The following is a 271,435-nucleotide window of genomic DNA, read 5'->3' on the forward strand; positions in this document are numbered from 1 at the left end:
ATTGGAATGTGGGTTATGACTGCTATTTCAGGTGGTTGTAAAAGGTCCCCTAACACCATTTGAAGAAGAGTACGGAAGGGATGTCCTTTATCCAACACAAGCCCAATTATCTTATTGTTTATTGCTCTTTGGGGGAATCTTTGCACAAATTGGTTGTTGTGTAAGTGCATCAAACAGTCACCATGTTTCAAAAGTTAGGAACATTCCGAGGTGATCAAAGGTGCCACTCGCAAACAAATGCAACTTTTCCTTAAATCATTGTATATGAATTGCTGTGGCAGTCACTGGTGAGAAATTTCACATTAAGTATGCAGGCTTGTGAAAGAATATCATACTTAATCACAGTGGTGGTTTGGGAGAACAGAGCTGGACTATGGGACTGGCGAATAACTTGCCTGATGTGGCATCGCTACATGTACTTCGATTTTGTGCATCAGCAAGTATGCAAAGAATGAGTATTTTAAAATGGCACACAAAATTAGTTGTAGCTTGATAATGTAATCCAGGGCTTTTGTGACAAACCTTGAGTAGACTATTTACATTGCACTATGCGGCATAGCCATTCATTGCAACACAATTGTTATATGATCAGTGTATGTTCAAGTTTATAGTTAAGGCTATTATTCCTTATTGTAATACTAAAAACTCTACAAGCTGTAGAGTTTACGCTTTTTCTTGCTGCCTACATGTCTAAATTTCTGCCAGGGTGTGAGTTTCTAAAAAAAAGATGCACAAAGAGCTCCCCCTGATGGACTTACGGTCAAGGATGCATTACAGACTAGAAGTTCCCAGGCCAATTCTCAATCCACATTAACTGGCTAATTGAGACTCTAATTACATTCAGCATGCCTGACCCCAGATTCCTGAACCAGGCACTCTAATCTGAGCTCCATCTCTGGAAAAGATTACCAAATGGATAAGGAAATAATTCAAGGATGTTCTCAAAGCCTCCTCTTCAAAAAAAAATGCAGTGTTTCCACTGACTCCTCTGAAGCCCTGGCCCCTGAATGCTGAAAGTGGAGAAGGAGCTTTTGAGATGACCGCTGATCACCTCAAGTTCCAGGATCAGCAGGACATGGAATCCCAGTGTTAACAGCGGAAGGAGTGTACTGCTTCACAAGCTACCCACCTGGGGTCCCCATCAGATATCTCTTACCCCATCTGTGGTAGAATCTGCAGATCCCACTTTGGCCTCATCAGCCACCTCAGAACTCGTAGAACTGAAATGGAATCAAGTCATCCTCTATTCTGAGGGACCACCTAAGAGCGAGGAGTTGACTGGTAGCTATTGCCAAGGCAGCAGTTTGCTTCGGTTTCCATATGGCTTCAGAGGGTGAAATCTGACCGATTCCTGTGAGAATTAGGCTTGTTTAAATTTAAGCTTTTGTTGACAGTGTTGACAATGGAAACCCATCCTGTCTGTATGTGATTGTCAAAGGAGCTGAAACTAATGTCACAATCTGTGTTTTCCATCCTAAACCCTTCACTAAAGTATGGGGTATTGGACTTATTGCACTGCCCCTACTCTCACCCTGGCAAATGTCAAACCAAGGACCAGGGTCTCATCACACTTTCAGCGCCAACATCTTTTTTTCTAATTCCAGATGATTACTGTGCAGGTGGCCCATTGTGTTCATGCCACCTCTTCACTAAAACAATGCAGTATTCATTCTGCTTTCCTTGCTTTGCCCAGGACAGTTCTTCTGCTTTCACTCTTTCGTTAAAAAAAAACAGTGGTCTCCACTTCAATGAAATGGATGCCCATGTAAAAAATGCCACTGGGGGTTAGGAGAAATGTCTTTCCACTGAGGGTTGCTGGAGTGGTTGGCATAGACAGTGGAGTCTCTTAAGGGGAAGTTGTATATTTCTCAGCTGTAAATACTTATAGGGAGAAAGTGCAGCTTTTGAACTATTTTTTGTTTAGTAAAAAGCTGTCACAGATATGCAGAATGGCCAGATTTTTTGTTTCATTCCAGCTGCTTTTGTTGAGCTTGTTTCTTGAACCACTGTATGTTGCAAAATTATCATTGTGACATTCATTGCTTGCATGTTTTGTAGTTAAAATCTCTTGCCTCCAGGATGACTTGACTTTGTCTCAGTACCTGAATTGTTTCAAGCTTCTAGTTTTCTGCTGAATATTCCCTAAATTCTTGTATCACCTTATTTCTGCAATTTATGATGAGGTAGTTGCTATTATACTTACTGACAATGAATTACTGAGTTTTTCTCAGTTACCTATGCAGTTTTCTTCTACAAGGTAAATTAAAATACATGAAAATAAAGTCATTTAGCAGGTGATGTTTAATTTTGGGGAGGTAGAGATGGAACTCTAAACAGATTGAGAACATGGACTGTGATTGAACTGAATAGAGTGCGATTTTTTTTCTTGCTACTGCAAGTTGAATTTGACATGGTCACCACAAAGCTACACTTGGCTCTTAAACATGTCTTTAATTCAGTAGGGAACTTTCTATTTCCATATATCCCAGCTTTCACTTGTGAACTTTGCCTCTCCCAGCTTCCAGTAACAAACAACTGAAATGCATTCAACCTATAAGAACACAGACTGAAATAGATGTCCAATTCGGATGATATTCACAATATGTTATTAATGAGGCCTTGGGAATCCATTTTATCCTAGCAGCAGGCAACAGCCCATTTCTTTTATCTGTCCCATGCCCTGCTCAGTGAAAGCCAAGATCACAATTCATCCTACGTTCAGCTTCTTGGCCCAGTGATCCCATCTCCTTGTACATTGGAGATATTGATTACCTACAGCAGTGCACCTCAAAGCATTGGAGGAACACACTAATGTTGTCTCTGAAAATCCTCCAAGTTCATTGGTATTTTAACTGAAGCAATATATGTATCCTCACCCAAGCTAACAGCCCTAACATTGAGGCTGTGATGATATTCAACCAACTCCAGTGGACAAGCCACATCAACTACATGCCTGATCCCAGAATCCTAAAATAAGCACTGTAGTCAGAGCTCTTGTACATGGAGCATAGAACACAGCACAGGAACAGGCCCTTCGGCCCACGATGTTGTGCTGAACTAATTAAATGTAATTAAAAGCCTATAGGTCCTTCTGCCTACATGTCCTAATCCTTCCATTCTCTGCATGGTCATGTGCCTATCTAAGAGCCTCTTAAAAGCCTCTTAAAAGCCTCTGTCATATTTGCCTCCACTACCACGCCTGGCAGAGCATTCCAGGCACCCTGATATGGCAAGACATTTTCAAGAGACAGAAATCATTTCAAGGGTGTTTTCAAAGTCTTCCTGAAGAAATGTCATAACCTCATCAGGAATCCCTTGCCCTTTTACTACTATCAAAGATCATGGAACAGTACAGCACAGGAATAGGCCTTTCAGCCCAGCATATCTGCACCATCCGTGATGCTAATCTAAACTCATCCCATCTGCCAGCACATAGTTCCCTGCCTATTCACCTACCTGTCTAAATGCCTCTTAAACGTTGCCATTGTATCTGCTTCTACCAACTCTCTTTGAGTAGGTTCAAGGCATATATCAGTGTCTTTTTTTAACAAAAAAAAAGCCTCACAAATCTTTTAAACTTTCCCCCTCTCACCTCAAACCTATGCCCTCTAGTATTTGACATTCCTGTCCAGGGGACTGGCTACCTACCCTATCTACGCCTCATTATTTTATATACTTCTATCAGATCACCTTTTGGCCTCCAGCGTTCCAGAGAAAACAATCCAAGTTTGTCCAACCTCTCCTTATAGCTAATACATTCCAATCCAAGCAACATCCTGGTGAATCTCTTCTGCACCCTCTCCAAAGCCGCCACATCCTTCCTATATGCAGTGACCAGAATTGTACACAGTACTCTAAATGTGGCCTATGTTACGGACTCAGTGAAAGTCCCTTTAAGATAGAGAGTGTGTGTGTATGTGTGTGTGGGGCGTGCTTACGTCAATAGAAGATAAAGGACGTAATGACGTTGTAGAAGTCAGAAGAAGAAGAAGGAGAGAGAGAGAGAAGGGAGAGAGACACCAGCCTGCTTGTTTTCTCTATCGATGGATGAGAAACAATAACTGTGTTTGCCACTGAAATCCATGTATGGAAGTTGGAAGTAATCCAGTGGAGTTCACTTTGTTGCTGACCTGTAGAAGGAAACAGGTATTTGTGTGTGGACGACCACGATTCGGATGCTTTTGGGGGTGAGGAAGTCACTACCGAGTAAACACTGAAGTGTCGTTTGGGTTCCATCGTGGAACATTTGGATTTCATAAGTACTCTCTCTATGTTTCTCTACGTCTACGTCTTATCTTCAGACAATGGTGGTTGTTGAAGAAGCCCTTGCTCATGTTTCACCTTATGGCTTGCAGAACTGAACTTTAAGAACCATTCCGGAACTTGGAGTTTGGGACTTTGTCACACACACACACGACCAGTTTAGTTTTGGGGTTAACGTTCGAGGTTTAACATTTTTGAATTCTAACATATTTTACGTATTATCATAAGTAGTAATTAATAAAATAGTTTTTAACACTAAATCATGCTCAGTGTGTTTCTTTTGTTGCTGGTTCGTGACACCTAACCAAAGTTTTATACAGCTGCAAGATGACTTCCCAGCTTTTATACTCGGCACCCTGACCGATGACGGAAAGCATGCTGTGTCATGCCTTTATCACTCTATTGATTTGTGTTGCCACTTTCAGGGAGATATGAACTTGCACCCCAAGATCCCCCGGTACATCAGTGCTTTTAAGAGTACTGTCAGTTTCTGTATACCTTCCTCTTGCATTTGAATTCCCTAAATGCATTACCTCACACTTGTCCAGATTAACCTCCGTCTGCCATTTCTCCACCCAAATATCCAACTGATCCATATTCTGCTGTATCCTTTGACAACCTTCCTCGCTTTTCACAATTCCACCAATTTTTATAAGATCTTTAAACTTACTAATCAGACCCACCTACATTTTCATCTAAATCCTATAAAGGCACAGGTCCTAGCACTGATTCTGACCTCCAGTCGGAAAAACACCCCTCTAACACGATCCTCTGTCTCCTATGGCCAAGCCAATTTTGGATCCAAGATCACCTCAGATCTCTGAAGGGAGCACAACATCTGAAACAACCCAAAAGGTGGTAAAGGTGCTTCAGGTCCATGAACTTTCAAGAGGTGGGATGGGAGGATGTCTGGTTGAGTTGGGTGTTGGAATCTGTAGTTAATTATAAGCATACACATCCCCATGACATCTCTTCTAACCGGGCACATTGCAGCCTGCGTGGCTCGCCATTGAATTAAACAATTTCAGATAATCTGCCTATTCAGTATGTGTCAAAACTGGCCAGTTTTGATGAAAGATCATCAAACTGCAATACTGTATTAACTTTTTCTTTCCACAGATACTGCCTGAACTGTTTGGTATTTCTAGTATTTATTTTAGTTCAGATTTCTATCAACTGTAGTGATTTGTATCTGACAGTTCTGGCAATTATTTTTTTCTTCTTGCTCTCGTCATTCATCCCCTCTTGTTCATCCAATACTTATGCATCTGGAATTCTTATGCAACCAGCAAGAATTTCAATGAATAGAAGATTGCTTTATGAAAATAAGCACAAACAGCAAATTTTATTTCAAGTGTTATGCAAAATAAGTGTGAAGACTTTTTGTTTCTGTATAAAGGCAGTGCAGTTGTAAGCTGATTAGCAGTAACAACCTTGGAAGATTAGGCACTTCATGTAATGGTAAGTACAGTGATTCATTTGAATTTTTACTGTATTTTACATTACTGTCTAGCCTTAAAATATGGCATTTGCAGCATAAAGCATTGTTATTTAAAAAAGTAAGGAGGTGACAAATTTTGGCAGTTTATTTAAAGGTTTATGCGTAGAATACTAGTGTGTGATAGTATTTTTGTTTTGAGCAATACTCATGCAACTGGCACATTCATGCAGCCAGCATCCCGTATTTCCCTTTTGAATTATACATTCTTAAAATAGCGGAGCAGGCTTGAGGAGCTAAATGGTCCACCTCTGCATCTGTTTGTTGTGTCCTTGTATTTAAACAATCTGCACACCTGCTGTTTAAAGCACCAAATACCCTACCTATAGGATGTCTGTGCATTCTGCATAGAACACAGCCATTTAAGAACCTACAGAACTGGAGTGGAAGTAAGTCATCTTGACCACGAGGGACTGCCTGAGGAGAGAACAGGCAGGTGGGAGGAAAAAGTGTGAATACCAAAAAAAAAATGCTAGCATCTGAGTAATGTGTTAAGTACCACAGAAACATAATTAATTTTGTATGCAAAAGAAAAGTGCAAACTGTGAGAAGCAAAAATATTGGAATACAAATGAGATGCACAAAGGCTTGCTCAAAGAACTGAAGTAACAGAGAGACCATGGTAAGTCAAGCAAATGAGACTGAATGTAAAGGTTTAACAGGGTAGAGACAGATAAAGGTAAGCAAGGGAATGCAGAGAGGGAGTCTGAACAGATTGCACTTAAAGCATATTAAGGGAAAATATTTATAAATGAACAGTGCACCATAGATCAGAGTTACATGTTTACGTATTGCATGATATACATGAACCAGAGGAGAGTCATTCTAACTAAATGATGATGTGAAATAAAGGCAATATCTAGTTGTACCAACCCCCATTTTAAATGATTTTCCTCCTGCAATTAAAAGAAAAATTAGGTGTGAGAGATGTTTAACAGAGCTTAACATCATGTGTTTGACATTTATCTAAAATGTCCAAAATTACCACTATGTCCCAAGTCCTTTCATCTGCTATCAGGGATGCCACAGGATATTCACTGATATGTCTATGTTGTGGAAAGGGCAAAATGTTTCCTGTTTCAACTCGATAATTAAAACTAAATTTTGGTGAACTTAGAGTTCATTATTGGAGCTTAATATACAGTCGTATGCCAAAACATAAAGAAACCTTTTTTTGCAGGCTTTAGTGGAAATGTCCTTTCACAGCTGTGCAACACCAAAATACTTCTAGTAATTATTGAATCCTGGTAGATTGCATGGGAAAGCAGGTGAGTTTTTTTTTTAAAAAGTCCAGTTGGTAACTTTGCCTTTCATCTACTTTCTAAGCAATTATTGCAATAGTTTAATGAAATGGAAAATGTATGAATTATCAAAAAGTGGCTTCTCTGTGGATTCACTGGAATTCTCCTGTGAAAGTCAAAGTGAGCAACCTGGGGTTTGCAGCAACAGCAATTTGCCTTTTGATGGTGCTAGAGAGTCAGAGTTGTACAGCACAGAAATGGGCCCGCTGCCCCCACCACGCCCATGGCAACCTGGTTACCCCCACCATGTCCATGGCACCCTTGTTGCCCATGTACAGTAACCTCATTTGCCTGCATTAAGACCATATCCTTCTATGCCTTGTCTATTAAAGTGTCTGTCTAAATGTCTCTAAAATATAGTAATTGTAACTGATACCACCACCTCTGGCAGTGTGTTCCAAATATCAACCATCCTCTGTTTAAAAAAAACTTTACCCCTCAAATCCCATTTAAAATTCCTTCCTTCCTCTATAAACCTATGCCCTCTTGTTTTTAATACCCCTACCATAGTAAAAAAATATTTGACTATCCAACCCATTTCTGCCTCTAATTATTCTATTAGCCTCCTCCACTCCAGGGAAAACAAGCCCAGCCTATCCAAGTTCTCCCCATAACTAAAGTAAGTTTGGATAGAGAAAATAGTGTTACTAAACAAAATTGACAGAGACCCATAGAAGAAAGGCAAATGACCAAAAAGCTAGAGTGAGTTCCAAGAAAAGTCTTAAAGGTGAGGTAGATAGCTTAGGGCCCAGATGGCTGAAGGCATAGCTGTCAGAGTGGAGTGTTCTCACCTCTGACACAGTGTTTCATGATGGCGAGGTTCAAATAAATTGTGGAAATGAAAGTTGAAGCCATTAATGGTTTTAAGCACAAGAAAGGATATTTTAAATTTGATGTGTTGGGAAACTGCTAATCAATGTAGATTAGACAGTGGAACTTGGTGTTGGATAGGACACTGTCTGCAGAATTATGAGCGAGCTGAAGATTTTGATGGCTGCAGGATGGGAGGCTGACAGGAGAACATTAGGAGAGACAGATGTGGATGCATCCCCTGGACACATGCAGTGACTATGTAGCTGGAAGTAGGTTGTGTGAAAGAGAGGCTGTAGGGTGGTAGTTCAGTTTGGAGAACCTGAGACAATAGGAGTGGGATTGGAAGTGAAGGCAAGTGTGCCAAGTCTGGCAGGGGAAGACCATTATGGTTTTAGGCAGAGTTGCTGATGATAAGGGATTGGAATTAGCCCAATAGGAACAGGAAAATAGTTTGGGGTTTCCATTCCTGATGAAACTACACATAAATGCTTACAGGCTTAGGATCAGACAGGCACTCATTATCAAAGCTTGGAGAACAATAGATCGCAGGGAAATACGTGGGGGAATGGGATTGAGAACCAGCATAGATTCAATGGGCTAACTGGCCTGCTATTTACAAGAGAATATGCAAAAGATGTGCTATATTGGAAATTTAGCAAAGGTTTACCTGCCTGATCAGTGGGATTGCCCTTTTGAGGGAAGATTCTGTTTAAGAGAGTGATGATCCCATTGACCCCCCACAAAAATTGTATTGTTCAGATAAAAAGATCCATTTGTTTTTGAGCACTCAGGATGGTTGTGGTGTTTATTTTAATATCAGTTTCATGTGGAAACATCAGAATTTCAGAAAACTTGCTAAAATTCTAGGTGACATAAGCAGCAATTTCTGCAAATGCCCATGTAATAAAGTCATAAGTCTGCCTAGCTGAATGTCAGTGGGCCTATTTGCCCTGGATAACTTGTAGAACTGTGGATAGGTAAACATTGAGCCATGGTTTGGAATTAATAATGTCTTTCTTTGCATTCTGTAAAATCACCTGCTCCAGTTAATTGCATTACAACCCTATGGAACTGTGACTTATATCCAAATGCTTAATGTGTTTGTTGGAAAATCCTTCCTTTGTGTATTTTACTGAGGTGATGGGTGATGAGAATTGCTGTAAGGGCTTGCAGATGTGTAACACTTGCCCTCTTTTCACCATCTCTGCAGTAGTCACTATTGTATTCACTTGCATCTCTTTGTCAAATCTGAGGATATGCCACAGAAAACACCTGAGTGAGACTTGCCAGTCTAAGATGCTATTGGGATGTTTGGGTACAAGTTTTTATGTAAAAATTCAACAGACTTGTAAATAAGAAAGGGTTTAATCGGATAACAAGGTTCAGTGCAATATTTTAAACCCCAGTCTGAAATGCTCCCCTGCTGTGGGCAGTAACCATGTAGTGATGTCACTTTAGAAGGGAAAGTAATTGCAAATTTCCAGACTCTTAGCACTTTTACTAGAAAACTAGAAAAATTGAAATGGAGATTAAAATTGGTAGGTTAAATTAGTTCCCACTAATTGTGACTTGCTTGGTTGACAACCCTTATGTGGCATCGAGCGTGAACATTTCCACCTTGTTAAGAAATGGTGCAATTTTATTGGGTCACACAAATACATATTCTGCACAGTAATTTGCAGTACTGCATAAAATACCACTAATTGTTTTTACAGAATTCTATTTACAATTTTACAGTAAAATATATTAAATGGCTGAAGCCTTCAGACAAAAGAGATTACCTTCATATTTGATATTTACAATGACCAATATTCGAAAGATGCATTACCCAGACAGTTGAAAGTCACTGGCTTTCACCGAGGACAGAACCTTCGCCCATACACAGCGTCAAAGGCTGCTCTAGAGCAACCTACAACTATCTTTAATACCATGGTGACATGGCAATTTGATACACATAGAAATAGAGTTTACTAACTAGGTCAGAAACAACCCATGAATGTTTCTGTACACTGGAGTTAGTTGCAACAAAAAATTCACTTGGAATGTTAGAGGCGTGCAAGCAGAAGCTGCTGAGATACAGTACAAGACAGCAAGTGGCTAAAACACTGATATGTAGAAGTGAAGATCATTTCTTGGTTATTGTTGAATATTGTATGAAGTGTGCTTTAACAACAGGCTGTCTTCTGCATTGTATTTCCAGAATTAGCTAGTGGTCCAGATGCCAAGATGGTGGTTCAAGTTTTCGTGATAAAGCAGTCAAAATCATCATGAACTTTTCATATCGCTCTGTTTGGTTAACTTGTGCTCCTTTGCTTCCCCACAACAACCTCATTGCGAACTCAGTCTGAAATGTCTCGAGCATTTCTTCATCCGGCTCAAAATCTAAGAGAAAGGAACCAGAGTTAATAAATGCATCAAATATTGTAGGATGAGAAACAACTGTAAAAAGAACAATGAATAACCAGCAATGCTTGAGGTATTCTCATAGAGGAGCCAAAAGGGTCTCGACGGAGCTCAATATTTTTTCCCTCCCATCGTTATGGCCTTTGATAGTATGTTTCCTTCCCTTCACAGCCTCCATTGTCGTGGCCTTGCAGCTTATTGTCTGCCTGCACTGCACTTCCTCTGTAACTGTAACACTTCATACTGCATTCTGTTATTGTTTTCCCTTGATGCACTGAAATGATCCGTATGGATGGCATGCAAAACAAAGTTTTTCACTGTACCTCGGTGCATGCAACAATAATAAACCAATTTACCATCTTGGTATGTTCCTGAATAGGGCTTAAGCTGACTAACTGTGTGTAGAGTACACCATCCTCACCTTCAAGAATCCTTTTTGTGTTCATTTTGTACACGTCAGCATTGTGTGCGATGGATCGTGCATCTTCCAGATGCTTGAGCATTATTTCACAGCCCTGCTCAATGGTTTCCCACAACTCTGTGCTTTCAAAGGTGACAAACTGCCGTTCCATGAGAACAATGAGAGGCATGAGGTGTGGAATCGTCATCTTACTCAGTGCAACTTCTTCTATGAGATTTCACAGGAGAAAATAACATTAATGTGATAAATAAGTGTAAATAACATTTTCAGCCAGTTTTTAAACTTGTATTGTTTCTTTCACAGTGATAAGATTCTACTGCAGTCCCATAAATGCTGAGCAACTGTGGTAGCTGATTCAAGTGGTCATGCTTCACTTGAAGGTGGATGCAGCCACGAAATCAGAAGAGCATCATGCTAGAGGCTATCAGCTTACACCATGGACATGGGTCCACACCTTCCAAAACCAACTACGGATGGAAATGCTGTCTGAGTTCTTTACCCTTGATCACAAATCTTAAACTAATTGGAGCAGCCTCAATTTGTCCTGTAAGCTCTGTTAGCCTCTACCGTACTGCTCCTGAGATAGTCTACACTGGTCCAATCCAGAGATTAAACCCGAGCTTTGTGATCCATTCTGTTAGCGAGTCTCATGGATGAGGGAATGGGCACTGCTTATCAAGAAAGACCCAGCATTTACCTAACCAACGTTCCTTTGGACCACTTGTCTCTCACTTAATTAAACTAAGAATTAAAACAGAAATACAAAGTAAAATCACAAGCTGTGCACTCCCTTTTGGTCTAAGTGTAGCAGTGGTACTTAGATGAACTAGATGAATGAGACATTACTGGAAGTCTTACCTCTTCCCTCATTTAAAGCTTTGATACATGGTTTAAGCGTTTTCTCATAGACAATGGCACTCTGAGTGTGCTTGCGACGCAGTGCAGTCCAGGTTTGTTCTAATCGTGTAATCTGGGCAGAAAAGAGTAAAGTGATGTTAGAACAGTGTTTTTCCTGAGCAGGTCTCATCCCTGAGCAGATAGCAGCAAAAATTCAACAACAGAAAAAATATTTCCCACTCCCCTAATCCCACCATATGATACCCCCATTTTCATCGATCATGGTTATTATCTTTGCTCCAAGAGATCACTGTAATTCCAAATCCTTATTGTATGGCTTTGTTCTTCTCCTGTGTCTGCTGATGGAAAACTTTGGTCTGTCATACAGGTCCTGATTTACTTAACCTCCCCAACGCAGCTAAGGTTAAAAACAAAATCATCTTGATTCATTCCCTGGTTTAATTTACAAAGTGCAAAATATACCCAGTAAGAACAGGATTAGTGCTCAACTTAAACTGGGCAGTTTGATAGCCAAAGAGGAAGAAAATACCTGTGGCATGTCTAAGGTTTTCATTACAGCAGAGAAGGCATACAGATCCCCCATGGAGTATTTCAGCTCCAGTGCCAGTTGGATAATCTTGGCCAACACTGCAGCTCTCTCTTCAACACTTCCTGTGCAACCCAGGATATCCACTGCAATCCCGATAGTCAAAGTATTGTACCTGAGAAAACACAAGAAGTTTACTTCATTGTCCAGTCTTCAACTGGGTCTGCCATTTCTAATCTTTCTGCTATTTGACAGGTAAGTATACAGAAGAAATGGAGCAGTAATACACCATCTCAAGCCAACTCTGCCTTTCAATGAAATTATGGCTGATCCTTTACCCTGCATCTGTTTTTCTGCATAATCCCTACTCACTGATTCCCTTAGTATTCAAAAATATATTGACCACAGTGGGGTAGAAAATTTAAAAGATTTACAATTCCTGAGTAAAGAAACTTCTCATCTCACCCTAAAAGGGTGACTCCTTCCCCGAGAGAGTTCACCTCGTTCAATTTCCTGAGCCTTAACAAAAATCACATCTCTGCATCAACACTGTTAATCTCATTCAAAACCTTGAATGTCTCCATAACGCAAGGCCTCTTTCTTCTAAACTGCAGTAAGTATGCCATTTTGACCCTGGGGAAAAAGATATTGGCTGTCTGTCTATGCCCCTCATAATTTTATAAATTTCTATTAAGTCTCCCCTCAGCCTTTGCTGCTCCAGTGAAAACAACCCTAGTTTGTCCAATCTCTCCTCCTAGAACATGCTCTTTAATCCAGGCAGCATCCTGGTAAACCTCCTCTGAACCATCTCCATAGCCTCAACATCCTTCCTATAATGGGACGACCAGATTGAATGCAATACTCCAGATGCAGCCTAACCAGAGGTTTATAAAGCTCCAACATAACTTCCTTACTCTTAAACTTAACGCCTCGACTAATAAAGGCAAGCATGCCATACACCTTTCTTTACCTTTATTGACTTGTGCAGCCACCTTCAGAGAACTATGGACTTGGACCCCAAGATCCCTCTTTACATTAAGGGTCCTGCCAGTAATTACGTACTTACCCTTTACATTTGATCTCTCGAAGTACAACACCTCACACTTGCCTGGATTGAACTCCATCTGCCATTTCTCCACCCATATCTGCAACTGATCTATATGCTGCTGTACACTACACTGTCCACAACCCTACCAATCCACATTTTCATCCAAGTCATTTGTATATACCACAAATAGCAGAGGTCCCAGTACGGATCCCCAGCCAGAATAAGACCCATCGATGACTACCCTGTCTTCTGTGGGCAAGCCAATTCTGAATCCAAATGGTTGAGTCACTGTGAATCCCATGCATATTAATCTTCTGGTTGAGCCTACCATGAGGGACCTTGTCGAATGCCTTACTAAAATCCATGTAGACAACATCCACTGCTCTACCCTCATCGATCACCTTGGTCACCTCCTCAAAAAAACTCAATCAAGTTAGTAAGACATGACCTGCCCCGCACAAAGCCACGCTGACTGTCCCTGTTAAGCTCTGTACAAACTTTGTAAATTTCAAAGAAATCTCCTCTCATTCGTCAGGATTCTAGAGAATATTGGCCTAATCTACTCAAACTTCCCTCATACAGCAAACCTACCAGTCTTGTGAACCTTCACTACATTCTCTATGGCAAATCTATATTTTTTTTAGGTGGGAGACAAAAAAAAAACTCTACAAAACACTTTTAAGATATAGTCTCAAGTAAAGGAGTAAAGATGTCTTAATGCAATTATAAAGGCCAATTAACCATTTGCTTTCTTAAATAGTTTACTGCACCCATGTGTTGGCTTTGAGTGACGTGTACAGGACCCCTGGTCCTTTTGAATATCAACATTGCCTGACTTCTGTGTAAAAAAAACTCTGCTTTTCAGTTTGAGCATGGGTAGATCACCTCACATTCTTCTATATTATGTTCTATCTGCCATCTTCTCATCCACTCATTCTGTTTTTCTATGTCTCCTTGAAGCCTCTTTACGTCTTCCTTTCCTCCTCACAATCCCACCTAGTTTAGTATCATCAGCAAACTTGGAAGTGTGACATTTGGTCCCCTCAGGCAAATTGTTGATATAGATCAATAGCCAAGGCCCAAGCATCAGTGTGGTGCCCCAATAGTCACAGCCATTTATGCCTAATCTTTGCTTTCTGATCAATAACCAATTCACGTCAGCATATTAACCCCAATGCCATGAGTCTAACCTTGGTGACCACCCTGCTGCATGGAACCTTATTGAAAGTCTTCTGATAATCCAAATACACCACAACCACTGGTTCCTTCTTATCAATTCTGTTAGTAATGTCCTCAATGGACTACAATAGATTAATAAAACATGATTTTCCCTTGCATTGATCCTGACTCCGCTCAATCCTATTATTCACGTAACGCTTTACAGCGCCAGTGACCTGGGTCCAAATCCGGCCACTGTCTGTAAGGAGTTTGTATGTTCTCTCCGTGTCTGCGTGTGTTTCCTCTGGGGTGCTCTGGTTTCCTCCCACATTCCAAAGACGTACAGGTTAGGAAGCTGTGGGCATGCTATGTTGCCGCCGGAAGCGTGGCGATACTTGCGGGCTGCCCCCCAAATCACTATGCAAAAAGATGTATTTCACTGTGTTTTGATGTACATGTGGCTAATAAAGATCTTTTCAAGGTGTTCTGTTAATGTATCCCTCACATTTTCCCTACCACCGACATTAGGACAACGAGCCAGTAGTTCCCCATTTTTGCCTTCTCTCCCTTCTTATGTAGCAGGAACACATGCGGCAAATACTTCACACTGCAAGCTTTCACTAATTAGTTCAGACCCTCCGAGGACAATGGGAGACAGATGGGAATAGTGACCACAGGAACAGGAGTCGGCCATCAGCCTGGTTCCACCATCACAGACTTTATTTACCAGCCTTTGCTTTCAGAACATTCATTTCAAATACCTTTCGGTCTTAGTCTTTAAACATTGATTGCCTTTTGGAAATTGCAATCCTTGACTTCCTGATTTGCTCCCAAATTGAACTTGAAGGTAAAACTGCTTGTTCAGGACTCCTTGACTACAATATTCCAGTATCACAAGCAATGCTTTATCGTAATCCGACATTAACCTCTGCTTCCTATCTCCTGCCCAACCACTAGTTGAGTTTTCCCAGTGAAAAAGATTATAGAAAGGGAAGGTTTCACCTGAAGCATCTCCAACAATTTCACAAGTGATATCCCACAAAACTATCAAGACTGGGCAAGATCCAAAAAATTACAGCTACTTTATTCAGACCAACTCTCACACTCCTTTACTGCCAAAGGAGAATTAAACTTCCCCTTCTAGTACCTAGAGATTCACACAATCATGTCAGTAAATCCCTGTCACTAACTTACACCCATTTTCTAGTGCAGGGGTTGACACATTGAGGGCAGAGCTACACGCTGCAGTTTTACAGGAGATAACGTACTGATGTGTTTTGAGGACCGTTATTCTTTCTATTGCCATATCCAAAAGTCACCAATTCATACAAGAACCTAGATAATGAGCTATTCAATTGGAAAGGCTTCAAGACTGAGATGCAGACTGGAGCAGAGGATGCAATGGATGGTGATCTAGTCTCCCCTTCCCCAGTCCACAAGAACTGAGGCCATTTGTAGCAATCCCCACCCCACCTTAACAATGCCTCCTTGAATGGCTAGCTAACTCTGCTCAGAGTACAGATTGAAGATCTGCTCCAGACAAACAACACAAGCAGTAAAAGTGAGGATAGAAAGAAACACATTTTAGTTAGTTTTCACAGGGCGAATCCTCCCTGTTCCACTCTCCCACACTACAATCTTCAGAGGAGAAGCTGCTGTTGCAATTTACTATACAAACAGTGGACTGGACCTGTTTACCTTTCAATTAAATCCAAACGCAGTTGGTGCCCGTGAGGCAGAGTAATAAGCTCCAGACCCGAGCTCACTTGCATTTGCTGCTTCATTTCTTCAGAGACATTCAGTATCCTAGCAACCTGGGGAGACCAGAAGTTCAAGTTTATTATTTGTAGGCAAGAAATTGCTCCTCTATTAAATGGGTCATTTTGTGTACATAAGGGCTTGCTAATTACTTTAGAAATGAACTACAGCCAAGGGTGGCCATTCCTGCTGTTAATAACCTTGCTTTTAATTTCACCGCTTTTACATAGCATTATTAAGCTACATGGAAGGTTGTAAAGCAAACAACATCCCGTCAAGCCTTCAGAGGACAAGGACTGTGCAGAGAAGCCTAATGTCCCAAATGGAATTTGAGTCCTTCTGTCACTGAGTAACCCAGTCCAGAAGGAGAAAAAAATCCAAATATTCAAAACAGATTTGCATGTTGTAATAATCAAAACAAACTGAGCAGAATAAAAAAGCTGGGTGCTACTTGTCCCAACTCACAGGCTGTGAGTCTGCTATTATAAACCATGCTTTACAACTTTGATATTGAGCTCTGCTGCACAGGTTGCAGGGTGACCTGAACCCAAAGCCCATGAGCTTGTATTAATCATCCTTTAGCACACATGGCTCAAGGTTCTTTGATAGTTGATGTAGCTCCAGCTCCATCTGGCTCAGAGTTGCCCGAGAGTCGGTTACGTTTTTGGTTTATTGGCAACAAAATGCACTTGTATAAAGCATTATTTTTCAAAGCTGCTCGGTAAAGGGGTGAAGTGGGAGGTCATGTTGTAGACCATACACGGTACACAGGCATTGTGGCCTGATCTTACCTTCTCTGTCTGTGCCATTTTTCTATTGTGATGACATTATTCAATGCAAATACCCTCTCCAGAATATTTGTTTATCCATGCACAGCATTTCAGTGTGAGAATCAATAGCAGCCGTTAATATTACCATCAAGTTGACAGCATGACAAGGAAACTGGTATCTGCACAGAAAGGCTATTTTCCTTACTAAAATGGTCTTTGTAGTCTTATTCTCTGAAAACCAATCATAGAGCTATTTATGATTTATGAATTACTATCAGAATCAGGTTTATCATCACTGACATATGTCGTGAAATTTATTTTTTTGTGGCAGCAGTACAGTCCAAGACATAAATGTGTGCTTCGATGTACATGTGACTAATAAAGAAATCTTAAAATTTACTACAAGTTACAAATATAAATAGTGCAAAATAGGAATAACAAGGCTGTGTTCATGAGGTACCACTGTTTCAGACCTGAGTTTATATGCAACTCACTCAATGTTTATCAATAATGGCAAGTGTTCAGCTATGGGCCTCACAACTCCACACCTTTCGTACTGACAGCGTGCAGCTAGTTGCTCCTCCATTAGCTGGCTTCAGATGCTGGCCACACTACAGCTGCCATTGCCACTTTCTTACTCATGAAGCACCATTCTTTCATCTGGAAATACGAGTTGTGTCTCTGTAATGGTTTGTGCTGCTGTTAAATTACTTCTAAAAGATTACACTGGCAGGTGTGAGGGGATTAGGAGGCAGTTACACAGGGGCTACCTCCCCATTAATTATACCCCAGAAACAGGCCCTTTCACCCAACATTCACCCTCCAGACGAAATCCCTCCCACCACTCATTATATAACCTGGACCACATGTTTCATTCCCCTTTGTATATTTGTCCAGCTTTCCCTTAAAAATGGAAAAAGTTGCTTTTCCTGAATTCCCTAGTTCTGTGGTGGCTATCTTATACCGTTCTGGTCTTGACGCAAGTGGAAACACCTTCTCTATGATAACTCTATCAAACCCTTCGACAATCTTAAAAAAAACCCTACCAGATCACCCCTCAGTTTGTTAGTAAAAAGAGTGCCAGATGGTTCAATCTTTCCTTACAGGTATAATCTCTTAATTAAGCTATCTTTCTGCTATATCTTTTTTCATTGCTTCATCTTTTTCAGACAGATGTTTAAAACTCATCATATCAGCTGGGGAATTTTTAAATAAACTGGAATAAAAAGCTGGTCCTAGTAGCAGTAACCATGAAATCACCAGATTGTCTTAAAGCCCCCATCTCGTTCATTTATTCCTGCAGCAAAGAAAATCTGTTATCCTTGCCTCGTTGAATCTAAACTACCTTCTCAATGCACAGCATTAGCAATGGACAATAATTATTGGCATTGCTAGTATAATGTCTATTCCCCTGAACTAAGAACTGAAAAATATAAATCTCATCTTCAAGTTATAACCCAGGTGAACCATGACTTAATTAATCTGATTTCCAAGATTTATCACTCGGAATACACAAACAAAACAGAGTGGACTCGAGCAGCAGTTCACCCTACAGTTTCTAAAGTTAACACCATTTCTTACCTGGCTGTCCACTTGCAGGATGTGCTTGGCAATAGTTGTCGTATCAGTTTTGGTAAACAGTTCCTTAACATGTCTGATCACAGAGGTGTCCAGGGGCTTGTTGTCAGAGGGAAGCAGCTTTGACTTGAAGTCATTTGGCCTAAAGCAGGAGACATTTTCGAAGACAGGTCTGAAAAGGGCTGGTGTCCTCACCTTCTCCTTGTCTTCAACAGGAGAGACTGTGAACAGGATCGAGCTGTCGCCCGGCGTGCTGCAGGCGGATTTGGAACTTGGAAATGTGGTCTTCAATGCTTCCTCAGTTTTAAGTCTTTCTACAAAACTGTCAGGCTGGGGGAAACACAGCCTGTCCACTGGGGAATCATGCTGACAGTAACCGCGCCCCCTCTCCAGGGTGCCTGCATTCATCTCATCACATTTGTCCTTCCCAGCACTGTTCATTAATGAAGGCCTATTAGGCACCCTTAGAGACGGCACCTTGCTGGGCTTTGGGGGTGGTTTAGGGCAGAGTTGACTGTCAGAGCCTCTCAGCGCTTCCCCAACTTGAGATTCCAAAACGGGCATTCGGAAGCAGGTGGGACTGAGAGCAGGCTCGCTGCCGGTTCTAAACACTGGTGACTTGTTCCGAGCAGTCCCTTCTGATCCATTGAGCTGCTGTTGCTGGGGAGGGTGGGGCTGTGGTGCAGGAGACCTCATTCCTGTGAGTAAAATCAAGATGACATCAAATCAAAAATCACTGTTGCCCATGGCTCAGGGGGTGGCACCTGAGTGGGTTTAAATTCCACTGCAGAGATGTTAGGAATAAAATCTAGGCTGACACCCTAGTCTGTTACTGGGCTTATCTCTTAGTGAGTTACCAGGCAGGTGACACATGCAAAATGCTGGAGGAACTCAGCAGGTCAGGCAGCATCTATGGAGGGAAATAAACAGTCGAAGTTTTGGGTCGAGACCCTTCATCAGGACTGGAAAGGAAGAGGGCAGAAGCCAGAATAAGAGTTCAGGGGAAGGGGGAGAAGCACAAGCTGGCAGGTGATAGGTGAGTCCAGGTGAGGGGGGGGGGGGGTGGTGAAGGTCAGTGGGTGGGGGAGGGAGGATGAAGAGGAGAGATGTAAGAAGCTGAGAGGTGAGAGGTAGAAGAGGCAGAGGGCTGAAGGAGGAGGAATCCGGTAGGAAAGAACAGTTGACCATGGAATGGTCAGTAGACCAAGGAAGGAGGTGGGGACTGGATGGGCAGGTCATGAGGGTGGGAGAGGGGAAAGCGAAGGGGTGAGGGGGCCACAGGAATGAGGGAAAACAAAGGGGGGGCGGGTAAAGAGAGGAAGGGTTACCATAAGTTAGAGAAATGGATGTTTCCCTCCGTGGATGCTGCCTGACCTGCTGAGTTCCTCCAGCATTTTGTGTGTGTTGCTCCAGATTCCAGCATCTGCAGAATCTCTTGTGTGTCAGGTGTCAGGTGTGCCGTCTTTTGGTTATTTAAACAAGGGACTTCTAAGGTAAACAAAAGCAATGGGATTTCTATAAGTGTCCTGGGCAATATTTATCCCTTAAACATAATTTTTTACCTAAAATAAATTGGGCCATCTGGTCTTATCACCTCTGTGGGAACCTGCTGTGTATTGATTGTATTTCATACAAAAAAGTTGAACTTAACTGGCCACACATTGCTTTGTGAAACCCAGCTTCATGGAAGCTGCTGCATTAATGCAGCTTCTTCTTCCTTTTGGGCATATTTAAAAATTACAGCCAAGTTACTGGGAACTCGGTAGTTTTCTGATATTAATGGATAAAGCTCAACTACAGTCTGAGCAACCATTAGCCACTACAGAACCATTAGGTACAGGACTGGTTAGCTGTAGACAGGGGGCAAAGGGGAAATATCGTAATAAAGCACGAATGCCTTGTAGTTTACATTTCACACAGCCTCTAAGAATAAATAGCAAGACCCACAAGTTATGACCACAATAGGGCATTAGTAAATATTACAGTCATTTTAACCATATAAAGATGACATAATTATTGGCATTGCTAGTAATGTCCAATCCTTTGATCTTTCTACTGTAAAAGCTAAAACATCAAGCACGTTCTCTAATATTGCTGTTGTTCAACCCCACAACTGAATCAAAACTCACCCAAAGGGAGGTAACTCTCAGACTGGTGAGACTTCAAGGGCTGTCGTCTATCTTGCACGTAGTCAAGACATGCAGGCTGGCTCCCACTCTTGTCTTTATTCCTGTGGTGACAATGGAAAAAAATGCTTTTTAAAACCTGTAACTCTGCTGCCTAATGCTACTTTAAAACTCCAGATCCAGCATATCGAAACTCAAGTACTTTTTATCAAAAGCTTTCTCTTGCTCACATCGCATGCAGTGGAACAGGACTGAATACAGGCAGCTGAAGATAAAAGGAGCTGTTAAACTCCCTACGAAAACGTAAATGTACTGAATCTCCATCATGTGGCTGAAGGAATTAAGCTCAAAGATGGCAAACAAATCTGGTTATGGAAGAAACGTCAACAACCTGTTGTACACACTGGTCTGAAACAGCTACAAAGACTTTGAGTGTCCAAGGTCGAAGATGGGAACGTGATGCTCCTTTAAACTGTTACAGGGAAACAAACATTTCCAAGGACAAAGGCTATGTAGATTATGTCAGAAACTAGAAGAACTGTGAATCAATAATTAAAGAAATGTTTCATTTTAACCGGATATACAGAGATTTACACCAGCAAATTATGTAAGAGTTTCCTTTTGCAAAGAACTAGTTACATGGAATAAAGAAGAATGTGGCATGGGTCCAGCCAAACAATCCTTTTCCTATTCAATGGGTCAAAATAACTAATTCAGGAAGATACTGAAAAGACAACAAGGTATCTCTCCAATGCCACATAAACATAAACTTCATCTGACTTACATAAGAGACAGAAGCAGGAGTGGGCTTTTCATCCTCAAGCCTACTTTGTTACCCCATGAGATCATGCTTGATATCTTACCACATCACTCTGTCCCTGCACTAACCCATATCCTTTGATTCCCTTAATATCTAAAAATTTACCAATCATTCTGTTGCATATACTCAGAGACAGAGCCTCTCAGGTAAAGAATTCCAAAGCTTCATCACCTTTTGGTTGAACAAACTTCTCAGCTCTGTCCTCAATGGCCAACCTCTTATTTTGAGACTGTGACTCCCAGATCTGGACACCACAGCCAAAGGAAACTTCCATAGGCCCAGTCTGCTAATTTTCTCCTCATACAACAAATCTTCCATCCCAGGAGTCAACCCGAGGAATCTTTATAGAAAACTCTATCGCAGGTATACTCTATCCTAGATAGGGAAACAAAGCCCATACTCAAAATTCCATGCGTGATCTCTCCAGGACCCTATTTGTTGGAGCATGATGTCTCCAATTTTGTACTCAAATTCTTTTGCAAGGACACCCAGGTTCAGTCTAAACACCAAACCTTTCCTTCTGTTAACACTTAAATGGGATACTTTGCATCTCTGTGTGGACTGACCTCATACTTTGTCACATTATATTCCATCTGCCATGTCCTTGCCCATTCACTTTACCTGTCTATATTCCCCGATGCCCCTCTTCACCACCACCTCCCCCTCCCTGCTCCTATTGTGCATCTTGCCACCCAAATTTGTATCAACAACAAACTTCGGTTCGCAAACAAACATCAACAAACGTTAGCTCCCCTCACAAACCATTGATATAGATTGTAAACACCCAGGGCCTCAGCACCAATTTCTGCAGCAGCCCAGTAGTCATAACTTCCAATGCACAAGTGACTCATTTAATCCTACCCTCTGTTTCCTGTCCATTAAACAATCCACAAAACAGGCAGTATATTACTCCTAATTTCCTGTGCTCTAATTTTGTTTACTAATCTCTGTCGGATACCTTACCGAAAACCTTCTGAAAGTCCAACTACGCCACAACAAATGATGCATTTGAATTTATGTATTCTGCTAGTTACAATCTCGAAAAAACACAATGTCCCTTTCATAAAACTATGTTGACTGCCCAATCCTAATGTTTTTTGCTAAGCGCCCTTCTACCATATCTTTAATAATAGATTCCAGCATTACCCTTTCTACTTATATTAGGCTAACAAGTCAATAGTTTCCTGTTTTCACTCTCCATCCTTTCCCAAGTGGTGGGGCTAAGTATGCTCCCTTCTAATCTGTTCTGCAATCTATGGAATTTTTGAAGATGACAACCAGTGCATCCGTGAAATGCTCCTAGTATTCAATCTTGTGCCTTTTTGGCAACAGTAATAAGCCTTTCCCTAACACTGACCCTATACTCACAGCTGGAATACCTTCCCTCTTTCAATAAAGGATATGAACTACATGTAATTTAAAGTTATTGTGAAGCAAAGGATGCTAAATACACTTGATGCCCACAGCTACCTCGATTACAGCTCCTTCCACCCTGTCTCTTGCAAGGACGCCATCCCTTTTTCTCAATTTCTCTGCCTCTGCCACATCTGCTCCCATGATGAGGTTTTCCACTCCAGGACATCCGAGATGTCCAACTTCTTTTCTAACCGAGGTTTCCCCCTGACTGTGGTCGAGAGGGCTCGCACCCGTATCTCTGCCATTTCCCGCACCTCCGCTCTCACCCCCACCCCATCCCACCAGCCTTACACATCCAACATATCATCCTCCGCTACTTCCGCCGTCTCCAACGGGACCCCACCACCAAGCGTATCTTCCCTTCCCCACTCCTTTCTGCCTTTCGCAGGGACCGCCCTCTCCGCAACTCCCTCGTTCACTCCACCCACCCCCCCTACCCATCCTGCTGCCAGCCAGAGAACTTTCCACTGCCCCCACCATAGGAGTAACACCTGCCCCTACACAACCTCCATCCAGGGACCCAAACAGTCCTTTCAGATGAGACAGAGATTCACCTGCACCTCCTTAATATCATTGTGTCTACACCGTAGTAAATGGAAAATTTGATGGTCAATTGCCTTTCGCCATTCTCCAACCGATCTAATGCTCTCTGCAAAAATACAACTAATTTCTCTACCTTGGATTTAACTTCACTCTTTCCCACCTGGGAAGTGACAGACAAAAATTGGACAAACATATAAGAAAAGTGCTGAAAGGAACAGAGTAGGACAACAGTGAACAGCCTCCAGCAGACTGAGTGACCTGCAACAATGTCCAGAACTATATGGTTCCATGGGGGGAAAGCTGGGAAGGTGGAAGTTTCTCAAAAGGGAAAGCACATATTGGAACAATCCATTAAACTACGGTTACTCATGGTGTGGAACGGGGCAGGATTATTGGCTGCAGCCCACCCAGCCTACCTGCTGCCTGCTTCCGTCCATCTGAAATCATGGCCTGCCCACTTGCTCTGAGATTTTGGAGCTGGGTTTAGAGGGAAGGCAAGGAAAAGGATCACAGACAAGGCAATATGTTCACAGTGTGTTTAGGTTTTCACTTCAAAACCCCAAAGCAGCCAGCATAATCAAAAGACCCCTCCCACCCTGGACATTCTCTCTTCTCCCTCCGTGGGCAGAAGATATAAAAGCTTGAAAACATGCATCACCAGGCTCAAGGACAGCTTCAATCCCACTGTTATAAGACTCTTGAATGGACCTCTTGTACGTTGAAGATGAACTCTTGAACTCACAAGTCTATCTCATCATGGCTCTCGCACCTTATTGTCTGCGTGCACTGCACTCTGTAACACTATAATTCTGCATCCTGTCCCTTGTAATACCTCAAAGTACTTATGTTTTCTGAAGTGATCTGTATGGATGGCTTGCAAAACCTTTTCACTGTATCTCAGTACATGTGACAATAATAAACCAATACCAAATCAATCACAACAGATGCCAATGGGAAGCCAAGAAATTTGGCATGTCCCCGTCGACACTCACCAATTTTTATCAATGCACCATAGAAATTATCCTATCTGGATGCATCACGGCTTGGTATGGCAACTGCTGTGCCCGTGACCACAAGAAACTGCAGAGAGTTGTGGATACAACTCAGCACATCACGGAAACAAACTTCCCCTCCATGGATTCTGTCTATACTTCTTGCTGTCTCGGAGAAGCAGCCAAAATAATCAAAGACCCCACCCACCCTGGACATTCTCTCTTCTCCCCCCTCCCATTGGGCAGAAGATACAAAAGCCTGAAAGCCCATATCAAGGACAGCTTCTATCCCAATATTATAAGACTTATTGAACAGTTCCCTAGTACAATAAGATGGACTCTTGACCTTACAATCTACCTTGTCATGACCTTGCACCTTATTGTTTACTGGCACTGCACTTTCTCTGTAGCTGTGACACTTTACCCTGTATTACCTCAATGCACTGTGTAATGAATTGATCTGTATGATTGGTATGCAAGACAAGTTTTTCACTGTACCTCGGTACATGTGACAATAATAAACCAATTCCAATTCAAATATCTACTCATTAAAGGATGTTCTCCAAATGAAAAGCTCACAAAGTTAATGATTTTAAAGCAGGAAATAAAAAACAAGTTATTTTTGTGAAGGGTTTCCAAGAGCAGCACTTGAGAAAACTCATCTGCTAGGGAACTCGCCACTAGGGAACGGTTGGATTGAGTGAAAAGTTACTATTTCTGAACAAAGCAAGTGAGAGAATTCTAGGCATTGCTTGATTAGATACATCTGATTTTAAAATGACTCTGTTCAACAGAAACACTTTCTTAACTTGAAATTTAATCACTGTGCAGAGAATGGATTAGTTCCTTCCATCAAACCTACCTCAAAAGGTTTCCTGGTGATAAAGTGCAGTCCTGACTGGAGCCATTTAACATATTCAAGCTCAGTCGCTTTGCTGTGTCCGACTTCCCAGCTGGCACTTGGCAGAACTGCTCCTTGACCACAGGAGCCGTGCCGTATTTTTCCTCTACGCACCTCAGTGGAAGTGTCCGATTTATAGGCTGGAAAATGATGGCCCCGACCTGCTCGAAGATCGGCCTGCGATTCCCCACATAACACCTGACCAGTGCGGGGATGCTGTCAAAGCTCTCCCGCTCAAACTGGTACTGCAAGTGGGAGTAGCCTTCGTTAAGCCGAACGAGCACTCTGTTGATCTTGAAATGGTGAGGAGTATTTTTCCACTGACAGGTCAAGACATGGTTTCCAGGGCTAGAGAGAGAGTCACGAATGAGGAAGTCTCCATCTCTCTGAATTAAAGTCTCTGCCACCTGCAAATACAAATGCTAAGCGTTACTCAAGAAAGGTCACTAGCTCAACTACTTGTAGCACCCCTGTTCAAAGTCACATCCTCTTCCATCATACCAGCTCCCAATGTACACAGATTTTCAAGAGAGACACAAGTGACTGCAGATATTGGAATCTGGAGCCACAAACAATCTGCTGGAGGAACTTAGCAGGTCGAGTAGAGTCCTGAGGAGGGTTTCGACCCGAAACGTGGACAATCCCTTTCCTCCCACAGATGCTGCTCGACCCGCTGAGTTCCTCCAGCAGATTGTTTGTTGCTCCAGGCTTTCAAGAATCCAGTTGCTAATTCACCGACAGTAGTAAACAAAGTCAAATGGAGCATTAGGCACAGGGGAAGCAACTTAGCTCCTCAAACCTACTTCACCATTTAATTAGATTGTGGCTCACGGATCCATTTGTGCCGCTTGGCTCTGTGTACTTTGATAAACTTGCTGAACAAATATTTATCCGTTTTGAAACCTCCAATTGACCCAGCGAAGGCTTCTATGAGAGTCCCAGAGATTTACTATCCTTTGTGTGAAGAGCCCTTCCAGACTGAGCTGGGGGAACAGAGGCACCATGGAGAATAAGGTGCCGGATTAGTCTTCAGAGGCAGTGCAGTGGCATAGCTGGTAGAGCCACTGCTTCACAGTGCCAGACATGGGTTCAATCCTGACCTTGGGTGTCAGTGTGGAATTTGCACGTTCTCCCTGTGACTGTGCGAGTTTCCTCTGGGTGCTCCACTTCCCTCCCACATCCCCAAGACGTGTGGGTTGGTAGGTTAATTGGCTACTGTAGAGTGTCTAGGTTCATGGTGCAGTCTGGTAGGACTTGATGGGATTAATGTAGGTTTAGTGTAAATGGGTGGTTGAAAGTTGGTGTCAACTCAGTGTGCTGAAGGGCCTGTTTCATTACGGTATCTTTCTATGACTCTATGAATTGTGTCTCAGTGGTAGTGTTGACCTCAGTGTTATCACATCAACTGTTTGTTATTCTCCTTGCCTGATAACCTGTACACCGGGGTCAGTGGTAGCAGTGTCAGCTGAGGATTACTGACAGAACTCACTTCAGTGCTGCCCACTTTGTTTTACTCACAAAGACCAACTTAAGTCTCAAACTTGCCTCTGTGCCATCTGGATGATTTCCAAGTTGATATTTTAAGAGTAAAGAAAAACAATTTTGGTCTAGCTTGATTGCTAAACCAGTGCAGGTTTTGTACAATTGGGGCTCGAAAGGAAAATTATTTCACCATTTGTACTGAAATAATCAGTGTTAAATGGTCCTATAAGGACCTCTTGACTGACTCAGAGCCATTTGGGAACATTAGAAAGTCTTGTATAGGAAAGATGGTTCTCTCTCCTCATCATTGCAGTAATTCTTAGTTTCCTACACAAAGTACGTTAAAGATGAACTCTTGACCTCACAATCTACCTCATTGTGGCCCTTGCACCTCATTGTCTGCCTGCACTGCACTTTCTCTGTAACTGTAACACTTTACTCTGCATTCTGTTATTGTTTTTCCCTTCTACTACCTCAATGTACTTATGTTTTGAAATGAAAAACTAAGTTTTTCACTGTATTTTGGTACACATGGCAATAATAAACTAATTCCAATTCCAAAGTGTTAAAGTGAAAAGAGTCACAGCTCAACAGAAAGTAAACTGCATGGTGCGGATCAAAAGGAACAAGATTTGGGACCTACCTTCCTGGGAATGCGACCATGGTACCAGGCGTGACTTCGCAGGTCTTCACTGTTTAATTTCAGCTCCTCCTCCAGCTCTTTTTTCAGCTTCTCAGGTGTTGAATCCATTATGTACCTCTCTTTTGAGAACTAAAAACAAAGAAAAGAAACATCAAATAGTTGGTCAGAAGCCCTCTGATCGTTTCTTGTTCCACTACTTGCTGTGAGCAGTTCCACTCTTCAATCAGCTTTTTCATCGAGCCAGGATAAGTTCCAAAATAAAACCTGACTAGTTATGGTTCCACTTTTCCAGCTGGTTCTTTACCCATCCCTTTCAGTCTCAAGTCGGTAGCTGTAGGAGATTGCACTGGGTCACACTGTTAATGATTAGCAGTTGGAAGTACTCTGAGTTCAGCTGCGCCAATACCACAGATCAGCAACTAACTGCTTCACTCTCTGTCCTCTTACAAGATGGCATCTGTTCCTGCACTGTTAATGATGCTTTTATTTGCACATTGATGACTCAATTATAATAGACCCAAAAAAAATTAATTTCCGCTATATATTTTGGATGTTAATATGTGATCTGTTCACACCTCTTTGAGGTTGCAGGCAGTATATTTATCCAGGAGTTAGTTGCTTGGAGATGCAACTAAATGGATAATTATATTTAACCTCATCTTTTTATCCTGCAGAACTCAAAGGATGATTGACTGCAATAGCCTCCATTCAGGTCATACTTCACTCAGGAGACTGACAATGGAGAACAGAAAGTCACATTTCCACTATATTTCTGTAAATATCTGTGTACACAAGCGAGTGTATATTTGTATATATACATATGTATGTACAAACATATCTATAATTGGCCACTGAAGAGGTTTGTGTACATGCTTCTAACTCGGACCGCCTGTGCTCACGTGGCCCAGCCCGATATTGAGGATGATGAGCAGATTTTCATTCCTGATCCAACTTCCTCTCCATTACTGACAACGTAATGAGCTGATAATTCGTTTATGTTTATTTATTAGTTCAGCAAAGCCCCAGAGCATCCTAGTACTTGGCTCGATATCAGTGTTTGGTTTAAAAATCACTCTCACACAAATGTTAATACCAATAACAGGATATTTCTAATGCATTGACTGTTCTCTGTCACTGTATCTGCGTCTTCCAATAAAATATCTGTGCAGCTACAAGATTTAAAAAAAATAAGTCAGCAAAAACAGTATTAATAGTGGAACAATATTGTCACTGTTTCTTCTATTAAAATGGCGACAGCTGAATGCAAGGCATCAACACACACCTTTGGTCTGGTCTGTTTTGTGAGCTTTATCACAACACACAATAGCTTTGTGGTTAGGTTACTGGACTAGCAAAACTGGATTTACTGTGGATTGGGGTTCAAACTGCAGAGAGTTGTGGACACAGCTCAGCACATCATGGAAACCAGCCTCCCCTCCGTGGACTCTGTCTATACTTCTTGCTGCCTCAGTAAGGCAGCTAACATAAACAAAGACCCTACCCACCCCGGACACTCTCTCTTTTCCCCTCTCCTGGGGGAAAAAACTCCGACTATCTACCCTACCTATGCCTCTTATAATTTTATAAAGTTCTATCAGGTCTCCCCTCAGCCCCCGACACCAGAGAAAACAATCAAAGTTTGTCCAACCTCTCCTTGTACCTAATACTCTCTAATCCAGGCAGCATCCTGGTGAGCCTCTTCTGCACCCTCTCCAAAGCTTCCACATCCTCCCTGTAACGGGGTGACCAGAATTACACACAATACTCCAAATGCAGCCCAGCCAAAGTTTTACACAGCTCGTCGCTCCATTATCCCTTTTCTCACCTAACACTAACTTTCATTACATGGTGCAAATGATTTTGATGTGCCTTGAGGCTTTCTTGAAATAAATGGTTAGGCCCTATACAAATGTACTACACAATTCCCTTTCGTTCTGACAAATGGCAAGCATGTGGTGGGAAATGAGGAGTGTGAAATTTTGCAACTCTCCAGTTTCCCGCAACAGCTGAACCAGACCCATGTAATCTCTGAGGGAAACAGGATAATTCTCCCCATTTTGATCAGTACCATTGCTTTGCATAATTACAAGTAGAATGGTGCAGCAAAGAGCCTATTCAAACCATCATGGTTGCCCTGTCTGTTTGAAAGAGCTGAGTGACCTAAATATCTCAAAGGGGATAGAAGCAAGGGCTGAACTGACATAACAGGAAGTCGTGCTCTTACATGGAACCAGCTCTTTACCAAGCCATGACATCAAGAAGGTGTCCTTCAAGAAGGAAGAACAGAGGGATCTTGGGGTCCAGATCCATAGATCCCTCAAGGTTGCCGTGCAGGTCGATAGGGTTGTTAAGAAGGTGTATGGAGTGTTAGCCTTCATTAGTCGGGGTATTGAGTTCAAGAGCCGCGAGGTGATGTTGCAGCTCTATAAAACTCTGGTTAGATCACACTTGGAGAATTGTGTTCAGTTCTGGTCGCCTCATTATAGGAAGGATGTGGAAGCTTTAGAGAGGGTGCAGAGGAGATTTACCAGGATGCTGCCTGGATTGGAGAGCATGTCTTATGAGGATAGGTTGAGTGAGCTAGGGCTTTTCTCTTTGGAGAGAAGGAGGATGAGAGGTGACTTGATAGAGGTGTACAAGATGATAAGGAGCATAGATCAAGTGGACAGTCAGAGACTTTTTCCCAGGGGAACAATGGCTCACACGAGGGGACATAATTTTAATGTGATTGGAGGAAGGAATAAGGGGGTTTGTCAGGGGTAATTTTTTTTTAAACACAGAGAGTGGTGGATGCATGGAACGTAATGCTGGCAGTGGTTGTTGGGGCAGATATATTAGGGACATTTAAGAGACTCTCAGATAGCCACATGAATGATAGAAAAATGGAGGGCTATGTGGGAGGGAAGCGTTAGATAGATCTTAGAGCAGGATAAAATGTCAGCACAACATCGTGGGCCAAAGGGCCTGTACTGTGCTGTAATGTTCTATGTTCATTACACCCTATAGAAATTTCCTTGCAAAAGCAAAGGGAGTGCCTTCACCAAAACATTCTGCAACAGTTCAAGAAACACCACTACCTTCTCAAATGTAGCAAAGGATCAGACAAAATGAAGCCATCAATACCACATTACCAGAATGAAAAAAAAGTTTACTGATTTACAGACACAGTTTCTCCTCAACTCTTACTTAAGCAACTGAAACTGGAAATGGAATGTTGATGTCAGCTATTGACTCATTCCCTCCTCCTCCAATGTAATTAAGTTATGTTTCAAGTGTAAACAGCCTCTGCTCTTCTCAAAATATTGTTGCCTGGAATCAAGTGTATGCAACAGGGCAAAAGATTATTCATTCCAACGGTTAAGAGGCTCTTAGGTAGTCACATGAATATGCAGAGAATGGATGGAGATGGATCACGTGCAGGCACAAGGGACTAGTTTAATTTGGCGTCATTAGCTTAATTAGAGTCGTAGAGCAATACAGCACGGAATCAGGCCCTTCGGCCCAAGCAGTCCATGCTGACCATGGTGCCCACTCAGCTGGTCCCAATTTCCTGCGTTTGGCCCATATCCCTCCAAGCCACACCCAAGTGCCCATCCAAGTGCTTCTCAAATGATACTATTGTACTTGCCTCAACCACTTCCTCTGGCATGGTAGCGTAGCAGTTAGTGTGACACTATTACAGCGCCAGTGACCCGGGTTCAATGACTGCAAGGAGTTTGTACGTTCTCCCAGTGTCTGCGTGGGTTTCCCCCGGGTGCTCCGGTTTCCTCCCACATTCCAAAGACGTACGGGTTAGCAAGTTGTGGGCATGCTATGTTGGCGCCGGAAGCGTGGCGACACTTGCGGGCTGCCCCCAGAATGCTCTACGCAAAAGATGCATTTCACTGTGTGCTTCAATGTACATACATAATTAATTCAGCACAACATTGTGGGCCGAAGGGCTTGTTCCTGTGCTGTAATGTTCTATGTTCTATGATGACACAAAATCCCCTGCCACTCCTCCATCTAAACCCAGTGTGTTTATCTAACTTCTCTTTGCATACATCAATGTTATCTAGTTTCATTACCCCCTCTGACAGCAGAGTTCCAGGATCCATTAGCTCACCTTAGTACCTCTTTCGATTTGTTCATTATAACTTATTCTGTTTTTTTTTCCCAACCAAAGTTGAAACATTTTCTCCATGTTTAATCTATCAAACCCTTTCAGAATCTCAAAAATCATTCTTCAGGTTTCCCTCCCAAGCGTAAAATGACCAAAGGTTTGGGCAAAGAGGTAGTCTGTAAGGAGTCACTTAAGAGAGAGAGGAAGCCTGGGGAAACGGTGTCTCATTGCTCCTTGTAGCCAAGACCAGGGTAGGTGAACTGACTCCTTGTCTTGTTCCTGCTCAAGCAGTAGATGCTTGTGCTTCTGTGCACAAGACCAGGTTGCTGTTTGTTATCGGAGTCCAATGATTAATAGAGTGTGGGATGGACACAAATTACATTTACTGGGGTCAGTCACCTCATGAGAAAATGAAAGCTGGAGCGATTCATCTACAATTCATATCTACCACCTCGTCTGGAGTTAATTTGAATTATTTTGTTATTTGGAATTGAAATTGTTATTAAAAATCAACACCACCTGTGCCGTTTTGCTAAAATTGCTTTAATTGAACTGCTGTATAGATTTTATCATTGGTGCTATTAATAACTTTGAATTCACAGATGCAGGCTGCTTTACACTAGTGAAGCCTTCACCAGTTTAGCACAAGTACCTTTGTAACAGGGTCTCAAGTCCACCATAAAACATCATTTCACACTAGATCAAAGATTTAGAACTCCAGTTTACAGCCACTGAATGCAAGAGGAAGACAGACTCTGAGGAACAGCACTCAGTCATACTGACCCAAGCTCCACGCAGCCAGCCATCCATGTCATCAGTAGATTATACAGAACTTTTCCAAAACCCTTTTGCCGAGAACATAAAGTACATTTCACCTTCTGCTCGGTTACCTACATTGGCTCTCCATTCCATCAACAGCTTGATTATAAAATTGTCATTCATGTCTTCAGATCCCTGCATGTGTATTCGCCCCTCCCCATCTCCTCCAGTCATCAACTTGTGTCCCTCCAAGCTCTTGTGCATCCCATGTTCTAATTATTTCACAGTTTGTGGCCTTGCCTTCAACTGTCCTGGATTCTGACATTCTCTCTCTATACTTCTCCATTCCCATCTGCTCTTTCAAGACGTTCCTTAAAACCTAAACTCTTTGGCCCAAATCTCTGGTCACTTACCTGAATATCTCCCTGTGTGGCACAGTGTCAAGTTTAGTTTCACCTTGGAACATGCTTTATTACATTAAAAGGTGCTCTTCCAATGCTGGGGAAGTGAGCCTGTCAAACCAGCTGAAATTTTGGATAGCACAAGGATATACCGACAGTCCAATGCTCTTCATGTTGGGAAAGAGAACAATCGATCAAGGTTTCCCCATTAATCTCCAACAGCAAACAATCCCATCAAGGTCCAACTGGAATCAGGTACACTGAAAACATCTCCACATGCTTCAGGAAGCAGCTAATCACTAGTGCATTTCCTGACAAGTCAATAAAATATTTCTTAAGGAATGTCAATACCTCAAAGCCTTCACTCAAAGCCTTCACTCAAAGCCTTAACAAAATGTGCCTAGCTGTGGTTTTAGTTCCTCAGCCATCTCATCACTGTTGGAGTGCCACAAGAACCAGTGCAGTCTCTCAATAGTTTGGCATCGGAGAATTGCCTATGATTAAAACATGTGAATTCTTTCAAAGGGAGGGAGCTCTGCAGAAGTTAGTCACGTACCGGAGAGTGTGGATAGATTCCCTGTCACTGCAGAGCTTTGGAACATGGTTGAAATTCTGTTGAATATCTGTTACGTATTTGTTAATCCTTCCCCACTAACTCGATCTGCTCCAGTTTAATGAAGTCAATGGGTGCTTTTACAATCAGTTTTTAAACAACATTTCAAATCATTTATCACAGAGCTCCATGCAAATGCATTATCTGATGAGTTAAGCACAGCAAAAATCAACTTCGAAAGTCACTATAGACTGACTGTTCCTGATCATCCAAATGTCCACTGATCACATCTTATCCTACACTAGGAGAGGACGGCCACACTTCATTCTGTTCCACTGGTTTGGCCACTAATCTATACTTCCATAAATGCTGAAGTATTCTGTTGAAAGGTCCTCGACCTGAAACATTCCCTCCTTTTCGCTCTTCCTGGATGCTGCCTGACCTGCCGAGTATTCCAGCACTTTCTGCATTCATTCCATGGCAGCCACCAGTTAGACTGCCCTCAATTAGGTGGACAGAGTCCTCAATCTATTATATCTCTATCCACAATTTGCAGAATAAAATGGTCCATTTTACTGCTGTCCCTTTCAAATGAACATTACCCTGTGATTTAAAAAGCCTCATCTCTTATTTGCTCTCATACCTCCATCTGTCTCTATCACTGCCACAAACCTTATGTCCCAGATTGTAGCCACAACATTGTCCGGACTCCCCTAGGCAGAGGTTAGAGTCATGGTGAAACAGACTGGACCTCCCTCATCCCCCCATTCCCCAACCCCATCAATAGCAACCTCAGCACCGTGTCTTCACCCAAGTCTTCATTCATCATCTCCCAGTCCCACCAGGTCCTCAATACTCAGGCTGATCTTCTGCTCCCTCGATCCTTTCCTGAGTATTTTTCTCTCCTGAGGACGACGCCAGGAAAGAAATCTCTGGTTGCATACAGGGCAGAACAAGGAAGAATGGCAGGATTGCTTTCCTGGTGAAACACTTGGGATTTTTACACCCTCTGGTGGTTTTGTGGTCAGGGTTACCAGACCAGTTTTTAATACCAGACTTACATAGTAAACGGAATGCAAATTCCCCATCTGCCGTGGTGGGGTTGGATTTTTGTTCAGACCCTGGGATTACTAGCAACACAACCACTACCTCGGATTTCCGAGGTGGAACAGGGCAGAGAGGACAGATTCTTTCCCGTAGTTCAGGTTCCACTGGCACAGGATTAAAAGTAAAGAAATTGAGGAGGAAGAAAGCTCAAACAATAGGTGGAGGAACTCAGCAGGTCAGGCAGCATCTGTGGAGGGAAGTGGACAGTCAACGTTTCAGGTCCAGATGAAAAGTCTCAATCTAAAACATCGACTGTCCACTTCCCTCCACAGATGCTGCCCGACCTGCTGAGTTCCTCCAGCAGCTTGTTGTTTGTCCCAGATTCTAGTATCTGCAGTCTCGTGTCTCAAACAAAAAGTGCCTGGTTGCAGAATTCGCTTCCAGAGTTACAAACAATCTGCTGGAGGAACTCAACAGGTCGAGCAGCATCTGTGGGAGGAAAGGAATTGTTGACATTTCGGGTCAAAACCCTGCATCGACCCGCTGAGTTCCTGCAGCAGATTTTTTTTTGCTGCAGATTCCAGCATCTACAGTCTCTGTGTCTCCACTTCCAGAGTTAACGGTTAAGAAAAAAAGTCAACCTCCAGTGTTAGATTGGCAAACCTAAATCTAAAGAGATATGTAGACGGGTGTGTAAATGCTGACACAGGCTGGTTGGATCGAGCTCTGCGTGTCTGTGTCTGAGGAATCTTCTAAGTATTTCTACAGACAGTCTCACATCCCTGTCAGTATCTACAAACTCTCAGTGGGGGAGTGACTGAATGGCAATCAGGAGGAGACCTGGACAGACTCCTATCCTTCTCCAAACCACGTGGTGAGCACCAGCTGAGACCTGCTCCATACTGGGTGAACCCCAGGTAAATACAAGGCAAGCCTTTAATGAAATGTTTCAAACTCAACATCAGAGAGCAGAAATTAACAATACCATGTACAGTGTTACAAGTGATGTACTCTCACTATGATTAAGAAAATTTACTGCTTAACAATTTCTGTGGTTCCATAACCTGTATCATTTGACACCATTTGCTGCTCTAATTAAAAGCTCTTGCACATCAAAGGCCCCAACACTGTGATAAGCAGATATGTAGGATAACATGCCCAGGGTCCACATTATTTAATGAAAGTCCCATTGTTCACTGTGGGAAGGAGCCTCTGATTTAGGCATAGTGTGCTGGGGATCGGAGGGTTTTTACAGCAGAGAAACCAGCCATGTAATGTACCAAGTCTGTATCAGTGTTTTCTCCACAAGTGGCGCAGCTTAATCTCTCTCTCCAGCTCCTTGCCCAGTTATTTCTCATTATACGACCATAATAAGACCATAAGACATACAGTAGGAGCAGAATTAGGCCATTCGGCCCATCAAGTCTGCTCCACCATTCGATCATGGCTGATTTATTTTTCCCTCTCAACCCCATTCTCCTGCCTTCTCCCTGTAACCTTTGACACTCTTACTAATCAAGAACTTATCAACCTCCACTTTAAGTATACCCAGTGACATGGTCCTCACAGCCGTCTGTGGCAATGAATTCCACAGATTCACCACCCTATGGCTAAAGAAATTTCCTCCTCATCTCTGTTCTAAAGGGACATCCTTCTATTCTAAGACTGTGCCTTCTGGTCCTGGACTGTCCCACTACTGGAAACATCCTCTCCACGTCCACTCTATCCAGCCCTTTCAATATTCAGTAGGTTTCAATGTGAGCCCCCTCCATCATTCTAAACTCCAGCGAGTACAGGCCCAGAGCTATCAAACGTGGCTCGTACTTTAACTCTTTCATTCCCAGGATCATTCTTGTAAACCTCCTCCGGATCCTCTCCAATGCCAGCACATCCTTCCTTAGATATGGGGCCCAAAACTGCTCACAATACTCCAAATGTGGTTTGACCAACGTCTTATAAAACCTCAGGATTACATCCTTGCTTTTATATTCTGGTATTCTTGAAATGAATGCTAAAATTGCATTTGCCTTTCTTACTACATACTGAACCTGCAAGTTAACCTTTAGGGAGTCCTGCACCGGGACTCCCAAGTCCCTTTGCACCCCTGATTTCTGAATTCGCTCTCCGTTTAGAAAATAGTCTATGCCTTTATTCCTTCTACCAAAGTGCATGACCATACACTTCCCTACACTGTATTCCATGGGCCACTTCTTTGCTCATTCTCCCAACCTGTCCAAGTCCTTCTGCAGACTCCCTGCTTCCTCAACACTACCTGCCCCTCCACCTATCTTTGTATCTTCTGCAAACTTGGCCACAAAGCCATCAATTCCATCATCCAGATCATTAACATATAAATGTTAAAAGTAGCCGACCCAACATCGACCCCTGCAGAACACCATTAGTCACTGGCAGCCAACCAGAAAAGGACCCCTTTATTCCCACTCTTTGCCTTCTGCCAGTCAGCCAATCTTCTATCTATGCTAGTACCTCTCCTGTAATACCATGGGCTCCCATCTTGTTTAGCAGCTCATGTGCAGTACCTTGTCAAAGGCCCTCTGAAAATCCAAGTAAACAACATCCACTGACTCTCCTTTGTCTATCCTGCCTGTTACTTTCTCAAAGAATTCCAACAGATTTGTCAGGCAACATCTCCCCTTAAGGAAACCGTGCTGACTTCAGCCTATTTTATCACGTGCTTCCAAGTACCCTGAAAACTCATCCTTAGTAATGGACTCTAACATCTTACCAACCACTGAAGTCAGGCTAACCAGCCTATAATTTCCTGTCTTTTGCCTCCCTCCCTTCTTAAAGAGTGGAGTGACATTTGCGATTTTCTAGTCCTCTGGAACCATTCCTGAATCTAGTGATTCTTGAAAGATCAGTACTAATGCCTCCACAATCTCTTCAGCTGTTTCTTTCAGAACCCTGGCGTGTAGTCCATCCGGTCCAGGTGACTCATCTGCCTTCAGACCTTTCAGTTTTCCAAGCACCTTTTTCTCAGTAATAGCAACTACACTCACTTCTGCCCCCTGACTCTCTGAAATTTCTGGCATGTTGCTGGTGTCTTCCACAATGAACACTCTCACAAAATACTTATTCAGTTCGTCTGTCATTTCTTTGTTCCCCATTACTACCTCTCCAGTGTCATTTTCCAGTGGTCTGATGTCCATTCTTCCCTCTCTTTTACTCTTTATATAGATCTGAAAAAAACTTTTGGTATCCTCTTATATTATTGGCTAGCTTACCTTCATATTTCATCTTTTCTCCCCTTATTGCTTTTTTAGTTGCCTTCTGTTGGTTTTTAAAAGCTTCCCATCCTCGAGCTTCCCACTAATTTTTGCAATATTGTCTGCCCTCTCTTTTGCTTTTATGCTGCCTTTGACTTCCCTTGTCAGTCACGGTTGCCTCATCCTCCCTTTAGAATGCTTCTTCTTTGGGATGAACTGATCCTGCATCTTCCGAATTACTCCCAGAAACTCCTGCCACTGCTGCTCTACTGTCATCCCTGCTGGGGCCCCTTCCAATCAACTTTGGCCAGCTCCTCTCTCATGCCTCCATAGTTACCTTAATTCAACTGTAATATCGATACATCTGATGTTAGCTTTTCTCTCTCAAACTGCAGGGTGAATTCTATCATACTATGATCACTGCCTCCTAAGGCTTTCTTTACCTTCAGCTCCCTAATCAAATCTGGTTCATTGCACAACACCAGATCCAGAAATGCCTAGGGGGCTCGACCACAAGCTGCTCTAAAAAGCCATCTCGAAGGCATTCTACAAATTCCTTCTCTTGGAATCCAGTACCAATCTGATTTTCCCAATCTACCTGCATATTGAAATCCCCTATGACTACCGTAACATTGCCATTTTTACATGCTTCTTCTATCTCCTGTTATAATTTGTACCCCACATCCTGGCTACTATTTGGAGGTCTGTATATAATTCCCATCAGGGTCTTTTTACCCTTGCAGTTTCTTAACTGTACCCACAAGGATTCTACAATATAGACAATATCCCAATTACAACAACTAGTAACTCAAGGCTAAAGTAATTAATAGTAACATTAATCTAGAAACTGGACTCATTGGTACATACTTTTTACATGCAAATTCTGCATGAATGCCGGTTTCAACACATTAGATCAATTAGCACCTCACAGAAAATCAGCCTGTGTATGAATCCCCTGTTGTGACCTTGCACCTTATTGCACTGCACTTTCTCTGTAGCTGTGACATTTTACTCTGCTACTGTATTGTTTTTACCTGTACTGCCTCAATGCACTCTGTACTAACTCAATGTAACTGCACTGTGTAATGAATTGACCTGTACGATCGGTACGCAAGACAAGTTTCTCACTGTACCTCGGTACAAGTGACAATAATAAACCAATGTATGCAGCAGCTATTTCTGCAATTATCAAATTCAATCAGTGCAGTGCTCAATCACCGCCTTCACTGGACACAAAGAAGCAGATCCCAGAGTAAGTTGGCAAAGAAATGCCAATTAAAGGGTCCCCAATGTGACAATGACATTTAACTCTCAGCATCCATCAAGATTCATTCTTCATTGCTCGGTATAGGTGCTGAGACATCAATGCGAGGTCCCTCAATGAACACAGCATTTCTGAGGCATGCATCTCAGTACAAGATGCTGCCCGGTTAATCAGCCTACGCCACCCAGTGGGGAAAGACTAATCACAGTAGGAGGCTCAACCTTTGTTACCTCTTCAAAAATTTCAGTCGCGTTGGTCAGACAGGCTCTCTCTTGACTATCCCTGCCTCTCCAAGTGTAGATTAATCCTGTCTTTCAGAAATTTTTTCCAATGACCTCCTACCACTGACACTAGGCCCACAGGCCTGTGATTACCAGGCTTATCTCTGCTGCCCTTCTTGAATAAAGCTACCATATTTGCAGTCATCCAATCATGTGACACCTCACCTGTGGTCAGTGAAGATTTAAACATCTGTCAGAGCCCGACAATCTCCTCCTTTGCCTCCCACTACAACCTGGGTTACATCTCATCAGGCCCTGGGGATTTATTTAGCTTTCAGCCTAGTAAAACATCCAATGCATCCTCCAAGTCCCTTACTGGTAACTTGTCCTAGAATTTCACTGCCCTCTTCTCACAGTTTCCAACTGCAATCTCCTCAGTGAACAGAAATGAGAAATATTTATTTAAGCCCCACATCCTCTGGTTGCAAGGTCAATTATGGGCCCTACTCTTTCCTTGGTTACCCTCTTACCTTTAGTACACTTAAAAAATGCTTTAGGGAGTTCCTTAATCTCTTCGACCAGTGATATTCCATGCCCCTCAACCTCCCCGACACTTTAAACACAACTGAAGGGCCTGCCGTGTCTGTATACCTGCCTATGCTTCCTTTCTTTTCACTTTATCCAATCCTCGATATCCTGGTGGTTACCACTGAACAGAAACTGAACTGGAGTAGCCACATACACAGTGTGGCTGCAAGAGGCTAGGAATCCTGTGGCAAGTGACTCACCTCCTCACTCCCCACAGCCTGCCCACCATCTACAAAGCTCAAGTCAGGAATGTGATGGAATATTCTCCGCTTGCCTGGATGAGAGCAGCTTCGACAACACTCAAGAAGCTCAGCGCCATGCAGGACATAGCAGCCTACTTGATAGGCACCCCATCCACAACCATTCACTCACTCCACCACCGATGCACAGTAGCAGCAGTTTGTACCATCTACAGAATGCACTGCAGCAACTCACCAAGACTCCTTAGACAGCACCTTCCAAACCCCAACTGCTACCAGATAGAAGGACAAGGACTGCAAAAGCACAGGAACACTAACCTTGGGAACACCAAAGTTGCCCTCCAAGCTACACACCGTCCTAACTTGGAAATACATCATCATTCCCTCACCGTCGCTGGGTCAAAATCCTGGAACTCTCCCTAACAGCTTTGCGGGTACACCCACACCAGAAGGACTGCAGCGGTTCAAGAAGGCAGCTCACCACCACCTTCTCAAGGGCAATTAGGGATGGGCAATTAAATGCTGGCTCAGCCTGCGAAGCCCATATCCCTCGAATGAATATTAAAAAAAATCCCTCAACATCCAGAATTCCTTGGACTTGCAGTTCATACCCTCCCCTTTTTGGGAGTACATTGGCCCTGAGCTCTCAAAATGTCACTCTTGAATGATTCCCATGTTGGGACTGGACTCACCGCAGGTAGCTGCTCCGGGTCTACTTTTGTCTGGTTCTGTCATACGATAGCCAGTGAGATCAATGCCAGGAGACAAGGATATGAAGACAGTGTCTCATAAGACTGCACAGCCTTGTGAGTATTGCGAAGATCAGTAAACAAATCCCAACTGCAGCCTCAGATACCAATTCCATTACTCACCTGCTAACAACCTCCACCAATCAGGACACACAGCGAACATTCACGTTCCTTGCTACACCAGCACATACCCAGCGCCAGCGTTACACAGGGATTTGCTGCGAGCTTGCCTAACATGCACTGGCACACTTCCCTCCCCCTTGCACAAGAAGGCAGGACACCATTTAGGGAAAGGCAAAGGGAACAAGTGAATCTGTATGTCCAGCCTTCCCATGGAGGAGACTGTGCTGGCTGTTACAGGGCGGCCTATTCTATTGGTATTGGTCTATTATTGTCACTTGTACCGAGGTACAGTGAAAAACTTGTCTTGCATACCACTTGTACAGATCAATTCATTACACAGTGCAGTTACATTGGGTTAGTACAGAGTGCATTGAGGTAGTGCAGGTAAAAACATTAACAGTACAGAGTAAAGTGTCACAGCTACAGTGAAAGTGCAGTGCAGGTAGACAATAAGGTGCAAGGTGATAACAAGGTAGATTGTGAGGTCAGAGTCCATCTCATCGTATAAGGGAACCATTCAATAGTCTTATCACAGTGGGATAGAAGCTGTCCTTGAGCCTGGTGGTACGTGCCCTCAGGCTCCTGTATCTTCTACCTGATGGAAGAGAAGAGAAGAGAGAATGACCCGGGTGGGTGGGGTCTTTGATAATGCTGGCTGCTTCGCCAAGGCAGTGAGAGATAAAGGCAGAGTCCAAGGAGGGGAGGCTGGTTTCTGTGATGCGCTGGGCTGTGTCCACGACTCTCTGCAGTTTCTTGTAGTCCTGAGCAGACCAGTTGCTGTACCAAGCCGTGATGCATCCAGATTGAAGCCATTTGCAGGGGTAGTATGGCAAATACTGACGGTAATGTAATCTTCATATCTAATCCTCCTTTTCATGCCTCACATCCTTCTCAACCCAGGTACTCTTCAGTATTTGGGCTGCGACCGTATAGACAACCACAGCTCTTGCTTTCCCCTTCATACCCTTTGATTTCACTTTCTCCAGAACTGCAACCTAGCCAGACAGTGACGGAATGCAAGACACAGTGATGAAGAAGTCACACTGTTGCCCCATTTCGCACTGGCTGCCACCAGCTCGGATACAGACACTCTGCCGACCGAGGCTACAGTTGTGGCTTCAGCAAATGCCAGGCTTCAGGGGATTCCTTGGTAGAACATAGCACAGTACAGGCCCTTCAGCCCACAATGTTTTGCCGACATTTCATCCTGCTCTAAGATCTATCTAACCCTTCCCTCCCACATAGCCCCCTATTTTTCTATCATTCCTGTGTCTATCTAAGAGTCTCTTAAATGTCCCTAATGTATCTGCCCCCACAACCTCTCCTGGCAGTGCATTCCACGCACCCACCACTCTGTGTAAAAAAAATCTTACCCCCGACATCCCTCTTATACCTTCCTCCAATCACCTTAAAATTATGCCCCTTCGTGTTAGCCATTGTCGCACTGGAAAAAAGTCTCTGACTGTCCACTTGATCTATGCCTCTTATCATCTTGTACACCTGTATCAAGTCACCTCTCATCTCCTTCTCTCCAAAGAGAAAAGCCCGAGCTTACTCAACCAAGACATGCTCTCCAATCCAGGCAGCATCCTGGCAGTGAAGCACTGACAGCTCCCACATCACCTCTCACTCAGATTTGGGTGGGAGGGCTGTTCAATGAACATCTTGAGCAGACACAACCTCTTGTTAGGAGCCTTTCTTGCCCCTTGAAACATCTCGTCGTGCTTCGCTGGGCCTCGGACCGTTCTGTATTATGATAATTGGTTAGCACCTGGTTTGTATAAAAGCTTTAAAATCATCAAAGAGCCTTCAGCACTTGAACCACTGCTCCCCTTGCAAACTGAGAGCAAGGTTAAATCCCACCACTGTTCAAATCAAAAGGTGTTGGAGGGGAAGAGGGGAAAAAAATATCAAAGCGATATTGAAGCAGTCAAGCTGCTGCAATCTGAACAAATCTGCCCTGCCCACCCCACCATACTTCTGCAATAGTACGCTTCACGCTGCTTTTTCCGGAGCTTCAGCTGCCTGTAATAACTGTTATTTCCATCCCCTGCCGCAGGTGGAAGCCAGACAGTCAGACAAATGCTTCCTGAACTTGGCATCAGAGACCCTGAGAGGTGGAAAGTCATCCCGAGTGCCTGTGGTAAACCTGGGATACAATGCAATTCACTGAAGTCAGTGGAACAGAATTTCAGGAGTCCTGTATTCATGCTTCTATATTCCCCATTCAACACACATGACCAAGGATGAATATCTATTCCCAACTGCCTTACACACATTTTCCACAATGGATGATATGTTTTTTCAATGCACAAAAGGACATTTAACTAGAGACTGTCCATTCCACATTGGAATTACAGCAGTAGTTTAATCAGTTCATTTTAAACCTGTTCCACTGGGCCAGCAGACACAGACTTTCAACAGTAACAGGCACTGTGGATGGAGAAACCATCTTCCACAGGGTCCACTACCACAATTTGGCAAGCTAACACCTGGGAGCATCAAGTTCCCTGCATTCTAACCATCCTCATTATAACACAGAAGGATGCCATTCAGCCCATCAGATCCATGCCAGTTCCTAGCAGAGTAAGCCCATAAGTCCCAATTCCACCCTCCTTTCAGTTTACCACTTATCCTCTCCCTCCTTCACCACATTGACAGGAGCTACTCAACAAAGCAGTGTAGCACTTCCTGCCACTGGATAACTGGGGATGGGCAATACATGCACCCATTCACCCAAACAGAAGTTAGTTTTTAAGAAAAGAGTCATAGAGTATACAGCATGGAAACAGGCTCTTTGGCCCAATTTACAAAGGTTGGTGGTGTTGTGTATCGTGTAGAAGGTTGCTGTAGGTTACAACAGGACATTAATAGGATGCAGAGCTGGGCTGAGAAGTGGCAGATGGAAATCAACCCGGAAAAATTGTGAAGTGATACACTTTGGAAGATTAAATTTGAAGGCAGAATACAAGGTTAATTGGCAGGACTCTTAGCAGTGTGGAGGAACAGAGGGATCTTGGGGTCCACATCCATAAATCCATCATGGTTGCCATGCAGGTTAACAGGGTTGTTAAGAAGGTGTATGATATGTTGGCCTTCATTAGTCGGGGTATTGAGTTCAAGAGCCGTGAGGTAATGTTGCAGCTCTATAGAACTCTGGTTAGACCACACTTGGAGTATTGTGTTCAGTTCTGGTCACCTTACTATCGGAAGGATGTGGAAGCTTTGGAGAGGGTGCAGAGGAGATTTACCAGGATGCTGCCTGGATTGGAGAGCATGTCTTATAGGTTGAGTGTGCTGGGGCTCTTCTCTTTGGAGAGAAGGAGGATGAGAGGTGACTTGATAGAGGTGTACAAGATGATAAGAGGCATAGATCGAGTGGACAGTCAGAGACTTTTTCCCAGGGTGAAAATGGCTAACACGAGGGGACATAATTTTAAGGTGATTGGAGGAAGGTATTGGGGGGGGGGGGGAATGTCAGAGGTAAGTGTTTTTTTACACAGAGAGTGGTGGGTGCATGGAACGCACTGCTGGCAGAGGTGGTAGAGGCAGATACATTAGGGACATTTAAGAGACTCTTGGATAGGCACATGAATGATAGAAAAATGGAGGGCTATGTGGGAGGGAAGGGTTAGATAGATCTTAGAGCGGGATAAAATGTCGGCACAGCATCATGGGCCGAAGGGCCTGTACTGTGCTGTAATGTTCTATGTTCATCCATGCTGACCAATGTGCCTGGCTGAGTTAGTCCCATTTGCCTGTGTTTGGCCCATATCCATCTAAACCTTCCCAATCCATAAGGCTAATGATGACTAGGGAATGGGGTAATCGTAACTTTAAGCCGCATCCACATGAGGCTTTAAGCTCACTTCACTCCTGAAGCAGGCAGTCCAACCAGATAAGCAGGATCTGGAGAAGATGGTTCAACAGCAACAAAATAACACAGTAAAAGAACATCTCAGAACCTGTGATGAGGCAATGAGTGGATAGCAAGGAGAAAGGAGACTAAAGCCACATATATTAGTGGAAGATATTCAGCTGCCGAGAGGGTGGTCTATAGGAGTCCATGCCAAGAAATTGCTTATCCCAACCCAAAAGTCTTCATTCATTAATATAAAATAGAAGGAAATTTGGGGAATGCAATTTCTCTGACTTGTACTCTGGAAACTTCCTCATATGTTCTCCTTGTGAACAGCAAGAGCGAACTGCACCTGGGACACTTGGTTGTGTCCCTCAGCTATGGTTCAAACCCCTTGATGTACAAAGAGTGACTTGATCATGCAGTATTGGAAGTTTGTTCAGAACAGTTTGAACAGGGGTGGGGGGGGGGCTGGGGGAGGGAGCTGCAAAGATGAAGTGGTCAGAAAAGGGAGTTCCAGTGGATAGTGCATATTGGGAGAGTTGGACAAACACCAATACAGAGTCGTGGACCGACGACCAGACCGGGAGTAGTTGCCCAGGGAAAACGACAAGGTTGGAGGGATTTGGACACCATAAACTGGTTTAAAATCAACTCCAACAAGGATCACACCATGAGTGAGAGCTTACTCATATCAGCAGAGATTGAACTAAGTCATAGACATACAGGTACAGGCCCTTTGGCCCACAATATCTGTGCCAAACATAAGTCATAGAGAGGTATAGCATGTAAACAGGCCCTTCAGCCCACCAAGTCCACGCTGACCATCATTTACACTACTCCTACAGTAATGCCATTTTCCATTCTCCCTACATTCCCATCAACTCCTCGCAGATTCCACCAAATTACAGTGGCTAATTAACCTATCAACCTGCACATCTTTGGGGTGTAGGAAAAAACCAGCGCACAGACAGAAAACCCTCATAGTCACAGGGAGAATGTGCAAACTTCACACAGACAGTGCCTGAGGTCAGGATTGAACCCAGGTCTCTGGTGCTGTGAGGCAGCGGCTCTACCAGCTGCGCCACTCCTGGCTGGGGCTCTTCTCCCTAGAAAAGGAGTGCTGAAGGAGGAAGGTTTTTGGTTTGATGGGAAAAAGAGGGCGATTGAAGAGTCTTTGGGGGGGGGGGTGGGAGTGTGGGGAGAGATAGGCAACTGTAATGGGGAAAACTGCCAACATAATATAAATAGGGAACTCAAGAAGAAAGTTTATTTCTCCAGAAAGTGGCTGGAACGTGGATCTTGCTGGCACATAAAATGGTTGATGGGAATGGGAGGGAAAGGTGGATGAAGACACCAGAGAGGAGGCAATAGAGGGATGGGATTGTTGGCTGAGAAACAAGGTGAAGGTTGGCATGATGGACAACCTCCAGTGTAGAGCACTTGGGTGGCATCTCCCATTCCTGTGTGACACCTTTGGTGGTGTACCAAGGTGAGCAGATGAGTCTTCAAGTAGATGAGTTTTCTCAAGTGCTGCTCTTGCAAAGCCTACACAAAAATAACTTTTTAAAAATTTCCTGCTTTAAAATCATCAACTTTGTGAGCTTTTCATTTGTAGAACATCCTTTAATGAGTAGATATTTGAATTAGTATTGGTTTATTATTGTCACATGTACCGAGGTACAGTGAAAAACTTGTCTTGCATCCCGTTCATACAGATCAATTCATTACACAGTGCATTGAGGTAGTACAGGGTAAAACAATACAGAATGCAGAGTAAAGTGTCTCAGCTACAAGAGAAAGTGCAGTGCAGGTAGAAAATAAGGTGCAAGGTCATAATGAGGTAGATTGTGAGGTCAAGAGTCCATTGTACTAGGGAAACGTTCAGTAGTCTTATAACAGCGGGATAGAAGCTGTCCTGAGCCTGGTGATATGTGCTTTCAGGCTTTTGTATCTTATGCTTGATAGGAGAGGGGAGAAGAGATAATATCCTGGGTAGGTGTGGTCTTTGATTATGGTGACTGCATTACCCAGGCAGCAAGAGGTATAGACAGAGTCCATGGAGGGGAGGCTGGTTTCCTTGATGTGCTGAGCTGTGTCCACAACTCTCTGCAGTTTCTTGCAGTACCGGGCAGAGCAGTTGCCGTACCAAGCCATGATGCATCCAGACAGGATGCTTTCTATTGTGCATCGATAAAAGTTGGCGAGTGTCAGAATCTTCCCTTGCCAGCGACGGCATGGTGCATGGACCGGGTTAATGAAAGCCTCCGACTTGCGTTCCCAGGCTCCCGAACCCACTCGCCACATCATTGTCCACTGGGACCTCGCCCCCTCTCTGCAGCCACTTTGTTCTGAGGCTGGCCTCAGCTCCTCTGGGACGTCCCACCGAGCGGGAGCTCCACCCTGGGCCCCTTGCACTGAGTCCACCAGCCGACCCACCCGGCTCCCTTCCTTCCTGCCGATTGTGGGAACCCACTTCTGCAATCTTCCAACGGCTTGGTGGAGAGAGAATCTCCTATCTCCCGCCGGCAGCCGTGAACGGGGAACACCAGGCAGGCTCCCTCACCCTGTGACTACAAACGTTAAATTCTGGCCCCTCCGGAATTTTAGAGAGGGGTCAGATTTTCCACTTTGTGATGGCTTTATTCGGATTTCCAATCTAGAGCACAATTAAAAAGTTGTTGGTGACCACCCCAGACCGGTTACTCAGCGGCGACAACTCTTGTCTTTATAACGTTTGCGTTGTACAGACTAGAGTTTAAGTGGCCCCAACCCTCCAAAAAGACCAGCGGCTTGTGTTAAACCACATCCAGAAATTCATGGGCTGCCTTGACAATAGTTTTGCTCGCTGAAAAAGCTGACCAACAATTTCCTTTCCTGAGTATCTGTTCAGGATCCAAGTCCCGATCCCACTACTCTCCCCATGAATCACTGCTTTCTGCTGGACCGTGCAACCGATGCCTTCCAGCCTGTGACTAAAACGGTCCAATCTTTATTTTTAAACGATTTGAGGTTTTTTTTAAAAGCACGCAGTTCACTTGTGGTGCGATGGGTTATTTTGGATCATTCCCTCAGCTACAGCGTTGGTTGGACCCGGACCCCATCCAACGCTAAGAATACCGCAGCACTCACCCGAGAGAGGAGTTGGCTCCAAACTAAGTGGAAAGTTCCCATGACAACGTCTCCAAGTTATTTTAAGTATTAAAACTACATGCCAACCCAAGCAGCGCACGTTAAAGCAAACTCCAGACGCGCAGAAACAAGAAGTTAACAATTCAGGCTAAACGCTCAAGGAGTCACACATGGCCGCTTGGAATGGAGCGGGGTCCTGCCCGGCTACAGGTGACACAGAGGTTGACTGGAAATCAAAGCTTCAGATAAACACGGCCTGATGTGAACAGCTCCCATTCACAAGACGCCGCATGTCTACAGCTGATGGTGCCTCAGAACTAGCACAACCACGTTATTTTCCCTCATCCCTCTGTCTATTAAGGAATTCGAAGTCCATACCTTGATTCCAATGTAAGAGCTCCGGTAGAAACAGCACAAGGCTGCTGAAAGAGTTCTTAAAATGCTGCATCTTTCCGTCATGGTAGAGGATGTTGACAGTCCGTTAAATTTTACTAGCGCCGGGAAGGGTTGTTGGCAGACGTGGAGTATCTGACAGCTAGAGGCAGCCCATCACTGAGATCCCCAGCGCCTTGTGTCTGGGAGCCCTTCTTATCCACTAGTCAGCTTGAAGTGCCTTCTGACGAATAGGACTGTGAGGCTCTTTCTGACAGCTCCCCTCCGCAGCCCATGTATGGGCTGCAGGACTTCTCATGTGATTCCGGTGCTAAATACACTCTCCTCCGCCTGGGAGCAGACCTCAGCAGAGAGACTTTTAATGACGGATACTCGCCACCCCTCTCCCTCATTCACGGCTGCCAGTTAGTCGCGGCCTTACCTGGAATACCATTGCGGTGAATTTCTATTCTCTACAGGCAAAAATTCCGCTCTGAAGTAACTAATACTCCCGTTGTTCAATGAAAATTAACTGCTGGCTAGGAATATGGATTTACTCATCCAAATTATATAGATAACGCCTTCCCTATAACACTCTCTCATTAAGGAAACAACTCCTGGCTAATTGCCAATGGTATATATATTGAAAGGACCTTTGATATTAAAAGTGCAAACCCCCAATCCTCTGAATTAACTACCAAAATAGAGCTATTTGAAAAAAATAATTACTACTAAGACGTACCGCAGCCTTGCATACTTTACATTTTCTTCTCACTAATCATTAACCCATAACTCTCTCACAAAATGGTAGAGTTCGGAAGGAACAAACTTGCATTGAATGAAATGTCAGTCTGTGCAGATTTGATATTAGGAGTGAATCGGCCAGTGAATCACCTCATCCCACAAGCCAGTCTCTCTTACCACGGACTGACCCGGACCAGAGGACAGCAGGCTAACTGCTCTCAGGATAAATAGGGTTCAAAGAAACTATTCATTATCCATCCAGGCAAGATTAAAATAATAACACCTCTCAGTAACTCATCTAATGAAGTTGGAATGAATTATTTTCTCTACCTAGGTGACCATTCCAACTGGAAGCCACACTTTACACTTCCTTCAGCTTTAGTTAAGTCTCATTATCCTAGGGGTTCACCTAAACAGGAAGTGGACTAATCTTGTCTGGGCACCAAATGCCAATGATATTTTGGTGAAGTGTTGTCCTGTCAGTGGTGCCATCTTTCAGATGGAATTTTAAGCTGAGACTTTGTGTGGATGAGATCCTGTCCCTTATCTGAATGAGATTGGGAGCCTTCCCCTGGTATTCTCTTACCAGTCTTCAACCAACTTGATCAAGAGAAAATGTCTGTGGCTTCTTCCTGTGCACAAACTGAGACTCCGCCTACATAATGTCAGTGATTACATAACTACCTCACGGGGTGGGGAAGCACTTTAGGATAACTTGAGAAAGTGTAAGTGAAAGAACAAAAGTGGTTCTTTTTTTTTCCTTATGGAGTTCGAACCATGCATCAGTGGGTGGCTTTCTGTCTTGGAGCCAAAGCACTTGGAGTCTCACTCTAGAATCTAGGCTAATACCAATGCAGAACTGTGAAACTCCGATGTTCCAAAATCCTTATGGTTTGGCAACTGGCTCACTGGGTGCTGAACCCTCTGCTCCCATGAAACTCACCCAGGTCCCATTCCCACGTCCCCTTTCTCACCAGAGCCCTGGTTTCCACGCTCTCTTGAAAATCACCAGCTGTGTCTCCCACACTCCCATGAAACGTACTGGTTTTCGGGGAAAATTGTCAAACTATTGTACTGTGAAATATCTAAAAGAAGTGAATGAAAAGGAAGGTTGGAGTATCAACTGGCATAACATCCAACAGTCCAGAAAATCTACCGTCCAGCCCCTCTTGACCTCACAATCTATCTTGCTATGGCCTTGCACCTCATTGTCTGCCTGCACTGCACTTTCTCTGTAGCCGTAACACTTTATTCTGCATTCTGTTATTGTTTTCCCTTGTACTACCTCAATGCACTATTGTGATGGAATGATCTGAATGGATGACATGCTAAACAAAGCTTTTCACTGTACTCGGTACATGTGACAATAATAAACCAAAGTTTTGAGCATGCCAGGTTAATGGTGTTTTAGTGTACTGAGCAAGGTGCCATCTGATGAACAACATATTGGAACAGGACGCTTTGTGATACTTCAATCGTCAGGAATGATCCCCTGGCACTGACCAGAAGAATCGGGGAGTTATTGCCATGGTCCTGGCCAACAGTTATCCTTCAATTCACATTGTTAAAGGAGGTTAGTCATTGTCTCATTGCTGTGCCCAAAGTGTACTTTTTTTTAAGGATGTGGAGATTTAATATCCATCCCTGATTGCTCCTGAAGGCAATTCTGACTTAACCACATGGATGGTCTGTAGTCACATAGAGGCCAGACTGTGAGGACAACAGATATTTTCCTCTGAAGTGCACTGGTTTTTTTACAACAATCCAGAAGTTTCACATTTATCACACTAGTCAATTTCAGATTTATTTAATTCCTTGGATGAAAGTAAAAGGCTGCCATGGTGGGATTCAAACTTGTCTCCCTTGATCAATGTTCGACAACTGTGACTGCTAATCCAATAATTTAACTAGAGGCCTGTATTCTATGTTCCCTATACTGTAGCAGGGACTGCACAGGTGAGAGTTGTTGGCCTTGAAGCACTTTGGGAAGCCCAGAGGTTCCAAAAAAAAGTTATTCATGAAAAGTGCTGTACAAGACTTACAAAAAGTGCTGGAGGAACTCAGCAGCTCAGGCAGCATCTATGGAGGGAAATAAACAGTCGACATTTCCGGTCAAGACCCTTCATCAGGATGGAAAGAAGTGTTGCTCTAGATTCCAGCATCTGCAGAATCTCTTGTGTCTATACAAGACTTATTTTATTGCATTCTTACATATGTCTATCATCTGATTAAATGAGATGGAGCAACTTCTGTCAATAATTCTCCTGTCCCACACATATGCAAACAAAGTAGTCCAACTACAGAACTTCTAAGGACCTTCCCATTACTATTTCAGTGTCAAGTTAGCCATCATGTTCTTGCTATTCACCAATCTCAGGGATATCCAGGTTTGCAAACATAATCAACACTCTCAAATACGACAGGAAATCTTTAATGTTCCTTTTATAAATTTGTGTTAAAAAAATAACTCATATGACTTTACTGACAACATATGTGCAATTGTTTTGATATATATTAATAGAATACGATTGTATTGGTCTGTGATATATTAGAAGTTTAAAATGACGAAAAGGTGGGACAGTGTTGATCAAAACATGCCTTTCCGATAGAAGGGGTGTCAAGAATAAGGACCACAAATACAGGATTAAAAGCAAGAGATTATGAATAATGGGCAGGAGAAACATGGTCATATTGAGAATTGTGAAGCTGGGAGATTCACCTTAGAGTTAGTGGTTGAAATGGACAGCCTTTCCAAATTCAAGGCTGGATTGCATAGGTGGATAAAGGAAAAGGATTAATGGGAATACGGAAACGGAGAAGGCAAGTGGAATAACAATTGTCTGCCTGCTCGGATTGTAAAGGTCAATGGATCCTCTGTACTCATGGCCTGCTTCCATAGTGTAACTTCTGTGACAGTTAACCATGGACATGCATCATTAGAACTGGGTTGCTTCAGGGCAAGTGTTCTGGGAATTTATTAAACGATGAATCATTCTTCTAGAACATTAAGATGTGCACACCGGTGGTTTATGCGGGTGAGACTGAGACAGGGCAGTGCCACATCAAGGCAATTTTAAGTGTAACTGGGAAATTTCAGGCTCTGATTGCTTTGGCTTGTACCTACACTTCGACCGACATTTAATTGCGAAGCATTGTCATTTGGTTACTGAACCCATTCTCTGCTCAGCTATTCAAGGCCAATCAATGAGCCTTCAATGTTGCAGGAAGTCACTTGAGGAACTTTGTATGCAACGGCTTACAATGTAGTGCTATCTCACATCTTACAACATCTGTAATCCCCATCAAGTCACAATGTTTTTTGTATTTTCCTTCCACCTTATGATGACTCAAACTCACATCTTTTTTTCAAATTTTAATCGGTAGCTCTCACGTGCTGTGCAAGTTGTTGTAGCTAGGGTGCAGTGTGTAGTGTTGCGGCCTGACAGTTCCAGTGTCCTGGGTTCAGTTCTGGTCTCCAATGCTGTCTGTATGAGATCTACACATTCTCCCTGTGACCGTGCGAGTTTTCCCTTCCCAGCCCGCTCCAGTTTCCTCCCACATCTCAAAGGCGTGCTGGTTGGTAGGTGAATTGACTGCTGTAAATTACCCCCAGCGTGGGTGTTAGGAGGGTCCTTTTCAGAGAGTATAGGTGACAGGGAAAGTAAGTGGGAGAATGGGATAGTTCCAAGGGTTGGCATAGACTTGATGGGTCAAATGGCATGGGAAATATTCAGTGGTGTGGGAAATATATTAGAATTATCATTAACGAAATGGCAGCCAATCTGCATACAGTAAAATCCCACAAACAATGGAATAAATTGTGTTCTGGAGATGAAAGAAAGCTGCCTTAATATTACAGTGGATATGAGATTTCAAGTTCATGGTCAAATAGAACACTGTTTACTGACCTTGACCATCAATCAGAGTGCGGGATGAAATTACCGATTGACATGCCGTACACTGGGTGAGAGCTGTAGAGATGGTTTCCAGTGTCAATGCTTTACTGAATAAAACAAGGGCTTGTCCACAGCTTGGGTGTCAGAGAGGGAGTGAGTGAGTGTGAGAGGTAGGTCAAAGTCATTGGTCAAAGAGAGTGTAGACAAACACTTCCAACATCTTGGTACAAAATCACAAAAAGTTATAGATTGAAAGAAAATCAAAGAAAGAATATGTGGTTATGAAACTGGAGGAAAAATCCACTGGAAAACAAAAACTATGCAAAGATCAAGATAAACACTTATCGTAATTTGTTTAGGAAAAACTACTCCACAAATAGAATCCCAAATATTTGGGATGCCCAAAATCTCCTAGCAACCACTAAAAACTGTCCAGTGTTGCAGGCAGTTGTGCTCTTTTGTAAGTCATGTGTAGACAAAGATTCCCAAGATGTTCAAGCCTGGCCAACAGATGTCCCAGTTGAGTTCCAAACTAGCTCTTAACTGGAAATAGTGTGAATAGAATGAATGACTTATAACATATGAGATCCAGAACACAAACTTGTGACTGCTTCAGAACATTCTTCAGCTAGCAAGAGAGACATTTGTGTATTGCCAGTCTCCAATGTAAAGTGGACAGCACAATTTAAACCCGTTTTTGAGGCCAATCCCAGCTGGGTTTGGGGATGGACAATAAAGGTAACAGTGATTGGTCCGTCTTATGAACAACAAACTTGTGGGAAAAAATGGACCTTTACACAAATTGTTGCTCGGATGCCTTGAAGAGGAAAGTAAACACAGACAGGAAGGGGTAATGAATGAAGGACATGTTGATCTGGCAAGGGGTGGAGCCCAAACATTATACGACGAAGACCTACTGGGCTTGTTTCTTACATAATTTAATGAATAATATTTTAATATCCCCGGCAGAAGAGATGTTTTCTCAAGTTATGTAATCAATTGTCTGGAAGGACAATGATAATAGAAGACATACATTTTTCGCACTCCTTCAGACACCCCAGTATGTTTTACAGCTACTCAACTGGTTTTGAAGTGTACTTGTTGTTGCATGTAGAAAATGCAGAAGCCAATTTTGAGCACAGCAAACACCCACATCAACAGCGTGATAATATAAAAGAAGCCAAAGAATAACGTGGTGGGAGTGAAGGCAGAAAGGGTGCGATTTCAGAAAAAGACACAATGCAGACACAGAGAGTAATGGAGCTGTCATTTTCCACAGCTGACCAGGACACGATGCTTAGAGGCACAAGAGGCACTTTGGGTCGAGACCCTTCATCTGGACTTGAAATGATGACTGTCCATTTCTCTCTACGGATGCTGCTCGACCCACTGAGGTCCTCCAGCAGATTGTTTGCTGCTCCAGATTCCAGCATCTGCAGTCTCTTGTGAATCCTTTCTTCATTTCCAACACGAATCCGCGTGGAAGTACTAATTCATGAAAGCTACCCTTCAACTCTCACGCAGATCAGGAAATCACAGGCATTTCAGGATTACTTCAGTGGCCACAAAGCAATATTGGGATGTCCTGGGGTCATGAAAAGGACCACACTAAATATAACTTTTTTCCCTCCCTTTAATTGTCCAGTTGTTAGTTGGACCACAAGCATGCATTCAGAAAAATCAACCTTTATTGGGAGTTTTATTTGAATTATTTGTTTATAGGTTGTGGACGTTATTGGTAACACCAATATTTAATTTCCAGTCTTTAAGGAATTGAGGAGGCAACTGTACTGTTGGAAAAAAAAGAGCTGCTGGAGGAACTCAGTGGGTCAGGCAGCATCTGTGGAGGGAAATGGACAGTCGACGTTTTGGGTCGAGTCCCTTCACCTGTACTGAAAGAGGGGAAATAGCCAGTATAAAGAGGTGAGGGGGAGAGATGGGGCAGCTGGCAAATGATAGGTGGATCCAAGTGAGGAGGGGTTGATTGACGGGTCATGTCAGGAGGGGGAGGGAAGAGTGGTGATAATGACAGAGGCTGGGAGGTGACAGGTGGAGACAACAAAGGTGAACAGTGGAACCAAATAAGGGAGGGAAGGTGGGCAGCTGGGAACAGTGGGTAGGGGAGGGGTCAGGGGACCCAGTAGGAGGAGTGTGTGGGTGATGGGCAGACGGATAGATGAGGGAGGGGAAAGAAATTACGGCTTGCGGTTGCGGGCTGGGTTGGAAAGAAGGGTGGGCGTGAGAGGATCTGGGTTGCTCAGAAGGGGAGAGAGAAAGGGACAGAGGAGGAGCAAGTTACCTGAAATTAGAGAATTTAATTGGTGGATCACATTGGAATGACGTAAGGACCAGACTAGGTAAGGATGGCTCATTACTTTCTCTGAACAGTCAGACAGATTTACAATAACCTGGTAGTTTCATGGCTGCCATTACCAAGTCTAACTTTAATTCCAGATTTACTTAATTACTTGAACTTAAATTCACTGGCTGCCATGGTGGGATACAAACTCACATCTTTAGCTCTGATTACCGGTCTACTGTACCGTTGCTGCTGTCGACATTTTTCTCACGTATTATGTTACCAGTATAATAAGTTTGCTCTGTACACCAGACCAGAAGTCACTGTTCCTAAGCAAGCCATAATCATCATCTTTATCAGCATCTAAGGGACCTTCAAACATGGATCAGACAAACATCTGAGTTTAGAAATGCCTGCACTTAGGCTAATTACAGCCCTCATTCAGCGCACTACAGTGAATGCTGTAATATAAACTGTGATAACTAAATTGGGAAAGGGGACACACCCAGATCACCAGTTGATTCCGTGCATGACTGGTGTGCCAGGAAGTTTTACATGGGGTCCCACCCAAGCACTCTATTACTCGGCTGAAATTCACCACCTCCATTTGCCTCATTGCTATCAAAGAAAGAAGAGAAAGGAAAGTCCTTTCTTGTTCAGAAAAATAACTTACTGAGCAAAGTATCTGGTAAAATAGCTACTGATCATTATTTAAATGTATCGAGAGCAGAGTTGGCAGACGAGTCAGTACATCGAGTCCATTGCTGAGCCATCCACTCGATAAATAGGAGAACGGCAGATTGATAATCGGGTAGCAATAGTAACTAGTGACAAGGCAGAGAGAGAGACTTACCATCAGAAACAACACACCTCAGTACAGACACTTAATGTGTGGAGATATTGGTGAGTGTTTGTGTACTAGTGCAATTCACCATTAATCAGGCCATCAGATGTGACTTTTGGCCATGAGTAGGGAAACTGCATTTAAATGTGAAATGGCAGATGGCTTATGTGAAGTGGTAACACTGGTGTGTCCATCCATCCAAAGTGCTCATTAGCGAGAAGTGTGTCTTAGGGGGAAATTACAATGTCCCAATTTAATTCACTAAAAGTACTATCTGCTACCAATGGAGGGAGAATTCCTCTGGGATTTGGAACTCATTAATGCTACTCTTGCATCTTATCATAAAATCAGATCTTTGAACCCAAGGAGTTACTCACAATTCAACAGGGCAAGAGCAAGACTTTATCCAACTGGAATATTAAAATGTGCAATTGTTAATGTATGTTGGTCTGTCAGTCCTCCCTTTCTAATGCATAACTTCTCAGATCCAATCAAACTTCAGAAAGAAGGCTGACTGCATTTCCCATTAGAGGATCAATAATGAAGAGGGTGACCAATTACTTCATTGGCCACTGTTCCATAATATTGGCTTGACTCCATTTTGCCTTCACATTTGAGGAGGTTGACAGGATCTTATCCCCAGTTACCTGGGTTTTCCTTGCTGCCCACACATCTTACAATGGGAGTCTAAACGTTAAAAGCATCACAACAAATCCACTCCTCAGTGGGAACCACAGGCTTGTGAGAAATACTGAACGAAGCTTTGGACAGTTCGAAATTACAATTGGCAATCTTGTGTTTAAATACTGCATGTACATGATTGTACTCCTGCAGAATAAACTTGGTGCATTTTACACTCTCCCACTTGCAGGTTATAGAACCAGCATGTGACCAGTGTCTGTGCCAACCCATACCTCAGTCTCACAGCTAGTGGGATCAGCCCACAGAGTGAGCCAGAAGACCTCAGGGAATATGAGGAAAAATCTCTAAAACTAATCAAGCATCAGTATGGCTCCAGACGAGACAAAGCTGTCTGACCAAGAGGGGTTTAAGTAAGTTTAGGGAATTACGTGCTTGTAAGCAATTCACCAGTAATAAAGGAAAATAAGAACAGTTCTGGTTGAAAGAAAATTTCTGATTTAAGAAATGTCCCAGGAATGTTCCCTGTGACTCGGGGCAGTGGCTAGGTGCCAGATCCTTTCCACTTCACCACAATACTAAAAACAATCTATGTAGAGGAGGGAAGGTTCAAGTGACCAGGCTGGACCCAAACCTACCAACACAAGGTCATGGACAATTTCAAGATCCTTCAGAGTGCTATCAGTGCAATGTCCCATTGCACAACTGGTATACTGTCAATCTCTATTGTGAAGATGGTAAGATCTTTATTAGTCACATGTACATAGAAATACATCCTTTGCGTAGAGTGTTCTGGGTGCAGCCCGCAAGTGTCGCCATGTTTCCGGCGTCAACAAAGCATGCCCATAACTTCCTAACCCGTACGTCTCCGGAACGTGGGAGGAAACCGGAGCACCTGGAGGAAACCCACGCAGACATACGGGGAGAACATACAAACTCCTTACAGACAGTGGCCAGAATTGAACCCTAGTTGCTGGCGCTGTAATAGTGTTATGCTAACTGCTACACTACTGTGCCTGCACATAGTGTGAGCACATTGGCTGTTGTGTTTCCTACAATGATGATGCACTTCAAAAAGTACTCAATGCTTGTAAAGACTTCCACCAGGAAAGATACTATGAATGCATCTCTTCCCTTCTTTCAAATCGGAATGAAATGGCCGGCAGTCTGCCAGCAACTAATTGGGTAAAACGAGTAAAGTTAATGGAAGAATTTCTGTTGGAGCAAACTATGAAATTGAAGGACAACATTCTCAAGCAACACAGACCAAATGAGAGTTTCAAATAAATTTTCAACTGCAGTCATGAGTTCAAGTCACAACTGAGACTCTCTCAGGTTATTCACGACCATCAATAAAATCCACCAAAGATCGAATCTGTAATTATAGCATTATCGCTCATTCCTACGGTTCATACCAAGATGTTTGATAAAGTGTTAATTAAGGAACACTCCCCCTTGCTGAGAAAAGTAAACAATGCCAGAGAAACACAGAATTCCCTTGTTGGTCTGAGAAAAGATATTGCTTCAGAGACCACTTTACAGTCACCTATTCTCAACATAACTCAGCTCACAATTAAAGGCTCACAGCTAAGTCACAACTGAAGCACATCGTCCTTTGTGGTGATTCTTTTACCCACTTCCCACCCCATCCCCACAGTTCTTCCTCCTCTCTGCCTTAAGCAGGTGCTCCTTATTCTGAGACCATGGCCTCTGGTTCTGGGCTCTCCAAGGAGAGGCAACATCTTCTCCACAGTTACCCTGTCTACCCCCTGAGAATCTTCCATGTTTCACACCTCTCATTCTTCCAAGCTCCAAGGGTCCACTTCCAATCTGTTTAGTCTGTCGTTTCAGGACAATCCTTCCACACCTGGGATCATTCTAGTGAACCTTCTGAACACCCCCAAAGATATTACTTCAATATCTTTCCTTAAACAGAGGGGCTAAAACTGTTAGCAGTACCCTTGGTATAGTCTCACTAGCACCTTCCTTACTTTTACACCCCAGCTTCTTGAAATAAAGGCCAACATCCATTCGCCTTTCCTATCACCTGTTGCACTTGTCTGCTAGCTTTCTGTGTTTTGTGCACAAAGATGCTCAGATTCCTTTTTGATGGTATTTTTGACTATCGGGAGAAATCTGTTCCATTGTTCATTCACTATTCAGGATCTGGGAATCATTGTCAAGGACAGAATTTATTGTCAATCCCCAAGTGTCCCTGACGGTGAGCTGCCTTCTTGAACTGCTTGAGCTGCCTTCTTGAACTGCTTGAGCTGCCTTCTTGAACTGCTTCACTCATTCTGGTGAAGTTACTCACACAATGTTGTGGGGGAAGGAGTTCCAGGAGTTAGACCCAGGCATGGAGAAGGACCACGGTGGTGTTCCCATACACCCGTTGTTCCTGTCCTTCTTGGTGGCAGGTTACTGCTCATTGGACACCAGGTAAGGTGGTGGTGAACACTGTGACAGCAACAGACCTCAGTCCCATGGAAACACTGATATTGTACAAAGAGGGAACCTCTCTTCGCTCAGTTTCATCGTTTGGATTAGCTGCCCCACATTGGCACAACTAAACCAGGTCAAACAATAAGATGCACCACTAACATCCAATGGCATTTCCTCTAAAACCTTATCTTTATTTCACTCTCCACAGCTGTCTGGCCTTTCGAGTATTTCAAGCCTTTTCTGTTTTGATTAAAACATATTTGAAGCTATTTTGTGTGCACTAGAAACTCAGTTGCCTGATGCTGACCCTTTTCCCAGCAATATGCAATTGAAAATTGATTTCATTGTGCAGGGAAATAGAAGAAGACCATTTCTAAATCCTTCTGTGTCACTCTAGAAATTTGACTGGACACCTATGGACCTCACCCTGAGAGCCCTTCACATGACTGTCTATTGAGCCACACATTAGACCATGTCATTCCCGGTGCAATGTAACTCTTCAACAATTGGGGGGAAACTTGAGCTATGGTTTCTAGGGGCACTAAGTGCTGGTCACTGCTAGGGCAACCAGGTCACCAAAAGGCAATGCTGGACTGGGAGGGTTCCCTTACTTAGCTTTCATCCTTTGGACTCCTTCACAATAGCTCTTCCCCAAATCTCTCTGCTGATCTCCCAGACCTCAAAACACATGACCCTCCAAACATCCAACCACAAGATCCCAAGGTGACCTGACAGATGCCTCCGTCTTCAACCTCCCCTCTAGAGTATTGTACTTGATGTTCACAATGTGGTCTTCTCTGCACTGGAGAAACCAAACACAGGTGGTGCGATGGCTTTGCGGACCACCTGCACTCAGTCCACAGAAGTGACCCTGAGCTTCCCGTAGCCTGCCACTTTAATTCCCCACCTCACTCCTACACTGACCTCTCTGTCTGTGGCCTCCTATACTGTTACGACGGGGCCCATTGCAAGCTCGAGGAACAGCACCTCATCTTCTGTATCAGCACATTGTAGCCTTCCAGACTCAATATCAAATTCTCCAGTCTTAGGTAGGTCACGCTTTCTATCTGTTTGCGAACTGGCCATTTCCACCTGTTGTCTAATTGGCTTCAGGTTAGTTTATTGTCACATACACCAGGGTGCAATGAAATTCCTTGCTCACGTGAAGCTCACAGAGTAAACTGTATAATGGTAATAATGAATACAATAAATGCAGGTTCAGTATTTCTTATTCTATTCGTATAGTCTGGCCTGCAGGGCATGTCCCATAACCTCACCGTTTACAACACATTACACAGACAATGAAGCTAACGTTCTGGTAACTGACTCTACTGAGTCATTTGGATTCACCCGATCAGAGATGTTCCCTTTGTTCTACCCATCTTCTCCCCCACCTCCTCTCCTACTGAAAACTATCTTGTTTTTCTCTCTTTCCCAGTTCAGATGAAGGGCCCCAGACCTGAAACATTTACTGGTTTACCTTCCACAGACGCTGCCTGACCTGCTGAGGGTTTCCAGCAGTTTCTAGTTTTGTTTCAATTTCCAGCATCCACAGTTTGTTTAATTTCCTTCCTCACCACCATCCAGCCTGTCCTTAGCCACGACCCTTCAACCCTACCCCAACAATTTCACTGGCACTGATCTTATTCCAACCTCCTTCCACACCCCCGTCCGGTACAGACTACTTCCCAACAGGTCAACGTCAGTGCTGATCCTCCACACAAGCCTCTACGTCAGTGTAACTTGCTATTCCTATCCCTCTGATGCCTTTCCAGCTCCCCTTTAACTGCATGCATCTCATGTCCTCAACTTGCTCAGAAATTCCAGTCTCTCTGGGCTATCCCAATAGTTTTACCTCTCAGTTCCCCTGGGTTCTTCTCTCTGGAAGTGAGAGTGGGGGGGGGTGGCACGATATTGGACGTTCAACTGGTAGAGCTTGACAGGGACCTTGCTGGACAACAGATTGAATTCAAAATCCAGCAAGGCCACCAGAAACTCTAATGGGGACTTCTTTACCCCGAGAGTGGGCAGAATGTAGAACTTCTGTGAATCGTTTCTGCACCTTCTCTACATTCTCTTTTATAACACATCTGAACACTATGCTCCATGTGTTCTTAGCCAAACATAACATTGAGTTTACAGTTCTGAAACCCAGGGCTTTGTTTACATTTATCATGGTTTTATACTCCACCTTGCCAATGAGTTGCGCAACCCTTGATCCTATGCACGGACCACAAAGGTCCTCGGCTACATTTTGACCATCAATATTGTTCTACCATATATCCTACTGGCTTATATTTCACCACTAACAACAGCTCAGGCTTATAAAACAGCAGTGATGTTTTGATGAGTTGTTTAAGGGTTTAGTTCACCTCTTGGTAACACACCCCCTCCTTGTCCTGGTCCCATAACACAGTAACAGTGCAGCTGTCATGAAGCAGCCAGTGAGTGAGGCTCTGCCCAGCACTCCAACACATGGGGCTTCTGTCACAAATGTTTCTCTGTCCCCAAGTGACTCAGTGACTTGTCATCCACTGAATCAGACAGAACATTTAGCTCCACAACTGGTTACAAACATCCCGTGTTAAAATAGATTTTCAAGTGACTCATTTGTGTAGAATGGAATCCACCACCTTATAAAGCTGATGTTAAGGCAAGAAATTGAGGGGGTAGAGAGAGGGAGCATAGAGAGAGACAGAGCATAGAGAGAGGGTATAGAGGGAGCACGAGAGTGAGAGATGCGAGTCTTTGGAATTCACTTTCTCAAAGAATGGAGGATGCAGAATCCTTGAATACTTTTATGGCTGAGGTGGACAGATTCACGATAAGCCAGAGGTGAAAGGTTGCTGCAAGTGGACAGAACACAGGTTAGGTTACAGTCACATCGGCCTTAATCTTTTTCGATGCTAGGGAAGGATTGAGGGGCTGGGTGCCCTACTCCTGCCCTTAATTCCTTTGTTTGTATGAGAGTGAGAGAGCGAGAGCGAGAGCGAGAGAGAGAGAGGGAGAAGGAGAGAGAGAGAGAGAGAGAGGGAGAAGGAGAGAGGGAGAAGGAGAGAGAGAGAGAGAGGGAGTGAGACGGAGAGAGAGAGAGAGAGAGTGAGAGGGTGAGAGAGAGAGAGAGGGAGGGAGAAGGAGAGAGAGAGAGAGAGGGAGGGAGAAGGAGAGAGAGAGAGAGGGAGGGAGAAGGAGAGAGAGAGAGAGGGAGGGAGAAGGAGAGAGAGAGAGGGAGAAGGAGAGAGAGAGAGAGAGGGAGAAGGAGAGAGAGAGAGAGAGAGAGAGGGAGGGAGAAGGAGAGAGAGAGAGAGAGAGGGAGGGAGAAGGAGAGAGAGAGAGAGAGAGGGAGGGAGAAGGAGAGAGAGAGAGAGAGAGGGAGGGAGAAGGAGAGAGAGAGAGAGAGAGGGAGGGAGGAGAGAGAGAGAGAGGAGAGAGGGAGGGAGAAGGAGAGAGAGAGAGAGAGGGAGGGAGAAGGAGAGAGAGAGAGCGGGAGGGAGAAGGAGAGAGCGAGAGAGAGGGAGGGAGACGGAGAGGGAGAGAGAGAGAGGGAGAAGGAGAGGGAGAGAGATAGGGAGAAGGAGAGGTAGAGAGAGAGGGAGGGAGGAGAGAGAGATTGAGAGGGAGGGAGGAGAGAGAGAGAGAGAGGGAGGGAGGAGAGAGAGAGAGAGAGGGAGGGAGGAGAGAGAGAGAGAGAGGGAGGGAGGAGAGAGAGAGAGAGGGGGAGGGAGGAGAGAGAGAGAGAGAGGGAGGGAGGAGAGAGAGAGAGAGAGGGAGGGAGGAGAGAGAGAGAGAGAGAGGGAGGGAGGAGAGAGAGAGAGAGGGAGGGAGGAGAGAGAGAGAGAGGGAGGGAGGAGAGAGAGAGAGAGAGGGAGGGAGGAGAGAGAGAGAGAGAGGGAGAAGGAGAGAGAGAGAGAGGGAGAAGGAGAGAGAGAGAGAGGGAGAAGGAGAGAGAGAGAGAGGGAGAAGGAGAGAGAGAGAGAGGGAGAAGGAGAGAGAGAGAGGGAGAAGGAGAGAGAGAGAGGGAGGAGAGAGAGAGAGGGAGAAGGAGAGAGAGAGAGGGAGAAGGAGATAGAGAGAGAGAGAGAGAGGGGAGAAGGAGAGGGAGAGAGAGAGAGGGAGAAGGAGAGGGAGAGAGAGAGAGGGAGAAGGAGAGGGAGAGAGAGAGGGAGAAGGAGAGGGAGAGAGAGAGAGGGAGAAGGAGAGGGAGAGAGAGAGAGGGAGAAGGAGAGGGAGAGAGAGAGAGGGAGAAGGAGAGGGAGAGAGAGAGGGAGAAGGAGAGGGAGAGAGAGAGGGAGAAGGAGAGGGAGAGAGAGAGAGGGAGAAGGAGAGGGAGAGAGAGAGAGAGGGAGAAGGAGAGGGAGAGAGAGAGAGGGAGAAGGAGAGGGAGAGAGAGAGAGGGAGAAGGAGAGGGAGAGAGAGAGGGAGAAGGAGAGGGAGAGAGAGAGAGAGGGAGAAGGAGAGAGGGAGAGGGAGAAGGAGAGGGGGAGAGAGAGAGAGAGAGAGAGGGAGAGGGAAACAGTGCGTGTGACTGAAAGAAAGAGAAAAAGCCATACAAGCTTTAGGCAATTACTTCTCGTTTATCATTACTGTTGGTGGAAGTCTCAGAAGTTTGACTTGGATGCTCTCCAATTCCCTGTCCTCACTTCTGCCCTGACTGAAACCATGAACCAAGTGCTGGGACTGGGCCTGATCTGAGAGGCTTTCTGCCAGCGCTGATTGTCAATCTGCTGCTGGAAGAGGCCTGGGAGGAATGTGGCCTTGGACGGTGCTTAACTTTGGTTTGCTTGCCAGCTGTGAATCAGTAGCACTCTTGCTCTCGAGTCAGGTCGCGGGTTCAAGTCCCACACCAGATAGCCAAGTTCACGAGTCCAGCTGATGTCGTAGCTCAGCCCTGAGGAAAAGCTGCACTGTCAGATGTCAAGTCAAGGGCATCTACGCTCTCAGGTGGATGTCACTGATTCCCTGGCACCATGTTAAAGAGCAGGGGCTTAACCTTGGAGTGCATTTAATCAACATCTGACCCGAAATGTTGATGACTGACTGCTTTTCTCCATGGATGCTGCCTTCAGAGAGAGGGGTAGAAGGGGACAAAGAGTTCCTCCAGCATCATCGTGTTTTTCATCTAGATTCCAGCATCTGCAGTCCTTTATTTCTCTGATTGTGAGAGCTCGCTGTGTATAACGTGGCTGTAAATTCTCCCCCTGTTACAACACCTCAAGACTCTTGTAAGTGATTTAAAACGTCCCCAGGCCATAAAGGCCTCTTTGGAGATACCAAACTGTCCTTCCCTGACAGAGCACCTGCTCCACAGGAGATCACAGCGCCCTCCGACGGAACGCGTCCTCAAAGCTCACAGTAACAACACAGCCCAGGAACTAGATCATTAACTGCAGTGACAAACAGTAATTATGACTAATTAGAGTTTCAATGTTACACAATGTTTAAACTGCACATTAATGAATTTACGGGCACAACAACACATTCCAGCTGAGGCTCCTTTGTCGGTTCCCTGTCTGCTCACTGGGTGTGGAACGTTCAAGAGCCCCAGCCAAGATCTCCCTGCCCACAGAGGAAACGAGCCCATCCACACAGCAGAGCCCCCAGTGACTCCCTCCTCCCAACCCGCACCCAGGGTGAGATGTGACGTGGTGGTGGATGTGTCTGCAGGGATTCAGGGGAGGAGAAGAGGGGAGCAAGTGAGGTGGGATGAGAGAGGGAACAGTGAGGTGGGAGGGGAGGGGAGGGTGGAGGAGGGCGTGAGAAGGCAAAGAGAGCACAAGGAGAAGGAATCAGAATCAGATCTACTATCACTGACATGTAACATGACATTTGTTGCTTTACAGCAGCAATATCGAACAAGACATAAAAATCTATAAATTCCAAAAATAAATAGAATATAGAACAGTACAGCACAGGGCAGGCCCTTCAGCCCACAATGTTGTGCCGACATAGCTATTCCCTTCTACCTATAGAATGCCCATTTCCCTCCACTTTCCTCTCATTCATGTGCCCATCCAAGCCCCTCTTAAAAGCCCCCAGTGAATTTGCCTCCACCACCCTATCAGGCAATGCATTCCAGGCATCCACCACTCTCTCAGTGAAAAACTTGTCCCTCACGTCTGTTCTGAACCTACCCCCTCTCACAAATGCATGCCCTCTGGTATTGGATCGCTTAATAATGGGAAAAAGACATTGCTTGTCCACCCTATCTATGCCCCTCATAATTTTATACACTTCCAACAGATCACCCCTCAGCCTCCGCCACTCTGGAGAAAAGAGCCCAAGTTTGTCCAGCCTCTCCTGATAACACATGGCCTTGAATCCAGGCAGTGTCCCGGTAAACCTCCTCTGCACCCTCTCTAAAGCCTCGACATCCTTCCTATAGTGAGGTGACCAGAATTGCATGCAATACTCTAAATGTGGCCTAACCAGAGTTCTATAGAGATGCATCATAACTTCTTGACTCCTATACTCAATACCTCGATTAATGGAAGCAAGCATTCCATAAGCCTTCTTAACCACCCTATAATAATGCAAAAAAAAAGGAATAGCGAGGTAGTGTTCATGGACTTACGGGTCATTCAGAAATCTGATGATGGAGGGGAAGAAGCTGTTCCTGAATCACTCAGTTTAGGAGGGAAGGTGCAAGGAGGGGCCAGAGCAGAGGAGGGGGAGAGAGTAGCAGGGGATTGTGCGAACAGTACAGGGTGTCCGAACAACGCTGGCCGTGAAGGTTGGGTTTGGGGTGCAGACTCCATGTTAAATTGAAAGACACCCACCTGATTGAGGTTGGACTCCTTGGGTCCCACAACGGTGGACCAGGGAAGGTTGCTCACCTTTAACTCAGGGTCCCCCTCACTGTGGGGCCCTCATGTTGTTCCTGGGCTTCAGGTGCACACCTCCATTCTGTGCATGTAATCAGAGTATTTCTTGCTGTCATTTGACAGCTTCAGTGCGCCAACCCAGAGCAACAGTTTGAGTGATCCACGTACACAGGACCTGATTGCATTTAGGTATCAGATTTTAGATAAAATTCTTTTGCCTTGAGTACTGCAAAAGAATTTTACACTGTAAACAGGAGTTGCTGCCTGCACTGAGTCTAATTCATTTCCTCCAAAGGCCATGACTAACTCTGTTCGTCCTTTTTTCCTCTTGTCGCCATATGGGTAGGTACGGTAGTGTAGCGGTTAGCGTAACACTATTACAGCGCCAGCAACCCGGGTTCAATTCTGGCTGCTGTCTTTAAGGAGTTTGTACGTTCTCCCCGTGACTGCGCGGGTTTCCTCCCACATTCCAAAGACGTATGGGTTAGGAAGTTGTGGGCATGTTACGTTGGCGCCGGAAGCGTGGCGACACTTGCGGGCTGCCCCCAGAACACTCTACACAAAAGATGCATTTCACTGTGTATTTTGATGTACTTGTGACTAATAAAGAAATCTTATCTTATTACAGACCACTTATTTCTGGACTAGTCTCATCCATAGACAGCATTCTTCTGTCCAGAGCTGAGATCCAGAGTTATTTATAACATAGGAACAGTCCAGACCCAATGGTGCTCATTTTACAAGTAGAAGACATGTATTTTTTTTCTTGCACTGACTGATTGTTTAAATGTGACTGATCCATACAAAGCAGTATCTGGTTGTTACCACTAGAGTGCACCAGCTTGCACTGTTTCCTTCCATTTAATTTTCCTGTGTACCAGTGAACCCACGTTGGACAGTATTTCAACACACTGTCAGCTCTCTGGTGAGCTGGTTACACCCAAAATTCCTTGAGATTGGTAAAACATGATAATTAACAGTGGCTAAGTCTTGCAACAAGTGCCCTACAGCTTCAGAACAACAGCCTACAGCTTGACAACAGCAGCTAATGTAAATTTAAAGAGCCATCACGTCAAAGAGCACTGAAACAGGCCCTTCAGTCCACTGAGTCCATCCTAGCCATCAACCACCTGTCTATAGGAATCTCTTTTTTTATTGTCTCCACACTCCCCACAGATTTAACCAGACAACTATTCATGAGGGTCAATTTACAGTCTTTGGGACTTTGCTGGAAACCAGGGCACCAAAGGGGAAATATAGAACATAGAATAGTACAGCACAATACTGGCCCTTCAGCCCACAATGTTGTGCCAACCTTAAACCTCGCCTATTACTATCTAACCCCTTCCTCCCACATATCCCTTTATTTTAAATTCCTCTATATGCTTATCTAGTAATCTCTTGAAACCCACAGGAGAACGTGAAAACTCCACACAGACTGCACCCAAGGTCAGGATTGAACCCAGGTTACTGCCTTTGCATACAAACTCGACTCTGAAACCCCTTCACAGGGCAGTAGAGAAACAATACAGGCACAAAGCAAGTCAAGTCGAGTTTATTGCCATGTGCACAGGTGTATGGTGAAGTACAGGTACAATGAAAAACTTGCATGCAGCAGTAGCAGCATCACAGGCACAAGCAGGAGGGGGGGGGGGAGGAAGATATCGGGGGATGAAGGATGAAAGCACGGCCACAAAGAGGAGGCAGGGTCCTTAGGAAGGGAGAAAACCTGCTGCAGAGAATGGATGGAGCTCTTAAGGACTGCACAGTTCGATAAGGTGTTGAAGGTGTATGGGATACTTGTCTTCATTAGCTGGAGCGCACAGGATATACAAGCAGGGAAGTTATGGCACAACTTTATAAATCATTAGTTAGACCACAGCTGGAGAGCTCTGGGCAGTGTTGGCTGACAACTATAGGAAGGGTGTGATTGCATTGGAGAGGGTGCAGAGGAGATTCACCAAGACATTGCCTGGGATGGAGCATTGCTGTTAGAAGGGACTGGATTGGTTGGGTTTGTTCTTCTTGGAGGGGTGGGGGGGGGGGTGGGGGAGTGGGTGGGGTGGGATGGGACCTGATAGAAGTGTACAAAATTATGAAGGGCACAGATAGTGTAGCAAAAGACTTCTCCCCAAAGCAGAGGTGTCTAAAACTAGAGGGCATAGGCTTAGGGCAAGGGTAGAAGGTTATTTAATACTTCAATATTTAATATTTTAGACGTAAGTTAGTGACTGACCCAGCAACAATTGCCAGTGGGGAGAAGTGTTCCAAATTTCAACCAGCCTCTGCTTGGCATAGACGCAGTGTAGCAGCTGGTAGAGATCCTCACTCCTCCTGTGACCCACGTTCGATCCTGACCCCTGGTGTATCCTGTGTGGAGTTTGCACATCTTCCTTGTGATCGTACGTATGTCCCCCCGGATTCTCCAGTTCCCTCCCACGTCCCACAGATTTGCTGGTTGGTAGGGTAATTGGCTGCTGTAAATTACCCCAAGCGTAAGCGAGTGTCAGTGGAATCAGGGTTGAGTTGGTGAGCACGTGAGAGAGAATAGGTTGCGGGGAAATAAGTGTGGGAATGACTGGTTGCATCATGGCCTGGTGCAGCATTTCCAATGCACAGGATTGCAAGAGGCTGCAGAAAGCAGTGGACACAGCCCGGTCCATTATGGGCACACTCCTCCCCACCATTAAAAGCATCTACAGGAGGTGCTGCCTCAAGAAGGGGGCACATATCATCAAGGATCCCCACCATCCAGGTCATGCCCTCTTCTAGCTGCTACCATCAGGCAGGAGGTACAGAAGCCTGAAGTCCCACATCACCAGGTTCAGGAACAGCTATTTTCCTACAACCATCAGGTTCTTGAACCGACCCGCACAACCCTAACCCTACCTCAGCAACGGAACACTACGGACCACCTCTTGCACTGCCTCGGACTTGTGTTTTCCTTTGCACTAATATCTTGTTTTGGACAGTCATTTTTTTAATCACTGTCTTGTATAACTGATGTATAACATATGTATAACTTACGTTCTATGCGTTGCCTGAACCTATGTGCCTGTGATGCTGCTGCAAGCAAGTTTTTCATTCTACCTGTACCTCGCCGCACTTGTGCACACAACAATAAACCTGACTTGACTGAAGGCACCATTCTGAGAACTGGCACAGACGTGATGGGCCGAATGGCCTCCGTCTCCGTTGTAAGGAAATTCAAGAAATACATGGAGATCTATTAAGACAGATGCTTGATCAAAGTGTAGGCTTTAAGGAGTGTCTCCAACAAGGAGAGGGAGGGCAAGGGGTTCAGGGAAGAAATTCCAGAGTTTAAATCCTAGTCAGACATGAAGAGGTGACGGAGTGAAGCAATTCAGGAAAGCACAAGAGGCCAGAATTGAAAGAATTACCTAATTAAACTGCTCTTAGATCACTTCAATGTTATTTCTTCCTGGTCCATGTGGCAATCTGCTCTAATTACTCGGCCACTCATGTTATCTGATTCTGTAATCACCATAAACAAACACTTTGTGGTTCTTGTTGCTTTGTCCCCCCTCTTGCTCCTCACATCAAAGGGGAACTGGAGAGAGTTTGAAACTGCTGGGAACAGCTTTGCTACCCATGTTTCCCTGGCACGTCTGAGCCTGCTGTTAGAAAGGGTCCAGTGTGGTCCGGCTGGGATCTAGCAGTCACGCACTGACCCCTGGCACCTTTGCAGCCTCACTGTTCCAGCAGGCAGGAGCCCCTCAGATTGTGTGACCGGGTCTGACGTTGAAATGTCAGTGCTCCCTATTATTTAGTTCGCAGGGCTTTCTAAATCCCACAAGCCAACACAAAGCAGCTCCTTGTCTGTAAGAATTCCTGTCCGACTTGTTGACAGTTTAATCTTGCCCAGAACAGCTGATCTACTGCAATAATCTACCAATTTCCTAAAGAAGCCATTTCACAAACATGGCCTTTAAAAAGCCACAGATCAGGAACTGAAACGTTTGGCTCTCAGTGAAGGTGCGTATAACGTGTACACTTCCTGCTGCCTCAGGAAAGCAGTTAACGTAATCAAGTGCCCTTCCTACCCTGGTCATTCTCTTTGCCCCTCTCCTGCCAGGCAGAGGATACAAAACTCAGAGCATGAACGACCAAGCTCAAATACAGCCTCTATTCCACCGTTATCAGATGCCCAAATTGACCTCTCATCCGCTAAAAGATGGGAAACTCTTTTTCTCACAATCTACCTTGCCGTGACCCTTGCACCTTATTGTCTGCCCGCAATGCACTTGCCCTGTAACTGTAACACTTTATTCTGCATTCTGGTTTTTTTTAACCACCTCGATGTATGGAATGATCTGTCTGGATGGCACACAAACAAATTTGGTACATATGACAATAATAAACCAATACCAATACCGTCTAGAACCCTGATCCCAGGCTTCAGTTCATTCCACTTTGTGCTTTTGGTTTCCTGGATCAACAGAGGCTGCGCTGAATGTTAGATCACCAAGCAGATCAATAACTGATAGACTTCACATGGAGTGTCGATTGATCAGCTCCCAGCAACTCTACAAAACAAACAGGCCGCACACAATGCTCCATCTACTCATGGGATGCATACGTGATTGGGGGTTTTAAGTTGCTCTGTGACCCATTTATTGCAGTTGCTAAGATTAACACAAACAGTTTGGTCATTGTGGCACTTAAAGGGAATTAAACTTCCAGGGAGCTGTGGCATAATTGCAGTCTTTAAAGAGTAAGGCAAACACATGCTCGGGGCTCAAGGCATGGAAAGCAACTCCACTCTCAAAGCAGAGCCATCAGGCAGTTACACTAACAGTAAATCCACTCATCGTATGCACGATATCTTGGAAGAGATTACATACCTTGACGTACTCCAGGGTAAAGTCTGCGATGTGCTTGTCCCTGTGGATGAGAATAAGTGTTGGTTAATGCAGTATCAGAATGATGTACAAAAAACTGATTTCACCTCACACACATCTGCAAGGTCAGATTTGGCTTGGCATCATGTTTAAATAAAATTACAGTACCCTTTCCTTGGATGCGTCAATAAGCACTCCATAATCCAAATATACAATGGCTTTACAGAACATATGAGAACAGGGACATTAATGTGCAACAGACTCAAAATATATTGGACTGTATACTTAAGTACACAATGGATTGTAAGTTGATGTAAAGCATTTACGTAAATGGACAATAGTCTCAAATTATATTGGTCTGCACTTTTAAGCCACTTATACTAAAAGGGTGTGCATTTTTGAGAATTAAACAGAAAAATCCTTTAACACAAGATGCTCTCTGTAAACATGCTCATGATGTTTACAACAACATCATAACTAGCTCAGTTAAAAGCATGTTTGTGCTCTTCCTGTACACGGGTATCTGGAAATTTCACAAACAAGACTGACATATGGTGATCACACGAATCCCGAACTCACTGAATGGAACGCCCAGTTTTCATATCTAGATCACTAAATGATGCAGTTTTAAGGGAACAATCTCCAGGCATGGAACTTGCACAGTTTATTTCCAGATTATTTGTGACCAACACACAGAACCTCTGGCTGCCTCTGGTCCCTGTGACCACAAACAGTGGGTTTGCATGACAAGATCATGCAATGAAACAATGAAGAGGAGATGGATTTGAATGGAATCATAGAATCATAGAACAGTACAGCACAATACAGGCCCTTCAGCCCACAATGTTGTGCCGACCTTTAAACCTCACCTAAGACTATCTAACCCCTTCTTCCCACATATCCCTCTATTTTAAATTCCTCCATATGCTTATCCAGCAATCTCTTGAATTTGACCAATATACCTGCCTCCACCACCACCCCAGGAAGCGCATTCCATGCCCCAACCACTCTCTGGGTATAGAACCCTCCTCTGATATCTCCCTTGAACTTCCCACCCATTACTTTAAAGCCATGCTCTCTTGTATTGAGCACTGGTGCCCTGGGAAAGAGGCGCTGGCTGTCTACTCTATCTATTCCTCTTAATATTTTGTACACCTCTATCATGTCTCCCCTCATCCTCCTTCTCTCCAAAGAGTAAAGCCCTAGCTCCCTTAGTCTCTCCTCATAGTGCATACTCTCCAAACCAGGCAGCATCCAATCAAAAATGGAATGGTGTGATAAAAGACAAATACAAGCATATATTGCAGACACATGTTGTGGGCACGGTCATTATAAATGTTTAATGTGTTTCTCCAAAAATGTCTGCATCTGGTGGTAGAGGAATGAAATTAAGTTTAAGTTTGGCCACGGGAGTTGGGCAGACTTCACACACAGTTATATTCTTGTTTTAAAAGTTCAGTTGAAGAGACTGCCAGAAAAAACCTCGAGCGCATGTGTCAGGTATGCTGCCTACTGTCCAGTTTGTGGCTGGTGCCCAGCTCCCTGCTTCAACCTCACATTCAGCAACATTTAATCATCCACTCAGCTAAACAACACCGTCACCCTTTTTTTTAATGCCCAATTGTCTCCACATCGTAATTTTTCGTTGTTGGCTTGAATGGGGTTCTCATATTAAGACGTGTGTTAACTGTGCTGGGTTGTACAGTTGCTGTTCTAGACTTAGCCACCAGGTGGCGGGTGAGGAGCAGAGTCCACTCTCAGCCCACAACTCAGTTTTCTCAGGAACATGGAAAGAAGCAAGTTTGCCAGTCCCTTGCAGCTGTTTTGCCTTTCATTTAGACCTTTGCTGATCTGTGCCTTAATTTGCTTTGCCCACAGTGGTCCCCAATCCCCAAACACCCTCACCAAACAAGCAGCAATCTCACTTCTGAATTTGAATCAAGCTGCCTTCCACAGTGCTTCGAGTGGAGAGAGATCTCCACATTTCCACCCCTCCCTGCATGAAGAATTGCTTCTTCACATCTCCTCTGAAGAGCTGAGAGTCACAGAGGGCCGTGGCACAGGAGCAGACCACTTGGTCCACAGCATCAAAGCCAACAGTATACCAGGTCCTCGTTATCCGCTAACTTACACAGATCCTTGTACTTGTGAGGTCAGGGTTGGTGTTAGGAACACACAGGTAGGTTTACAGCAGAGCTGGAGTCAGGATCAGGAAGACCAGGGGTCAGGAACATGGGTGGGTTTACAGACAAGCTGAAACTTAAAATTACAAGTTGAAATTTACATAAAAGTTGTGGTATCTGAGGTTGGTTTGGACCCACTGACTTTTTATAGCATTTGCTGTGTTTTTCTTTAAGATTTACAGCAACTGCAACTTTTTTGCTCTTCATCCACTAATGACCATATGTATTTTGTGAACAGGGGATAAATGTTGGCCAGAACACAGAGTCCTAGAGTCATACAGCACAGAAACAGGCCCTTCAGCCCATCATGTCCATGCCAACCACCAAGGGCCCACTGACACGCCCTTGGTCCGTAGCCTTCAATGGGTTACATGGGGGGGGCACCTACTTGCTCGACAGTCAAGAGAGCAGGTAGTGCCTTGGTTGAATGACTCATCTGAAAGACGGCATCTCCAATGGTGCAGTACTCCCTCAGTGTTATCCTGGAGTGCTTGGCCAGATTTTCATGTTCAGGTTTCTAGGATGGGGCTTGAACCTGCAGCTCTCTGGCTCTGACCTCCGCGTGCTGCCATCTGAGCCATTGCTGACACAACATTGAGGTCATGCTGTCAACTCCCATCAGAGGAAAGGTGGTATCAATTTTCTCCTGTGCTTTCCCCCGGATATGAGATCTCCCTTCTCTATCCTGATGGTGTGGGGTACAACCCTGTGGACACCAGTCAACCTCAGCTGTTTTCATCCAAGATCTCTGGTCACTCAACTCTAGGGCAGGTGGAGATCAGCACAGCTGACAAACGTAACCTGATATCCTCGGCCTCCTGAACCACCAGAAAGAGCCAATGGACATGGATCAGGAGTAAATTATGGCCAACTTTCCTTAGCCTGAGGTAGTGGCCAGAAGCCATTTGCTGTTGCAATTCACTAAGGCAAGTAACACGGATAGAGTCATTAACAAACGTACATCTTTTATGAAGGAAGTCAACATCTGACCTAGAGCAGTGGCAGGTACAACAACTTTTCAGAAGTCATACCACAAGGTACACAGTCCATAAAGGCACACAAAAAAACATTCAAAAACCATACTTCTCCCCCTCAAAAGAAAAACAACAAGCTTGTGCAAATCATCAACTATTGACAACTATTAAGTTATACCATAAAATTACACAGTTAACTAATTACTCATTGAACCACACGTAAATTTCTTTAGTCCTGTCTACCACCAACTTTGTGCTGTAAGTTAGGTTTGATATCTCTGCAGTATTCCAGTACTGGTAATTTCCAGAGATCACTTTTCCAATTATCTTCAAAAATAATTAATCTCACATCCTTTACCTTAACTTTACACAGCTGCAAACACATAGTTCTGCATATTTTCTAAACATCAACTGTAATATTAAACTGAACATGGGTGAACAATGCTTGTTAACTACTACAGCAGTTACCATTGTGGTCAGTCTATTACTAAACACAAGAAACCCAAATGGATCATTTTCTACTTTGATTCCTTTTAATCTTCGTACCTCTGCTCTTGCTCTGTCTGGCTTCTTGACTTCCCGTGGATGCTGAACCTCTTCCCTTTCCTGCTCTCCCTGAAGTTAGAAAGTCATCTCCTTAGACCTTCCCCTTTGGATAATTTCCAACTTGGCCGTAGCTGTTTTCAGCCTATCTTGCTGCACTTTGACTGCACTGTATTGAATGATATCGGAGAGCCCAGAGCTTGTGCAATGTCACTCACTGGATCTTGAATTGCCTCTACAGTGCAGTACTTTCCTCCCTTGAGGCATCTAGCTCAATCTGAGTTTGATTCAGTCCATTCGGAACTCTGTAAACAACAGATGCCTTGTAAGACATCAAACTCTTTCCAAAGTCTTGTGTAGTCACATCCATGGCAACAGCAGCATCTAAATTAATTGAAATTATTTACCCTGTGCTGAACTTCTTGCCTTCTACCTTGTCTGTGGATGCTTGCAATGGCACAGCCATTGTCCTGACCCTCTGGTTACCTTGCATTGTCCAAATAGATTACAGCTTCATTCCCTGAACTCCTTGCTATCAAGGACTACAAGCACAGTGATTACTCTGTTCAACCATTTCCGTTTGATACTCTGAACTCAGGCTGTTCAAAGTGGATGGTCCTCTTTGGGACATCTCACCATGGTGTACCTTTCTGGTTTGCTTGATGCTGTGCCCCACACACCCACCTTTCCACGTTGTTGTACCCTCTGCAGTAATGGACACCTTTTGCTTGGGTATCTCACTCCCACTGTAATGAAATGTTTGCTTCACTTGCTTTCCTGCAGTGAAGTCATATGTGTACGGTTCTTGCTGGGAGATATCTAAACAGTTAAGGCTACAAATCCATGGCTTTAATGTCCTCTGTATGTCCTGGCATGTGTATTCTTGTCTAATATTACTATCTAGCACAACAGCTCCACATCTGGAAATAACCATCACTCCATTCACCACAACCCCCGGCTGTATATCACACCAAATACATTCATTCTCTTTGGCGTGCAGCCTTTACATCCATTGGTCCAACTAGTTTTCCTCCTCTTTGGAAGTAGCCATCTTTCTTTAGGCAGCTGAACCTCCCTCCAAGTGCCTTATTCTGTGACAGTTACAACTCTGGGCTGTCTTGAAGGGGCAACCTGATGCTGGATCCCAAAACACCCCTGACAAGACCTCCCACATTTTACAGCCACATCACTTGCAATCTTCCCACCTTTGGCAACCATTTGACCTACTAGTGTGCCAGTTGACTCAGCCGTGCCACCATTACTATGGGAATGGTCCCTTCTTGCTCCTTTCAATATAAGGGCCAGTTTTGCCTGAGATTTCTCATTGACCAGGCATGGTAGTGTAGTGGTTAGCGTGACCCTATTACAGCGCCAGCGACCTAAGTTCAATTCCTGCCACTGTCTGTAAGGAGTTTGTATGTTCTCCCCGTGCGTCTGCATGGGTTTCCTCCGGGTGCTCCGGTTTCCTCCCACATTCCAAAGACATACGGGTTAGGAAGTTGTGGGCATGCTATGTTGGCGCCGGAAGCGTGGCGACACTTACGGGCTGCCCCCAGAACACTCTACGCAAAAGATGCATTTCACTGTGTGTTTCGATGTACATGTGACTAATAGATATCTTGCCAAATGATTTCACAACACCCAATCTAAAAAGTTGTGAAATGAGCACATTTTAGGCAACGTCTCGAACATGACCATGTGTTCACTTACAACTTCCTCTGGTCCCTGGCTGCATGTGACAAACCTGTGGCTCTCAGAGACCTCTGCAGGCGTTCCTTCATGGTGTTTACCAAGTTCTTAGAAGCAATCTCATCCGTGGCGTGGTAAACTCTCCAATGTCTCAAGTGTGCTGAGCCTGACTAAAAGCAACAACATCATCTTCTTTTGCTCATCTCTGCTGTGTGCCAACACTCAGGACCTCGATGATGCTGCTCACACTCAGGACCTCATCTCTGCTGTGTGCCGACGCCCAGGACCTCATCTCTGCTGTATGCCAATGCCCAGGACCTCATCTCTGCTGTGTGCCAATGCCCAGGACCTCATCTCTGCTGTGTGCCAATGCCCAGGACCTTGATGATGCTGCTCACACTCAGGAACGCCTCCACTCCGTCCAGACACAGAGGGACCCTTGTACTTTACCGACATACCCACCATGTCCCCTGTCTGCTCCACAGTCTGGTGCACACACATTCCTGCAAGATACTAATGGAAACCACACCTGAAGAGCAGAGAGCTCCAATGCAGATCCCTATTGCACAGATCAGCCTGGTTTACTTCAGGAACCCTGCCCCCTATTACTTCAGTGGATCATTACCTTGATATTCCTTCTGCTGCAGTATCCCAAACTAATTAACAATGTTTACTGAAGCAAGTATCTGAGGATGGCACTACTAATAAAACGGTCTTCTTGGAAGGAAGCCATTTGGCCAGCGGTAGTGGGTAGTACAAAGAGCCACACACTGTTCTGAAAGATACATTAACACTTATGGAAACAGCACAGAGCTCAAATGCAGATCCAATTGCACAGATCATCCCAGTGTGTGTATTTCTTTTTTTTTTACACATCACGAGGACATTGCTGTGAAGGACTGCGTTCATTCCCATCTCTAATGCCCTTGAACTGAGCCACTTCAGAGGGCAGTTAAGAGCCGACAGCATTGTTGTATGTCAGGAGTCCTGCTGACTAGCAGAGTGGGTAAGGACATCCTGTAGTATCATGTTCACCAGCTCTGATTTTGTTTTTATTCTGAAATAAAAGCTTGTAAGTGGTGATGGCACTCTCAGGCAGCATCTGTGGGAAGAGAACCAGAGTCAAGTCGCCAAGTTCATCATCATGTGCACAAATACGGGGAGGTACAGGTACAATGAAAAACTTGCTTACAGCAGCATCACAGGCAGAAGGGTGAGTTCTGATGGAAGGCCTTCAACCTGAATGATTCACCTTGTTTCTCTTTCCACAGAGAAGATGCAGCAGTTTATCATTTTCACTTATTTCAGACTTGTTAACTGAACCTGAACTCCCAGCTGCCATGGTGGGATTTGAATTCACATTTCTGGGGCTCTGGATGCTGCTGAAATCCTGCATCATCCTTCAAATAGCTTTACAGTTGGGCAGTATACTGTTCACGGTATTAACATTTTATTTCAGTGAAACAGGAGGAAGCCACGCTGGGAGTTTCCTGAACGGTGATGGTTTATTATTGTCACTTGTACCGAGGTACAGTGAAAAACTTCTCTTGCCTACCGATCGTACAGGTCAATTCATTACACAGTGCAGTTACATTGAGTTAGTACAGAGTGCATTGATGTAATACAGGTAAAAACAATAACAGTACAGAGTAAAGTGTCACAGCTACAGAGGAAGTGCAGTGCAATAAGGTGCAAAGTCACAACAAGGTAGGTCGTGAGGTCAGAGTCCATCTCATCATATAAGGGAACCGTTCAATAGTCTTTATCACAGTGGGATAGAAGCTGTCCTTGAGCCTGGTGGTACGTGCTCTCAGGCTCCTGTATCGGAACTGGTCCTCTCCCTGTTTTCACTCTGCTGTACGGAGAGTGACGTGGAATGGACTGGGAAGGTGATGGTGAAGAATTCCACATGAGAGGGAGTGTAGGTGAACCAGTAGGGGAAGGGGATTGATGCGATTGCTCCGAGAACCGGCATAGACTCAATGGGCTGAATGGCTTTCCATGAAGTAAGGAAATATGAGAAATGCTCAGATCAACGTCCACAATGCAGGCAGGTTTTCCACACTCACAGTCTGTCATCCATTCAGCCTGAACCAAACATTAATTAACCAAGTGCCAATAATTAACCAGACGTTCAGAGATCCCCCGAATGCCTCCCAGTCACATTCACAGTGACTGCTCAGGCACTCACCAATTGACCCAGTGTGAATGTTCCTTCTACGGTGTCCTCCCCGGCCAATAACGTGGGAATTTAATCGTAATACATCAAATTTTATCTCCAGAATAATGGTGTGAATGGCTTTGTGAGGATTAGAAAGTACATAAATGATTACAGAGTAGATTCAGTTGAAACTGAGAACTTATCATTATCAGGAAAGGTCTTAGATACCACAGGAGAGAAGTTTCAGAGAAGATTTAATAGAAGTAATTCAACGGCATAAATAGGAGAAGGTTGAAGAAGGGGCAGAGGACTGGCAATTTAAATTACACTGGAACAACAACAGGAGTTGATCATTTCGCCTCTCATACCTGTTCAGACACTCAGTTAGAGCAGGCTAGGTTAGAACTGTAACCCAGCTCCCCACTAAGCCAAGAAAAAAATCAATTGATCTGAAATTTTCAGCTGACCCCCTCCCCGGACTCACCAGTCACAGATTTTCTCCGCCCTTTGTGTAGAGGTGGCTTTTCCAACTTGTCTCTAATTAAAGTTTATACCCAATTGTTCTGGGCAGGAAACAGATTCTATCTACCCCATTAAAGGCTTTAATCATCTTAAAACACCTCAGCTGGATCACTTCTTAATCTTGTAAAATCATCAAAGATAAGGCTTGTCAATACAACCTGACCTTTTGGTCCCTGTACAATTCTGCAGCACCTCCTCCAATGTCTTTATTGCAGTGCTGTGCCCAGAATTGAATAGAGAACTACTCTTAGCAGTGTGGAGGAACAGAGGGATCTTGGGGTCCATGTCCATAGATCCCTTAAGATTGCCGCGCAGGTCAATAGGGTTGTTAAGAAGGCGTATGGTGTGTTGGCCTTCATTAGTCGGGGTACTGAGTTCAAGAGCCATGAGGTAGTGTTGCAGCTCTCTAGAACTCTGGTCAGACCACACTTGGAGTATTGTGTTCAGTTCTGGTTGCCTTATTATATGGAAGCTTTAGAGAGGGTGCAGAGGAAATTTACCAGGATGCTGCCTGGATTGGAGAGCATGTCTTATGAGGATAGGTTGAGCGAGCTAGGGCTTTTCTCTTTGGAGAGAAGGAGGATGGGAGGGGACTTGATAGAGCTGTACCAGATGATAAGAGGCACAGATCGAGTGGACAGTCAGAGACCTTTTTCCCAGGGCGACAATGGCTAACACAAGGGGACATAATTTTAAGGTGATTGGAGGAAGGTATAAGGGGGACGTCAGGGGTAAGTTTTTTGTTTACGCAGAGAGTGGTGGATGCGTGGAACGCAATGACCGCAGAGGTTGTGGGGGCAGATACATTAGGGATGTTTAAGGGACTCTTAGATAGACTCATGAATGATAGAAAAATAGGGGGCTATGTGGGAGGGAAGGGTTAGATAGATCTTAGAGCAGGATAAAATGTCAGCACAACATTGTGCACTGAAGGGCCTGTACTGTGCTGTAGTGTTCTATGTTCTATGTAACTCCTCCTCACAGCCAGAGGATGTGGACATCACTGGCAAGGCCAGCATTTATTGCCCATCCCGACTGCCCCCGAGAGTTGGTCAACTTCTTGAACCACTGCAGTTCCGGCGAAGACGGCAGGGCAGGGAGTTCCAGGATTTATACTCAGGAACGACGTACTGAAGGCAACACATTCCCAATGCGGGATGGTGTGAGTCGAGCTGGGAAACAGCACCTCCTGCTCTCGTCCTCATTGATGTTGGAGGTCGTGGGTTTGGGAAGTGCAGTTGGAGCGACATGGGCGAGCGACAGCAGTGCATTTTGTGGGTGGCCCATGTTGTAGCCACTGGATGCTAGTGGTGGAGGGAGGAGAAGTTTGGAATATGCCCAGAATTGAATAGAGAACTACTCTTAGCAGTGTGGAGGAACAGAGGGATCTTGGGGTCCCTCAAGGTTGCCACACAGGTCGATAGGGTTGTTATGAAGGCCAACACTTCATACGCCTTCTTTAGTCGGGGTACTGAGTTCAAGAGTCGCGAGGTAATGTTGCAGCTCTCTAGAACTCTGGGCAGACCACACTTGGAGTATTGTGTTCAGTTCTGGTCACCTCATCATTGGAAGGATGTGGAAGCTTTAGAGAGGGTGCAGAGCAGCTTTACCAGGATGTTGCCTGGATTGGAGAGCATATCTTATGAGGATAGGTTGAGCGAGCTAGGGCTTTTCTCTTTGGAGAAGAGGAGGATAAGAGGTGACATGCTAATCAAGGGGACTGCTTTACCCTGGGTGGCATCAAGCTGCTTGAGTGTCGTTGAAGCTGCGCGCATCCAGATAAGGTGACGTGGAACCTGAGCACGGCATTTGGAGAAAAAAGCAAGCCGCTGGAGGAACTCAGCGGGTCGGGTGGCATCTGTGGAGGGAGAGGGATGGTCGACATTTCAGACCCCGCGTCAGGACTGAGCGTAGAGGGGGGGATAGCCGGTATAAAAACGTGAAGGGCAGGGGTGAGGCAAGAGCTGGCAAGCGATAGGAGGATCCAGGTGAGGAGGGGTTGATGGGCAGGTGGAACCAGGTGGGGGGAGGGAGGGGTGGCGATAGTGACAGAGGCTGGGAAGGTGATAAGTGGGGACAACAAAGAGCTGCTGATTCTGAAAGCTGTTTGGACATCGTTTCAACATCTCATTCAAAAGCTAGCTCCTTTAACAATACGGCAGTCCCTAGTTATGTGCTCACGTTACAGGTGGAGTTCGACTCCGCAGCTGAGAGTCCTAATTCTGAGCCAACCTCTTGAAATCACGTCAAGGAAGATAGAACAGCTGCGGTGTGTAAATCACATTAGTCGGAGGATACACACACAGCTTCCGCACAGCAGCGCCAAGCACAAGACACGGGGAACAACAGGTGTTGACAGGAACCATCTTTGCCAACACCTGTCCAGTCCTGGATGGAAAGCCATGAATTAAAGCGTCATTCAACTTCCAAAACAAGAGCTGTCAAAAACTGACCTACTTACTGGTAAATGGAAGCGTCTCTTTTTGTTAGACCGGTGAATTAAAGACCAGCCCTGATCACGAGCCTAGCTGCTTTTAAAATACACTGCGTTCGCTGAATAGATAGGAAAGCAAAACTAAACATGGAGCGAGAAAGAGAAAAAAAGGACTCTGTGAGTACAGAGGTCAGAGGCATCCCAGGTTCAGGGGTCTGGAGAATTCCATGGCTCCAGCCTCAGCCTTGACCATCCCAGCATTCCTCACTACCCAGCAGCACGTAAACATAAGAAGTGCAATTGAACTACAAAATGGTCACTAATCACCTCACTTTTTGCTTGATTTCAGGTTGTTGCCATGTGTAGCACCATGTAGTGTTGGCTTTCCTTTCTTTAGTTGAAAGCATGAGAGAGTGTCTCAGAAATACTTCATAGTTTATTGTCACATGCACCGGGGTTCAATGAAATTCCTCACTCAAGGGAAGCTCAGGGAGTAAATAGTATATGTGGTAATAATAAATACAGCAATGAGTGCAAAACAACAGGATGGTGCAAAGATAGTAGTGCGAGCTGAGGTCGTGCAAAAATAAATGCTAAAGTGACAATAATGGAATAACTGAGAGGCAGAATTAAGAGTAGGAGAACAGAGCAGTGCCAATGGGAAGGTTGTGAAACAGGTGATTGTTTCTGAAGTCTGATAGCAGTGGGGAAGAAGTTATTCTTGAATCTGAATGTTTGGGCTTTCAAGCTCCTGTATCTTCTTCCAGAAGGTAGAAGAGAGAGAAGGGAATGGCCAAGGCTGCAGGCGTCCTTGACAGTACTGTCAACCTTCCTGAAACAACGCACCGTGAAGATGGACTGGATGGAAGGAAGTGTCGAACCTGTGATGGACTGGGCTGTGTTTACCGCTCTCTGCAGGTTCTGCAGGTCCAGAGCAGAGCAGTTGCCGTCCCAGGCTGGGATGCAACCTGTCAGGATATCTTCTAATAGTAGCACCTGTAGAAGCTTGAGAGAATCCGCACGGGAGTGCGAGATTCCAGCTGGTGTCACCAGTTTGTTTCACACTCTGAAGGCTATTGAAGGGATTCCCTAATCCTGTTACGACCCCTATCCAGTGGCCAATTTCCGCAACCCCTTCCCCCACCATCACTTTGTTAATGTGGAGACAGGACAAACTCACACAGGAATCAGGTGACATCAAATCAAACACCCTTCCTCGTCAGTCTGAATGCTTTGGTATAACAACGGTTGATGCTTTTATCCACCAGGCCAACACAGCTGGCCTTGGACCTGTTGTAGGTATACTGCGAGCATCACGGCCTATTCAGCTAAAAACACCGCAAAACGCTGATTGAACAGTGTGGGTAAATTCTCATATGATGCTGATGTCAGGTATGTGAGGTGTGTATTATCTAAACGTGTTGTATACAAGAAAAGGACTAGATATTCCTAATGGAGATACGACAAAGACTGCAGATACTGCAACTTGGAGCAAAAAACAAGGTGCTGGAGGAACTCAGCGAGTCAGGCAGCAACTGTGGAGGCAAAGAAATTGTCGATGTTTTCGATCAAGACCCTACAGTGTATCAGGACTGAGAGTGTAAAGGGGAGGCAGCCAGTATAAAGAGGTGATGGGGAGGGGTGAGCAGGAGCTGGTAAGCAATGGGGGGGAAACCAGGTGAGGTGTTATATATAGAAATAGATATTCCTATTCATTGCCCATTCATACCAAGATAACATGACATAGAAACCATTTATGTGTGTTACATCACAGTGGTAATGATGATACACAGTGGTGTTATCTAGTGATTGACTACACTTTACAAGACCGTTACCAATTGGAGATCAATGTGTATATTCTGGTCACCTTGCTTTTAACCCACAGCCCAAACAAGCCCCATACAATCCTGTCAAATTAATTTAGCAAGCCCATACCCCAACACAAAACAGACCTTTGTTATTGTAGTGTGTGCTATTTATGCAGAAGGTGTGTGGCACATCAGTCATTTTCTTCTAAGATGGTCACTCCGGGTCAACGGTGACTTGCTTCCATTCCAGTTCTGAGATACTAGTGATGGAAGAGAAACCTTTTCCTCCTGAATATGGTCAAGTGCTGGATGCCCGGGATCAAGAATATTACAGGGAAAGAGTAGGTCAACCCCCTGTAAAAGGTGTGGTGGACAGGGTGCAATCACATCTCCAAGGTTGGAAGTAAAAGACCTGGTGCATGCATTCCCCAGATGGAACACTCAGTGATACAGAGAGAAAGGTGTCAAAGAGAGGGGAAAACTCAGTAATTTAAAAAGTTGCTGATCAGATTCTAGATTGTAGACTGCTTAGTCAGGAAGGAAAGCATTATGCCATCTGGTTTATTGTGGGTTGGTTTGTGGGTTAAGGATGAGATTGAGCCCAATGAGAATGCATTTACTGTATATTCATGCAAGAGTAACAAGGCCAAAGATTAGATGAGTCACTCTTCCTGACTGACTGTTATCTTTCAACTTCTGAACATTCTCTCCTCCTCTGTGAAGCTGCAAGTGACAGGAAAGATGCACATCTGGTCTGAATGTTATTGGTTACTGCAGCAGTAACATGGGCCCACAAAGTACTCTGGGGGATATTAGTGTCTGTGTCCTCACCCTGCAGGTCCAATTCATTCATCATCCTTTGCTTGCTGAGCTACAAGTCTCCTAACCCATCAACATCTCAACTTCTATCCAGCCCTTTCCTATCTCTGCAACCCCTTCCACATTCCTGCCTTTCTCCACCCTCAGCACCTCTCCTTCCTTCGCTTGCTTTGGTGTCGGTATGTCTCCTTTGACACTCACCAACTTTTATCGATGCACCATAGAAAGCATCCTATCTGGATGCATCATGGCTTGGTACGGCAACTGCTCTTTCCAGGACCACAAGAAACTGCAGAGAGTTGTGGACACAGCCCAGCGCGTCATGGAAACCAGCCTCCCCTCCTTGGACTCTGTCTTTACCCCTTGCTGCCTTGGTGAAGCAGCCAGCATAATCAAAGACCCCCCCACCCGGGTCATACTCTCTTTTCTCCTCTTCCATCAGGTAGAAGATACAGGAGCCTGAGGGCACATACCACCAGGCTCAAGGACAGCTTCTATCCCACTGTGATAAGACTATTGAACGGTTCCCTTATATGATGAGATGGACTCTGACCTCACGATCTACCTTGTTGTGACCTTGCACCTTATTGCACTGCACTTTCTCTATAGCTGTGACACTACTCTGTACTGTTATTGTTTTTACCTGTACTACATCAATGCACTCCGTACTAACTCAATGTAACTGCACTGTGTAATGAATTGACCTGTACGATCAGTATGCAAGACAAGTTTTTCACTGTACCTCGGTACAAGTGACAATAATAAACCAATACCAATACCACTGCTGTCCAGATCCCAAGTTCTGGAATTCGATATGGAAGCCTCCCCAAAATCCTACCTCTTTGACAAGCTCTCAGTCCCCTTTCCCAATGTACCACAACTACCCTTTGGCTCTCTGGCTCATTATGTTCCTGTGAACCACCAATGGCTGTTTAACTACAAGAAAGGGTATTACATAACTACAAGCTGTCCCTGCTGTTTTATTCAAAACAACCCTGGTTATGATCTGTGACAATGAGAGGAATATCAAAAGCATTTGTTAAACTTTCTGCTGCCAATTCAGGCAACACCTCCACCACACCCCTCTTTATTACAGCCATTCAGGTAACAGAAATTTGCCCTTACCGAATTCATAAATCACTACCCAAAAATTTGAGATATGGAATAAAATTTGCTCTCACAAAATTTATGTGAAACAAAACACATTTACTTTTACTCTTGATCCAAGCATTGATGATGTGGCTTTGCATTACGGAAAATCACAATATGGCCCACTTTCTAGCAATGCAGTCCCAGTTGCCTGTACACTCAATGGTGATTTCTAGCCTACAGTACCTTGGCTACAGCTCTATATAAGAATTAACTGCTTCTTCTTTTGTGCAAAACCTGACAAACTCACAGCAATACAAATCTATACAAGATGTAGCCCTATGCTAGTCTCACTAAACAGATAAGATATCTTTATGAGTCACATGTAAATCGAAACACACAGTGAGATACATCTTTTGCATAGTGTTCTGGGGGCAGCCCGCAAGTGTCATCATGCTTCCGGCGCCAACATAGCATGCCCACAACTTCCTAACCCGTATGTCTTTGGAATGTGGGAGGAAACCGAAGCACCCGGAGGAAACCCACGCAGACACGGGAAGAATGTACAAACTCCTTGCAGACAGTGGCCAGAATTGAACCCGGGTCGCTGGCGCTGTAATAGTGTAATGCTAACCGCTACACCACTGTGCCTGACCCACGTGCACTGACCCTTTCACTCCCTCCACCAGGCTCTATTTGCCATGCTCGATCTTGCCACACAACACTTCTACTATAGGCTGCTGATGCCATTCACTACATCAGCAGCCTAAAGTAGAAGTGTTGTGTGGCACTTAAATTTCAATATGGCCACAGTAGGCGTCCCAGATTAATCACAAGGAAATGAGGTAGGGTTGACCCTTCACCACCTGTACTGTTGATTGGCTGCTTGTGATGTTGAGGTCTAGGGACAAGGAGGGGACTAGTATATTCCTCCTCTTACACTTTAAAAGAGGTAGCTTCTTGTTTTTAGACGAAGAGGATATTCCTCAGAATCAAGATGATAATGACTTTGACAGAGGTGTACTGGGTCACAACAGGTATAAGCAAGGTAAGTAGAGGAAAGGCATTCCCATTAGTGGATGGTTCAAGAACATCTTGGAAACATGGAGAGCGATTATGATCGTGAACTCACTGCCTACAGGGGCGGTGAAAACAGAATCAATCAGAGCCTTCAAAGGGGAATGGGTAGGCACCTATGAGAGGATAATTTAGGGTTATTAATAGAATTATTCGGCATGGAAACAGGGTCTCTGACCCATTGAGTCCGTACCGACCACGAAGCACCCATTCACACTAAAACGACACTTAATCTCCTTTTATTCTCCCCAGAATCCTGTCAACAGCTCCACCCCCCAAATTTTACCACTTCCCCACACAGCAAGGGTAAATTACAGTGGCCAGTTAACCTACCAATCGCAAATGCAGGAAGAAACCAGAGCATTCGGAGGAAAACCACATGGTCACTGGAAAACCTGCAAACTCCACACAGTCAACACCAGAGGTCAGGATTGAACCCAGATCTTTGGAGCTGTGTGGTAACAGATCCACTCGCTGCGCCATTATGCCACTGTCTGTGCAGGCCTATGGGGAAATGATCAAGGTGGAGTTTGAAGAGGGGTGGGGAATAGGGTTGACAGAATAGCTCTACTTGGATCAGACTGAGACTCGATGGCTGAAAGGCCTCCTTGTGTGCTATGATCATTCTATGACTGGAAGAGGTCCAACGTTCTGTGACAGATCGTACATCTGGTCTTCAGTCAGTCAGCAGATTCCACACTGGAAGTACAGCGTTTTGCCAGGTTAATGGATGCTGATTGAGGCCCTTGTGTGGATGATGGACAGGAAGAGGGGGCTCCTGTTACTCCACTCCATCACCCAGGGAGCAAAGGAAGCCTCAGTTAACATCTCCACTGCCAGAAGTCAATGGGAGCGACTTAATTTCCAGTGGAGAAACAAAGGACTGCAGGTGCTGGAATCCAGATGAAAAACACGAGGATGCTGGAGGGACTCAACAGGCCAGGCAGCATCCATGGAGAAAAGGAGGCGGTCGACGTTTCGGGTCAGGACCCTTCTTCAGGGCACTGTGGAAATATGGAGGCCTTTATGACATGTTGCCTCCAAAGTTCACCAGTATCAAGCCCCTGCTACAGCTAAGTCAGCTTGGAATCCATTCACTATACAACTAAATTCCACCATCCCACCTGCCCCCACTCCCACTGGAGAGAAGACCTCTGCTTCCTGGGACCAGTACAGTTGGTATATGAGAGGCAGAGTTCAATGTCACAGGGAGGCAGTGGGATCAAACCCACAACGAGGCATCACATGCAGCACAGTAGCCCTCTATCACAGGCTGTGGATCAGACGGCAATCATTTGAACTGCAGCAAAGTTTCCTGTTATTCAGGTAATGGCTTGATCTTGCTGCAAGTCCACTAAACTAAAAACAAAGTGCAGCACTTCAGAAGAAGACTTTGAAAAGCAGCTCCCCCCACACCGCCCCCTCCCCCGGCACTCTAATCTCTCTGTCACGGTGGTAGGTTATCTGGGGAACCAAAATTCACTCCATTACTCACAGTAACATTCCTTGTCTATGATAACATCTGCACCGACTGCGCATCAAGCTAAATATTTAATCTTGGCAACAAGAAATCTCCCTCAGAACAGGGACGGTTTCACACAACCTACTGAAAGTATATTAAACAAAAGCAAAAGCACCTATTTAGAATTCACTTTTAAGCATAATTTGGTTAACTTAATTTTCACAGTATGCATTCAGTCCTGTGTACCACATGAACATGGAAAAAATGTGTTTTACATTTAGTTTGGGCTTTAAATGTTAACTCACATACGTCCTGTGTTAATCTCAGTCTATTAGCCACCTCGAGGGCATCCATGTTTGAGGCAACCTAGTAACCTGTGCTCTATGGGCAAATAGTTCAGCACTGCTGGGCCTAATTCCCACCCCAGAACCTTCTCCTTCCTTCCCCTCCCCCTCCAACTTCCTGGTGATTAGGATAGTAAATAAGTAAAGTGGAATTGCGACAGATCTCCTGAGCCAGTATTGAGCAAGCTACCATTGAACCAAGGCTGATACCTTATCTTTAACTGGGTTAGTTAACCGGGAAGAGTGTGGCAGGGAGTCAAAGGGTGAGAGTGGGAAAGTCACAATAGGAGAATATGTGGTATGATAGCAACAGCCAAGTAGATTAATTGGACTGACAATACTTAAGTTTGCTTCTGACTTTTTTTGGTCTCACTTTGATAACAAGATTTTCCAAATAGATCAATGCACAAAGAATGTTTTCAGCCCAACAATCAAACCTGCAAGAACCTGCCACTGGTAAAGATAAGTGTAAACACTCAAACAAGCTGTTCCATCTTAACATCTTTCAGGTGAAGCAGTAATTCACACGCACTTCTTCCAGTCAAGCTCCATCACGGGCACAACCCTCCCCACCAGCGAGGCCATCTTCAAGAGACGGTGCCTCAAGATGGTGGCATCCATCATTAAGGACCCTCACATGCCCTCTTCTTGTTCTCATTACTACCATCAGGGAGGAGGTACAGGAGCCTGTAGACCCACACCCAACGTTTTAAGAACAGCTTCTTCCCCTCCACCATCAGATTTCTGAATGGTCCATGGATCAATGAACACTTCCTTGTTATTCCTCTTTTGCACTATTTATTTATGTAACTTACTGTAATTTTAAAGTCTTGCACTGTACTGCTGCTGCAACAATTAATCACAACAGAGTTCATAAGATATCAATCCCTGTGTAATAATGTGACTGGTCAAGACTAATGCCAGTGCAGGGTGAGTCAACACCAACACAAACTATATAATTACAACACAGCTAACTTGAACAAGCATTAGAATACAGGACCCAACAATATCCTGCCTAGTTTATTGAAGCAAATCTCTTCCACTGCAGGCTGGAAAAGATGGAATTCAAGAGGTGGTCAGGATGGAGTGAGGTTACCGGATCAGGTTGACCTAGGACAGTGGACCTGTGACTGGCTGGGTCTATTGCTGAAGGCAACAACCATATTAGCGTGTGATATCCTCCTCCACGTCCCACTGCTAGTCCCAAAAATATCCTCAGCAAGTGCCCCAGGACAGTGTCCATTTGCTTTGTTCAAGGAGTGGACCATAAGGTATAGGAACAGAATTAGACCATTCGGCTCATGGAGTCTGCTCTGCCATTCGATCATGGCTGATTTCTTTTTCTCAACCCCATTCTCCCGCCTTATCCCCGTAACCCCCTTACCAAGCAAGAACCTATCAATCTCTGCCTTAAATACACCCAATGACTTGATCTCCACAGCCCTCTGAGGCAATGAATTCCACAGATTCCCCACCCTCTAGCTGAAGAAATTCCTCCTCATCTCTGTTCTAAAGGGATGTCCCTTTATTCTGAGGCCATGCCCTCAGATCCTAGACTCTCCTGCTAATGGAAATGTTCTCTCCACATCCACTCCATCCAGGCCTTTCAGTATTTGGTAGGTGAATGCTGAGCCTCTATATAATGTACAACACAGCTAACTCAAATAAGCATTAAACATGATAAGCAACTATCACAGCCCTGTTGGGTAAGTCCCCATCATCCTCAGTGCATTGAGAACTAGTAATGTAATCATTTACCCAGAATGGTATTCCTTGGCATCTTGGGAGGGATGCTCTTCGATGACATCACATGACCAAGATGTTTTGCGCAATCGAGATTGCAGCGACAGGGATTGAATTTCCGTGGGTGCGTATGTGCCACAACTTGGGAGAGACAGCTTCCTGCTATTCTTTCTTGGGAGTGTGCCGTGGATGGAGACGCTCTGGAACAAACTGGAATGCTGGACAGAGAGGCTGTCCCCAGCATCCAGCGTCTCCATCGAGGATGCGAGCGAGCACTTGCGGTCAGTGTGGGCCTTGCGAGGCAAACTTGCATACTTCCCTGCTGCCATCATCTTCAGCTCTGCAATCAGGAGGACAAACAGACACCATTAACAATTCAGGCACCTGGTTAATCATTGCACAAAAGCTGCTTTTAAGACTTCATAGTAATTCAAATCCATTAGTGAAGGTGCACAGCGATAATCTACAGGTTTAGAACATAGAACATTACAGCACAGTACAGGCCTTTCGGCCCACGATGTTGTGCTGACATTTTATCCTGCTCTAAGATCTATCTAACCCTTCCCTCCCACGTAGCCCTCCATTTTTCTATCATTCATGTGCCTATCTGAGAGTCTCTTAGATGTCCTTAATGTATCTGCCTCCACCACATCTGCCGGCAGTGCATTCCACGCACCCACCAGTCTCAATGTGAAAAACTTACCTCTGACATCCCTCCGATACCTTCCTCCAACCACCTTAAAATTATGCCCCCTCATGTTATCCATTTTTGCGCTGGGAATAAGTGTCTGACTGTCCACTTGATCTATGCCTCTTATTCATATTGTACATCTCTATTAAGTCACTTCTCCTCCTCCTTTGATCTAAAGAGAAAAGCCCTAGCTCAATCAACCTATCCTTATAAGACATGCTCTCCAATCCATGCAACATCCTGGTAAATTTCCTCTGCACCCTCTCTAAAGCTTCCACAACCTTCCTATAGTGAGGCGACCAGAACTGAACACAATACTCCAAGTTATGGTCTAACCAGAGTTTTATAGAGCTGCAACATTACCTCACGGCTCTTGAACTCAATACCCTGACTAATGAAGACCAACACACCATACACCTTCTTAACAACCCTATCAACCTGCTCGGCAACTTTGAGGGATCTATGGATATGGACCCCAAGATCCCTCTGTTCCTCCACACTGCTAAGAGTCCTGCCATTAACCTTTGATCTTCCAAAGTGTATCACTTCACACTTTTCTGGGTTGGACTCCATCTGCCACTTCTCAAACCAGCTCTGCATCCTATTAATGTCCTGTTGTAACCTTCCACACTATCCACAACACCACCAACCTTCATGTCACCAGCAGACTTACTAACCCACCCTCATCCAAGTCATTTAAAAAAATCACAAAGAGTAGGGTCCCAGAACAGATCCCTGCAGAACACCACTGGTCACCGACCTCCAGGCAGAATACGCTCCATCTACAACCACCCTCTGTCTTTAGTGGGCAAGCCAATTCTGAATCCACACAGCCATGTTTCCCTGGATCCCATGCGACCTGACTTTCTGAATGAGCCTTCCATGAGAAACCTTATCAAATGCCTTACTAAAATCCATGTAAGATAAGATTTATTTATGAGTCACACAGTGAAATTCATCTTTGTGTAGAGTGTTCTGAGGGCAGCCTGCAAGTGTCACCACGTTTCCGGCGCCAACATAGGATGCCCACAACTTCCTAACCTGTACGTCTTTGGAATGTGGGAAGAAACTGGAGCACTCAGAGGAAACCCACGCAGTCACTGGGAGAATGTACAAACTCCTTACAGACAGCTGTTGGAATTGAACCCGGGTCACTGGCACTGTAATAACATCACGCTAATCCCCACACCACATCCACTGCTCTACCTTCACCAATGTGCTTTGTTGCATCCTCAAAGAATTCAATCAGGCTCGTGAGGCACAACCTGCCCCTCACAAAGCCATGCTGACTGTCCCTAATCAGCCTCTGCTTCTCCCAATGCCCATAATCCTGTCTCGAAGAATCTTCTCCAGTAATTTGCCCACCAATGAAGTAAGACTCACTGGCCTGTAATTCCCAGGGTTATCCCTACTCACTTTCTTAAACAAATGAACAACATTTGCCACCCTCCAATCATCCAGCACTACTCCTGTGGTCAGTGAGGACGCAAAGATCACTGCCAAAGGCACAGCAATCTCTTCCCTTGCTTTCTGTAACAACCTTGGATATGTCTGGTCCGACCCCAATGACTTATCTCTCCTGATGTTTTTCAATTGTTCCAGCGTATCCTCTTTTCTCACGTCGACATGCCCTAGCGTATCAGCCTGTCATACGCCATCCTCACAAATGCCAAGGTCTCTCTATCTCTGGGGAATACTGAAGCAAAGTATTCATTAAGGACCTCCCCTACCTCTTCCAACTCCAGGCACACATTTCCTCTTTTATCCCTGATCGGTCCTACCCTCACTCTAGTCATCCTCCTATTCTTCACATACGTGTAGAAAGCCTTGGGGCTTTCCTTAATCTTATTCGCCAAGGTCTTCTCATGCCCCTTCTAGCTCTCCTAAATCCATTCTTAAGCTCCCTCCTGGTTACCTTGTAATTCTCCAGAGCCTTGTCTGATCCATAATTTCTAAACCTCAGGTAAGCTTCTTTCTTCCTCTTGACAAGATATTCTACGTCCCTTGTCAACCATGGTTCCTTCACTCTACCATCCTTACACTGCCTCAATGGGACAAACCTATCCAGAACCCCCTGCAAGTACTCCCTAAACAATCTCCACATTTCCGTTGTGCACTTTCCCAAGAACAACTGTTCCCAATTTACGCTCCCAAGTTCCTGCCTAATAGCATCATAATTCCCCCTCCCTCAATTAAATACTTTCCCATGTTGTCTGCTCCTATCCCTCTCTAAAGCTATGGTAAAGGTCAAGGAGTTATGGTCACTGTCTCTAAAATGCTCTCCCACCGAGAGATCTGAAACCTGATCAGGCTCATTACCTAGTACCAGGTCCAGTATGGCCTCTCCTCTAGTTGGTCTGTCCACATACTGTGTCAGGAATCCTTCCTGGACACTCCTAACAAAATTTACCCCATCTATCCATTTTACACTAAGGAGTGCCAATCAATATTAGGGAAGTTAAACTCACCCATGACAACAACTCTGTTATTTTTGCACCTTTCCAAAATCTGCCTCCCGATCTGCTCCTCAGTGTCTCTGCTGCTATTGGGGGCTCTGTAGAATACTCCCAATAGGGTGATTGCTCCCTTCCTGTTTCTGACTTCCACCCACACTGACTCAGTAGACGATACCTCTAGGACATCTTCCCTTTCTACAGCTGTGATACTATCCCTGATCAGCAAAGCCACTCCCCTACCTCTTTTACCTCCGCCCCCGTCCCTTTTGAAACATCTAAATCTCAGAATATCCAGCAGCCATTCCTGCCCTTGTGACAGCCAAGTCTTTGTAATGGCCACTACATCGTAGTTCCATGTACTGACCCATGCTCTAAATTCATCAACCTTGTTTCTGATACTTGTAAATGTCCTGATGCTGTAATGTTCTCGCATTAAAGTTTGTCCTATAAGCTTGGTCTAAGGATGTCTGAAAATCTGACATGAAGTCAAATAAGGTTTTAGGAAAGTCGGGTATAAGTCTGATGATTTTGTTGCAATCGTGTCTACTAACCTTGGTCTCAAGGGTTTGACCAAAATACAAAGTTCCTTTTGTGATCTGATGTCAACTAATGCAAATACCTTTTGAGGAAATCCCCCCAACCTTTTAATCCTTCCTTCCCAACTGAGGGGCTGGGGTTAGTTTGCCCTCTGACATCTCTTCACATTACGCCATATCAACATCTGTCATGGAGTGAATGGTAGTTGGGGCAACAACTCTTGTGTTTCTTCCTTATCTCCAAGAGTCCTATCCCCCATTTCCTTGGCGGAAAAAAAAATCACTGGCATTCAGACAGAACTGTGCCATTGATTCATTCTTCTCTGGATGGTTGGGATTACTGTTAAGCATTTGGAATGGGACAGGATGGGGCAAAGTTTGACAGGTAATTTTGACCACTCCAAAAATGGACAGAAAATGAATATGTTAAAAATTCAAATCCAAAATCCTGCCAGTTTTAATGGGAGTGGACAGGAAACCTCCTTTACGTTATTTTTATTTCTATTGCTATCAACTGGGTCTCCCTAGTCTTGGGGGCCCACCAACTAAAAGGAGCTGAGAGGGCCACATGCAGTAGGCGAGGGCAATTTACACCAATGTTTGTGTCCAATTGAAGCCGCAGTGTTTCCTTCAGACACAACTAGCTAACTCTGTAAACCACCCTTGACCTGCATCAACAGTCATCCCTCCCTGATTCCCCCAGTTCTTCCCCCCCCCCACAATCAACAACAACCCCCTTACTATGTATTGCCTTGTTGCCCACCACGATCTCTCTTTACCTATCAACTTCCCCAAAATCTCTTGAACCAGGCCCCAGACTTCCCCACTGAAAAGAAAGCCATCCCTATTAATCAGACAAGGGAAAAAAAAAATTGATTCTGGAGTTGATCTCCATCAGCAGGTTTCCTCAGTATTACACCTTTCTGTGACATTACACAAAAACCATTCCTTGGGCAACATTGGTAACTGGCTATTTTCACACTAGTGTGAGAATATGATATACCAAGAGAGTCCCCGACAACTCAAGTAACCAACAGTAGGAGATGTTGAGTGACCAATAATGGGATTCTGGAGACAGGGAGTTATGACTGACATTCCAAGTGACCAATGGTGGGGGTCTGGAGGCAGGGAGTTATGACTGACATTCCAAGTCACCAATGGTGGTGGTCTGGAGGCAGAGAGTCATGATGGACATGCCAAGTGACCAATGCTGGTAGCATGGAGGTGGGACAGCATAATGGACATCGAGTCTAGAGGCAGGCAATCATGATGGACATGACAAATGACCAATGATGCAAAGCTATTTTCTATTGTGATTAGTCCCTTGCGGCTCCTAAGCAAGGTCCACAATGGATGGTGCAGCAAGGCGAGCTGCAACTTCCCCAATCTGGTAGGTCCAACAGCCCAGTAAACAGGGCAGTATGTGGTGCCAATAGCAGTCGGTGTTACCTCAATCATCATTCAGTCTGCACCAGCCATCAATCTGCTCACCCACAGAGGGCACCTTGTGAGTGTGCAGTCTCTGCTGAGATTATTAGTTGGTTCAACACTTCCAAACGCGAGCCCAGACAATTTCTATAAGCAGGCTAATCGACTGTGAGGGAAGCAGTCAAACTTGGTGTTTGCATATCTGTACAGCAGAAAGGGAGTGGTCGAACAGTGTTCAGGTGGGAAGGTGATCTGACATGGAGGGTGGAACAGTGACCATTCCCCCAGATTTCAACGTTCTCCGTGTGTGGTAGGAGAGACTGGGTTTGTTTTCCATAGAGCAAAGGAGTCCGAGGAGCTACCTGATAGAGGAAAGGTTAGGAGATTCATGGAGTCAGTCATACAGTACAGAAACAGGCCATTTGGCTCATTATGTCCATGCTGACCACTGAGTATCCATCTTCACTTAGGAGGGGCATAGATTGGGTAGACAGCAAGAGATCTTCTCCCCACAGCTTGGGTGTCTGAAACTAGAAGGCATAGGTTTAGAGTAAGCAGTAAGAGGTTTAGAAGGAATCTGAGGAGATTTCACCTAAAAGTTGGTTGGAATTTGACACACTGCCTGGATAGGTGGAGGCAGATCCCCTCACACATTTAAGAAGTACCTGGACAAGCACCTGAATCACCAAGGGATAGAAGACGACAGACCAAATTCTTGTAAACGGGATTAGTATAGATGACCAACAAACAATCTGCTGGAGGAACTCAGTGGGTCGAGCAGCATCTGCGGGGAGGGGAAGGAACTGTCGGGTCCTGATGCAAGGTTTCGACCCGAAACGTCAACAATTCCTTTCCCTCCATAGATGCCACTCAACACGCTAAGTTCTTCCAGCAGACTGTTTGTTGCTCCAGATTCCAGCACCTGCAGTCTCTTGTGTCTCTAGTAGAGACGAGTACTTGGTGGTCAGCACGGACAATAGTGGGCCGAAGGGGCTGTTTCTGTGCTATACGACTCTATGATTCATCTGGGACATCAAATGCCAAACAAAATTCTTTTACAGCCACCTTCATATTACAGCCTAACCTGTTCTTTAAAAGCATTTACTGAATTCACCTTTCATTTACCTTATCAAACCACGTGCAACTTTCTTGCACTGCAGCACGTTCAAAAAAAGTCTTCAAAGCAAGAGCTGTGCCTCCAACAATCAGTTCACATTCAATTTATACTCGTTTGCAGCATAGCGGTTAGCGTAATGCTATTACAGTGCCAGCGACCTGGATTCAATTCCCAGTGCTGCCTGTAAGGAGTTTGTATGTTCTCCCCGCATCTGCGTGGGTTTCCTCTGGGTGCTCCAGTTTCCTCCCACATTCCAAAGACATACAGGTTAGGAGCTGTGGGCATGCTATGTTGGCGCCGGAAGAGTGGCGACACTTGCGGGCTGCCCTCAGCACATTCTTAGCAACGCAAAAAGACATATTTCACTGTGTGTTTCTATGTACATGTGACTAATAAATAAATAGCTATAGATATCTATATCTAATTTGCTCAGATACACATCATGAGTTTTTCTCCTTTGCTGCTGTTTCCAGTCCTGGAGCAGATTTCTATTGTCACAGTCGGAAGATGGACCAAACCTCCAAACAGCCTAAAAGCAAATCCCAGATAAACTTCATTGAATCTGGCAGATAAATTGCCACCATTTTATGAGCTCAAGACAAACTTCAGACTCCAGGGCACTTCAACCCACACAAAGAACCGTTACAAAAAAGCAATTCATTCTGTGTAGAACAATACAGAGGAGAACAATGTTTTCTACAGTGTCGCACTGCAACCTTTATGCCTGCATTTCAGACTTAACAGGAGGAAAATGTCTCCCAACCCCTGGGTTTTCTAAAACATTTTATATCTAAAACCAACTCTTCTGCAAGTTTCTCTCTTTGAACCAATAAATATTAATAATAAGAAAAGCATCTTGAAGGATCCACAAGGCATTAAGTTCAGCTACCAAAGAAAAGCATAAACTGTGAAGTTAAAGCAATATAAACTTTCAAAGAACACATTTTTACTTCAGATGCCTGCTGATTAAGTACAACACTCCCCTGAGCTGAATGTGTGAGAGAGACTTCCAGCAGTACTGGCTAGCAGAGTGTTGTGTTGAAGCAATAAATACTACTTGCGCTAAAAAATGTGAGCATTTTGCACTGACAGGGTCTGTACGCTATTTAAACTTTAGACAACCATTTAGCCAGCCAATGTTCACAGGGGCTTGGACACGGGGTATTAAGATGCACCATGACCTTCACCAGAATAAAGGATATAGCTAACAATTATCACCCTAGGACGTCTCACGTCAAAGTCACTGACAATCACTTTTATCTTTCAGCAAACATTAATGTCAGTAGCAGTGGCCCCGAGGCAAGTCTTTCTGATGCACTGAAAATTCTCAAGTAATCCAGTAAACAGTAGTAACAACTAGTTGCAAGAACACACATATCTTAACAAGAAAACTCCACTCTAAGCAAAAACTTTTGTATCTTAAAGGAGCAACCTTTAAAAGCAATCGTCATTCAACAGCTCACAGCTGCTGTACAATGTGGTTTTACTGAACTGTTTTAAGAATAAACAGATGGGTTTCTCTTGGGCAAAAGCACTGCAGGACACAAAGTTAACAGGAACTTTCAACGACAGCTAACTTGAGAATCAGCCTGTACTTACCTTCAATAAATGATGAGGATTTTTTAAAAATAAAATGGAACGCCACACACTGAAGCCAGTGTCTTTCACACAACTGAACTGTGTGCGTACAGCAGTCTCAGCCTGGGGCTCTCTGCCAGATTACACATCAAAGCACTGAAGAATTATTTATGAAGTTTTGCCTCTTTTTTGAAAGTGTGCACCCCCACCCCCTCACACATACTCCCTCTCTCTCCCTCCTCAGACCCAGTCCCAAAATGCTGCTCCTGCTGCTGTTGCCAGTTTAGAAGCTGTTCTGATACATAATCTACTGAGTCCCAGCCACACCCTGGTGTGGGCACTGAGGAATCCAGTCAGAGCTGCACATCTGACCAACAATCACAATAAAGACATTAGCATGTCATTGAATTTACTTGAACAACACTATACCATTCCACAAGCAATCGGGGCCCTGCCTGTTTTAATTAACCAATAAAGCTTTTCCCAATGACACCTGCTGACAGAAGGCTCCACAAGTCTAATGGAATTTAGAAATTAAGTTTAATTAAACTAAAACAAATCAGAATCACAAAACCACAGGTCATTTCTTGCATTAATTAAGTATTAAGCTTTGCAATGTCCAGCAACAAACTAGATCTCAACATTTCTTTCAATGCAGTAAAAATGCTTGGTAACAATGTGGGTCCAGATTTTATTTCTAATTGGGTGTTTTTCTTTAATAAATACAATTCTACATGAAAACTATTCTTATTATCAACTGTATTAATAAACAAATACTCAGCACGTCAGGCAGCTTTCTGTGAAAGAAGGAAGAGCAACTTTTTGGGTTAATGACCTTTCACCAATACTGGGAAAAGTTAGAGAATCGATTGCTTTATTGGGACCTCTCTCGCAATTTTACTCTCCTCTACTCCAGTATTTTTCGTTTAGAAAGCCGATGAAATGTTGACATTTCTGACCCTCGCTTGGATTATAACAAATTCAAGTCTTATTGAAGCAAACCAGAAATAAGGAACATTGTGCTGAGTTAGGCTGACAACAGAGTTATATCCTCCACAACCATTAGTGACACAGCACAGTTCGAGGTCAAATGAGATTGGACCATCTAGTCTAGTCACACTCTTCAGCCAGAACTCATGCTCCCTGAAGGTTTAGTTGGAGACGGCACTGCCCGGTGTAATACGGAGTCATGCAGATCAGGAAAGTCCCAGTTCAGTTCCCGGTCTCTGCCAGATTTATTGATCGAAGTCAAAGCAATACATTGCCAAAACGTCCTGGGCTTCACTCATCAAAATGTAGCAGTTTCTTACTAACAAGAATTTACATCCTCAAATAACTTGCTGAGTCCATTTGGTCTTGAGCATAACTTCAACCACATTGCCATGCATTCTACCTTCTGACTTTTAAATGGTTGGATAAAGCCTGCTTTCCCCACATCCTCGAAGTGCCCAAATGCACCATTGTATCTTTCTTTACACAATCGAACTTTCTTCAACTTGAAGTCTCTTGCCACAGATGCTGCCTGACCTGCTGAGTATCATGGAGCCATACTTACATTATTTCTGCATGAATCATATTTTTTTTATATTCTCCCCTTAATCTCATCCACTCCCATCAGATTCTACCACTCACCTACTCATTAGGGGCAATTTACAGCGGTCAATTAACCTACCAAGCTGCAAGTCCTTGGATAGGGAAGCACTTGGAGGAAACCCCCGTGGAAACTGGGAGAACATGCAAGCTCCACGCAGACAGCATTGAACCTGGGCCTCTGGTGCTGTGAGGCACTGGCTCTAAAGCTGCACCTCCATGTTGCTGAGAAGTGTTTCCAGCACGTTCTGTCTTTATTTCAGATCTCTAGCATTTGCAGTTTTTTGATATTCAAAACTTTGAACAACCTCTTCTTTGCTCTGCACGGTTTTAGAGTTTGACGTGTGAAATACTTCCTCCATGAAGCATTTGATTGGCTGTTACATTGTGTCCAGTGCCTTTCACTTCCCAGTAGCAGCAGGACCTTGTGGCTCTTCCCCACAAAGCCTCCGCAGTGGTTGTACCAAGCTTCAACTCGCCCCTCAGCACGTTCTCCTGCACTTTGGAATGGAGTAGGTGGCAGCATTTGCTTGCAGACATCTCCTTACATGGAAGACCAAGGAGTTGTGAGCAGACTTAAGCATGTCTTCCACTGAGTCTTCCAGCAACAGTTGATGTTGGTGTACCTTAACTGGTGTGACCACAGCCTACAACAACGTTGACTCTGAAACATTCTCCAAAATGGCCTGGGAAGCCACTCAAATATGAAACAACAGCAAGGTCAAGGTGACCCACCACCACTACCTGAGGGTGACTAGGGTTGTAATATAGGCAAGTAGACAAGGATGTGAGCCAAATCTTACTTCATCACAACCACAGTGTTTACATGTTATACAACATCACAGTAACTCTGCTACGTTGAAATAGGGATCATTATTATTATCAGACGTTTATATTTCCCAACCTTGGAAAACTGCAATTATTAGTCTATTAAGACACTCCCTGGTGTGTCCTAATAAACCAGGATTTTAATTCACACCCTGAAAGGAATCTGAAGTGGAGGCTGCGAGAACAGGAATGTGTGGAAGCTGTAAGCACTAGATGGGCACTTGACAATCAATTTTTGATTTGGGTGTTTTCTGCAGCACTTTAGAACATAGAACATTACAGCACAGTACAGGCCCTTCAGCCCACAATGTTGTGCCGACATTTTATCCTGCTCTAAGATCTATCTAACCCTCCCCTCCCACATAGCCCTCCATTTTTCTATCATTCATGTGTCCATCGAAGAGTCTCTTAAATGTCCCTAATGTATCTGCCCCCACAACCTCTGTCGGCAGTGCATTCCACGCACCCAGCACTCTCTGTGTAAAATAACTTACCTCTGACATCTCCCTTATACCTTCCTCCAATCACCTTAAAATTATGTCCCCTCGTGTGAGCTATTTTCACCCTGGGTAAATGTCTCTGACTGTCCACTCGATCCATGCCTTTTATCATCTTGTACACCTCTCATCCTCCTTCTCTCCAAAGAGAAAAGCCCAAGCTCGCTCAACCTATCCTCATAAGATGTGCTCTCCAATCCAGGCAGCATCCTGGTAAATCTCCTCTGCACCCTCTCTAAAGCTTCCACATCCTACCTATAATGAGGTGACCAGAACTGAACACGATAGTCCAAGTGTGGTCTGACCAGAGTTCTAGAGAGCTGCAACATCACCTCACGGCTCTTGAACTCAATACCCCGACTAATGAAGGCTAACACACCATACGGCTTAACAACCTTATCAACCTATGCGGCAACCTTGATGAATCCATGTCCGTAGACCCCAAGATCCCTCTGTTCCTCCACACTGCTAAGAGTCCTGCCATTAACCTTGTATTCTGCCTTCAAATTCGATCTCCCGAAGTGTATCACTTCACCCTTTTCCGGGTTGAACTCCATCTGCCATCTCTCAGCCCAGCTCTGCATCCTATCAATGTCCTGTTGTAATCTACAGCAACCTTCCACACTATCCACAACACCATCAACCTTCGTGTCATCAGCAAACTTACTAACCCACCCTTCCACATCCTCATCCAAGCCATTTAGAAAATTCACAAAGAGCAGGCGTCCCAGAACAGATCCCTGCGGAACACCACTGGTCACCGACCTCCAGGCAGAATATGCTCCATCTACAACCACCCTCTGTCTTCTATGGGTGAGCCAATTCTGAATCCACACAGCCAGGTTTCCCTGGATCCCATGCCTCCTGACTTTCTGAATAAACCTTTCAGGAGAAACCTTATCAAACACCTTACTAAAATCCATGTACACCACATCCACTGCTCTACCTTCATCAACGTGCTTTGTCACATCCTCAACGAGTTCAATCAGGCTCATGAGGCACGACCTGCCCCTCACAAAGTCATGCCGACTTCCCTAATCAGCCTATGCTTCTCCAAATGCCCGTAAATCCCATCTCTAAGTATCTTCTCCAGTAATTTTCCCACCACTGAAGTAAGACTCACTGGTCTGTAATTCCCAGGGTTATCCCTACTCCCTTTCTTGAACAAAGGAACAACATTTGCCACCCTCCAATCATCTGGAACTACTCCTGTGGCCAGTGAGGATGTAAAGGTCATTGCCAAGGGCGCAGCAATCTCTTCCCTTGCTTTCCATAATAACCTTGGATATATCTCGTCTGGCCCCGGTGACATATCTATCCTAATGTTTTTCAAAAGCTTCAGCGCATCCTCTTTCCTCACGCCGACATGCCCTAGCGTATCAGCCTGTTGTATGTCATCCTCACGAATGTCAAGGTCTCTCTCGCTGGTGAATACTGAAGCAAAGTATTCATTAAGGACCTCCCCTACCTTTTCCGACTCCAGGCACGTTTCCTCATTTATCCCTGATTGGTCCCATCCTCACTCTAGTCATCCTCCTATTCTTCACATACGTGTAGAATGCCTTGGGGTTTTCCTTAATCCTACTCGCCAAGACGTTCCCATGCCCCCTTCTAGCTCTCCTAAATCCATTCTTAAGCTCCCTCCTGGCTACCTTGTACTCTAAGGCGGAGAAGCATTTACAGGGGACTGTTTTGAACCAGTGGACTGGACCATATTCAGGGATTCATCTTCGGATCTGAATGAATATGCCATGGCCGTCACCGACTTCATCAAGACCTGCGTGGATGAGTGTGTGCCGTTGAGAACATACCAAGTTTTCTCAAACCAGAAGTCCTGGATGAACCAGGAGATTCGCAGTCTGCTGAGGACCAGATCTGTGGCGTTCAAGACCAGTAATCCAGCAACCTACAAGAAGTCCAGGTATGACCTGCGGAAGACCATCATAAGAGCAAAAAGGCAATTCTGTGTGAGGTTAGAGACACAATTGGACACACGACAACTGTGGCAGGGTTTGTATGCCATTGCTTCCTATAATGCAAAACCTAACAGCATAAATGGCATTGATGCTTCACTCCCTGATGAGCTCAACGCCTTTTATACAAGATTTGAAAGGGAGAATAACACTACACCTGTGCAAATCCCCACAGCACCTGGTGACCTCTGTCTCGGAGGCCAACGTCAGAACATCCCTCAAGAGGGTGAACCCCTACAAGGCGTCAGGCCCTGACAGTGTACCTGGCAGGATACTGAAAACCTGTGCCGACCAACTGGCTGGAATGTTCAAGGACATCTTCAACCTCTCACTGCTGCGGTCGGAGGTTCCCACCTGCTTCAAAAGGGCATCAATCATACTGGTGCCCAAGAAACGCAGGGTGAGCTGCCTCAATGACTATCACCCACTAGCACTCATATCTACTGTGAAGAAGTGCCTTGAGAGGTTGGTCATGGCGAGAATTAACTCCTGCCTGAGCAAGGACCTGGATCTGCTGCAAATTTGCCTACCACCACAGCAGGTCTACAGCGGATGCAATCTCACTGGCTCTCCATTCGGCTTTGGAGCACCTAGACAACAGCAAAACATACATCAGGCTGCTGTTTATCGATTACAGCTCGACGTTCAACACCATCGTCCCCTCAGTACTAATCAACAAGCTTCGAAACCTGGGCCTCTGTACCTCCTTCTGCAACTGGGTCCTCAACTTCCTTATCGGGAGACCACAGTCAGTGCGGATCTGTAGTAACACCTCCTCCTCGCTGACTATCAACACTGGTGCACCTCAAGGATGCGAGCTTAACCCACTGCTCTACTCTCTCTATACTCATGACTGTGTGGCTAGGCACAGCTCAAACACCATCTCTAAATTTGCCAGTGACACCACTGTTGTCGGCAAAATCTCAGACGGCGACAAGGAGGCGTACAGGAGTGAGATAGATCGGCTGGTCGAGTGGTGTCGCAACGACAAACTCATACTCAACGTCAGCAAGACCAAGGAATTGATTGTGGACTTCAGGAAGGGGAAGTTGGGAGAACACACACCAGTCTTCATTGAGGGGTCAGTGGTGGAAAGGGTGAGCAGCTTCAAGTTCCTGGGCATCAACATCTCAGAGGATCTATCCTGGGCCCAACACATTGATGCAATCACGGAGAAAGCACGCCAGCAGCTCTATTTCATTAGGAGTTTGAGGAGATTTGGTATGTCACAGAAGACTCTTGCAAATTTCAAGTACGGTGGAGAGCATTCTGACTGGTTACATCACCGCCTGGTATGGAGGCTCCAACGTGCAGGATCAAGGGAGGCTGCAGAGGGTTGTAGACTCAGCCAGCTCCATCACGGGCACAGCCCTCCCCACCATCAAGGACATCTTCAAGAGGCGGTGCCTCAATAAGGCAGCACCCATCATTAAGGACCCTCACCACCCAGAACATCAGGGAGGAGGTACAGGAGCTGAAGACCCACACTCAATGTTTCAGGAACAACTTCTTCCCCTCTGCCATCAGATTTCTGAATGGTCCTTGAACCCATGAACACTGCCTCTTTATTCCTCTTGTTACACTGTTTTTTATTTTTGTAACTTATAGTAATTTTTATGTCTTGCACTGTACTGCTGCTGCAAAACAACAAATTCCATGACATATATCAGTGATAATAAACCTGACTCTGATTCTGAAATCATCCTCCTCTATTGCTGCCTCGACTTTATGACACTCCTTAAAATCTAACTCGTCGACCAAGGGTTTTTTGGACTCTGCTCAGATCTCGTTAGCTGGTTCAGTGTCAAACTTTCATAAAGGCTCCTATGAAGTGACTTGAATCACTGTACGAAATACGATTCATCTCCAAGCTACTCGCCCCTGTGTGATCACAGAGTCACAGAGCAGAAAGTGACCCTTCGGCCCACCTTGCCCATGCTGACCATCAGGTATCGAACTATACCAATCCCATACTAGCACCTGGCCCATAGCCTTCAAGTGTTTGTCTGGCTACCTTTTAAGTGATGTGAGGGTACCTTCCTCCACTACCCAATCAAGTCGTGCGCTCCATATTCCAAACAACCTTGTAGAGCCATACAGCACAGAAAGAAGCCCTTCGGCCCATCAAGTCCGCACTGACCACCAACCACCCATTGCCCTGATCCTACAATAATCCCAGCTTTGTTTTAAATTCTCATCGACTCCCCCGGATTCTTCCGCTCACCTACTTACTCGGGGCACTTTACAGCAGCCAATTAATCTACCAACCAGTGCATCTTTGAGATGGGAGGGGAAACTGGAGCACCCGGAGGAAACCCACACGGTCACAGCGGGAATGTGCAAACTCCACACAGGCAGCACCTGAGGTCGGGATTGTATCTTGTTCGTTGGCCTTAACAAATGTTGATGAATATTAAAAGCAAAGCCCTTTGTTTTTGTGCCTAATTTGGACCTAGTGAAAAGTTATTGACCTGAAACGTTAACTCTATTTTACATTTTACTCTCGTTGCTTGATCTGAGATTTCCAGCATTTCTACCTTGCACCTTATTGTCTGCCTGCACTGCACTTTCTCTGTAGCTGTTACACTTTACTCTGCAGTCTGCTATTGTTTTACCCTGTACTACCTCAATGCACTGTGTGATGAATTGATCTGTATGAACAGTATGCAGGACAAGATGTGACAATTATAAACCAATTCCAATTCCAATTTCTGTTGTCCTCTGAAATTTTGAGCATCTGCAGTATTTTGCTTTTGTATTATCAACACGGTGGTGTAGCGGTTAGCGTAACGCTATTACAGTGCCAGCAACCCGGGTTCAATTCCTGCCGCTGTCTGTAAGGAGTTTATGCGTTCTCCCCGTGACTGCATGGGTTTCCTCCAGGTGCTCTGGTTTCCTCCCACATTCCAAAGACCTACGGGTTAGGAAGTTGTGGGCATGCTATGTTGGTGCTGGAAGCGTGGCGACACTTGCGGGCTGCCCCCAGAACACTCTACGCAATAGATGCATTTCACCGTGTGTTTCGATGTACATGTGACTAATGAAGAAATCTTATCCAATCTTATCTTGTGGTGGAACTCATTTCTGTCTCTCCTTCCTGAAGCAGGAAAATATTGGATACTTGTTAACTCAGAGAATTAAACAGGACATTGGGGAGAAGTCCTGTGCTCTTCCTCAAATACTCCCATGGGATCTGAGAAGGTAAAGGGCCTTATCTGACATTAAGTCTCTTGAGAGTACAGCACTCCCTCTGCATTGCGTTTAAGTTTCCAGAGTGGGACTTGAACCACAACCATCTGACTCAGAGATAAGGCAGCCACCCACTAATCAATGGCTGACCAATTAGTAATGTATTTTATTGCCCAGGTATTATAATGAGGGAGGATAAAATTTGCAGCAAAGATGTGCTGAACATAAATGAATATTGTCCTGACCCCAAAGATCTTCTATAAACAGACCTAAGATCTGTAGCCCTTAGCTTGTAAACTGTTATATCTCTCCGCATAGAATAACGGAAGAGCTCGATGTTGAGATGGAATACCTTTCAGTCTCTCGCTCTCCTGCAGGAGGAAGATGTTGGATACGATACGAGTCCTGTGTGTCTGGTTCTGAATTCCCAGCTGTCTCAGGTCAGCCTCTGTCAAATGCAGCAAATCCTGGAGAGAAAATAAAGAATGACCGATGTTAAAGGACAGGCAGCAAAGTGGTTTATAAACAGATTACTTGCTGAATCAGACTGCAGTGGATACACATCCTGGAAGTGTGATTGGGATACTGTGGGTAACATATTGTAATCAATGTAGCACACCATGAGTTGAACACTGTATATAATCAATTGTGACTGGTACAGGTCCTCCCCAGCTTATCAGTGCCCAGCTTGTGTACAGCCCTTACATACGAATGAGTGTTTGGGAGACAGGTAGGATGGACTTGCCGGCTGCTGCAGGGGCTTCAGGCATCTTCTCGTAACCTGGGGAAGACCCGTACACTGCACATACCCGTCTTTGACCAGAGTAGCGCAGGATCGAAAGAGGCAGCAGAGGGTTGTAGGCTCAGCCAACTCCATCACAGGTTGCATTAATTATTTATTTTGGTAACTTATAGTTATTTTTATGTCTTGCACTGTACTGCTGCCACAAAACAACAAATTTCACGACATATGTCAGGGACGGTTAGCATAACGCTTTACAGCGCCAGCGACCCAGGTTCAATTCCGGCCACTGTCTGTAAGGAGTTTGTACGTTCTCCCCGTGTCTGCGTGGGTTTCCTCCAGGTGCTTCGGTTTCCTCCCACATTCCAAAGACATATGGGTTAGGAAGTTGTGGGCATGCTATGTTGGCGCCGGAAGCGTGGCAACACTTGCGGGCTGCCCCCAGAACACCCTATGCAAAAGATGCATTTCACTGTGTGTTTCAATGTACATATGACTAATAAAAGATATCTTATCTTATAAACCTGATTCTGATTTTTGGAATAATCAATATACTGGGCCATGATCAACAAATTACACCCGTCAGATACCGACCAACATTTTTTGTAAACATCATGTACAGGCGACCCGTGTTACGGCTGCTCAGGTTACGGAAATTTGCCCTTACAAAATTCATAAATCACCACCCCAAAATTTGAAATGCAGAATAAAATTTGTTCTGAAGGAGTTTCTGAAAAAAAGGTAAATAAATCAACACCATTTGTTTTTAAACTTGTGCTTCCTGACACGTGCACACGATGCGGCTTCGAGTTACAGAACATCACGATACAGACCGTTTTCTAGGAAAGTAACTGCCCTCCCCCATATACAGTATGTGATTTTAAAGTTTCCTGGATAGAATGATTTGTATATATCAGACTAAAGTCAGTGAAATGTTACACAATCAGCATACTGTAAGCAGAAGTACACTGCACGGGACATCAGTCAATGTTCTGTGCTTGTCAAAGAGTGATCAAATGGTTCCATATGATGCTTTATTGGAAGAACATTGACTCACTTGCCCCAGTCAATGTTTATCCCTCAAAGTCGTACGTTATTCCCATTCAGAAATTGGAACCAGGGAACCACATACCAGTGCTAGGTAATAACCAACATTCTAATTTCCTCTTTACAGAAAGAGTGATGAACATCTAGAATGGGGGGGGGGGAGGGGTAAACATTGAACATTAACATTACAGCACAGTACAGGCCCTTCGGCCCACGATGTTATGCTGACATTTTATCCTGCTCTAAGATCTATCTAACCCTTCCCTCCTACATAACCCTCCATTTCTCTATCATTCATGTGGCTATCCCTAATAAATGTCTTAAATGTCCCTAATGTATGTGCCCCCACAACCTCTGCAGGCAGTGCGTTCCACGCAACCACTACTCTGTGTGTAAAAAAACTTACCTCTGACATCCCCCTTATACCTTCCTCCAATCACCTTAAAATTATGTCCCCTCGTGTGAGCTATTTTCCGCCCTGGGGAAAAAAAAAGTCTAAAATATAGGCTAGAAGTTTGGAATCTTTGAAGAAAGAATTAGACAAGCATGGCTTGGCAGAAGAAAATTGTAACACCTCTGTAGATGTAGAATATTACCCAAGGCTTCCTCATGCAGAGTTTTAAGATCTTATAATGATTACTGTAGCATGTAGTACCGACTTTGAATTGTGATTATTTACATCAGATTATTCCTTACAAACTATACAGTAACAATGATCCACATATAATTGTATATCTTGGCAAACAGTCCGAGCTTTTAAGAAATGGGAAGGTATTTCCTTGCGGCCGATTACTGTAGCGCATTCCCGGTTCTTTCCCCCGTTCCCTCCGTCCATTCTGGCTCCTGGTTCACCCTACACGGTCCGCTCCGCCATCACCCTTTCAGGTCCGCTTGAGCCTTATTTCTGCCTTCACCCTTTCAGGTCCGGATGAACCCCACCCTATCGTCTTCCTTTCAGGTCCGCTTGAGTGTCACCCTGCAGTTTCCCTCCTAGGTCCGCTTGAGCTCTACCCTGCCTTCACCCTTTCAGGTCCGCTTGAGCTCCACCCTACCGTCTTCCTTTCAGGTCCGCATGAGCTCCACCCTACCGTCTTCCTTTCAGGTCCGCATGAGCTCCACCCTACCGTCTTCCTTTCAGGTCCGCTTGAGTGTCACCCTGCCGTTTCCCTCCTAGGTCCGCTTGAGCTCCTTCCTGCCTTCACCCTTTCAGGTCCGCTTGAGCTCCACCCTGCCGGGTCCGCACGGGGATTGTCGGATTCAGTCCAGACCATCCCGCCGCCCCCACCTACCTCTGTGCCCCCCCGTGTTCCGTGCCCTCTTCGCTCTGTATTCTCAGCCTGTTCACGCTTCCCCCTCCCCAGTGCACTGGTTCGTCACCCCGGGCCTCTCTTCACATTTAACGGACCACTTCCAATCCCCCTGCTCTCCATGCGGTCGCGTATTTCTGGGTTAGTTGCCCCTGACCTCGGTCCATCCCGGCCCCTGGCTCACTCTACACGGTCCGCTCGGCCATCACCCTTTCAGGTCCGCTGTGTAATACTGATCGCCTGACTCAGGGCACAAAGCCAATACATTGGAAAGTCTACCAGGGGATGGTGGTTTTACCGGGAAAGGACGGACAGGCTGGGCTTGTATCTACCGGATGACAGGAGAGTGAGGGGTGGCATGTTCCAAACAAACAACTCCTGAGGAGTCCTTGCAGGAGGGATCTGGAGAGGATGTTTCCCCTTTGAGAGAATCTAGAGCTAGGGTTGCAGATGCATAAAGAAGTGTTGCCCACTTCACAGAAATTACGTGATTTTATTTCTCTTTGGAACTCTCCTCCTCAGAGGGTGGTGAAGGCAGACTCGTCGAGTGTTTTCGAGACTGAGGCAGACAGATTCCTGAAAAAAAACAAGGGGGCGAAAGGTCACGGCGGGGAGAGAGGGATGTGGCGTTGTACCTGTGATCAGATCAGCCACGATTTTACCGAATGGCGGAACAGGTTCGAGAGGCCGAATGGCCTACTCCTAATCTGTACATTGGCTCGTTTGGAACATAAAATCGACAACACATCTTCCAACAGCGTCAGCCGCATGGGAGCCTTTTTGTGGTTTATAATTCGGACTAAATCACGTTTCGTTTTGAACAGAAATATTTGACCAAACCAAAAGCCACATTCATTTACTGGCCCTAAATTCCTTTGCTCAATAAAGCAGAGTTTTCTTATTTAATTTTTCCCAGCTGAAACTGAGATACCTACATAACATGTGAAGGACACGCCCACACTCATATTTCCCGACGCCAGCGGAAGATTTGATTGCTGCAGGGAGCAGTCCTTTGGCTCACTAACGATCTGCTGCATCATTCCCGCAACACTGCAAGTTTAAAGTTCGAGGCAATGTGCTTTGTTGTAAGGTTGCGGGGGGGTCCGAGTCCGGAGCTGTTCTCGTTTCAGCTACCGTTCTGGGTGCATACCATTGGGACGTGCACGTAATTTCTATCTGAAGTGGAGGACACTTTTTTTTAAAATGTGTCTGCAACTCTAGCTCCAGATTCTCTCAAAGAGGAATCAAGTCTGCTCCGTTTCAACTGCCGGCTTCGCTGCAAACTACCACTTTATTTTGCCTTCGTGTTTGTGGCAGGTAGCCGGTGAACAAAGGCAGCTGAATGCTTTTAAGCATTGTAACTCTGTCAGATTGTTTCAGGATCAGGGCCACAGCACCATCATGGTAGCCCTTTGTATTCCTTATCTCGTTGTAAATGTTATGACTGTTCAAGCGGCCCTCTTGTGTGATTCAGGGGAAATAAAGCTTCCCTTGCTCCGAGCCCTTGTGTTTGCCCACCTGTTATCCCTTCCGCAGGCTGCAGACCCGGCCGGGCACCGCTCCCGATCCCAACAAGACAAGTAATGAACGTCTGTGTAAACAGGCACACGCTGAATGGCCCCTCATTCACATCCCACCAGCTCCCAGACGTAAATAGCTTTCAAAAGCAGACTCATCAATTTCCCACCCAGACATTTCTCAGCGGTGTTGTGGCACTTGCAGTGAGGACCACCAAACACGTCGCGCCACGACCAGAAGGGGAACGGAGGAAACGTTTGCAGTATGCGGTCAGCCATACACCTAACAACGGCGAGAATACCAGCGACTGGGGTTCCCCCCGGTTTTCGCTTCCTGGGGCTTTCCAGACAATTGGTTCCCGGGACCTATTCAGCACACTTGGCTCCCGGCCGTCAGTATAACGCATGCCTGTTTAACACATCTCTCTAAAGAGTCATACAGTGATAACAGCACGGAAACCGGCCCTTCGGCCCATCTCCTCCATGCCCACCGAGATGGCCATCTACGCTGGTCCCATTTGCCCGCACAATGGAGACACAAGAGACTACAGATGGTGGAATCTGGAGCAACGCACACACACGAAACGCTGGGGGAACTCAGCGGGTCGGGCAGCAGCTGTGGGGGGAGACGGACAGTTAACGTTTCAGGCCAACACCCTTCATCTGGACTGTCTGGTATTGGACCCCAGGTCCACATCTGGATCTGGAGAACGGTTCCCTTATACGATGAGGTGGACTATGACCTCACGATCTACCTTGTTGTCTGTTACATATGTTAATGATTTGGATACAAATGTAGGTGGGGGGGATGATTAGTAAATTTGCAAATGACACAAAAATCAGTGGTCTTACTGATAGTGAGGAGGCCAGCTGTGGTCTACAGGTCAATGTTGATCAATTGGTAAAATCAGCAGAACAATGGCAGATGAAATTTAATCCTGAGGAGTGCAAGGTGATATACTTTGGGAGGACCTAGGCGATGAATGGTAGGGCTATAGGGAGAATTCAGGAACAAAGGTGTACAAATCCAAGGATCCCTGAAGGCCATAACCCAGGTAGAAAGGATAACGGGAACCTTGCCTTCATTAGCCAAACCACACAATATCTGAGCAGGGTGGTTATGGTATATGGCACTCCAGGGGATGGAGCACAGTGGACAGTTCTGATCACAAGATAGGAAGGCTGTGCTTGCAGAGAAGACTCACCAGGATGTTGCCTGGGATGGAGCATTTCAGGTACTCGATAGGTTGGGTTTGCTTTCCTTGGTGTAGAGGCCAAGGGGAGGCCTGATAGTGGCATGCAAATTTATCAGGGGCATAGATAGAGTAGATAGTAGGGAACCTTTCCTCATAGCAGTGGTATCTAAAACCAGAGGGCATAGGTTTAGGGTAAAGGGTAAGAGGCAATCTGAGGAAGAACTTTTTCCATCTAATGGATTGGAACACACTGCCTGAGCGAGTGGAGGCAGGTCCTCTCAACAGTCAAGTAGTAAGGGCAGGCTCGGTGGTGTAGCGGTTAGCGTAACGCTATTACAGCGCCAGTGACCCAGGTTCAATTCTGGCTGCTGTCTGTAAGGAGTTTGTACGTTCTCCCTGTGTCTGCGTGGGTTTCCTCCCACATTCCAAAGACATACGGGTTAGGAAGTTGTGGGCATGCTACATTGGTGCCAGAAGCGTGGCGACACTTGAGGGCTGTCCCCAGAACACTCTACGCAAAAGATGCATTTCACTGTGTGTTTCGATGTACATGTGACTAATAAAGAAATCTTATCTTAACTGAGCACTTCAATCACCAAGGTAAAGGAGGCTACAGATCAACTGTTGGTAAATGGGATTAGTGTGGATAGGAACTTGATGACTGGGATGGATATGCTGACCTGAAGGGCCTGTTTCTGTGCTGTATAACTCTACGACGATTATTATCTTCAGAATGATGTGGCTGTGTCTTAAGTTCCATAACCTGCGAAGAATGGTAGCTAAAGAGAGAGCACCATTACACAGGTAAGTCAATCAGCCCCTGGTTTAAAACGGGAGACCTCTCTGTTCTGTTGAAATGTTACCTACCCGTCATCTTAAATGTTTCCCTGAAAGGAATGGGGATGAGGCCAAGGACTGCTCTGGGACAACAAGCTTGAAAGAAGGGGTGTTAAGAGGCTTTTGAAACCAGGGAGGGAGATAACAAGGTGGAGGAATAAGGAGGTTCTGAGGGAAGTCACGAAAACAGCTGTTGGAGGGGGCAGAAGGTGGAGAGCTGTACAGCCATCCCTGTGTAACAAAGGGGTTCCCCTTTCACAGAGATGGCCAAAGGTCAATTTTGTCCACAAGTCAGAAAATACACAAAAACAACTCCATATAGTAACCATACCTCCGCAGTATTGTGTTGAATGGCATCAAAAGCACATAAAGGCCTGATAAGAAGGGGAAAGAGGGTGCTGGAAAGCTTGAAACAATGACGGATTTCCTCAGCAGCTGGGAGATCAGAGCATCAACACTCAGACCCCACATCAAGCAGACTCACCTCTGCACCAGGTAGAAGAGTGGGTGTCACAGTGAAGACTGCCAGGGGAGGAAACGTGCAGCAGGTTTTCATGGAACAGTGTACGGAAAGCAGCTGTTCAGACCACCCACTCTCCCCACGCTGACTGGTCAGGAGAGCCGTCCAACTGATCCCACTTCCCACTCTGCTGATCTTTCTTGGTGGCCCTGCAAATCATTTTCCAATTTGAGAATTTGTCCAACTCTCTTCTGGATCGAATGTGCTTCCACAACCCGTAGGCAGTCAGCTATAAGCCCAGTAACTCACGGTGCAATAGGGGGTTTCTTATGCCAACCCACAATTTGAAGGGACACAATTTTAAGGTGATTGGAGGAAGGTAATAAGATATCTTTATTAGTCACGTGTACATCGAAACACACAGTGAAGTACATCTTTTGCGTCGAGTGTTCTGGGGTCAGCCCGCAAGTGTCACCATGCTGCTGGCGTCAACATAGCGTGCCCACAACTTCCTAGCCCATATGTCTTTGGAATGTGGGAGTGTCAGGGGTAAGTTTTTTTTTTACACACAGAGTGGTGGGTGTGTGGAAAGCACTGCTGACAGAGGTTGTGGGGGCAGATACATTAGGGATGTTTAAGAGACTCTTAGATAGACACATGAATGATAGAAAAATAGGGGGCTATGTGGGAGGGAAGGGTTAGATAGATATTAGAGCAGGACAAAATGTCAGCACAACATTGTGGGCTGAAGGGCCTGTACTGTGCTGTAGTGTTCTATGTTCTAAATCCATGTCCTCTGGTTATTGGCCCTTCAATTCCCTGCTGTTAGCTCTGTCAGAATCATTGCTGATTTTGAACATCTAGACTGGCAGAAGGAGAGCAGCCCCATGCCTATCATTTGATAGCATGTAAAGAATACCAAGGACCCACCACCCTGTGTCAATCTTGACACATTTATAGCTCATCTTCATTTATCTTTAGTCACCCTGGTGGTACTGGGCTTTGAGGGGTGATTAGTTTTTACAACTAAGTGGCTTGCTCGGCCACTTCAGGAAACATAATAGGTCAAACAGAGAGGAGAACTGGAACGAGGTGGAGGTCAGACAGAATAGCGAAGGCAAGGTCCCTTCAGTAAAGGAAATCAGTCGACCATTCAGTGTTTTTATGACTAGGCAATCAGAAAATAGTGCAAATGCCTTTAAAGGAGCAACTTAAATGCAATGGAGGGGTGGCATCCTTCCTGTGAACACAATAACCTGTGTTATGTTTGCAGGATTACTGTTACATCACCAGGATGATATTCTTTGCAGGTTCATGATAAATCCAGAATGCAAGATCTGCAGTGTGCAAGCACAGTTTGTAGTAACATCCCAGTACAGCAGTAATGACAGACTATACCTTGTTCATGAACATCCCCAATCCAGCCAAGTGCAGCCTTTTGAGTTTAACATTATCACTACACAACAATGCTGAACTCATTTAAAGTGTGCAATCTTCCTATAATATTCATTGCACAAGTGCATTTTTTCTCTCTCCCACATTACTATCATAACACAGTTGCTGCAATCCAGTGTTCCCAAAGTGCTGCTTCTTCCTGCTGGAAAGAGGAACCAGAAAAGATCAAAGGGTAGCAGCAAAGTTAGAAAGGTCCTAAAAATTTCCAGAGACCACCTAACCGAAGATAATAGCAAAAGGTAGCATTACATTGCATCTGTGTATTTTTCTATGGTTATATCACTAACAAGGTTGGTGAGCTGCGGGGATAAGCTCCCACATGGGATTGTGAGGTGGTTGTAGTGACAGAAATATGACCCAAACAAGGTCAGGAGAGGAAGAGGATGTGGACTGAAGGAACAGGGGAAATCTAAAGGAAGAGGGGATTAAGGTAGGAGAGTAAGGGAGGGTGTGGAGGAAAAGGGTGTGGGGAAGAGTGTGTGCGCAAATCTCCATACAAGTGTGAGCGAGAGAGTGTGCAAATGTGCATTAAGTCCATGCAACAACTGTCTTCCCAACTGACAGACCTTCTTGTCATTGGGCCAAGACATCAGTCTGTCAAGTCCTCATGCCAGCTGATGTCCCCAAGAACTCCTGTTTAATAAAAAAAAAGATCATGCACGGGCATCACCCGTATCTCCAGGGGCTGGAGTGGCAGCAAGTCGCCCCCAGCCGAGGCACGGGCTGAAGATAAGGAATGTGATGGTTACCAACTCAGGAATGAACCATAGAACCATACAGCACAAAACAAGCCCTTCAGCCCACCATGTCGTGCTGTCCATCAAACCACCCTCACACTATCTAAACCTTTCCTCCTGCATATCCCTCTATCTCACATTCCTCCATGTGCCTATCCAACAAACTCTTGAACCTGTTCAATGTATCTGCCTCCACCACCACCCCAGGCAGCGCATTCCATGCACCAACCACTCTCTGGGTGAAAAACCTCCCCCTGACATCTCCCCTGAAGCTCCCACCCATAACCTTAAAGCCATGAAAACAAGATGGTGAATGGTGCTGTTGATCAAGGATTGTGTGCAGAGCTAAATAAAAGGATATACCAGCTGGAACAAAAGGGAGGGCTGTAACATTCCTGGGAATGTCGAGTACCAAAGTGAGGTGAAGCAAGGAAAAAAATCATCAGCAATTACAAAAAAATGTGCAACTAAAATTATCAATATTAGGAGACTTTAATTATCCTGATATGGACAATGAACACTAGTCTGGATGCTGAGGAGATGAGGAGGAGAATTTCTGGTATGTGTAGTAGAAAACTTCCTCAATTAAGGATCCGATTCCATTTGATCAACAAGGAAGCAGGCTGGATCCAGTAACAAGGAGAGCAGAAGGTGTTACAATCCGAGCAATTCAGTTATTACCACATTCACAACGCCACTCAGTTTGCGGAAAGACACCATTAAATATAGGAGGCAAAATAGTTCAACCAAGCCACTGCGGATGCCTTAGCTATAAGAGAAACCCGACATTGGTGGATGGGAAAAGGCAGTCAGATGCATGGAAAAGCAGTAATGGGCTAATTGAACACATTCCGTGCAGAGTTCAGTCTGATTAGCAGGAGCAAACTGGGTTCTGTTCCTTTGTGGGACCACCGTGGGCAAGTTGGGGGCCCTCTGACCTCTGAAACAGAAGGATCCAGCTTCAAGTTTCAGTTCAGAGCATGGCATGATGTTCGCAAATCCGACACACCACCTCAGTAGTGAAGGGAGGGGTCTTTTTGCAGGATGAAATGATAAATGGAGATCTACTCCCCGTGGCGAAGATAATGATCGTTTGGCACCTCTACAAGAAAGACTGGAGATTGGGGGAGGGGGTTCAAACACCCATCCAACATTACTGAAGCAAATGCACAGGTCATAATTGCGCTGTTGTTTCTGGGAGCTTGCTGTGCACAAATCGGTTGCCACTTTTCCCACATTATAGTGGTGACTTAAAAGTTTGGAGGAAGCTTTAAAATAACTTTAAAGTGCAGTGAGACAGGTGCTAAAGAGGAGGAAGCAAGAGATTTTCTACAAAGAGCTGGCACAGGCCCAGGGTTCAAACATTCACCCTTGGGGCTGCAAGCTTAATTGCTGTAAAAAATTTTTAGAATTAACCCGTGGAAAGTAGTTGAGTCAATGAAAATTTGCATTTATATAATGCCTTTAACAAAAAAGTGAGTCATCCAAAAGGGACTTCACAGGAGCGTGCAGATACTAAATCACACAAGACGATGAGACAGGGTAACTGAAAGCTTGATGTACAGGCAGATCTCAAGAAGCAGAGAAAGAGTTAGGGAAGAAAGTCCAGAATCAAGATAGGTGAAGACTCATCTCCCAATTCTGGGACGAATTAATTCAAGGATAGATAGAGTCACAGATTAGCACAGCACGGAAACAGACCCTTCGGCCCAACTCATCCATGCTGACCAACATGCCCCATCTAAGCTAGTCCCACATCCCTCTAAAACCTTTCATACCCAGGTTTCCTTCCAGATAAGAGGCCAGAATTGGAGAAAAGAGTGTTCCTAGGGCTGGAAGAAGTTATAGAGATGGGAGAGAAGGGCATTGGCAATGGAATGGTTCCCTTCGACGATGAGATGGACTCTGACCTCATGATCTACCTTGTTGTGACCTTGCACCTTATTGCACTGCACTTTCTCTGTAGCTGTGACACTTTACTCTGTACAGTTATTGTTTTTACCTGTGCTACATCAATGCACTCTGTACTAACGCAATGTAACTGCAATGTAATGAATTGACCTGTACGATCGGTATGCAAGACAAGTTTTTCACTGTACCTTGGTACAAGTAACAATAATAAACCAATACTCAATAGAAGAAATGAAAATAAAGGGGGATTTTAGCAAATAATGGGTTAACAGGGAATTTAAAAGGGTAAGGATTCAAACTGACACTGTATTAACCAAAAGGTTTGTCTTAGAATTTTCACATATTTACATCTTGTTTGCTGCCGACACAAAGCAGAGCTGCACTCTTGAAATTAATGCAAACACACCTCAAAAGTTGTTTAAAAGAAAAGCAACAACTGGCACCAAAGACCTATAGATCAGGGTAACTTTTACTGAGATGTTCCAGCTGGAAGTTCCCAACTTCCTCCCTCAGGCTAACCAGAAAGCCATCAATAACGCTGGTGCTGACTCGTACAAGTAGTCGGCTGATCATCAGAGAGGGTTACTGCAGTTTCTGCATGCCTCTCTCCATCCAAGCCTGCTGAAACAGGCACATGCAGTTAATATGCTCAAGGCTCTTTCAGTCCAAATCACAAGATAAACATTGAATGGCAAAGCCTACATGACACTCACACCAGAAAGCACATTTGATGCAGATTTATTAGGTGGCACATTAAGGTTGTCGGGTAAAGGTTTTAAGTGATATGGAACCATAGCACGCATAGCCATGATCTAATAGTGTAGTAGAACAGGCCAGAAGGGATGAATGGCCTAATCTCATTCCCAAGAAAGCAATTATTCAGATAGCTCAGAATCAGTTAGGCATGAGCAACTTATTGATGTCTGTATTTTCTATATCTCCTTGCCAAGTGCAAGGAGGTCACTCTGCTCATCAAGTTTAAAATTAGTAAAAATTGGTAAAATTGGTTTATTGTCACATATACTGAGGTACAGTGAAAAACTTTGTTTTGCATGCCATCTATACCAATCATTTCACCACATTAATGCATTGAGGTAGTATAAGGGAAAACAATAACAGAACGACTAATAAAGATCTTGTCTTATTAATGTGAGCACTTAGTATAGTTAATATGTCAATGGAAGGATTACAGTTCATTACAGCCTATTCTTGATACACCTTTATCAGGTCATAGTAAAAGGACTTCCTTGGGCACCAATGAATTTCACTCATTTACAATGTAGTCTTAACTGGATGGAGGACACTTTGTAAGATATCATTTGTAAGATAAAATAAGATCTTTATTAGTCACATGTACATCAAAACACACAGTGAAATGCATTTTTTGCGTAGTGTTCTGGGGGCAGCCCGTAAGTGTCGCCACGCTTCCGGCACCAACATAGCATGCCCACAACTTCCTAACCCGTACGTCTTTGGAATGTGGGAGGAAACCAGAGCACCCGGAGAAAACCCACGCAGACACGGGGAGAACGTACAAACTCCTTACAGTCAGCAGCGGGAATTGAACTAGGGTTGCTGCCGCTGTAATAGTGTTATGCTAAACGCTACACTACCATGCAATCATCATTGTTTTCACAATAACATAGGTCAGTCAGTTAATTTTGCTGACCCTCAAGTGCCAGCAAAGTGACCCATCCAAAGGGACTTCACTACCAAGACAAAGCACTGTGGTCGAGTGGATCTTAAATGTAAGTGCCGGAACTACCCAACAGGTCAGGCAGCGTCTGTGGAGAGAGAAGCTAATTGATGGCCTTTCATCAAAACCAGAATGATTTGGAGATGTAGTGGGCATTAAGGTATGGAGTAAGTGAGGAGGGGAGGAAAGAACAAAAGGAGATGCCTGTGACAGACCAGAAGACCAGGGTGATTAAATGAAGGAGGAAATGATGGTGCAAGGCATTCCTAATCTGTTGCCCAAGCTACTGGAACTAAAGGGTCATCCAGGAGAACCAAACCCCATCCTGCTCCCAGATAACATTTATGCATGTGTACTCATGTTTATGCCAACCGCTACACCACCGTGCCTGTAACATAACTCCTTCCATTCAACATGCTAAAGCAAAATACTGCAGATTCTGGGAATCTAAATTCAAACAAAAATGCTGGAGATACACAGGACAAGAAGTGTCCGTACAGCCAGAAAGGGAGTTAACTTTTCATTTCAATGACCTTTCATCAGAATCCAATGGAGTTTGTTGTGGAAATAACCTAGTGCACCCAGGTTTGTCTTCATTTGGACTTTGGAGCCGATTTAACAACAGCAGAGAACGGATGAGATAAAGCACGTCATGCATTTCACAGCATCACATAAATACAAGTAATTTCTTCTTGGAGAGGCTGGTGATGCAGGCAATGGGGGAACTGACACAGAAGAGGAGATGGGGCCTGGGGTAGATCAGCCATGATCACATTGAATGGCGCAGCAGACTTGAGGGGTTCTGTTCTAATGTTCAAAGACAATTGCATTTGTAGGAACTTAGTACTGTAGGATACAAGGCAGAAAGTTTGTGCACAGCAAGGTCCTGGTTACAGGAATATTAGTAACAACTGGAGTGTTTGCTTTGATTGTTTGGGGGATAAGTACTTTGCATCCACTCAAGGCAGCAGCTATGGGCACAGAGCCTTCTCATTGGTTGTGAGCACATCATCACAATTGACTTCCACACACACTGATCTGCTGGAATGAATACAAAGCTAAGCCAGCCCAGCCAATCATTATAAAATGACTAGGAAACCTTAACACTGACCATCTGATGCTGGATGTCACAAAGCAGATCCATCAACCACCAGAAAAGGCAGAAGCAGACATTTGCACTATGAGGAGGCAGAGATCACCCTGTGCAAAGCCACGCTCTAGATGACTCACTGCCTGGTAGCTGGCATCAAGTTCTTCCACAAAAGGGATCGGCTCCTTCCACTACCACACATGGAGGGGGAAGTCCCTCAAACAATCAAGGCGGGTATCACCCCAGGGGGCCACATGAGTGGCAATGGTTTTTTAAAAATAACAAATTAACGCTACTGAATGTAATGACCATGAATCTAAAAATTTTGCACTGTTTCTTCTTTTGTGTATTTTTTTTATTATGAATAAAGTCTTATTTTTGAAACAAAAAGGGATATACTGCTGCCAATGGGACCCAGGTAGTAACTGGTCACCTTTGACTGAATCTCCTACATCAGATTGATCTAACGGTCAGCACAGTGGCACAGCTGGTAGAGCCGCTGTCTCACAGCTCCCACGACCCAGGTTCATTCCTGAATTCAGATGCTGTGTGTGTGTGTGTGTGTGTGTGTGTGTGTGTGTGTGTGTGTGTGTGTGTGTGTGTGTGTGTGTGTGTGTGGAGCTTGCACGTTCTCCTTGTCGCTGCGTGGGCTCCTCCCGGGTGCTTGTTTCCTCCCACATCCTTAAGATATGCCGGTTGGTAAAGTAATTGGCTGTTGTAAGTTGCCCTATTGTGCAGGTGAGTGGGAGAACTGGAGGGCAGTGATGGGGATGAAGGGAGAATAACATGGAATTAGTGTAGGATTAGTGTAAATGAGTGCTTGATGATCAGTGCAGACTTGGTGGGCTGAAAGGCCTGTTCCTTTATGAATCTAGGATTCTATAACTTTACTAGGGATGGTTGGTTCAACTAAAAACCAACAGATTAATAGTCAACTCCTAAAGTTTCCAGTACAAATGGTAATTACAGAAATGCAAAGTGTCAACAGAAGGAGTTTGCGTATAAACAGCAAAGTTAGAGAGTAATTTCACACATGCTCATTGCAGTGTGAAAAGCATGATGCCCCAGGGAAGATACATTTTGCCTGCTGTTCATTATTTTCACTGTTCATCAACAGTAGGGTGTACAAGAATGGATTCAGATTAGTCAGTCATCAGTTACTCATCAAACCAGGCAGCATTTGAAAGCTACCTCTGGCATAAAATGGAGAACACATTGCAGAGCTTCTGAAAACAGGTAGAAGGTTGCAATAAGCAATTAGTTCATGCCTGCACTGTGCACTACAGGCAGCTTGTCAACTTTATGCTGCCTATACATTGATGAATTTAGCTTCCAGCCCACACTTATCACATTCTGTGAGTGGACACGTTACCAGGGGTCCAGTGGCTTCAAGTAAAGTTACTCTACACCAGTTACAGGGGAGATGCATTACTAGAACTTGCACCAGCCACTGTCATTCTACAAGTGGGGCAGGAAACAGCGAAGGGTTGCAGAACGGGATGCAAGTTTGTGATCACTGCACCAGTAGAACAAAGAAAATACGCCCTGTATCTGCAGGGGACCAGGGAGGCTTCCTGGACACAAGCTGAGGGGTAGTGAGAAGAGACAATTGTCACTGGCAGGAGGCCATCAGTGCCACAAGGAGTTGCATCACACCTGCAGTTGAGGGTAATGAGCCCACCTTTATTAACCTTGTGCAAACTGTCTCTCTAAGACCACTCTTCCATCAGCCAATCTCTATCAGTGAGCCCTCACACCCATCATCGCTGAGAGCCCCATGCCCATGTCTCACATCTTGAATGTTGCCAGCTGGTCGACCACAACTTCCACATCACCCAGACAGACTGCACAACACTCGCTGACACACACATCCATCTCTTGCAAGATGATGTGGTAGGCAGGTGGATGCTGCAGGAAACTGGTGCAAAAAAATAAGTGCAATAAAAAAGGAATAATGAGGTAGTGTTCATGGATCATTCAGAAATCTGACGGCTTAGGAGAAGAAGCTGTTCCTGAATCATTGACTTTGGGTCTTCAGGTTTCTGTCCCTCCTCCCTGACGGTAGTAACAAGACGACGACATGTCCTGGGTGATGAGGATCCTTAATGATGCATGCCACCTTCTTGAGGCACCACCTCTTGAAGATGTCCTCGATGGTGGGGAGGGTTGTGCCCGTGATGGAGCTGGCTGAGTCTACAACCCTCTGCAGCCTCGCTTGATCCTGCACATTGGAGCCTCCGTATCAGGTGGTGATGCAACCAGTCAGAATGCTCTCCACTGTAGATCTATAGAAATTTGTAAGATTTTGGTGACATACCAAATCTCCTCAAACTCCTAATGAAGTAGAGCCACTGCCGTGCCTTCTTCATGATTGCATCAATGTGTTGGGCCCAGGATAGATCCTCTGAGATGTTGACACCCAGGAACTTGAAGCTGCTCACCCTTTCCACCACTGACCCCTCAATGAGGACTGGTGTGTGTTCTCCCGACTTCCCCTTCCTGAAGTCCATAATCAGTTCCTTGGTCTTGCTGATGCCGAGTGCAAGGTTGTTGTTGCGACACCACTCACCAGCCGATCTATCTCACTCCTGTACGCTGCCTTGTCGCCATCTGAGATTGTGCATCTTCAGATACACAAGAATTGTTACCTGGCCATGCAGCAGGAGGACAGTGTTGGAGGCAGCACATCTTTGCTCAAATTCACACTCACCGGCTCCAGCTCAGACACAAACAGCTGTGCAACTTAGAGAACTGCACAGCAGGATGTACGCATAGCATGGATTCCAGCAACAAGTGGTGCGGTTCCAGGGCAGGGGAATGGGTATCACAGCTGCCAGCTAGTGGAGGAGAGAGCGAGAGAGAAATAAAGAAAATCACCGAAAAGGATTCGTTGAAGACTTTCGACCGGGTATGCTACAGAGCAGTGGTTTTCAACCTTTTTCATGCTGCAGCCCCCCAGTGGAATGGCTTTCAGTTTTTGACTGGATTCTTTTCCCAGTACAACTTTGCACATATCTACTGCTGCAGGCAGTATAAGCTCTTTTCCAATTGTGTGAGGCTTTCTGGAACGTGCTATTTGTAATGCTACAAAATATGATGCACGAAGAGCCTTCTCATTTACAGTGGCGCAGGCTGTCATTTTGCCTTTCTGCTTGAGGTACAGCTCCTTTTGCCGCTCAAGATATTCCTTCGGCTCACTGGCAACATCTGGATGCACTGTTGTTAAATGGCACTTCAATTTTGCTGGTTTCATTGCATCGTTGGACGGTGTTTGCAAACACACAACACAGAGGTTGGTCCGCATTTGTCCCCACTGCGATGAAGCCATATGAAATGTATTCTGGATCGTACTTGCATTGCCTTCTCTTTCGGTCACCCTTATCCCCTTCGTCATCAGAATCTTCCTGTTTCTGGTCAGCTTTTCCCTTCAGAAATTCCTCCATACTCAGCAATACACGCTGGACAGTTTAATTACTATTACTGATAAACAAAATTATCAAAACTAATCTAAAATTTACATGCTTGCGCACTTTTCGTTTAACAGTGACGTCACTGTGGCGTAAATGCATGGTAAGTAAGCAATATTATTAAGGCACATCAACAACGTCACTCAGTCTCACTTACACTACAGTGCACAACAGAATAGTAGTAAGTAGTGAACACTACTGACTACTCTGACAACACAAATCGAATATTAAGCGGCAGCTTACCAGAAGGGAACACCGTCTAAGTCTCTAAGATTGTTGCCTATAACAGATAGAATAGATATGGCCAACTTTCTGAATAGTGGAAAACTGGAGCAAGCAAGCAAGCTAGCTACATCTTTGCAACAGGTCGCTTTTCCATTTTTTTCTTGGCTTGCTTGCGGACCCCCTGGAAACCCGCCGTGGACCCCCAGGGGTCCGCGGACCACAGGTTGAAACCCTCTGCTATAGAGGACCAATGGGTATACATGGAGTGTTTGGGAAGTCTGCACTTACTATCAACCTTTTCCGCAGAGTGTGGAGCCCGGCCTTTCCATCACGGACATGGCCGAACCACAGAACAGCTCAGACCTGAAACATTCCACCTATGGCCTCACCAAAGGACTGAAGCACTTCATACCTGGCGCCTCAGCTTTAGTCCAACCATAATGGTGCCATATCGAGTGCACCATCTCACTTTACTGCACGCGTGTTTATTGGTTTATTATTGTCACTTGTACTGAGGTACAGTGAAAAGCTTGTCTTACAAACTGTTCATACAGGTCAATTCATTACACAGTGCAGTTACATTGAATTAGTACAGAGTGCATTGATGTAGTACAGGTAAAAACAATAACGGTACAGAGTAAAGTGTCACAGCTACAGAGGAAGTGCAGTGCAATAAGGTGTAAGGTCACAACGAGGTAGATCGTGAGGTCATAGTCCATCTCATTGTATAAGGGAACCGTTCAATAGTCTTATCACAGTGGGGGAGAAGCTGTCCTGAAGTCTGGTGGTACGTGCCCTCAGGCTCCTGTATCTTCTACCCGATGGAAGATGAGAGAAGAGAGAATGTCCCGGGTGTGTGGGGTCTTTGATTATGCTGACTGCTACACCAAGACAACGAGAGGTAAGGACAGAGTCCAAGGAGGGGAGGCTGGTGTCCGTGATGCACTGGGCTGTGTCCACAACTCTCTGCAGCTTCTTGCGGTCCTGGGCAGAGCAGTTGCCGTACCAAGCCGTGATACATCCAGATAGGATGCTTTCTATGGTGCATCGGTAAAAGTTGGACAGAGTCAAAGGGGACAAACCAAATTTCTTTAGCCTCCTGAGGAAGTTGAGGCGCTGGTGAGCTTTCTTGGCCATGGCATCTACGTGATTTGACCAGGACAGGCTGTTGGTGATATTCGCTCCCAGGAACTTGAAGCTCTCAACCCTCTCGACCTCAGCACCATTGATGCAGACAGGTGCATGTACACCGCCCCCTTTCCTGAAGTCAATGACCAGCTCTTTTGTTTTGTTGACATTGAGGGAAAGGTTGTTGTCATGACACCATTCCACTAAGCTCTCTATCTCCTTCCTGTACTCCGACTCATCGCTGTTTGAGATACGGCCTACAATGGTGGTATCATCTGCAAACTTGTAGATGGAGGTAGAGCAGAATCTGGCCACACAGTCGTGAGTGTATAGAGAATAGAGGGCTGAGGACGCAGCCTTGGTGGGGCACCAGTGTTGAGATGCCCCTCACTGACCGCAATCCTCACTGATTGCGGTCTGTTTGATTAAAGTGAAAGCTAAAATATTAAACTAAAAAAATGTAACACTTTAACATCTCTTCTATTGTAAAATATTTGGGTGAATTACAATGCTCTTCCATAAAGTTTTTTTTAGTGCTGGACTGTTAGGACATCATCAAAAATGCAAAGCATGTTACGGGTACTTTACAATACAACTCCGTTTATTAAAAATAAATTTATTTTGGTTCAACCGAGTTGGGTGGACAGCAATTTAGGGATTTCAGCATTACAAACTACAAGTGGGGAAATCCTAAAGTTAGTGTCAAATTCAAGGAGTAATTAGTTTGCCATCATTAATTACTGCAAAAAAAAAATGGACCAAATGTTCAACAGAAAATATAGAAACATAGAAAAACTACAGCAGAATGCAGGCCCTTCAGCCCACAAAGCTGTGCCGAACACGTCCCTACCCTAGAAATTACTAGGCTTACCCATAGCCCTCTATTTTGCTAAGCTCCACGTACCTATCCAACAGTCTCTTAAAAGACTCTATCGTTTCTGCCTCCACCACCGTTGCTGGCAGCCCATTTCATTCACTCACCACTCTCTGAGTAAAAAACTTACCCCTGACATCTCCTCTATACCTACTCCCCAGCACCTTAAACCTATGTCCTCTTGTGGCCACCATTTCAGCCCTGGGGAAAAGCCTCTGACTATCTACCTGATCAATACCTCTCATCATCTTATATACCTCTATCAGGCCCCCCCACTCATCCTCCGTCTTTCCAAGGAGAAAAGGCTGAGTTCCCTCAACCTGCTTTCATAAGGCATGCTCCGCATTCCAGGCAGCATCCTTGTAAATCTCCTCTGCACCCATTCTATGCCTTCCACATCCTTCCTGTAGTGAGGTGACCAGAACTGAGCACAGTACCCAAGTGGGGTCTGACCAGGGACCTATATAGCTGCAACAATACCTCTCGGCTCCTGAATTCAATTCCCTGATTGATGCAGGACAATACACCATATGCCTTCTTAACCACAGAGTCAACCTGTGCAGCTGCTTTGAGCGTCCTATGGACTTGGACCCCAAGATCCCTCTGATCCTCTACACTGCCAAGAGTCCTACCATTAAGGCTATATTCTGCCATCATATTTGACCTACCAAAATTAACCACTTCACACTTATCTGGGTTGAACTGCATCTGCTACTTCTCAGCCCAACTTTGCATCCTATTTATGTCCCGCTGTAACCTCCGACAGCTCTCCAAACTATCCACAACACTCCCAACCTTTGTGTCATCCGCAAATTTACTAACCCACCCCTCCACTTCCTCATCCGGGTCGTTTATAAAAATCACAAAGAGCAAGGGTCTCAGTACAGATCCCTGAGGTACACCACTGGTCACCGACCTCCACGCTGAATACGACCCTTCAACAACCACTCTTTGCCTTCTGTGGGCCAGCCAGTTCTGGATCCACACTGCAATGTCCCCTTGGATCCCATGCCTCCTTACTTTCTCAATAAGCCTCGCATGGGGCTCCTTATCAAACGCCTTGCTGAAATCCATATACACTACATCTACTGCTCTCCCTTCATCGACGTGCTTAGTCACATCCTCAAAAGGCAGGACCTGCCCTTGACAAAGCCATGCTGACTATTCCTAATCATATTATACCTCTCCAAATGTTCATAAATCCTGCCTCTCAGGATCTTCTCCATTAGCTTACCAACCACTGAGGTAAGACTCTCCAGTCTATAATTCGCTGGGCTATCCCTACTCCCCTTCTTGAATAAGGGAACAATATCCGCAACCCTCCAATCTTCCGGAACCTCTCCCATCTCCATCAACGATGCAAAGATCATCGTCAGAGGCTCTGCAATCTCTTCCCTCGCCTCCCACAGCAGCCTGGGGTACATCTCATCCGGTCCCGGCGACTTATCCAACTTGATGCTTTCCAAAAGTTTCAGCACCTCCTCTTTCCTAATATCTACATGCTCAAGCTTTTCAGCCCTCTGCAAGTCCCCACTATAATCCCCCAGATCATTTTTCCGTAGTGAATACTGACGTAAAGTATTCATTAAGTACATCCGCTATTTCTTCCGGATCCATACACACTTTCCCACTACTGCACTTGATAGGACCGATTCTATCGCATCTTATCCTCTTGCTCTCCACATACTTGTAGAATGTCTTGGGGTTTTCCTTAATCCTGCCCGCCAAAGCCTTCTCATGCCCCCTTCTGGCTCTCCTAATCTCCTTAAGCTCCTTCCTATTAGCCTTATACTCTTCCAGATCTCTAACATTACCTAGCTCTCTGTACCTTTTGTAAGTTTTTCTTTTCTTTTTGACTAGATTTATTAATAGCCTTTGTACACCACGGTTCCTGTATCCTCTCGTGACTCCCCTGTGTCACTGGAACATGCCTATGCAGAACTCCACACAAATGCCCCCTGATATTTGGAGTTGAGAGGGTTTGACATTTAGAGGTATTTTCTGACAGACACACCATTTTGAGTTCTGTCTTACAAGATTACCCAGGTGGAAAGGTCAAAAGGTTCAAGGATGTGCTCAAAAGCTTCCTTGGAAATGAAATACAACATCTCCATGGACTCCCATGTCCATGACCTCCTGGCATGGAGAAGGAGAATTGGGAGGTGGTATAGAGAACCTCAAGTCCACATGTCACGAGCATTAACTAGCCTTGCATAAATTGGCAGAAGGAGCACACCACCTCACAGTCTACCCATCCATCCAGGGAAGAGTCCACAGTTTCCTCAGTCACCTCACAATCCTCAATCCCATTGCACTGCCTAAGAGAAAGATCCTGGCAATGATGCTGGGTAAATATACTCAATCCTTTGTTGAAATAGTAGGCAATGAGTAAATGACCATCCATTCACACAGCAGGTGATGACCAGCCATGAGACAGGACGTAGAGGACAGGATCTAATCAGCACTGGTTCCATACAACACCACCAGCCCCCTCCACCCCGACTGCAGCACCTGAGTCATCATTTCCTACTTCCACATCGGCTCCACTCCAAACCCTATCAAACTATGTTTACAGGTCTCTTCAAGGAGTTCTTTATAGCCACTTAGAGTTAAAATAAGTTGTAGTTTGACCTCTAAAACTTGACTTGAAAGCTTGACCGTGGATTTATAAACACTAAAGTATCAAACCAGGTGAATTTCTGACAGCAATTACATTTAACAGATAACCTCATCAATGGAGTTCCTGGCAAGCCATCCAGAGTAAAGAGATTAGTAGGTAAACTGCTTTCACTATTTGATGTCTGGTTTATTTTTGAGCCATATTATTAAGTTTGAAATCCTCAAGGATCTCAGTATCCCTCACCAAGGATTTTGCGAGTTTGTTGGGTACTGCAGAGCAAGTAACGCATGGGTCTGAATCTACATCAAGCAATTATTAATATGGCAACAGCTGCCATGAGTGCTTTTGGGTCATGGAGGGGAACACTGGCTCTCCACACCCAATCACTGATGGACAAAATGGTGCAATCAGGTGGAGCTCGGCTGTGATGACCATGTCGCGTGCTGACACTGTCCAGGTTCAGTGGCGCTTTGGCCAGCATAACACAAGGACCTCAGTGTCTCTGGAACTGATTTGCCAACCAGCAGTCCGTGCTTTTGGAAAGAGACGGTGGGGTAGAGGACGGGCCAGGTGTTGGTGGTTGAGGAATTAACATTAGATGAGATATCTTTATTAGTCACGTGTACATCAAAACACAGTGAAATGCATCTTTTTGCGTAGAGTGTTCTGGGGGCAGCCCGCAAGTGTCACCGCGCTTCCAGCGCCAACAGAGCATGCTCACAACTTCCTAACCAGTACGCCTTTGGAATGTGGGAGGAAACCCACGCAGTCACAGGGAGAACATACAAACTCCTTATAGACAGCGGCCGGAATTGAACTCGGGTCGCTGGCGCTGTAAGAGAGGTAATGAAGGTCCTTTCAAAAGTGTAGGTAATTCACTAGGCATAAAGTTAGTGATAATGAATCATACTGAACTATCCACAATGCAATTTAGATTACAACTTCAAGATATACTTATCTGATTACTTGGAAAAAAATTTAATAAAGGAAGTTTGACATTTCTCAGGTTGCTTGCATAACAATTGCTTTTAATCCATGAACTCCTGTTTCATAGAACTGTCAATCTGGGCTGCTGCGTCACCATCAGTAACCGCACATCCCATTTATTCAGCGGAGCAGAAAAAACATGGAATCAATTCCATGAGCATTACGAATTTCCGAGGAAATGCCCAGTTCAATTAATTTCAAGGGTGAAATTCTGAGTGCAGCTACTGATTAGCCGTGTTTTTTTTTGTGTGTAGTTAATAATTCCAGAATTCGTTCCTGGTATGGGCAGAATTCATGCAAAGATTTTTCTTTTGAGATTAGCATAAAGTTCAAAGTGTTGGTAATTAGGAAAGTACATTTTCTAGTGTAGTTAATAAGCAGGGGTATGATGTTTCTAGTTCAGTAACTAAGTATATCATTAAGTTCTCAGGGTGCTTAGTAATTAGGGGATCATATTCCTGGTGGGGTTAGCAATTAGGAAGCAATATTCCTAACAGATGTACTAAAGAGAATAAAATACCATGATCATTAGTAATTAGGGTATTAAATTCCCACTGTGGTAAGTAACAAGGGATGATGTTCAAAATATAGTTACTAATTAAATAGTATTCTTGTTGCAATTGGAATATTAAATTTCTAGCACCTATAGTGGGTAGGGGATAGCATTTCTTGCACAGTACTGATTAGGGTAGAATATTCCCAAAGGAATTAATAATTAGGGAAATGATATTCCTCATACAGTTTGATATCAGAGGGTGCACCATTAATTTTGTTACTCATAAAGTTTAAACTGTCCTAAATAAGCTGTTTGGTTTTAAGAAATGGCAGTCAATGCACCACAGGAGCCCACCAGGAAATGCTGACCGATGAGACAGAACTGAAGAATGTAGCCAGCAGTCTGCTCTGTGTACCTTTCTAATCCTTACTTTCATTTGCTGCATATTAGCACATAACTGGGCACAGGGCTCATCAGCCCGAGAACACTTCCTGGCCAAACACCAAACATGCAAAGATGAATCAGGGGCCAGGAAGGACTGGATTGTCCCGGTCAATGGTTATCCAATCTACTGATTCCAAATAGGAGCAAGAATAGGCCATTCGGCCCTTGCAGCCTGCTCACCAATCCAATATCATGCCTTATTTTCCGCTCTCAATACCACGTTCCCTCCTTATATCCCTTGATCCCTTTTGTGTCTAAAGATCCACCTCCTCGCTTCTTACAGTACAGTATGTTCAGTGACTTGGCATTCACAACCTTCTATGTCCCAAATGTCTTACCCCATATCCTTACACTGTGACTCCTGGTCCTAACACCTGGTTCCAACTCCCCCACAATTCAGGGAAAGCATTCTCCTTGCCGATCCCAAATAGAAAACCATTGACAGGAGATTCTATGGAAAGGTACAAAATTCTGACGGGCTCAAGGAGAATGTTTCCCCTGGTGGGGAGGGGGAGATAGGGTGCTGTAACAAGGAGTCACAGTGTCAGGATATGGGGCAAGACATTTAGGACAGAGAAGTTTGTCAAGCAAAATCAAGCAGTCGATCCAATCTCTCCTCATACCATAGACCCACCACCCCAGGGAAACCTTCTTTATGCACCCTCTCTAATGGCAAGTATATCTTTTAATGGGTGATTAGAACAGAACTGCCCACAATACTTTAGGTGTGGTCTCACCAAGGCCCTGCATAATTGTCATAAGGCATCCGTGCTCCCGTACTCAAAACCTCTTGCAATGAAGACCATTAGTGCAGTTCTGGTCATCACACTGTGGGAAGGAAGTAATTAAAGCTGAGAAGGTACAGAAAAGATTCACAAGGATGTTTGCCAAATTGGAGGTCTCAAGTTATCGGCAGAGATTGGATGGGCTGGGTCTGTTTTCCCAGGAGCGAAGAATGCCAAGAGGTGACACGATAGGAGGTACCTAAGATTATGAGAGTCATAGAAAAGGTAGATAGCCAGTGTCTGTTTCCCTTAGCAGGGGTGTCCAAAACAAGAGGGCATAGGTTTAAGGTGAAAGGGAGGTTTAAAGGGGATCTGAGGGGTAATTTTTTCACAAAAAGAGTAGCTGGTATCTGGGATGAACATTACAGCACAGTACAAGCCCTTCGGCCCACAATGTTATGCCGACATTTTATCCTGCTCTAAGATCTATCTAACCCTTCCCTCCCACATAGCCCTCCATTTCTCTGTCATTCACGTGTCTATCTAAGAGTCTCTTAAATGTCCCTAATGTATTTGCTCCCACAACCTCTGCCGGCAGTGTGCTCCACACACCCACCATTCTCTGTGTAAACCCCTGACATCCCCCTTATAGTTTCCTCCAATCACCTTAAAATTATGTCTCCTTGTGTTAGCCATTTTCGCCCTGGGAAAAAGTCTCTGACTGTACTCGCTCTATGCCTCTTATCATCTTGTACACCTCTATCAAGTCACCTCTCATCCTCCTCCTCTCCAAGGAGAAAAGCCCTAGCTCACTCAACCTATCCTAATAGGACGTTTGCCAGGATGAGTGCCAGAGGAAGTGGCGAGGCCGGGACAACAACGTTTAAGATGCAGCTTGACAAGTACTTAAATGGCAGAGAGATATGGAATTAATGCAGGCAAGCGGGATTAGTATAGATAGGCATGATGGTCAGCACAGACACAGTGGGCCTTAGGGCCTGTTTCGATGCTGTACCACTCAGACTTTATAACACATGATATTTATCTTCTACACTGCAGGTTTGCTTTCAGTGACTGGTTTATAAGGACACCTCTCTGTACATCAATATTTCCTTGTTCCTCCAGCATCAGAGTGTTTTTCATCTAGATTCCAGCATCTGCAGTCCTTTGTTTCTCTGCTTCTTCAATATTTACTGAACTACTTACTTTTATTTAAAGCACATTGTCACACACTGTGAGCATTTCGAAATTCCGGTAGTGGCCACCGACTGCCGAGTTGAGTAGCAACTGAAGGTTACATGCAAGTTCAAAAGCAAATCTGCGGCAGATCGATCCCGAGGCAGATGGAAGAAGTGGTTCGATTCCCTCCTCACCCCACACCCAGCTCACGGTAATCTGAAGAAACGGACTTTCACAATACCACACCGTCCAAATTGATGATCCACATGGAAACTCAGCACAAGGCAGCAGCAATTATTTAAAGTTGCATTGACCAACGCAGTAACTTATCCCTATACTCTGGCTGGATTCCGCCTCCTGGCAACACCCACCTTCAGACACAGGTTACCTGATACTTGAGCACCGATAATCTTGTCACTGTCTTCCTTAATCCTTCCACAGCCTCCATGTTGTCATATTGTTTGTCTAACATCCGGTTTTGAATAGAATTCAAATTTCCTTCAGCTAAGTATTGTCCAGATCAAAAGCATCATCTTCCTCCTCTGTCAAAGTCCGTTCTCTAGCCTTCAATTCCATCCCTCTCCTGGTTCAGATTGAATCAGACTCTTTACCATCAAAGAATCCTATTTGAACCCAAACTGAGATTCTGATACTTTTTCATCGTCACCTATTGCTGAGGCATACAGTTTCTACACCCTCCCACCCAGTACGATGTTCTCATAACAATTTATAGTGTCTTCATGAATGTACAATAGAATCTTCCTGAATGCATAAATTGTATGCAGTAAAACTCTGCATGTTTGGGACTTGTGGTGCCTGTCTAGCAGTCTTCCTGGACTACTGAATGTTATTCTAATTAATATTCCAACACACTTTTAATTCACTTTTTTTAAAAAAAGATATTACACACATAAATTTTCCAGCGAGACTGGCAAGTTTCAAGGGAGCACGGTTACAGAATAGTGGATTATTGGATTCTTCCTGTATGAGGTTTACAAGACCATACAGAATCAGATTTATTATCACTGATATATGTTGTTGTTTTGTGGCAGTAGTACAGTGCAAAGAGAAAAATCCATAAATTACAAAAATAAATAAATAGTGCAAAAATAAAGGAATAATGAGATAGTGTTCATGGACCGTTCAGAAATCTGATGGTGGAGGGGAAGAAGCTGTTCCTGAATCATTGAGTTTAGGTCTTCAGGGTCCTGTACCTCCTCCCTGATGGTAGTAATGTGAAGAGGGCATTTCCTGGGTGGTGAGAGTCCTTAACAATGGATGTCGCCTTCTTGAGGCACCGCCTCTTTAAAATGTCCTCGATGGTAGGGAGGGTTGTGTCCATGATGGAGCTGGCTGAGTCTACAACCCTCTGCAGCTTCTTTTGACCCTGCACATTGGAGCCTCCATACCAGGCTGTGATGCAACCAGTCAGAATGCTCTCCACTGTACATCTGTAGAAATGTGTAAGGGTCTTTGGTGACATGCCAAATCTCCTCAAACTCCTAACGAAGTAGAGCTGCTGGCGTGCCTTCTTTGTGATTGCATCAATGTGTTGGGCCCAGGTGTTGACACCCAGGAACTTGAAGCTGCTCACCCTTTCCACCGCTGACCCCTTCTCCCGACTTCCCCTTCCTGAAGTCCACAATCAGTTCCCTGGTCTTGCTGACGTTGAGTGCGAGGTTGTTGTCGCGACACCACTCAACCAGCCGATCTATCTCACTCCTGTACGCCCCCTCGTTACCGTCTGAGATTCTACCAACAACAGTGGTGTCATCGGCGAATTTATAATGGCGTTTGAGCAGCCATGAGTGTAGAGACAGTAGAGCAGTGGGCTAAGCACACATCCTAGGAGGTGCGCCTGTGTTGATTGTCGACAAGGAGGTGATGTTATTGCTGATCGGTACAAACTGCTCACATGTTGACTCTGTAACCTACTGGAGGAAACCAAATGTTCCAGTCTGACTTTGGCACTGTTGCCAAGTAGGCACATCACATCGATACAGAAAGAACCGTGTTTGCTTAAAGATACATTAAGCATACTCTGAAGATGCACTATACTTTTTTTTAAACAGCAAAATTTATCAATGTACACATTCAATGACAAACTACAAAAATCTTTGCTCGTACCTAGTACCACTCGCCATTCTCCCTAATCACAAAAAGCTATGTGGATTCTGAAAAGCATCTAATGGGCCATGACCATGATTAGTGACTTGTACCTGCAACTTTATCAAATACTGCAGTTGCTTACCAATAATTCACTGAACAAACTGGGCCAGTCAGCAAACACTTCTTGCAATTATTTTCATTCTGACTATTCCTGCATGTTCAGTATGAAGTTCAGCCACAACCTTTTCTTTCAAGCTGGTAGGTACCAGCCCATGACCCTGCTTGTTGTACCCCTGCTCATGTAACAACTCATTGTGAGAACAGTGGAGTTCTTTCAGCTCCTCATCTACATACAGGTCAATGCCTATCCACCCTTTCTATCCCCGTGCAAGGAGGTCACCACACTTAAAACGTACTTGGGTGAGTATCTGAAGATGGGATTAGTTCTTTCTCAGCTGAGTGACCAAGGTTTGGAAGGAACACTGCTCCATCACTATGTACAACCTTAGCTCTTGTGCTCTCCCTTCATTGGTTGGAGACCATTGGCATCTACCTTCAAACCAAGTTTGTAAGGTCATACTTATATGACACAGAAACAGGCCCTTCTCCCCAATCAGTCCATGCCAACCAAGATGCCTATCTAAGCTAGTCCCACTTGCCTGCATTTGGCCCATATCCCTGTAAACCTTTTCCATCCATGAACCTGTTCAAATGTCTTTTAAACATCACTTCTCCTTGCCAAAAGGTGTATTTGCTTCACTTCAACTTCATCCTGTACTCATGTGAACACGTCCACTAACATCAGGTACAATTCTTCTGTGCTCATTGGTTACTGAATCAGTGATCCACTTCTTGCTAGAGATATTCCATGCTTTATGCATAGAGTGCACCAGTCACACATCATCTAAAGTCTGTAAAAGTCATTAATCAAGAAACACTGTTGCCCATATCTTGTAGAACATAGAACAGTACAGCACAGAACAGGCCCTTTGGCCTACAATGTTGTGCCGAAATAGCTATTCCCTCCTACCTACAGGATGCCCATATCCCTCTATTTTCCTCTCATTCACGTGCCCATCTGAGCCCCTCTTAAAAGCCCCCAGTGAATTTGCCTCCACCACCCTATCAGGCAACGCATTCCAGGCACCCACCACTCTCTCAGTAAAATAACGTACCCCTCACATCTGTTCTGAACCTAGCCCCTTTCACCTTAAGTGCATGCCCTCTGGTATTGGATCGCTTAATAATGGGAAAAAGATATTGCTTGTCCACCCTATCTATGCCTCTCATCACTTTATACGCTTCCAACAGATCACCCCTCAGCCTCCGCCGCTCCAGAGAAAAGAGCCCAAGTTTGTCCAGCCTCTGCTGATAGCACGTGCCCTCAAATCCTTATAGAGGCACAGTCTTGTCCATCCAATCCTCAGTCTTGCCGAGCTACATTGGCCTGCTACGCCCCTTCAAAAAACTAAAAATTTTCATCATGTTAAGTCTTTTCATGTCTTTCATTCCTGTAACTTTCTCCAACCCTCCACGGACCATTCATTCATCAAATTCTGTATTTGTGCCCTACCCCCCACTCCCACCAACCCCCGCCCCCCCCCACCCAACTTATCTCCACCAATAGTGATGCTGTCCTCAGCTGCCCGGTCCCCAAGCTCTGAAAGATTCCCCCCTGATAACTCAAGCCTGCCCTCAGCCCTCTCCTCTTCAATCTTCCTTAAAATTTGTGATCACCCCACACAATATCTCCGGTTGTCATAACAGTTATTGTTTCCTTAGGTAGAGGGATTTCTTTCCTCCTCGATTAAAAACACTATATGATTGCAAGCTTGTGCTGTTCTTTAGACCGATAGTTGGCTTCCAACACCTCTCTCTAGTGCGAGGATGATTTTGATGGAGATCAGATGGAAGGAGCTCATTTAGGCCAATTGAAATAATCTCCAGAACTCTATGCCACAGTGTTAATAGATCTGACCGTAGTTACAAATCCCCTAAAATGTATCTGAGGATTTAAACACAGAACCGCTAAAAGTTTTGCAAAACAAAATTTGGTACAATCTCAAAGAAAGATGCTCCAAGTTTCAGCCTGAATGTTCCTCTCTCTTTCTCTTACTTGCTGACTGGATGTCATTTCTATTTACTTGGAGCTGAATTTTGCTCAGAATCGAGATGAAATCAGATGGCAGTATTAATTTTAAACATGCTATTCCCCAAAACACAATAAATTCTCACTATCAAGGATTCCAGTCACAAAATGCACAGCAGATAATGTGAAATACTCTAAGCAGCATTACAAGCAGAACAGTGAAGATAAGATAAGATATCTTTATTAGTCACATGTACATCGAATCACACACACAGTTCTCTCCAAACCCCTGCCCGAGCCTCCCCCCCCCCCATTACACAGTTTTGTTCCCCTATCTGCCCATCACCCACACACTTCACCTACTGGGTCTCCCCCCTCCCCTCTGTTTCCACCTGTCCATCATCCCTCCCTTATCTGGCTCCACCAACTACCTTCCAGCCCCCGACTCTCCTCTCCTCCCCCACCTAGCTCCATCTACCTATCACCCCCCCCCCCCACCCCTTGCCTGGTTCCACCAACTTACTGCAGAAAGGTATTGCACCCCATTGTCTTCACCCCACCCCATTGCACCTCACCCAATTGTCTTGCTCCCTGGATAGACAGCTCAATGAGCACAGAGCCCATAAACCAGCAGGTCCCATACCCGTAACCGCATTTCTATTCAGCTATTTGATCATAAAGAGGGCTTATGGTCTAGGGCCACAATTAGTTTCAACTTTGTTGGGATGGCTTAGTGAACCATCAGCTAGGTTTTCCACCACAACTTGACATAGAACAGTACAGCACAGAACAGGCCCTTCAACCCACAATGTTGTGCCGACATAGCTAATCCCTCCTACCTACAGAATGCGCATATCCCTCCATTTTCCTCTCATTCATGTGCCCATCCAAGCCCCTCTTAAAAGCCCCCAATGAATTTGCCTCCACCACCCTATCAGGCAATGCATTCCAGGCATCCACCACTCTGAGTAAAAAAAAACTTACCCCTCAAATCTCTTAAGAACCTACACCCCCTCTCTCACCTTAAATGCATGCCTTCTGGTATTGGATCGCTCAATAATGGGTAAAAGATATTGCTCGTCCACCCTATCTGGACTGACAAGCTCTGATATACCTTTCAGACCAATTAACATTAGCGGAGGGATTTTACTTATGGTTCGTTAAAAGTTTACTGCCTGTTTAGACATTGATTTTTTTTAAACCTGAGTCTCTCACTCACCTCCACGCCATCATATTCTTCGTCAAAGAGCTTCAAGTACTCTGGGAGCCCCAACTGGGCAAGCCACTTGGAAATGGACAAATGCTTCATCAAAGGTGCGTCCTGCCCTGTTCAAACCGGTTCCAGGCTCTGTTACCAGGGAAAAGAGTGGATATAGTTTTAATGCAAACAAGATGAGGAAACAAAACCACATTCTGCGATATGAAAGTGAAAGATGGGAGGGCTCCTCAATCTTATCTGTGTTGTAAATACTTAGTCATTTGGAACACTTGCTTCACTCAAGATTTTGGCCGACTGAAAGGTCTGATCCAATCTCCAGTCTTCAGGCACGAACTAGCAATGTGCAGAGACAAAAGGCAGCATATTCTTCAGCGAGCCTCAGACAGACAATGGCAGCTTGGCTGCCTGTAATACACTTGTCAGCCCATGGAGGAGAGAGTTGAGGACAGGGGTTGGGAGAAGGACAGGGAGAGGTACAAGCAGTAGTCAGTATACTACAGAGTCCTGATGTGGGGTTTTGACCCAAAACGTCGACAGTTCCTTCCCCCCACCAGATGCTGCTCAACCCACTGAGTTCCTCCACCAGATTGGTTTGTTGTTGAGTCAGTCTACTACCACCATTTTGCACTGGGTCTTAAATATCATCTTGCCTTTTCTGTTATATACAAGTACAGTCTCACTACTATTTAACCAAGAAAGACCTAGAGTTATACAGCACGGAAACAGGCCCTTTGGCCCAACTCATCCATGCCGACTGCGTTGCCCAGCGAGCTAGTCCCATCTGCCCATGTTTGGCCCATAGCCCACTAAACCTCTCCCAGCCATGTACTGATCTAGATGGCTTTTAAACGCTGCTAATATGCCCACCTCAACCACCATTTCTGGCAACTCATTCCAAATATGCACCACCCTTTGCGTGAAGCTGCCGCCTCAGAGGTCCCTTTTAAATCTCCCTCCTCTGATCTTAAACCTACGCCCTCATTTTTTTTAGCACCTTCTCCCTGGGAAAAAAAGACTGCGTGCTTTCACCTTGCCTACATCTCACAACTATGGATTGAAAATCTAAAATACTGCAGATGCTGGAAATCTGAAATGAAAACCGCAACTGTTGGACAGTGTCACCACCTGATGAAGTGCCTTGGACCTGAAACCTCAACTCTGTTTCTCTTTCCACAGATGATGCCTGACCTGCTGCGTGTTTCAACATTGTCTGTTTTAAATCTCACTAGGGAGGCAGTAAATTGCTCACCCTGAAACCACTAGACTCACTGCCTGGTGCATTTCCTGCATTATTAGGCAGGGAGGGACCAGATGCACATTTTAGGTTGCAGAGATAATACCAGCAAACACTTGCGTGTCAGAGAAACGTAAATAAAATTAATGGCCTGTGCTATGGAAACATTTGACAATTAGAGGATTACATTTCAAATAATTACCAACTGCACTCCTTTGTGGTCCATTGGTCAATAAATAACAACCAAAGCCACTCGCTACTATGAATCAATCCTCTTGGAAAGAAGCCACGATGCATCTTCTTCCTATGTCCATTCCATTGTCCGGTAACAAGATGTGGTCTTGAGCAGAGCAGGTCCTCCCCTCCTTCACTGATTAATAACCCGTCCTTAATAATGTCCCACCAGTAGCTTAGGCAAGTGCTGATCCAAACCTCGCAACAAAATTCTCTTCTAAAAACCCAATGGCCTGGAAATTTTATCAGAGTACAACAGTCCTCAGTGTCTCTTGTTTCAGTGTTATCAAATACCCTGTTGGGTATGTTGTGTGTGGGACAGGAATATTCATGGAGTGGTGTTGATAAACAGGATGCTTTTGCGACACGTAATTCTTGTGCATGGGGTCTGTGCACTGAAATTCCTTAAATGGTGGCTGGGACATGTTTTGGTGTTAAAGGGGACCCAGTCTTACCTGGCCCACTGCCAGGGGGTTGGAGGTTTTCGTCCTTTTCCAGGTAGGTCCTCCTTCAAGCGCACTGCCTGTTGCCAATTTCCTCAGCGTCCCCTCTCATCTCGTCGACTGACAGCTCCCCAACCCTGGCCCAGATGACCACCTACCCAACATCTGCCTTCCCCCGGCTCTCCAGCTGCCCGACCAAATCACACAGGACAAGGTTAACTGACAGACCAACACCTCTCACGCCACCAGCCGCCTGCCTAATTGACACCTTCCCTCCACATCCCCCATTCCGTCGTACCCACCACCCCATTTCCTCTTTCCCAACTACTTCCAATCTCTGCAGGACCCTCCCGAATTCATAGAATCAGAGAAATCAGAGCACAGAAACAAGCTCACCTTGTCCATGCTGAACATGATGCCCATCCACACTAACCCCATTTTCCTGTATGAGTCCCATATCCTTCTATGTTTTCTATCCAAGTACAGGCCATCCCAGGTAAAGAACACCCAGCTTATGGATGCTCCTAAAGGTGAACGAGTTCCCATAATATTATTAAATCCAAAAGGCCGATGTACATACATACGTTCATTCCTACGAATGGCAGGACTAGTTCTCTCTCTCTCTCACACACATACTATGGAGGTATGGTTTCCATATCGAGTGATTTTTGTGCATTTGCTAACTTATGGACAAAAGAGTCTGTAAAAACGGAACCGGTTCATTACCTGGGGATGGCCTGTACCTGTCCAAATACCTTGAAAATGTTACAATTGTATCCGCCTCTTACCACCTCCTCTGGCAGCTTGTTCCAGATATTTATGGGGTCTGTGCACTGAAACTCCTTAACTGGTGGATGGGACGTGCTTTGGTGTTAAAGGGGACCCAGTCTTACCTCCTTATGAAAAATTTACCCCTCAGATCTCCTTAAATGTCTCCCCTCTCACCTTAAACCTGTGCCCTCTAGTTCTAGACTCCCCTGCCCTGGGAAAAAGACCATCTATGCCCCTCATAATTTTGTTAACTTCTAGTGAGGATAAACCCAACTGGTCCAATCTTTCCTTGTAACTACAACCTTCCATCCAAGGCAATATCCTGGTGAATCTCTTCTGCTCTCTTGCTATACTGCTACCACATCCTTCCTGTAGTGTGGCGACCAGAACTGTACACAATAATCCAAGTGCAACGTTCCAACTCTCATACTCGGTGCCTTGGTCTACGAAGGCAAGCATGCCAAATTCACCCTTTGTTTCAGCAACCCAGGCCTTTAATCTCCAAACAATCTCTTTCTCCCATCATCACACCAATCGCCTCTCCAGTCCACCAATCCTTGTAACCTCTACCCTCCCACAACCTCATTCCAACTACTGTTCACAGCCACTCCTTGACTTATGCATTGACAGAACTCTTGGAAGGCAGGCCTGCACCAGTTCTATTACACACAAGGCCCGGGACATTGCATGCAGCAGGATTTCACTACCAAGGGTGTGAGTGGAGAGAAACTAGTGCCACTTTAACATCCCTTTTCAGGCAAGTTCAACATGTCCCAGTGAGATCAATCTACTCAGATGCAGAGCCTTTCAATTAGAACTTCTTACTAGCAAGCCAACATTTGTTGTCCATCCCTAACCACCCCTAGAGATAAGTAGCTAGCCAGACCGTCCAAGAGGGCAGTTGAATCAACCACATTCGTGGGTCTTGTATCACACAATAGGCCAAATGGGTAAGGATGGCCCACACACCCTCCTTGAAGGACAGTAAAAATCTATCTGCTTCACTAGTGACAATCCAGTTGTTTCTGGAGGTTGAGTGAGCTAGGGCTTTTCCCTTTGGAGAGGAGGATGATGAGAGGTGACCTGATAGAGGTGTACAAGATGATAAGAGGCATAGATTGAGTGGACAGTCAGAGACGTTTTCCCAGAGCGAAAATGGCTAACACGAGGGGGCATAATTTTAAGGTGATTGGAGGCAGGTATAAGGGGTATGTCAGAGGCAAATTTTTTACGTAAAGAATGGCGGGTGCGTGGAGCGCACTGTCGGCAGAGGTGGTGGGGGCAGATACATTAGGGACATTTAAGAGATCAAGTGGTAGTGGGCTACCACTCCAGATATTGGGATGCCAAATTGTAAAGTGCCAGGGAACGTCGATCAGAAAGAGCTTGGGATTCAAGTCCATAGTTCCCGGAAAGTAGCAACACAGGTGGATAGGGTGGTGAAGGCGGCGTACGGCATGCTTGCCTTCAAAGGTGGGAGCATGCAATATGAAAATTGGGAAGTTATGTAGCAAATTTACAAAACACCGAGTACTGAATGTAATTCTGGTTGCTACACTATCAGAGGATGTAGTTGCGCTGGAGAGAGTGCAGAGGAGATTCACCGGGACGTTACCTGGATTGGAGGACTTTAGTTACAAGATAAGACAAGATATCTTTATTAGTTACACGTACATCGAAACATACAGTGAAATACATCTTTTGCGTAGAGTGTTCTGGGGGCAGCCCGCAAGTGTCGCCACTCTTCCAGCACCAACATAGCATGCCCACAACTTCCTAACCTGTACGTCTTTGGAATGTGGGAAGAAACCAGAGAATCCGGAGGAAACCCACGCAGACACAGGGAGAATGAACAAGCTCCTTACAGACAGCGACGGGAATTGAACCCGGGTCGCTGGTGCTGTAAAGCGTTACACTAACCGCTACACTACCGTGCCTGTCCATGGTATGTATGTTATGGGGAGAGATTGGATAGGTCAGGCTTATTTTCCCTGGGGCGAAGGAAGTTAAGGGGTGACCTAATGGAGTATATAATCGTAACACTTTCCCTGTAACTGTAACACTTTATTCTGCATTCTGTTATTGTTTTTCCCTTGTAGTAACTCAATGCACTGATGTAATGAAATGATTTATGGTTGAAATGCAAAACAAAAGTTTTTCACTGTACCTCGGTACATGTGACAATAATAAACAAATTAAACTATGAGACAGAAACAGGATCGATAGAACCCTTTCTCCCCCATGGTAGGGGTATCAATGGAACTCATTGCCAGAGAAAGTGGCAGAGTCAGATACAATCACTAAGTTTAAGAGACATTTAGACAAGCACTTGCACAAGCATTTAGACAAGGTATAGAAAGACACAGACTTCATGCGGGCAAGTGGGATTAATGTAGATGGACATAAAAGGCTGGCATGGACATGGTGAGTTGAAGGTTTCTGTGCTGCACAACTCTGACTGTAACCCCATTGGGAAAATTATGAAATGGAACCAATAAATCTTGCAATGGATATGGTCTGAAAACGACAACAGATTTGAAGGCTACCAGGATATTGCAAGTGCCAGCTCACTACTGCCCACTCTGGTCTCTGGAGAACTGTCAGTCATTCATTCTAAAAAGGGGGGGGGGGGGGGGAGAGTAACTGCAGCTGTCAATCAATACATAGTATGATGATGAACAATTAACCTCCTTTTAATAATATAGCTCAGTGTATCAATGTGTCAAAATACAAGGGAAAAAAATCCTTTCCAGTAGAGCCATGGAATTATTTGTATTCACCCAAGGGGACAGATGGAATCTCAGTTTAAATCATATTCAGAATACAGCACTCCCTCTCTACTGCCACAGAGAGTCAGCATCCCTGTTCTCTGGAGTGGGTCTTGAACCTACCAACTTATGAATCAGAGCCCAGCCTCAGCTAATGTTGCAGAGAAACGTGCACAGAGATTCAATAGGTTTTAAATCAACCCAGGTACCAATCCTGGGTTGATTAAAACAAGATCATTGTCTCACGTAACCAGGGATGAGCAATAAAAGTGACCCTGACAGCAAATATTGTAAACAATTTATCAGCACAAAAATTAAACATTAAGCAATATTATTGTTTAGCACAGGACGGGCTGATAAACTATTGCCATATTACCAACCTTGAAATGAAGGAATTAATGCTACAATTAGCAACAAAACAAGGACACTCACCCTGTGTTCCCAGTCATCAAATGAGCAACAGATAGATTAGGAGTTGAACACAGACACTATTTACTCACTCATTCAGAAATGTACAAACTTCCAGGTTAAACATCAAGGCTTTTCAGAAATTTTCACCAGACCATTTCCACCAATGTGTTGGATTTTCTGTAGTTTTCTCAAAGAACCTTGCAAAGGCAGCCGTTAGACCACATATCCCAGCCTCCAATTACACTTACTCTCCCATAAGCACGAGTTATTTGGAGGTCTCAAACTGCTCATAACTCTGCATCCACAACACATTGCAAAATTAGAATTCCTCTCATTTCCCTGTTTATTTTGCCAGATACCCTAAATTGATGCCCTCTGGTTAGTGACTTTATTTACTTATATTGTGCCGGAAGTGTGGCGACACTTGTGGGCTGCCTCCAGAACACTATGCAGAATATGTATTTCACTGTGTGTTTCGATGTACATGTGACTAATAAAGATATCTTATTCAAGACCAAATTTAATGAAAATCGCCATTAAACCTTTCCTTAACCATCTCTTCTTCAAAGACGGCTTTCCAGTCTCTCCACAAAACTCATTTTAGCAAATCTCCTCTGCACCTTTTTTTAGGTGCACATATCTATCCTAAAGTGTGCTACCTAGTGCAAGCCACAGTGTTCCAGCTGAGGCCTAACCAAAGATTCATCAGAAGTCTCTTGCTTTTTTTTAAAACTCTGATTATAGTCAAAGGTCTTGTATGGGTTGTTAGGAACCTTGTTAACCTCTGCCATCTCGAAGGACAAGGTGAATCAATAAATATCACTATCAGATCTAACATAACCTAGCTAAGTTTCAACTTAACTTCTTAATTGAAAAATAAATTTTGCATCTGCCTACTGAAAGAATAGCTAGACTAGCCATGTAAATGGCATGTCCACTAGAGCAGGTCAGAGCTTGGATGGCCCAGTAAGAATAGCTGACCCATGTATGAGGAGCATTTGATAACTCTGGGTCTGTACTTGGAGTTCAGAAGGATGGGGGGGGGGGGGGGGGGGGGGGGGGGGGGGGGGGGGGGGGGGTGGGGGCGGTCTCATTGAAACTACTGAATACCAAAAAGCCTGGATAGAGTGGACATAGAGAGGATGTTTCCATTAGTAGGAGAGTCTAGAATCTGAGGACACAGCCTCATAATAATGGGACGTCCCTTTAGAACTGAGATGAGGAGGAACTTATTCAGCCGGAGGGTGGTGAATCTGTGGAATTCATTGACACAGAGGGCTGTGGAGGCCAAGTCATTGGGTATATTTAAGGCAGAGATTGACAGGTTCTTGATTGGTAAGGGTGTTAAGGATTACAGGGAGAAGGCAGGAGATTGGGTCTGAGAAAAAAAAATCAGCCACATTGAATGGTGGAGCTGATTCGATAGGCTGATTGGCTTTATTCTGCTCCTCTACCTCATGAGTTCGCTGATCATCCAAGCCTCTTCAGAACCCAAAGCTGGAGGGGTGATAGAATACCAGCCTTTTCCCTGGATGGATGCAATGACACAAGGAATTCAACACCATCCAGGACAAAGCAAAGCAATCTATTTGATAAATGCTCCATCCACCAGCTGACGTCCTTGCACCCTCCACCAACAAGCACACTTTGACAGCACCATGTACAATCCTGAAGACTCACTGCAGCAACTCACCGAGGCTCTTAGATGAGGGAATCAGCAAACAATACAGACACTAACAGTGACAAAGGTAGCAGCTTCGTGCCAACACACTCACTGCAGAGTTCATTTTCAACTCACACGCCATTCTAACTTGGACACAATTCTTCTTTCCCCGATTGCTTCTAATTTAAAATGCAGGTGCTACTTGCCCTATAGCACTTCATAATGTATCTGCATCATATCAATGGCAACCGTTCATGGCAGCCGCACTAGTCTGGGTGGAGAGAATCGATTAAGGAACAGAATCAGATTTATCATCACTGACTTGTATGTCGTGAATTTTTTTGTTTTACGGCAGCAATACAGTGCAAAGACAAAATTAGTATAAATTACAAAAATAAATAAATAGTGCAAAAAAGATCAATGGGGTAGTGACCATGGATTCATGGACCATTTAGAAATCTGATGCTGGAGGGGAAGAAGCTGTTCCTGAATCATTGAGCGTGGGTCTTCAGGTTCCTGTACCACCTCTTCAATGGTAGTAGTGAGAAGAGTGCATGTACCTGATGGCAAGGGTCCTTAGTGATGGATGGGGCCTTCTTGAGGCACCGCCTCTTGAAGGTGTCCTCAGTGGGGGGGGGGGGGGGGGGGGAGGTAATGGATACCAAGCTTTTGAACTGCAGAAGTAACTACTGCATTTACGTAGCAGATCCAGTTGAGCTTCTGGCCAATGGCCCCAGGATAATGATGGTGGGGTCGTCGGTGATGAAAGAAAAAGCTGATAATTAGTTTTTCGCTGTTGGAACTGGTTATTGCCTGGTACCTGTGCACCACATTTGTTGATCATCATCCAAGGCAGGATGCTGTCTGGGTCCTGCTTCATGAAAGAATGTGCATCAGAGGAATTACGGGAGCAATGCTCAGCAAACATCCCCCTGTACGACTTAAGATGGACAAAACGGCATTCAAGATGAAGACTTCAGGAGGAAACTAGGTTACCCACTCAGCACTTCTGACTGAAAACCAGTCACGTTCATCTTCTGCATTCGTACGTTGGACTCTGCCATGAGAAATGTTGTGCAATGTGGTGGGATAATTTTAACAGAACACCAGTACCAATTATGCTGCACTTATTCCCCCATTTACAAAATGTTTTTGCCCTGGCACTCCTCAAAGGATATGCTTCGAGCATATTCCTCGTCACATTGTAGCTTTTTATAGTGGCATAAGCCAAAGAAAGCTAAAATCAGCTCTGGTCCTGATCAACAACTGATGACAACAGCTCGATAAATGGGCCTCATGGACATCAGGTGTCAAGCAGAAAGAGCATCAGTGCTCTCCTTAACCCCTCCTGCCCTCACCCAACTCAAGATCCATTGCCTTAGCAGAGCGTCACTGGACTGGCAACCACTTCAGACTTGGAGTGGAGAAGCCTGGATGAGCTTCCTTTCCCAAATCCAACTGCTGTCAAAGCTGCTTCCTTCATCTCGGACTCATTGCCTATTTCACCCTAAAGCTTCATTGGTGTGGCCCTGCCTCCAGTTTATACCCACTGCCTCACCACATTGCAAACGTCCTCCTCTAGTCACGTGCCTCTATCAAGCCACAACTTATCCACAAAACCACTACCTTCTCTTTCACAAAGTCCCTACTTCCCCCATCAACAGTAAGCTTCACTGCCATCCCGTAAGCCGATCAATCCAAATAGAATGTCTTCATCCTGGTGTTTGATTTTGCCTAATATTTCCCACTTTACTTCTGCAATCCCTATGGCAACTATCTAAACATTATTTCCCCAACATAGCTTGTATTCTGATGCAAACTTTCCAATTGTGACAGATGATCATTGTAAGCTGGGTCCAAACCCAAGCATTTGGCACTTGGGGGGGGGGGGGCTATGTGGGAGAGAAGGGTTAGGTAGATATTAGAGCAGGATAAAATGTCGGCACAACATTGTGGGCCGAAGGGCCTGTACTGTGCTGTAACATTCTATGCTGGTCCAGCTTTCCACCTTGCTTTTAAAGGGTGAAGACTTACTGAACATCCTTTACCCAGAGTTGGTGTTTTCTTTCTTAGGAGATTTTAAACTGGGTACATGTAGAAGATCCCAGAACACCATTCAGAGAAAGGAGCGGGAGAATTGTCCTCGATATCCTGGCCAAGTTATCACCTAATTAACACCATTGTAAAATGAAAACAGATTATCTGAACAGAATCACTTTCCACTTGTGAGGACTTTCTTTATTCTCAAGTTTCCTGTATTACAAAGCAAAATACAGTTCAAAAGTTTTTCACTGGCTGTAAAGCTCTTCAGGACAACATGAAAGGCAACTAAAAAAATGAAAGGCTACTTAAAAAAAATGCAAGTCCCTCCTTCAAACTCAACCCCATTTTGCCTTGTTGTATTCTAAATTAGACTTGTCCCAACAGTCTTAAAATGATATTTTCCAAAGATGATGCTTGCTGTGTACTGATAGGCATTCCTCTACTCAATGCTTTAACAAGAGGATTAATCTACTTAATGTAAATGGATTTATTAGGAAGTTAATGTTTCTTAGTGTGATTGCAACAGACACCCCCCCCCCACCTCCCTATAAAGGTGAAATATCTTTATAACTATGTTACTACGAGAACAACATATTTCATTGTCAAACAGTAACAGTCCAATGAAAATCAGAGATGTGGTGACCTTTAACTCCCAACTCTCCCTCCTTACAAGCACCCGAAGCAAATAAAAATAACAATTTCTCAAGATCCCATGGTCATCGTGTTACAAAGACACAATCCAGGCAATACCCAGGGACATTGACATCAGAGAAGAAACAAGACAGTTGAGGATCAGAATTACAAAGGAGGGTGGTCAGGCTTTTAATGTGCTGTGAAGACCTATATATCAGAACTACCTGCAAGAGATTAAAGACCACAATAAGTAATATTCGCAGGTTGCACTAAATCTGCATAAATCAGAATTACAGGCAGTGATCCTGATGACAGCCTTCACCAGCAATGGGTTAAATTTGCACTAAAGAGCCTCGCATACATTCGCCATCTAAGCTTACAAATCAAGGCAAACACCGCATCATTTTCTTAATTTCCTCCAGTGACAACCTCAACTTTGTTGACCAGATGTGTCTTGTATTTCACATCAGGACAGGCTGGAAGTTATAACATACCTCCTGCAAATTACAGCTCTTCATTCCCGAATGCTTCCCACTCTCTCTCAAGAATGCTTGCCCGGTCGTAATTCCACAGCACAACTGGTACTGCGGAGCTGGTTCCACCACACCAGCTATCTGAGTGATTACCATCTGAATGAATTACCTGTGTTTACTCAGATGGTTTATCCTGTTTGAATACAGTGAACTCAACAACATTGGCTGAGACAAAAAGAGAGAGAGAGGCTGAAGTGCTGGAAGGGTCCAGGACCCTTGCAGGGAAGTGATGTTGGGGGGGCGGGGGGGGGGTGGGAGGGGGAAGGAGGGGGAGGGGGAATGGTGGTTCAGAAGATGAAGCTCATTCAAGCCACCATCTTCCCTTAGCGCAAATAATGCAAGCTGCAGAAAGGCTTTTTTTTGACGGAATATGACTTAAAACTTGAAAAAATGATGATCAATTTCTCAAATGTTCTCCAAGCAATGTTTGTAACTATGACAGCTCTTGGCTTTAACAGCGAGAGGACAGATATCAAAGTCTACGTCAGGCACTGCTGAACCACACTGAGTGCACAAACAACTCCGTGTTATTGTGCTTCTTAAAGAATTGCTCTAAATCTTTAATGACACCCTCCATCAGATACTCCCAGCTGCTTCTGTGGCATTCCCATAATCTCTGCCACTTCAAAACAAGCACAAACTGCGCACACTATTTGGGTAATTTTTCCTGTGTTATCATTAGCAACAGCCTTGAGTGTGAAAAATAAAACTGGATGTCTGCTAATCACTTTTCGGTACCTGTATGTATCAGTAGCATCAGCCCACTGGTGAAGCCCTTCCCAGCAGCAAAAGTGTCGGGGTTCACATGAAGATATTAATTTATTAGTCACATGTACATTGAAACACACAGTGAAATGAGTCTTCTTGCGTTACTGAGAACGTGCTGTGGGCAGCCCGCAAGTGTCGCCACTCTTCCGGTGCCAACATAGCATGCCCACAGCTCCTAACCTGTCCGTCTTTGGAATGTGGGAGGAAACCGGAGCACCCGGAGGAAACCCACGCAGACATGGGGAGAACGTACAAACTCCTTACAGACAGCGGCAGGAATTGAACCTGGGTCGCTGGCGCCGTAATAGTGTTACGCTAACCGCTACACTACTGTGTCACCCTTGAATGACTACTTGAGCAGGGCGGAGGAGGTTGACAGCTTTGCTAATGAGGTTCCAGATAATTCCTCTTTAGATTATGAAATAATAACCAGATTAAAATAACTTCACACTCAATTTCACAATACAGATCCTCCTCGGGTTACAAACACCTGACATATGGAAAGCCATTCATAATAGAGTGTTCGGGAGAACGGCAAGATGGATGGGGATGGATTTGCTGGCTGCTGCAGGCATCTTCTGCTGGGTGGGAATGGGGCACTTTTGCATGACCTCACCCCCACATGCTGCAACAATCAGAGGCTGCATCCATCCAGGCAAAGCTGGGAGCACTGAGCGGGCTCACTCACTGAGTCAGTGAGGCCGGCTGGCGGCCGCTCTTCCTCACCCTCTCCTCACAGCTGGTCCTGTTCATGTCCGACTTACGAACTGTTGGGGTGGTGAACAGTTCTCAGGAATGGAGCCCTGGGGGCTGCCTGTAGAGCCAGTGGTCGACCACCTGCATCAGTTCTGCCTTAGCTGGCAGCTCTGTCGGCTTGGAATCAGTAGACTTTGGCTTCGAGTCGCATTCCCTGACACTCTCACACAGTCGTTAGGAGGTGTTGTCAGTGTCACAACAGAATGGATGCAAAAGTGTGCCCATGGCACTAATTCAAAGAGCAGGGCTTCTCTGTGGTGCCTTGGCCAATCTCTCTCCCCCTCCCTCTCTGTTACTCACACCCGCATTACACAATAATTTTGACAGATTACTATGTTTGTTTGTGGGTGCTGGCTTTGCACAGATGTTCTGGCAAATTTCCCCACATAATTACAGCAACTACACTTCAAAACAAAAAGCATCTTTAGGTCTAAAGTAGCCAGGGATGAAATAAGATTCATTATTTAATGCAAACCTTCCACCGATAACTGCTTCATTTACTTGGTTTGATCAATCCCTTGTATTTTGGAATTATTTTACTTTTAGCTTTTATTCATAGCATTCTCTCACTATAAGGAAGTTGAATACCTTTGAATGCATCAGGTGGATTGTGTCTGGTTTATCAGGAGTACATTCAACAGCTGCACCTTGTACGCTAACGCAATCCAGTTTTATTTAATCTATTGCCCAATCCTCTCATCACAGGATGGATTTATTTTGCTCTTTCTGCTTGCGCACCTAATCAAGAACTAAGTAATCTTACAGCTGAACATATCCCTGAGACTGAAGGAATGACAACACTTAACAATTTATATGAAGGGGGCAACTACACAAGGTGGCAAAACGCTAGGGCACAGCGATTAGTGCCACTGCTTCACAGCTCCAGATCAGGTTGGATCCTGCCCTCTGGTCCCGTCTGTATGGAAGTTGCACGTTCTCCGAGTCCATGCCAAGTTTCTGCCAGGCATTCCTGCTTCCTCCCACATTGTAATGATGTGTTGGTAGAATAACTTGCCACTGTAAGTTACCAAGCATAGGTAAAGGGCAAAAATAAAAATCAGACAGGTGCTGGTTCTTACAGTTCATTTCCAAGGTTGTTTTATGATAATTTGCCAGGGGGCTTGTTATTTACAAAAGTCACTTCACTATTTGACTGCTGATGCTGTCCAATCCTTCCCTCACTGAAACAGAGGCAGCCACTGCGCACCAGTGCGGAGACAATGGATGTTTAAGGCAGGGCTGCTCAAGTGAGCCACACTGTCCTGAACATTGCAGAAGGAAATCCCAACTGTGAAAGTTAGGCAGCTAAAAAAATTGGCCCTCTCATTTACTAATTAATGCTTCAGAAAAAGAGGAAAGTGCAGTAAGTTAGCATGCTGCTCATAAGAGAGGATAATAATTGGTTCTTGTAAGATGTATGTGCGCACTTACATTCATTCATGGACCAAGAAGAAAGAAAGAGGAGCAGGAGGGTTGTGGTCAAGGGGACTTATTCTAGCTGGAGGTCTGTGACTAAGTGGTGTTCCTCAGGGATCCGTACTAGGACCCCTGCTGTTTGTGATGTTTATAAATGACCTGGATAAAAATGTACATGGGTGGTTTAGCAAATTTGCAGATACAAAGATTGGTGGTGTTGTGAATAGTGTAGAAGACTGGCAAAGGATGCAGTGGGATATAGATCACTTGCAGATATGGGCGGAGAAATGGCAGATGGAGGTCAACCCGGCCAATTGTGAAGTGTTGCACCTTGGGAGATCAAATGTAAAGACACAGTACGCTGTTAATGGCAAGACCCTTAACAGTGTTGATGAGCAGAGGGATCTTGGGGTCCAAGTTCATAGCTTCCTGAAAGTGGCTACACAGGTTAATGGGGTGGTAAAGAAGGCATATGGCATGCTTGCCTTTATTAGTCGAGGCAATGAGTTTAAGAGTCAGGAAGTTATGCTGCAGCTTTATAAAACTTTAGTTAGGCCGCATCTGGAGTATTGCATTCAGTTAGGAAGGATGTGGAGGCTTTGGAGAGGGTGCAGAAGAGGTTTACCAAGATGCTGCCTGGATTAGAGGGCATGTGCCATAAGGATAGGTTGGACAAACTTGGGTTGTTCTCTCTGGAGCTGTGGAGGCCGAGGGGAGATCTGATAGAGGTTTATAAGATTACGAGAGGCATAGTAGACAGCCAGTATCCTTTCCCCAGGGTTGAAATGTCTAATACCAAAGGGCATGCATTTAAGGTGAGAGGGGGAAAAGTTCAAAGAAGTGTGGGGCAGTTATTTTTTTTTGTACACAGAGAGTGGTGGGTGCCTGCAATGTGCTGCCTGGGGTGGTGGTGGGGGCAAATACAAAAGGGGCTTTCAAGCAGCTCTTAGATAGGCACATGACTGTGAGGGAAATGGTAGGATATGGACATTATGTAGCAGAAGGGATTAGTTTAGTTGGGCATTTTATTACTAATGTGATTGGTTTGGCACAACATTGTGTTTCTGTGCTGGCCTGTTCCATGTTCTAGGTTCTAGGAATAGGACCACCTGCAAGCCCGTCCCACCACTCCTCAAGATCAAGGCTGATCTTCAACCTCGGCCCCACTCAGGTACGGATCCTGCACTATCCCCATATCTCTTAATATCCTGGAAATCTATTGATCTGTTTTGAATAAACTCAAGACACATTCCAGAGCCCTGAGGCAGTAAATTGCAAAGATTCACCACCAGCTCATCTCAGTCTAACGTAATCAAGCAGCACAGAAACAGGCCCTTTGCCCACTACACCCATGCCAACTATTAAGTGTCTATCTATACTATTACCATTAGATTCTGCACAGATTCACATCCAGTAACCCCCCCCCCACCACCCCCATATTCTACCACTCGCATACACACTAGGGATGATTTCCAGCAGCTAATTAACTGTCCAATTTCAGAATCAGATTTATTATCACAGACATATGTCATGAAGTTTGTTGCTTTGTGGCAGCAGCAGTACAGTGCAAGACATAAAGACATAAAACTTACTATAAGTTACAAAAATAAATAAATAGTACAAACAAGGAATAACGAGGTAGTGTTCATGGATCATTCAGAAATCTGATGGTGGAGGGGAAGGAACTGTTCCTGAAAAATTAGGTGTGGGTCTTCAGGCTCCTGTACCTCCTCCCTGATGGTAGTAACATGAAGAGGGCATGTCCTGGTTGGTGAGAGTCCTTCATGATGGATGCTGCCTTCTTGAGGTACCACCTCTTGAAGATGTCCTCGATGGTGGGGAGGGTTGGGCCCATGATGGAGCTGGCTGAGTCTACAACCCTCTGCAGCTTCTTTCAATCCTGCGCACTGGAGCCTCCATACCAGGTGGTGATGCAACCAGTCAGCATGCTCTCCACCGTACATCTGTTGAAATTTGCAGGAGTCCTTTGTGACATACCAAATCTCCTCAAACTTCTAACGAAGTAGAGCTGCAGGAATGCCTTCTTCATGATTGCATCAATGTGTTGCGCCCAAGACAGATCATCTGAGATGTCGATGGCCAGGAACTTGAAGCTGCTCACCCTTTCCACCGCTCAAGGAAGACTGGTGTGTGTTCTCCCAACTTCCCCTTCCTGAAGTCCACAATCAGTTCCTTGGTCTTGCTGATGTTGAGTCCAAGGTTGTTGTTGTGACACCACTCAATGAGCTGATCTCTCTCTCACTCTTGTACACCTTCTTGTCGCCATCTGAGATTCTGCCAACAACAGTGGTGTCATCAGCAAATTTATAGATGGTGTTTGAGCTGTGCCTAGCCACACAGTCATGAATGTAGAGAGAGTAGTGCAGTGGGTTAAGCACGCTTCCTTGAGGTGCGCTTGTGTTGATTGTCAGCGAGGAGGAGATGTTACTGTTGATCTTGGGGCATAGGAGGGAAAACTGAGCACCCGGAGGAAACCCACATGGTCACAGGAAGAACATGCACAGTCCACACAGGCAACAGCTCTACCAATTTGCAGGCTGCCCTTTATTCTGACATGGGTGTTGTTGGCACTGCCAACATTTATCGTCCACCCTGATTTAATGTGTGTGAACATTGAATCAGGACAAGGCCAAGACAGGCTCCTATGATGCTGCGGTACTTACAGTGACTGGTGCTCAATGACCAGGCTTTGACACAGAGATACCTAGAGCTGCTGACGGAAGAGTACAGCACAGGAAAAGGCCCTTCGGCCCATGGTGTCCATGCCGACCATGGGAATTATGGAGCAACATCTAAATTTTTGGGAGGGAAAGGGTGAAGTGGGAAAAAATATCAGAGCACACTAATCACAATCTTCTTGTTGTGTGCAATTTAACTTTTCAAACATTCCACAGAAACTATATTCCAAGTCAAAGCTCACAAGAATGCAGGAAAAAAAATCCCTTGGAGTAAACAATTTAAACATGCTTATTACCTGCACATTAGGCCGGGTTGCTGAGGTATGCACTTCACTGCCTCCAAGAATCAGACTAAATCACCACAACAAGCTTAGACAGAATGGAACCAAGTGAGTAATCAGCTACAAACTACGTGAACTTGTCTCCCCCTTCTAAAATCGGTAGACTGCTTTCGGTAAACAAATAATATTTAATAATGATTGATATCTGGGGCCTATGACTCACGATCATGAGCACATCATAATCTCTGGGAGGGCAAGGGTGAAGTGGGAAAACAAAGGCACACTAAAAAACACACCAATAACATGCATGCTGCAGCTGTTATTGGTAACACACTTTCACGTACCCACTGGATACTCCAGCAGCTTTGATAGCATTTCTCCTTCATCTAACAAGGCCCGTGGCCTTTGCTTTGCTGCCTTTAGCAGCGCGTTGTGCACCTGGGTGTCAGTTCTGCTCCTTCCTCTCCCCAAACCACCATGAGGCAAGAACGGAATGTGCCAGGTCACCCGCTTCTAACCACACCATGTCGGTGAGCTCAGGCATGGCAATCTCCAACATCTGTGAGCTCTGACACGATGGTCACACCAGGCCACCAAACAGGCAGAGATCCCAGGATATCACTTCTGTACACAGCACAGTGCATGACAAGTGACAACACTTGACTGCAGTGGTCAGGCCTACTGCAATCCACCTGACTAGTCCATAGTTTTCCACCCAGCTGAACTTCGGAAAGAGATGACTTACTTGAACCAGTCAGTGTTCGACAGGATAACCCTGAGAACATAGCAGATAAGATATCTGTATTAGTCACATGTACATCAAAACACACAGTGAAATGCATCTTTTGTGTAGGGTGTTGTGTGGGCAGCCTGCAAGTGTCGCCATGCTTCCGGCGCCAACATAGCATGCCCACAACTTCCTAACCCATATGCCTTTGGAACGTGGGAGGAAACCGGAGCACCCGGAGGAAACCCACACAGACACAGGGAGAACGTACAAACTCCTTACAGACAGCGGCGGGAATTGAACCCGGGTCGCTGGCGCTGTAATAGTGTTACGCTACATTACAGTGCCTGCCCAAAGGAAGCCATTTCACTCATCTTACATCCTTCCAAGGCGACTAACAATTTCCTATTTCAACATCCACCAGTCATAAATCTGGAGGTTCCTTTGCCTTCATTATGTTGGCTGGAGAGTCTTCAAGGCATGGATCACTCTTTCTGTGAGCAAGTGCTTTGCAAAAAAATTCCTTTAACCATTCTATACCCAATTAACAATCTGCTGGAGGAACTCAGTGTGTTGAACAGCATCTGTGGGAGGGGAAAGTGTTGACGTTTCAGTCCCAATGCAGGGTTTCGACCCGAAATGCCGACACTTCCTTTGCCCTCCCACAGTTGCTGCTCGACCTGCTGAGTTCCTCCAGCAGATTGTTTGTTGTGCCAGATTCCAGCATCTGCAGTCTCTTGTGTCTTCATCGTACCCAATTAAATTCTGTTTTTAGTGTAGTGTCCTGGGTTAACCTTTATTTTATAGACTTCCATTAGGCCCTGCTAGATCAGTGTACATCTTAGCATGTCCAGGGAAACACGCGACCCCACGGATATCCCCACCTGTTGTCCTATATGTGGATATTTAATCCTATTCTTCCACTGTGAATGCGATTCTTGATGAGCAGTCAACCACCACCACAAGTTTCCACTTTATCAGCCACCTCTCGAAATCCATTTGTCATCTTACCTTTGGTGGGTTTTGCAGTCAGATCACGCCGAACAAAACATATATTGTTCTGCAAGTGTCAAAGTTATACTCAATTTATCATATCAGTTTTCACACCTGGGAGTTCAGGAATTTTGCATTCAACGAGTCAAATATCACTTAACTATTACAAGCACATGGAATGATATTGTAGGAGTGATTTCACAACCACTGAGCAAAGGCTTTATATTCGGAATCAGGTCCAAACCACGTTCGTTTGCAAGTGTGCAACTGCACCAAACCACGGGGATTGTCACCACCTAAACCTTTTGTTTGATCTCCCATTCCAGGATGTCCTATGTCATGGACCAGGTCTTGAGCAAGAACCCTGATGGACGTTGAATGGTCACAGCAGGATCACAGTTCACTTCTCCCAACAATTTTCCCGTCCCTCCCGGTTTTTCCTGACACTACGTGTCACCCCCCTGGCAGTATGGCTGTGATCCACTCCCACATTTCTCTTCATCTTCTGGCAAGAGATAAACAGTGAACATCTGAACTCCTTGTTGGGTAAAATTACCAACACTAGTCACTGCCCAAAACCTTAAGAACACAGAACAGTACAGCACAGGAACAGGCCCTTCGGCCCACGATATCTGTGCCTTCCATGATACCAAATCTAACTAAGCCTATCTGCCTGCACATGATCCATTTACCTCCATATTCACATGCCTGTCTGAGTGCCTCAAACGCTGCTATTGTTCTGCTTCCACCACCACCGGTGGCGTGTTGCAGGAATCTACTGCTGTGTGGGAGAACGTGCACATCCCCTTTAAACTTACCCCCCCACTCTCACCTTAAAGCCAGGTCCTCCTGTATTTGATATTTCTACCCTGGTAAAAAGACCATCTATCCTATCTATGCCCCTCAATTTTATAAACTTCTATCAGGCACGGTAGTGTCATGGTTAGTGTAACGCTATTACAGCGCCAGTGACCTGTGTTCAATTCCGGCCGCTGTCTGTAAGGAGTTTGTACGTTCTCCCCATGTCTGCGTGGGTTTCCTCCGGGTGCTCCGGTTTCCTCCCACATTCCAAAAGACGTACAGGTTGGGAAGTTGTGGGCACGCTATATTGGCGCCGGAAGCGTGGCGACACTTGCGGGATGCCCCCAGAACATTCTACGCAAAAGATGCATTTCACTGTGTGCTTCGATGCACATGTGACCAATAAAGAAATCTTATCTTGGGTCTCCCCTCAGCCTCTGATGCTCCAGAGAAAACAATCCAAGTTTGTCCAACCTTTCCTTGTAGCTAACACTCTCTAATCCAGGAGCATCCTGGTGAACCACTCCAAGGTCTCCACATCCTTCCTGTAGTGGGGCGATCTCAATCTGTTTTTCTCTTAATCAGTCATGAGCCTTGATGGTAAACGTTGGCAGGTTTTAGGCATAAAGCACTTTTAGACAAAGTCACGAAAAGGTGTCATGCATATGAAAAGAACTTTTCTGTTTGCTGCAGGCAGGAAAAGACCAGATACAATGGCACTTGTTTAACCCCATGAGAGGGTTGACCAATTGTCACGTTACGATTTTGCCACAAGAAGTGAAAGCAGACGTAGACCGTTTGACCCCCTCGTGCCTACTCTGCTATTCAATTAGACCACAGCTGATCTTTTACCTCAGTGCCTCTTTCCTAAACTGACCCCACCACCCTCTCTTAAGATCTAAAAATCTCATATCTATATCTTGAATGTACTCAACAACTGAGCATCCACTTGGGTAGAGAATTTCAAAGATTCACCACCTTCTGGTTAAAGAAATTTCTTTTCATCTCTGCCCTGAATGACCAACCCTTTATATTGTAACCACGACCCCTTGTTCTGGACTTGAACATAAAAGGTACTCAGCCTCTCCTCTCATCATCCAAGCTACACACATAAGAAGCAAGAGCAACTCTTGAGAGACACCTGACACCTCACAATGCTGTATTGTTCACAACCAGCAATTCACATGAATGTTGACAAACACAGCAAAGACCTTCCTGGCCCATCCACTGTGTCTGGCACAGAAGCAGAAGGTTTGACGTGCCTCTGCTTCACCAATCCACTTTTATCTCAAAATATTTATCAATCAACATCACTGAACCATCTGACCAGTCACTAGTACATTGCTGTTTTTGCTGGTTTGCTGTACATAAATTGGCCATGGCATCTTCCATATTACAAGGGAGACTTCACTTCAAAAGTTACTTCATTGGCTGTAAATCAACATGGTTACGAAAGGCACTTTATGAATGCAAATGTCCCTCACACACACTTAACAACCCATTGTGCATTCTTAGATCGTCGGAGGCACACTGCAGTTTGTTTGCTTTAATTTACTTTACACCATTACACAGATTTGCCCAGTTTGAATTGTGCTCATGGAACACAATTTATATCTTATCTCAGAACATAGAATTATGTCAGCTCCAGGTGGCTCCCATGGTTTTCCTCTACTTTGCACCTTTGTTTTATCATTGAATTGGTTACCGTGGTAACCGCTCACACATTAACATCACTGCTCTCACCAACTCACCCACCCTACCCCAATTGCAGAGACAAACTACTTTCTTCAGCACTGGGAATTTGTCAATTTCACAAGACCAGTTGCAACTCAAGAATGTTATGACCTTGCACCTTATTGTCTACCTGCAAAGCACTTCCCTCTAGCTGTGACATTGTATTCTGTTATTGTTTTTACCCTGTACTACCTCAATGAATTGATCTGTATGAACAATATGCAAGACAAATTTTTCACTGTACTTTGGTACAAGTGATAATAATAAACCAATACCAATATAAATTCAGGAAAAATAATCTCACCAGATCTTTGACTGTTTGGCATGGCATTAATACAATCTACTGTAGCACTGTCAAGCCCCTACGTTACAATGCTGGGTTACTGGGAATCAATAGGAAAGGAAATGCAGTGTTACTCCTCTATTCAGCATGTCAGTCCTTGCATTCCTGACTCTCATCTCTCCCCATCAAGGACAGCACCTGTATTTGCCTCCGAACATTGGGGATAATCAGAGAAACTAAACAGCCTTGAGTTTACTCAGCCAGCTTTACAGTCACTACAGAAGGCAAGGAACCAAACATCAAAAGCTTTTAACATTTGTAAAGATGTCCCCTCCTGTGCTTCACAATGCTGGTGATGTAGCTGCTGATTGGCTGTTACGTGCCTCTGCTTCCCAATACGAGTTAGCAATAAACTCAATTCCAACATGGCAAGAGTTTCCAAATTCTCTACATTTGCATTACATTGGATTGATAACTTTGTTGTAAACTATTTTCACAGAATCAGATTTGGCGTTAAACCCCCAGTTCCTCTCTTTATTTAGATTAGATTTGTACAGCTAGTCAGACATTTAATAGGCCAGCTCAGAGGTAGCATGCGAGATGTTTGGCAAAGAATTATTCATGGTTTAGCTCCTTTGTTCAATTAAAGGACTCCAAAGACCTCAGGCACTGAAGCCCCTGCTGGACAACTAAAAGGTGGGAGGGGTATGGGACACACAACCCCTCCCCCTTTCTTTACCAATGGAAGTTCACAAAAGAGATTGTTGCTGTGGGATCAGTTTAGTTTCTGGTGAACATCCAAAAGGCAAGACAATGAACTTCTAACAGACAAAGGCGATTTCGAAAATTCAGACACAAGAACTCCTCTTCTCACTTTACGTGGGTACTGATGGTATGCCAAACCTCTTGGCTAGTTTTCACATGTTCCAATGACACTCGACCTCCTCCTTCTTTAACACTCCAAGATCGAAGAGGACTTGCTGCCATTTCAATTCAGAGGTGACCATTCACCATTCCAACATTCTCTGCACCATTCTGTTGCTTTTGCACTTCCTGTGTTTATTGGCTGTTTACTCTGAGCTTCAGACGAGCAAGGAATTTCATTGAACCCTGCTGTGCATGACAATAAATTAATCTGACTGATGCAAGGCCAATGGGAGAACCATAGACCCCACCAGCAGACAAGTGGTGGCTGACGAACAGGCGGGTAGGTAGTCTGGGATGACATCCACTTTCCGCTGTTTACGCTGTACGCATGCACCACACACATACACTCAAAGTTCGCAGCACCATTGTGGTTTGGGGAGTCATGGAGCAGGGGTTCGGAGGAGTCAGGGAAGATGTTGCATTTTATCCCCCAAAGAGGCATTGACAGCCAGCCTTTCCGTCCCAAGTTATTCAGTTTTTGGTATCAGGAGTAACTTTTTTTGGTGAAGGAACTTTCATATGCTGTTGGAGTCAGAATCAGATTTATTATCATTGACATACAACATGAAATTTGTTCTTTGGCAGCAGCAATACAGTGCAAAGGTATAAAAATGTATAAATTACAAAAATAAATAAGTAGTGCAAAAACAGATGGAATAACGAGGTAGTGTTCACAGACCATTCAGAAATCTGATGGCGGAGGGGAAGAAGCTGTTCCTAAAACATTGCGTATGGGTCTTCAGGCTCCTGTACCTCCTCCCTGATGGTAGTAATGAGAAGAGGGCATGTCCCGAATGGTGAGGGTCCTTAATGATGGGTGCCACCTTCTTGAGGCATCGCCTCTTGAAGGTATCCTCGATGGTGGGGAGGGTTGTGCCCGTGATGGAGCTGGCTGAGTCTACAACCCTCTACAGCCTCTTGTGATCCTGTGCATTGGAGCCTCCATATCAGGCGGTGATGCAACCAGTCAGAATGCTCTCCACCGTACATCTATAGAAATTTATAAGAGTCTTTGGTGACATACCAAATCTCCTCAAACTCTTAACAAAGTAGAGCTGTTGATGTGCCTTCTTCGTGATTGCATCAATGTGTTGGGCCCAGGATAGATCCTCTGAAGATGTTGACACCCAGGAACTTGAAGCTGCTCACCCTTTCCAGCGTTAACCCAAATGAGGACTGGTGTGTGTTCTCTCGACTTCCCCTTCCCGAAGTCCACAATCAATTCCTTGGTCTTGCTGACGTTGAGTGCGAGGTTGTTGTCGCAACACCACTCAACCAGCCCGTTCCAGTATTTAGACACAGTGATGAAGAAGGAACAGGAACATCTCCAAATCAGATGAAGGGCAACGCACAGGTGCCCACTGCCCTCATCCTTCTTGGTGATAGGAGCCACTGTTAGAGTAATCTAGATGAGCAACTACACCGCAGCTTGTCCATAGTACACACTGCAGTAACTGTGCGCCATTGGTGGAGGGGAATGATGGTGGCTGATCAGGTGCCAATCAAATGGGCTGCCTTGTCCTGGATGGGGTCAAATTTCTTGAAAGATTTATTCATCCTGACAAGTGCAGAGTCTTCCATCCCTCTCTTGACTCCTGCCTTGTAGATGGTGGAAAGTCTTTGAGGCATCAGAAGGATTCTCAGCCTCTGACCTTCTTCTGTAGCCATGGTATCCACATAGCTGGTCCTGTTGATTTTCCAGTCAATAGTGATCTCCAGGATGTTAAGGTGGGAGACAGTGCCAGTAAATGCCACTGAATGTCAAGGCCATTGCCCTCGGACCCCATAGGTCGTCTCGCTGACCGACTCACACAGACTCCGGGCTGACCACCTGTCTGATTAGCAGTTCACCTCCCAACTCCAATCCCTTCTCCAAATAATCTTAACTGCAGACCCCATCCACAGCACTCCAGCCAATCCCCTGAACAAACACCTACTCCATAACCATATGGGTCCATCTGACCTTCCCCAAACCCCATTCTGCTTCGAACCCCCACCTTTGACCCTAATCCTCAACTCACACCAGCAGATGTCCTTTACAAGCTCCACAGTAACTGCCCAAGGTTTGCTCCACAATGCCGTGGACCACACACGATAGAACTCAGCTGCCAGGCATTGCACATAAATCCCGCACCAGTTCCCTGCAAAGCTCTGTTTCAACCCACTGTTTAGGTGCAGTACAATTTCAAGCAAATGTTTATTTTTTATTTAAAAGCAGAAGGCAAAGTAATTAACTGCATAGGGTCTTTTTTGAATCCATGCCAAAGCATTGCTACCTTGTAAAAGAGAGACTCTTGCTGCTACAGTGCAAATGATACATGCCATTTCCGTAATCCACCCAATTGGGTAATTAACACCCAACATCATTCCAGGGAAGTTCTGAAAGCGCCTGTGGGTGTCGAGATGCCCAAATGGCTTTTTTCCAACGACCCACAAGTCACTTTAAGAAATGGGCCACACACTCTCAAACTGACTCATGCTTGAGCAAACTTCAGATCCAGTATCAGTTGTGAAGTGTGGCAGAGAATGCCAAACCGCAGGGAAGTACCATCCACACTGCACGTCAATGGACTGCTCTTAAACACAGATCTTAAAACTAGTTATGTTCAAGCTACGCTTTAGCCTTTTATTGGAGCCAGGGACTTTGGTTCCCCACTGCAAGGCCGAGGGATGGCAGACTGGAACCTTCATTTGGCACAAAAGGTGCCTCCATTTGAATTACTTGATGAAATGCCAGGTAAAAGATGGATGAGATAGGAGGGGATAAAAGACTTTCAGACTAGCAGAGGGTGGGGACGGTTGACAGGTACATATTGCCCGTCACGTACAGGCTTTGTGGAGAGCGGCTTCCATTAGTGTCTCAGCTGCCATCCAGGGGACGACTTTTCGACACGACTAAAAAAAAATCCATCTTTTGCTTTACGTTCCTAAGATGTTGCTCTGTCCATAGCCCATAGGAACATAAACAAGTAACCTCCACCAAATATGATTTATAATTTTCTTTTAGGATCTGGGCATTGCTAGTGAGACCAATTATTGGCAATTATTCACAAACTGCCACCTTAAAAATCAAAAGTGGGGAAAATATATGTACACTCTCTCACCCTCAGAGGCGGGATGAGAGGCACAGCAACCTTTCAGCTACAGAGACAGAGGAAGGGAAGTAGCAGAGAATGTCAAACGTCACCTCAGTAAGCTCAAGGTGGGGTTTTTGTGACATTGCTCTCCCCACATTCCTCCACCCCTCCCACTGAGCTGTCCTTGGCTGTTCCCAAGACCCAACTCTGCATTTCCACCGCTTCCAATCATACAGCCCCCACCACCAACCTAGCCTGCTGGCCAGGCCAAGCTCCACACTCCCAACCTCAGATCATTAAAGAACAGAAGTGCTGGACATCTTGGAGTCAACAGCAGTGGATGTTATCAGAAGATCACAATCTCTCTGGAGTGACTCATTCCCCTCCCACCCAGTGTCCCCAACCCCTGCCCGTCCCCCCATCCACCCAGTCTCCTCCCATCGTCGTCCCCTCGTCCCGCCCCCCTGATCCGCTCCCCCGTCCCGCCCCCCCCCCCTGGTCCACTCCCCCATCCTGTCCCCCTCCGCTCCCCCGTCCCATCCCCCTCCGTTTCTTCCCGTCCCATTGCCGCATCCCTCCACATCCCGTCCCCCCACACCCCCCGTCCCGTCCCGTCCCCCCACACCCCCCCGTTTCAGATTGCCTCCCTGCATCGGGACAGAGTGTGGAGGGAAGGTAGCCAGTATTAAGGGGTGAGAGGGAGGGATGAGACTGGGGCTGGTAAGGTGATGGGTGGAATCAGGTAAGGTGAGGGATGATTGTCAGGTGGGGGAGGAGGAGTAAAGAGACAAAGGCTGGTGGGTGACAAACAAAGGAATGTGGAAGCCACAAGATGCAGAGTGCAAGGACATGTTTAGTCCTCCACTCCCAGAGAGGAAAATAAAACAAGCTGAGCTAATATCAGTTGGATGACAATACAGAGAAATCAAATGACCTGAAGTTGTAGAATTTAATATCGAGACCAAAAGGCTTCAACGTACCCAGACAGAAGATGAGATGCTGCTCAAGCTTGCGTTGGGCCTGTCTGTGACAGCACAGGAGGTCACAGACCAAGTGGGATGAGGGGTTAGGGTGGCAGACAACAGGAAGCTCGGGGTAACCCGTGAACTGGACACAGATGCTCTGCAAAATGCTCACCCAATCCGTGCTTGGTTTTTCCAGCGAGAGGAGACCACATTGTGAACAGCAAACGCAGCACACGAGATCGGAAGAGGTGTTTGGGTCCCTGCAAGGTGGGAAGGGAAGAGGTGAAAGGACAGGTGTCGCATTGCCTGCGACTGCAAGCAAAAGTGCTGCAAGGGAGGTGGTTGGTGCCAATGAAAGAGAGGACCAGGGATTCACAAGGGGAACGGTCCCTGCCAAATGTTGAAGTGGAGAAACCAAATGCAGATTGGCTGATTGCTTTGTGGAACAGCCGCCAGTCCCGTGCAAAGGGGTGACGCTGAGCTTCCTGTTGCCCGCCATTTTAATTCTCCATCCCACTCTGACATAGCAGTCTGTAGCCTCTTCTACTTTTTCAATGAGCCCCAACACAAGCTTGAGAAACAGTACCTCCTTCCGTCTGGGCATGTTGCAGCCTTTTGGACTCGATATTGAATTCTACAACTTCAGGTAACTTGATTTCTCGGTCTGTATCAGTCACCTAACTTTGATACCAGCTCAGCTTGTTTTCCTTCTCTCTGGGAGTGGAGACCTGCTGGGATTGTCCTCCTGCTCTGCATTTCACAACTCCCACATGCTTTTGGAGACACTCTTTCTTCCCAGTCTTGATGAAGGGTCTCGGCCAGAAACGTCAACTGTCCATTTCCCTCCATAGACGCTGCCTGACCCGGTGAGTTCCTCCAGCTCCTTTGTGTGTTGTCCCACATGGTTTTGTCCAGGATTTTTTTGTCCATGTTTTCACGTTCTAACTGCTTCCATTCACTCATTGACCAACTTTGTTCACGGCTCCAATGCGCAGGATCAAAAGAGGCTGCGGAGGGTTATAGACTCAACCAACCCCATCACGGGCACAACCCTCCCCACCATCGAGGACGTCTTCAAGAGGCGGTGCCTCAAGGCAGCGGCATCTATCATTAAGGACCCTCACCACCCAGGACATGCCCTCTTCATGTTACTACCATCGGGGGGGGGGGGGGGGGGGGGGGGGAGGTGGGAGGTACGAGGTACAGGAGGCTGAAGACTCACACTCAACGGTTCAGGAACAGCTTCTTCCCCTCCGCCATCAGATTTCTGAACAGTCATGAACACTACCTCATTATTCCTCGTTTGGATTATATATTTTTGTAACTTATAGTAATTTTTATGTCTTGCACTGTACTACTGCTGCAAAACAACAAATATCATGACATATGTCAGTGATAATAAACCTGATCCTGATTCCCATGGTCACCCCAGTTTTACCGTGTCAGAGACACCCTGCTCCCCACCTTGCAGCTTTACAAGCTGCTGTTGTCTCCTTTTCGGTCTAACTAAGGGTCTCCAACCCAAAACATTGAGTGTTTCTCTTCCCACAGATGTAACCTGACCTGCTGAGTGTTTCCAGCACTTCTGTTGTAGATATCCAGAGCAGCTGCATTTTAAAATTTTGACTCTAATGCAGCCACTGAGAACAGAGCAACTGTCACCGTGCTCTCCATGTGGATCCTGGCCGAAAAGTTGACCCAATTGTGACTGTGAGCAGAAGCAGAGGGGGCTCAGAGAATGACATCGTTTAATCACATTATAGTTGTTACGTGATCCTTGGGTCACAGATGTGAATGCGTGTGAACTATTGTGCAGCAAAAGCTGAAAAATCGCACCATCATCTCTCTTATGGCTCAGTGTGGCAATGCCTCAATCCCAGGCTCATCTGTAATGCTCCCTTCAGGCCAAAGAGTGGCAGCAAATGATCCCCATTAAGGAGCCTCCTGCAGTGATTAGGCAAGAGGGAGCCTGTACTTGTGCAGCCTCTGTCCTAATGCCAGGAAATCCCAACGCAGTTCAGCTTCCCAATAGAGAAAATGTCCCTTATTACTCAAGAGTGCAGCTTTACATAGTTAATCCCCAATGTACTTCAGTCAAACTTTGCTCAGTAGGAAGCCAATAAAGTACTTTTCAAAGTGCAGTCTCTGTTATAAAATAGGAAACGCAACAGTCAACATTCAGAGTGAGCTCCTGCAGACGGTAGGGAGATGGAGTGTGGGTACCCATTCACCAGGAATATAGTGGAGAGCTTAACTGCTTTTCAAAACAAACATGGACTCCTTGGTGCCCACCTGAGAGAGCAGGCGGGGCTGTGGTTTAACATTTTAACTGAAAAACTTCTCCTCTAGAGGTAACACTCTGAAGCGCCAGCATGAAATAAGTACTCGGCTCTCTACAGTAAGATGTGTATTGACAACCTTCTGTAGCAGAGGCAAGAGTTTATCAGCTGAACCATGGCTGACACCTTGAATTAAGACAAGGTATTTGATGTTCCCATACATCCTGTGACAAATTAGATACATGCCTTCATTTACCAAGCATGGCTAATGTCATAATATTCGCTGCCTTTGGCACAATTTATGATTTCTAAGTGGGAAAGCCTGGTTCTAATTCTAATCAGTGAACGGAAAGATTTAAATAGGTGTGTATGCAACCATTTTAATCCCAGTTCTGTTTTAGATTAGATTTGAGACCAGAATCCTTGAACCACCATCTGCGTTTGCATAACTAAACCCAGCTGTCATACTGATGCTGAAATCCTAGATCTATGTAGCTCTCCTTAGATAGATGGATTGGGAAGCCATGGCACGAAAGGGTGGTGAAAAATGTTTCAGCATTAACTTCAAAATAATTTAGATTGATGGTTAAAAAGGAGAAAAAAAAGTTCCAGTTCTGCTGGGAACTAGAGTCCAATTAATTGGACAGCTTGTTCAAAGGGAGTTGGATTCTTTTGAAGGGTTAATTCAGAGAGATGAAATTTCAACAAAATGAATATCAGGAGACAACAGCATTGACACAGGATCACCAAGACAGGATCCTGCTGCTCCATCTTAAGGTGAGTGCCCTATCTTCCAGCACACCCGTCCCTCTTCACTCTGTACCTGTACCCGTGTTTACAGCCTTAAGGGTTATATTCTATCACAAGACAAAGCAGATGGTTTGCATTTTCAGTGATGATATATCCTGCGTGTGGGGGAAACAGAACAAATCCTTTATCTTTTCTCAGAACAGAAGTTAAATACTTACTGCCTTATCAGCTAGTCAGAACACAAAGGGGTTGTTCCCAGTCTTTTCCTGCATGCACGGAATATTTTCTCACATTCAACAAATCTGGCACGATTTGAATTCCCATTTTAATTTGGCAATCACAGTTATGGAGGCTTTGGAAAGAGATTGGAAGTTACCCAATCTCCTCTTTAACAGTCTTGTAAAAAGGCTTGTCCATTTTTCCCATGGTTACACTCGCTATCATCATCGGGCTGCAGCCAATCAGGCACCAGTTTTACAACACACCTAATTTTACTTTCCACTGAAGTCCAAGCGTGGTTGGCCCAGCTTGCTGCCCCATCCATCCTCTTCCACAGGCACTTCCCTGTAGCTGTGACACTTTGTACTCTTTTTTTGTTTTTACCCTGTACTACCTCAACGCACTGTGTAATGAATTGATCTGTATGAACGGTATGCAAGACAAGTTTTTCACAAGCGACAATAATAGACCAATACTGAACAGTGCCAGCTGTCCTCTAGTACCTGACACAACCTACCACTGCCAACGTGCTCCTGGTGTTTCCAGGAACCACTACACAGGCCAGTCCTATCCAGGGGATGCTGCAATGCCAGAACAGCTATCTGTCAGATCAACCATTAACCCAAGGTCCATTACCCACTCAAAAAAGATCCCATCGTCCTAGTCAAAGACAAGCAGGAGTTCCTGGCAAACCATCACTAAACCAGCAGTCAAACAGACCAACCATTAGTTTAACAAACAAGATGCAGGAAGGACTCAGTGAGTCAGGCAGCATCTGTGAAGGCGGGTGGACAGTAGATTGTTTTGGAATGAGACCCTCCGGCAGGTGCAACCGTTAGTTTACATCAGTACTACTTGTGGGATCTTGCTGTGCACACGCAGCCACATAGCACTGACTGCACTGGGAAATTCGTGGTCTGTGGAGGATGTGAAAGTCGCCGTTTAATATGCAAGTTCTCTCATTGCTTCACTCCCGTGCATTTACCAACACCCCAAACTTTATTTCGAGGTCCCACAACAGGAGGCCACCTCCCTCATCCAACCCTCCCAAGTAGCTCCTAGTCAAGGGAGCACCAACTCAGCACAGACCGAGGAACATACCAGGGGTAGGTGACACAGGACCTGGGCTGCCAAACAGTGAGGTTATCCGAGTCCCATCAACACCTCGAAGCCAGTTCCCCAGATCAAAACTCCTGTGCTCACCGCTAGCCAAGGACTCGCCACGCCAACCCATCAATGCCCTATTTATTACTTAGGGGAAAAATCCAGCAATTCTGTGAAAGGTTTCCCACATTCCCACAAGAGAAAGAACGCTTAACACTACCTTGATAAAGGGCACCTGCTCTCAAGCAGCCGTCCAGACTTCAGTTCAAGGGGATACCCGCGGTAACCTTTCCCGGATAGCAGTGAGCAGTTGTCCCCTTCTCCTTCGGTAAGGTAGTTTCGGCACTTGAACGCAGGCGGCTACCGGCCTCGAGTTGAACAGACTGGAGTTGGCAGGACGCAGCCCCACGTTACGAAGTGAAGTGACACACACAGACTGCAAAACTGAGCACGTCCCCCGCCCGCGGACACACCTAGGAGTCGCCTAATTTCCAATCACTGCAACATCCTGTCAGCAGCTGGTTGCTCGCAATCATTCCACTAACACGGGCAATTTTATCAAAATCTCCAGTAATAACTTTCACTGGAACGGAGCAAGTTGTTCCACAGCACTCTGCATTCCTTTCATTCTAACAGGGGTAGAATTGTCAAGGATTGCTGCAGTCAGCAAATGAATTGTAAACTGCGTTACAACCCGGGGCTGTGTACCAGGCAGGTTTCCCCTGCAAAACGCAGGGTGCTCCTGAAAAATGTCCGCCTGTAACAACAACGTGTATTTGTGTAGCGTCCTAATCTTGTAAAACGTCCTAAGAGCGCCCACTTTCAAGTTTCCACTGTGGGGAATGTCACTGTCAGGCTTAATACGGTGTCCACACCGCGCATGCAACTCCCAAGGGTATTCGGGAGCCCCAGCAGCTGTGGAGAGGGGCACCATGGAGGCGTTCCGGAACCGTTGGGCACCACGGGGATAAATGCCACCCTTGGTAGGGATGGGGATATTTTAATTTAGTTTAGTTTGTTAGTGACTGTGTTTAGTCACTGTTATTGTCTCTGTTTGTTGTAGTTTTGTGGTATTGTAGATTGTGCTTTGTAATAAAGGAATTTTAAAAAAGGGTATTCGGGATCAACAGGTGACTCACAGGAAGCGTGAGGGGCGATTAAATGGAGGTGAATAAAGTTACCAGCTGCCAAGGTAGGGCAGGTGGTTACTAGTGCAAGGGCAGGTAACTAGGGAAAGTGGCTCTGAATTCATTGGTAGGATTGAAGGAAATCAGCGGTGTGCATCAGAGAGGGGGCAAGGTGAGCATGGCTAATTCCATGCCCAAAGTGTGAGGGAACAGATGTGCAGACCCACATTCAATCCATACCTTGAGAAGGAGTCTGCGCTGCCTCCTGGACAAAAAGCCGGCAGTTTTAAAATTGTGCACAAATTCCGGGTGAAAGTGTGGTGCAGGTAGGAAACCTAATCACAACAGTAAAGTATCCCGACCAGCACTTGAAGATCATTGGTATTGGTATTGGTTTATTATTGTCACTTGCACCGAGGTACAGTGAAAAGCTTGTCTTACAAACCGATTGTACAGGTCAATTCATTACACAGTGCAGTTACATTGAGTTAGTACAGAGTGCATTGAGGTAGTACAGGTAAAAACGATAACAATGAAGTTTCACAGCTACAGAGGAAGTGCAGTGCAATAAGGTGCAAGGTCACAACAAGGTAGATCGTGAGGTCATAGTCCATCTCATTGTATAAGGGAACCGTTCAATAGTCTTATCACAGTGGGGTAGAAGCTGTCCTTAAGTCTGGTGGTACGTGCCCTCAGGCTCCTGTATCTTCTACCTGATGGAAGAGGAGAGAAGAGAGAATGTCCCCGGTGGGTGGGGTCTTTGATTATGCTGGCTGCTTCACCACAACAATGAGAGGTAAAGAAAGAATGAGTAACCAAATCAGATTTATTATCACTGACATATGATGTGAAATTTGTTGTTCTGTGGCAGCAGTACAGTGCAAGACATAGAAATCTATAAATTACAAAAATAAATAAATAGTGCAAACAAAAAATTAATAATGAGGTGGTGTTCATGGGTTCATGAACCATTCAGAAATCTGATGGCGGAGGGGAAGAAGTTGTTCCTGAATCGTTGAGTGTGGGTCTTCAGGCTCCTGTACCTCCTCCGTGATGGTATTAACATGATGAGTGTGTGTCCTGGATGGTGAGGGTCCCTAATGATAGATGCTGCCTTCTTGAGGCATTGCCTCTTGAAGAAAGATGTCCTCGATGGTGGGGAGGATTGTGCCCGTGATGGAGCTGGCTGAGTCTATAACCCTCTGCAGCCTCTTGTGCTCTGGTGCATTGGAGGCTCCATACCGGGCTGTGATTCAACCAGTCAGAATGTTCTCCACTGTGCATCTATACAAGTTTGCCAGGACCTCCCGGTGGCCACCCACTTCAATTCCACATCCCACTCCCATACTGACATGTCTATCCATGGCCTTTTCTACTGCCACATTGAGGCCAGGCACAGGTTGGAGGAACAACACCTCATATTCTGCCTTGGGAGTTTCCAACCTGACGGCATCAACATTGATTTCTCTAACTTCCGGTAACTCTACCCCTTTTTTTTCCCCCAGCCCCCACTCCTTTGTCTTCCCTTATTCCTGTGGCTCCCTTCCCCCACCTTGATGACCTGCCCATCTCCTCTCCTCCCCTCCCCCATCCTTTATTCCATGATCCACTGCCATCTCCTACCGGCTCCCCCCTTCTTCAGCCCTTGGCCTCTTCTTCCTATCACCTCTCAACTTATTACATCTTCTATCCCCCACCCACCAACCTTCCCCCTATCACCTGGACTCACCTAGCCCCTGCCTGCATGTGCTCCTCCCCTTTCCCCCACCTTCTTATTCTGGCTTCTGCCCTCTTCCTTTCCAGTCCTGATGAAGGGTCTCGACCCGAAACGTCGACTGTTTATTTCCCTCCATGGATGCTGCCTGACCTGCTGAGTTCCTCCAGCACTTTTTGTGCATTGCTCCAGATTCCAGCATCTGCAGAATTTTTTGCGTCTCTATAAAAATTTGTAAGATTTTTTGGTGACATACCAAATCACCAAATCTCAAACTCCTAATGAAGTAGAGCCTTTACTGTGCTGTACTGTTCTATGTTCCAGAGCCACTGACATGCCTTCTTCATGATTGTATCAATGTGTTGGGCCCCGGATCAATCCTCTGAGATGTTGATGCCCAGGACCTTGAAGCTGACCCACAGGGCTGCAGACCCAAACCTGGGACATATGTAACAGGAGAGGGTGTGGGCCACACAGAGGTTGCCTGGTCTTAGCTGTCCTGATCATTGGTATCAATCCCACTTTCCTGCCTCATCCTTGATTCCCCGTTTTGCTCTAAAAATCCATATATGCACAATGATAGCATAACAGCCTTCCTGAGACAGAGAGTTCTGAAAATTCACTATGGTTAGCTACATGGCTCCGTTGATGTGGATATACTAGGCTGAATGGTCTCCTTTCTCTCCCCTACACTCTATGATTACATTCCTCCATTAGACAGATGTACATTTGGAGATATTGGCACAAGTGACCAGGCCAAAGAGGTGGGATTTATGGAATGAAAAGAGTTGGATAAGCAGAGGGTTTTATTGAAGGAATTCCAAAGCTTAGGGCCTTGCCGGTTAAAGACACTGCTTCCAGTTGTGGAATGATTCAATCCAGACTCCCCTCTCAATATTAGCCTGGCTTCCCCATTCCAAACTCCTCCACCTGTTCAAGTTCCTCTTCCGGAGTTATCCCACATCCCATGAAGATGTTGCCTGTTACTGGAGTTAGAAGAAGACACAGGCAATCTGCTGGAGGAACTCAGCGGGTCGAGCAGCATCTGTGGGGGGAAAGGAACTGTCAATGTTTCAGGTCGAAACACTGCATCAGGACCATTCCCCCGTTCCACAAGAGAAAGAACGCTTAACACGACCTTAGTAACGGAGAAACTCAGCAAGTTGACCCAACATGCCGACAATTCTTCTCCCGCCACAGGTTATGCTTGACCCGCTGAGTTCCTCCAGCAGCTTGTGTGTTGCTCCAGATTCCAGCATCTGAAGTCTCTGTTATAAGAAGCCAATTTATGATTCAATCCAGAAGTGATTCTTTCCTTCCATGGCTCAACCATAAGAACTGGGAAGCTGTTTGACTGTGGAAGGCATCACAGTAAGCTCAATGCTGACTTCACTGGCTGCTACACTGGGTGTATAGTACCAGTATCACTCTGACTGAGAACAGATTACCCTCTGAACACCAAGCATTGAACTTAGCATCTTCATTGGATTTTAACCCTATCTGTTATTGACCTCAGAACAGGGGAAAAATCTTCAGGGCTTGCACTTCTGGTGAATATCCTGTGACTTTGAATTGTTGAGTGTACTGGTGGTAAAGAAAGAATCAAACTTGATTAGGATCCCCTTCAAGACAAACAGTAAGCTTGACAAACAACATGCATTAATAGTTTCAGGCAGTGGAAAACCAGCCAGCAAATACAATTGGTGCATTTCTAATAATCCTGAATCCTATTTGTTAAAAACAATAAGTTTAATTTCTTTCTGAAACTCTTAAGTTCTCTTGTTCATGGCACAAATATTATGATAGCACAAATATTGATCCCATTTTGCATATGCTGGAGCCTTGCTGGAGATATCAAATTAAACCGACTCCTGTAAATGGAAAGTAAACTTTTTTTTCCCCTTTAAGTACTTATCCATTTCTCCTTTGAAAATTTTAATTGAATCTGCTTTCACCACCCATTCCAGGTCACAACAATTGCTGTGTAAAATTGATTCCTCCCATTACAATCACCTCGAATCAGGTTACTGACCTTTCTGCTACTGGAAATAGTTTCTACAAATTTATTAAGTCTAAAATGCTCATGATTTTGAACATTTTCACATGACCTTCTCTGTTCCATAGAGTTCCACGTACTTATATAGAAAGGTTCCTCCTGCATTTTCTATTTTCTTTTCCTGCCTTAGTTTTCAAGGGAAGTGTCAGCCTTGGCTTAGTGGCCGCGCTCTTACCTCTGAGTCAGGCGGTTGTGTGGGCTCTGGCCCCATTCCAGAGGCTTGAGCATGTAATCTGTGCTGACACTTCAGTGTTGCCCCAAGGCGAGTGTTTCAGGGATACTGTCTATCAGGCTCTGTCTGCTTGCTCAAGTGAGTGTAAAGGATCCCTCCGTGCTGAAGATATAAAAAAAACTGCAGCTGTTGGAAATCTAAAACAAAATACAGAAAATGTTGGAAATACTCAGCAGGTCAGGCTGCATCTGTGGGAAGAGAAACAGAGTCAACATTTCAGGTCGGAGTCCCTTCATCACAATGTTTCTCTTCCTACAAGATGCGGCCTGGCCTGTTGAGTATTTCCAGCATTTTCTGTTTTTGTTTTCGGTCTCTCCGTGCTGTTTGAAGAAGAGCAGAGGAGAGCTGTTAGTGTCTGTGCAGATATTCATCTGTCAATAACCATGACTATGTGTTCCATGGACAAATTGGCTGATCCTTATACCAACACTATAACTGTGAGTACACTTCATAAGTAGTTTATTGGCTGTACAGTGCTTTAGGACATCTTGAGATGTGAAAGAATATTACTTCTTGCAAAATATGAGTCCTGGGCTAAAATTCTCAGCATGGTAGGAAGGCTTGTGTGGATCCAATTTATCCAAATTTTTCTTACCAGTGAATCTGAGACATTCACTCAATGCGTGCCGGTGAACAGTGCCTGATTGCAACAATGTTCTGACTTGAAGTTACAAGAAGTCCCAAGGCACTTCACAAACCCCTATCTGTACAATGTGCAGTATGTTGGAGCACCCTGCTCTATTTGCATCCATGTTTACATTTTGTCTGTACAATGAGTGTGCTTGTGTGTCACTTTTAGATCAGTACCTTGCCTCAGGGGCAGATTGTGGTTCAAGTCCCATGCGTGAAGCTTCAATATGTAATCCAGGCTGTCTTTTCAAAGCATTACTGAGGCGGGTAAGATGTTACACTGAGGTCCTCTCTGCCCTCTCGGTTGTACACAAAAGATCACAGCCTACTGGATAGCCCCTGAAAATAGGCATTAGAATTGCAATGTGTAGTTAAACTGCACTCATTGACTACAATGCAGGCAAAACATCAGGCTTATCTCAATTGCTGCAGGAAACCATAGGTGCTGCCTGATCTGCTGAGTATTTCCTGTGTTTTTAGTTTTTAATTCAGATTTTCATCATCTGCACCATTTTGCTTTGGTGGTTAGTTTATATTCCAATGCAGTTGCAATGATCACAGTGATAACGTTTGCATCAGAATATTGATTTTCTGCTGGCTTTCATTCTTGCATTGTGGTCATATGGGCACTGTGAGGTTCAGTGATGGAGGAATTAAAGATTTGGTGAATTGGGAACTGGAGTTGGCAGTTAACTGTATTGCACTCAAATGATTTTTTTTGTGGACAGTCTAGGAAAGGTTCTTCATCCTTTCTCGTACCTCCTCCTTAATAGTCCTGTTCCTCTCCTCACCACCACGTAGCTGGTGGCAAGTGCTGCCCTTTCCTGATGGTGATGTTGTGCGGGCTGCAGCACAGCCTCTCCAGTCTCTCCCAGGAATCATATTTTGCGCTAAACCCATAGCAGCTGGGGAATTCATAGAACAGAACAGTACAGCACAGGAACAGGCCCTTCAGCCCACCATGTCTGTGCCAACCATGATACCAATTTAAACTGCACATCTCCCTGCATATGGTCTACATCCCTCCATTCCCTGCCTGCTTATATGTCTAGAATAAGGAAAGATTTCTTTATTAGTTACATGTACATCGAAATGCACAGTGGAATGCATCTTTTGCGTTGAGTGTTCTGGGGACAGCCCGCAAGTGTCGCCACACTTCCAGTGCCAACATAACATGCCCACAACTTCCTAACCCGTACGTCTTTGGAAAGTGGGAGGAAACCGGAGCACCCGGAGGAAACCCACGCAGACACAGGGAGAACGTACAAACTCCTTACAGACAGTGGCCGGAATTGAACCCGGGTCACTGGCGCTGTACTAGTGTTACACTAACCGCTACACTACTGTGCCTGCCCTCTTTGGCCCATATCCTTCTAAACCTTTCCTATCCATATACTGTCCAACACCTACACTGTAACAATGCCTTGAGCCTTCTGGATAATTCCACTGGGAGACATACTAGGTCAATTCAGTGAATGATGATGGCAAAAGCAGCAAGCACACGGGCTCCCACATCTTATGCCAAGCCAGCCTTGGTCTCGATCACCCTCTCCACAGGGTGAAGGCAATCAGTCATATGGTGAGATCTGAATGTATGGGTTTATCCAGAGAGAATCAAGAGTGGACTTGCTCTGGAAAACGCTGACCTTTGGAGAAGTGAAGTTATATAACTTGCGGATTTTACCCTGAGTGGGTCGTGTGTGCTGGGATTTATTTCTGGCTATGGGTCTAAATGCCTGCTAGTCATGGCAATAAGGAGAACAGTAAAGAGTAGAAGTAAGCTTGGGCAATCTCTAATCACTCTAACGTTTTTCCTTTCACACCATAAAGTAGCCTTCAGCTTTATCAACGTGGTAAACAACAGCCTATTTCCACCCGGCAAGCTCTCCCTGTTGAGACCCTGCATCAGGACGGCGGAAGTAGGCCATTTGGCCCAACTAGACTTTGCTGCTGTTAATACTCCACATGTCTTAGGCATCCAATGCCATTCATTTCAATTCAAGTTTTCACCATATTACCATCCTTCTCATAATGAATGATTTGTTTTATTGATTTTGGTTAAACAAAAATATTGGTCAGGATTGGGGGGGGTGGGGAAGGTTGTAGGTACCACCCATTGCTTGGGCATTATGGGTTCCATCTGGGGACCAAAATGGTGTCCAATGAGTTATCACAAATCACAGCAGACTGTACCTTTCTTTGAGCATTCATTCGTGGGGTGTGGGCATCAACGGCAAGGCCAACATTTGTTGCCTGTAAACCAAGTCGCTTGCTGGGCAATTAAGAAGCCACCACTTTGTAAAGGACATAGGAAAGGTTTAGAGGGATATGGGCCAAACATGGGCAAATGGGACTAGCTTAGATGGGAATCTTGGTCAGCATGGACCAGTGGGCCAAAGGGCCCGTTTCGGTGCTGTGTGACTCTTTGACATTGTAGCCTCAAACAGGGCATTACACATCCAGACAGCCATTTATTCCAGACGTATTTAGTGAACTGAATTTGAAGGCTGAGAGCTGACCTGATATAAGTATATAAAATAATCAAAGCATAGATAGGATAGATAGTCACATTCTTTTTCCCAGGGTGGAAACGTCAAATACTAGAGGGCATAGCTTTAAGGTGAGAGGGGGTGTTTAAGGGAGATTTATGAGGCAAGTTTTTTTTTACACATAGAGAGTGGTAGGTGCCAGGAATTTGCTGCGGGAGTGGGGTGGGAGCAGACATGATGGCAAAATCAGTTGCACTTGTAGCCTGTCCTGGTCAAATCATGTAGATGCCACTGCCAAGAAAGCTCACCAGCACCTCTACTTCCTCAGGACGCTAAAGAAATTTGGTATGTCCCCTTTGACACTCACTAATTTTTATCGATGCACTATAGAAAGCATCCTATCTGGATGGATCACGGCTTGGTATGGCAATTGCTCTGCCCAGGACTGCAAGAAACCGCAGAGAGTTGTGGACACAGCCCAGTGCATCACGGAAACCAGCCTCCCCTCCTTGGACTCTGTCTATACCTCTCCCTGCCTTGGTGAAGCAGCCAGCATAATTAAAGACCCCACCCACCCGGATCATTCTCTCTTCTCTCCTTTTCCATCAGGTAGAAGATACAGGAGCCTGAGAGCACGTACCACCAGGCTTAAGGACAGCTTCTACCCCACTGTGATAAGACTATCACAGGTCCTTTGGCCCAACTTGTCCAAAGATGTCTATCTGAGTGAGTCCCATTTGCCTGCATTTGGCCCATATACCTCCAAAACTTTTCTATCCATGTACGGTCTAAATGTCTTTCAAACACTGTAATTGTACCCACCTCTACGGCTCCCTCTGGCAGGTAGATTCCATATACCCACTGCCCTCTGTGTGAAAAAGTTCCCTCTCAGGTCTCTTTTAAATCTTTCCCCTCTCACTTTAAATCTGTGTCCTCCTGTTTTAGACTCACGTACCACCAGACTTAAGGACAGCTTCTACGCCACTGTGATAAGACTATTGAACGGTTCCCTTATACGATGAGATGGACTCTGACCTCACGATCTACCTTGTTGTGACCTTGCACCTTATTGCACTACACTTTCTCTGTCACTGTGACACTTTACTCTTGTACTGTTATTTTTTTTACCTGTACTACATCAATGCACTCTGTACTACTCAATGTAACTGCACTGTGTAATGAATTGACCTGTACAATCAGTATGCAAGACAGGTTTTTCACTGTACCTTGGTACAAGTGACAATAATAAACCAATACCAATACCAGTGACAGAGAGTCTTCCGAACAGCTCTGCCAATAACGTCACACCCCATACTGTTTCTGTGGCCTGGATGTATCCTACCTCCTGCATGCAGCCACCTGGAGCCCTGCTGTTCATCTGGCCCGCTGATCCTATCCTGTTTTCGCAGGAGGTGATGCGATAATTCCAGATTTATATTATTACAGTGGTTTAGGTGGAGTTTATTTATCGGGCAGGTTGCTAAGTAAATATTTTAATTCCATGTCATTTTTTAAAAAATTATGTCGGAGTGCTGGATGTTTTCAGTGAGCGGAATTTCTGTGTAATATCACCACCACTCCCACCCCAGCTGGCCTCTGCTGCCCAACTCCAGCCCTGGGTCTTACTGCCCGGCTGCTGCATGCTCAGCCCCAGAGCTCAGTGTCTTCAACTTGCGGTGAATCTTCAATGTAAAAATAGCAAGCCCGACCTTTGTACACGACTCCCAGTGATGGGAGTTTCTACAGGGCCAGGCTTGGAAATAACCCTGACTCAACGCTCAACATTCTTTGTTGCTTTCACACTGGGTGATTCGTGACCACCATAACCCTGGGAAGGTACTGCTTGTGTTCCCCAGTAGTCACACTCAGGCACACAGTGTCTCTCATTATATTTTCTCATGATAGTGAAGGAGGCCAGTCTGCCCATAGAGTCGATGCTGTCTCTCAGACCATTCCCATTAATATCATTCCCCCAGTTATTTCCCTGTAACCCATTCTTTCTCACAGGCCCACCCTCAATTTTCCTGCCACCCACCAACACTAGGGGTGATTTACGGGTGGCCATCAACCTACCAATCAGAATGTGGGAGGAAACCAGAGCCCCTGAGGAAAATCCATGAGGTCACAGAGAGAACGGGCAAACTCCACACTGATACCAGTGGAGCTCAGCATTGAACCCCATGTCGCTGGATGTGTGTGGCAGCAACGCCAACCACATTGCCACTGTACTGGTTAAATAGCTGGTTGGGTGCACAAGTGAGATGTTTAATGTCACAAAGGTTCAGCAGGCCAGATACAGATGGACTATTTTCTCTGATGGGGAAATCCAGAATGAGAAGACGTAATCCTAAAATTGGAGTTGGTGAGGAAAATCAGGAAGCAGTTTATTGTGGAAATTTCAATTATCTCCCAAAATTCATTTGTGTCTTTCTTGGGTCATTTGGAACTTTCAGGACTGATCGATTTTTCTTGGGTAGTGATAACAAGGAACATGCCACTGAGGAGAGGTCACACTCTTGCACTGTACAGCTGCCGTAAAACAATAAATTTCATGACATTCAAGTCCGTGATAATAAACCTGATTCTGATTCTGGTGGTATATATAGTCAGGAGGGGCATAGATAAGGTGGAAAGCCACAGTCTTTTTCTCAGTCGAGGGGTCTCTAAACCTAGATGGCATATATTTAAGGTGAGAGGGGAAAGATTTAAAAGGGACCTGAGAGGAAACCTTTTCACACAGAGGGCAGTGGGTATGTGGAACGAGTTGCCAGAGGAAGCTGTAGAGGTGGGCACAATTACTATGTTTAAAAAAACATCTAGACAGGACATGGATAGAAAGGTTTTGAGGGATATGGGCCAAACGCAGGCAAATGGGACTAGACTAGGTAGTGATCTGGTCACTCATGGACGAATTGGGCCAAACTCAATGAGGCAAAGGCAACGGTTAGCCATGACTGGACCGTCTGAACAGCCTTCTGCTCCTTCAGTGTTCAAATCTTAGCCTCCCTCTTGTTTTCTAAAAAAATCCACCCATGGTTTTACGCTACGTTAGGTCAGCCTGGGTCAGATAGACGTGGAAGGAAGAGGGTAAAGTCTTCTTGTTGAATGGTTCTGCAGACTTGCCTGCTGTGTGCACTGTTCTCATGTCATATAGATAGTAAGCTCAGTAAAATGCTCCCTGTCAGTGCACTTCACTGTACCACATCATTACACTAATTTTCAGGGATTAATTACTTAGTTACTGCTCCACTGCAAGTACGTAGTCCTCTAGTTGTTACATGTAGATGTGTTTGTCTCTGAATGTTACACAAAAAAGAGCGATAATGAACATTAATTTCCATGTGGTGTTCAAAGGCTTTTGCTCACATGGGCTACAGATGAATGTCCTGCAGGGTTGGGGCAGTGGGTGGGGGGAAGGCAGGCTACGATTAACGACCACGATTAAATCCAGGCTGCCCATTAATATGTGTATCATTTACTTGGAACGGATAGTCAGACCTGCACTGCAGCTCACCAAAGCTTCTTCGATAGCACCTCCCAAACCTGCAGTCTGCGCCATTGAGAAGGACAAGGGCGGGAGGCCTAAGGCAAGTCACCACCGGCTAGTTCTGCTTCAGGTTATAGTCAGAGTGCCAGAGAGTCAGAAAGCACGGAAAATGGCCTTTCGGCTCACCGAGTCATTTCGGATTGAAGACCCTTCATTAGTTATTATTACTGCGAAGAACTGCCTTTTCCAAATGCCTGAGTCCACAATGTTCGAATTAGACGAAGCAGGATCTTATAAGTACAAGTGTGAAAAGGTCTGTGTTTTCTGGGGCATCATAGCCTGTGAATCAGGCTTTGCGATCTCATGTGTTCCTCAGACTAATTGAATCATTTTACTAGAATTACTGGGCAGAGAAAATATGCTGCCATGCATTTAGGACGAGGCAATGCGAAACAACATAGTGCACGGCGGTGCTGCTGTCAGTGCTACTACCTCACCACTCCAGAGACCTGGCTTCAATCCTGATCTGGGGTTCTGTGTGCATGGTGTTTGCACATTCTCCCCGCGACGGTATGAGGTGTCCTCCAGGTGCTCCGGTTTGTTCCCACATCACAAAGGTGTGCTGGTCGGTAGGTTAACTGGCCCCTGTAAATCGCCTCTGGTGTAGGTGGGTGCAGGAGAACTGAGAGTAGATGGGCATGCGAGAGAGAATAGGCCACAAGGAAATAAGGCAGGGAATGGGGACTGTTTGGAATGCCCTGTAAGCTAGCGTGGTCTCAACGGGGCCAATGGCCTCCTTTGACGTCAATATGAAATTTGAAACAGAGGAAATCTATCCCCTGGTAGCAAAGTATAACAGTGGTGGGCCTCATTGTGTAACCCACATTATTAAGTACAATGCATTCTAGTCTGAACTCTGGCCATTGTGATGAAGCTACACAAACACATGGCACCCATAGTAAAACAAACAGTGATTTCCATTCATCTATAAAACGGTGGAGAATCAGGCTGATTAGAGCTAAGCTCCGGGTTTTACTCAACCATTTAGTTTGGGTCTCATTCATGTTCACCTCCCTGATAGGAATAGTAAATGAGAAAACAAAATAGCAGCTAACAATAAATCTCTCTGTACATGTTCATTTAAGCCTGTCCTAAGCATAAATGTAACACATTGACTGCAGGAATTTCTCAGTGAAGTTCATTTAGCTTGGATTTTGTGACATATTCTCAGCACTAACACAACTCAGGCAACTTCCTGACAGGCCCTCAAGATTCTGACGTAAGTCCTAGCACAGGATTCTTTCCTCTGGGATTCCTACAAGCAATTGAACCAGCTCCCTGTCTATAACTGCCACAACAATCTACATCGAAATTCTTGCAGTTGTAACTGCACATGCTGGCACCTATTTCACATTACTGCCTACAACAAGACAGTCTGTTCAGTGTAGATGAATCTGACAGTGTTTGTGCAAGGTGCAGTGAACGGTGAAGGAAGTTTATTTGACGAACTGCTGAGCCAGCCAGACCAGGAAACTTCAGGGAAGGTTACAGGGCAAGAATTGGAGGATGGCAGAGAAATTAGGCTATGGGATGGTGGGGTGGGTTGTGGTTGGAGGACACGTAGAGAGGGGTGAGAGAGTGGAAGGGTTTGAAAATGATGAAAATTCTAAAACTGAGCAATGGCTTAACTCTGAGCCAATATAGGCAATGGGTGCACCGTGAGAGCTGAGTTGCACTCAATTAAGCAGAGTGTGGAGTGTGGCCTTCTGCTGCGACCCGTCTCCCTTCTTCCACTGCTTACAGTTCAGGATGGTTAGTCCTTCATCCCTTCCTCAGTACATTTGTGTCACTTTCAGTAACGTTTCCTATACCATCTATTAATAGGCTGACCACCACAGGTCCCTGGAGGTTTTCCGTGCAAGGTCTCTGTAAGCTGTTGTGGGGTAACGTTCACTTTAGAGCATTGGTAAGGTGGAATTCGAATTCTTAACGCCCGGCGAGGTCTCTCACTGAATTGTCAAAATAGAGTCATCAGACTTTCCACCCTTTGGTCTGCCCATGATTGGGCTGGGCTGAATCTAAGCTGCCACTTTGGCACCTGTCTTGCTCAAGTCCTGCTCACAATAAACCCCAGTCTCTTTACCTTGGAACGAGTGAGCTTCCAGCTTCCTCTGTTGGTTATCCACCTCCTGGTTAAAGTCAGGCCCAGTTACTGGGCATCGTACACTGAATGCCACAGCCTTTGCTGAACAAAGTGTAATCACTCTGCAAAAATCAAACAGAAAAACACAGATGCTGGGAACGACAACAGAAAATGCTGGAAATACTCAACGGGTCAGGCTGCATCAGAGAAACATTTGCATTTGCATTTGCAAACATCTGCAATTGGGCCGAAGGGCCTGTATCCATACTGCATTCCTCTACAAACAGAGCTAACGTTTCAGGTCGAAGACCCTTCGTCACTGTGTTAGGGAAGTTTGCTTCAACCTCTTCAGTAAAACCTTAATCAGGTAGTTTTAGGCACCCATATTTACATTGCATTTTTCTTTCCTGTTGGGTGCATCCATCTTGTTTTTCAGGTGATTCTCTACTGAGACATCCTGATACAAAACATTGCCGGTTGATTCAGCATTTAATGCCCATTTCTTAAAGCTTTTGAGAAATCCTTCAGCTTAAAATACAGCATGAGGAAACTTTCTTGCTGTTCCCTTTCTCATTGGTCCCTGCTGAGATCAGGAAATCACTGAGATGGAGTTAGACTTTCAGTGGTGTATGTGGCAGCCAGGTTTACATCCTTACTTTCACGGGACATAAATGGTTATCACCTGTTACACATTATCGCACAAATTCAAGACCTACCCCATGGTGTGGGAATGTATTTTGGACACAAGCTCAGCCAATTAACAAATATCATTAGCAAGAAAATCACACAAAGTCATAAAAAGAAATGACTAAGACCAGAGGCAGAGAAAGGATCCAAGAGAGGAAACATGTAGCGAGGAGGGATGATCCTGCACCGAGAAACAAAGAATGCTGGTGAATGCCATCGGGCAATGAAGTGAACAGGCAGTGTGGACAAGAACAAACAGGGTGAGAATGACAACGTGTGCAGATTGGACATTGGGTTTAACAATTCACACACTATATATGGGAGAACTGGGCATTAGTCTGTTCAAATTGTGAAATCCTATTATAAAAACAGAAAGTGCTGGAGATACTCAGCAAGTCATCAGGTGAATGGTCATCGACCTGAAATGTTAAATCTGTTTCTTTCTCTACAGATGCTGCCTGACCTGCTGAATATCTCCATAATTTATTTCAGATTTCCAGCATCTGCAGCTTTTTTTGTTTGCTCTATTATCCCACAGTACTTGCAGTCTTGAGAACAAGAACATCGCAACCCATAGCCTCATCTGGACAATCTACACCTATCTGAAAATTTCCAGTCCGGTTACACATTCCACCAAATTTGGTGCCTTAGGCTTGGTTCTCATCACCAGGGACCTTCGTACCTGTGAATAATTATGCAGAACTACTGCTGACCATAATGCTTTCATTATTACCACACCCAAGACACTGAGCATGCTCAGAACTGTTTACTGTCTTAAAGAGGGAATATACAGAGTGTTCTGAAAAGGTAATGTACTAATATAGCATAGAAACAAAATAACACAACATAACAATACCATATCCCTCCTCATGTTAGTTAAAATTACAATTTTCTTACTCTTTATATCGCTTTGCTACAAAGATTCTCAGGTATAAAGGTGCTTTCAGCTTGTGCAGTGGACGGCACCTGGTGATGTCTGGGTGAGGGGACATTAGCTCTGCAGCCAAGAGGCGTTGCTCAGTTTCTTCTTCACCTCTGTAATTATTCCTTTTGGATTCATGGATGGTTGTGAGTGGTTGGAAGAATGACATGTTTAGTGTGATGCTTGGAGGATCACAAGAGATTTTGCAGATGCTGGAATCTGGAGCAACACACACACCAAAGTACTGGAGGAACTCAGCAGATCAGGCAGCATCTATGGCTGAGCTTGTGTCCAAAATACATTCCCACACCACGAGGTAGGTCTTGACTTTGTGCGATAATGTGTAGCAGATGATAACCATTTATGTCCTGTGAAAGTAAGGATGTAAACCTGGCTAAATAAGCAGTTGACGTTTCGGGTTGAGACCTTTCATCAGGACTCATCAGGATACTACCTCTTGACATTTGTCCTACCTAAGTGCAACACCTCACATTTAAAGTCATAGAGTCATAGAGCAATACAGCAGATATTCAGGTTAAACTCCATCTGCCAATTCTCTGCCCAAATCTGCAACAGATCTATATCACGCTCTATCTGTCGCCAGTCTTCTACACTATTCACAACTCCACCAATCTTGGTATCGTCTGCAAACTTACTAACCCATCCACCAACATACTCATCCAGGTCATTTATGTACATCACAAACAGCAGAGGTCCCAGCACAGATCCCTGCGGAACACCACTACTCACAGGCCTCCAACTTGAACAAGTCCCTTCAACCACCACCCTTTGTCTTCTACGGGCAAGCCAGTTCTGGATCCACACAGCCAATTCTCCACTGACCCCATGTATCCAAACTTTCTTGATTAACTGATTATGTGGGACCTTGTCAAATGCCTTACTGAAGTCCATATAGATGACATCCACAGCTCTACCTTCATCAATCTCTCTCATCACTCTGTCAAAAAACTCAACCAGGTTAGTAAGACATGACTTGTCCTGCACAAAGTCACGCTGGCTTTCCCTAATCAAGCCATCATATCTTCTTTCCTTCCATCATCAGATATCTGAATCGTCCACGAACCCATGGACACTACCTTGTTATTTCTTTTATTTTGGACTATTTACTTATTTTTGTAATTTATAGCAACTTTATGTCTGCGGTGTACTGCTGCCGCAAAACAACAAATTTCACATCATATGTCACTGATAATGAATCTGATTCTGAGATGTGTATGTATAAGTTGAGAAAAAGCAAGGGTAGCTGGCAGTATTCCTGTCACTGGTTGCAGCAGTGTCCTGTTGTTCATAAGAAGCAATGAAGACCTTGCTTCCATGATTTCCCTTTGCCCTGAGCAGGAGAGAATTAATCTCTCCTCTGCACCACTGGCTCATGGCCAACCAGGTGTGAGCTTGTGAAATCTGAGTAATTTGGAAACTTCCCAAAGTCATCACAGTTGAACATTATCCGTCTTCACTGCTTGCGGAACATCAAACAGTGTAGACTCTATTGAGCTAGGAGGTGGTAGTTTTTGCAGTAGGACTGACAATTTCTGCAATGGTGAATCAACTTCAGTCATCAACATTTGCAAGTAAATGATCATTCCAGTGTAGATCTATAAAATCTCAATACTGATGTTAACCAATGCCCTACTGGATAATTCCAGCACTTGTAATGGTTATTGCATGTATAACATCGTGGTTTCTTGGCATTCTAAACACTTGTTGATTTTGTGTTCAACCAATCAATCTATTTCTGGGTATCATACCTTCTCCTTTAACAATGATTTAGCTTTCATGATTTCATAAGCAATGTCTATAACAGGTTCCATTAGTGATTGCAGGGTACTATCACAATTATTTTGTAGCACAAGATCTGAAGTAGGTGCAGTCATAAGTTCATCATAATCTTTGAACAAATCTTGAATTGATACAGTTTTCAGGACATTCTTTTTCTGACTTAGTTGCTGTTATATATTGGGAGAGAAGAACGTCTTGTGTCATTGCAGCTTTGATTTCACTCAGTTTCGTTGTTTTGACCATTGCATTCACACTCAGATAACTGATTTACCACCCTGTGATCTCTCGCTCACTGTCAGTAAAACTAAAGAACTAATTGTTGACTTCAGGAAGGGGAAGGAGGGTGAACATGCATCAGTCTACATTGGGGGATCGGCGGTGGAGAGAGTCAGCAGCTTTAAATTCTTGGGCGTTAACATATCAGATGACCTGTGCTGGGCCCAGCACATAGATGCAATCACAAAGAAGGCACGCTACTTTCTTAGAAGGCTAAGGGGGTTCAGCATATCACCGAACACTACAGATATACTGTTGAAAGTATCCTGACTGGTTACATCATGGTCTGGTACGGCAATTTGAATGCACGGGAGTGTAAGAAGCTGCCGAGAGTAGTGGACTCAGCTCAGTACATCATTGACACGTTCCCCCCCACCATCGGTAGTATCTACAGGAGGCACTGCCTCAAGAAGGCAACATCTACCATCATAGATCCCACCATCCAGGCCATGCCATCTTCTCACAGCTACCATCAGGCAGGAGGTACAGAAGCCTGAAGTCCCACACCACCAGGTTCAAGAACAGCTACTTCCCTTCAACCATTTGGTCCTTGAACCAACCTGTACAACCCTAATCACTACGTCAGAATAACAACACTACGACCACTTTGACCATTTTGCACTACAATGGACTTTGGTTTTTTTGTTCTAGTTGTGTTCTTTTTTGTATAATTTTTGTATAAATTATGTTTAATTTATGTTTTTATTGTGAATGTTGTGTATTTGATGCTATGTGCCTGTGATGCTGCAGCAAGTAAGTTTTTCATTGCACCTGTGCATACATGTGCATATGACAACAAACTCGACTTTGACTTCATGATTAGTGGAGTTGGTTGTGTGCATAGCAAGTACGACCACTTCAATCTGAAGAGCATGTGCTGTGTGAAAACTTAGAAGACTATCATAGTCGCCTGAGATGACATAGAATGTTATGTTAGCACTCTTGAATTTGAATGTTAATAGCAACGGAGATGCTCCCAGTTTGTCAAAGCAGTGACACTGTTGTAAGGGAATATCCTGCCACTTCTCACTGAGTCAGAGCAGGCGGACAGTGAAGATTGTTGAAGGTTTGTCCATTCGCCACCTTGGCAGACGATCCTGCATCAACCAGTACATTGATTTGTAAGTTGCAAATGTTTCCTTCTATCTGTGACTGAGCGCTTTGATAAATGTGGTGAATAATAAATGTGCGGTCAGGATCATCAGATTTGCTGCTGATTTCTGCATTGGCTTCAAAATTCACTACATACTTTGATGAGTTCTAATGCGCCAGGTCTGCGGAATGATAAACTTTAGTGAAGCAGTTGGACTTCCCACATGACTTGAACTGGTTTCCCTCAGCGAACATTCTCCTTTGTAAGGGCAGAGTCACATCAATAATCACATTGTCCTGAGTTCTGCATTTCTCGCTGATGTTGACAATTTTGCTGCTGACAGTTTCAATTTAAATGTTCTCTTTGGTAATTATTTTCTCCTCTGATTCTATTGGTTACCCTGCTATAGGAAAGATGTCATTCAGCTGGAAAGAGTGCAAAGAAGACATGAGAATGTTGCCAGGATTCGAGGGCCTGAGTTATAGGGTGAGGTTGGGCAGGCTAGGACTTTATTCATTGGACCATAGAAAACGGAGGGGGTGATCTTATAGAGGTGTATAAAATCATGAGGAGCATAGATAGGGTGAATGCACACTTTTTCCCAGGGAAAGGGAATCAAAGATTAGAGGGTGTAGGTTTAAGGTGAGAGGGGAAAGATTTAAAAGGCACCTCAGGGGCAACTTTTTCACACAGAGGGTGCTGGGTATATGGAGCGAGCTGCCAGAGGAAGTGTTTGAGGCGGGTACAATAACAACATTTAAAAGACACTTGGACGGGTACATGGCTTGGAAAGGCTTGGAGGGATATGGAGCAAGTGCAAGCAAATGGTATTAGCTTAGATGGTCATCTTGGTTGGCACGGACAAGTTGGGACAAAGGGCCTGTTTCTGTGCTGTATTACTCTATGACTCTATTCAATCATGTGGTCGCTCTATATCATCTGCTCTTTGCTCTGAAAGTGATAATGATCCTGCTAATTTGAAAAGCATGTGCAGTTAGGAATCCTTTCCAATGGTTCTCCATCAAAATTGTTTTGTTACGCATACTGTGCTCTGTGTTTACAGCCCTCATTTAAACTTTGCAGCAAGTTGTCTCAGCTGTGCGCAATATTAATCAACTGTTTCTTTTCGTCTTCCTTTGTGCCACAGAACAATTGTCTCATTTCCTGCTGCGGAAAGAGATGTGCAGCGAGTGCAGTTTTTGCTCCTGTTTAGTTGTTATTTGTAAGTGATAATGTTTCACAATTACCTTGTAACTCTTCAGCACCACAGAGTAACAAGAATGCTCAGTTCCTTTGTCACCTGTAATTCCAGATGCTGTCATTAACCCCTCAGCACTGAAAGCCACTTTTCCCAGTGGGACAGAACCAAGGACCGTTTAGAATGCAAGTGGAATAATGTGAGGTCAGGCACCGCATCTCTCAGGATGTGAATGCAGGGTCGGTGCACTGAGTGTCTTGAGTATTACTGTTAATTTAAATGCATATTTTTGCTTGCACAGACTGGGAGTGCAAACTTACTGTCCCCTCAACAGTGGCTGGCTGACTCAGGTATATAAACAGCCACAAGAAATCAACCACGCTGAGTCAGCCAGCCGCTGTTGAGGGGACAATAAGTTTGCACTCCCAGTCTGTGCAAGCAAACATACACATTTTTCAGGTCCTTCGTCCTCATTGCCAGTGCAAACTGTGGGGGTTTGCCCTTGTATCCGTGATAAATTGTAGAGGCTCATAACTGAGCTCAAAGCAACCAATGGCTGCTTTGTTTATTGTCGCTCTAATGAGACCCAGGGCATGCTCAGAACGATAAACGGGCTTAAAGAAGAAATGCACACAGTGTTCTTAAAATGGAAATGCACTACAATAGTTGAAGAATAATAATATCGACTGTATAGAAGCCCTTCTCACAACACTCTGACTTACCTCCTTCATTCACACAGTTTACCCTATACCATCCCTGCCATTTATCAACAACAACTTGCACTTACAAAGCACCACTCATGCAGCAAAAAAATAACTCATGGAGCCTCACATAAAGATAATCAGATGAAAGTCTGACACAGGTCAAAGGAGGCATTGGGATACCTTGTCTTGTGCTATGTCGAAGAGGTGGGGCAGGTTGGGTATTGGTGCCAGCCAGACAAAAGCAGCAGAGGGTAAGGCCCAAGTAGTATGTGTACTGCTTCAGGACAGTGCAGGATTTGAGCCATTGTTGCTGCTACATGATTTGCCAGAGCACTTCCCCTATGCTGCACAGTCCACGACTGGGGAAATCTATCATAAAAACTGGAGGCAGGGCTCTAGGGACTGAGGCAATAGGTGGCTGAAGTTTACTACTTGGTTCTGCAAATGTTGAGGTTGAAGTCGAGTTTATTGTCATCTGCACAAGAACATGTATGCGCAGGTGCAATGAAAAACTTACTTGCAGATGCATCACAGGCACATAGCTTCAGATACACATTCAGCTGAAAAGCATGAATGAAACATAAATTATACAAAAAATATACAAGAAAGAGCACAATTAGAACAAAAAAAGTCCATTGTAGTGCAGAGTGGTCACAGTGGTCATGGTGTTGCTATACTGAGGTAGTGATGATGGTTGTGCCAGTTGGGTCAAGAAGCAAATAGTTGAAGGGAAGTAGCTGTTCTTGAACCTGGTGGTGTGGGACTTCAGGCTTCTGTACCTCCTGCCCCATGGTAGCTGCAAGAAGATGGCACGGCCCACATGGTGGGGATGAGGCAGCGCTTCACGTAGGTACTACCAATGGTGAATTATTTTAAAAAACTTTATTTATACAGCCCGGTAATGGGCCCTTCCAGCCCAACGAGGCTGCGCCGACCATTTTAAACCCATGTTAACCTACCCCTACGTCTTTGGAATGTGGGAGGAAACCAGAGCACCCGGAGGAAACCCACACAGACACATGGAGAATGTACAAACTCCATACAGACAGCGGTGGGAATTGAACCCCGATTGCTGGCGCTGTAATAGCGTCATGCTAACTGCTAGGCTACCATGCCGCCCCGTACACTACGATGCCGCCCCAATTAATTATCAATTGATAAATTCTTATAAAGAAACAGGTGATAGGAAGCATGTGGCATCAGGTCACAGACCAGAGAGATTAAATGGCCAACCCTGTTCCTCTGTTGGCCATTGAAAATGAGGAGATCCAAGCACAGGTCATGGAGCTCCCCGTGCTTGGCATGGAGCAATGCTGGCAGAGGGCTGGAGCTGGATGTGATTAGGGCAGGCATGGTAGTGTAGGGCAGGCACGGTAGTGTAGCGGTTAGCGTAACACTTTACAGCACCAGCGACCCGGCTTCAATTCTGGCCGCTGTCTGTGAGGAGTTTGTACGTTCTCCCTGTGTCTGCGTGGGTTTCCTCCGGGTGCTCCGGTTTCCACCCACATTCCAAAGACGTATGGGTTAGGAAGTTGTGGGCATGCTATGTTGGCGCCGGAAGCGTGGCGACACTCGCGGGCTGCCCCCAGAACACTCTACACAAAAGATGCATTTCACTGTGTGTTTCGATGTACATGTGACCTAATAAGGATATCTTATCTTATCCTTCCCATTCTCACTGTGCAAGGGAAGTGAGGGGAGGGGAGGGATGAGAAATATCTTTGAATTCCAATCAAAATGAACATACCTGAGCCTGGTGCCACTACCCCAGGAAGCACAGTCAGACCTGGATAACTGCAGAAAGTTGCCAATCTTGTGTAACAGCCGCCTTCCTGGTGGTAAGTGCTAGACCCAAGCAGACAGCAACACTGGGAACACTCAGCGTGCTTCAAATAACCACTGGGACTTTTGTTCTGCTTCTTATACTTATTAGTTATAATTATAGCAACACAGATGTTTGGACATCGAGTCCATACTGTCTCCCATCAGTCCAATTCCTCTTCATTGTATGTCTGTGTGGAGTTTGCATGTTGTCCTTGTGTCTGCATGGGCTTCCCCTGGATCCCACAGTTTCCTCCCACATCCCAAAGATGTGTAGGTTGATAGGTTAATAGGCCACTATAAATTTCCCCTATTGTGTAAGGTGAGTGGTAGAATCTTGGGGGGGTGGGGTAGTAAATAAAAATGTGGGGAGAATAAAAATGGGGTTAACATAGGATTAGTGTAAATGGGTGATGGCTCGTTGGCACGGAGAGGTGGGCTGAGGTGACTGTTTCTGTGCTGCATCTCTATTGCCCTGTAGCCCTGCAACTTATTCTCTCCCACATGCTCACATGATTATTCTGCCACTCACCTCCACCATGGGGCAATGTAAATGGTCAATTATCCTGCCGGCATGCCTTTGGGAAGTGGGAGGGGACTAAAGCAACCGGGGAAAACCCACCTGGTCACAGGGAGAATGTGCAAGCTCCACACAGACAACAGCCCAGGTCGGGATCGAACTTGGGTCCCTGGAGCTGTGAGGCAGCAGCACCAACCGCTTTGCTGCATTCTCTCCATGTAAATAGTCATAGAGTGAAACAGCACTGAAACGGGCCCTTCAGCCCAACTGCTCCATGCCGACCAAGATTCCCATCTAAGCTAGTCCCATTTGCCTGTGTTTGGCCCATATCCCTCTAAACCTTCCCTATCCATATACCCGTCCAAGTGTCTTTTGAATGTTGCTAATGTACCTGCCTCAACCAGTTCCTCTGGCAGCTCATTCCATGTACACTGACCACCCTCTGGGTGAAAAAGTTGCCCCTCAGTTTCCTATTAAATCTCTCCCCTCCCACCTTAAACCTGATTCCCTTTCCCTGGGAAAAAGATTGTGTGCATTCACCCTATCCATGCCCCTCGTGATTTTATACACCTCTATTAGATCACCCCTCAGTCTCCGATGCTGCAATGAATAAAGTTGCAGCCTGCTCAATCTCGTCCTATAACTCAGTCCCCTGAGTTCTGGCAACATCCTCGTAAATCTTTTCTGCGCTCTTTCCAGCTTAATGGCACCTTTCCCATAGCAGGGTGACCAACACTGAACACAATGTTCCAAATATGGCTGCACCAATGTCTTGTACAACTGCAATGTAACACCCCAGTTCAGTACTCAGTGTCCAGACTGTTGAAGGCCAGTGTGCCAAGAACCTTCTTCACCGCCTTGTCTACCTGGTTAATTCATGCAAATGGTTAAAAAGCTGTTCACACTGAGGTGAGGATGTTTGCAGCTGAGCTATGCCTCTGCCTCTGCACATTGGTGCAGAACACCTGATGGTATTAAAACAGCTGTTCCAGGTTCAGCCCATTGGTCTCTCAGTGGAATGTGTCCAGGTTCATCCCTGACAAGCAGAGCCCTGCCAGTGGGGGAGGGAATCCATGCTCGGAATTAAAAGAAATGCTTTATATTGCAATCTCCCTATCACCCTGATATTCGGCTGTGCTCATCACCTGCTTCAAGTTCAAAAGGTCCAAATTCCAGGAATCTACGTCACCGAGATGATTGAGAGAGTCTGGAAAAAAAAAGCAGCAGCATCCTCTACCTCCTCACCCTGCAAAACTGTGCAGGGTCACGTGGCTTTACATTCCTAACCGGACAAATTCTGCAGTGAAATTCTTCAGTATGAAACACATACCAGAGGAATGAGCTGGACTGGAAAAGGCAACTTTGACTCATTCGCTGCATGAGATTCAAACACAGCACCACAAAATTCAAAGCGCTGACAATCACAGGAGGGAGTCTGATATAATATCGGCAACACTGTGAGATCAGCTCAAAAAGCAGTAGGATTTCTCAGTAATTGGACCACACTGTGTTACTGGTGTCAGGGTTGGAGCAATGTGTGTCAGTTTATGATTAGAAGCTGCCAATCCTGAATGCTACTCTAAATCTTGCCAGCAATGTATTTTTCTTGCTTCTATTAAATGAATCGGGGGCAAGGTTGTCAGGTGTGAGCTGCTCTCGATGTAGCTGGGACAAGGGTGGCTCGAACCCTTGTCCTGCACTATGGCAGTCATAGAGTCATAGAGTTATACAGCACGGAAACAGGCCCCTGGTGACCTTGGGCATCCATTGCCAACCAAGATGTCTATCCGAGCTAGTCCGATTTGCGTTTGGCCCATATCCCTCTAAACACTTTCTATGTACCTGTCAAAGTGTCTTTTATACATTGTAATTGTTCCTGCCTCTACCACTTCCACTGGCAGCTTGTTCCATACACCCACCACGTTCTGAGTGAAATGTGCAGGCTGCCCCCAGCATTCTCAGTAATGCAAAAAGATGCATTTCACTGTGAGTTTTGATGTACATGTGACTAATAAAGAAATCTTATCTTATCTATCCAGCCTCTCCTTATAACTCAAGCCCTCCAGTCCCAGTGACATCATCCATTTCATCCAGAAAGCCAAAACAAATGGTGTCCACAGGGATGCGTTGAACAAACTTCCAGCAAAAGGCGGAGAAAAATGTACCCAACTTGGCCCTTCTCCTGATAGCTGCCTTGAGGTGTGGCTGCCTCAAGCTGTGGGACACCCAAACACCAAGTGTTTTTACCTGCTGAGGTTCTACCTGTCCTGGTGTCGCGAAGGACAGGCCTGGAACATTCATCGGACCACGCGTACCAGTACAAAGGTTTGTGCAGACGAACACCTTTGATCAGGCAATTGTATACATGGGATGTCCTGAAGGCCCTGTGGAAGAAGGCAATGGTGGATCCTGTCAGATGGTTCACTGAGGAGACTGTCAAGGTCATTTGGCAGAATGCCTCATCCCCAAACAAGCACCAGGATGGTCCTTTACCATCAGGCACTTTCTGCACAGCTGGTGTCTTAATGCCACTGGGTGCTGCACTTAAGGAAGCTGCGATGCAGATGAGATGGTTGTCCACATTGTGGATCGTGTTTTGCTTTGTCAAGAAGGTCTGGAAGGAGATGCAGTGGTCTTTGTTGAGATTCATCCCCAGCAGCTGAGTGACATTGGACTCTACTCTACAGGCTGTTTCCTGAAATTCACCGAGGCAAACAGTGTCTGCTGCTGGAAGCTCATCAGCTTCGTGAAAGACGCACTTTGGTCTGCCTGAAACTCGGTGGTCTCCCAGTGCAAGGAGCCGTCTGCAACTGAATGACGTGGACTGGCACCTTCCAAGGTCCAGGGTGATGTGCTGAGGGACACACTAAAACTTGGTGCAGCCACCACAAAAGCTCGGGTTACAAGAAGAGGCTGGATAGGCTGGGACTGTTTTCCTTGCAGTGCAAGAGGCTGAGGGGTAACCTTACGGAGGTTTATAAAATCATAAGGTAAGGTGAATGGTCACCGTCATTTCCCCAGGGTAGGGGAATCCAAAACTAGAGGACACAGATTTAAGGTGAGAAGAGAAAGATTCAAAGATTGAGGGGCAAGTTTTTCCACACAGAGGGTGGTGGGTATATGGAATGGGCTGCCAGAGGAAGTGGTGGACCCAGGAACAATTACAGCTTTAGAAAACCATGTAGACAGGTTCATAGATAGGAAATGTTCAGAGGGATATGGTGCAAACACAGGCAAATGGGACTAGCTCAGGTAGGCAGCTTGGTTGCCATGGACAAGCTGGGCCGAAGGGTCTGTTTCCGTGCCATTTATAAAAAAATGCTTTGTGGGGAGAGACCACAGCAGAGAGATCTGCTTTTACTGGACACTGAGTGGCCAGGCTCTGTCTAATAACCTCTCACACTTGTGAATGATGGAATGTTCGAGAAAGAACAATGCACTTAAGATAAGATTTCTTTATTAGTCACACGTACATCGAAACACACAGTGAAATGTATCTTTGCATAGAGTGTTCTGGGGGCAGCCCGCAAGTGTCTCCACGCTTCCGGCGCCAACATATCATGCCCACAACTTCCTAACCCGTTCGTCTTTGGAATGTGGGATGAAACCGGAGCACCCGGAGGAAACCCACACAAATACAGGGAGAACGTATAAACTCCTTACACACAGCAGCTGGAATTGAACCTGGGTCACTGGCGCTGTTTGTATAGAGAACGATAGAAGGTAAATGCTTCAAATTTTACAAAGAATATTTTTCAAAAAAAGATTTATTGGCAAAATACGCTGGAATGTCTCACTTTGGGAGTTCTGGATGTGGACCCCATCTCGAAAATCATTTGCCACTTCAAAACACATTGACCTAGAAATTCGAAAGCAATGGGAATGTTCTGTTGAAGGGTCATTGACCCGAGACGTTAACCCTGCTTATCTCTCCGTAGGTGCTGCCTACATGCTGAGCATTTCCAGCATTTTCTGCTCTTATTTGTGATTTCCTGTATCTGTGGTATTTTGCTTTTCAGTCAGGGATCTGGCACCAGTTTCCTGCAGAACTGTGGGCGAGTGATTCCCTTGGGCACCTGGGATGCATGGAGTCATCACATGATTCATACAAAATCACACAAAACATCACAATCCCAAACCTCCAGTTATGTTAAACACGGGATTTGTGAAGTTGCTGGAGAGCAGCAGCGTTCAGATTGCAATCTCTTATTGTGCCAGGGACACTTTGAGCAGTGATACCCATCGGTGCCACTGCTTAAAGTGATAACTTGGATTCAGTGTGGCACATTGAGGATGGGAGCAGGTACCTGACAGTTTGGAATTGGAGTTGGTTTGTTATTGTCACATGTATCAAAGTACAGTGAAAAACTTGTCTTGCGTACTGTTCATACAGATCAATTCATTATACAGTGCATTGAGGTAGTACAGAGTGCATTGAGGTAGTACAAGGTAAAACAATACAGAATTCAGAATAAAGTGTCACAGCTAAAGAGAACGTACAGTGCAGGTAGACAATAGGTGCAAGGTCATAACGAGGTAGATTATGAGGTCAAGGGTCCATTTTATCGTACAAAGGAACTGTTCAATAGTCTTATAACAGCGGGATAGAAGCTGTCCTTGAGCCTGGTGGTATGTGCTTTCAGGCTTTTGTATCTTCTGCCTGATGGGAGAGGGGAGAAGAGAGAACGTCCAGGGTGGGTGGGATCTTTGATTATGCTGGTTGCTTTACTAAGGCAGCGAGAGGTATAGACAGAATCCATGGAGGGGAGGCTGGTTTCCATGATGCGCTGGGCTGTGTCCACAATCCTCTGCAGTTTCATGCGGTCCTGGACAGAGCAGTTGCTATACCAAGCCGTAATGCATTTGGATACGATGTTTTCTATGGTGCTTTGATAAAAATTGGTGAGGGTCAAAGGGGACATGCCGAATTTCTTTAGCCTCCTGAGGAAGTAGAGGTGCTGGTGAGTTTCTTGGCCATGGCATCTACGTGGTTGGACCAGGACAGGCTATTGGTGATGTTCACTCCTCAGAACTTGAAGCTCTCAACCCTCTTGACCTCAGCACCGTTGGTGTAAACAGCAGCATATGCACCAACCCCCTCCCTGAAGTCAATGACCAGCTCTTTTGTTTTGCTGACATTGAGGGAAAGGTTGTTGTCATAACACCACGTCACTAAGCTCTCTATCTCTTTCCTGTACTCTGACTGATTGTTATTTGAGATACGGCCTACTACAGTGGTATCATCTGCAAACTTGTAGATGGAGTTAGAGCAGAATCTGGCCATGCAGTCATGAGTGTATAGGGAATAGAGTAGGGGGTTGAGGACACAGCCTTGCGGGGCACCAGTGTTGAGAATAATCGTGCTGGAGGTGTTGCTGCCTATCCTCACTGATTGCGGTCTGTTGATCAGAAAGTCAAGGATCCAGTTGCAGAGGGAGGTGTCAAGTCCCAGGTCTCAGAGTTTGGTGATGAGTTTGTCTGGAATTATAGTATTGAAGGTGGAGCTGTAGTCAATAAACAATAGTCTAACTTAGGTGTCTTTACTCTACAGATGCTCCAGAGATGAGTGTAGGGCCAGGGAGATGGCGTCTGCTGTAGACCTGTTTTGGTGGTAGGCGAATTGCAGTGGGTCGAGGTTGTCTGGGAGGCTGGAGTTGATACGTGCCATGACCAACCTCTCGAAGTATTTCATGATGGTGGATGTCAGAGCCACCGGGTGGTAGTCATTAAGGCATGTTACCTTGTTTTTCCTAGGTACCAGGATGATTGTGGTCTTCCTAAAACAACTGGGAACCTCAGATTAAAGCAGGGAGAGGTTAAGTATGTCTGCAAATACCGTTGCCAGCTGATCAGCACAATATCTGAGGACACGGCCAGGGACACCATCTGGGCCAGATGCTTTCCTCAGGTTCACTCTCTGGAAGACTGATCTTACATCCTCGATGGTGACCATGGGTTCAGTTGCATTGGAGGCTGTCAGGGTGGGTGATGACAATCCACTTCCCTTCTGTCCAAAATGCGCATAGAATGCGTTAAGCTCGTCTGGAAGGGATGCGCTGTTTTTGGCAACACTGCCTGATTTCATTCTGTAGCCCATTATAGCATGTAACTGGCGGCTGGCCTGGGACTCGATTTAGGACTGGTATTGTTTCTTGGCATCTCTGAGAGCTTTACGGAGGCCGTATCTCAATTTCTTGTGAAGGTCAGAGTCATCTGATTGGAATGCAGCAGTCCTCAACTTCAGTAAGGCGTGGATCTCCTGGTTCATCCATGGTTTCCGGTTTGGGAACACCCAGATTATTTGAACTTTACATGCATGTTTCAACGACGGAGCAATCCATCAAACACATGTTGCAGGCCAACTGATGTCACTGCTGGATGCCTGGTGGCTTCTGTGTGTAGGCGAGATACATTCACCTAGAACTATGCCACGATTTCCCTGTGTGTGCTGAGTGCTGCCTGTAGTACTTTGTGATTGCATTCAACTTTCATTTCTATTGTTCAGCGCATAAAAAACATGTGCTACAACTTTTAGCCCATGAAATCAAAAATTCCAGTCCGTAAAACAACAATGATATAACTGATATAGATCGAGCCTCTAAATGTGGTGACACAATCACTCAGTATGCTTTGTAGTGACCCATAAATCCTTTCTTTATGGAACAGTTTATTGTCTTGCTAAGTAAAGTGCTTGGGTACCATAAGCTGTTAAAAGCTGGCCAACTAATGAGCTAAGCGATAGCATATGATTTACAAGCAGCATAAATGTATTTGCTGAGTAATGGTTACAATAAAACTGACACCAACTTTAAAGACAATAATATCACAAGCTTCATAATATCTTACACCCTTGAAACTTATTTAGTCATTCCAAGCCCTTTCATATATTGAAATGGTCATAAAGTACCAGAGGTCAAGGTTTCCCATTCTTTCAGGTGATGTTATTCCATCAACTACTAAATGGCAGGTTCAAGTTAGACAGTCTCATTGCATGGTGGTATGTCGGACCTGCACCCAACCTCTCCACTGTTCCCCTTGTGACTGAAGGAGAAAGAAACAGCAAGGTTTTCATTCCTAATATCTGCCCCATGATCTTTGCTGGAAAGGACAAATGTCCTTTTCCTGTAGTAATGCACACAAAATGCTGGAGGAACTCAGCAGGTCAGGGAGCAACTATGGAGGGAAATGAACAGTCGACGTTTCGGGCTGAGACCTTTCATCAGGACTGGAAAGGAAGAGGGCAGAAGCCAGAATCAGAATCAGGATCAGGTTTATTATCACTGACACATGTCATGAAATTTGTTGTTTTGTGGCAGCAGTACAGTGCAAGACAGAAAGACATGAAAATTACTATAAGTTACAAAAATAAATAAATAGTGCAAAAGAGGAATAATGAGGTAGTGTTCATGGGTTCATGGACTGTTCAGAAATCTGATGGTGGAGGGTAAGAAGCTATTCCAGAAACGTTGAGTGTGGGCCTTCAGGCTCCTGTACCTCCTCCCCGATGGTAGTAAGATGAAAAGGGCATGTCCTGGGTGGTGAGGGTCCTTCATGATGGATGCCACCTTCTTGGGGCACCGCCTCTTGAAGATGTCCTCAATGGCGGGGAGGGTTGTGCCCGTGATGGAGCTGGCTGAGTCTACAACCCTCTGCAGCCTCTTTTGATCCTGCACGTTGGAACCTCCACACCAGGCGGTGATGCAACCAGTCAGAATGCTCTCCACTGTACATCTGTAGAAATTTGCAAGGGTCTTTGGTGACATACCGAATCTCCTCAAACTCTGAATGAAGTAGAGTAAAAAAGGTAGGATGAGGGGGAGGAGCACAAGATGGTAGGTGATAGGTGAGTTCAGGTGAGAAGGGAAAGGTAAGTGGGTGGGGGGGGGTAAAAGGGAGTGATGTGAGAAGCTGAGAGGTGAGAGGTGGAAGAGGCAAAGAGCTGAAGAAGAAGGAATCTGAAAGGAGAGGACAGTAGACTATGGAATGAAGGAAGAGAGGTGGGCAGGTCGTGAGGGCCGGGGAGGGCAAAGAGAAGGGGTGAATGGGCCACACTGGAACAACATTTATTAACTGAGCTCGAGGTTTGTCTGCCTTCTCTAGAGTGAGTTTTTCTCAAGTGTACCTCCAGTTACGTGAAGTGCAGGGTATGATGAAATAGCCCACTGTTTGACCTGGGTTACTGCATTCCTTAGAGAAACAGAGGACTGCAGATGCTGGAATCTAGATGAAAAACACAATGATGCTGGAGGGACTCAGCAGGCCAGGCAGCATCCGTGGAGAAAAGCAGGCGGTCAACATTTTGGGTGAGGACCCTTCTGATGGGGTCACATTTTCACTATCCTATTTGGATCCTATTTAAAACTGCCGAAGTCCTTTGAGGTAGTTGAAACTCAGGGAGCCTTGTTGTTGGGCCTTAACCCAGTTTCTTGTTTTAGATAGTACTATCAGTCCAGGCTTTTTCACCTTCATTGTTGAAACGGGCGAGGTGAGGGTTGCGGGACCAGGAAGTTTCCTTGAAACCGCGTGATGATTTATGGGTTTGGAGAGGACCCAGTGAAGAGGTAAGTGTGAACAACAGATGTGTGTCTCTGTGTGCGTCGTGGCACCTTGATCAGTGTAAGGAGGGGCGATCTTCAACAGCACCGGGAGCCACAAAGTTGGACTCAAGTTTAAGGCCCAGCTCTGTGTCAATGAGTTTGTATGGTGACTCCCTGATCAAACCAGAGCACAGTGATAGAGCACACTAGTGTGAGGGGGAGGTCCTCAGAAACCCGTGTTAGTGCCCTGGGCAGTGCCACGGAGTTTGCTGATTGGATTCATTGAGTTTTTGTCTCAGCCTCAGTTTTCCACTGCTGGTTGTGAAAGGGCAGTGCCCAGTCAACGATAACACCAAGGTATGTCAGTTGTGCTGAGGTTTCCCTCTGCAGTAGGTAATGGCAAGCACTGTGGCCATTTGAAGGTACGTGTTCAGCCCACTGTTCTACTCTCTCTACACTCAGGACTGTGTGGCTAAGCACAGTCAAACACCATCTATAAATTCACCGATGACACCACTGTTGTTGGCAGAATCTCAGATGGCGATGGGGAGGCGTACAGGAGTGAGATAGATCGGCTGGTTGAGCGGTGTTGCAACAACAACCTCGCACTCAACATCGCAAGACCAGGGAGTTGATTGTGGACTTCAGGAAGGGGAAGATATTTTATCTTATCTTATCCTTTAAACTTTCCCCCTCACACCATAAAGCTATGCACTTTAGTATTTGACATTTTCCCCCTGGGAAAAAGACCTTGACTACCTCCCCTATCGATGCCTCTCATAATTTTATATTCTTCTATCAGGCCTAACATAAGATGACATGCAAGTTGTTACTTAAACAAAATTAGAAAACATAGGATTGGGAGAAATATACTGGCTTGAACTTAGGATTGCTTAATGGACAGAAAACAGAGGGGAGAGGTAATCAGGCCATTGTTGGGTTAGAGGGCTGAGACCAGTGGGTTCCATGGGTTTTGGTGCCGGGCCCCAGCTGTTCACAACCTACAGCAATGATTTGGATGAGGGGGGAAGTGTAACATAACCAGGTGTGCTGATATGCAGGTAAAGCTGAGTGGCTCTGGGAGATTTGAGGAGGGTGCGGAGGGGTTTCAGTGGGATATGGACAGTGGGCAAGACTGTGCCTGATGGGGCACAACGCGGGAAAATGTGTGGTTAAAAAAGTAGAAGAGCAGAGTATTTTTAAGCTGTGAATTAATGAAAGCGGAGCTCAGGGGACCTGAGTGTCCTTGCACACAAATCATTGAGAGTTCACGTGCAACAAGCAATTAGCAAGGCAAACAGTACGTTGACCTTTATTGCAAGAGGATTTGAGTGCAACAATAAAGATGTTTTACTGCAAGTATATGGAGCCCTGCTGAGATTGCACCTGGAATATAGTCACAGAAGATAAGGTACAGAAATAGGCACGTTGGCCCACTGAGTCCACGCCGACCATCAACCTCTCCTCTACTCTGATCCGGTATTAATCCCATTTAAAAAAATCCTTCCTGCATTCTCATCAATTCCTCTGGAAAGTCTGGGGTGTGTGAGGTCTTTGATTGTATTGGCTGCTCAAAGACCCCACCCACCCTAGGTATTCTCTCTTCTCCCCCTTCCCACTGGGCAGAAGCCTGAGAGCACGTACCACCAGGTTCAAGGACAGCTTCTGTCCCACTGCTATGACTACTGAACAGTCCCCTAGTACGATAAAATGGATTCTTGACCTCACAATCTACCTTGTTATGCCCTTGCACCTTATTGTCTGCCTGCACTGCACTTTCTCTGTAACTACAACACTTTACTCTACATTCTGTTACTGTTTTCCCTTGTACTACCTCAATGCACTGTTGTAATGAAATGATCTGTATGGATGGCATGCAAAACAAAGTTTTTCACTGTACCTTGGGACATGTGACAATAATAAACGAATTTACCAGAATTTATCACTCACCTACACACTAGATAAGATAAAATACCTTTATTAGTCACATGCACATCAAAACACACAGTGAAATGCATCTTTTGCATAGAATGTTCTGGGGGCAGCCCGCAAGCGTCGCCACGCTTCCGGCACCAACATAGCATGCCCACAACTTCCTAACCCGTACATCTTTGGAATGTGAGAGGAAACTGGAGCACCCGAGGGGAACCCACGCAGTCACAGGGAGAACGTACAAACTCCTTACAGACAGCGGCCGGAGTTGAACCCGGGTCACTGGCGCGGTAATAGCGTTACGCTAACCGCTACGCTACTGTGCCTGCCCCTGGCCGATTAACCTACCAACACACACGTCTTTGGGATGTGGAGGAAGGAAAAGCACCCAGAGGGAACCCATATCATCACAAGGAGAACATGCAAACTCCACATAGACAGTTCCTGAGGTAGGATTGAACCTGGGTCTCTGATGTTTGAGGCAGCAGCTCTACTAGCTGTACCAGTGTGCTGCCCAAGCACTGTGTCTCGGAAGGGTGGTCATACGTGTGACAGAGGAAGTTCTATAAAGATTCACCAGATTGATTCCTGTGATGGTGTTCTCCCCTGGGAAGAGAATAAGCAGACTGCACCTATATTCTTGAGAGCTGAGGAGATCTCATTACAGAATACGTCAGCTTGACAGAGTAGCTGCAAGGATGACATTTCCTGTGGCTGGCTGTCTACAGCCAAGGGTTACAATCTCAAATATGAGGTTGTCCCCTCAGGACTCAGATGGGAAGAAACTTTTTCACCCTGGGGTCGTGAATCTTTGAAATCCTCTATCCAAGAGGACTGTGGAGGCTCAGTCGCTGAGTATGTTCAAGGCAGACATTGACCCAATGTTGGGTTTTAAGAGAATCAAGGGATACAGGGTTAGTGAAGGAAAGTGGGACTGAGGGAAAAGATCAGCAATGATCTTATTGAATGGCAGAGAAGGCACAAGGGGCCAAATAGTCTCCTCCTGCTTCTACTCTTTACGTTCTTAGAATCAGTTTCATGTGCAGGTAGCTAGACTAATGAGAAAAGCTTAATGAGACCAGAACTTTTCACCCTTGAGAAGAGCAGCCACAATGTATGTAAGAGTAGCCACATACATTTAATATGTATGTTTGTTCAGGGTTAAACTGGAATCTGACTGTAAATTAAGATGCAGCAGTAGAATTGTGAGGTACAGGTTCAAACCAGAGAGAGATAAGTTTAGGATAGATTCCAGAAGATTTTCTTCACAAAGAGAGAGATAAGGACATGGAACACAGTTCCAACTTGAACTGCAGGAGTAGGGACAAAGGAATTATTTAAGAAAATTTGCATTATGGGGATAAATCCGGAAAATGCTGGAAATACTCAGCAAGTCAGGCAGCATCTGTAGAGGGAAACTGAGGTAACATCTCAGGTCAATAACCTAGCATCTGAACTAGGAAGATTTAGAAAACAATCTGCAGGGAAGGAGGAGGGTGGAGAGAATAAAGGGAATTGTCTGAACTCGATATCAGTAACTTCCAGTAGCTTGATGGCTGTCTGTATCAGTCATTTATCTGTGATATCAGCTCAGCTTATTTGGTTTTTTTTACCGCTTTGTTTTTCTTTTTTTCTCCAGGAGTGAAGGACATGCCCAGCCTGACCTGCATTTGACGATGTTCTTTTGTCTATGTTCTCACTCTCTAAGTGCTCCCATTCACTCATTGACCAGATAACCTTGCTTACAGTTTAACCCCACGGTCACCCCAGTTTTACTCTATCAGAGTCATCCTCCTCCTCCACCCTCTCTGTAGCTTAACAACAACACAAAATGCTGGAGGAACTCAACAGTCAGGCAGCATCTACGGAGGGAAATGGACAGTCAACGTTTCAGGTTGAGACCCTTCATCGGGACTGGCATGAAGGGTCTCGATCTGAAACGTCAACCTGCGGGCAGGCATGGTAGTGTAGCGGTTAGCATGATGCTATAACACGCCAGTGACCTAGGTTCAATTCCGACCGCTGTCTGTAAGGAGATTGTACATTCTCCCCGTGTCTGCGTAGGTTTCCTCTGGGTGCTCCGGTTTCCTCCCACATTCCAAAGACGTACGGGTTAGGAAGTTGTGGGCATGCTACGTTGGCACCGGAAGCGTGGCGACACTTGCAGGCTGCCCCCAGAACACACTACGCAAAAGATGCATTTCACTGTGTGTTTCGATGTACATGCGACTAATAAAGATAACTTATCTTATAACTGTTCATTTCCCTCTGTAGGTGCTGCCTGACCCACAGAGTTCCTCCAGTGCTTTGTATTGTTGCTCCAGATTTCCAGTATCTGCAGTCTCTCTTGTGTCTGCAGCTCAAAAAGCTTCTTTTGTCTCCTTCTCAGTTCTGACGGAGGATTCCCGACCTGAAACATTGACTATCTCTCCCCAGAATATGCAGCCCGACCTGCTGAGTATTTCCAGCATTTTCTGTTTTTGTTTCAGATTTCCAGCACCTGCAGTCGTTTTGACTTTCAAGGGAATGTCTGTGGTAGGTTGGAGAACAAGAGAGACTGATAGGTTGAGCGAGCTGGGGCTTTTCTCCTTGGAGAGGAGGATGGGAGGTGACTTGATGGAGGTGTACAAGATGACAAGAGGCATCAATCGAGTGGACAGTCAGAGACTTTTTCCCAGGGCGACAATGGCTAACATGAGGGGACATAATTTTAAGGTGATTGGAGGAAGATATAAGAGGGATGTCAGGGGTAAGTTTTTTACACAGAGAGTGGTGGGTGCATTGAACGCACTGCTGGCAGAGGTTGTGGGGGCAGATACATTGGGGTCATTTAAGAGACTCTTAGATAGACAGATGAATGATAGAGAAATGGAGGGCTATGTAGGAGGGAAGGGTTAGATAGATCTTAGAGCAGGATAAAATGTTGGCACAACATCGTGGGCCGAAGGGCCTGTACTGAGCTGTAATGTTCTATGTTCTAATAACACTAGTGTTGGTGCTGGTGTTTGAGAGAGGGAGGTGAGGGCTTGTTGATCACAGCTGGTCTATCTGGGGGGAAATGTAACAAGAAGGAATGAATAAGAACAGGGGAGTAACGAAAAGAAATGTGAACAACCTGTATCGTTAACTCAGTTTTTTTCTCTCCACAGATTCTCACTTTATAATTTTCTTTTCTCTCCTCTTTCCTTATTCATTCCTTTCCCCCACTGTGATTAACAAGCCTCTCCCACCCTCCCTCTGCCATCACCATCAACACTTGTGGCATTTAGCTCGTCCTGAATCAACTCCATCACAGACGTTTGCTCGGTTCTCTCCACCCCCTTCCCTTCTCAGCAGCTTAAGACTTGCTTGGTGTCTAACTTCTTCTAGTTCTAATGAAAGATCATGGACCTCCTCTTTTTGTGAATGCATCACCTAGGGAGTTAAATTAAACCTGGGGACATTTTAATGTAAATCTTAGCAAGATTTTTCCTTGCCAAAGTAGGCAGAAATCTTGAAACGTGATGCTCCTCGTAAAAGCAAATCACTCACCTTACTTAACATACACAGCCTGCAGATTATTGGGATATTTTCTACTGCAGCAATGAAAATATAAAATTAGTGATGAATTTTACAGAACATTTTGTCCCCGTGTCTCTGATGCTCAAACAAGACCATTCTCTGCTGCATGGTGAAATGACTAATCCAGTTTTTTACCACTTAAGCAGATTGGCTAGAGTCAGGCGCATGTTTGATTTTATTATGGAGAGAATATACATTTAACTCAAGACAAACCTTCTCATCTATGTTACAGGTGCTTGATCTGGGTGTCAGAGGAAAACTTCAACTGCCTGTGTGAATTAATACCCTTTCTGAAAGATGAACTGCTTCTTTTGATGGGGCTCTTGCTCCTTGGAACAAGAGTTTACAAGACAGAGAGGCATCGTTTATCAGAAGTGGCGCTTCACCTGACTGCAGCATTGTAAGCTGAAGGCCAGGCAGGCGGAACCGATGACTGAGCAAAGAGGAATGGATAATCAATGCAAGAAAGGATTCTTTGATGATGACCAGGCCTTAGGGCAGGGTTGGGATATCCTGGAACACTGACTCAGAAAAAAAATGTGTATAAGTGAAACCAGGATATTTCTCTTTTCTTTCAAATTAGATTCCATTTTCCATCATTTTCAAGCCTTTCTTTGTACAATGTGTATCTATTTCAAGCTGTCATTTTCATCGATACACCACATATATACACACACACATTTACTCTATCCTTTGGTTAGCTTTATTCCTAAAGATGTCACAATGACACCATTCATATATACAGTAAAATACATACACATATACAATATGTATGCATGCACACACAATATGTATTTGTATGCACATATACAAATACATACTTATAATGTACAAGTACTGTATATACAACATGTATACATATTGTAGACATAGGTACCATGTATAATAAGCATATGAACAGAATATGATGTAATAAGGACAGCTTAAAAGCTTAAGAATGTTTTTTCTTTTAATGGAAAATCGTAAATACCTAATTCTCTTCATAATACATGACTTGGACAGTCATGGACAGGGACAGGTGCAGAGAGGACAAGAGGTTTTTCAATTGGGGAAGGACCAACTACGAGGCTATAAGGAGAGAACTTGGGAGTGTAAATTGGGATGTCCTTTTTGAAGGAAAATGTACCATGGGGATGTGGTCGATATTCAGGGATCTTATGCAGGATGTTAGGGATAAATATGTCCCGGTGAGGCAGAGAAGGAATGGCAGGGTGAAGGAACCGTGGGTGACAAGAGAGGTGGAAGGACTTGTTAGGGAGAAGAAGGTAGCATACGTGAGGTATAAGCAGCAAGGTTCAGACAGGGCCCGTGAGGAATATAGGGTAGCGAGGAAGGAACTTAAGAAAGGGCTGAGGAGAGCTAGAAGGGGACATGAAAAGGCTTTGGCTAGTAGGGTTAAGGAAAATCCCAAGGCCTTTTTCAAGTACGTGAAGGGTAGGAGGATGGCTAGGGTGAAGGTAGGTCCGATTAAGGACAAAGGTGGGAGAATTTGCCTGGAGGCGGCAGAAGTGGGAGAAGTTCTCAATGAGTACTTCTCTTCGGTATTCACCAGGGAGAGGGGTCTTGATGATGCGGAAGGGAGTGGTGGTAGGGGTAATGTTCTCGAGGTTGTTGATATCAAGAGAGAGGATGTATTGAAGTTGTTAAATAATATTAAGACAGATAAATCTCCGGGGCCTGACGAGATTTTCCCCAGGCTGCTTCGAGAGGCTAGGGAGGAGATTGCTGAACCGCTGGTAAGGATCTTTGAGTCCTCGTTGTCTACGGGGGTGGTGCCGGAGGATTGGAGGGTTGCGAATGTGGTCCCCTTGTTCAAAAAAGGTAATAGGGATAGGCCAGGGAATTATAGACCGGTGAGTCTCACGTCTGTGGTGGGTAAGCTGTTAGAAAGGATTCTAAAGGATAGGATTTATGAACACCTTGAGAATCATGGACTGATTAGGGACAGCCAGCATGGCTTTGTGAAGGGAAGATCTTGCCTCACAAGCCTTATAGAGTTCTTTGAGGAGGTGACCAGGAAGATTGATGAGGGCAGTGTGGTGGATGTGGTTTACATGGATTTTAGTAAGGCATTTGATAAGGTTCCTCATGGTAGGCTTCTTCAGAAGGTCAGAGGCCAAGGGATCCAAGGAAGCTTGGCTGTGTGGATTAGGAATTGGCTTGCATGTAGAAAGCAGAGGGTTGTGGTGGAAGGAGTGCCCTCGGATTGGAGGGCAGTGACTAGTGGTGTCCCGCAGGGATCGGTTCTGGGACCTCTACTTTTTGTGATATTTATAGATGACTTAGATGAGGGGGTGGAGGGCTGGGTTAGTAAGTTTGCGGACGACACTAAGATAGGCGGTGTTGTGGATAGTGTGGAGGGCTGTCGGAGCTTACAGAGGGATATTGATAGGATGCAAAGCTGGGCTGACAAGTGGCAGATGGAGTTCAATCCGGAGAAGTGTGAGGTGGTACACTTTGGAAGGACAAACTCCAGGGCAGAGTACAGGGTAAACGGCACGGTACTTGGCAGTGTGGAGGAGCAGAGGGATCTGGGGGTTCATATTCACAGTTCATTGAAAGTTGCCTCACAGGTGGATAGAGCAGTTAAGAAGGCCTATGGGATGTTGGCTTTCATAAGTCGCGGGATTGAGTTTAAGAGCCGCGAGGTTATGATGCAGCTTTACAAAACTCTAGTTAGGCCACACTTAGAGTACTGTGTTCAGTTCTGGTCGCCTCATTATAGGAAGGATGTGGAGGCATCGGAGAGGGTGCAGAGGAGATTTACCAGGATGCTGCCTGGATTGGAGAGTATTGAATATGAGGAGAGGCTTAAGGTGCTAGGGCTTTATTCACTGGAAAGGAGGAGGATGAGAGGAGACATGATAGAGGTATATAAAATATTGAGAGGAATAGATAGAGTAGACAGTCAGCGCCTCCTTCCCAGGGCACCAATGCTCAAGATGAGAGGTCATGGCTTTAAGGTTATGGGTGGGAGGTTCAGGGGAGATGTCAGAGGGAGGTTTTTCACCCAAAGAGTGGTTGGTGCATGGAATGCACTGCCTGGGGTGGTGGTGGAGGCAGATACATTGAACAGGTTCAAGAGCTTGTTGGATAGGCATATGGAGGAACGTGAGATAGAGGGATATGCGGGAGGAAGGGGTTAGGTAGTGTGAGGGTGGTCTGATGGATGGCACGACACGGTGGGCCGAAGGGCCTGTTTTGTTCTGTATGGTTCTATGGTTCTATGGTACTTCTACCAAAGTGAGATTGAAATGGTTTGAATTGGAGGATTTCTGAAGTGTTTATATTGGTGAAAACTAATTGAAAAACATAGGAATCCTACTTTTTGTTGAGGAATTCTCCTTCAGGTTAAAGAACTGTCAGGTTTGAAGAATAGCTAACAAACATGCTATTGTCTTCATGCTCAATTCTTCCACTCCTACAACAGATAATGAAGTTTTTAATATACATGGGTTGGAATTTTCTACTGACGTGTTAATGTGTTTGTTTGCTAATATTGCGCCACGTGACTTTGATACATGCTTGTCCTGCCACTTGCTCACTACCATTATATTCCGAGAAATGCATGAATCCCTTTGATTCACTGATGATGATGATGACGATCTCTTTATTAGTCACATGTACATGGAAACACGCAGTGAGATGCATCTTTTGCGTAGAGTGTTCTGGGGGCAGCCCGCAAGTGTCGCTACGCTTCCGGCGCCAACACAGCATGCCCACAACTTCCTAACCCGTACGTCTTTGGAATGTGGGAGGAAACCAGAGCACCCGGAGGAAACCCACGCAGACATGGGGAGAACATACAAACTCCTTACAGACAGCGGCCGGAATTGAACCCAGGTTGCTGGCACTGTAAAGCGTTATGCTAACCGCTACACTACTGTGCCTGCAATCTTGCTTCGATGATGTACTCTTGCTTTGGAATTTGTGGGTTCAAATCCCACTTCAGGAACTTGTACACAAAACTCTAATCTGATACTGCACTAATATCTTTCCCATGAGACCTTACATCGAGCCTCCATCTTCTCTCTCAGATGGATGTAAGAGAACTTGTGGTATTATTTTGAAGGAGCACATGGGAGTCCCCTGGTGTCCTGGCTGAATCTTGTCCCTCACCCGAGATCTTCTGAGTCTATCACATTGCTGTTGATGGGATCTCTCTGTCCTCAGAGTAGCCAGGGAAATAACAGTCTCTCTATATTACAGTCATGAAGGTACTTCACTGGCTGAAAAAAAACTTTGGAAATTTGTGATTGGTGCTACATAAGTGAAGTCGGTTCTTTTTTTCAGCTCAGCAAAGTCCAGTAAACCTGAAAGATTGCCCAGAGAAGTGACAGGGGATTAATAGAGAGCTGTTAAAGCTATGGCAACCGAGAACATCTCAGGCTGATGTACCGGCCATAGGTCACAGCCAGAACACACTTTGCCTTGCTATGTCAGGGCAATGGAGCAGAACGGTATGAGTTGGGATAGCTGCTGGTGATCCTGCTCAGTGACCCCTGCTGAAACATGCAGGTGCATGTGAAAGTTGGATGATAAAACTGAGCTTCAAGGAATAATTTCCACCTGCCCCCACCCAACAGTCCCAGATGAGCAGCCGGCCAACAATTATTCCTGGGGCTCACAAGGGAACTTGGTGAAGGGAACAAGGTTTACTGGCTCTTGTGGGATTCCATTCCAGCAGAGTTAAAACCTCCAGGAGAGAATCAGAGAGTAACTTCAAACAATGAGGGATATGGGCCAAATACAGGCAAATGGGGCAAGCAATTTGTCAGCATGGTTGAGTTGGGCCGAAGGGCCTGTTTCCGTGCTGTTTAACTCTTTGACTTTAATAATGGGGAGAGCTGGCAAAATTAATAATGCTCCTTGGGAAGAGGTGACTAACTGAGGACTTCAAGGTGCATGCAAGCTGGGGGTGGAAAGAGGTGGCAACAGGGGCATGAATCATGCCCACTTTCCCCCCCACCCTCCCAGTTACCTGGTGAAATGATGCACACTCACACACATAATCACCTGATAACATTAAAACATTAACAATGGACACGATACGGTAGCATAGCGTACGGCGGCACAGTATGGCGGCATGGTAGTGTAGCAGTTAGCGTAATGTTATTACAGCGCCAGCGACCTGGGTTCAATTTCCGCTGCTGTCTGTAAGGAGTTTGTACATTCTCCCCCGTGTCTGCGTGGGTTTCCTCCGGGTGCTCCGGTTTCCTCCCACATTCCAAAGATGTATGGGTTAGGAAGTTGTGGGCATGCTATGTTGGCGCCAGAAGAGTGGCGACACTTGCAGGCTGCCCCCAGCATATTCTTAGCAACGCAAAAAGACGTATTTCACTGTGTGTTTCGATGTACATGTGACTAATAAATAAATATCTTATCTTATATGCAAAAGTATGCAAATTTAAAGTCCTATGAACACTGCCCCAACTTAGAAACATAGAAACATAGAAAACCTACAGCACAATTCATGCCCTTCGGCCCACAAAGCTGTGGCGAACATGTCCCTACCTTAGAGACCCATAGCCCTCTATTTTCCTCAGCTCCATGTACCTATCCAAAAGTCTCTTAAAAGACCCTACCGTATCCGCCTCCACCACCGTTGCTGGTAGCCCATTCCACACACTCACCACTCTTCTGAGTAAAAAACTTACCCCTGACATCTCCCCTATACCTACTCCCCAGCACCTTAAACCTATGTCCTCTTGTGGCAACCATTTCAGCCCTAGGAAAAAGCCTCTATCTACACGACCAATTTGTCTCTGGTAATTAGGTATTCTGCCATAACAGGGCTTCATTCAACCAGCCACCAGTGCCTCTGACCTCCAGTTCAGCCATTCCTGGGGTTAGCCATCTGCCACCCAATCCCAGGGCTCAGACTTGCCTCGTTTCCCAGTAGATCTGGCAAACCAAGCCAGATGAATCCCTGGATTGGAACAATGAACTGCAGTGCAGCAAGAGGTGTGTAGTGCAAAAAGAAGATTGTTGCTAAGGTTAAACACTCACCCAGAAATGATTTAATGGCAGGACTAAATGTGCTTTCAAACAGTATAAAAATTGCTTGTGTTGTTTAAACCGCTCTGTACCAAGAAACTAATGTGTAAACTGACTTTCAGCAATGACCACAATTAATGAACATAAAATTACTTTTGTACAATCTTCTCGGCTGCAATTTCAGAAATTCCTCCCACTGTTTAGCTAAGGACTTACCAATGAGAGGTCTTGAGAATGTAGATAGAGGAAAGGCTGCTCCCTGTGGCGATAGGGTCAATTAAAATCATTTAAAATCTGGAGGAGAGACAAGAAAACTTTTTTCCTTCACGCAGGGAGTTGCCAGGGTGTGGAATGTGTTGCCTGAAGTAGTGCTGGAAGCTGATTCCATAAATGTTTTTAACAGAGATTTGGACAGCCAATGGGGACAAGGAAACTATATGGTTAAGACAAGGCAGGGTTGCTTGGTGGGTATGGTTGGTGAGAATAGTTTAACTGTTTCAAAGATGATCTGAAAGGCCTCCTGTGTTGCGAGTTTCCATGAATCAATGATCACAGCTTGGTATGACAACTGCTCTGCCCAAGACCTCAAGAAGTTGCAGAGATTTGTGGACACAGCTCAGTCCATCATGAAAACCAGCCTGCCCTCCATGGACTCTGTCTACACTTCCTGCTACCTCGGTAAAGCAGCCAGCATAATCAAAGACCCCTCCCACCCCAGACATTCTCTCTTCTGTCCCCTCCCATCGGGTAGAAGATACAAAAGCTTGAAATCACGCACCACTAGGCTCAAGGACAGCTTTCGTCCTGCTGTTAGCGGACTCTTGAACGGACCTCTTGTCTGTTAAAGATGAACTCTTGACCTCACAACCTACCTCATCATGGCCCTTACACCTGATTGTCTACCTGTAACTGTAACACGATATTCTGCATTCTTTTATTGCATTTCCCTTGTCCTACCTCAAAGTACTTATGTTTTGAAATGATCCATATGGATGGCTTGCAAAACTAAGTTTTTCAATGTATGTCAGTACATGTGACAATAATAAACTATAAAAACCAAAAACCAGATTAACTAAATAAAACACACACATTTGCCATTAAATAACAGATTAGACAATTAAATGTAAATAGAACTTTTTGCCTCTTTCCATTTTCTCCTCCTCACAAGACATTGACATGCAGAGAGAAGGTTTATGGTTGACACCAACCCTCTATGTGGAACCTGGGGAGCTGAGGTTTACTGATTATTTTGATCACGAGAACCTTGTTTAGAAAATGCCTTGTTCACTTTTCACAACGCACAGAAGCTATGGTCAATAACCTTCTCCACGAGAAACTGTGGCACAAGGCTGACAACAAAATGCATTAGGTTCAGTAAAATAAGCTCAACTAATATGCCAGTTGAATGACTTGACAGCCTCCTCAGAGCTCCAGGGAGGATCAGGTTTAAAAGTTCATTGTTTTGTTTTCAGACATAGATCATATTTTACAGTGGAAAGTATTCTTGCTGCCTGAGAATTAACCTCTCAGAGGCTGTATAAAAACCATCATTTTTACTGTCTATTTATCCCAGGTGAAGAATAGGATCTCAGGACACCATCTGGGCCCCAAAGGGACTCTATGCATGATAAACGCTGGAATCCAAATAAAGTACCACTTAATACCACTTAATTTCTTTACAAATTCTTTATCTCATAGAAACTCAGGGAACCGTATTGTGCAATCTCCTTTGTCACCATATATCGCAGTGTGAGGTCAACCCCACAATGTCCTGTAATCAGAATCAGGTTTATTATCACCGACTTGTATAACATGAAATTCATTGTTTTGTGGCAGCAGTACAGTGCAAAGACATAAAAACTACTATAAATTACAAAATAACTAAATAATGCAAGAAAAAAGGAATAATGAGGTAGTATTCTTGGACCGTTCAGAAATCTGATGGCGGAGGAGAAGAAGCTGTTCCTAGATCATTGAGTGCGGGTCTTCAGCCTCTTGCACATCCTCCCTGAAGGTTGTAATGAGCAGAGGGCATGTCCCGGATGGTGAGGGTACTTAGTGACGGATGCTGCCTTCCTGAGGCATCGTCTCTTGAAGATGTCCTTGATGGTAGGGAGGGTTGTGCCCGTGATGGAGCTGACTGAATCTACAACCCTCTGCAGCCTCTTGTGATCCTGCACATTGGAGCCTCCATACCAGGCAGTGATGCAACCAGTCAGAATGCTCTCCACTGTACAGCGGCAGAAATTTGCAAGAGTCTTTGGTGACATACCAAATCTCATAGAACATAGAACAATTACAGCACAATTCAGGCCCTTCAGCCCACAAAGCTGTGCCGAACATGTCCCTACCCTAGAAATTACTAGGCTTACCCATATCCCTCTATTTTACTCAGCTCCATATACCTATCTAACAGTCTCTTGAAAGACCCTATCGTATCAGCCTCCACCACCATTTCCGGCAGCCCATTCCACGCACTCACCACTCTCTGAGTAAAAAACTTACCCCTGACATCTCCTCTATATCTGCTCCCCAGCACCTTAAACCTATGTCCTCTTGTAGCCACCAATTCAGCCCTGAGGAAAAGCCTCTGACTATCTACTCTATCAATACCTCTCATCATCTTATACACCTCAATCAGGTCCCCCCTCATCCTCCGTCTCTCCAAGGAGAAAAGGCCGAGTTCCCTCAACCTGCTTTCATAAGGCATGCTCTGCATTCCAGGCAGCATCCTTGTAAATCTCCTCTGCACCCTCTTTATGGTTTTCACATCTTTCCTGCAGTGAGGCGACCAGGACTGAGCACAATACTCCAAGTGGGGTCTGACCAGGGACCTATATAGCTGCAACAATACCTCATGGCTCCTAAATTCAATTCCCCGATTGATGAAGGACAATACACCATATGCCTTCTTAACCACAGAGTCAACCTGCACAGCTGCTTTGAGCGTCCTACAGACTCGGACCCCAAGATCCCTCTGATTCTCCACACTGCCAAGAGTTCTACTATTAATACTATAGTCCGCCAACATATTTGACCTACCAAAATTAACCACTTCACACTTATCTGGGTTGAACTGCATCTGCCACTTCTCAGCCCAACTCTGTATCCTATCTATGTCCCTCTGTAACCTCTGACAGTCCTCCAAACTATCCACAACACCCCCAACCTTCGTGTCATCCGCAAACTTACTAACCCACCCCTCCACTTCCTCATCCAGGTTGTTTATAAAAATCACAAGTAGTAAGGGTCCCAGTACAGATCCCTGAGGTACACCACTGGTCACCAACCTCCACTCAGAATACGACCCTTCAACAACCAGTCTTTGCCTTCTGTGGGCCAGCCAGTTCTGAATCCACACTGCAACGTCCCCTTGGATCCCATGCCTCCTCATCTTCTCCATAAGTCTCGCATGGGGTACCTTATCAAACGCCTTGCTGAAATCCATATACACTACATCTACTGCTCTCCCTTCATCGATGTGCTTAGTCACATCCTCAAAAAATTCAATCAGGCTCGTAAGGCAGGACCTGCCCTTAACAAAGCCATGCTGACTATTCCTAATCATATTATACCTCTCCGAATGTTCATATATCTTGCCTCTCAGGAGCTTCTCCATCAGCTTACCAACCACTGAGGTAAGACTCTCCAGTCTATAATTTCCTGGGCTATCCCTACTCCCCTTCTTGAATAAAGGAACAACATCCGCAACCCTCCAATCTTCTGGAACCTCTCCCGTCTCCATGGACGACAAAAAGATCATCGTCAGAGGCTCCGCAATCCCCTCCCTCGCCTCCCACAGCAACCTGGGGTACATCTCATCCAGTTCCGGCGACTTATCTAACCTGATGCTTTCCAAAAGTTTCAGCACCACCTCTTTTCTAATATCTATATGCTCAAGCTTTTCAGGCCACTGCAAGTCCCCACTACAATCCCCCAGATCTTTTTCCGTAGTGAATACTGACGTAAAGTATTCATTAAGTACCTCTGCTATTTCTTCCGGATCAATACACACTTTCCCACTGCTGCACTTGATAGGCCCTATCCTTTCGCATCTCATCCTCTTACTGTTCACATACTTGTAGAACGCCTTGGGGTTTTCCTTAATCCTGCCCGCCAAGGCCTTCTCATGTCCCCCTCTGGCTCTCCTAATCTCTTTCTTAAGTTCCTTCCTTTTAGCATTGTACTCCTCCAGATCTCTAACATTACCTAGCTCTCTGTACCTTTTGTATGCTTTTCTTTTCCTTTTGACTAGATTTATTATAGCCTTCGTACACCACGGTTCCTGTATCCTATCATGACTCCCCTGTCTCATCGGAACATGTCTATGCAGAGCTCCACACAGATACCCCCTGAATATTTGCCACATATCTTCCGTACTTTTCCCAGAGAACATCTGTTCCCAACATCTCCTCAAACTCCTATTTATATATGATATATGCAAGGACTGATTGTTACATTTTATCCAATTTACTGAAGGCTTGTTTGACAATTACACACCTTCCCCCAGTACGTTTCTATTCCCTTTGCTGAAGGCGTTAACTCCTTAATAACAGTAAGTGATAACTGGATGGCTCCTTCCAATTACACGGAGAGATTGTAATTCTAAACAAGAAATGTGATTATAGTACGAGACTTTCCACCAGCACTCAGATGCGGATTGTGCCAATCACATGCCCAGAATCGGACTTTCAAAAGATGCACTCTACCCTGGGCAGGGGATGACCAGCAGCATAGTAATGGAGCTATCACCTGGGACAGGACACTAATGTTGGTTCACTTATCCTCCCAGTGCATTTGGAGATGTTTTTACAAAGCTTTGAGGTGCCTGCTGTAGGTAGCCCATACCCCAGATGTGTTCAGGAGGGTGAGAAGTCACTGTCTAACAGTACTGCAGCTGTGCCCTAACCAATATTATACCAAAACCTTCCTGCTATTATATTCGATGCAGATAATGTAGAAGCCACAATTACATCACAAGCAAGGTGGGTTGCCACAGAAGTAGGAAGGCATTTTCTCCATGGCAACCAGATCATCTTGTTCTGGTTATTAGCAGAGTGAACTGCCTGAATCTGCACAGCCTAAGAAGGTCCATTTACATCACTGACCTGTGTGGGTCCCACCCAACACCTGATCATGTAATCTATGACCATAAAAAGTCATAACCTTCCAAAGACTTGTGACAGGTGCTTTGAGCTGCCCTGCATAAGTTAATTTGAACAAATTCAGAGCAACAGCTAATTTAACATATTATGGAGCCATGGCATGGAAAAACAGTTCCTCTGCGTACACATCAGGATGCAAAGAGAAAGTTCCTTCATTGTTGAGGGTGGTGACAGAAAACAGGCCAACAGAGGCCAGGAGATGTAAAACAGGTCAATGCCATTCATTGTACCTGCATCCAGTCATTCTCTTGTCAGAGGAGACTCCTTCCTCTTCCCGGTCCAGCACTGACACCTGGTGGAGGAGTGTGTAGCTGCAACAGCATTAACCAGACATCAGGGGGCATCGGGATTGTAATATCACTGCAGCTGCACCACTTGTAAATACCAGCAAATAATAAACATTTAAAAAAATAGCCTGAAGTAGACTGTATCCACGGTTAAATCCTTGCACTTAGCATCCTTGTTAAGCACAAGGATTTACTTCATGAGGCTCTACTTTGTTAGGAGTTTGAGGAGATTTGGTACGTCACCAAAGACCCTCACAAATTTCTACAGTTGTACGGCAGAGAGCATCCTGACTGGTTGCATCACCGCCTGGTATGGAGGCTCCAATGCGCAGGATCGCAACAGGCTGCAGAGGGCCGTAGACTCAGCCAACTTCATCACGGGCACAACCCGCCCCGCCATCGAGATGCACAAATGTGAATATACAAGCACACACACACATACATGCACACACTCACAGAGGTGGACACACACACAGACACAGACAAATTAACACATAGACATACACACACATATACACAAATGTGAAAATACAGACAAGCATACACACACACTCACACATACATACACATCCATGCACACACTCACACAGATGGACACACGCGCATAGAGGCAAATTAACACAGAGAGACATACACACACACACACAGATGCACAAATGTGAATATACAGACAAGCACACACACACACATGCACACACTCACAGATGGACACACACACAACATTCACACACGTGCACATATACAACAGCTGCCCCTGTTCACCATCTCCACCAACACACAACAGTAGCTGATCTCTATCCCTTTTCCCTCCCACCTTCCTTCCCAACAACAGCATCCCACCCCCCGTCACACATACATGGCCGGTCTCCCTCCTCATTGCTCCTCCCAACCCCAAAAATGGATCTCCGTAACGACCTCTCCCAGCTTTGGAAGAGAGGACAGGGTCACGCACCTACGCCTGTGAACACCTTGCAAGACCTAAGGCACAACTCAAGTTTGATGTGTGTCACTGACCTGCTAATTTCTGACATTCTAGCTCCCCCTAATGCACTCTGGCATAAATTTTTCTTTTAACAGCAAGGAGAATATTTGCCTCCTTTTCCAGCAGGTGTCACTATAGCAGGAACCCCGGCTGATGCTCGGTGCAGCTGCCAACATTGGACTAATATCTCAGCTGAAATCAGTTAATTCAGCAGAGAGAAAGAATTAAACTGGTGCCTGTCCAATCTGTTCATAAATCATAGTTTGAAGATCTTTGCTGCAAAGTGAAAAGTATTCATTTTCCTATTATTCCTCTCATTACATAGATTTAAAGAGAACATGCAGCACATAACAATGTTCCTGCATCCTGTTAACCTCACCCGAGTGTTTTAACCTTCAACTCACACACGTCCTGTTCACCTTTCCTCTTCTTCTCCTGCTTCTTAGGCAGTCCCTCGGGATCAAGGATGACCCCGATCTGGATGCATCACGGCTTGGCACGGCAACTGCTCTGCTGGGACTGCAAGAAACTGCAGAGAGCTGTGGACACAGCCCAGCACATCACAGAAACCAGCGTCCCCTCCACGGACTCTGTCTATACCTCTCGCTGCCTCGGGGAAGCAGCCAACATAAAAACCCCACCCACCTGGGTCATTCTCTCTTCTCCCCTCTCCCATCAGGCAGAGGATACAGGAGCCTGAGGGCACATACCACCAGGCTCAAGGACAGCTTCTATCCCACTGTGATAAGACTATTGAATGTTTCTCTTATACAATGAGATGGACTCTTGACCTCACAATTTACCTTGTTATGACCTTGTACCTTATTGTCTACCTGCACTGCACTTCCCTGTAGCTGTGACACCTTACTCTGTATTCTGTTATTGTTTTTACCCTGTACTACCTCAATGCACTGTGTAATTAATTGACCTGTACGATCGGTATGCAAGACAAGTTTTTCATGGTACCTCGGTACAAGTGTCAATAACAAACCAATTCCAATATCTGTTTCTACTCCAGTTTTGTGGGTTCTGAGGCAGCTGATGAGGCCGTGGTGGGAAGCAGACTCTTCTAGAGATGAGGCAAGAGATGGTTGATGGGGTGGGTCAGTAGTTTGCAGTGCTCTCCTTCTGCTGCTTACGTAGGGCTTGTGTGTGCTCCTGAAGCATGGCTTTGAGGCTCTCAATACCCTCCTGAATGCTCCTTCTCCACTTTGAGTGATCATAGGCCAGAGATTCCCAGGAATCAGTGAGGATATTGCATTTCTTCAAGGAAGCCTTGAGCACATTCTTGAATTGTTTGCTTTTCATCCCCCTAAGTGTGGATCTACATTACCACCTGGTCTGGGAACTTCAAAATTCTCATCCTTGTTTCTGCTGCAGAGCTTTGTCCCTGCCTGTAATCTCCTTCAGCCTTGAAAGGCATGCAGCTTCAATCTGCCCTCCGTTACATCCCTGACATTAATCCCTTTAACACCGCAGGTTGTATGTTTAGATGTCAGGCCCCTAAGTTCTGGAACTTTGCCTCTCTCCCCTTTAATATTTTAGATAAAATTAACCTGCCTTATAGAAACTTGGCCTTAGGTGGCTAGGCGTCGAGTTTTGTTTGATGGTGCTCCTTTGAAGTAACCTCACCCCAGCATGATTCACATTACATTTCCATCACTGTAAACTGTTGTATTCTTTTCCCTTCCACCTTGGAATGTAAGGTTGTCGTTTGGTGAAGTTTTATTAACTTAATTTTTATGCTGCTGACATCTAGGGAACGCATTGATCCCCTCAAACGCATTGACCAGCATCAATGAACTGACAAAGCAATCTGTCCTTAAAAATATTTAAGTGAAAATCATGATGCAGATATCTCTTTCTTTGAATGCTGAACTTCCTCATCATTCCTTTTGCGCTTGGAGAATAAAGGGGTGGTCAGTACACACTTGTCATCTCTTCCCTTGTCTTGATACAGCAAATCACCAAATTCTAACTTAGTGAAGTCTCTGACTTAACTTATTTTTGCCAGTTCCAGGAGTTTTTGTGATGGCCAAGCCCAAATAAAGTTTAAAGACATGGATATACAGGAAGTGTAATGGTCTGTGACAAAGGATTATAATTGAGCATTCCTGTTCCCTAGATGTTAGCAACATAAACAATTATTTAACTTAAACTTCACCAAATGCCAACCTTACATTCCAAGGTGGAAGTGTTAGAACAGTATTGGTTGTACCTTCAAGCTCAATTGGTCACAGAAGGTCAGAACATTATGGGTTCAAGTTCCACTGCAGATGTTTATGCACACAATGTGGGATGATAAACCAGTACAGACTGGAGAAGGAGCTGCAGTATTGGAGTAAACTGAGGCTCAGTCGACCGTGTCAAGTAGATGTAAAAGATCCCATGGCACTACTTCAAATGAGCAGTCCCCTCCTGGGACGCCTACCCAATATTTATCTCCCAACCAATATTATGAAACAGATTACCATTGTTGGTAGGTGGGGCTTTGATGTTGGGCTGGCCAGTGGAACCAATCTCCTATTATTTACCTTAATGCTACATGATTCTTTGTTTGGGTACCCCTTAATTTTCTGAGGTCTAATATGTTCAAACAATTCACTGGGGACAACAACCCCTTCAACTTCCGAGGTCTAATATGTTCATTCAATACACCAGGGGCAATGTTTCAGGGGATATAGAGGCCAAATATCATGAAGAAAGGGTTCTAGTTTGCAACACATTAAAAAACACTCGTTAGCTTTAAAGAGCATTGGGATGTCATGAAAAGAGCTCTACAATCCTAGTTTTTTTCTACTAATGCTTGTTATCTCTTCTTTAAATTGATTTTTGGAAATTGTTTTAGCATATTAATAAGATGCTAAGATCCATCTTGTCTCTATCCTCTCTAACCCGCTGCTTCAAATTTGTTTGAAACAAAAAGCTTTCATAAGATTCAGTTTTTCATCACAAAGCAAAGAACAGGAAGCTCTTATGTACTTTAGAAAATCACAGTAAGAAATTATCAATGAGTAAAGGGTTAAAGTTGAGAGGGACTGCAGATGCTGGAATCCGGAGCAGCAATTAGATACTGGAGGAACTCAGCAGGTCAGGCAGCATCTGTGGAGGGAAATGGACAGTCAACGTTTCAGGTCGAGACCCTTCATCAGGTCCATTTCTCTCCTCAGATGCTGCTTGACCTGCTGAGTTCCTCCAGCATCTTGTTTGTTGCCAAAGAGTTAAAGTTATTGTATTACAGGGGTGAGAGGGCTACAATAGGGCTTTTATCAATAGATCAGCGAAGTTTAAGGGGAGACCTATCTGAGAGTTAGTATAACTCTTATTTATAACAAATATCTTCTTACAACATGGGAGGCTATTTGGCCCATTGAGTCAATGCTGCCTCCCAGAGCATGCCCATCAGTCCCATTCCCCCACTTATTTCCCTGTAATCTGTAGTCTCTGATAAGGTAAATAATAGGTTCCATTGACTAACCACAGACTGTACACACAGGAGCAAAGTTATCATAATCAGATGAGTCAAATGGGAATTCAGAAAAACGTTATTTTTATGTTGGTCACTTGGAATGTAAGATTTTTTTTGGCATCAATTGTTTCGGAAATTCAGTCCATGAATAAATCTTATCGGAGAGCCACAAGTACATGAGGACTGAAGAATAGACCAACGGGCTCCTTCTATCAGAAAATTCTGGAAATACTCAGCAGGTCAGGCAGCATCTGTGGAAAGAGAAAAACAGAGCTACCACTTCAAATGGAAGGCCCTTCATCAGGACTGGAAATGTGAAAAAAAACCTTCCAGATTTGGAGGAACTGCACTTTAACAGTGCACTGCTTCATCCCATAGATACCAACTGGTGTCCAACCAAGGTGCTGCCTGACCTGCTGAGTCTTTTCAGATTTTGTTTTTATTTCAGATTTCCATCATTATCAGCATTATATCACATTTTTCAGTTAGTAACATGTTACTTTTGCCGAAGAAAATATTTTCCTCCTTCAATATCATAAGCTACCAGACACAATCAGTGCTTACTGCCCCTTCCTCTGCCATTTTCGTTTGAGCCAAGAGGCCAGTTCACTGCTGAGCTCTTGGTCTGCCCAGCTGGACTGCTTCAGTTTGTTTATGCACTTGGCTTCTTGGAGATGGATCAAGGTTCTCGCATTGCACTGTTGAAATGCTGCTCCGCATAAATAATAATGCTAATAATACTACTCGGAGTGGCCAAATGCAGCACACTTTCTCGGTTGGCAGGGATGTTTAGGACACTAAATCAGAATCAGGTTTATTATCACCGACTTATATGTCGTGAAATTTGTCGTTTTGCAGCAGCAGTACATTGCAAAGACATAAATTACTATAAATTACAAAGTAAATAAACAGTGCAAAAAATAACCAAGCAGTGTTCATGCACCGTTCAGAAATCTGAAGGCGAAGGGGAAGAAGTTGTTCCTAAATCCATTGAACTCAATTTCCCACAACGCTGGAACTAAGTCCAAAGATGCTGCAGAAAGAAATGGAGAGGAAACTGTTTTAATATATTAAAACAAATTTACCAGCATAGATTATTTGCAACAATTCAGGAAAATAGTGCACTGATACAATGAAATACATTGCAATATAAAATCAGCAAACCATACGCTGGCGATGTGGAGCCATGTGGAGCTTCGGGGAGAATCCAACAGGTGGCTCCGTGGCGCAATGGATAGCGCATTGGACTTCTAGCGGGTTGAGGACATTCAAAGGTTCCGGGTTCGAGTCCCGGCGGAGTCGATCACTTTTACCCTCCGCTTTAAAATCATTATTTCTCTGAATTTCTCATAGCGAAACAGAAACCAGATTAGAGAAACAACGGACTGCTGATGCTGGGATCTGGATGAGAAACACTATGGAGGCGGAGAACGACGAAATATAACGGTCCCCGGCACAGCTCGGAGACACCAGATCGCCTTCGGGTCGGGAAGGCGAATGGGAGCCGGTGAAAGGGAACAGGCTGGCAACAGAATGGTGAGCGACGTTCAGCGAGGGGGAGGTGTGCGGAGCCGGGGTGTTGGAGGGCCGAAGAAAGGACCACGGGAAGCGGTTGTGGATCAGAGTTGGGTGGGGTCTGCGGAACCGGGGGGGGGGGGACCATGGGACGGCGACCGGGTCGGGGGTGGGGGAGAGACCGTGGGATGGCGGACCGGGTCGGGGGGCGAGACCGTGGGACGGGGGACAGGGAGCGACCGTGGGACGGAAGAACGGACCAGGGGAGAGTCAATGGATAGGCGTGGGTTACCGGACCGGGGGGATGGAGGAGGGGGGGGGGGGATCGTCAGGCGGATTGAAGGGGGGGGGGTGAACCGGACCGGGGAAGGGATCGTGAGAGGAAGGGGGGAACCGGACCCGGGGGAGTGTGGGGGTGGATCGTGAGGCGGAGGAACGGGGGGGGGGGGGAGGGGGGAGGTGGGGGAGTGCGGTAGAGGCTGTTCGACGGGGACCGGGGAGAGAGCATGGGATGGGGGACCGGGCAGGGAGAGGCGGGAGGGACGGGGTTCCGGGGGAGGGGCTCTGACAGTGATCACTTATTTCTCTTTGCCACATGCAGTTTTCTTTACATTTGTCTGCATTATTCATGTAATTTTCCCACTCTTCAGTTCACGAGTGGGCTCTTCTGATTTCACAGTGAATGAGAACCGAAAATAAAACCTGCAGATGCTGGAAAAATGAAGTCAGAGCAAGAAAACGCTGGAAACACACAGCACGTCAGGTAGCATATTTGATCTGAAATGTTAACCCCATTTCTTGCTCCACAGATGCTGCCCGACCTGCTGACAGGTATAATTTATGTTCTGTGTGTCCTCTGTACCTATGTGCTTGTGATGCTGCTGCAAGCAAGTTTTTTATATTGTACCTCACTGTGCACACGTCAATAAACTCGACCTGACTTGAGTTATCAGATTTTCCTATTTTTATTTCTCTGATTCCACCTCTCCTTTCACCAAGTTTGCGAAGTTGACTATTTCATATCGAGTTTCTGAAGGCAAGTTGTCTCTGTAATTTACACACTAGGTTTCTAATATATTGGATATTGATAGAATGCAAAGCTGGGCTGAGAAGTGACAGATGGAGTTCAATCTGGATAAGTGTGAAGTGATACACTTCGGGGGATTGAATTTGAAGGCAGAATACAAGGTTAATAGCAGGACTTTTAGCAGTGTGGAGGAACAGAGGGATCTTGGGGTCCACGTCCATAGATCCCTCAAGGTTGCCGTACAGGTCGATAGGGTTGTTAAGAAGTCGTATGGAGTGTTGGCCTTCATTAGATGGGGTATTGAGTTCAAGAGCCACGAGGTGATGTTGCAGCTCTATAGAACTCTGGTCAAACCACACTTGGAATATTGTGTTCAGTTCTGGTTGCCTCATTATAGAAAAGATTTAGAGAGGGTGCAGAGGAGATTTACCAGGATGCTGCCTGGATTGGAGAGCATGTCTTATGAGGATAGGTTGAGCGAGCTAGGGTTTTTCTTTTTGGAGAGGAGGATGAGAGGTGACTTGATAGAGGTGTACAAGATGATAAGAGGCATAGTTCGAGTGGACAGTCAGAGACTTTTTCCCAGTGCGACAATGGCTAACACGAGGGGACATAATTTTAAAGTGACTGGAGGAAGGTATAAGGGGGATGTCAGGGGTAAGTTTTTTACCCAGAGAGTGGTAGGTGCATGGAATGCACTGCCTGCAGGGGTTGTGGGGGCAGATACATTAGGGACATTTAAGAAACTGTTAGACAAACGAATGATAGAAAAATAGGGGACTATGTGGGAGGGAAGGGTTAGATAGATCTTAGAGCAGGATAAAATGTTGGCACAACATTGTGGGCCGAAGGGCCTGTATTGTGCTGTAGTGTTCTACGTTCTCTTTACTCTCCCTCATCCTGAAAAGCAACAGATCAGGAAAATCAAGAAAAAAATATGAATAGATGGCTGAGTTACATAAAGATGGACTGTAAAATCTTTTGTAGGAAGGGAAAAGTCTAACCATCTGAGGGTCCCTTACAGACAGATAGGGTAATTTATAGTAAGAAAATGGCCAGGGAATTAAACAATGACGCCATGTCTGCCCTCATATTTAAAACCTACATAAATAAATGCATAAACAAGATACATAAATATTAGAGATTTAAGGGTTTAGTGAGACAGATGGACTGAAGGAACGAGGTGTTAGTCAAAAAAAAGTACTGGAGAAAGTGGTCAGCTTGAAAGCTGATAAATCCCAATGACCCAGTGATTTCTATCCCGGAATTTTCAAACAGTTGGCTTTAGAAATAGTGGGTCCTCTGGTGTCATCTTCCAAAGTTCTATAGATTCTGGAATTGTTCCTATGGAGGGCAGCAAATGTGACCCCACAATTTAAAAGGGAAACAGCAAACTACGAAGTTGTTAGCAAAATGTCAGTGGTAGGGAAACTGCTGGAGTCCATAACGAGGGATGTAATAACAGATCACTTTGAAAAGAATATAGGATTGAGTAGAGTCAGCATGAATTTATGAAAAGAAAATTATGTTTGGCTAAGTTACCAGAATTCTTTGAGGATGCAACTAGTAGAATAGACAAGGGGGAACCAATGCAAGTAGATTTTCAGAAGGCATTTGATAAGATTCTACACAGGAGGTTCAGAGCACACAAAATTAGGGGTAAAATACAGATGTGGGTTGAAAATCAGCTGTAAGAGAAAAGGCAGAGTGGTAATATACAGATTGTTCATAAACAAATGCCTAACCCCCTAGAGTTGTCAGTTCACTCTGCATGTTTATTGCAATCTCATAAGAAAGTAGAATAAAGCTTAAAATAAAGGCTGTCAGAAATATTTTTTTGTTTCATGAAATATGGTGCACCCCAACGTTAGGGAGGGTTGTATTTCTAGAAAACAGTTCTTAATCTCTTTTTTCCCTTTGATTCCCATGTTATAAGTGGCAATGCATTCCATTGGGAAGTTTTTCTCTCAACAGTAATGCCCCTGGGGGTCCACAGTCTATAGGCAAAGGAATTCTGATTGTACCGGATATAGAAGTGAAAGGGCAGTTGTTTTAATTAACTAGAAATGGACTCTACATTCTTTGCTGCAGTAACGTTGTACAAGTATCAATAGAAGATTGCCCTGTCAATTTCCAAAGCAAATCCCTTAAGTGGCCCCACACCATGAACTGGCAGCCTGTGAAGCTTACAGTTGAACAGCTGTACTGTACTTTCATTTATACCTATTGCTGTTGAAACACACATATATAGAATATATGTATAAACAAACCTGGCAGCTTGGTGCTGCTAATACACCCCCAGTAGCTGCTCTGCAAACTAATGGTTTCAGATTCAAAACATGTCAGTGCACAGAGTTTCAACCTGTGTTTTAAATTTCCAACTTTCTCATCATTTCTTTTCTCCTTGGAGAATAAAAGAGTGGGTCAATATACATTTGTCATCTCTTCCTTTCTTCAATACAGCAAATCACCAAATTCTAATTTAGTGGACTCTCTTATTTAACCTTTTTTTTGCCAATTCCAGGAGTTTTTGTGATGGCCATGCCCAAATAAAGTTTAAAGGCATGGATATGCAATAAGTGTCATGGTCTGTAACAAAGGAATGATTATGACTGAGCATTGTTGTTCATAGATCAAGTGATCTCACAAGTACGATCTTTAAGCCGTCTTTTATTTTAATAGTTCATATAAATATCTTTATAATGTGTATGACCAAAGAAAGGAATGATTTCAGCATTCCCTGGATGCTGGATCAGGTTCCTAATCATTAATTACATCTTGCACAGTAAAAAAGGATTCTTCTGTGCATTTCTAAATATGAGCTACTTTGCATCAGTCTCTTGTGCTGATTTATTCCAAAAGCCTATTTCATAAATCTATTGGATAATTTGAACTTGGAGCAAAAAAAACTTGTGTAATTAGGGCAAACTGTTTTACACCTTGCTGTTAACCATACAGATATTCTTTCCCTCTACAAAAGCACTCACTCATGCTGAATGTGGTCCTCAGTTAAAAGGTCATGCAAGCCAGAATGCCAGTGTCCAAAAGCTATTTGATAGCTGGGGGACAAACTCTGTGCTGGCTGCACTTAGCACCAATGCCTGTGTATTTCTAGGATGCCAGTCGGGAGTGACAGCACAAAATGAATTTGGCTTATTTTAGTTGCTAATATGAGAACATCTCACTCACCACATTCCACGGTTGAGACTTCCGTGGTCTTCGCAACAGGTCCAGGAGCAGAAAACCCAAGTGTGAGGAGCTTAAAAAAAAAATTCTTTTTTTTTTGGGGGGGGGGGGGGGGGGGGGAAAGGGAGACGTATGGTGGATGGAGGGTGCCTTTAAGGCTGATTACATCAGCATGGTTGAAGGCTGGTCATGTGATCAAGGAGACTAACACAGTATTGTCTTTGTCAGTGGGATGGAATGGAACACTGCACTGGTTGTTCAGCAGATTCAGCAAAGGTTTGTCAAATGGCATGCATTGAGGCCAGAAGTACAAGGTAAAAGCTGGCAAAGGTGGGGCCAGTCAATCCAGCCCATTATTCCTCCCCAAAGGCATTTATCATTTAGTTGTACCAGAAATAAATTTTGCAAACCAATCAGAAAGGATTTTCCACTACATCATCAAAAACAAGTTTCATATTTATGAATCGCAGAAGGTGAATACAGCACAATAGATCATTTCCAAATCAGGGTGTTTACAAAGAGGCATTCTTAGCTCAAAAACTTTAATTGCCTGTCACACAAAGTCATCAGAACTTTGATATAGAAAATCTCTAAAGAATCCCATTCTTGACAGTCTGCACTCAACATCTGCTGAACAGACCCATGAAGTTTAGTTGCACCTACAAAATAATGAACAATACAAAGTGATTACAAATCTAAGTAAGCCTTATTAAATTTCTTTATCTATTTTGACATAACATATTCATTTCTTGAGGCTGGAAAATCATTCACGATACGTATCTCAGCACTGCTGGAGTTCTTTTATTTCTAAAATTGCATGTAGCTAAATTAGCTAACTTGCCTTCATGAATAGGCAAGAAAGAGGAGTTGGTAGCCCTGTCACTTTTGTAACTTTTTGTATGTATTATTGGCTATGGAAATACATCATGTTTTTCTTTGGGTTTTATTTTTTAAATTTCTTCTTCTTGCGATTCTTTTTGCCTGCAGCAAGAGCTGCTTTCTCTGCCATGATCTGTTGGTATTTTCTCTTGTTGTATCTGGAAAGAAACAAAAAAAAAATCAATTATTCACCATCTTTCCTTATTGTACATCAATGCCCCAACTGCTTGAGCTTATTCAAGTATTACTCATGATTCTCTTGAAACCTATATCAGTAAATTAAAACCTTCAGTTTAACTTCAACATGTTGCTTAAAAACAGGTCAAAGCCAACCTCACATGTGACAGGAGTAAAGTTATGCAGAATAAAAAAAAATTCATGCAGGTTCTCACTCCAGACTGGCTTTCCAGTGCCTGGAAAGCACAGAGGGACTGTGGCTCAGCAGGTATCACAGAGGGGACAATGTCTGGGAAGGAAAAACAGAAGTGAGTAAGCTCCAGTGGGCTTTATCATTGACTAGTGTGCCAACTCTCACTTTCAAAGGCACACAAAAGAAATGGAATCTTTTGCACAAGGTGTCAGCATTCCTGAAATGTTACAATCTTCAGGAAAGGAAAGAAGGGGGAATATCAAAAAAAAGCTTAAACTACAACATTAAATCTTAAAGCAGTCTTAATTCCTGCATCCAAAATGATTGTTAAAGCTGGACTTTATTTTTAGGAATTCATTGGTATGATGAATTGTCTGTGGACATTGTGTATCGGGACGCCCAAAGGCAGCTGATGAGGTTCCACAGAAAAGATGGTGAAAATGAAGAGCATTAGATCCTATAACATGAGTTGGTTATTAGAAGGAAGGAGATTGAGAGTAGGAGTAAAGTTACTCCCTAGGATGTTATTCTAGGAAGTAAATTTACTCCTACTCTCAATGATTGTTATTCTCTAGGATGTACACTGGGATGTGAGATACACTAAGGTGTGAGGTACAGTGCATCAAGAGCAAGTGATTACTGAGGAATATAGACAAAACAATGGGACTACGGAAAACAATGGAAGGTGAAGTTTAGTTTGCAAGTCAAGAAAGTTAAACTGAAATAGTTTCTTCATAGAGAGCATGTCTTATGAGGATAGGTTGAGTGAGTTAGGGCTTTTCTCTTTGAAGAGGAGGAAGATGAGGTGACTTGATAGAGATCTACAAGATGATAAGAGGCATAGATCAAGTGGACAGTCAGGGACTTTTTCCCATTGTGACAATGGCTAACACAAGGGGGCATAATTTTAAGGTGATTAGAGGAAGGTATGGGGTAAGTTTTTGTTTTACACAAAGAGTGGTGGGTGCGTGGAACGCACTGCCGGCAGAGGTTGTGGGGGCAGATACATTAGGGACATTTAAAAGACTCTTTGATAGACACATAAATGATAGAGAAATGGAGGGCTATATGGAGGGAAAGGTTAGATAGATCCTGGAGCAGAATAAAATGTCGGCACAACGTTGTGGGCCAAAGGGCCTCTATTGTGCTGTAGTGTTCTATGTTCTATAGTGAAAAATTAGATCCAGACATACACAAATCACTGAAAGCTAGTGCATGAATACAAATGATGTTCAGAAAGGGTAAATGAAACATTTACTTCTATCTCAAGGAATTCAGAAGAGAAGTAGCAATGCCTTCAGTTCTGAGTACTGCAACCCAGCAAAGATGATTGGTACAGCAAAAATTCATCAGAACTACACAGCCAAAAGGAGTTTAATTAAGGGGATTTTCGATAATCCCGGTCTTACATTCACTTGAAATTAAAAAATGAGGGTATATTATCTATTTTGAACATTCAATGATTAATGGATTCAGTGGTATCTAATACTGAGAAACACTCTCCAACAATGGAGGGAGCATGGTCTTAGAGGTAGGCAAGTTAGCAATCAAATCAGGAAATGCTTTTTCTACACAGAGGGCTATGGAAATCTGAACTGTTCTCTCTAAAATAAACTTTGAATGCTTGTTCAATTCAAAGTTTAAATATTTTAATTGATAGCTTTGTTAACTATGGAGAATGGAGCTAAGGAAAATTCAACGGAGCTGACACACAGATCAGGTGGCTTTCTCCTGTTCCTATGTATAGAAAATGGCATACCGTCGGAATTCTGCATCTGTCAGAAGCTCCTCCACCATTGTCTGCTTTCTTTGTTTCTTAGGTAATCGAGAGTGATAGAAATCTACTGGATTGTCCAGAACTTCACCAACCTATGAAAGATTTATACAAGTGGTTACACAATACAGTAATCATAAGATACCTTCTAAGAAATTTCTGGAGCACATTTCATTGGATGAATTAATAGAGTCTAAAACATGTTAGTTAGACTGTAAAGTATTAATAAATTACTATATTTCATTTATTAGTGAAGAATTTTTCCTGCAATCCAAATTGCTTTTGGTTGGCCTTAGTTTTGTTTCTGGCCACTTCTACCGAAGGAATAACATTGCATGCGCTGTTCACAAATAGCTAATTGGACGAAATGCAGACAGACAGAACCAGTGAGCTAGTGCTAATGACCATGCTGACTGTATTGGAGATTGAAGAGACTTGAGTGATTCAGGGATTTGACAGAGCAAGAAGGGAAACATTATTTCCTTAGGTGTGGAGTTAATGAGGAGAGTATTATTTCATTGTTTTATGTCAAAAATGAAAGAGGAGGTTATAATAAATGTCTTTATATAGAACCACTACACCATGAAATGCTTTTCCATGAGAAGTAATGGAAAGAAGCCAATGTGTGTTTTTTTTTAATAAGGGGCACCCAACCCAGAATAATCAATAAGCAGCTGCAAGGAGAATGAAACCATGACTGACATTGTCCACACCAACCCTCCAAATCAGGGAACGTCTGTGACAATCCCAATGTGGGATAATCTAATTCGGTTCAACTCTATTAGTTCAAAACCAATACTTCAACTCTATTCCATAGAGATTTTCTAGCCCAGTCAGAACACAGCATACTTGCAAACTGGTTTTAAATTTCTTCCTACAATGTGACTGATGCTTTATTTAGAAACACCGGACCCTCTAAAGTCACTCACTCAAGTGGACAGGACAGCTTCAGTCCCTGGCATAATGCATTCCCCCTTGTTGCATTTGTGGGTAACTGTGGACTTGGTGTCCATCATGCTTTCAAATGAACCTGCATTTCCTGCTTCCAGGTAGATAAAGGTATAGGATTTGAGGTAATTTCTTTGAAACTCCCTGTAGTTCCTCTCCTGTGTCTATAGTGTTGTCTTAAATTGTGACTATCGGCAGATCAATACCAGGCATGAAATATACAGATATGGAGGTCCCATATGTCTTCCTGGAGGAGATTTCAGTCAGGGAAGTACTACTAAATTAGCTAGCTTGCATTAAAGGGGAAATATTGCCAGCTGCATACTGAAGCGACTGCAGAGTCATTAGTGGCTTCTGTCTAGTGTGCTAACAAACTCTGCTACATGTAATAAACAAAGCTTAATGTTTTAAACATTATGCAGCAAAGCTCTTCTATTGTGATCATACCTGGAAGTACTTAGGGAAACCATCTCTGTCATTCTTCTTGTAGAAGCGTTTGGGGTCAATAGCAGCCCTCATTTTTAAGACCCGCAGATCATTCTTCAACTCATCTGTTAAATCAGGAGCTTTCATGTTGTACCAGCTTTCTCCTGTGGTCTTTGCACGCTCTTTCTAAATACGCAAAAATAATCAACAACAGGATGCTATTAAGGAGCATAATGATCCAAAGGAACTAATTAGTTTTAATTTGAGGTTTAGAAAAGATGTCTTTATTAGTCACATGTACATTCAAACACACAATGAAATGCATCTTTTGCATAGAGTGTTCTGGGGCCAGCCCACAAGTGTCGCCACGCTTCCGGCGCCAACATAGCATGCCTACAACTTCCTAACCCGTACGTTTTTGGAATATGGGAGGAAACTGAAGCTCCCAGAGGAAACCCACACAGACACGGGGAGAACGTACAAACTCCTTACTGACAGCTGCAGGAATTGAACCCGGGTCGTTGGCACTGTAATAGCATTGTGCTAACCACTATTCTCTGAATAAGCAGTAGCTATACCTGGAAATCAGAATGTTACGGTCTCCAAACTTACCCTGCGCATTTTTTTCAGTTGGCGTTCAGGCACCTTTAAAGATGGTATGCTATGTTTTTTTTCAAATTCTGGTGTCAGGATGCTATTTGTTAATAGCTGAGGAACAGAAAGCACAAATTACAAAAATGTTCTTACAGAAACCACTGTTACTTACGCAAATACCGAAGTGCAACAAGGTGTATCATACAGCATCTTTAGCAAAGCAAAAGATCTTACGGTGTTTAACAAATAAAAGTTGACACTAACCACATAAGAAAGTTTTAGAATGGATGCTAAAAGCTTGGTCAGAGGAGGCCTGAAGAAGAATCACAAAAGGATGAAAGAAAGGTTGAAATAGGAAGAGGTTTGGTGGAGGAAGTTAGAATGAGAAGCTGAAAGTAAGATCACCAAAAGTGGACTATTTAAACTTGGAAAGGACCAAAGGTTGTAGGAGATTGTAGTGATAAAGAGGCATGGCCATGAGGGGTATTTAATAATGAGAAATCAAGGCTTTGACCAGAAGTCAACATTCGCAAGCACAAGGTTTGCCAAGGTCAGCAAGCACAAAGGGTGATTATGACTTGATGAAAGTTAGAACAGGGGCAGTGAAGTTTCTGTTGACATCAGATCTACGATGGGACTAAACGGGAGCCTTGCCAGGATTTATCTAAAATAGTCAAGACGAGGGGAATCAAATATGTGGGTGAGGATTTTAGCTACAGTTCAGCTGAGGAAAAGGTGGAGTCAAGGATTTTTACACAGGTATAACAAACATTGCTTAGGTCACAACTGGAGTTCTGGGCAGTACACAAAAGGAAAGGTGTGATTGCATTGGAGAGGGTGCTGGGATTGTTTTCCATGGAGAAGAGGAATCTGAGGGGGCCCTCACTGAGGTATACAAAATATAAAGTAGACAATATGAAATGTTTCCCCATAGCAGAGGTATCTAAAACTAGAGGGCACAGGTTTAGGGTCAGGGGTAAAAGGTTTGGAGGGAATCCGAGGATGAACTTTTATGCAGAGGATGGTTTGAATCTGGAACACAATCTCTTGAGCGGGTGGTTCTTGTGTCAAGTCCAACGCAGCAGAAATATCTTAATGCTTGGCGTGTGATTATGTACCATGGGTTGGCAGGAAAGCAGAAAATGTTGGAAATACTCAATAGATTGGGCAACATTTGAGGAAAGTGATACCGAGTTAACATTTCAGGTTGATAAACTGGGCGAAGTTAGAAAACAAACACAATTTAAGTTGCAGAGAAGGGGGAGGGGTGGAAAGAACAAGGGAAATATCTGTGATAGGGTTGAGACCAAGAGAGAATGTGATTACATGATGGTGGGGCCTACTGGGAGAGGGTGGTGAGTGCTTGCTCATTGCTATCTCATTGGAGATGATTAGCGACAGGAGAGACAAAGAAGCAAAATGGTGGAACTGTGAAATATAGAATACTGCAGATGCTAGAAATCTGAAATAAAAGAGAATTCTGGAAATAGCCAGCAGGGCAGGCAGCATCTGTGGAGAGAGGAGAATGGAACTGATGTTACAGATTGATAACCTTTATCAGAACAGGCTAGTTTTGATGACAAGTTGGAAAGGTTGATCATCTTAAATTGTTGAATTCTTCTCTCCATAGATGCTGTCTGACCTGCTGTCAACTAACAAACTTTTATCCCCTCTCACAGTTTGCATTTATATCACTGTCTCTTTGGTCTCCACCCCATCACAGACATTCTCTTTGTTCTCTTCACCATCCCCCTTCTCTGCAAATTAAAGCATTTGTATTGCAAGGTTATCAATCTGAATTTTCTCTCTCCACAGATGCCACCTGTCCTACTGAGCACTTCTTGCATTTTGTTTTTATTTCAGATTTCCAATACCTGCATTTGCTTTTCGATAAAATTGAATGGCAAAAGGGTCAGAATGCAGCAAAACATCTTACCTCATCTTTTTCATTTTGATCCTTTAGTTTTTTTATGACTTTTGAATTGGTACCTTTGTCAGCATTAAAGTTTATGTAAAGGCCACCTAGTTCCTTGAGATTTAGCCCTGTATCAATACTGCTTGAAGAGTTTATTCTGAAATATATAAATAAGATTCCATTGATAAACTTTGCCAAGTTTCCCAACACAACTTTACCTGTGAACTTCAAAACATTCCAAATGGGAACAAGATTTTAAGACATCATTGCTTGCATTAAAACTGAAGGCTATGGTTTTGTCACCTGTTAGTTTGCCTGGATATTAAAAGCATAGTGAGCCATCATGTACCCTGTTCAATGATTTTCTGCCTGCACTAATATCATGACTCTTTCCAATAGCACTGAATGTATAGGGCACATCCTGGTGGGAACAGGATGGAAATGTCATTCAGGATCAATCCCTGCATGCCTACTGTTGAACAATAATGCCAACTGCAGTACTTCTGCTGTTATTGTAGATACCAGTGGGCTTATTTTTCATCATTTATGAATTATTTTATTCTTTGATTTCTTCCAAAGGAAATTTAAGCAATTTCTCCCTAATATGTTTCACCAGAAATTAAACAGAATTGTTACTTGAGCTAATGTTTATGGGTTGAATTTTACTTTCAATACTCAAATGTAAAGATAGAAAAGTATTTTTAAATGACATTCCTTCAATTTACAGTAAAAGATCATGGTAATAACATAAAAGGCATTTTGTTCCCCCAAACTTCCAAGTCCATGAAGTTCATGGATAGCTTAAATGGGACACATTTGATTAGGATTTTGTGTACTGCAATACAAGGATCATTTAGGTTTGAATGCGGGACATAGTTAAAAAAAATATTCAGCTGTGATTTCTTAGTGTGCAATGATTGATTTTTTTTATATATATTAGCTCATTTCGTGCTTTTTGTTGGCCAAAATTTACTGACCTCTGGCCAGCGATTCTGTAGAGGACTGCAGGCAATTTCCTCATCACTCTGACTTCCACGATTGCACATCGCAACAGGGAAGTCAGAGGAGAGCTGGAGATCAGATGCTTGTGTTACGTTGATGGACTCAGCACTGTCTCAGCTCTGGGAAAGTGTGCAACAACTGGGGGCATTGGGTTGGACTGAGCACAATCCAGCCTGTAATCTACTTAACAAATGCCAATATAATTCACTGCTTTGCAAGTGTTAATGCAAATATTTAAACCTTTTTTATACTTACAGTCTAGACTTGGTTTTCAAAATGTCATCTTCTTCCTCCTCATCTTCATCAATAAAATCATCTTCTTCCCCTTCCTCTGATTCTTCTCCTCTGTCCCCAGTTTCTGCTTCACTTTCCTCACTATCTTCTTTTCCACTTGAGTCCAAGTAAAATTTTCTGTCTTGATCTATCCCAGGCTGAGTGTCAATCACAAACAGGTTGCTATCCTTTTCCAAAGGACTTCCTGCAGTTACAGAAGGAATGGTAGAGTCTCCTGGTATAACGTCCCTGCTGGATTCCTCCAGCAACACATCACAGTTGCCATCGCTCTGAGTACTTTTGTCTTCAACACTGCTAAGCAGTAAACTGATAACAGCGGGAGTCTCACTTAGAGTCTTGCAATCTAAATCACCTCCTTTATTCTCTTGATTGTTTGTCTCTTGATCTATTTCATTATCAATTTCATGACTTTCAGTCAAATTTTCCTTCTCTGTGTCTGCATTATTTTCTATATTAGAGCTCTCTGAGTCATCTAGTTCCAACTTATCGCTGAGTTCCTTTGACTGGATTGGACTGGGCTGCAATTCATCCTGCACAATTTGCTTCTCTTGATTTACTTCAATTGGTTCTATACAAATTTCATAAGTTTTTACTTCAGTCAAATTTTCCTTCTCAGTCTCTGCCTTATTTTCTACGACAACGCTCTTTGGGGACTGGTCATCGAATCTGAGTTCTGCTGGCTGCACCAGACTTGGTTGCGATTCAGCCTGAACAACGTGTTTCTCTTTCTCTCTCTCCTTGTTGTTGCATTGAGATTCAGTAAGGCTTCCTGAATTAGCTTCAGACCTTCTACTCTTGCTCTTCCTTTGACTGACAGGTGTTCTTGTTCTAGATACTGCCGCCTAAAAAAAATGACATATGGGTGCATTTTTAATTTTTCAGTGAAGATGAAAAATGAGTAACAGGCAAACTTCAGTATCTACAATCGCTGGCTCTTTTTTGAGAATGTGTCAACATGAACATTTTTGCATCTTACAAGAAACACCATTTTTTTGTACTTATTTGTTGGAGTGAGCAGAGCGAGCTCTTTCAGACTGAAACCATTACTTTGAGCACTTGTGAGGCAGGACTGGCCATTTAAGGACTGGGAGGAGGAGAGGTTTCTTCATGCAGAAGGTGGAATTCTCTACCCCAAAGGGTTGTGGAGGTTCAATCATTGAGTTCATTCTGAACGGAAACCAATAGCCGAGTGGTGTCGCAACAACAACCTCGCACTCAACGTCAGCAAGACCAAGGAACTGATTGTGGACTTCAGGAAGGGGAAGTCAGGAAAACACACACCAGTCCTCATTGAGGGGTCAGCGGTGGAAAGGGTCAGCAGCTTCAAGTTCCTGGGCGTCAACATCTCAGAGGATCTATCCTGGGCCCAACACATTGATATAATCACGAAGAAGGCACGCCAGCGGCTCTACTTCGTTAGGAGTTTCAGGAGATTCGGAATGTCACCAAAGACCCTTGCAAGTTTCTGCAGATGTACGGCAGAGAGCACTCTGACTGGTTGCATCACTGCCTGGTGTGGAGGCTCCAATGCACAGGATCAAAAGAGGCTGCAGAGGGTTGCAGACTCAGCCAGCTCCATCACGGGCACAACTGTCTCCACCACTGAGGACACCTTCACGAGGTGATGTCTCAAGGCAGCGGCATCCATCACCAAGGACCCTCACTGTCCGGGACATGCCCTCTTCACATTACTACCATCAGGGAGGAGTTGCAGGAGCCTGAGGACCCACACTCAATGATTTAGGAACAGCTTCTTCCCCTCCGCCATCAGATTTCTGAACAGTCCATGAACACTACTCTGTTATTCCCTTTTTTGCACTATTAATTTTGTAATTTATAGTAATTTTTATGTCTTGCACTGCAGTACTGCCACAAAACAACAAATTTCACAACATACATTAGTGATAACAAACCTGATACTGATTAAAAAAAAATGCCATTGGTATATTTGCCATGATTTTAAGCAATGGCAGAGTAGGTTTGAATGGTCAAATGGCCTCCTCCTACTTCTTATGCTCATTTATCTCATTGTTCCTTAAAAATTCTCATCCCACTTCACCCATAGCTCCAGTGCCCTGGGTTCAATCCTGATCTCTGCTGCTGTATGTGTGGAGTTCATATGTCTCCCTGTGACTGCATGCAGTCCAAAGGCATGTGGGCTGGTGGATTAAATGGCTACTGTAAAACAGTGTCTCATGTGTAAGTGAGGTGGGGAATCTGGGAGGAGTTCATGGGAATGTGGGGAGAATAAAATGGTATTACTGTTGGATTAGTGTAAATTGGTGCTTGGTGGATGGGACGCACTTGGTGTTTCTCTGCTGTAATACAATGAACAACTCATCTTCAGTGATTCATCAATCCATTGTCCTCTTACTCAGGAACAAAAATCTAGATTGATGTAGGAAGCAGAATGGGGCACATGGACCCCTGACTCTTTCCCACCACAACAAGAGTCACAAAAGGTACAACACAGACACAGGCCCTTTGGCCCAAGTCTGCGCCAACCAACTATCACCATTTACTCTAATCTTACATTAAACACATTTTTATATTTCCCCTCATTCTCATCAACTCCCCCCAGATTCTACCATTCATCTCTACACTAGGGATAATTTACAGTGGCCAATTAACTTGCCCACTCGCTCTTCTTTGGGATATTGAAGGAAACTAGAGCACCCAGAGGAAATACATGCAGTCACAGGGAGAACGAGTAAACTGCACACAGACAGCACCTGCTATCAACAAAATCAAAAGAGCTGGTCATTGATTTCAGGAAGGGGGCAGTGTACATGCACCTGTCTACATCAATGGTGCTGAGGTTGAGAGGGTTGAGAGTTCCAAGTTCCTAGGAGTGAACATCGCCAATAGCTGGTCCTGGTTAAATCACGTAGATGCCACAGCCAAGAAAGCTCACCAGCACCTCTACTTCCTCAGGAGGCTAAAGAAATTTGGTATGTCCCCTTTGACACTCACTAACTTTTATCGATGCACCATAGAAAGCATCCTGTCTGGATGCATCACAGTTTGGTACGGCAACTGCTCTGCCCAGGACCACAAGAAACTGCAGAGAGTTGTGGACACAGCCCAGCGCGTCACAGAAACCAGCCTCCCCTCCTTGGACTCTGTCTTTACCTCTTGCTGCCTTGGCGAAGCAGCCAGCATTATCAAAGACCCCACCCACCCAGGTCATTCTCTCTTCTCTCCTCTTCCATCAGGTAGAAGATACAGAAGCCTGAGGGCACATACCACCAGGCTTAAGGATAGCTTCTACCCCACTGTGATGACTATTGAACAGTTCCCTTATACAATGAGATGGACTCTGACCTCACGATCTACCTTGTTGTGACCTTGCACCTTACTGCACTGCACTTTCTCTGTAGCTGTGGCACTTTACTCTGTACACTACGGATAATTTACAGTGGCCAATTAACTTGCCCACTTGCTCTTCTTTGGGATATTGAAGGAAACTAGAACACCCAGTTTTTACCTCTACTACCTCAATGCACTCTGTACTAACTCAATGTAACTGCACCGTGTAATGAATTGACCTGTACGATCAGTATGTAAGACAAGTTTTTCACTGTACCTCGGTAAAGGTACAATAATAAACCAACACCCAAAGGTCAGGACTGGCAGCTCTACCACCTGTGTCATTGTGCCAGCCTGATTTTTTAAAGAGCCTTGACTCCACCCTGCCTGTCCCCCATGAACGTTAGTTCTCCCATGGTCCAAAAGTCATCTTGGCCGAAGCATGAAGCATTCTGCTCTCTGGGGTAGAAAATCCCAGATTCACAAGTTCAGAGAAAAGAATCCTCAAGTGGTGAATGGTCAACCCCCATGCTGAGGCCCCACCAACCCCCCCACCTGTTCTTGACTCTCTCACCAGAGGAAATACTTTTACAATATCAACCCTGCCAAACTCTCTCAAAACCATTCATTACATGCAAAATGCTGGAGGAACTCAGCAGGTCAGGCATCATCTATGGAGGGAAAGGAACAGTCGACATTTCAGGTCGAGACTCTTCATCAGGATAGAGAAGTCACATCTTCCCCTCCTCATCCCTTTCTGCTCCCTGTAAGCCCATTCTCTCCATGGCTCCCTCCTCACCCATCACACCCCCCCCCCCCCCCACCCATCCATCCCTTTCCAGGCACTTCAGCTTGCAACTGTAGGAGGTGTAACACTTGCCCCTGCACCTCCTCCTCCATCATCATACAAGGACCTACACAGCCCTTCCAGGTGAGGCAGACATTCACGTGCACCTCCTTCAATCTTGCCTATTGCATTCAGGGCTCTCGGTGTGGCCTCCTCTACGTTGGTGAGACCAAGCGCAGACTGGGTGACTGCTTTGACAAACACCTGAGCTCTGTGCACAGTGGCTCCCAAAGTTGCATGTCGTTTCAACTCCCATCCCCATCTGTCTGTCTTTGACCCCCTCCACTGCCAGAGTGAGGACAAATGCAAACTAGAGGAACAGCACCTCATATTTCGCCTGGGTAGTCTACAACCCAATGGCATAAGCAATGAACTGCCCAATTTCAGGCAGATGCACCCACCCCTCTGTTCCTTTCTCTATCCTTCTGACCCACCCTGGTCCCCTCACATATCCCCTTCTTTCCAAACCCCCCAAGTTTCCTGAGCAACAAACAATCTGCTGGAGGAATTCAGTGGGTCAAGCAGCATCCAGGGGTGGGGTGGGGGAGGGAATTGGTGACGTTTTGGGTCGAAACCCTACATGAGGGCAGCATCATTCCTCAAGATTCCAACATCTGCAGTCTTGTGTCTCCTGTTTCCCATTTCTTTCCCCTCCCTCACCTGGTTCCATTTGCCTAATCACCCACTCAGTCCCCTCTCATCCCCTCCAATCCCCAGCACCACCATCCTCGTGTCACCGTCATCACACCTCATTACGCTAAATTCTGTGCTACCAAGGAAGGAATGGGGGGAGCACATTGTTGTTTGGAGTCCCATCTTGGAGATCTTTGCCATTAAACTATGGCCCCCAAGTGCCGCCTCAGGTGATTATAGAAGATCCTAAGTCACCAGTTCAAGGAAGAGCGCTGTACAGATCGTTCCCAAGTTACAACAGGGTTCCATTTCTGTGAGGTGTTTGTAACCCAAGCAGTTTGCATGTTGGAAACCTCGATGCTCCAGGTCAAAACCCTGTATCAGGACCCGATGCAGAGTTTCAACCTGAAACGTTGACAATTCCTTCCTACCCCACAAATGCTGCTCAACCTGCTGAGTTCCTCCAGCAGATTGCCTGTCGCTCCAGATTCTAGCACCTGCAGTCTCTTGTGTCTTGCAAGTCGGAAATGCAGCAGCAAACTGAGTTCCCACAGGCAGAAGTTGCCTACGGCCTGGCTGCAGCCAGAAATCCATCCCGCTGGGCTCCCAAATGCTCGTTCGCATGTTAAGGCTGTCCATAAATTGGGTGTTCATAACCCAGGAGACAGACAGCTGCTTTAAATTCCTGGGCATTAACATATCGGATGACCTGTCCTGGGCCCAGCGCATAGATGCAATCATAAGGAAAGTGCTCCAGTGTCTTTACTTTCTTAGGAGGTTTGGCATGTCACTGAACATTCTAACAGACTTTGACAGATGTAATTTTGAAATATCCTGACTGGTTGCATCACGGTATGGTACGGCAATTCGAATGTGCAGGAACAGAAGAAGCTGAAGAGAGTAGTGGACTCTGCCTAATACATCACGGACCCATCCCTCCCCACCATCGAAAATATCCACATGTGGTGCTGTCTCAAAAAGGCAACATCTATCATCAATGATCCCCACCACCTGGGCCATACCATCTTCTCGCAGCTACCATCAGGAAGGAGGTACAGAGAGGCCTGAAGCCCCACAAAACCAGGTTCAAGAACGGCTACATCCCTTCAACCATTCTGTTCTTGAACCAACCGGCAAAACCCTAATCACTGCAGTTTAGCAACACTGTGACCACTTTGCACTAAAATGGACTTTTAAAAATTTTAATTGTGTTCTTTCTTGATAAAAATTTGTACAATTTTTCTTGTGAATACTGCTTATCTGATGCTATGTGCCTGTGATGCTGCTGCAAGGGAGTTTTTCATTGCACTTGTGCACACATGTACTTGTGCACATGGCAATAAATTCGACTTTGACCTTAACTATACCCTGTCCAATATTCACCGCCCAGACAGAGTCCCCTAGCACACTCCTGTGTGCAGGAGCTGGCTGTGGTTGAGGCTCCCACCTTTGCAGTGACCACACCAGGAGCTCCCTGGCTTCGGGGACACGCTGCAGCTTTCCGCCGCCGGCCCTGCCCCGTCCCACGGCCTCCCGCCGCCCCTCACACCCACCCCGGCTCCTGCCTGCGGTCCTTCCCTTCCCACCCCCCTCCCCACCCTGCGCCGGCAAGAAGCGCCAGGGCACCCCCACCCTTACCTCGGCGACCGCAGTCCGCCGGCCGCTCCGGGTCTGCACCATCCCGCCAGCCCCCCGCCCGCCACTTCCGCTCGGTGTCACACCGGGGGGGTTCCCTCGGACACTTCCGCTTGGTGTCACCACGAAACGGACACGGCACGGTCGACGCAGGGGAGCGCTGGAGGAACGCGGCGGGTCGGGCAGCATCCATGGAGGGGAACGGGGCAGTCGGCGACCCTTCACCCGGACTGCAGACCCTTCATCTGTTGCTCCGGTTTCCAGCATCTGCAGTCTCTTGTGTCTCCATTTTACTGCATCGCCAACGATTGATACCGAGGTGAAACAAGCCCCAACCAGCCGTGAGGATTCACGTTCTGGTTAAATAGTCTTACATCTATTCTAGTTCCATGCATATATGTATATTACTTAATTTAGTGGCGTTTAAAGCATTCAAGGGATATAGAGTTAACCCAGGAAAAAAGATCAAACCTTCCCAATTAACATTGCATCCTCCTCCTCCAAGGACACTGCAGCAGTCTGAGTATTGACTTGTTTCATCCTCTGCAGGTGGATTGGTCTGACGCGTTCTGCGCTTTTTACATTTAGCTTTTTCTTAATTTTCTTTAACTGGTGCAAACAAAAATGCGCACAGCCTCACAGATTGAGATACGTTAGTCATAATGTAGGCGATTATTCACAACCGAGGATGAACTTGGAGGTCACTGTGATTAGCCAAACCCTTGTTATTGCGTATGGACCAAGAATGTTTGTTAGTGGGGAGGTTATTGTCGTTTTGCATTTCTAACGATTAAGAACCATAGAACAATACGGCACAATACAGGCCCTTCGGCCCACCATGTTGTGCCGCCCTTGAAACCACACCTATGTCTATCTAACTCCTTCCTCCCACATATCCCTCTAACTTAAATTCCTCCATACTCTTATCTAACAATCTCTTGAATTTATCCAATGTATCAGCCTCCACTACCACCCCAGGCAGTGCATTCCATGCACAAACCACTCTCTGGGTGAAAAACCTCCCTCTGACATCACCTTTGAACTTCCCACCCAATACCTTAAAGCCATGTCCTCTTGTTTTGAGCATTGGCGCCCTGGGAAAGAGGCGTTGGCTGTCCACTCTATCTATTCCTCTCAATATCTTGTATACCTCTATCATGTCTCCCCTTATCCTCCTCCTCTCCAATGAGAACAGCCCTAGCTTCTTTAATCTCTCCCCATAATCCATACTCTCCAATCCAGACAGCATCCTGGTAAATCTCCTCTGCACCCTTTCCAACACCTCCACATCCTTCTTATAATGAGGCGACCAGAACTGGACACAGTACTCCAAGTGTGGCCTAACCAGAGTTTTGTAAAGCTGCATCATCACTTTGCGGCTCTTAAACTCGATCCCCCGACTTATGAAAGCTAACATCCCATAAGCTTTCTTAACTACCTTATCCACCTGCGAGGCAACTTTCAGTGATCTGTGGATATGAACCCCCAGATCCCTCTGCTCCTCTACGCTGTCCAGAATCCTGCCATTTACCTTGTACTCTGCCTTGGAGTTTATCCTTCCAAAGTGTACCACCTCACACTTCTCTGGATTGAACTCCATCTGCCACTTGTCAGCCCAGCTCTGCACCCTATCAACATCATTCTGCAAGCTTCTACAGCTCTCCACAACACCACCGATCTTTGTGTCATCTGCAAACTTGCTAACCCACCCCTCCACCCCCTCATTTAAGTCGTTAATAAATATCACAAAAAGCAGAGGTCCCAGACCGATCCCTGCGGGACACCACTAGTCACAGCCCTCCAATCTGAATGCCTCCACCACAACCCTCTGCTTTCTACAGGCTAGCCAATTTTGAATCCACACGGCCAAGCTTCCCCGGATCCCTTGGCCTCTGACCTTCTGAAGAAGCCTACCATTGCGGGACCTTGTCAAACGCCTTACTAAAATCCATGTAGACCACATCCACTGCACTACCCTCATCAATCTTCCTGGTCACCTCCTCAAAGAACCCTATCAGGATTGTAAGGCAAGATCTTCCCTTCACAAAACCATGCTGGCTGTCCCTAATCAGTCCATGTTTCTCCAAGTGCTTATAGATCCTATCTCTTAGAATTCTTTCCAACAGCTTACCCACCACAGATGTAAGCATCACCGGTTTGTAATTCCCTGGACTATCCCTACTACCTTTTTTGAATAAGGGGACAACATTCGCCACCCTCCAATCTTCCAGTACCATCCCCATTGACAATGAGGAGTCAAAGATCCTAACCAACGGTTCAGCAATCTCCTCCCTCGCCTCACGAAGCAGCCTGGGGAATATTCCGTCAGGCCTCGGGGACTTATCTGTCCTAATATTTTCTAACAACTCCACCACATCCTCTCTCTCAATATCTACATACTCCAGAACATTACCCTCACCTACACTGTTCTCAGCATCAAGACCTCTCTCCTTGGTGAATACCGAAGAGAAGTATTCATTGAGAACCTCACCCACTTCCACAGCTTCCAGGCACATCCTCCCACCTTTGTCTTTAATCGGACCTACCTTTACCCTAGCCACCCTTCTGCTCTTTACGTACGAGAAAAAAGCCTTGGGATTCTCCTTAACCCAGAAAATGCAATACATCTAACAGGTTTGCATCAAAGAGTATAGATGTCATTGAGGGGAGGGGAGATAAATGAACAGTTTAGATGAATGAGAGGTTCTGTCATGGGAACTTCCAAAATTCACTCATATTGGCTGGAGTGTCTAGAACTAGTGATCACAGTCTGAAATTGAGAGGTTGACCAGATCAGCGCACAGCTGAGAAGAAATTTCTTCACTCATAGGTTTGTGAAAATTTCAAATTCTCTTTCCTGGGGGACTGTGAAGGTTTTGTAAGTCCAAGATTTTTAAATATTAAGGCATTCAAGGGATATAGAGTTAACACAGGGAAAAAAAAAATCAAACCTGTATGCAACCCACCCTGTGTAATGCCACAATTGCAGCAAGAATTCCTTATTCTTGCACTCCATCTCCTTTGCGATGAGGGCTAACTTTCCACTTGCTTCCTTTGCTAACTTTGTTCCTTGTACAAGGACATACAGATCTCTCTGAACACCAATACTCAAGTCGCTCGCCAGTTAAATAGTTTGATAGGATATCTCCTCTGCCGATCAAAGACCTAAATGTTATTGGTTTTCATGGCCCTGTGCTTGACAGTTTGTAAATGTTTTTTATAGCCATCAAGACCTTTGAGGAACAAATTAAAATTAAACACTATAGAATCATAGTTGTGCCGACCTTTAAACCTTGCCTAAGACTATTTAACCCCTTCCTCCCACATATCCCTCTATTTTAAATTCCTCCTTATGCTTATCTAACAATCTCTTGAATTTGACCAATGTACCTGCCTCCACCACCACCCCAGGCAGCACATTCCATGCCCCAACCACTCTGGGTAAAAAACCTCCCTCATATCTCCCTTGAACTTCCCATCCATTACTTTAAAGCCATGCCCTCTTGTATTGGGCATGCTGCCCTGGGAAAGAGGTGCTGGCTGTCCACTCTATCTATTCTTCTTAATATTTTGTATACCTCTATCGTATCTCCTCTCATCCTCCTTCTCTCCAAAGAGTAAAGCCCTAGCTCCCTTAGTCTCTCTTCATAATCCATACTCCCTAATCCAGTCAGCATCCTGGTAAATCTCCTCTGCACCCTTTCCAAAACTTCCACATCCTTCCTATAATGAGGCAAGCAGAACTGGACACAGTACTCTAAGTGTGGTCTAACTAGAGTTTTGTAAAGCTGCAGCATTACCTTGCGGCTCTTAAACTCGATCCCACGATTTATGAATGCTAACATCCCATAAGCTTTATTAACTACCCTATCTACCTGTGAGGCAACTTTCAGGTATCTGTGGATATGAACCCCCAGATCCCTCTGCTCCTCCACACTACCCAGAATCCTGCCATTAACCTTGTACTCCACCTTGGAGTTTGTCCTTCCAAAGTGTACCACCTCACACTTCTCCAGATTGAACTCAATCTGCCACTTCTCAGCCCAGCTCTGCATCCTATCAATGTCCCTCTGCAATCTTTGACAGTCCTCCACACTATCCACACCACCACCAACCTTTGTGTCGTCTGCAAACTTGCCAACCCACCCTTCTACCCCCTCATCCAAGTCATTAATAAAAATCACGAAAAATAGAGGTCCCGGAACCGATCCTTGTGGGACACCGCTAGTCACAGCCCTCCAATCTGAATGCAGTCCCTCCACCACAACCCTCTGCTTTCTACAGGCAAGCCAATTCTGAATCCACATGGCCAAGCCTCCCTGGATCCCATGCCCTCTGAAGAAGTCTACCATGAGGAACCTTGTCGAATGCCTTACTAAAATCCATGTAGACCACATCTACTGCACTACCCTCATCAATCTGCCTGGTCACCTCTTCAAAGAACCCTTTATTGTAGCAAAGATTTGTTAAGCAAATATTTGCTAACCACACACCTGTACATACTTTTGAATATTCTTTGTCCTCATCACAACCCACTTTTGCATCTTCATAATCAGCAAATTTGCATACACTCAGTCTCTTCGTTTAAAAACAATAAGTTGTAGAGCTAAGGGTTTAGCATTCATCCCAGAACTAGTTACAGCTTGCCAAATTGAAAATGACCAGTTTATCTTGATTAACAGGATGAAAACAATCTATGCCAATAAGTTACTCTGAACTTCACAAACCCTTTTGCAGTAATCTTTCACATACACCTTATTAAATTCCTTTTCAATATCCAAATATACTACAGCCAATGGCTGCCTTTTATCTAGCTTGCTATCTACATCCTCAAAAGATGAAAAAGCTATTTCCCTTTCGTCATACCATGTTGACACTGCCTAATCACATTATACATTTTAAGTGCTCAATCATCATCGCCTTAATGACCTTCATAACCTTCTAAAGTATAGGCTTAGTCTTTTCCCATAAATGTTAGGCTGAACCACTTTCCCTCTTTCTTGAATAGTGAAATTACATTTGCACCTTTCCAGTTTGCTGGGATCCAGTTTCCAGCATCTAGGGAATTTAAGGTTACAACCAATGCTTTGCACCATCTCAGCAGCCACCTTTTCTAGAATCTTAGTTTGCATCAAGTTTAGAGGGCTTGCCAGCTTTCAGTCTATTAATTTGCTTAGATTTTTTTTTACTCAAATGATAATCATCTCATTCTTTTGCTGCTTGGTTACCAACTATTTTTGATACACCTAATTGTAAATTATAACAATTCCAGTATAATCCCTATTCCCAATTAAATATGCCATGTCAACTACTAAGGGACTTTAAACTCTTACATTTTGCATAAGTTCCAACAATCTGATTTTATATTTTCTACTTCATGTTCATTCTATTTTAGCAGCCTATTAGTTATCCTTTGCAGTTCTCTAAAATTCTCCTGATCCTCAGGACTGCCATTGTTCTTTGGAACCTTAAAAGCCTTTTCTATGTTACATCATCCTTAAACTTTAGTGAGCCTCAAATGGATTATTCCTTGAGTCGTTTCTGAATAGAATGCATGTTCTTGAAATTTGAGTTCTTTAACTGTTCTACTCTTTATCAAGTTTCAGCCAACTTGCCCCCATATCCACATTGACTGCAAGGCTCTAGTTTATGACAGAGTAGCACAAGAGCACAGCAGTTAGTGTAACGCTATTACAGCACCAGCAATTGGGGTTCAATTCCCGCTGCTATCTGTAAGGAGTTTGTACATTCTCCCCGTGTCTGCGTGGGTTTCCTCCAGGTGCTCCAGCTTCCTCCCACATTCCAAAGACATAGGGTTAGTAGGTTAATATGGGTGTAATTGGGCGGTGTGGGCTTGTTGGGCTGGAAGGGCCTGTTACAGTGCTGTATGAATTAAGTTTTAAAAGAGTTTAAAATTGTTACTTCCAAAATTAATGAAATACAATATTATGATCATTCTTCCCAAGATTTACCAGTTAATTCCATCATAATACAGTATGACTCACCAGCTCCTCTGTGTGAAGCTTTGAAGTGGAAGGATTTTATATAAAAGTTATTAGAACTTCAACTTGCCCTCATTACATGTTATCTCTCTACTTTGAAGAACTGCGCAAGGCAATTTTTTTTCCATATTCTCACATCGACTGAAGCCTTAGATCTGCAACTCAAAGTGATCTGATGATTGCTAAATTTGCATTACCATGCAATAGATTTTGATGAGTAATGCCCAGGAGACTCAAATACAGGCAGTCAAACGTTATGAGAAGCAGAAAGACAACATACAGAATAAAGAGGAAAATCAGTGAAGCATTTAGATCACACTTTTAATGTGCAAATCACTTAAAATGCATTACATGGCCAAGTAAACAAAATATAACATTTTCATAGATTTCACCATTTCCAAATATTTACTATTTCATTGGAACTATTGTACATTCAATCTTGTAATAGTACTTCAGCCTAAAATGTTAAGCACAAAATTGATTGCCTGTTTTAAAACTAGAAGTTATGGCCAAAGTGGCCCCAAGTTACAATTTCAATCAACTTTTAAGGATAATGCTGCAGTGTGCATCCCCATGATTTATGGTCAAAACTTTCAAGGGCAGAAAGTAGATGAATATGTAGGTTGAAGCCACTACTTGTGGTTAAATTATATTTGAACTTGGCCTTTACTCCAAAAGTCCTTGCCCACAAAAAAAAAGTGGCTAACATGATGCAATCATGCATGCAGAATGATGACAGCATTTTAAACTGTTACCTATTTCACCAATTATTGGTGGACAACACCACTGTATTTGACACAATGAAAAGAGCCCAGAGCAAATCCACTGCCACTTTACTCTGTCCCACTCAATATAACCTACATTATGACAACAAACTTGCCTCCAGTTCAGTGCATCACAGCCAAAATAGACATTGAACTTGCCAAAATGATAACATCAAGGACAGTAATGCTACATGCCAGGAAATACAATTTTGTGATGACCTTGTTTTTACACAAGAAAGAAATCTTAATTTTGAAGTTGAACAAAAAGTAATCAATATGGCATCACCAAGAGTCAGTGATTTGCAAAAAATTAACCACAGGTGAGTCTGGCCTGTTGTTGTTCTGCAAGCCTTTTCCAGGCAAGCACCAGAGTCCAGTTGTCTAATTTCTGCTTACCAATGAAATTCACACAATGAAACATCCTTTTGTTAGCAAATCTTAAGTTAGTGGAGAATGAGAGACAGGCATGTGGGAGAGAATTTAAAACATTTCACTCCATTACAAATAACTTCACGTCAAGGCTTTCTGGTTATAAGATAACAGTAAACCATCAAAACAAGATTTTCTGAAACATTACTGCCTTGTATGCCGTAACCCTAAACTTCATAGTATATTTAGTACAGTAGCACAGGTTCAGTTCTTGGAAAATTATATCAATAAAAACCACTTTGAAAATGTTTAATTGCATAAGTAGCAATAACTTAGCAATTTGCCAATTTATTTTGAACACAAAGGTTCAGACAGAGGCCAGTTCAGGTAGATTGTGTAAATAAATCTGCACCTACTTGAAGATTTTCTTGCATTGTATTAGTGTTTTTTTTAGAATGTACCCATGACTTGTTCCCAAAAAAATATGAACTACAAAAAATACATTCTTCACATATCTTTAAACCAGAAGTATTTTAAAAAGGAAAAAGTACTTAACAGAACAGTCAACTAAATCAACAGGTAAAAACCATATACAATATGCAAAACAATTTGGTTTTGCAATCTATTCTTTTCAGCTCATTTTTTTCATTTTTAAAATTTGTCTTGGACCCACTAATAGATCAAGAAAGATCAAAAGGCATTTGGTCAGTAGTGCAGCTTCCAGAAATTCCTCCTTTGCATATCATGCATAAAATGGTTCATAAAAGTGCTATTTCAACTAGCTGACTTGTCAAAGACGATGTTAATAATGAATTCTTTTAGCATATACAAAGTAGCCCTTTGATTTAATAATTCCTCTGCTTTTAACAATTACTGAATACCGTAGTACCCACTTAGTTATCCATTCATATGCCAGATTGTCTTGCATGCTGGCAATGACAGCCTCTTGAAAGCTTAACGTGGGTATCAATTCTTGAAAGAAAAAAAATAATCAGTGTAAAAATCATTTAAACTTCCAGCTTAGAAATTATGCTTTAGAGAATACATTGTTAAATAAAAATACTTAACATACAAGGACTTGATTCATCAAAAAAATCTAAACTGCTTCACTTGCAAATACTGCATTGTAGGAACATGTAATGATTACTGATTTATTACGATTACCCTTTGGATTGGAGTGTCATTATCAAGGCCTGGATTTATTACCCAATCCTTATTGCCCTTGAGATGTTGATGGTGAGCCTGCTATTTTTGTGCACAGTAAATGAGATACATTAATGGATCAAGTACTTCAGGATTATTTTTGGTGGTTTAGCTCAGGTTTCATTGTTGGCCGGATGTCCAACTGCTTGGTTCTGCATAGTGCCATTGGATTTTGAAGTCCACCCAAACTGCTATAACAAGCAGCTTATTACTGAACTTAAAACAAAACCCCTAAATTTAAATAATGTAAAGCTCCAATGACCAAAGAGAAATCTTGGACAGGATTTGCACATCACTGAGGGTCATTATGCTCCTGATTGTCAAATGGTATCTTGAGATTCACTTCCTCATCTCACACAATAATGATTTGGTTTGGCCAAATTCAAGGAAACCTACAGAAAAATATGTTTGCAGCATCAGGACAGGACAAAAGATGACAGTTGAGGTGGGAGGATGAAAGAAAGCAGAACCCCTGCTCACCTCCAAGAACAACCCACACACTGACTCCATCTCAAACACCAATCACACATTACAGAGAGTCTGCATTTCTGATATATAGACAATATACATGCAGTCTCACCTTTAGGGTCACTGTGAGTCAGTAACTGTATGTCATATTCTTTAGCAAAGGCAGTAAGCTCTGGTGGCATCACACAACAGGAAGCCAAATTTACCTGGTTGCTGCTAGGTTTCACCTAGGTCATGGGGGGGGTGGGTGGTGGTAGGGGGAAGAAAGTGATAGGTTACAGACAACACAAGGTAAAGATACACATGTATTTTGAAATTCTTGTGGAAGCTATTCTGAGTTCATGTATTTAAATGATTTTTTTTTCCCACCCACACGTCATGTATAATTTTTCTAATTAATCAAAATCACTGACAGAAATCCTCTTTTGAAAGAAGCATATCTGAATCATTTCTTGTTGGGAATGGCCACTATGTCTACCAAGACTCATGTTGAGCTTTTCCTCCTGCTGTGGAGCCCAGCAACAATGAGTTTAGTTGCAACTCATCCATCAGCCTTCCAGTTGAGATCAGACTGGGAATATTGAGGCAAGCCATTATTGCTCACTGATCACATACTTCAGGGATAGAGTCATATAGCACAGAAATAGGCCCTTCAGCTCTCCGAGTCTGTGCTGACCATCAAGTACCCACTTACACTAATCCTACAATAACCCCACTTTATATTCACTCCATCAACTCCCTCCCCCGATTCTCCTACTGAGGGGGAATTTAGAGCTGTCAATTAATTTACCAACTTGCACATCTTTGGGATGTGAGAGGAAACAAGCGGACCCAAAGGAAACCCGTGGTCATACACAGAATGTGCTAATTAAGTAGAAAACACTGGAGATCAGGATTGAACCTGGATCACTGGGGCTGAGGGAACAGCTCCATTAGCTCTGCCACTGTGCCTCTTAAGAATCAGGACTGGCATCTTAATCCACGGAATCTGGTGTACCATTTGGTTCATTTTAATTATTTTAATCAATTAATGCTGAATATTGAGTACAGAGTGCAGCTACTTCCAATAAGATTTCTCCTTTGAGATTTTTAAAATAAATCTAATCTAATAGTCTTCCTAAATCTACAAACAGAATTACATCTAAGAATTATTCAACCCAAAGTTACCTGAGCCCACTGATAAAGTTGCTCTAAAAGAGCTTTGTCCAAATCAGAGGTACCAATTGCTACAATGCTTTGACTTCGAACCAGAGTTTCCAGCTCTTCCCAATAAGGTTGCAGGTGTGCAAGAGAAAGACAGGCTCCATCTGCAAGTGGAGGGGGAGCAAGTATCACAGAGTCCAGCTGTGATACTGCAAGTGCCGAACAAGCTGCAATAAATACAAAATTCAGATTATTTCTTGGACAATAGCATTTTAAATCTCTAACAATCTTTTTTGTCTTATCAATGCAGCTAGGTAGTAAAAAAAAGAACTTCATTTGGATAAGGTGACAGCAAGAAACATTTTAGTGGAAAACTGCAGGCCATCAAGAGGAAGCTTACCATGCAAATAACTTTAGATGGCAGTAATCCCTGGGGGTGGGAGGAGACCTGGGGGAGGAGGAATGCCTCAAATGTTCCAGGCTTGACAATGTGGAGAAATGAATTTAGGTATTTAGCAAGCAGCTCAACAGATCACAGAAATACACAGGGCAGCACGGTAGCATAGTAGTTAGCGCAATGGTATTACAGTACCAGCGATCGGGGTTCGATTCCCGTCGCTGTCTGTAAGGAGTTTGTGCGTTCTCCTGTGTCTGCATGGGTTTCCTCCGGGTGCTCTGGTTTCCTCCCACATTCTAAAGACGTACGGATAGGTTAATTTGGGGGTTTAAAATGGACGGCGCGGACTCGTTGGGCCGGAAGGGCCTGTTACCATGCTGTAAATAAAAAAAAAATTTAAAAATTTAAAAAATATAGTAATGGCAGGCATCTTTTAACGAAGGGTGCATATTTACAAATGCCAAATCTGATCACATTTAAAATTCAGTGGATTTATATTTAACACATTAAAAACAATATTTTTCCAAATGCTACTGCATTAAATGGCTGATGAATTTGTCAGTGTGCAAAGACATCAGCCATTTAATGCGGTGGCATTAAATGCAAGCATGAGGTATAATAGTTTTCAATAAAAAAATTCATGGTTATTGATTAGCTTAACATTGCCATGAGTTCATACACATTTTCTATAATTGTGGTCATGTTAAACTATTGACATACATAACCAGGCATATAAAACACAAACGGAGCCATATAGTCCTGTACTCATATTTGGCTAAAATACCAACACATTTAATCCTGATCATCTTCAATGCCTATAGACATATCTTCTAGGGCAAAGCATTGCAAAATGATCAAGACCTTGGTTCCTTCAATTTAAACCTCCTGGATTAAAGTGAATATACCATTCAGGTAGTACATTGCAAAAAGATTCACACCATCCATTATAACCATAAATCCTCACTATTTCAAGGCAGTGGTGAAAGCTCAAGCTAGGAATTGTAAATAGAGTCATTAAACTCTTCTACTCAGAGTTTCTGATCTCAGCTATTCTGCGTTTTATGGATGTTCTCAAATTACATCAGCCTTGTTAATGTAGCAGAAACTACATCATTTGGCATCAAAATATTTAGGATTCAATTAGACCCAAGCTAGGTTCAGTGGCAGCTCCAACATACTGCAGTTTGCATTTGCAACAGATAGCAATACTGATTTGGCACAGGAATTGGGTTACAAACAAAATGGCAGAACCATGATTATTGAAAACCTACAGTTTCATGGCTCCTGTACATGTAGAAAGGGTGATGTCATGGTGGTAAAATTACTGGGCTAGAAACAGATCCAAGTTGAGGCCAGCATAGATCAGCCATAATCATATCAACAGTGGGGCAGGCTTCAGAGGCTGAAGTGGGCCTACTCCTGCTGCAATTTTCTTGTGAACCAGAAGGAAATGGCCCCAAGAACATCTCCATTCTCCTCAATAGCTGGGATCAGTAAGTAAGTGCCAAGAACAAAGATGGAGAATTCACAAACGTTCAGGTAGAATTGCTGAGTGAATGACCCATTTCAACTTTGTCCTGAGATCCCCACATCACAGAAGGCAGTTTTTAGCCCATTCAACCAAATCCAGCTATTTGTCAGGAAATGGCTGAAAGCACCAAATAAGCAAAGGATCTTGGTTCAGGCAACAACCCAGCTGTAGTAGTAAAGACCCGAACTTCCCCCTACTTAGGTAAATACAGTTCCAACAACATTCAAGCTTAACAGCATCCAGGTCAAAGTCTCTGTTTGATTGACACCTTATCCAACACCCTGAACATTCATTCTCTTCACAACCAATGTACTATTTTGCAGTGTATGCCATCTACAAAATGCAATGCAGTCACTTGCCTAGGCCACTCTTATAACACCTTTGAAACCATGACCCGTCACCAAGGCAGACAGACAGCAGGCACATCAGCAATGCAGGTTTCCCTCAGGTCAAATAACCCCTTAACTTCAAAATATATTGGAAAGCCATTTGCTGGATTGACTTTATAATTTATTCGTCAATCTATACTCTCTTCAATGTCATCCACCTGTATTTGACTTTGAAGGATTTATAAAGAGTAAATAAAGCAGAACTATTTCCTGCAGTTGAAAGTTCAGAGGCCACAGATTAAGGTGATGGGCCAAAGAGCCATGGGCAACAGATGCAAAAGTTGACAGTGAATGGCAAGAATTAAGAATATCATACCTGGTGGGACGGTTGGTTGTTTCAATATTGCCTTTCTAATGAAGACTGAATACATACTATACAGAGTGAAAGTGTTTGGGATTTGAGACCATGGCTAAGTATGACTAACTTGATTGTTTTCTATAAATACCAAAGCTGATTGATAGATCAAATTGGCTCCTTCTCCACTATACTATTCCGATTCTATGATATAGGCCTCTCATGTAACACCAAGCTCAAACAACAAGTGGACCTGGCTACAACACAAGTGAGGGAGGTTCCTCAAGTGTCACTCAAGTTGGATTTATTGGTTGCTTAAAAACAGCATCATGAAAAACCTGTGACGTTCCACTCGCTAGTCAACATTAGAAAACAAGGCTACTTAAACAAAAAAGGTCACTAACCTAGTTGAAACTTATCTACTGCTTAATAATTCATGATGATTTAATGCTACACTACCAGTTTAGGGTTAGATTGAAATGACACTCAAGATTGGATGTTTGTTATTTGTAAAGGGGGATCTATCTAATCTTTTCAATTAAAGAATTTTCGCTGTGTACCTTTGAGCCGTGAAAGATCTATTTTTCTGAAGATGGTTGTTTCCTTTGTCAATTTTCTTTTACGAGGGTAATTTAATCTTGAGGTCAGCAACAGTGCAATGAGAGCTTGGCATATCCATCAGCCCACAAGTGTCAAGAGCAGTCGTAACTACAAGTCCACAGCTATTGTATAAAAGCACATTAACCAGTAGCATCCAGCATGGATTATCCACATCACTGCATTCAGCGCTACTGAATATTGAATAAGTGCCAAGTGACCAGTGCTATAGTGGGCTTTATCATTTCTCATCTAAATGTGTGACTTTACATTAAAACAAAACATTCAAATATGCCAAAAAAGCACAGCAGAGCAGATAAAAATCCAACAGTAAATGCCTCATTTAGTGGCACATACCTTTTTCCACAGCGTCCTTAATGCCTGAGGAGTCGGGGTCATTGAGGAAAAGTTTGGCTGCATTAAAAAAAATAACTGATTGACTACAGAAACAATTAAGATTACTATAGAATAGATGTTTGTAGCTAACAAGTTATTTTGAAAATACAAATGCAAGAACAAAGCTGTAATGAATCCTGCCTCGAAATCATTTAACTCTGAAATATATTATTCACACGAAACAGCAGGTGCACCCGCAAGTCACAGCGCGTTATCAGTTACCTACTCAACATACTCCACAACACATTTAAGTTGCATCTTTGTAATTTGTGAGGCTGCCTGTGTTTGGTTCCATTTACTGACTAAGAGCAGCAATGGAACATTCCTACTTGGAAAATGCAGTTTAACAAATTGGTATGTTTTGGAGAAATCAGAAAAGGATGCAATCGTTCCCCTGAAGTAAATAGTGTGGAAAATGTAGACTGAACATTGAAGTACACAATAAAAAGGGAAAATGAATTTTATGGCATTGAAAATAGCAATGAGATGATAATGAACTTGAACAATGCATTTGTTAGGCCTTTGTTATACCACTGGGAGCAATGGACATGGAAAAGGGCAAAATAAATTCACCTGACAAGCAGTATCATAATGGGATTTGGAAAAAACTAGAACTACATTAACAAGGACAAGGAAGATGAAATGCTGCATTAAAGGTTATAAATCAGGCTCAAGGGTAAATACTGCAAGGTTTTCAGCAGTCAGTGAATTGGTAACAAGCAGCATAAATTTATTATCATTTCTGCAAGAATGAGAGAGGTATGTATTTTTCACAGAAATGAGAATTTATAGCAAACAGACTTTTTGAACTAAAAAGGATGTTAATGTTTATGCTCCACCTTCTTGCCCTATTCTTTCTAACTTATCTAGCTTCTTCGTGAAGGCAAAGTTATTGGAGTCATCAGAACCGCAACAAAAATGGAAAGTGAGCAGACTAGTTCCTTCCTCCATGATTTCCTGAATGTTTACAATTTAAGTTTAACAGAATGCCCATCCTGCTCTTTTAACTGAACCTGATGCTATTCATGTGCATTCTTTTTGCGTTGGAGAGGTGGAACGGTGATATTAATGTCAAAGGGGCTGGTTTCCTCAGATTTTGGTAGCTACTGAAATTTAATAGAGATATTGTACTGTACAGAAACAGGCTCTTCAGCCCACCACATGTGTGCCGATAATTAGTGGCCCAGATTTCCCAGGACTGATAAACCTGGCAGCTAAGATCTAGCTCCAAGCCTTTCCCAGCAGGTGGATCTGGAGGGCAGCTCAACCTAGGCCATAAGCAAAACTACCAATTCCCAGTCCCTATCCTACCCCATCACTGCTTCCTTGTTCTGAGCCATTGCCTTCCCATTGTTCAGTTAATAGGAGCAATTGCTTCCTATAGCCAGCTTTACTGTAGGAAATGCAGTGAAGAACATTCTGATATTCCTGCATTAAATTCAACAGGACACTGGCAAGCAACGCAAGTCTTTTATATTCCTATATTACCTGACACTTTCACTTCCTCCCTCTCCTCAGGGCTTATTGAGTCTACATCCTGAGAAATGGTACATTCCAATGTAGCAGGTGGATCCTGCAACAAATCAAAGGGAGACATTCAATTTGGGAGATTAGAAACACCCAGGAAACAACTAGAGATAAAGCAATCTGGCATTTGTTCAAATAAGCAAGGGTTTCAACTGGTATATTAGTAAAACCCTCATGATCTTTTCTGACTGGAATGGGTGAAGACAGTATATTAGAACATTGAATAGTACAGCACAGGAACAGGTCCTTTGGCCCACGATGTTTGTGCCGAGAATGATGCCAGATTAAACTAATCCCTTCTGCCTGTACATAGTCCATAACCCTCCATTCCCTGCATATTCATGTGCTATCTAGAAGCTTCTTGAACACCACTATCATATCTGCTTCTACTACCACCCCTGGCAGCACAATCCAGGAATTTAGCACTTGCCCTGCACATCCCGTTTTGACTTTCCTCCTACCTTAAACTATGCCCTCCAGTATTTGACTTTTCTACCCTAGGAAAAAGACTATCTACCGTATCTATGACTCTCAATTTCATAAACTTCCCTCAGCCCTCAGGTCTCCCCTCAGCCTCCAACGCTCCAGAGAAAACAATCCAAGTTTGTCCAACTTCTTGCATCTAATATGCTCTAATCCAGGCAGCAGCCTGGTGAACCTCTTTTGCACCCTGTCCAAAGCCTCCACATCTTTCTTGTAATGGGATGACCAGAACTACACGTCATATTCCAAGTGCTGCCTACCTAAAATTTTATACAACTGCAACATGACTTCCTGATTCTTATACTCTACGTCCCTAGTGATGAAAGCAAGCATGCCATAGGCCTTCCTCAACACCCTAATTGTGTGGCCACTTTCAGGCAGCTATGGATTTGCACCCAAGATCCTTCTGTACATCAATGCTGTTAAGGGTCCTGCCATTAGCTGTATACTTCCCCCCCCTCACATTTGACTTCCCAAAGTGCAACACCTCACACTTGCCTGGATGAAACCCCATCTGCCAATTCTCTGTCCATAACTGTAACTGATCTATATCCTGCTATATCCCTTGATGACTACCTTCTTCACTGCCTACAACTCCACCAATTTTTGTGTCATCTGCAAACTTACTAAACCACCCATCTACATTTCAAATAATTTATATACATCACAAACAGAGGTCCCAGCACTGATCTCAGCAGAACACTACTGGTCACAGACCTCCAGCCAGAATAACATCCTTCTACCACTATCCTGTCTTCAAGCTAATTCTGAATCTAATCTACCAATTCACTGTTAAGATCACTACCAATTACAGCTGCCTACACTGGAACATGCACCTTTATTCTGTGATATGGTCTCACATTTCCTCATTTGGCTCATACAATAGGACGACAAAGGTGATGTAACAATAATACTCCCTTGAGATATGACCCAGATTTGGTGGTGTACTTCAGTCCCTATGAAGCAAGACTGAGCCAAGATAGTGAAGCTCAGCACAAACCCTATTTCACACTGAATTAACTTTCTTATTTATACTCCACCCTAGTGCTTGAAACATACAGTAGGATGGAGTATAGGATGAATAAATAATGGGAGTTTGTTAAAAGGTACAGTGTTAATTATGGGAGATTTTAATCTATATATAGACTGGAAAAATCAGATGGGCAAAGATAATCAAAATGAGTTCACATTATTTTCAGGCTAGTATTTCTGAAATTAAACAGAGAGCAAGCTATTCAAGACCTGGTATGAAACAGAAAGTGCTGGAAAGATTCAGCAGGTAGGCAGCATCTGTGCAGAGAGAAACACAGTTAACATTCCAGGTCAATATGTGGAAAATTGAGAAAAGCAACATATTTTATGTTTTAAGTTGCGGAGAGGAGGGAATGTCTGTAATATGGTGGAGACCAAGAATGTTCAAGTGAAAAATACTTTTAGAGCCACCGATATAATAGAAGAATGATGATAGTTAGAGAGAAGAAAAACATGAGAATACTGCAGTTACTGAAAATCTGAAACAAAAGTGTTGAAATTACCAAGCAGATGAGACATGTGGAGAGAGAAAGACTGAGTTAATATTACTGGCTTTGTATCAGAACTAGCTATTTCTGACAAAAGGAAAAAGTGGTTTTCTCAAACTGTTGAATTCAATATTGAGCTATGAGGGCTTCAGTGTGCAAAGACTGCTTAAAAGGTGACCAAGGGATGAAAAATTAAGAGCTTGAAATGACAAGGAATGTGGAAGCAGATAGTAAAGGTTTTCCATGGGCATTAAAAAATGAAAAGACAATGAGCAAATGAGCTTAGGGAATTAATGGAAAATAAAGGCAGATGATTTAAACATATCTGCACCAATCTTCACTACAGAGGGTCCAAGAAATAGCTCTGAATTGGGAGTTGGGAGGGAGGCGCTCAGGAAAATTATCAGGAAAGTGTACCAAGCAAACAGTTGGGAGTTACAGGCCAACAAGTTCAAGATCTGATGGACTTTATTCTAGAATCCTGAAAAAGTAGCCAGCAAGATAGTCGATCCATTGGATTTAAATTTTCCAAAGTTTCCTGGATTCACGAAAAGAGGGAAATAGAAAACAGGAAACTGCAGACCAGTCAGCTTAACATCAATCATTGGGAAAATGGTACAAGCTATTATAAAAAATGTTTCTTTGCAGGGCACTTTAAAGTAATCAGGCAAAGTCAGCATGGTTTTGTGAAAGGGTAATTTATTAGAGTTCTCTGGAGATGTTATATGGGTTGTAGTCTAAGAGGAACCAGTGATGTACTTTTACCTAGATTTTCAGAAAACATTTGATAAGATGTTACATCAAAGGTTTTTCTGAAAAATAAAATCTCATGGTGTAGAAGACAAAATATTGGCTGGCTAACAGTAAGCAGAGTACAGAAGTAAATGTTCTTTTTCTGGTCAGTATGAGTGGTGTGCCTCTGATCAATGCCAGAGCCTCAACTTCTACAATTTAAGTAAGTAACTTGGACAAAGGCACCAAAGATATGGCGGCTAAATTTCCTGAAGACACAAAGATAGTTACCAAAATAAGTTGTTAAGGTGACATAAGCCTATAAAGGAATGTAGATATGTTAAATGAGTGGGCAAATGGAAGATAGTGTGGGAAAATGTAAAATTGTGTGTCTTGGTAAGAAAAATAAACAAAGCATACTATTTAGTGAGAGAATGCGGTGCTGAGATACAGAGAGATCCAAGTATCCGAGTGCATGATTTGCAAAAGGCTAGTTTGCAAGTACAACATGCAATTAGGAAAGCTAACAGAACGTTAATATTTATTGCAAGGATAATTGAATGGAAAATTGTGGTGGTTATGCTTTGGTTATATAGACCATTGACGAGATCACATCTGAAGTATTGCTCTCCTTACTTGACAGACTGATACTTTTGAAGCAGTTTGGGGAGGCTTTACCAGACTGATATCTGGAAAGGGTGGGTTGTCTGAGTTAGGGTTGTATCTACTGAAATTTCAAAGACAGGGAACTTGATTAAAACATACAAGGCCCTAAGGCATCTTGACATGGTAAATGTGGAGAGGATGTTGCTTCTTGTGGGAGAATCTAGAACTAGGGTTCATTATTTTAAGATAAGGGATCACTCATTTAAGAGCAGATTAGGCAAAATGTTTTCTTTTGGGAGATCTTCAATTTTGGAATTCTCCTCAGAGGGCATGGAAGCATAGTCTTTGAATATTTAAGGCAGAAGTAGATAGAACTTTAATAAACAAATATGACGAAAAGGTAACAGGGGCTAAGCAGGAATGCAGAGTTGATGTTACAATCAGATCAACCACAATCATGTTAAATGGGCATCTCATCCTAATTTGTATGCTCCAGGCTATAATGCAGCTGACAAAAGAGGGAAGAGATATGGGTAGAAAACAGTAAAAAGTGTTGCAGTATTTACAAACTTAAATCAGCACAGGAACCATCCACCAGACTGATCTGCAGTTATGGCAGAATCAAGTAATGAATTTTGATCTGTGTTGGATTGGTGACTTCTGGCAGTTCGATACCAGAGCACTATAGTTGGCTTTTTTCTGTTTGTTGAGATTTGGATATCACTGGCAAGGCCACAGATTATTACCTACCAGGCAGTGGTGGTGAGCCACTTCCTTCAGCTGCTGGGGTCCTTCTGGTAAAGGTACTCCCACAATGTTGTTGGGAAGGAAGTTCCAGGATGTAGGCCCAGCAGTGAAGGAGTGGCAATATAATTTCAAAGTCAAGATAGTGTACAATTTGTAGGGGATCATGCAGGTGAATGGTGATCCTGTGCTCTGGTTCTCTCTGTTGGAAGATGTAGCAAATTTGGAAAGTACTGTTAGAATAGCCTTGGCAATACATTTCTCAGATATAACACTGCAGCTACAATGCACTGATGGTGGAGGAAATGAGTGTTTGGGGTAAAGGTAGGCTACAAGTTGGAGCTGCACTCATTCAGGCAGCGGAGTGTTTTTCATTATACTCTTGACTTGTGCCTTTGCTGATGGTGGAAATGTTTTGGAGGTGTTAGGAAATAACCAGTGGATACTCAGCCTCTGATCTATGACTGTAGCCACAATATTTTATCTAACTAGTCCGTTGAGTTTTGTTCAATTATGAACCACCCCACCCTTCCCCTAAGGCAGCTCTTCATTAGGTAATTTAGTTCTAAATTAGAACACTAATAACTCTTTCAGCAAACCGGTGTGCTTGAGTAGCAGAAGCAAAGAGTTTGGTCACTCCTGCTCTAACTCACAATGGGTGATCATTTAGGCAAAGTACAGGAGAATTATTAGTCAGTAAGGATAAAGAGGGGCATTTTACTCTGTGCACATCACATCTCCTCAAAATCTGCCAAGTTTGTCATGTCATTATATTTAGAGTTAACCAGGAAAGTTAATATAATACAATTCGTTACTTCATTGACAGCCAGGAGAAGAAGAAAAAAGAAACTTCCATTTACATTGCTTCAAATCTCAGGACATGAAAAAGCAATCAATATCCAATGAATTGTTTCAAAACTTGAGTCAAGGTCCCAAATACAGCCAAAATAAACTGACCATCTGTTTTTAAAGGTGTTAAGATAATAAGATATCTTAGCCAGGATTACTCAGAGAATAGCACATTATGATCTTTATATTTTGTTTCTTTAGAATGTCCAAGTGACCAAATAAAACCAGTAGACACCATCTCCAACAACACAGAATTCTTTTAGTGCCAAGCTGGAATGTCAGCTCTCAGGAATGTTGAACCGCTGGTAAGGATCTTTGAGTCCTCGTTGTCCACGGGGATGGTGCCGGAGGATTGGAGGGTGGCGAATGTTGTCCCCTTGTTCAAAAAAGGTAGTAGGGATAGTCCAGGGAATTACAGACCGGTGAGTCTCATGTCTGTGGTGGGTAAGCTGTTAGAAAGGATTCTAAGGGACAGGATCTATGAACACCTAGAGAATCATGGACTGATTAGGGACAGCCAGCATGGCTTTGTGAAGGGAAGATCTTGCCTCACAAGCCTAATAGAGTTCTTTGAGGAGGTGATGAGGAAGATTGATGAGGGTAGTGCAGTGGATGTGGTCTATATCGATTTTAGTAAGGTGTTTGATAAGGTTCCTCATGGTAGGCTTCTTCAGAAGGTCAGAGGCCAAGGGATCCAGGGAAGCTTGGCTGTGTGGATTAGGAATTGGCTTGCCTGTAGAAAGCAGAGGGTTGTGGTGGAGGGAGTGCCCTCGGATTGGAGGGCAGTGACTAGTGGTGTCCCGCAGGGATCGGTTCTGGGACCTCTACTTTTTGTGATATTTATAGATGACTTAGATGAGGGGGTGGAAGGCTGGGTTAGTAAGTTTGCGGACAACACTAAGATCGGCGGTGTTGTGGATAGTGTGGAGGGCTGTCGGAGCTTACAGAGGGATATTGATAGGATGCAGAGCTGGGCTGACAAATGGCAGATGGAGTTCAATCCGGAGAAGTGTGAGGTGGTACACTTTGGAAGGACAAACTCCAGAGCAGAGTACAAGGTAAATGGCAAGGTACTTGGCAGTGTAGAGGAGCAGAGGGATCTGGGGGTTCATATTCACAGTTCACTGAAAGTTGCCTCACAGGTGGATAGAGCAGTTAAGAAGGCCTATGGGATGATGGCTTTCATAAATCGCGGGATTGAGTTTAAGAGCCGTGAAGTGATGATGCAGCTTTACAAAACTCTGGTTAGGCCACACTTGGAGTACTGTGTCCAGTTCTGGTCGCCGCATTATAGGAAGGATGTGGAGGCGTTGGGGAGGGTGCAGAGGAGATTTACCAGGATGCTGCCTGGATTAGAGCGTATGGAATATGAGGAGAGGCTTAAGGTGCTAGGGCTTTATTCACTGGAAAGGAGAAGGATGAGAGGAGACATGATAGAGGTATATAAAATATTGAGAGGAATAGATAGAGTAGACAGTCAGCACCTCCTTCCCAGGGCACCAATGCTCAAGACAAGAGGGCATGGCTTTAAGGTTATGGGTCGGAGGTTCAGGGGAGATGTCAGGGGGAGGTTTTTCACCCAGAGAGTGGTTGGTGCATGGAATACACTGCCTGGGGTGGTGGTGGAGGCAGATACATTGAACAGGTTCAAGAGTTTGTTGGATAAGCATATGGAGGAATGTGGGATAGGGGGATATGTGGGAGGAAAGGGTTAGATAGTGTGAGGGTGGTTTGATGGATGGCACAACATGGTGGGCCGAAGGGCCTGTTTTGTGCTGTATGTTTCTATGGTTCAGTCTAGATTATATAAAAATATGGAGCAAGACTTGAATTTATAACCATCCAACTATAAATAAAAAACATCAAAGTGAAAACAAAAACTTATAAGCCATAAAAGTGTACAAAAAAAAACCACTGAAAAGCATGACTGGTTTATGGTTAATGTCCTGTAAACCACATTGGTCAAACTATTACCAGGTTTGGAAAGGACAAAATGTTATGGACAGTTAATCCTGAAAATGCCTTCCAGGAAAGCAAAAGAAAAGTGGAAATTAAAGTATCACATGAAAAGGCAACTCCCTACAAGATTTGTTTAGTGTGGAAAGGAAAACATTTTATTTCAGATGAGCAGAAGGCAGGGAGGTCAATGTAGCAAAAGAAGAACAAAATGCATTTATATGGTACCTTTCATGGTCTGATTGCACCATAGCCTTTTATAGCTAATGGAATACTTTCAAAGTGTACTGGTGTAATGTAGGAAGCACCACAGCAACTTCCCACAAATAGAAACATCACCAGATCATAATAATTTTTTGAAGTTAAAACATAAGTATTGGCCAGGACACCAGCAAAATTCCCTTCTTTGAAACAGTTCCACCAAATCTTTCACATTTACCCAAAAGGACAAAATGTACTCCCTCAAGTGAAATAGTGCCAGCCTAGATTTGTGTAACTCAGCTCTCTAGAGGCAAGTGTGTCAACTGTGGAAACAAAAGGGAGTGGAGGATTTTGAGCAGAAGTAAACTCCTACTGCTACAAATGGAGAGATACGCAGCCCCAAATATCAGCAAAGGGACTCAAAAAGGGTATAAAAGATGCACAAAAAAAATCAGATAACATTGACTTTAAGTACAATTAACAAAAATGCGTGCAACAGTGACCAGATCTTCCACTGGTTACAGTGAGCATGAAAATCCTAGAGAAAAACGGGACCCATGTTTGTGTTAACCCGGTTACATAGAAAGCACCTTCAGAGCCTAAGTGTCATGGCATGTCTCACCCTCTGAAAGGACTGTTTACCTCCCAGCACTGAACACAGCATCGCTTGAAAGCAGGTGGGTGTCGTCGCAAGCAAGCACTGGGGAATGTCAATGAAGAGACGCTCACCTTCAGCAGCTCTGGGTTGACCTGGGTGCACCACTTCTCCAGAGTCTCACGGATACAGTCCTGCAACTGCACGGAAGGAGGGAGAGAGTGAGTGAGTGCGTGCGGGGCTGGAGCAGACAGGCCCGGCACCAGGACACCGACACCACCACCTCCGCCCGCCAGCTTACGGCCTGAGCGGCGGCGAGGCCTGGACTGGGCTTCCCGCTCGGCAGTCACCCCCCCCCCCCCGGCTCACCTCCTCGCTCGGCGAGGTCGGGCACTTCTTCTTCAGCCGGCTCCAGTTGACGATGTTGCCGGTGTGAATAGAGACGGCGGACGCCTGAGCGAAGAGCTGCTTGCCGCCCTCCATCTGCACGCCGCGGGCCGACATCGCACCGCTCGCCGCCTCGCCGAGCCTTTCCCCCCCCCCCCCGTCACAAACTGCGCAGCCGCCGAGCTGGCCCCGCCCACCCCCGGCGCCAGCTGACAGCCGCCACTCTGTGACATGGCCACGCCCCTTCTGCCTGCAACAAAGCCCCGGCGCCGGCTGACGGTTTCCCACTCTTGTGACATGGCCACGCCCCCTGCAGCGCCACGGCCACGCCCCCTGCAGCGCCACGGCCACGCCCCTTCTGCCCGTAACAAAGCCCCGCCCACCGCGCAATGGAGATCAATCAACCGCAGCGCCTTAAGCCCCGCCCACTGCAGCGCCACGGCCCCGCCCATCGAAGCGAATGCAAGTCCGTCTGCTGCAATGTCAGTGGAGCTTTTGTTGCAGCCTGCTCCAAGTTCAAGTTCATTGTCATGGGCATGCATACCGAGGATATAAATGTCATAACATTAGCTTTCATGTGGCAGCAGCACAGTACATTACAAGCATGACAAACATAAGATATTTTTATTAGTCACATGTACATTGAAACACACTGTGAAATGCATCTTTTGTGTAGAGTGTTCTGGGGGCAGCCCGCAAGTGTCGCCACACTTCCAGCGCCAACATAGCATGCTCGCAACTTCCTAACCCATACGTCTCTGGAATGTGGGAGGAAACCAGAGCACCCGGAGGAACGTACAAACTCCTTACAGACAGCGACCGGAATTGAACTCGGTTTGCTGGCGCTGTAATAGCGTTACGCTAACCGCTACACTACCGTGCCTTAAACTTAAATTAACATAAATAATACATAACTCACATGACAAAATAAACAAAAGTAAACATAACGACATCAGTGCAAGTTGAGAGAGAAAAAAAAGAAATATAGTCCAAGGTAGTGTTAGGGTTATTCAGCTTAGTTCAAGAACCTCACGGCAGTGGGGAAGAAGCCGTTGTTGAACCTTGAGGTGTGGGTCTTCAGGCTCCTGTGCCTCTTTCCTGGTGACAGCAACGAGAAGAGGGCATGGCCTGGATGGTGAGTGTCTTTAATGATGTGTGTCATCTTCCTGAGACATTGCCTCTTGTAGATGTCCTTGATGGTGGGGATACCCCAAAACAATGCAATATAGCCTTAGCATTCAACATGGTGCAAACTAGACTCGCTCACTACAATAGTTATGGCTATCGCCTACTGCAACACCATGGTCTGGAAGCAGAATAAGGCAGATGCTGGAAATCTGAAATAAAAACAGAAAGTGCTGGAAATAATTTGTCAGGTCAAGTTGCATCTATGGAGAGAGAAACAGAGTTAACATTTCAGGTTGCTGATCTTCCAGCAGAAGTGGAAAAGGTCAGAAATGGGAAAAGTTTTGAGTTGCAGGGAAAGCAGTTTGGAGTGGCGAGAACAAAAGATGCATCTGTCACTACCCTTCCCCTTTCAGCCTTCTAAAGGGACTGTTTCTTGAAGGCCTGACTCACTCTTGCATCTCCATCAATAGCCATGCCTCTTCGCACAACAATTTCCCATTCAAACACTTGCTTTTTTATCTCCTACCTTCTGGTCATCCAGGGACCTAAACACTCTCAGTTGCCTGCCATTTTAACTCTCTGTCCCATTCCTGCTGTGACCTCTCCATTTTTGGTCTCCTGAACTCCTGAAGCTAAATGTGAGCACAAGGAACATCGTCTGACTTGGCCACCGGGACCCAATATTGAATTCAACAATTTCAATTAATGAGCCTCGTATCTCATGTTTCTATCACTCAGTGTCCATTCTCTCTCCTGGCATTTCAGATTTCATTTATCACCCCTATTTATACTCCTGCAAAGGATGGTGAATATCAGGAATTTTCCGTCCCAGGGAGTCATGGAGGCTAGATCACTGGGGTATTTAAAGAGGAGGTAGATTTTTGAAGGATCAGTGATATGAGAGCCATGGGTAACCAGGACAACAGAGGAGATGAGGCCTGGGGTAAGATAAGATAAGATATCTTTATTAGTCACATGCACATCGAAACACACAGTGAAATGCATCTTTTGCCTAGAGTGTTCTGGGGGCAGCCCACAAGTGTCACCAGGCTTCCAGCGCCAACATAGCATGCCCACAACTTCCTAACCCGTAGTCTTTGGAATGTGGGAGGAGACTGGAGCACCCGGAGGAAACCCATGCAGACGTGGGGGAAACATACAAACTCCTTACAGACAGCGGCCAGAATTGAACCCGGGTCACTGGCGCTGTAAAGTGTTACGCTAACCGCTACACTACCATGCCTGCCCAGCCATGATCACAATGAATAGCAGGGCAGATGTGAAGGGCTGAGTGGCCTACTTATGCTCCTATTTTCTTATCTTCTTACATTTCTTTCTGGAGGCATATCTTTGCTGACCTCTTTCAGATGGCACTACTGGTGTCATTCAATGTGTCCTGGGTCTCACCCTGTCACAGAGCTTCTCTTCATTCCCTCTGACCCTCCACATTTCCCTGGAACTTAAAACTTGTTTTATTTCTTACTTTCCCCTGATTTAATAAACACATTATTGATCTGAAACACTAACACTGTTTCTCTCTCCACAGATGCTGCCTGATCCACTGAGTATTTCCAGCATTTCCTGGTTTTATTTGCAGCACAATTACCCTATCAAACTCTGCTCAATATAGCTCATCCCTAGAGTGCAGATTAGTACTGATCCTTATCAGATTCAGATTAGTTTATTGTCAAATACACCAGGGTGTAATGAAATTCTTTGCTTGTGTGAAGCTTGCAGAGTAAACAGAATACATGGTAATAATACCTAGTATCAATACCGGTGCTATACCTATATATCTGTATAGCATCTGTTGGACTTCATATCAAAGCTGAACAATGCAACGATTATTGCTTCAGTTGTTGAAGGTGTCTATTGTGCCTATGTGGGTGGAGGGGAAATTAAAAACCCAACAGATGGAAGCACGACATGAGTACTCGAAGGCACATGGGGAAACTTCAGTGGTTATATCTGATACCTATGTCAATTAACATACAACTCGTTTCCAGCTGGTGACACAGTAACCGAGTTAATTATCTCTGCTTTGATTTTAGAGAAGATTAATGCCATATGCAGATTTTGTAGCCACCTTCCCAAACCATCTTGGCAGATAACTTTAGATCATTTAGGAGTGGCTTAGACAAAACATAAGCTTTCACAGAATTCTTGGGCCTGTTGGAAGAAATAACACGACAGAGATTGGTCCAAGTTACTGTGCAGGGTAACATCTAGATGAAGATCAAATAACTCATATATAAATTATTTTGTTTGCTGAATGACATTTACATTAAAATGATATTTTATGATGGTACAAGAATAAAACACTGCAGCTACTGGGAATGTGAAATAAGAACAGGTTAGAAATATTCAGCAGGTAACTCAACATTTATGACGAGAAACAGGATGATGACTTTTCATCAAACTGGAAAAAAATAGAGTAAGATGCAGAGAAAGGCGGTGGGGATAATGATAATCTAGATGAATGGAATGGCACTGACATGAATCCAATTTGGTAACTAATCTCTGGCCCTGCTGAGCAAGCATTACTTTGAAGTGACATCAAATTACTAACAAACAGAAGGAAGCCACAGTGGATGGGGATGAAGTAAATGCACAAATGATGAAGGAAGTTGAAAAGGAAAGCCAAGATAGGATTGGTCAGCCTCAAATTGACCCTGAAAAAAAAATAAACAAAGGCTTTGTTTAGCGCAGGAGAATGAGGGGTGGATCTTATAGAGGTGTATAAAATAATGAGGGGCATAGATAGGGTGAATGAGCACAGTCTGTTTCCCAGGGTTGGGAAATCAAGAACTAGAGAGCATAGGTTTAAGGTGAGGGGGGAGAAATTTAATAGGAACCTGAGAGGCAACTTTTTCACCTGGAGAGTGGTCAGTATATGGAATGAGCTGCCAGAGGAAGTGGTTGAGGCAGGTACATTAACAGCATTTAAAAGGTACTTGGATAAGTACATGGATAGGAAAGGGTTAGAGGGATATGGGCTAACACAGGCAAATGGGACTCGCTTTGATGGGAATCTTGGTCGGCACGGACCAGTTGGGCCAAAGAGCCTGTATCCGTGCTGTATGACTCCGTGACTTTAATTAACCTTTTCAAATTCTTCCAGAATAAGTCTTTTTTGAGTTGATTTGTTGACACTAGGTGGTTAGTATTAATGTGTAGATAATTATTATTTATCTTTCTCCATGCTGGTGTCAAATGATAGAAAAGAACAAAGATCACAAAATGTTGCTCAGGAAATTGCCTAGTAAAACAAATATGAGAATTACAGAGAAATGAACTTATGTTACAAAATAATGATAAAGTGGAAAATTAATGTATAACTGATAAAATGGCCAAGTCTGATGCCAGAGTACAGAAATCTTTACATGAGTCCCAACCTGGGAAAGGGTTAGAATTGATTGATTGTAAAATAAAACATTCTTTGAAAATTCTTTCAGCAAAATAGTATGTTGTTGAATCTTTTGAAAGCTCCTGAAAATAAAATGGACCATTGCATTCACTCTGACATTTTGCATGGATGTTGCACTTTATTGATTAAATATTATTTATTGACTAATGTACTTGAGTCCAAAATATTAGAATTGATGATTGATTCTGAAGTTGCAATGTAAGCTTGTACTTGAAAAGTAGGTAAGTTGGCAGGCATATTCTGACATTCGTTCATACAAGCTGATTTCCTTTCAATGTTGTCATGAAATTAAAAAGCTTCTTTACATATACTGTAGGAGGGTGTTTAGTTATTCCTCTGTGTTTGAATTAAATGCAATTTTTGTAGAATTATCTCTGAAAATTAGGAGCTGCACAATATCTTTTGCTCAGTTTTCTACTTTAAAAATATAGTTACATTTATGTCACTTGATAAATTGCCAAGCATTGAAATATTATACAAAAACATATAATCATTAAATAATCGCTGCAATTTGACAACCAGCAAAAGCTCTACTTGTAAAACCTGATCAAATGTTTCCTGTGGCACACTAGATAAGTTCGTAATGTATGTTTGATACATGTGCAGATTGCAGATTGGAAATTTTGATGGGTTTGCTACTTTCTATCCATTAAGGTTATGGGATTGAAATTATGAGAGTAAAAGACAAAGAGGCACAGTAGTTAATTCTCACAGAATGTACTGAGAATCCAGAGAATGGGACAATGGCAAAAGCAAAATACTGTGAATGGTTAAAATCTGAATTAATAATACAAAATACTGGAAATATCCAGCAGGTCAACAGGATAGGACAGTGGCACTGCGGGTAGTACAATTGCCTCACTGCTCCAACAATGCTGGTTTGATTCTGAACATTGGTGCTGCCTGTGTGGAGTCTGCACGTTCTCCCTACAACTGCGTGAATTTCCCCTGGGGACTCCAGTTTCTTCCCACATCTCTAAATGGGCAGGTTGTTAGGTTAGTTGGCTACTGTTAGTTACTCCTGGTATGGGTGGTTACTGGGAGAATCATTTGTTTCCCCAAAATCTATTCTTTCACACATAACTTTAATGGACATGTGTGAAAGAATAGACTGTGGGGAAATAAATGAATGGAATTGATGGGATTGACCCGAAAGCCCTATCCATGTTGTAAGGAAATATGGTAGGTTAGGTATTTATTGTGTGCAGTTCTGCTCACCCAACTATAGGAAGGATATCAGTAAGATTGAAAGAGTGCAGAGGAGATTTACTAGACTGTTGCTGGGTCTTCAGGAGTTGAGTTACAGGGAAAGATTGAACAGGTTAGGACTTTATTCCTTGGATCGTAAAAGAATGAGGGGAGATTTGATAGAGGTTTACAAAATTATGAGGGGTATAGACAGAGTTAATGCGAGTAGGGTCTTTCCACCTAGATTAGGAGAGATAAGTATGGGAGGACATGGCTATAGGGTAAAAGGGGAAAGGTTTAGGGGAATATTAGGGGGAACATCTTCAGTCAAAGGGTGGTGGGAGTGTGGAACGGGCTGCCATCTGATATAGTAAATGTGGGCTCAAGTTTTAAGAATAAATTGGATAGGTACTTGGACAGGAGAGGACTGGAGGGTTATGGACTGGGTGCAGGTAAATGGGACTAGCGGAATAAAGTTTTGGCACAGACTAGAAGGGCCAAATGGCCTGTTTTCTGTGCTGTAGTGTTCTATGGTTCTAGGTAGCATGTATGGAGAGCAGAATAGGTGATTAAGTTAATGTTTTAGATTGATGGGCTTTCATCAGAACTGGAAAAGATTGGAGCTTTTAAGATTGAGAAGAAGATAAGAGCAGAGAAGGGAACAAAAGAGAAAGTGTGAGATAGCATGGAAGGCAGAAAGGATTAAATGACAAAAGGATTGACATTGCAAGGTGTCAGAGAGTGTTAAGGACATGTATACAGAAGCCAAACGGTCAGTCTGGAGAGACAAATGAAGCAGAATCGTTATCTGAAACAAAAAGGTGTTGCATGTGCAATGACTGTGACTTGTGTACAAGGCACATGCTTTGAGTAATGATATCTTAACCTTGTATGATGCTGTTACAATTGGAGAGTGCATGCATGATGACATCAGCAAATGGCACTGGAGTGCCTGTTGTTCCTTGGACACCTAGCAGAAAGGAGACAAGTCCTGCTGGCTCAGTCTATAATATGCTGCAGTTAATGTTGATTTTGGTATTGGTTTATTATTGTCACGTGTACCGGGATACAGTGAAAAACTTAGTTTTGCAAGCCATCCATATGAATCATTTCAAAAACATAAGTACTTTGAGGAAGTACAAGGGAAAAGATAAGATAACATATCTTTTATTAGTCACATGTACATTGGAACACACAGTGAAATACACCTTTTTGCGTAGTGTGTTCTGGGGGCAGCCTGCAAGTGTCGCCATGCTTCTGGCACCAACATAACATGCCCACAATTTCCTAACCTTTACGTCTTTGGAAGGTGGGAGGAAACCTGAGCACCCGGAGGAAACCCATGCAGACAAGGGAAGAACGTATAAACTCCGTACAGCGGCTGGAATTGAACCCGGGTCACTGATGCTGTAATAGCATTACACTAACGCTACACTACCTTGCCTGTAACAGAATGCAGAACATAGTATTACAGTTACAGAGAAAATGCAGTGCAGGTAGACACTAAGGTTCAAGGGCCATGGTGAGGTAGATTGTGAGGTCAAGAGTTCATCTTCAACCTGCAAGAGTTGTTACTGTGGCACATACAATGAAAAGCCTGAGACCAGAGTTGGAGAAGGAGTTCTGCAAGCCCTGTTTCTTGCTCTTTGACATCCTGAATGGAATTCATATTGTTATTGGAAGGATCAATAATTAAAAATGTTCAGTGATCCACTTCCCAACATGAAGATATTCTGTAGTTTGTAGTCACAGAACCCAAGACTTTATGCTTGAGAATTGTGACCAATTAGATACAAGAGTCGAGCTAACTATACTTTTCAGTTTGCATTTAAATAGCAATTAAATATATTTATCAACATGCACTGAACACAGTTGTATTGGATACCAAAATAAAGAGTGATGAAGATCCCAGAAACTGTAGTATTTAAGAGGAACACACAAAAAGCTGGAGGAACTCAGCGGGTCGGGCAGCATCTACGGAGGGAAATGGGACAGTCAACGTTTCAGGTCGAGACCCTCCATCAAGACTCACTTGTAGCATTTAACTTTTCTTTCAGGTTGTATCGCGGGTGCATGTTTGATAACATTCCTGC

The 271,435-nt window shown here is 44.4% G+C and overlaps 3 protein-coding genes, 1 long non-coding RNA gene and 1 other non-coding gene across 9 annotated transcripts; 1 reads left to right on the top strand and 4 right to left on the bottom strand.

Annotated features, from left to right (window-relative positions):
* Window positions 1-9,425: 9,425 nt before the first annotated feature.
* bcar3 (BCAR3 adaptor protein, NSP family member) lies at window positions 9,426-167,701 on the bottom strand. 5 transcript variants are annotated; one of them, XM_052011192.1, is made up of 14 exons: window positions 167,483-167,701; window positions 136,751-136,879; window positions 105,546-105,660; window positions 89,326-89,650; window positions 70,466-70,505; window positions 27,319-27,447; window positions 25,155-25,600; window positions 20,525-20,625; window positions 18,399-19,093; window positions 15,988-16,103; window positions 12,087-12,258; window positions 11,558-11,669; window positions 10,700-10,903; window positions 9,426-10,257 (listed from the first exon to the last, which is right to left on the bottom strand). In XM_052011192.1, the coding sequence occupies exons 2-14, from the start codon at window positions 136,838-136,840 to the stop codon at window positions 10,082-10,084; spliced, it is 2,721 nt and encodes a 906-aa protein (XP_051867152.1). In that variant the 5' UTR covers window positions 136,841-136,879; window positions 167,483-167,701; the 3' UTR covers window positions 9,426-10,081. The 5 variants fall into 5 exon arrangements, with proteins under 5 accessions (XP_051867152.1, XP_051867151.1, XP_051867154.1 ...); XM_052011191.1 differs by having other exon boundaries at window positions 9,428-10,257; window positions 10,700-10,906; XM_052011194.1 differs by lacking the exon at window positions 136,751-136,879 and having other exon boundaries at window positions 9,431-10,257; window positions 10,700-10,906.
* A 52,594-nt stretch (window positions 167,702-220,295) lies between these two features.
* On the bottom strand, window positions 220,296-221,715 carry LOC127568638 (uncharacterized). Its single transcript, XR_007956045.1, has 2 exons — window positions 221,261-221,715; window positions 220,296-221,124 (listed from the first exon to the last, which is right to left on the bottom strand). It is a non-coding gene; the product is annotated as an uncharacterized LOC127568638 (long non-coding RNA).
* Window positions 221,308-221,393, top strand: trnar-ucu (transfer RNA arginine (anticodon UCU)). Its single transcript is given in 2 exon segments — window positions 221,308-221,344; window positions 221,358-221,393. It is a non-coding gene; the product is annotated as a tRNA-Arg (tRNA).
* Window positions 221,716-226,254: 4,539 nt separating the features above from the next.
* Window positions 226,255-240,841, bottom strand: dnttip2 (deoxynucleotidyltransferase, terminal, interacting protein 2). Its single transcript, XM_052011846.1, has 7 exons — window positions 240,449-240,841; window positions 233,983-234,863; window positions 232,747-232,882; window positions 230,829-230,924; window positions 230,238-230,402; window positions 228,828-228,937; window positions 226,255-226,856 (listed from the first exon to the last, which is right to left on the bottom strand). The coding sequence occupies exons 1-7, from the start codon at window positions 240,710-240,712 to the stop codon at window positions 226,763-226,765; spliced, it is 1,746 nt and encodes a 581-aa protein (XP_051867806.1). The 5' UTR covers window positions 240,713-240,841; the 3' UTR covers window positions 226,255-226,762.
* Window positions 240,842-246,754: 5,913 nt separating this feature from the next.
* Window positions 246,755-263,858, bottom strand: gclm (glutamate-cysteine ligase, modifier subunit). The gene is made up of 7 exons (XM_052011634.1): window positions 263,582-263,858; window positions 263,347-263,412; window positions 255,488-255,572; window positions 253,961-254,017; window positions 250,419-250,621; window positions 249,364-249,478; window positions 246,755-248,552 (listed from the first exon to the last, which is right to left on the bottom strand). The coding sequence occupies exons 1-7, from the start codon at window positions 263,714-263,716 to the stop codon at window positions 248,383-248,385; spliced, it is 831 nt and encodes a 276-aa protein (XP_051867594.1). The 5' UTR covers window positions 263,717-263,858; the 3' UTR covers window positions 246,755-248,382.
* Between the last annotated feature and the right edge of the window lie 7,577 nt (window positions 263,859-271,435).

This window comes from Pristis pectinata, chromosome 3 (assembly GCF_009764475.1).
Source record: "Pristis pectinata isolate sPriPec2 chromosome 3, sPriPec2.1.pri, whole genome shotgun sequence".
In the NCBI taxonomy this organism is placed as follows: domain Eukaryota; kingdom Metazoa; phylum Chordata; class Chondrichthyes; order Rhinopristiformes; family Pristidae; genus Pristis; species Pristis pectinata.

What these genes read in the sequence shown, in the direction of transcription:
- gclm (XM_052011634.1), bottom strand. Translation starts at nt 263,716, where the DNA reads ATGTCGGCCCGCGGCGTGCAGATGGAGGGCGGCAAGCAGCTCTTCGCT. An exon ending in CGACCTCGCCGAGCGAGGAG is followed by an intron (nt 263,413 to 263,581) that starts GTGAGCCGGGGG and finishes CCTTCCGTGCAG; the next exon opens with TTGCAGGACTGTATCCGTGA. An exon ending in AACTTTATCAGTGGGCTCAG is followed by an intron (nt 249,479 to 250,418) that starts GTAACTTTGGGT and finishes CCCATGACCTAG; the next exon opens with GTGAAACCTAGCAGCAACCA.
- dnttip2 (XM_052011846.1), bottom strand. Translation starts at nt 240,712, where the DNA reads ATGCTGGAAACCGGAGCAACAGATGAAGGGTCTGCAGTCCGGGTGAAG. An exon ending in AACTGAAAAAAATGCGCAGG is followed by an intron (nt 230,403 to 230,828) that starts GTAAGTTTGGAG and finishes TTGCGTATTTAG; the next exon opens with AAAGAGCGTGCAAAGACCAC. An exon ending in GTTTCCCTAAGTACTTCCAG is followed by an intron (nt 228,938 to 230,237) that starts GTATGATCACAA and finishes AATCTTTCATAG; the next exon opens with GTTGGTGAAGTTCTGGACAA.
- bcar3 (XM_052011191.1), bottom strand. Translation starts at nt 136,840, where the DNA reads ATGAAGCATTTGTCCATTTCCAAGTGGCTTGCCCAGTTGGGGCTCCCA. An exon ending in CGTTTGGATTTAATTGAAAG is followed by an intron (nt 12,259 to 15,987) that starts GTAAACAGGTCC and finishes GTGTTTTCTCAG; the next exon opens with GTACAATACTTTGACTATCG. An exon ending in AAACCTTAGACATGCCACAG is followed by an intron (nt 11,670 to 12,086) that starts GTATTTTCTTCC and finishes TTTTCTGCCCAG; the next exon opens with ATTACACGATTAGAACAAAC.